The sequence below is a fragment of the Mustelus asterias genome, chromosome 5 (assembly GCF_964213995.1).
Source record: "Mustelus asterias chromosome 5, sMusAst1.hap1.1, whole genome shotgun sequence".
Lineage (NCBI taxonomy): Eukaryota > Metazoa > Chordata > Chondrichthyes > Carcharhiniformes > Triakidae > Mustelus > Mustelus asterias.
This window is the reverse complement of record NC_135805.1, coordinates 41,856,447-42,144,804: the sequence shown is the minus strand read 5'-3', so window position 1 is coordinate 42,144,804 and position 288,358 is coordinate 41,856,447. Positions and strand designations below refer to the sequence as shown.

At 44.7% G+C, this 288,358-nt stretch overlaps 2 protein-coding genes and 1 long non-coding RNA gene across 7 annotated transcripts; 2 read left to right on the top strand and 1 right to left on the bottom strand.

Annotated features, from left to right (window-relative positions):
* The first annotated feature begins 18,115 nt into the window (after positions 1 to 18,115).
* Positions 18,116 to 42,911, top strand: LOC144493474 (uncharacterized). 5 transcript variants are annotated; one of them, XM_078212435.1, is made up of 8 exons: positions 18,116 to 18,307; positions 25,313 to 25,390; positions 30,290 to 30,481; positions 32,342 to 32,431; positions 33,875 to 33,957; positions 36,403 to 36,566; positions 38,199 to 38,309; positions 39,781 to 42,911. In XM_078212435.1, exons 3-8 carry the CDS (start codon positions 30,357 to 30,359, stop codon positions 39,874 to 39,876), a joined length of 669 nt encoding a protein of 222 aa, XP_078068561.1. In that variant the 5' UTR covers positions 18,116 to 18,307; positions 25,313 to 25,390; positions 30,290 to 30,356; the 3' UTR covers positions 39,877 to 42,911. The 5 variants fall into 5 exon arrangements, with proteins under 5 accessions (XP_078068561.1, XP_078068563.1, XP_078068562.1 ...); XM_078212436.1 differs by lacking the exon at positions 18,116 to 18,307 and adding an exon at positions 24,790 to 24,897; XM_078212433.1 differs by lacking the exon at positions 18,116 to 18,307 and adding an exon at positions 24,843 to 24,897 and having other exon boundaries at positions 25,040 to 25,390.
* Positions 42,912 to 47,844: 4,933 nt separating this feature from the next.
* Positions 47,845 to 66,403, bottom strand: irak1bp1 (interleukin-1 receptor-associated kinase 1 binding protein 1). The gene is made up of 4 exons (XM_078212456.1): positions 66,052 to 66,403; positions 59,601 to 59,666; positions 55,452 to 55,582; positions 47,845 to 49,582 (listed from the first exon to the last, which is right to left on the bottom strand). The coding sequence occupies exons 1-4, from the start codon at positions 66,337 to 66,339 to the stop codon at positions 49,312 to 49,314; spliced, it is 756 nt and encodes a 251-aa protein (XP_078068582.1). The 5' UTR covers positions 66,340 to 66,403; the 3' UTR covers positions 47,845 to 49,311.
* A 25,656-nt stretch (positions 66,404 to 92,059) lies between these two features.
* Positions 92,060 to 246,931, top strand: LOC144493486 (uncharacterized). The gene is made up of 4 exons (XR_013497754.1): positions 92,060 to 92,188; positions 114,233 to 114,315; positions 125,517 to 125,621; positions 246,809 to 246,931. It is a non-coding gene; the product is annotated as an uncharacterized LOC144493486 (long non-coding RNA).
* Positions 246,932 to 288,358: the final 41,427 nt, after the last annotated feature.

Genomic DNA, 288,358 nt, shown 5'->3' with positions numbered 1-288,358 from the left:
CTACTGCCCCATCTCCAATCCCTCTTTTCTCTCCAGAATCATGCTGCTGCTTCCCAAATCAGTGCTCATCTTTGCTGAAACTCCCTGTTTGAATCCTTCCAGTTTGTTTCAGCTCCTACCATGATCTCAGAAAAGCTTTTATCAAATTGATAAATGACATCCTCAGTGACGTTGACCATGGTAAACTAGCCCTCCTCATCCTCCTCGACCTGTCTACAGCCTTTGACAACGTTGCCCACACCATCCTCTTCCAAAAACACTCCATTGATAGCAAGCTGGGTCGGACTCATAGGCAGAGCATCGCTTACAATGATTTCTGCTCACCCTGTGTCACTCACTACCTCTGGTGTCATTGATAGACATGATGTGGAGTTGCCGACGTTGGACTGGGGTAAACACAGTAAGAAGTTTAACAACACCAGGTTAAAGTCCAACAGGTTTATTTGGTAGCAAATGGCACTAGCTTTCAGAGCGCTGCCCCTTCGTCAGGTGGAGTGGAGAAATGCTCACAAACAGGGCACACAGAGACACAAACTCAATTTACAGAATAATGATTGGAATGCAGTCTTTACAGATAATCAAGTCTTAAAGGTACAAACAATGTGAATGGAGGGAGCATTAAGCACAGGTTAGAGAGATGCGTATTGTCTCCAGACAGGACAGCCAGTGAGATTCTGCAAGTCCAGACAAGCTGTGGGGGTTACAGATAGTGTGACATGAATCCCAAGGTCTTGGGACATTTGCAGAACATTTGCAGGACATTTGCAGAATCTCACTGGCTGTCCTGTCTGGAGACAATACACATCTCTTTAACCTGTGCTTAATACTCCCTCCATTCACATTGTTTGTACCTTTAAGACTTGATTATCTGTAAAGACTGCATTCCAATCATTATTCTGTAAATTGAGTTTGTGTCTCTGTGCCCTGTTTGTGAGCATTTCTCCACTCCACCTGACGAAGGGGCAGCGCTGCGAAAGCTAGTGGCATTTGCTGCCAAATAAACCTGTTGGACTTTAACCTGGTGTTGTTAAACTTCCTACTGTCATTGATAGACCCAGCCTTAGCACCCCTTTATTTCTCATCTGCATAGTGCCCCTTAGCAACATCATCCAAAAACACAATGTTAGTTTCCACATGTGTACTGATGACATCGGACTCTCCCTCACACTAACCTTCTTGAATCTTCCACTGCTAAATTAGCAGACCTGCTTATACGACATCAAGTATTGGATAAGCAGAAATTTCTTTGAATGAAATATTGGGAAGATCAAAGCCATTGATCAAATATTATCAATTTAGACCATGTTGAAATAGCGGAACCATTTTCATAGAATCATAGAATCCCTACAGTGCAGAAGGAGGCCATTCAGCCCATCACGTCTGCACCGACCACAATCCCATCCAGGCCGTATCCCCATAACCCCATGCATTTACGTGACTAATCGCCCTGACACCATGGACAATCAACCTAACCACACATCTTTGGACTGTAGGAGGAAACCGGAGCACCCAGAGGAAACCCACACAGACACGGGGAGAATGTGCAAACTCCACACAGATAGTGACCCAAGCCGGGAATCGAACCTGGGTCCCTGGCGCTGAGAGGCAGCAGTGCTAACCACTGTGCCGCATACCTGTTTTCTGATTTGGAATCCAACTCTGTGAACAGAGTGCCCAGCAGTGGCTCTCTATTAGAACTAACCAATTGTCATCCTGCCATCAGACTCCAGAACCAATTAAGGAGAGTGGAAGAGTGGAATGACAGGTCCATTCTGTCAAAGGAAGAAGTTTTAATTAAAGGGACCACACATTGTTTCAGGAAAGCCTACCAGAACTCGGGCTTTTCAGACTGCAGCAAACATTGGAATGGAGTGGAGATCTAGGGAGGTTGCTCCCTCGGTGTCCCACACTTACCTGGAGGTCCTATTGTGGGATCTGGGAGACTGCAATGAGGTGAGCTTTCCCATGAACAGCAGGCAGAGGATGACCTCCCCAACCAAGTTGGTTTGGATGGAAGTGGCTGAGGAAGTCAGCAGCAGGAGTGTGTTTCTTCAAGCTGCAGACAGTACACCAACAGGATCCAGGACCTCAGGAGGGCTTGACAGGTGAGTAGTGTAACACTTTCATGCATTACATTCTGACTTGCTTGAACGCGCCTACACAGCAGACCTCAGCGTAATACATTTTACTGTTCCACCCATTTCTCTCTCTCAAGGCTCCCCCTCACATCATCAACTAAGCAGCCACAACCGACACACGTCCTCAGTCTAATGTCTTCTTGCACTCATGCCTCACAATCGCTCTCCACAGATTTTGTTCATTCCTCCTCTGCATACAAACCAATTCGACCACTGAAAACTGTTTGCTTTCTATTATTAAGGAAAAGAGGAGACAAGTTGTTGAGAGGCCAGGGCCTTGTGGGGTTAGGGTATGTGTTTGAGAAGCCCGCAATTGACATGCACCATGTTGGCCATTGTCAATCTGCGCTTGCCTTTTCCATTGGAATGAATGTCTTGTTCCAGGAGGCTGCAACCACCACGACAGCCTGATCATCCTGAGGAACAGGTGATCAGATATGTTGCGATATCCTCGGTCACTAAACCTCATGTTGAGTGGATCTCACCTCGTTCCAGCTGGGTCTTGGTGTCCATTCCATCTGCCCATCATGCAGCTGGGGAAATGAAGCTGGTGCTGCTGTTGGTGTTGCTCTTGCTCCTGCTGCTGGAACTGTTTGTAGTGGTGTGGCCTCAGCACAGGTGGAAGGTAAGGCTACATAAGTTGCTTTCATGCTGTAGTGAAGGCTGGCAGTAGAGATGTGCAGCTGAAGGCGAGTGAAATGCAAGACAGGTAAAGTGCCTTCTGTGAAGTTGGCAATCACCTGTCGAGCACTGAGAGGAAGAGCAGCAGTCTCTCAATGGTCATGACTGGAGCTCTTAAGTTTCACTGATCAAACTCTCTCCAGTTTGTCAATTTCACTGAAGAAACTCTTTCCACTTTGCACTCAACTCGGTGACCCAGGTGAGTTGCTGACAGGTCGGAAAACATGTTCCATAGCAAGGAAAATCAGAATGCAGTACTAAAGAACTTCATAATTGGCATCTTACCCAGTTCACTAACTGCTTAATTACTTAGCCTTCTGATCCAAGGTGGTTTCCTATTCTTAAATTCCATCCTGGGAACGCTGACCATCGGGATCCTGACCCAACGTCAGTTTCCAGGACTTTCCCATCCTACTTGTCCCTGACTCCATTTCCAATAGCTTGGGAAAGTTCTGCCCATTGCCTTTGATTTCCATCACAAACTTCATCCCCCAGACACCAAATGCACCCATCTCTCCCTGGCAGCTATCTTGAAGCTGAACCAGACTTGGTATCTTAATATTGTATTTCATCCTAAGGTGAGCTGCCAAGCACACATTTGCACCATCACTAAGACCACCTATTTCCACTCCATAATGCTGCCTGACTCTACTCCACATGAACTCATCTCTTGCTGAAACCCGCATCTATATCTTAATTACCTCTAGAATTGACCATTCCAATGCTCTCCTGACCAGCCTCCAATCTGCCACCCTGCATGAAGTTAAGCACATTCAAAGCTCTGCCCTGTATCTCATCTCACAATGAATCCCATTCACCCATCACTACCTACATGGGCTCTCAGTTAAGTAACACCTTGATTTTACAATTCTCGTACTTGTTTTCAAACCTCTCCATGACGTTTCTTCCCCTGTCTTTGTAGTCTCTTCCAACCTTAACCCCAACCCTCCAAAATACTTAGGTACTCCCAATTCTGACCTCTTACAAATTTCTGATTTTACTTAGTCCATCATTGTCAGCGTTACCTCCCGGGGCCTAAGCTTTTTATGCTTCTCAACTTCATTCTCCTCCTCAGAGATGCTTCTTAAAACTTGCCTTTTACCATCATTGCTAATATCACTTCACGTGGCTAGGTGCCAAGTTTAGTTTAACAATGCCCCTTTGAAGTGCCTTGGGACATGTTATGACATTAAAGGTGCTATATAAATGTAAGTTGTCAGCGAGGTGAACAGTAAGCTAATTGCAAAGTTCAGGCCACTTTATGTTTAAAGCCATTCACATGTCATATCTATCATTGGCTTAATAATCATTTAAAGCGTCCATCGTGTTTTGTACAGAAACAATTATATGTTCATTGTGCAGATCTATTGAGATGTGAATGGTCCAATCCAAATCTTCAGATATCAGGATCTAAACCAATTGGGGAAAAAAGTGGATTTGGATTAAGATTGAATTTTTGTACGAGTGAAATTTCACAATCAAAACTTTTGGGAGTGTGGGTAATATAGTTCACGGGTCCTTGTGCATGAATCGCAAAAACTCAGTTTGCAGGTGCAGCAGGTGATCAAGAAGGCAAATGGAATGTTGGCCTTTATCGCGAAGGGGATGGAGTATAAAAGCAGGGAGGTCTTGCTGCAATTGTACAAGGTACTGGTGAGGCCGCAACTAGAGTACTGTGCGCAGTTTTGGTCCCCTTATTTGCGGAAGGATGTATTGGCCTTGGAGGGAGTACAGAGAAGGTTCACCAGGTTGATACCGGAGATGAGGGGGTTGGCTTATGAGGAGAGATTGAGTAGATTGGGCCTGTACTCGTTGGAGTTTAGAAGGCTGAGGGGAGATCTTATAGAGACATATAAGATAATGAAGGGGCTCGACAGGGTAGAGGCAGAGCGATTCTTTCCATTTAGAAAGGAAACAAGAACTAGAGGACACAGCCTCAAAATAAGGGGGAGTCAGTTTAGAACAGAGTTGAGGAGGAACTTCTTCTCTCAGAGGGTAGTGAATCTCTGGAATTCTCTGCCCATTGAAACAGTAAAGGTTACCTCGTTAAATATGTTTAAGTCACAGGTAGATAGATTTCTGATCAATAAGGGAATTAAGGGTTATGGGGAGCGGGCGGGTAAGTGGCACTAAACCACTATCAGATCAGCCATGGTCTTATTGAATGGCGGGGCAGACTCGAGGGGCTAGATGGCCTACTCCTGCTCCTATTTCTTATGTTCTTATCAGTGTTCCATACTTGGTGTTTCCCATGGAGAAATCTGCATTTTGTTTTAATTGTTCATTAGTTTTCTTTGTGCTCTATTAAAAGCTCCATCCCCTAAGGAGAACCATTCATTCCACATCCTGATACCTCTACATAAAATATTTTTCACCTACAGTATAGCCTGAATATTCCACCATTTCTTAATCTTTTCTATTTTATCTAAGTTCCATCTGATTTTTTTTTTTAAACACCAAATCATCACTTCATTTTGTGGAACTGACAAGATCCATTGTGGAGCATGCAAAGTTAGGAGATGGGGAAATGATGTGAAAAAGGTCCAAAGTAAATAAATATTGGAATTGCATGGTGAATATTCTGAGTTTCTGTGTGTATTGAATGGATGTAAGAATGTACATGCTGAAGAAAACTGGTGTATTTTTTAAAAAAATCTTCAACACTTTGTCTGAGTTATGTATTGGTATTACATTCACGTGGACCTCTTCCTCCTCGTGGAGAGTTTTTTCTACAGCAAATATAATAAACTTTAAGGTGTTCTGTGTTTTTTTTGGTATAATGTTATAAACTTTATGATGTGATGTGAAAAACACTTTCTGTTGAGCTTTATATGTGGAGCATCCTTATTTTAAATAAATGTCCAACTAGATTATTGAATGTGTCATGAGTACTGCCACAAACTGTAGTAAAAAAAAATCCATATTTTTAAATAAACAAGAAGATAGGTGAATTTCTTAAGTTTTTATTTGACTTTTCGAAGCCTTCTGTTCACCACTTCCTGCCAGCTCTACACATCACCTGGATTCAGATGTCGTGGGGTAGTGTGAACTTCAGGAAACATCAGTCCTGATGTCATGAAGGTAAATGATTTGAAATAATCTGACTGGAAATAAGACATGGACGCAGAAGAAAAATTGGGAGAAGTAAGTTATTGAAAAAAATTACCATTTTTAGTTAATTCACCTTTAACTTACATTATTGCAGGTGCAATATTACATATCATAACATTTCTTAGTCCCACACATTATTTGGCCCAACAGGTATTTATGGTCCACATGATCCTTCTCTAACTCTTTTTCATCAACATATCCTTAAGTACATCTAATTTAAACATAATACAATTATGGTTTTATAAAAGGGAAATTGGACTTGACAAATTTATTCAAGTTCTGTGAAGATTTTTTAAATCATTCATGGGATGTGGGCATTGCTATATTTATTCCCTGAGGGCAGCTAAGAGTCAACCACATAGTGGTGGATCTGGAGTCAAAGTAGGCCAGACCAGATAACTGGACATTAATGAACCAGATGGGTTTTATGACAATTGACAATGGTTTCATAGTCATCATTAGACTTTTAATTCCAGTTTTCTTCACTGAATTAAAATTTCACCATCTGCCGTGGTGGGATTCGATCCCGGTTCATCAGAGGATTATCCTGGGTCTCTGGATTATTAGTCCAACTACAATACCACTACAGTATCTCCTCCCCTTTGTAACAAGCTCATGGCTTCAGGAGTAATAGATAGAAGTTATACTCCAGAGATACCACTTTAAGACGGCAGGGAGAACCCCTGGGAAACCTGTCACCAAATTTCTGATGTGGAGATGCCGGCGTTGGACTGGGGTAAACACAGTAAGAAGTTTAACAACACCAGGTTAAAGTCCAACAGGTTTATTTGGTAGCAAAAGCCACACTACCAAATAAACCTGTTGGACTTTAACCTGGTGTTGTTAAACTTCTTACCAAATTTCTGGCCAGATTACAAGGTGGACACGGGGATTCCATTTTCCAGGAACAGACATCCAAGCACCTTTTTTTATTATTCGTGGGACATGGGCATCGCTGGCTGGCCAACATTTATTCCCATCCCTAGTTGCCCGAGGGCAGTTGAGAGTCAACCACATTGCTGTGGGTCTGGAGTCACATGTAGGCCAGACCAGGTAAGGATGGCAGATTTCCTTCCCTAATGAACATTAGTTAACTTGATGGGTTTTTCTGACAATCGACAATGATTTCATGGTCATCAGTAGATTCTTAATTCCAGATTTTTTATTTTTTATTGAATTTAAATTCCACCATCAGCCTTGATAGGATTCGAACCCGGGTCTCCAAAACACTGCCCCTTAATAATAAGTACTCCTGTCTGAGTACTACTGGGGTGGACAGCCCACCTGGGGGAAGCAGCGGTGGCAGTGTCTCTGGAGCTGAGCCTGGCCCAGTAGTGCAAAGGGGTAAGGAAAGGAGGGTAGTGCTAATTGGGGACTCTACGGTGAGAGGGTCAGATAGGCGTTTTTGCGGACACAGACGGGACTCTCGGATGGTGGTTTGCCTCCCTGGTGCAGGGGTCCGGGATGTCTCTGGTCGAGTCCCAGAAATCCTGAAGGGGGAGGGAGAGGAGCCCAAGGTCGTGATGCATATAGGTACTGCTGACATAGGTAGGAAGAGGGAAGGGGTCATGAAAAGAGAATATAGGGAGTTGGGTAGACAGCTGAGAAAGAGGAATGCAAAGGTAGTAATCTCGGGATTGCTGCCTGTGCCGCGGGAGAGTGAGAACAGGAATCGGTGGAGAATTAATGCGTGGCTGAGGGACTGGAGCAAGGGACAAGGATTTGGGTACTTGGATCATTGGGACCTCTTTAGGGGCAGGTGTGACCTGTTTAAAAAAGACGGGTGGCACTTGAATCCCAGGGGGACCAATATCCTGGCGGGAAGGTTGGCTAAGGCTACTGGTGAGACTTTAAACTAGAAAGGTTGGGGGGAGGGAATCGAAATGAGGGGACTGAGAGCGAGGAGGTTAGCTCGCAAATAGATAAGGAATGTAGACAGGGTAAGAGGGAGGTTAGACGAGTGAGGGAGAAGGGAAGTGCTCAGGCTGAAGGTCTGAGATGTGTCTATTTTAATGCCAGGAGTGTAGTGAATAAAGTGGATGAGCTTGGAGCGTGGATTGCTGCTTCGAATTGTGATGTGGTGGCCATTACGGAGACTTGGATGTCTCAGGGACAGGACTGGGTGCTTCAGGTGCCGGGTTTTAGATGTTTCAGGAAGGACAGGGAGGGAGGCAAGAGAGGGGGGGGAGTGGCACTGTTGATCAGGGATAGTGTCACGGCTGTAGAGAAGGTGGACGCCGTGGAGGGACTGACTACGGAATCTCTGTGGGTGGAGGTTAGGAACAGGAAGGGGTCGGTAACTTTGCTGGGTGTTTTCTATAGGCCGCCCAATAGTAACAGAGATGTTGAGGAGCAGATGGGGAAACAGATCCTGGAGAGATGTAGGAATAACAGAGTTGTCGTGATGGGAGATTTTAATTTCCCAAACATAGATTGGAATATCCCTAGGGCTAGGGGTTTGGATGGAGAGGAGTTTGTTAGGTGTGTCCAGGAGAGTTTCCTGACACAGTATGTGGATAAGCCTACTAGAGGAGAGGCTGTTCTTGATCTGGTGCTGGCTAATGAACCTGGACAGGTGGAGGATCTCTCGGTGGGTGAGCATCTTGGGGATAGCGATCATAATTCTATCTCCTTCACGATAGCATTGGAAAGAGATAGGGTCAGGCAGGCTAGGAAAGTGTTTCTCTGGAGTAAAGGGAAATACAGTGTCATCAGGGAGGAAATTAGACGGGTAAATTGGAAGGAGGCATTCTTGGGGAAAAGTACCGAAGGAAAGTGGAGGATTTTCAAGGAATGTTTGTCTGGAGCTCTGCATGACAACGTTCCGATGAGACAGGGGGGTGTTGGTAGGGTACGGGAACCGTGGTGCACGAAGGTTGTGATGAACCTGGTGAATAAGAAAAGAGAGGCGTACAGAAGGTTCAGAGAGCTAGGAGGTGTTAAGGATTTAGAGGAGTATACGCGATGTAGGAAGGAGCTTAAGAAGGAAATTAGGAGAGCGAGAAGGGGTCATGAGAAGACCTTGGCGGGTAAGATTAAGGAGAATCCCAAGGCTTTCTACAAATATGTCAAGAGTAAAAGGATGAGATGTGAAGGCATAGGACCCTTAAAAGGTGAAGGGGGAAAAGTTTGTGCGGAACCGTTAGAAATGGCGGAGCTGCTTAATGAATACTTTACCTCGGTATTCACGGTGGAAAGGGATCTGGGTGGTTGTACTGCTGGATTGCGGAGGACAGAAAGGATCGAGCATGTGGACATAAAGAAAGAGGATGTGTTGGAACTATTGAATGGCATCAAGGTTGGTAAGTCGCCGGGACCGGATGGGATGTACCCCAGGTTACTGTGGGAGGCGAGGGAGGAGATTGCGGAGCCTTTGGCGATGATCTTTGCATCGTCGATGGAGACGGGAGAGGTTCCGGAGGATTGGAGGATTGCGGATGTGGTCCCTATATTCAAGAAAGGGAACAGGGACAGCCCGGGAAATTACCGACCGGTGAGTCTAACCTCAGTGGTTGGTAAGTTGATGGAGAGGATCCTGAGAGACAGGATTTATGATCATCTAGAGAAGTTTAGTATGATCAAAAGTAGTCAGCACGGCTTTGTCAGGGGCAGGTCGTGCCTTACGAGCCTGGTTGAGTTCTTTGAAAATGTGACCAAGCACATTGACGAAGGAAGAGCGGTGGATGTGGTCTATATGGACTTCAGCAAAGCGTTCGATAAGGTCCCCCATGCAAGACTTCTTGAGAAAGTGAGAGGGCATGGGATCCAAGGGGCTGTTGCCTTGTGGATCCAGAACTGGCTTGCCTGCAGAAGGCAGAGAGTGGCTGTGGAGGGGTCTTTCTCTGCATGGAGGTCAGTGACCAGTGGAGTGCCCCAGGGATCTGTTCTGGGACCCTTGCTGTTTGTCATTTTCATAAATGACCTGGATGAGGAAGTGGAGGGATGGGTTGGTAAGTTTGCTGACGACACCAAGGTAGGTGGTGTTGTGGATAGTTTGGAGGGATGTCAGAAGTTGCAGCGAGACATAGATAGAATGCAAGACTGGGCGGAGAAGTAGCAGATGGACTTCAACCCGGATAAGTGTGTAGTGATCCATTTTGGCAGATCCAATGGGATGGAGCAGCAGTATAAAATGAAGGGTACCATTCTTAGCAGTGTAGAGGATCAGAAGGACCTTGGGGTCCGGGTCCATAGGACTCTTAAATCGGCCTCGCAGGTGGAGGATGCGGTCAAGAAGGCGTATGGCGTACTAGCCTTCATTAATCGAGGGATTGAGTTTAGGAGTCGGGAGATAATGCTGCAGCTTTATAGGACCCTGGTTAGACCCCACTTGGAGTACTGCGCGCAGTTCTGGTCACCTCATTACAGGAAAGATGTTGAAGCCATTGAAAGGGTGCAGAGGAGATTTACAAGGATGTTGCCTGGATTGGGGGGCATGCCTTATGAGGATAGGTTGAGGGAACTTGGTCTCTTCTCCCTGGAGAGACGAAGGATGAGAGGTGACCTGATAGAGGTTTACAAGATGTTGAGGGGTCTGGATAGGGTGGACTCTCAGAGGCTATTTCCAAGGGCTGAAATGGTTGCTACGAGAGGACACAGGTTTAAGGTGCTGGGGGGTAGGTACAGGGGGGATGTCAGGGGTAAGTTTTTCACTCAGAGGGTGGTGGGTGAGTGGAATCGGCTGACGTCGGTGGTGGTGGAGGCAAACTCGTTGGGGTCTTTTAAGAGACTTCTGGATGAGTACATGGGATTTAATGGGATTGAGGGCTATAGATAGGCCTAGAGGTGGGGATGTGATCGGCGCAACTTGTGGGCCGAAGGGCCTGTTTGTGCTGTGGCTTTCTATGTTCTATGTTCTATTAGCCGAGTTTTTGGATTAAAAGTCTAGCAATAATACCACGAGGCCATTGCCTCCCCAGACATCCAATTCCTGAGCTTAGAAGACATGAAGACCAGACTAGCCACCTATACGGGGATCCCTTTACAAATAAAAGGTACCACAATGCCCAAGTGACTTGCATGTGGCATCAGCTCATCTCGCACTCATTGCAGGGGCAAGAATCAAGCTTTATGGGGAAAGATTGGTTCCAGCAGATCAGGCTGAACTGGTTGGAGATCTTAAGGCTAGGCATAGGGGGACTTTACAAAACCATCAGTAAATACCCTGGAGTTTTCCAATAAGGACTGGGAAAAGAGTTGCATTGACCCTGATGTTACATCTAAATATTTAAGACGGAAACCAGTCCCATACTCCCTGTTGGAGAAGGTGGAAACTGAATTAGGGAGCCTTGAAAGTTTAGACATAAGGCCCATACAATTTGCAGAATGGACTACGCCTGTAGTCCCCATTCTTAAGCCAGACAAGTCGGTTCGTCTGTGGGGACTACAAACTAACAGTCAATCAGGTTTCCAAACTTGATATGCCTCAATCGAAGATCTGTACGCTATGTTAGCAAGTGGCTAGATGTTCTCCAAGTTGGACATGAGCCACACCTATCTTCAGCTGAATTGGACAAATCTTCCCAAAAATATGTAACAATCAACAAAGAACAACAAAGAACAAAGAACAGTACAGCACAGGAACAGGCCCTTTGGCCCTCCAAGCCCACGCCGCTCCCTGGTCCAAACTAGACCATTCTTTTGTATCCCTCCATTCCCACTCCATTCATATGGCTGTCTAGATAGGTCTTAAACGTTCCCAGTGTGTCCGCCTCCACCACCTTGCCTGGCAGTGCATTCCAGGCCCCACCACCCTCTGTGTAAAATATGTCCTTCTGATATCTGTGTTAAACCTCCCCCCCTTCACCCTGAACCTATGACCCCTCGTGAACATCACCACCGACCTGGGGAAAAGCTTCCCACCGTTCACCCTATCTATGCCTTTCATAATTTTATACACCTCTATTAAGTCTCCCCTCATCCTCCGTCTTTCCAAGGAGAACAACCCCAGTTTACCCAATCTCTCCTCATAACTAAGCCCCTCCATACCAGGCAACATCCTGGTAAACCTCCTCTGTACTCTCTCCAAAGCCTCCACGTCCTTCTGGTAGTGTGGCGACCAGAACTGGACGCAGTATTCCAAATGCGGCCGAACCAACGTTCTATACATCTGCAACATCAGACCCCAACTTTTATACTCTATGCCCTGTCCTATAAAGGCAAGCATGCCATATGCCTTCTTCACCACCTTCTCCACCTGTGACGTCACCTTCAAGGATCTGTGGACTTGCACACCCAGGTCCCTCTGCGTATCTACACCCTTTATGGTTCTGCCATTTATCGTATAGCTCCTCCCTACATAATTTCTACAAAAATGCATCACTTTGCATTTATCAGGATTGAACTCCATCTGCCATTTCTTTGCCAAAATTTCCAGCCTATCTATATCCTTCTGTAGCTTCTGACAATGCTCCTCACTATCTGCAAGTCCTGCCAATTTTGTGTCGTCCGCAAACTTACTGATCACCCCAGTTACACCTTCTTCCAGATCGTTTATATAAATCACAAACAGCAGAGGTCCTAATACAGAGCCCTGCGGAACACCACTAGTCACAGGCCTCCAGCCGGAAAAAGACCCTTTCACTACCACCCTCTGTCTTCTGTGACCAAGCCAGTTCTCCACCCATCTAGCCACCTCCCCCTTTATCCCATGAGATCCAATCTTTTTCACCAGCCTACCATGAGGGACTTTGTCAAACGCTTTACTAAAGTCCATATAGACGACATCCACGCACAAAAGACTATATGAGTGTATTCACTTGCCCTTGGAGGTCTCGTCCACATAGAAACATAGAAACATGCGCCATATTCCGATGAGTTATGGAGAACATACTCCAAGGGCCAACCAGAGTGTTGGTGCACTTCGATGACATCCTAGTCACGAGGGCTTTGGAACACGTGCACCTGGCAGACTTAGAAGAGATTTTGCAGAGATTCTCAAGAGACAGAGTACACTTGAAGAGGGAAGAATATGTCTTCGAAGTGTCTGAAGTGACCTACTTAGGCTATCGGGTAGGGCAAAGGTTTACACACAGTAGAGAATAAGGTGAAGGCCATCAAGGAACGATGGAGTTAAAATCCTTCCTGAGATTAGTTCATTATTACAGAAAATTTATCCTGAATTTGGCTTCCATGCTGGCCCTCTTGCATACCCAACTACAAAAATACTAAAAGTGGTCTTGGGAAGTGCCACAGGCAGAGGCTTTCGACAATGTTAAATTTCAGCTACCATCATCTTAACTTATTAGCCTATTTTGACGCCATGAAAGAACTCGTTCTGACATGCGACACTTCTCCATATGGGGTTGGGGTGGTACTTTCAACTCGCTAGAAAGATGGAATGGAAAAGCCCATCGCATATGCATCTAGGACCCTTTTGGATGTCAAGGGGAGATATTCTCAAATCAAGAAAAAGGGTTTGATGGTCGTATTTGGTGTGAAAAAATTTCACCAGTACATGTATAGCAGACGTTTCACAATGGTTACCAACCACAAATGCTTATTGGGCCTTTTTAAAGAGAAGGCAATTACTCCCTATTGCCTCCACCTGGATACAGCATTGGGCCTTGCTACTTGCAGCCTATGAATACCTTCTGGAGGACCGCCCTGGACGCCTGATAGCCAATGCCGAAACGTTGAGATGCCTCCCATTGTCCACAAGCTTTGCTCCTCAGCTAGCATTAGAAGAGGTCGTGATGACCCTAAATTATTTAGAGATTTTGTCGGTGTCCGCAAGGGAAATTAAGGTCTGGATACAAAAGGATCCAGTCTTGTCTAAAATAAGGCATATAGAACATAGAACAGTACAGCACAGAACAGGCCCTTCAGCCCACGATGTTGTGCCGAGCTTTATCTGAAACCAAGATCAAGCTATCCCACTCCCTATCATCCTGGTGTGCTCCATGTGCCTATCCAATAACCGCTTAAATGTTCCTAAAGTGTCTGACTCCACTATCACTGCAGGCAGTCCATTCCACACCCCAACCACTCTCTGCGTAAAGAACCTACCTCTGATATCCTTCCTATATCTCCCACCACGAACCCTATAGTTATGCCCCCTTGTAATAGCTCCATCCACCCGAGGAAATAGTCTTTGAACATTCACTCTATCTATCCCCTTCATCATTTTATAAACCTCTATTAAGTCTCCCCTCAGCCTCCTCTGCTCCACAGAGAACAGCCCTAGCTCCCTCAATCTTTCCTCATAAGACCTACCCTCCAAACGTAGTGGATTCCGAGGACAACCTTCAGAAGAAATGAAATCCTATCTGGCTAAGAAAGATGAACTCAGTGTTGAGGACAAGATCATTCTCTAGGGGTCCCGAGTAGTTGTCCCTCGCCCAGTGTGGCATCTAATTAACGGAACTACATAATGGTCACCCTGGAATATCAAAGATGAAAATGAAATGGCTAAAAGCTACAAAGAACAATACAACACAGGAACAGGCCCTTCGGCCCTCCAAGCTCGTGCCGCTCCCTGGTCCAAACTAGACCATTCTTTTGTATCCCTCCATTCCCACTCTGTTCATGTGGCTATCTAGATAAGTCTTAAACGTTCCCAGTGTGTCCGCCTCCACCACCTTGCCTGGCAGCGCATTCCAGGCCCCCACCACCCTCTGTGTAAAATATGTCCTTCTGATATGTGTTAAACCTCCCCCCCTTCACCTTGAACCTATGACCCCTCGTGAACATCACCACCGACCTGGGGAAAAGCTTCCCACCGTTCACCCTATCTATGCCTTTCATAATTTTATACACCTCTATTAAGTCTCCCCTCATCCTCCGTCTTTCCAGGGAGAACAACCCCAGTTTACCCAATCTCTCCTCATAACTAAGCCCCTCCATACCAGGCAACATCCTGGTAAACCTCCTCTGTACTCTCTCCAAAGCCTCCACGTCCTTCTGGTAGTGTGGCGACCAGAACTGGACGCAGTATTCCAAATGCGGCCGAACCAACGTTCTATACATCTGCAACATCAGACCCTAACCTTTATACTCTATGCCCCGTCCTATAAAGGCAAGCGTGCCATATGCCTTCACCACCTTCTCCACCTGTGACGTCACCTTCAAGGATCTGTGGACTTGCACACCCAGGTCCCTCTGCGTATCTACACCCTTTATGGTTCTGCCATTTATCGTATAGCTCCTCCCTACATTAGTTCTACCAAAAATGCATCACTTCGCATTTATCAGGATTGAACTCCATCTGCCGTTTCTTTGCCCAAATTTCCAGCCTATCTATATCCTTCTGTAGCCTCTGACAATGCTCCTCACTATCTGCAAGTCCTGCCAATTTTGTGTTGTCCGCAATTTTGTGTCGTACGTTTGGTGACCCAGCCTCGGCTCTCATCACTGACCTGGTGATGCCAAAAGAATCAATAACTCCTTCCCACACCCTCCCTACATCCATGGGAGTGGTCTGGCAGCCATGGGTACGTGTGCACGTTGACTTTGCTGGGCCCTTTATGGGTTTCATGTTTTTAATCATAGCTATTAATCCAATAGCACACGCTATTGGTTGGAGGTGGATCATATGGACTTCATGACTTCTCATGCTATGACTGAGAAATTCTGACAGTTTCTGCACATACAGAGTATCAGAGAGCCTTTGTGCCTTCTAATGGTATCAGACATATCCCAACAGCAATTTATCACCTGACATCAAATGGACTGGGGGAGCGGGTGGTGCAAACCTTCAGAAACAGCATCCAAATTGGCACGATTTTTGTTTGACCACAGGACCTCACCTCTCACAACAGGAATTGCCCCAGCGAAACTGCTAATGGGACAGTGACTTCTTATTGTTCCCAAACATGGTGGGGCGGGTGGAGTCCCAACAAGAAAACCAGAAAAAAAAATCACAATTCTGCAAGAGCAGAAAGAACATTTAAAACAGGTGATCTGGTTCACGTAAATAACTTCTGAGGTGGTCCCTGTTGGGTCTGTAGGATCATTATAGAGAAAATGGGGCCAGTATCTTACAAGGCTAAAGTCCGGGGCAAAATCATAAAGAAACACCTGGACCATCTCGGGGCAGGGTGTCCACTCCCGAGCAGGTCTCACTAGCGACCATGGAGGTGGCTGCCTCCAGTGTCTGACCTCAACTAGAAGCCAACCCCATGTTAGCCCCATCCGGAAGATGAGGATTCAAATTCTGAGAAGGAAGCAAAAGAAGCTGGAATTCTAGCTGGAGCAGAACCCAAGAAGAAACCTGCATCAGTAACCCTGCGATGTTCCCTTCGGAAATGAAGGTCTCCTATTTGTTTCACACTGCCATACCCAGCCCCGTCTTGGACAGACCTCTGACCGACCGCTAAGCATTGGAAAGGACCTTCTCATAGCGGGGGTGCTTGGGGAGAAACGGACCTAGGGGGGAGGGATGTTATGGCCACGAAGGGCATGAGGGATCATCAATAGATCTCTCTGTGACTTCTTGGAGGACAAACTCTCTTATTGAGCATGCAGAGGCTCATCCAGTGGAAAGTGAGCAGCAGTGGGGGGGACGGGGGGTTAAAATCCATTGCTTCAACCCGGACCAGTATTCTGTAGCTTCCCGGGTACTGACTTGCTTGTTGGAAGCCTGAGTGTGGCTCTTGTGCTACCATTAAAGGATTTTTGGTGATGGAAGACAGACTTAGGTGGAATTATTACACCTGCCTCTAGAATATCAGATTGAGAATAATCAAATCCCATCATGGTATCTGAGTTAATTAATTGAGTTAATTAAAACAAATCTGGGTTAAAAAGCCAGTGTCAGTAATGGTGGTTATAAAACTACTGCATTGTCACAAAAACCCATTTGGTTTATTAATGTCCTTTATCATAGAATCCCTACATTGCAGAAGGAGGTCACGCAGCCCATCGAGTCTGCACCTACTCTCTGACATAACATCTCATCCAGGTCCTATCCCTGTGACCCCATGTATTTACCCTGCTACTCCCTACCCCCAACCTACACATCTTTAGTAAAGGCCACCATTACCCATCTAGCCTCTGTGACTTCAGAACAACAGCAATATGATTTACTTTGAAATGTCCTGCAATGTGGCTCAGTAAGTCACTCGGTTGTATTCAAGAAGGTAGCTCACCATCACCTTCTCGAGAGTAATTAGGGATGTATAATAAATGCTACTATTGTCAGCAACATTCTAACAGCGATGACCATAAAACTGTAGAAATTTCAATATGCAAGATCCCATTCAACTTATCCTGTCCTTGCTAATATTGGCTCCCCTTCATAAGTATCTATATGATCCCATTTCCCTGCTGTTTTCTTGAATTATTTAATGCATTCCCCCATAACACGAATAAGCTTCCAGAAATACTAGGGGACAGAGGGTCTACCATGAAGGAGGAACTGAAGGAAATTCTTATTAGTCAGGAAATTGTGTTGGGGAAATTGCTGGGATTAAAATCCAATAAGTCCCCAGAGCCTGATGTTCTGCCTCTCGGAGTACTGAAGGAAGTGGTCCTAGAAATAGTGGACACATTGGTTATCATTTTCCAGCATTCTACAGACTCTGGAAGAGTTCCAATGGATTGGAGGGAAGCTAACGTAACCCCACTTTTTAAAAAAGGAGGGAGAAAATGGGGAATTATAGACTGGTTTGCCTGACATCGGTGGTGGGGAAAATGCTGGAGTTAATTATTAAGGATGTAATAACTGAGCATTTGGAAAGCAGTGACAGGATTGGTCCAAGTCACTGTTTCTATGAGATTCCCCTCTCATTCTTCTAAATTCCAGTGAGTATAAGCCCAGTCGATTCAGTCTCTCTTTACATGTCAGTCCTGCCATTCCGGGAATCAGTCTGCTGAACCTTTGCTGGACTTCCTCAATAGCAAGAATGTCCGTCCTCAGCCTAGAAGACCAAAACTGCACACAATACTCGAGGTGTGGCCTCGCCAAGGTCCTGTATAACTGCAATAGTTGATTTTTCTTCAGTCTAAGGCACTAGGGGACGTGGCGCCGCGGGAAACGGCACCTGAACAAGTCGTGGGGCGAAGTTATTGGAGGAGGAACAGAGGCGACAAGATCGCCACCTGCGGTCTGAGAGCGATGTGCCGGCCCGTTGAATTGTGCTTGTAAGATGACGCTGCGCCGAATCGCAGGGACACACGCATCCAAAACACACTGGCTTGCATGATGGAGCAGTCATTTTCAGTTCCTGTTGCAGACGGGAGGGAGGGAGGTTCGGCTTAATGATAAGAGCCAGTGTGCCCTGGTTAAGAACTGTTTTCCTAGCGCCTCTGACAGCGGATGGTGAATGCGATCAAAGCCCCCGTGGATTTAGAGAGAGACCTGTAGGAAGTGCTACAAAGGCTGGGCTGACTTTTTATTCTTTTACAAAATTCACACAATAAAAATATCCAGTGTTTTGGTAAGTTGGGCTCATTTCCACATTCGCTATTCAATGTATCTTTTGCTTTAGGTCCAACTCTTGTGATAGTGTTTTACAGTAACTGGTCTTAAAAGTTGCAAAATCAGTAACCAATTCATTTGGGATGAGTTCGCAACATGTTTTATAGCTGAAAGTTTATGATTTTTATTTCAATTTCAAAGTTTATTTTGAAAAAGGTTCCCATCAGATTTCTTAATATTTACACTCGTGGTTTCTGTGATTTGTAATTAAGTGTGTCATTTGCTGGGGGTCCCCGGTGGTTTGGGTCTGCCTTCTGAGACCCTAAATCCCGGTTTATTTTGGACTTGCAATATTAGGCGAATTACCTTTCAAACAAAGCCCTAAACAGCGGTCGCTCTAACCTAGTTCCTCAAGAATTGGGACTCTGCATCACACAGGTTTACAATCCCATTAGAAAGTGCTCCGGGGACTTGCTGCTGATTGCCACTTTAAACAAACGTTCGCCGATTTAGTCAACATCAGATATTAAAAGGCTTTCTCAAACCAGTAAAAAGATGCATTTCTAGGTCCATTGCTGACGCACCGTGATTAAGTCCAGAAGCAATTTTGCTTCCTCATTCGTACCAGCGCACAAGCAACAACACATTTAAACGGGGGCGATTATAAGGTGGCTATTTTTAGAAACAGAAGAACGCTTGCAGGAGGCTTGACCTCTTTTCTGTGTTAGGCAATTTGAATTTCATAATCCAAAATCACAAATGTTCACTGCTCATAGACCTTTTTTGAAAAAAAAGGCGCTTCCCCATACTTTATCTGGCAGGCTGCTCACTGGGGTGAGGGCAGTGAGGAAGTCTGTCTCAGTTATCACACCATGTCCACAGTCAAAGTGGACCACCAAGTAACATTTACCCCATCCAGCCCTCTTAGGCTGTGGGACGCTTTTGTTTGTTGAAACGGTCAGTGGGAGCGTATTCCTGCTGTTACTTTGATTGGGTGGGGGGTGGGGAGAGATGGTGCTTAAAGCATTTCATGCATCCTTTCAATTTAAAATGCAAGAATGTGTTTAGAGATTCAGTTCTCCCTCCACAATTGCGGGGTGGGGGTTATGTTTTCAGGCCAGTGAAAACGTGGCAAAACCAATTGGTCGTGTGCCTAAAACCTTTCTTTATCCGCCTGGGTGTAAGTGCTAAAGGTTGCCCTACAGAGTTTGGCTACAAGTTTTAAAAATGTGATGTGAAAGCACCTCCATGCTAGAGCACCCTGTCACTTACTCGCCATTCACTGCTGCGCCGCCCCAGCTGGGAGGACTCTGACTGGCCCTCCGTTTTTGAGAGCCCGCCCACTGCACTTAATTGGACCGGGAACCTGTCTCCGTGCACCCCCTTAGTGAAAATCCCAAATACTGACTGGTTACCCCTGGGGGCTGGTTCCGGACCCAGAAACTATCCACTGTCCTGTTTCCTTTATCCGGAGGGAAAGTTGACCCCTAAATGTGTGTGCTGAGGACGGATATGCTTAGCGGAAATGTTATTAAGAAGGGAAATGATGTGAGCAAAATTTTTAGAGAAGAAATTATTGTTAACTTTTTTTTATTCTTTCAAGAGATGTGGGTATTGCTGGCAGTTTTAGCATTTGTTGCCCATCCCCAATTGCCATTGAGAAACTGGTAACGAGCTGCCTTCTTAAACTGCTGCAGTCCATCTGGTGCTGGTACAACCAAAGTGTTATTAGGAATGGAGTTCCAGGATTTTGGCCCCAAAGCAATGAAGGAATATGGTGATATAGTTCCATTCAGGACGGTGAGTGGCTTGGAGGGGAACTTGCAGGTGTTGGTGTTCCCATGCATCTCCTACTCTTGTCCTTCTAGGTGGTAGAAGTCATGGATTTGGAAGGTGCTGGCAAAGGAGACTTGAAGATTTGCAGCAGTGCATCTTGCATATGGCACACTGCTGCTACTGTACATCAGTGGTGGAGGGAGCAAATGTTTAAAGTGATGAGAGGGGAGCCAATCAGATGGGCTGCTTCATGTTAAATACTGTTGAATATTGTTGGAGCCAATGCCATCCAGGCAATTGGAGAATATTCCATCATGCTCCTGACTTGTGGCCTTGTTGATGGTGCACAAGCTTTGATAGTCAAGAGATGAAGTTACTTGCTGCAGAATTCCCAGCCTCTGACCTGCTCTTGTAGCCATGAGATTTATATGACTGGTCCAGTTCAGTTTCTGGTCAATGGTAACCGCCAGGATATTGATGATGTGAAATTCGGTGATGGTAATGCTATTGACTGTCAAGGGGCAATGGTCAGATTCACTCTTGTTGGAGTTGGTACATGTGGCACTGGCCTGGCACTTGTGTGGCACAAGCTTTACTTGCCATTTTTCAGCACAAGCTGGAATGTTATCCAGATTTTGCTGCATGTAGACAAGGAACTCACTATTTGAAGAATTGCAAAGGGTGCTGAACATTGTGGAGTCATCAGTGAACATCCCCACTCCTGACCTCACGATGGGGGGAAGATCATTGATCATTGTAGGAGGGAGGGTTTCAGATACGTGGATAATTGGAACACATTCTGGGGAAGGTGGGACCTGTACAAACAGGACGGGGTGCATCTGAACCAGAGGGGCACCAATATCCTGGGAGGGAAATTTGATATGGCTCTTCAGGGGGGTTTAAACTAATTTGCCAGGGGAGTGGGAAAAGGAGTTGTAGTCCGAAGTCAGTGTTGAGGGTGGTGAGGTGTTGGGGAAGGTATCAAGGTCAAGGGTGGGTACCGGTAGACAGGAAGGTGGGTTGAAGTGTGCCTACTTCAATGCAAGGAGCACCCGGAACAAGGTAGATGAACTTGGGGCGTGGATTGGTACTTGGGACTACGATGTTGTGGCCATTACGGAGACGTGGGTAGAACAAGGACGGGAATGATTGTTGGACGTTCCGGGGTATAGATGTTTCAGTAAGTGTAGGGAAGCTGGTAAAAGAGGTGGAGGAGTAGCATTGTTAATCAAGGATAGTTTAACGGCTGCGGAAAGGCACTTCGAGGGGGATCTGCACACTGAGGTAATATGGACTGAAGTTAGAAATAGGAAAGGAGCGGTCACGTTGTTAGGAGTTTACGATAGGCCCCCAAATAGTAATAGAGATGTGGAGGAAGAAATTGCTAAGCAGATTATGGATATGTGTGGGGGTCACAGAGTAGTTGTCATGGGGGACTTTAACTTTCCAAATATTGATTGGAACCTTTGTAGGTCAAATAGTTCGGATGGGGCAGTTTTTGTGCAGTGTGTGCAGGAGGATTTCCTGACACAATATGTGGATAGGCCGACAAGAGGTGAGGCCACATTGGATTTGGTACTGGGAAATGAGCCGGGCCAAGTGTTAGATTTGGTTGTGGGAGAGCACTTTGGAGATAGTGACCACAATTTGGTGTCTTTTGTTATTGCAATGGAGAGGGATAGGGCCGTATGGCAGGGCAAGGTTTACAATTGGGGGAGAGGTAATTATGATGCGATTAGGCAAGAATTATGGGGCATAAGATGGGAACAGAAACTGTCAGGGAAAGGCACTAATGAAAAGTGGAACTTTTTCAAGGAACAAATACTGGGTGTCCTTGATAGGTATGTCCCTGTCAGACAGGGAGGAAATGGCCGAGTGAGGGAACCATGGTTCACGAAAGAGGTGGAATGTCTTGTGAAAAGGAAGAGGGAAGCTTATGTAGGGATGAGGAAACAAGGTTCAAATGGCTCGATTGAGGGTTACAAGTTAGCAAGGAATGAGGTGAAAAAGGGACTTAGGAGAGCTAGGAGGGGACATGAGAAGTCCTTGGCGGGTCGATGATCAAGGAAAACCCCAAGGCTTTTTACTCTTATGTGAGGAATAAAAGAATGACCAGGGTGAGGTTAGGGCCGGTCAAGGACAGTAGTGGGAACTTGTGTATGGAGTCAGTAGAGATAGGCGAGGTGATGAATGAATACTTTTCTTCAGTGTTCACCAAGGAGAGGGGCCATGTTTTTGAGGAAGAGAAGGTGTTACAGGCTAATAGGCTGGAGGAAATAGATGTTTGGAGGGAGGATGTACTGGCAGTTTTGAATAAACTGAAGGTCGATAAGTCCACTGGGCCTGATGAAATGTATCCTAGGATTCTTTGGGAGGCAAGGGATGAGATTGGAGAGCCTTTGGCTTTGATCTTTGGGTCCTCACTGTCCACGGGGATGGTGCCAGAGGACTGGAGAGTGGCGAATGTTGTTCTTCTGTTTAAGAAAGGGAATAGAAATGACCCTGGTAATTATAGACCGGTTAGTCTTACTTTGGTGGTTGGTAAATTGATGGAAAAGGTCCTTAGGGATGGGATTTACGACCATTTAGAAAGATGCGGATTAATCCGGGATAGTCAGCACGGATTCGTGAAGGGCAAGTCGTGCCTCACAAATTTGATTGAATTTTTTGAGGAGGTAACTAAGTGTGTTGATGAAGGTAGGGCAGTTGATGTCATACACATGGATTTTAGTAAGGCGTTTGATAAGGTCCCCAATGGTCGGTTTATGATGAAAGTAAGGAGGTGTGGGATAGAGGGAAAGTTGGCCGATTGGATAGGTAACTGGCTGTCTGATTGAAGACAGAGGGTGGTGGTGGATGGAAAATCTTTGGATTGGAGGCAGGTTGCTAGCGGAGTGCCGCAGGGATCAGTGCTTGGTCCTCTGCTCTTTGTGATTTTTATTAATGACTTGGAGGAGGGGGCTGAAGGGTGGATCAGTAAATTTGCTGATGACACCAAGATTGGTGGAGCAGTGGATGAGGTGGAGGGCTGTTGTAGACGGCAAAGAGACATAGATAGGATGCAAAGCTGGGCTGAAAATGGCAAATGGAGTTTAACCCTGATAAATGTGAGGTGATTCATTTTGGTAGGACAAATTAAACCACTTACTACTCACTGTAAACCTATGCCCTCTGGTCTTAGACCCATGGGGAAAAGATTCTTAGGAACTCCCCTATCTATGCCTTTCATAATATTTTATATCTCTATCAGGTACCCCGCAGCCTCCTCTGCTCTGGGGAAAACAAACCCAGCCTTTCCAATCTTTCATAGCTGAACCTTTCCATCATAGGCAACACCCTGGTGAATCTCTTCTGCACCCTTTCCAGTGCAATCACATCCTTCCAGTTAGTGTGGCACCTATTTCTTGGATTGCTTTTCTACACTTGTCTGTCAGTTCACACCAGTACTAATAAAGCCCAACCAGCCGATTTCCTATCAATAGGTTGTTTAGATTATGCTTAATATGATACCCAAGATAATTAGGAGAAAAAAACATAGGGAATAGAGCGTTTACATTTTAACTTCAAAAATTCTGAATTGTTGTAATCTGCAGCTAGCACAAGCCACAAATTGAAACACTACTTTAAAGTTTGCACCCCAGCGTGGAGAAAACATTTCCCCCTGCCTATTTTTAAAAGTCCACATTAAGTATGGTATCTGAATTGATTATTTTAAACCCAGTATGCATTAATTCTTTTTATTGGGATGGCACAGTGGTTAGCACTGCTGTCTCACTACGCCATGGACCTGGGTTCGATTCCCAGCTTGGGTCACTGTCTGTGCAGAGTCTACACGTTCTCCCGTGTCTTTGTGGGCTTTTGCTGGGTGCTCCGGTTTCCTCCCACAGTTCGAAAGATCATTGAATACCTACAGTGCAGAAGGAGGCCATTCGGCCCATCAAGTCTGCACTGACAACAATCCCACCCAGGCCCTATTCCTATAACACCACATATGTTCCCCACTAATCCCTCTAACCTACGCATCCTAGGACACTAAGTGCAATTTAACATGGCCAATCAACCTAACCCGCACATCTTTGGACTGTGGGAGGAAACTGGAGTACTTGGAGGAAACCCCACACAGACACGGAGAATGTGTGTGGAGTTTGCACAGTGACCCATGCTGGGAATTGAATCCAGGTCCCTGGAGCTGTGAGGCAGCAGTGCTAACTACTGTGTTGCCCTGATGTGCTGGTTAGGTGCATTGGCCATGTTAAATTCTCCCTCAGTGTACCCGAACAGCTGCTGGAGTGTGGTGACTAGGGGATTTTCACAGTAACTTCATTGTAGTGTTAATGTAAACCTTACTTATGACACCAATAAACTCAAAACTTTTTATAGCCACTTGGTGTGACTTTTTCTCCTGTGAACCAAAATTTCGATCTCCCTTTGCGCTTCCACCTCACCCAGTTTTCCTTTATTCAAAGTTTAATTACTGTTTTAATTTCTTATACCCCCTCCCATTTATTGACACTGAAATTGTGTATTTCTTTTGCCATTTCTGCTGTCTTATCAGTATGTGCCATTTGCTTTCTTTCTGCAAATTAGTTACACTTCCTTTTTTTCTGTAAATATATTTCTATAGAATGCAAATTTAGGTAGCATTTACGTCAGATCCAAATGCAAATCATTGTGCACAATAAACAGAAGTGTTTCTAAAACAGAACCTGATGGCACTCCCCCAGCAACTTCGAACCACTCTGAGAAACAGCCCTTAATACCCAAGACCTGATTTTAATGCAGAACAGGGAGACAGCCATAACATTTCAACACTTGAGTCTCTTTGAAATGACGGTAGGTGTTATAGACTTCAAAATTACTTAATTTATAATGAAGTGTTTTTTTTTGATGACCTCAGAACATGAAACAAGTTGTTTAAATGGAAGGTCCTTTCTTATTTCTTGCTTTATTCAATTTCTATCTTTTTATTTTTAAGATAATATATCTGCCCTCCTGATTTGTCAATGGATAAATGGTTCTGAGATATCAAGATCAAGAGGACATCACTACCTAGCTTTTTTTTAAGCTGGTGTTATGATGGGAACATAACAGCAGCCTTAGTGACCTGAGCTGGAATGGGGGTGAAAACTTTCATGCTCCCAAAGTGTTAGAAAACTTGTAGATTTGGAGACCGGTATGAACTATATTGAGCTCTAGGAAGCATCTTTTCTACATCATGGACACCATGATTTTTATTTTCTCTTAAAAGGTACTTGCCTTAGAGCGTTTGACCTCATTGTTCCAGAGGAGCAACTAGAGTGGTGGTTCAAGTGAGGAGAGCTAGTAGGTAAGAGGTATTTTTAACTTGCTCTTTTTTTTCTGGGTTTTTTTCTCTAAGGCAGTCAGGAGTGTAAAACCGGAAGTAGGCCCCAGTGAGTTTTTTGAGTCAGAGCAAGGGAGGCAGCGAGTGGAACGCGAGACTGCGCAGGCACCTGATGTCAGCCAGTAGCGCGCGGAAGGTTTAAAAAGCAGGCCGCTCTATCCAGCGGGCGGCGGAGTGAGAGGGAGCAGAGTGGGACGGCTTTGGCTCAAACAGGTTTCGGCGTGAACAGGCAGGCGAGGGTAGGTTCCGGTAAGTTGTTTTTGTTTCTTCAGTGTAGAAAGAATGCCAGGCAGGATGTTGGAATGCTTCTCTTGCAGGATGTGGGAAGTCAGGGAGGCCGGAGGTCTCCCTGACAATGACACCTGCATCCAGCTGCAACTCCTAACAAACCGCGTTAGGGAACTGGAGCAGGAGCTGGATGACCTCCGGATCATTCGAGAGAATGAGGAGTTTATAGATAGTAGCTTCAGGGAGGCAGTTACGCCAGAGGCACAGAGCACAGGTAATTGGGTTACTGTCAAGCGAGGGAAAGGACAGGCAGAGCAAGATTCCTCTGTGGCCATTCCCCTCCACAACAGGTATATTGATTTGGATACTACTGTGGGGGATGCCTTACCTGGGGCAAGCTGCGGCAGCCGGATCTCTGGCACTGAGTCTGGTTCTGCAGCGCAGAAGGGAGGGTGGAAGAAGAGGAGAGCGGTAGTGATAGGGGACTCGATAGTCAGAGGTACAGACAGGAGGTTCTGTGGTCGTGACAGAGACGCCGGATGGTTTGTTGCTCCCGGGTGCCAGGGTCAGGGATGTCTCTGATCGCGTGCACAGCGTTCTGAAGTGGGAGGGTGGGGCCAGATGTCAGGGTACACATCGGTACCAATGACGTAGGAAGGAAGAGTGAGGGGGTCCTGAAGAGCGAGTATAGAGAGCTTGGTAGGAAGTTTAAAAAGCAGGACCCCAAGGGTAGTAATCTCAGGATTGCTACCTGTGCCACGTGACAGTGAGGGTAAGAGTAGGATGCTCGGGCGGATGAACACGTGGCTGAGGAACTGGTGTAGGGGGCACGGTTTCAGATTTCTAGATCATTGGGACCTCTCCTGGGGCAGGTGGGACCGGTACAAGAGAGACGGGTTACACCTGAACTACAAGGGGACCAGTATACTTGCAGGGAGGTTTGCTAGTGTTATTGGGGAGGGTTTAAACTAGATTTGCAGGGGGAGGGAACCAGAGTGCCAGAGCAGATAGTGGAGCGGGGGTGAAAATAAATGTTAATAGTTCATGCAACATCACAAATAGAAGGGTTGTGTGTGGTGGTAATCTTCTGAGGTGTGTCTATTTCAATGCCAGGAGTATTGTGGGAAGGCAGACGAGCTGAGGGCGTGGATTGACACATGGAATTATGACATTATAGCCATTAGTGAAACTTGGCTTCAGGAGGGGCAGGACTGGCAGCTCAATGTTCCAGGGTTCCGATGTTTCAGACGTGATAGAGGCAGAGGGATGAAGGGTGGGGGGGTGGCATTGCTAGTCAGGGAAAATGTTACAGCAGTGCTCAGGCAGAACAGATTAGAGGGCTTGTCTACCGAGGCCATATGGGTGGAGCTGAGAAACAGGAAAGGTATGACCACATTAATGGGGGTGTATTATAGACCACCCAATAGTCAGCGAGAATTGGAGGAGCAAATCTGCAGAGAGACAGCAGACAACTGCAGGAAACATAAAGTTGTGATAGTAGGGGATTTTAATTTTCCACATATAGATTGGGACTCCCATACTGTTAAAGGTCTAGACGGGTTAGAGTTTGTAAAATGTGTTCAGGAAAAGTTTCTAAATCAATATATAGAGTACCAACTAGAGAGGATGCAATATTAGATCTCCTATTAGGAAACGAGTTAGGATAAGTGACAGAAGTGTGTGTAGGGGAACACTTTGGTTCCAGTGATCATAACACCATTAGTTTCAACTTGATCATGGATAAAGGTATATCTGGTCCTCGGGTTGAGGTTCTAAACTGGAAAAAGGCCAAATTTGAAGAAATGAGAAAGGATCTAAAAAGCGTGGATTGGGACAGGCTGTTCTCTGGCAAGGATGTGATTGGTAAGTGGGAGGCCTTCAAAGGAGAAATTTTGAGAGTGCAGAGTTTGTATGTCAGGATTAAAGGCAAAATGAATAAGAATAAGGAACCTTGGTTCTCGAGGGATATTGGAACTCTGATAAAGAAGAAGAGAGAGAAGTATGACATGTATAGGCAACAGGGAGCAAATAAGATGCTTGAGTATAAAAAGTGCAAGAAACTACTTAAGAAAGAAATCAGGAGGGCTAAAAGAAGACATGAGGTTGCTTTGCAGACAAGGTGAAGGATAATCCTAAGAGCTTCTACAGGTATATTAAGAGCAAAAGGATAGTAAGGGATAAAATTGGTCCTCTTGAAGATCAGAGTGGTCAGCTATGTATGGAACCAAAAGAAATGGGGGAGATATTAAATGGTTTTTTTTTTTTGCATCTGTATTTACTAAGTAAACTGCATGGAGTCTATGAAAATAAAGCAAACAAGTAGGGAGGTCATGGAACCTATACAGATTAAAGGGGAGGAGGTGCTTGCTGTCTTGAGGCAAATCAGAGTGGATAAATCCGCAGGACCGGACAGGGTATTCCCTCGGACCTTGAAGGAGACTAGTGTTGAAATTGCAGGCGCCCTGGCAGATATATTTAAAATGTCGGTATCCACGGGTGAGGTGCCAGATGATTGGAGGATAGCTCATGTTATTCCGTTGTACCAAGGCTCAAAAAGTAATGCGGGAAATTATAGGCCGGTAAGTTTGACGTCAGTAGTAGGTAAATTATTGGAAGGAGTACTAAGAGATAGGATCTACAACTATTTGGATAGACAGGGACTTATTAGGGAGAGTCAACATGGCTTTGTGCGTGGTAGGTCATGTTTAACCAATCTGTTAGTTTTTCGAGGAGGTTACCAGGAAAGTGGATGAAGGAAAGGCGGTGGATGTTGTCTACGTGGACTTCAGTAAGGCCTTTGACAAGGTCCCACATGGGAGGTTAGTTAGGAAGGTTCAGTCGCTAGGTATACATGGAGAGGTAGTAAATTGGATTAGACATTGGCTCAATGGAAGAAACCAGAGAGTGGTAGTGGAGGATTGCTTCTCGGAGTGGAGGCCTGTGACTAGTGGTGTGCCACAGGGATCAATGCTGGGTCCATTGTTGTTTGTTATCTATATCAATGATCTGGATGATAATGTGGTAAATTGGATCAGCAAATTTGCTGATGATACAAAGATTGGAGGTATAGTGGACAGTGAGGAAAGTTTTCAAAGCTTGCAGAGGGATTTGGACCAGCTAGAAAAATGGGCTGAAAAGTGGCAGATGGAGTTTAATGCAGACAAGTGTGAGGTATTGCACTTTGGAAGGACAAACCAAGATGGAACATACAAGGTAAATGGAAGGACATTGAAGAGTGCAGTAGAACAGAGGGATCTGGGAATACAGATACATAATTCCCTAAAAGTGGCGTCACAGGTAGATAGGGTTGCAAAGAGTGCTTTTGGTACATTGGCCTTTATAAATCAAAGTATTGAGTATAAGAGTTGGAATGTTATGGTGAGGTTGTATAAGACATTGGTGAGGCCGAATTTAGAGTATTGTGTGCAGTTTTGGTCACCTAATTACAGGAAGGATATTAATAAGGTTGAAAGAGTGCAGAGAAGGTTTACAAGGATGTTGCCGGGACTTGAGAAATTGAGTTACAGAGAAAGGTTGAATAGGTTAGGACTTTATTCCCTGGAGCGTAGAAGAATGAGGGGAGATTTGATAGAGGTGTATAAAATTATGATGGGTATAGATAGAGTGAATGCAAGCAGGCTTTTTCCACTGAGGCTAGGGGAGAAAAAAACTAGAGGACATGGGTAAGGGTGAAGGGGGAAAATTTTAAAGGGAATATTAGGGGGGGCTTCTTCACGCAGAGAGTGGTGGGAGTGTGGAATGAGCTGCCAGATGAAGTGGTGAATGCGGGCTCACTTTTAACATTTAAGAAAAACTTGGACACGTACATAGATGAGAGGGGTGTGGAGGGATATGGTCCAGGTGCAGGTCAGTGGGACTAGGCATAAAATGGTTCGGCACAGACAAGAAGGGCCAAAAGGCCTGTTTCTGTGCTGTAATGTTCTATGGTTCTATGTAAATGCAAGTCATTGTTATGCTGAATTTGTCTGCAATGCCTTATATAGTTGAATGGTGTTCATTGTCTAGGTTTACTTGTATAGTATGGCTAGATTGTGCAACAGGAGGGCTACCAACACTCCTGGAAATGTATCCTCTGCACTCAAAAAAAGAATTGACATTGGGTGGATTGTAGTGGAATAAAGATATTTGTTGCATTGTTGCCCACATATTACTAAACTGTTTCCAATGACTGCTGCACGCAATTGTATTCATTTCTATGTTGCTATCAAGTATCAGTGCCTTAACACTGGGAATATTAAAACTCATGGTTGGAAACCATATTCAAGTATCTAGGGAGCAGGGGGAGGAGAAACAATCACAACAGACTATATGTTGTGTAGCATTTTAATACAAGACTCATTTTGTTACATCATTTATTCACATTCACAACACTTGCTTCAGTTTTTTTTTTGCTTAATTAGAACACCTAGTAGACTCCTGTTCAAAATCATTAAACAAAATAAATATCAGACTGAATATAAAATACTTGGGAGCCCAATACCATGTATTTTGTGGTTGAGTCAACTCAGTTGCTTTAAGTGGTGTCGAACCTGGAACCTGTGGTACCTTGTATGTTATGTGACTTTCAAAATAAAAGTGCCATGTATTTAATATTTTTGTGCTTTCAATTAACAGCAGTGCAAGTTGGTTATCTTCAAGTCCCCCCCATTGTTAGTGAAAGGAGAAGGTGGTAACAACTGGGATGCCTCAGCTAACTGCAGCTGCTGTTTTGCAGATAGGTTTATTAATATCTGCACTTCCTGCACAGTACATTTTATCTCGGTGGTCTGGCAGTGATTCTACCCAACGCACTCAGGCATCAAGAAGGTACCGTTACACGTTTTTAACATCTGTTGGTGTTTTTAACATTGTGGCACTTGTGGGGAAAGGAACTCCTCATGGATTTTGTATAGCCAGTGTCAGCATCAAGCACTCCCAAGTTAAGCACAGCAAGATGAGAAGGCAGTGTGCCTACTCTCTATGCCTAATTTGGTCCACAGGATAAACTCCAGTTGAATTTTATAGCTTCCAAAATGTATTTTCAATCAAACTTTCTGCTAATAGGCTTTCACCTTGTCACTACTGTTCACTGATGCAGTGATCAGTGCTCAGGATTTAATTATTCTTAAATGACATCTGCCCAATTATACAACAGAAAAGCAAAAGATAATGCACTTAACTTTTGGACTTTATTTGGAGAATCCTGGCTATATATGCATCAATTTATTGCCTATCAATAATCCTATAATTTTATCACATGTTGCTGACTATGGGCCAACAACAAAATAAGAATCAAAAACAGCATTCGTCACGATGACACAATGGATTGAACATGTTCAACACTCTGTTTCTTAACCTGTTTACATGGAATGTGGCAGCAGAGATGAGGAGGCTATTCGACCCATCATGCTTGGTCGGCTGTTTGTTAGAATTAGCTTAGAATTACTTCCACAAATTTGCTATTTGCCCATATCTCTGTTTTTCTTTTTCTTTTTTCAAGTATTTTTCCAATTTTCTTTTAAATGCAACAATTCAATCGGCTATCTTCACTCTTTCAGCAATGCACCCCCGATCACAACTTGTTGTGTTTTTGATATTCCCTCTTTCGCCAATCCCATTAAATTTGTGACTTCTGGTTAGCCGCTGCCATGGGAAACCATTTCTCCTTATTCACTCTATTGAAATCATTCTGACTTTGAACGGCCTTATCAAATGTGTTAGCCTTCTCTGCTTTAAGCAGAACAACCCCAGCTAATTCAGTGGCACCACCTAAGTGAAATCCTTCATCCCTGGCTACCTTCCAGTAAATTCCTTCTCCACTCTCTGTAAGGATTTGCTATCCTTCCTGAAGTATGGTGCCCAGAGTTGAACAAACTGGTCCAAATTTGGCCATATTAATAACAGCTAGGTTCGTGCCAGTCCTACAGGGTAAATCAGTGGCAGCAGCTTCTGATTTCTGCAGTTAAATCCAGGAACTGCTGTTAGAAACAGTCTTTTCTGTACCTTCTCATTCTTCCAAAAGTGTGGTGCCCAAAACTTGACACAATACTCCAGTAAAAGTTGAACCAATGTTTTATCACAGGTTTTTTATAACCTCTTTGCTTTTCTACTTCAAAACTCTATTTTTACCCTTTTCTGAACACAGGTGTAACATTTGCAATTCTCCAGTCCTCTGGCGCCACCCCTGTGTCAAAGGAGGAATGGAAAATTATGACCAGTAATCCTTTTTATGTTTCATCTTTGCATCGTGCAGGGAGCTCTGGCTTTGCTTGTCCTATTTTTTTCCCCTCTCGAGAATGTCCCTTGCCTGTACCTGAACCATCTCTTCAGAGACAGTCCAATGTTCCATCAGAGTTTTACCTGACAATCTTTGATTCCAATTCACCTGGGGGGTCAGATCTTTCTTCACCCCACTGAGGTTGGCCTTCCACCTGTTAATTATTTTTACTATCGCAAACATGTAGCTTGTTTGATCTACAAGGAAATCAAAGATTATTGGGAGCGAGCAGGAATGTAGCGTTAAGGCCACAATCAGCTCAGCCATGATCTCACTGAATGACAGAGCAGGCTCAAGGGGCTGAATGGCCGTCTCCGGCTCTTAATTTTTGATCCTGCAATCTTGTATGTTTTTTCTCTCTCTCTCCTATGCCCTAATATATTGCATGTTTCTAATTCCCTTTTTGAAAGGTTAATCGATAACTGGAACCGATTCAAAAGAACTTATTTAAATTTACAAGCATGGAAGGACTGGCTAATAGAATGGAGTTTAAAAGAGAGGTAAGATTTTGAGCAACACAACTAACATAAACTCTGTTATTGACAACATCTGCAAAGGAATCCGAGAATCATAAAGGAACATGTTTATAATTAAACGTATCTATGATGTCTTTTAATTTACATGCTGCCTATCAGCATAAGAGATTGAAGTTTATTTATTAGTGTCACAAGTAGACTTACATTAATACTGCAATGAAGTTACTGGGAATTTTTTTCTTCTGGTGCGTAAAGGGGTGGAAACAGATTCCATGCCATTCTTTGCATTCCCAGGAATTTAGATTTCCATCCCTAAAACTGTGTAATTTCTAGGCCCCTGAGCAGAGATTTGGACCCCATAATCCTCCCAGCTACATGGACTGCTTACTTCTACCTTTACAACATCCTGCCACTCTGGAACTATAGTCTCGAGACTCGACTGTTTTACTCATCTCCTTACTGGCCTTTTTTTCCCCACGAACTCCAAGTTTTCCAAGGCTTCTCTGGCACATGTATCTCAATCTCATGTTATGACACCCTTTTCTCCCAACTTAAAACTGTCCCCTTATTCATAGAATCCTACAGTGCAGAAGCAGGCCATTCAGCCCATTGAGTCTGCACCGACCACAATCCCACTCGGGCCCTATCCCCATAACCCCATGCATTTACCCCAGCTAGTCCCCCTGACACTAAGGGGCAATTTAGCATGGCCAATCCACCTCACATACACATCTTTGGACTGTGGGAGGAAAACGGAGCACCCGGAGGAAACCCATGCAGACATGAGGAAAATGTACAAATTCCACACAGACAGTGACCCGAGGCTGGGAATCGAACCTGGGTCCCTGACGCTGTGAGGCAGCAGTGCTAACCACTGTGTCACCGTGCCGCCCCAATTCTCCAATACTTTCAATTTTAAAATCCTTGTTCTCATCTTTTAAATCCATTCATGACCTCATCTCACCCTTTCTCTGCATCCTATTACAGTCCTACGTCCACAAGCATGCCCCTCACCTCGACTCAATGCGCTATGACTCTGAATCTGGACTTTTTTGCATCCCTCCCCAACCCTTGATCATTCCTTCATTTGTGAGACACTCTTCAGCTGTTTGGGTTCCGCAATTCCCTCTCTGAGTCTCATCTTCTTAACCCATCTCACCCCTGCTGATCTTTCTCTTCCTGGGGCAAGGCCCATTCTCCTTGCCAGGTTCACCTTCTAATTCTACTCAAAAATTAACTCACCTGCAAATTCCAACTGAAGAGAAAATGGTCCCAAAATGGAACAAAATGCACCCCAAAGATTGGGGGGGGGGGGGGTGCTAGACGCTTTTGTCTTTTTTTCCTCTCCCTAGAACTAGGAAGTTTCTTGCTCCTTGTGAGTCAGGGAAAATAAATGTCTTTGGGTCTGCTCTATGCAAGTAGTTTTATTGAGTGGGTTTCCATGATATTTTCTCTGATGTTCTGCAGATCTATCGAGCCTGACGATCTTCCTGGAGAGTCCCCAGCGATGGAAGTCTTTCTATTGAAACAGAATAATGGGTACTTTGCAGGTACCTTGGGAATGAAAAGTCCACTTGTTTGATCTCAAGAGTTTATTTCTCTCTGTTACACAACTCTTTGGCCAAATTAAAAAAGCAGCTCCATTGTGAATTCAGTAATCCTTCTCTCTTTTCTCCAGCTATCCATCACTATTTGTGCGCAAGGGTTAAATTGGCCGGAATCCTTGCTCCCAGGCAAGGAGTGCAAAGTCAGGATAATTCCCGGCTCCTCTGATCCAACCTAGGGAAAAGTATCCCAGAATTTTGGATTTTCATTCTTGGAGGGTGCTGGGTTTTTGGGAGTTGTTGTGGCTAAGCCCAGAAAGAGTGTGGGGGCTGCCAGATGCAGAGGGGCCCTGGCGGAAGGCCTGCCTCAGTACACTAGTGCTTTATCAAAGCAATGAATAAAAGCAGTAAAGCAAAAAACAGCCCTCCAACTCTCACCCTTCACCCCCCCCCCCCCCCCCCCCCAAGCCCCCCATAGCCCCTCATACATTCCATGCCTACCTACCCACCGCCATGGCCCATTTTACCCTTCATGTGTACCTACACCTACCCCTGTTGCATTTTATAGCTCCAATGTCCCTCTGCCCATCACCTTTATTGCCTCCATGACAACTCAGTGTCAATTCATGTCAACCCATGGCCATGATGTGGAGATGCCGGCGTTGGACTGGGGTAAGCACAGTAAGAAGTCTCACAACACCAGGTTAAAGTCCAACAGGTTTATTTGGTAGCAAATACCATAAGCTTTCGGAGCGCTGCCCCTTCGTCAGATGGAGTGGATATCTGTTCTCCAACAGTGCACAGAGACAGTGTTGCTCCGAAAGCTTATGGTATTTGCTGTTGGACTTTAACCTGGTGTTGTGAGACTTCTTACTGTACCCATGGCCTAGCAGCCTTTGCTCTTACACCTACCATGCAACTGACCCAATACCCACTAGGGGCAGACCTTGTGACCTGTGCTGAGATTAAATAACATTCTTAAATGTCTATTGATGAGTTCACTATTTAAAAACAAAATTCTCATTGACTAAAAACCCATTTACTACATTTAACTTATTTTAATCTCTTATAAAAACATGCATTGGAATTCACAGCCCCACTGCAAAGAGTTTACAACCACTTGAAGCTGCTGATCAAACTGTGAATTGACAGACACCCCGCTCTGATAATGAAAGTTGTGAAATCAATCATGCAGCACAAATCATCTATTTATAACCTTTTGACTTGTGTACACAGACAGAGAAATAGGAAGCATTGATTTTTATCTCACAACAGGCTTTTTTCAAATATTTAAGTGCCTTGACAGCTTGACAACACTTTGGCAGCTCTACTAAGAATTCCTTCTAAAGGTTCTTTTTAACAGTTCCTTATGACAGCTCTGTTGATAGTTCTGATGAACTTGACCATTCTAATGAGTTTATGCACACTTGTATCTACTTTTAATAACCCCAAATGATACTTTACTTCTCCCAAAGATGTCCTCAGGTCATACCCAAAAGGGTACGTTACAGGTCCAAAAGGGCACTCCACCTCTCTAAAGAACAATGTGACCTCCAGACCTCCTTCTACCATGTCTAAAGTTCACAAATGGTGTTTTTGAATATTCCACTAGCAGTAAGTAGATCTGCCTGAGGCAGCTGCACTTTAACATGTCCAGTTGCAGCCATGAACCATAGACATGCAAAATTATTTATTGTGTTCAGGTGAAGGACTTCCAGATTTGGGCCCCTCCTGCCATTTTTCCAACAATGGAGAGGCTCTCCAACTCTGCAGAAATTCAGGCCCAAATGAAGTTCACTCTCACTGTTGTGAATTTGAGTCCACGACTCATGATTGCACAAACAACTTGGCCCTAATTTGAACCCGTAATTTCCACATTTTCTCAGATTCCCCTTGTACTTCAATCTTGGGTGTTTGATCCCTGATATCAGTTGTGTTGCCCTTCACTGTATTCTCTCCAAAGCCGAAATGTAGGATGGTGATCACTGTAAGATCTGTGCACTCTCCAAAATCTTAGTTTGCTTTGGGCTTTGCTACCTCAGCGCTGTTCAATGTTCAGCTTTGTAGTGCTTCAGGAAACTTTCTGCTTTTAGCTGAATACGATAGTTTGCACATTTAAATGCACAAGGACAAATGTGCATCACGTTTGGACAAAAATATTGGTTTCATTAACAAGACTACTTAGAACTTGGGGAACTGAGTTACCAAAATGTTCTTTCATCTCCAAGGCTACGAACTGAATCCGTCCCAAACTGCTAGGAGGAACCAACTTTAATCCAATCTTCAAAAATAACAGGCTTTAATACAATTGCATCAAAATAATTTGAAGCATCAGTTTGAAATGTAAACTTGTGGATGAATGATATTCCCACTAAGAGACTTCTTCAAAGACTCCAAATTTAATTTCAATGCACGTTTCTTAAAAATGCAATTTCCTACTTGTCTAATTAGACTCAACTGAGCCTCGGTCTCCAAGGCCTTTGTCTGTCAAATACAGAGTAGGACAGGTCTTCACGCACAAGCAGGAAGGATACTACGGTGTAATTGTCGGCTGGGATGAGAGAGCCAGAGCCCCAGAAGAATGGCTTAACGAAAGATATTTATCAGACATGCAGGTACGAGAGGGATGCACAAAGGAAACTTTGTTGAGTGTGCTGGCATCTGTTGAGGGATCTCTCCAAATACTATTTATTTTTCATTGCTAAGACAATACCAAGTTAACAGCAGAAAAGCTTTGCAAGAAAATAAAGGAGCTCCCCTGGTTTATCTTTCCATTTATTTTTTTCAATCTCACTGAATTATCTCCATGAAGTTGATCTTGATCTAGCCTGCTATTGATCTCCATTACACTCAGACATCAGAATTTTTAGACCCATGGAAGTGGGATGGCAGGTGAGGGATTGGGCACCATGACAGTAGCACCGTGTCATCGCTTGCCCATCCTCCCTGCTCTCTCTGCGATTTACCAGTTGTGGGGGAGGTTGGCATCAAATGTCTGGGCCACCAGGTGAAACCTGATGGATTGGTGACCAGTCAAGTGGGTGGGCCCCCTTTAATCACCCGGAGCCCATCAGCGGCACTACCCCCACCCGTGGTAATTCTTCCATCCCAGCTTGGGTCCGGCAAGAAATCAAACTTACCTTTAAGTCTGGGCTTCATCGGCAACTCCTCATTGAGGCTGCCAGCAGTGGCCAATGCGCCCGATGGCACTGCTGGGACGAGGGAGCGATCAGTCCTCGGATTGGCTGGCAGCTCTTGGAGGTGGATTTCCTCTCCAATTGGGTGGAAGGCCTGCCTTGGAACAGAAACGGCCTGTTGGCTATATTGGCTATGGTTAGCTGGCCAAGCACAGGTGGACTTGTCGCTGGCTTTTATATTGGGGGGTCAGGGACTCAGGCCCCAGGGACCCCAAAATATTTCATTTTGATTTAATCATGACCCTAACATCCAGCCCATGGTGCTAAAAGCAGAGGGCAAGTATATTTCTGATATCGCATTTCTTCAGAAATGAGGAATATTTTTCAAGGGAAGGAAAGATAATCCAGGCCAAGTAGCCCTGATGTATGTTTTGCTTTAATGTTTTAGAGAGTAAAGTAATGGAGGATTTTTCAGGGTCTGTTCTCCATGGGCGCAAATCTTGTTATGGCCACCAACTTTCACAAGAGGGCCATAATGGGATATAGGGCGATCTCTGTTGCCCCGAAACCCCGATGCTGGTGGGGATTGTGTGGGGGGGGGTTTATCCAAACATTTATACCTTTATACGTTATACCTTTGTAGTCAAGGGTTGGAGTGTTTCTGTGCGTGTGCGCGTGTGGAGGGGGCCTGTTATTGTACTTTGGGGTTGGACCGCCCTTTCACAATGTCACCCTGATTGCTGTGGAGCCCACTGTACCAGCTCTATGTGGCTCCGCACCGCCAGAATGATGGTGCAAACAATGACCCTTTGCCATATTTCTGACAAAGTGTCAGAAGATCTGGAGTGTAAACCCGGCTGTGTTTCTGGGGAGAAACATGCCAGTTTTCAGTCAGAACCTGGCACGTTGCCATTTTTATTGGAAAATTCCACCCGTGGTTTAAGAAATAATCTTCACCCTTGTTTCTCTGTGTCACTTTGGAACTAGCCATTAAGGACCACAGAATAAAATCCTGCTTATGTGCTACTGGAACATTTTTAATTATGCAAGTGGATAGCGCTTTACCTTTATTGCACAGACACATAACCACTGATATATTTTTATCTATAGAATTTGAGAAATACTCCCCATTATAAAGTTCTGATTCAAGCAGTTGATGGAGGAACTTCAGAAACAGCCTATATTCCAGAGAGTGATATTGTCATAGTGACTGGTGTACAGGTATGTGTTTGAGTGCGGGAGGATTTGTGGGTGAGATGCTGTGTAAAAGCGGAGGCGAAGGACACCTGAAGTTTCATAGAATCCCTACAATGCAGAAGGAGGCCTTTCAGCCCACTGAGCCTGCACCGACAATCCTATCCAGTGCTATCCCCGTAACCCCCACGTATTTACCCTGCTAATCCCCCCCTGACACTAATGGTCAATTTTAGCATGGCCAATCATAGAAATCATAGAAACCCTACAGTACAGAAAGAGGCCATTCGGCCCATCGAGTCTGCACCGACCACAATCCCACCCAGGCCCTACCCCCATATCCCGACACATTTATCCACTAATCCCTCTAACCTGCACATCTCAGGACACTAAGGGCAATTTTTTTTTAGCATGGCCAATCAACCTAACCCGCACATCTTTGGACTGTGGGAGGAAACCGGAGCACCCGGAGGAAACCCACGCAGACACGAGGAGAATGTGCAAACTCCACACAGACAGTGACCCAAGCCGGGAATCGAACCCAGGTCTCTGGAGCTGTGAAGCAGCAGTGCTAACCACTGTGCTACCGTGCCACCCCAATCAACCTAATCCGCACATCTTTGGAGTTTCATTTTATCCTGTGATCAGAGGAGCATCAATTATTGCAAAGTGATGTCTAGAAACATATCCAGATTTAATTTTGCATTTGATTATTATCTTGACACACTATTTCAATGTTTCAGATTAGACTGGGTGAGATTATTCAAACAACTGCCATATTGAAGATAGTTTGCAAAGCAAATTCTTACATGAATTTAGGGTGGAAATGAAATGAGCTGTTAGCCTATCACATAAAGAGCTGTATCTTAGTGTCTCAGTGAAGGAGAAGGAAAAACCAATGCCAAAAGTTTGAGCGCAAAGTGATCTTCATTTGTTATGAAAAAAAGCTACTGAATGATGTACATCACTTATGGAAGTGAGTGATTCAGGACTGGTCCAGATGCCTGACCTTGTTAAAGTACAAGGAAATGGAGCTCAACCAAGATGGAAACTGGCAAGCCTTGTAATCTCCTTTGTTAGAGATGCCTTGGGTGTTCATTGAGACTTTGAAATGGAAAGCTGCGAGGATTGGACAGCTAATCATATTTCTGTCTAAATTACTGCTGGTTATGGACTCCAGAGTTTTTCCTCTTTCCCACCAGTTTCCTTCTGTTCTTTCCCCAGCAGCAGTGACCTACTTTTCTGGGATACAATTCCACAGTACCTCTCCCTAGTACCCATTAGTCACATGTGGGCTTTGATAGAATGTGTTGCTAGTCCATGTAATTGGATGCTGCGTCACAGATGAGATCCAATACTGCCTTCATCCAACATCAACATACACATAGAGGTTACTCCAGGACTTAAGGCTGTTTGTAGGCCCAGGTTTCAGATTTGTTATCCACATGCTATTTATTCACTGAATTCTGACCAATTTTGCATTGTTGTTATTTTTTAGGTGTTCCATCCTCTGTTAATATATTATTTCAGCATGTTTTTTGGAGACCAGTACATAATGATGCCGTGGCTGTTGCAACTCTACCCCCATGACTGAATGGTGTTAATTGCCAAATGATGCACAGACTATAATTTGCACCAGGGGAATTAATATGAAAACTTGAAATTCATGAAGGCCTTGAATATATATAATGTATTTAAAATTCCATGCCAAAACTCTTCAAGGAAAGTTTTTAAAATATTACTACCACAGACTCATTTGTTGATATTTCCTTTTGAAATAATTGCAAGATGATTCAATTACTGTACAAAAATCAAATGTATATTTTTTGAGAAAATTATTCAATTCATATCTTCCTTTAACAGTGGCACAGCTTAACACACAGTTCTAGTCTGTACAATACACAAGACTCCTGTTACCAAACCTTGATAATCATTCGCAGACATTGTTAGCTTATAGAATGAGAGAAAAATCAAAGGGATACTTTATCAGTAGTAACTTGCAGAATGTCCTTTCTATAACAAAAATAGTATACTATCACAAAATAAGGAAAGAATGAGGCCTCCATTGTTTCTGTATGTGAGTAGGCCTTTAACTTTACATTGTAATACATTAAAAGCCATGGGTAGTTTTATAGACATCTTTAACTGCTTTTTTTATTCGTACATGGGATGTGGGTGGTGGTATCACTGGCTTGGCCAGCGTTTATTGCTCACCCCTAATTGTCTCCGGCCTTGGACTGAATGGCTGGTTTGCGAGGCCCATATTGCTGAGAGTCTGGAGTCACATCTAGGTCAGAGTAGGTAAAGGCTTAAGATTTTCTTCCCCAAAGAGCATTAGTGAACCAGATGGGTTTTACAACCATTGACAGATGGTTTCATGGTCATCATTAGACTTTTAATTCCAGATTTTTATAGAATTCAAATTTCACTTGGATCCCCTAACATTACACTGGGTCTCTGGATTACTAGACCAATGACAATACGCCTGCCATCTGAAAAACTCAGGCCCATAGCTTTAATCACCTGGCCTTACTCTTCCTGACTTTTGCTGGGTTTTAATTTCCATTATCACTGGAACTTTTATTTTCTAATGATTGTAATGTAAATGCAAGCTGTTACTATCTTGACCCAGATCAGCTAAACTTAGCAATTGAGTGTGGTTCAAGCCTGTCATCTTCCTGGTCTATATGGCTCACTTAGTCTGTGCAAAGCAGCTTAGCCTTCAGGGAAGTAGTATCCTGAAGAGTTCCTTCGGGAAGCTGTATCTTGAAGAGTTCTTTAGTGTGAAGCTATATCTTCAGCACCCCCCCCCCTCCTCCCCCCACCCCTGTAGTTCCCCAATACCCAGCAGCACTTTTACATGCGAGTATAAATGAGTGACCTGCTGCTTGTGTGACCTGGCTGCCAGGAACTGTGCAAGAATGGTAGAAAGACAGTTATCCCCTTCTCTGTAACATGTGGCCGTAACCTGCTGAGTTCCAGGGCAATGTATCTGGGGGGGGGTGCCCTAAAGATGCACTGGGGTACCCCCGCCCCCGGAAGTTCCCAAGTCAGATTGCACGGCAATTGCCTGCGAAGTTTGAACTTCTTTTGGGTAATTGCTGTGCGGTGGGAACTATCCACGCATATGAATTAGGAGCAGGAGTAGGCCACTTGGTCCTTCAATCCTGCTCTGCCATTCAGTAAGTTCATGGGTGATCTGATTTTAACATCCAACTCCACATTTCTATCTACCCAATAACCTTTCACCTCCTTATCGGGAATCTATGTAGCTCTGCCTTAAAAATATTCAAAGACTCTGCTTCCACTGCCTTTTGAGGAAGAGAGTTCCTAAGATTCTCAATCATCTGACAGAAAATGTTTTTCCTCATCCCTGTCTGAAATGGGTGTCCCCATAGATTTAAACAGTGACCCCCTAGTTCTAGATTCTCCCACAAGAGGAAGCGCCCTCTCCACATCCACCCTCCTGGGGTGGCACAGTGCCAGGGACCAAGGTTCGATTCCCAGCTTGGGTCACTGTCTGTGCGGAGGCTGCACGTTATCCATGTGTCTGTGTGGGTTTCCTCCGAGTCCAAAAGACATGCTGGTTAGATGCATTGGCCATGCTAAATTCTCTCTGTGTACCGGAAAAGGCGACTGGGGGATTTTTACAGTAATTCCATTGCACTGTCAATGTAAGTCTGCTTGAAACACTAATAAATAAACTTAAACTCAACTCCTCTGAGGATCTTGCATGTTTTCAATCAAGTTGCCTCTTACTCTTCTAAACACCAGTAGATACAAGCCTAGCTTGTCAAGCTCTTTCTCATAAGAAAACCCACCCATTCCAGATATTGGTCTAATAAACTTTCTCTGAACTGCTGCCAATGCAAATGTGATTTAAATTGCAAACTTCAGGTGGTTTCAACTCTTGCATCCATAGTTACCCAGAAAAAGTTAGAATTAAAAGCACTTCTAGCTTCTGGGTAACTATCCCCCACTCCCACAGCCAAACCGATCCAAACGCCTCCCCAGGCCCAAATTAATTTTGAGGTAATTATGAGCAGAATGGCAATCCAACCCAATTGCCGTACCACCAGAAGGTACGGGCCTTGGTGATTGATATCTGGTGTCTACCCCAGCAGTATGCACCCGAGTGTGGAGGTGAGTAAACATAGGTAATTAAGCACTCAACCGTTATCACAATATTTAAAATTATATATTGTGAGTAACTTTGCTTGACAAAACCCTAGTTTAGCTTGCATATTCAAGTATTGTGTATACTAGACGCAGGTATACTCAGACCAAGCATGAGGAAATCCAAATCTAAGCTGTTCCAACTTGTATGTTCAAAAAATGCGATTCTGCATGTTTGGTCAGATGGCTGATCAAATGCACCTTTGATACCTCATATACATATGTTGAGAAAATGCATTTTATCCACTAAAACTGATTCATTGGAACAGAACATGTAACAGTATTGTTGATGTTTATAATAAACTAGGTTTAAGTTCTGTACCATTGCTGTCACATCACCCTTGTTTAAAAAAGTCTGACAAACGTGCAGATTTCTACTGTAATACGCATTGTTTGAGAACTTTCTGTTCCATTGTGAATTCCTGTGAATAAAAGAAAGGTCATGACTAGCTATTGATGTGTGATCTGTTTTGCATATTCAATTGACTGTAAGATGAGATTGTTAAACATTTTTGGGAGTAGAAAATTTTACATGTTTCATGCTGATGGGTTATGTCACTTAAATGAGCTGTAAGTCTTGTGTTTTTGCTCTCATTTTTGTAACTCATTCTTAACTCTGTTTCATTAAAACTTGAGTTTTCAAAGCTTTCTTTCTTCAGGTCAGAACAACCCTGTGTTCACCAATGCAAGCAAACAATTAGAAACTATCATATTTTTCCAAGAAATCTGCATAAGTTTTGAAACTGTGGATCCACTGATTGTAAAACTAAATTATTCAAACTAACCGGAGCACCCAGAGAGGGGGGAGAGGGGGGGGAGGGGGGGAGAAGAAGAGAGAAAGAGAATGTGCAAACTCCACACAGACACCTAAGGCCAGAATTGAACCTGGGTGTCTAGCAGCGCTGGCCACTGTGCCACCCATTAGGTGGTATCCTTCAGAGCTAAAGAGATGGAGAAATGTGATGGATTTTATTCTGTTTAAGGGGGTGGAGAAAATTGGGTCAGGGCTATGTGGGAGCTAGGAGAGATTGACAAAGATGTCATGGGCATAAAACAAAGGGTGTTGAAGACTAAAGATGATGTTGATAGGCCCCCTTCCATAACTCTTTCTCCATTACATCAATGACTGCTTCATGCTTTTGTCTGCACTTGGAAAAATATATCGATTTACTTCCAATTTCCACTTCTCTCACCTTCACATGGTCCATCTCCAATGCTTGTTTCCCTTCATTCACCTCTGTTTCCATTTTAGGTGATAGCCTAAATATTCATTACAAGCCCAACAACTCCCACAGCTACCTCGACTACAGATTCTACAGCCTGCTTCCTGCAAGGGCTCTCTCCCATTCTCCCAATTTCTTTGTCTCATCTGTTCTTATGATACTACCTTCCAAAATAACACTCCTGACAAGTTTTCCATTTTCCTGAGCCAAGGGTTCCCCCACCCTACCCCGTCACTGTGATTGACAGGGCACTCGACCATGTCTGGTCCATCTCCCACACCTCTGCCTTCACCTCTTTCACTGCTGTGGAGATACCAGCATTGGACTGGGGTAGGCACAACACCAGGTTAAAGTCCAACAGGCTTATTTGGTAGCCACGAGCTTTTGGAGCGCTGCTCCTTCAGGTGAGTGGAGAGTTGAGTTCACAAACAGGGCATACACAGACTCCATTGCAAGATAATGGTTGGAATACCACTCACCTGATGAAGGAGCAGTGCTCCGAAAGCTCATGATACCAAATAAACCTGTTGTACTTTAACCTGCTCTTTCCCTGCCTCCTTTGTCCTCACTATTCGCCCCATCATTGGTGAAATCCGAAATGAATATTTCTCATCGGTATTTACTGTTGAGAAAAGCATAGATGTTAGGGAACTTGGGGAAATAAATAATGTTGAGGAGTGTATATATTAAAGAGGAGCTGCTGAAAGTCTTAAAGCACATCGAGGTGGCTAAATACCCAGGTCCTAATGAAATGTATCCCAGGACCTTGTGGGAGGCTGGGGAGGAACTTGCGGGTCCCTGAGCAGAGATATTTGAATCATCAACAGCCACAGGTGAGGTGCCTGTAGATCGGAGGGTAGCATAATTTAGAGAGGCAAGGACTGATTAGGGACAGCATAGCTTTGTGAGTGGAAAACTATGGGCCCGATTTTACCATTGCGAAACGGGTGTGAAAATGTAGTAAAATCAGTTGTGAGGCCATTAACGCGATCCGGGTCCACGCAGATTGCCACTTTAACGAAACCCAGGAATGTCGGTGATCCGCTTCGCGCTCGAAATGGGCACAACGCCGATTTAAATGTATTTGCATGCATTCAAATTGAATTAATGAACTGCCTGCCCAACTTTATCAGCATTTCCCCCTTCCGGAATTGTGCCAAAATGGACCTGCTGAATAAAAGTCTGAATCGGGCGCTCCAGCTGCTGAAGAGTGCATTCAGAACTTCCAACGGCTCTCTGACTCAGTCGAGCCGTTGACTCAGTCGGGCCGGCGGGCAGGGGGTGAGGGTGGGCCGAAGTTGGGCCGAAAGGCCTGTTTCCATGCTGTTAACCTCTATGACTCTCTCAGCCTCCACATTCAAAGGATCATCGTCTGCCATTTCTGCCAACTCCAACATGATACCATCACCAAACATCTTCCCCTTACCAGCCCCACTTCAGTATTCCGCATTGCTCCTCATTGACACCTTGGTCCACTCCATCAGCCCCAACTCCTCCTCCCTTTCCCGCAGCACTTTCCTACTGCAATTCCAGAAGTGCAACACCTGCCCCTTTACCTCCTCCTTGTTCAAGGGCCCACTCAGGTGAAATGTTTCAATTGCATTTCCTTCATTTGGTCTACTGTATTCACTACTCCCAAGGCCATGTCCTGTACAATGGGACAACTAAACACAGACTGGGTAACCACTTTGCAGAACACCTTTGCTCAGTCCACAAACATAACCCTGACCTTCTGGTCACTTTCAATTCACCACCTTGCTCTGATGCCCACATGTACATCTTTGGCCTGCTGCAATATTCCAGTGAAGCATAGCGCAAACTGTAGGAATAGCATTGAGCACTTTACAGCCTTCTGAACTGAACATTGAGTTCAATAACTTTAGAGCACGAACTCTCTCTCTATGACTCAGGCACAGTCCAAAGATGTGCGAGCTAGGTTGATTGGCCATTCTAAATTGCCCCTTAGTGTCCCGGGATGCATAGGTTAGAGGGATTAGTGGGTAAATATGTAGGGATAGGGCCTGGGTGGGATTGTGGTTGGCGCAGACCTGATGGGCCGAATGGCCTCTTTCTGCACTGTAGGATTCTATGATTTCTCTCCTACACCTTCACCTCATTTCCATTTATTTTATTTCATTTCATCTCATTCATCCATTTCATCATCCTTCTTTCTCACTTCCATTTTTCCACTTCTCCATTCCAGCTCTCCTTCCTGCCCTCCCCCTTTCAGGGCAACTGCCATAATCCCCAGGCAGTCCCTATACCATCTGTACCTCTTCTGCCATTCATACATTTCTGATCACTTGATGGACACTTTTAGCATCTTCTCAGCCTTCTGTATCCTCATTTACAATCCTTTTGTCCCATTCCACCACCCTCATACTATAAATCTTTGCTGATTCCCTTTGCTCTTAGCTGATGAAGGGTGATCTAGACTCAAAACGTTAGCTCTATTCTCTCCCCACAGATGCGGTCAGACCTGCTGAGATTTTCCACAGTATTTTGCTTTTATCAACAACTTATTGGTTTACTTAACATCTGGCAGCCCAGCAGACCCAGAGTTAAAGACTGAGACCTAAATGACTAAAATAGAGGATGAATGCACATTTAATGAATGTATTTGTCTGCTCCATTAAGTCTTCATTTTGTGAAAAATTGACTTAAATGAACAGCAAAAACCCAAAAGGCTGATATTCTCATATTTATTCAGAGATATTTCAACGTCACATTGGAAATTCCCCAAACTTGAGCTTTGATTTAAAATGTGATACATTTTAAGACCCAAATATAAAATCAGTTCATCACTTGAGGTAGGTCCTGCTTCTAGCTCCTTAGATTTTAAAATCAATGATTTGGTGCAAAACACAAAACTGAATACTCAGGCAACTTGGCACCAGGCTATTACAATAGGGAAGCAAGGAAAGGCTAAATTAATCCAAGGCTATGTAATAGCCATGGGATAATTTATTACTCATTATTTTAGTAGTAGAATTTCAAACTGACTTTGGCAGGAGAATTTTAGGGGAATGGTACAGCTGTATGCAAAGCTGTATGTAGAATATAACATGACATGGAGAAGCAGTTTTCTAGAGGGAGCTTTCCATTCTTTCAATGGCTACAGTTCAATACTTGAATCTCTAACGAGGTGGTTGAATTTTATTCCTGAAGGGGAATGGTCTGCTTTGCTCAGCCGACAGACTGAACCTTGAGCTCCCAATTTAATCAGTTCATTTACGCATAAATCATTACCTCCATGAGCAACAACAAAAACCGAGTTTGAAAATGTGTTTATGAATTCCCACTATTAACCCCATGGAGAAAGCAACCAGCGGGTATTATACAGATCAAAAGGCCCTACGCCATACTCCTGACTCAAGATTTTCCCATTAGCTCTCCATTACAACTTGAACAGGAGATTCTTCATGAGGTAGTGACAGTTTGCAATTCTTCCTGGTCACTTCTGGATTTTCTGCCAAAGGTGATGGGTGTGGATTTGCCATACAGCTGCTTGCAGGTGTATTGCAATATTATGCAAATGATAGACATCTTGCATATTTTGTCGTTTGTGCCTTAGCTATGCTAGGTGTGAGGGACACCTGTGTGTTCTGTTTTGCCATGCATAGTGCAGCAGGCATAGATCAATTGTAAAGCTTAAAGCACATTTTTACAAAAAGAATGTTCACACAATTGTAGCAGTAAATTTTCATAATTCCTCCTGTATCTTGCCTGAGATTGGACAGCCACAAAAGATGTGAAAATGACCATGAAAAATTACCTCAATTAAATTTAAACGGTTGTGTGGAACTCCTGCCTGAACAAACTGGTGCCAAGGATTTCAACCATGGAAAACTGGATTTTTAATTAGCTTTTCTAAGTTAAAACAATGATTGGCATTAATGATTCTAGGTTAGAATGGGAAAATGAGCTAATTCTGATGGGTATCCAGTGATCCCAGAGCAAACATTCACATTTGCATATTGAATAAGAACAGGATCAATCGTGGATTTCAGAACCCCACCCCTGCAACCAAGGTAAGGTAGAATATCCAATATAACAATCATGACCTGGGTATATACATGAAGTGCAGTGGCTAAGAACTTGTCCGCTTGTAAAATTGCAAGTTTAGGTATGCAAATTCCCAAGAATATTTAATAACCAATTACTAAGTGTGGAACAGTACATTGCAAAGTAAATGCACAGATGTAAATAACTTTAGTGATACTTGAGCAAATTGCAGTACATTGCAACGAACAGAGGAACAAAATAAATACCAATATTTGCATGGCTGTAAAAATTCTTAATCTTTTAAGAAAAAGCTTTTATTTGCAAAACAAACGTTTTTCATATTGTCCAAAATTGTTTTATTAATTATTCTTTCCTCATCCCCATTAAAACTGTAAAAGTATTGTCATGTCATTGACAAGGTATTGGTTCTCAACAGTGAACCAGGGGATATGTTATTCTGGCACATTATCCTGACTCAGCAGAATCTGTTGAATTTGAATATTATGGCAATTGTTAGAAACTGCACACCTTTCCAACTGAAGGGCACCAGGTTTTTTTCCAGCTACTCCAGTAGACCCCCGCCATTATTTTGACAAGTGCTAGTCAGAGGGCAGGATGTGGATATGCCAGGGCCCAGCCTAAAATGGGATTCCCTGCTTGACTTTGTAAACAGAAAAGTCTCTACTCTTCAAAAGGTCAATGACAAGAGGATGTGACGGAGGGTCTTCTTAAACTGAGATGTTCCTGGATCCTTTAATGGAGTTTGACATATCTCCAGGGACCAAAACAGCCAGCGAGATGTGGGAGCCCACCTTGCAAAAAGAACACGTGTTCCGCAAGTGAGAGGGGGATCCCAGACGACAGAAACAAGATTTTAAAAAAATAATTCTATCAGTGGCTCCCTGTACAAGTTTGGCAGGGGGGTGGCAGCATATGTTCTGGTCTGTAGAGTGGAGGGGCAGGTATTCTAGGTGCTCAGGTACTCCATCCTCACCGTGACAGGTGGATGCCTGACATACACCTGTCAGCCAGGCCTATGCAAATTCTATTGTGTGCAGTAGTAAGCTTAACGGTGCTGCAATTAACTGATTGCATTCCACATTAATTCAGATCCATGGCACCAGCAACTTCACAACCTGAAACGGATCTGCACCACCAACATTAGTTTTCTTCTCCATTTTGTATTTACACAGTAATGAAGATAGGTCAACTAATAAGAAAATGGCTGAAAAAGATTTGATGATACCAACTGTTGCACAAAAATATAATTTGCCTCTCAGTCATGCATATGAATAAAAACTGTATCAATAACTTTTTCCTAGGGATTTTTGATATTGATTGCCACAAGTTGACATCAGTTCCATGTTGTCTTGGTTACTGGTGAGGAAATGAATAAGTAGAAGCAGCAGGTGCTGTTATGCATAAGACCAATGGATCCATTTTACTTGCATTAAGCAGCATATTAAAAATTAGCACCACTAAGGATTAGCTAATGTAGCACTTATATCTCTAGATTGCCTTTCACAAAATTGCATTTTATGCACATTTAAAACATTCATTGGCATTTTTAAAAATGCAGCTGGTTTCCTGAAAAGCTTTCATTTGTAAATTCAAAAGTGATTTACTTAATTATTTCTTTTGAGATTATCTTTCGATTTAAGCTCAAAAGTCACAAACACTTTGGAACACACAGTCACAGATGCGTTGCTAATTTGCTGCTGAATTGTCAATGACCTCATATTGTCTGATGATGGTGCTTCGGTGGTTAGACCTTCACTTTCTTTGGTTTCTTCTTCCCGGACGATCAAAGGTTTGCCCAGGGTCTGGCCAAGCAATCGGCACACTTCAAATGCTTTACGCCGAGAGTTTGCAACAGCTCGAAGACATGCTTGTCGTCTATACGAAACAAATAGGAACTTGGATTAAATTTTATTTTATGCACTTTTAGTTGAAAGATATTGTAGGTGATATTAAGGCCTCAGATTTTAATTTCCCACTAATAAATAGACAGCGGAGTGGTTAAAATGGAGCAGGGGATTTACCTAGCCCTCATCGGTCCTAATTTGGATGACTCCCTTTTTACATTGTGGAAAGCAAGGGCACCTGCTCCAAGTTATCAGGGTCCTCCTCAAATATGCAGTCGCACTCTGGTATCATCAATGCCCAATCTGATGTTGTAACAAGAGCAGGGTAGCAGTGGTGACTCCTCTAATGAGTGAAACATAAAGAACAAAGAACAGTACAGCACAGGAAACAGGCCCTTCGGCCCTCCAAGCCTGTGCCGCTCCTTGGTCCAACTAGACCAATCGTTTGTATCCCTCCATTCCCAGGCTGCTCATGTGACTATCCAGGTAAGTCTTAAACGATGTCAGCGTGCCTGCCTCCACCACCCTACTTGGCAGCGCATTCCAGGCCCCCACCACCCTCTGTGTAAAAAACGTCCCTCTGATGTCTGAGTTATACTTCGCCCCTCTCAGCTTGAGCCCGTGACCCCTCGTGATCGTCACCTCCGACCTGGGAAAAAGCTTCCCACTGTTCACCCTATCTATACCCTTCATAATCTTGTATACCTCTATTAGATCTCCCCTCATTCTCCGTCTTTCCAAGGAGAACAACCCCAGTCTACCCAATCTCTCCTCATAGCTAAGACCCTCCATACCAGGCAACATCCTGGTAAACCTTCTCTGCACTCTCTCCAATGCCTCCACGTCCTTCTGGTAGTGCGGCGACCAGAACTGGACGCAGTACTCCAAATGCGGCCTAACCAGCGTTCTATACAGCTGCATCATCAGACTCCAGCTTTTATACTCTATACCCCGTCCTATAAAGGCAAGCATACCATATGCCTTCTTCACCACCTTCTCCACCTGTGTTGCCACCTTCAAGGATTTGTGGACTTGCACACCTAGGTCCCTCTGTGTTTCTATACTCCTGATGACTCTGCCATTTATTGTATAACTCCTCCCTACATTATTTCTTCCAAAATGCATCACTTCGCATTTATCCGGATTAAATTCCATCTGCCACCTCTCTGCCCAATTTTCCAGCCTATCTATATCCTGCTGTATTGCCTGACAATGCTCTTCGCTATCCGCAATTCCAGCCATCTTTGTGTCATCCGCAAACTTGCTGATTACACCAGTTACACCTTCTTCCAAATCATTTATATATATCACAAATAGCAGAGGTCCCAGTACAGAGCCCTGCGGAACACCACTGGTCACAGACCTCCAGCCGGAAAAAGACCCTTCGACCACTACCCTCTGTCTCCTATGGCCAAGCCAGTTCTCCACCCATCGAGCCACTTCTCCTTGTATCCCATGAGCCTTAACCTTCTTAACCAACCTGCCATGTGGGACTTTGTCAAATGCCTTACTGAAATCCATATAGACGACATCCACGGCCCTTCCTTCATCAACCGTTTTTGTCACTTCCTCAAAAAACTCCACCAAATTTGTAAGGCACGACCTCCCTCTTACAAAACCATGCTGTCTGTCACTAATGAGATTGTTCCGTTCTAAATGCACATACATCCTGTCTCTCAGAATCCTCTCCAACAACTTCCCTACCACGGACGTCAAGCTCACCGGCCTATAATTTCCTGGGTTATCCCTGCTACCCTTCTTAAACAATGGGACCACATTCGCTATCCTCCAATCCTCAGGGACCTCACCCGTGTCCAAAGAAGCGACAAACATATCAGACAAAATTGCTGGGGCCAGAACATATATCCTCCTCAGAGTTGCAAAAGGAAATCTTGGGCCTCCCCCACCCAGGGCTGGGCTTCCCCTCCTGGAGCACTCAGATGGACTTGTGTGGGGACCAGTACCTGAGGTCACAACAGCAGTCACTTGCTACTGAAATTTCTGTTACATGTTAGCCGGGCAGTGAGTTGGATGGGAGATGTAAGTGAGGCACAAGAGTTAACTTTCTGTTATTCACTGTCAGCCCGTGCACTGGCCTTACCTGGAGTAAAACACAAACTCTGGATCTCCAGAGGAAATGCCAGGAATTTTCCACCTAAGTTATGGCAGGAAATTGGCAGACTCTCTGAGGTACTTGTGTAAATGGCCATAGTTTTATTAATCGGCTAGATGTCCAGATTTCTGCATTAATAAAATCTCCAACTCAATGATAAACTCACATGCTATTACAATTTGTACAATATCTTTACTTCACTGCACGGTGGCAGAGTGGTTAGCACTGTTGCCTCACAGCTCCAGCGCCCCAGGTTTGATTCCGGCATCGGGTCACTGTCTGTGTAGAGTTTGCACTTTCTCCCCATGTCTGCATGGGTTTCCTCCGGGTGCTCCGGTTTCCTCCCACAGTCTGATCGATGTGCTGGTTAGGTGGATTGGCCATGCTAAATTCTCCCTCAGTGTACCTGAACAGGCGCTGGAGTGTGGCGACTAGGGGATTTTCACAGTAACTTCATTGCAGTGTTAATGTAAGCCTACTTGTGACACTAATAAACTTTAAACTTTTTCGTATTTCCACAATTATTGCAGCATAATTAAAACCTAAAACATTGAAATTATTTTTCTTCCCTTGTGACAGAGTACAATTTAATTATTCTTCCTGCAATAGACAAAATTAGCAGCACCTGAAACACTCCTTTTCTATCCACTCAAACCCACAGTCTTTCCTGCAGGTACAGTCTAAAGGTCATTGTTTTTTCTTCATCATATGCCCTGGTGACCTGACAAGTAATTGTTTTGTATACGTTGTAAAGGGATGTTACGGGAATCTGCGATATGATGGAATTGACAAAAAAAGGAAGTTGGAAGTTAGTGTCAATAAATTTAATGGTTTTGGAAACAGAGGGTTAACTTATGTGAGTTTGAAGCCCCCCAGGTAGTTGGGAGCAAGGCTGGGCAGTGCCCCTTGGGCAGTGCCAGTCTGGGACCCTGGCACTGCCAGCCTGGCTCAGGCCGAAAGGGATGGGGTGGCAGGTGGGGGGTGCTCTGCACTAGGGATTGGCCAATGTCTGGGGGGAGAGAGAGATCTTCTCATGTACTGCGTAGACTTGTACATAGTGCACTGGGAGATCGGGACATATGCGCAATAGCGCTCCTACAGCTCAGAGGCCGGCTTCCCAGCCCAAATAGGCTCCGTCCACTCCTAACGAGAATCACACTGGTGAAAATCACATTTGCCTTTTTTTTTTGCTAGTTGCCATACGATTGTGTTGGGAGCTTGCCCAAAAAATGGGTGCGATTCTCTCCCGTTTTCACACTCGTTCAGCACTTAGATTTTTTGGTAAGATCTCCTCCTTTATGTCTTCTTGACAACTTACTTTCTACCTATCTTTGTGTCATCAGCAAATTCAGCTACCACGCAAAGATAAAGTTTATTTATTAGTCACAAGTAGGCTTACATTAACACTGCGAAAATCCCCTAGTCGCCACACTCCAGCACCTGTTCGGGTACGCCGAGGGAGAATTTAGCAAGGCCAATGCACCTAACCAGCACATCTTTCAGACTGTGGGAGAAAACCTGAGCACCCAGAGGAAACCCACGCAGACACGGGGAGAACATGCAAACTCCGCACAGACAGGAAGCCGGGAATTCCCAAGCTGGGAATCGAACCCAGGTCCCTGGCGCTGTGAGGCAGCAGTGCTAACCACTGTGCCATCACAACTGATCCCTTTATCCACATCATTGATAGAGATTATAAATAGTTGAAACTACAGCACTCATCCCTGGGGCACTCCGCTAGTAACAGCTTGCCAACCCAAAAAAGACCCATTTATCCCTGCTTCTGCGTCCTGTTAGCTAATGTTCTCTTCCTGTTGGGGAGCACTTCAGCGGTCACGGGCATTCGGCCTCTGATATTCGGGTAAGCGTTCTCCAAGGCGGCCTTCGCGACACACGACGGCGCAGAGTCGCTGAGCAGAAACTGATAGCCAAGTTCCGCACACACGAGGATGGCCTCAACCGGGATATTGGGTTCATGTCACACTATTTGTAACCCCCACAGTTTGCCTGGACCTGCAGAGTTTCACTGGCTGTCTTGTCTGGAGACAATACACATCTTTTTAGCCTGTCTTGATGCTCTCTCCACTCACGTTGTTTGTTTCTTAAAGACTTGATTAGCTGTAAGTATTCGCATTCCAACCATTATTCATGTAAATTGAGTCTGTGTCTTTATATGCCCCGTTTGTGAACAGAATTCCCACTCACCTGAAGAAGGGGCTTGGAGCTCCGAAAGCTTGTGTGGCTTTTGCTACCAAATGAACCTGTTGGACTTTAACCTGGTGTTGTTAAACTTCTTACAGCTAATGAATCCTCCAGTCATGCTAATATGTTACCCCGCAACACCATGAGCTCTTACTTTGTGCAGCAATTTTTGATGTGGTAGCCAATCGAATGCCTCTGGGAAATCTGAATACACTACTTCAATGGATTTAGCTTATTTGTTACTTCCTCAAAGAACTCTAATAATTAGTCAAACATGGGGTGGGATTCTCCCAAAAACATTCTAAGTATCGAATTCATGTAAAAACTGGAGTAAATCCCGCTGATGTTTTCATGAATCCCCCACACTCTGTACATCACAGAAGGCCTGAGTGTGAATCTCATTAAAGATCTGTGGATGGGGCCTATTCCTGCCCGAGAGGCTGGCATCATAGCGTTGAGCAGGCCACTGTGCATGTGCCAATCTGTCAGTGCCAAGATCAATGCATGCGCAGTAGCCCTGCACTGCTCAATCGCTGGCCTATCCTGCGACCCTGCATCACTACCCCACCGACCAACCCCACACCCCGAACAATGGCCCCAGACCAGCCCTGAGCCCCATCGATCCCACCCCCTGGGCAGTCCCGACCCACCACAAAAGACAGCCCCAATCACTGGCCTCCCTCCCTCTGTCACTGCCAAATGCAGAATGGGTTAGCGGGCCTGGAGACTTCAGTCCTGGGCCCACTAATTATATTAAAAGCAACATTTAAATAATTTATACAGCTCCACACCAGAAATCGGCGTGGAGCTGACGACGCTGGAAATCCAGCGGCCAGAGTTGTGTGGAGGCTGTGGCGTCCAGCGGGAAGCCCGCTACACGGCCTCCGCTTGAGTCGCCAGGCCCGCTGCTGTTGGGTTGGCAGAACCGCCTCATGATTTCCCTTTCACAAAATCATGTTGACTGTGCTGATTTTCTAAATATCCTGCTATTATCTCCTTAATAATGGGTTCCTGCATTTTCCCTACGATAGGTGTGAGGCTAACTGGTCGATAGTACCCTGCTTTCTGTCTCCCTCCTTTCTTGAATATGAATGATACATTATCAACTTTTCCATCCACTGGGGCCTTTCCAGAATCCAGGGAATTTTGGAAAATTACAAGCAATGCATCTATTATTTCTGCAGCCACTTCTTTAAATTCGAGGATGAAAGTCCCGACATCTTGACAAATCTTACTTCAGTTTTCTCAGTACCTTTTTCCTGTGATTGCGATCATTTAAAGTTCCTCCTTCTCTTTTACCTGCTGATTTCCAAGTATCCCTTGTGTCTTCTACAGAGAAGACAAAATACCTGGTCAACACTTCCACTAATTCTTCATAACCCGTCATTAATTCCATCTCACCTTGTAAAGGACCAACCCTCGCTCGAGTTACTCTTTTCATTTTTAAATACTCGTCAAAACTCTTACTATGGAAAAGCTTTCTCTCTTTTGAGAAATAATCTTAACAATTGTCTTTGGACAATTTCTCGAACTATTAAATATGTTTTGCTCCGGGGTAACAAATGTATAAAGTTGTCCAAGTTACCTGATAGTTTCCACAGCCTCAGTTGTGTGATAGAACTGAGGTAAACCAACAACAACAGAACTGTCCAACTTCTCCACTAACAGGTTACACAAATTCTCCATCTTGCCAAAGTCACTGAATATAATACAGACCTAGAGAAGAAAAAAAAAGCCCTTTTAAAAAATGTAATGTGGCATTGAAGTTTTTGGCTTAACGATGATACAGATTAATTAAGTGAAGGTTTTCAACAGTACAAAGATACATCACGCTTTTTGATTTAGGTTGGTTGGTTGGTAATTGTTTTACCAGGAATATTGCCCTGGGCAATGGAAATAGTTCTTATAACTCCCTTCCAATTTCTTGTTTGAAAATTACAAAATACCAACATTATTATTAGCTTAGCCTACAAGATGTATGCTTGCTGCAAGATGATGCATTTTATTTGCTCCACCTATTGGCTCAGATAGGTAATGTTGAAATATATTGTATTCCCATTTGTGGGGTTGTCACTTTTGGATATCTTCAATTTTTTGAATTGGTTATCTATCAGCTTCTTAAAATGCAAAGTAGACATTAACAGTTTTGGTTAGAAATTTAAATAATTTTCCCACTTACATTTCTGTCTTATTTTAGAAAGATGTACAATTTTTTGATTAATGTAATAACAGAAACTAAGCCATAATTCCCCTATCCTGATTGGCTTTGGACTTGAATATTTTAAGTCAGATTAAGATGGAACTGAAACTTCCACTCAAATAGAAGTTCAAGGTCAACTTTCAATATTCATGGATGATGGAGTGCTGAGCAGAGGCAAACGATTTCTTTACATGGAGTAAAACTGTATGGAGAATCATCAGTTTGCTATTGTGCACACTGGTCTCCATATTGCGGAAAGGTGTCTTTTCAGGCACAGGCATCGCAATTCCATCTGCTTCCATGGGGATGTCAATTGCGCCTGTAACAGGTTGACCTATACTTCAATGCCTGGATAGTTGACAACATTCCCAGCTGGTAATATAAGCTCCTGATGTCAGTACTGGCTGTTGGAGCAACTTTTGTTCTTTCAAATGGTTTGTGTGTTTCCGGACGATTCTTCCTTCCGTTTGACAAGACAGGGGTCCAGTTTTGGATACGACGATTCCAGGGACCCAACTCGACCTACTTCCAAAATCCCTCACATACACAGCTTCATCCATTGAAAATTACCATGTTGACTTACATGAATCATGGTTTGTCTTCTAACTACATTAGTTGGCCTCCATCCTCCCCGGCAAATTTGGAAACAGGAGGCACAGTCTCATTCTGCGACAATGGTTTATTAACAACTTTGCTGGCGGGACTCCTGTTGCTGCATGTGGAGTGGTCCTTTAGCCCAAAAGGAATCGTGAAATTCTGGTCTCCAGAGTCCCTCTTGACTGCTTCTTTAGGCCAGACTTAAAGATTTGGATTGTTTGTTCAGCTAGTCGGTTAGATTCAGGGTGGTAAGGCACAGCCCTAATGGGCTCGATGCCATTAAGGGCGGTGAAATTCTGAAACTCAGCACTTGTGAAGACAGTTCCATTAACAAGGCATGATGACTTCAGGCATTCTGTGGGTGGAAAAACATTGGCATAATTTTTCAATTGTAGCTTAAACACTTCCATCCCCTTTCAATCTGCATTGACAAGGAGCAAAAACATTGCACCCATGAATGAACCAACATCCTCAATATGGATTCATGTCCATGGCCAGCCAGACCACTCCCAAGGGTGCAGTGGGGCTGCAACAGGCAACCTTTATTGAAATTGGCACTGTTCACAGTGCTTGACTTGGCTCTCAATGTCGCAATTAATGCCAGGTCACCAGACATAACTCCTGGCAAGCATCATCATCTTAGATATACCCGGATGGGCATTGTGTAATTCAACTCTCTTTTTGGTACAGGGACGACTATGATGCCATTTTGGCAACTCAACTCATCTTTTTGTATAAGATCTGGTTTCATCTCTTCAGAAACTCATTAGCCCAATCCATTAATGCCCTATGCCTCACTTTGGACAGTAGTGAATCCCGACTGGTCTCTTGATCTGTTTCACCAAGACTGCCAACGCATCTAAGAAATTAAGCGCTATAACAATTTCCTGCGGGATTGGGGGAGGTGCAACATTCTCTTGCAAAGGTAGGTGACCAAGTGCATCTTCATTCACTATATGAGTTCCAGGTCGTTGCTTGAAGATATTTGTAAGCAGAGAGGATTAATGTCCAATGCTGAATTCTTGCTGAAGCGATTGGTGGAATAGCCTTATCTTTAAAAAAATCCAAAAGCGATTTGTGATCAGAAACAATGGTAAAGTGCCTACCGTACAAATACTAGTGGAATTTCTTGACACCAAAAATTATTCATAATCCTTCCTTCTCAATTTGTGAGTAGCCATTTTTGGCTTCTGAGAGGGTTTGAGACATAACCCTCAGATTTGTCGTCCTTCTCAAGGGACCGCACCAATGCCATGTTGAGAGGCATCGTAGATTAACACTAATTTCGTAGATGGGTCAAAATGCACGAACAAGATCGAAGAGCGTAGCAATGACTTTACTCTGTTAAAAGCTTCTTTCAGGGACATCTGCTTTAGCAGCATATGCAAAGGGCCCAATACTTTGACAAATTTGGTTAAAAAACCCCACCATTGCTATAAACGATTTGAGCTCAGATGTGTTTTTGGGGGCCAATGCCTCCTTTATGGCTCTGACCTTGTCTTCCATGGACCATAATCCTTGTGATTCTACACAGTACCCCAGGTAGGCTACCTTGGTGGCTTGAAAAGTACATTTCTCCTTCTTGAGGCGAATTCCAGCCTCTTGAAATCTCTTTAACAGTTCCTCTAAGTTAGCTGGGTACTCGGCTTCTGTCAATCCAGTTATAAGATTATAAAGGTATACCATAACTCATGGCAACAGACTTTCTGTTGTCCTCTATTCCCTTGGCCTGAAAGTAATAGCCCAAATGCTCTATGTATTGTGTCCGTTCCTCCACAGAGGCATCAAAAGAATCTATCCATCCAAATAGGGGCATTTTTGTAATTACTCTTCTTCAGCTCAACTTCAACAGAAACTATATACTTGCAGCTCAATGCCCAATTTTACCCTTGTCGCAAATGTAATAATTCTTGTTCACCAGTTAAGGGAAAAACCACAGCACATTTATTTACAGGCAAAGGCTATACAAAGAAAGTCTTGCAGTCTCATAGCTGCAGCCAGCTCTCCAGATAGTTCTGGAAGAGAAATCCCTGCTTACCAGAGTGAACCCTCAACTTGATCCCTGCCTGGTTTCCCAGGTCGTGTGATCTTTAAAGGGATAATCAGCACAACCTGTATGCTAGCTTCATGGGCGGGATTTTACAGTCTCGCTTCTCCCGAAACCGTAAAATCCCGCCCGAGGTCAACGAACCTTTCCATGGTCCGTCCTCACCCGCTCCGATTCCTGTGGTGGGCAGGATGATAAAATTCTGGCCTATGTGTTTCTTGTATGGGTAAACCCAAGCCTTCTGAACATCAACATTTACAAGTTTCACATCTTTTAAAAAAAAATCTGCTTTTCTATTCTTACAACCAAAGTGAATAATCTCACTTCTGCACATTATACTCCACCTGGTTCTGATTCAAAATGGCACCGGAGTGTGGCGACTTCTTTGAAGCTGTGCCCAGCATATCCTCCAATTCTATCTTTTACTCTCGTTCGTATATTAAATTGCTCTTTCTCTACACCCGAGCTCGCTAACACTACATTGTGCACCCTCTCCTTTCCTTCTCTATGTATGGTATGCTTTGTATATTGCGCAAGAAACAATACTTTTCACTATATACTAATACATGTGACAATAATAAATCAAATAAAATCAAATTTGCTCCTTATTGCTTGAGCACTTGACCTGCAAAGATCTGTTTATAGTCTCTGTGTCCTCCTCACAGCTTAGCTTACATTTCCACCTACACTAGTATATTGCTAATGTTATGTTTGTAACTGGATTAAGTTACATTTAACAATCATCCATTCCAATAAAACCAAAAACTGAATATAACAACTAGTTCTTCGTCCATAGTAATTAATGTAATATACTAATGCTACAGGTATTGTTTATACAACACATTCATACAGCATTAACAAATGAATGAAAATTTAGAACTAAGTAGTACCTCTGCTTCCATTTGAAAGGCATTTTCAACTCGTCGAAAATCCTTAGTCACAGTAACACTGTCCTCCTGGAACATTTGCAAACAAAGTATGCAATTAGATAGTATTAGTTCTAAAAGGGTAATAGTATAGGATTACATAAAATCATTACCGCAACGAGCACATACAATTTCTTATTGCAAGTAGACAGTAGTAGTCTTGTGTTTCAACCCCAAAGTATTTCCCATTGAAGAGAAGACATTTGTTTCAATTCTGCTAGAAGTGCTGACTCCTGCTAATAGTGAAACTGAGCTGTTACATGAAGCCCTTGGGGACATATTTAGACCTGAGGGTTTTCCAGGTGTGTGCTTCCCCTAACTACAGGAGCAATACAACCTGAAGTCCTGCTCCGAAGACAAAATTTCATTTTTTCTTCTAGAGTTAAGCCCAAGAGGATTTGATTGGTGGGCAGGGGAAAGGAGGTATGTGGAAACAATCACTGGCAGCTAAACACAGAATCCCAATCTTAAAGACAAAAAAGTCCATGTACTCCTCACATTTTATCAAAGTGTCAAAAGAAGGTGAGTTGGCAGAGGGGAAAACAGTCAGTGGATATTTTTTCTATCCAGCATGCTCCCCGGAGTATTCAGTGATTTGGACAGATGATGTTGATGACAGGTGACAGCCTGAAAGGTTAACTTTGCTCCTCTATCCAGATGATGACAGACCTGCCGAGTGTTTCCTGCATTTTGTATTGGATTTCTAACATCCACCCTATTTTGCTTTTGGACAAGTGTTTAATGGGATAGAAGAGGAGGAATCTGGGGGTGCAGACACACAAATCACAAAGTAATTTGGGTCAATAAGCCCATAATAAGTGCTAACAAAGCAAAAGCAGAGAAATTATGTTAAACTTGTACAGAACCTTGGTTAGACTAAATTTGGAGTATTGTGAACAGTTCTGGGCTCCTGATTGTAAAAAAAAGAGGCACCGAAGGTGGTGCAAAACAGACTTATAAAATACTACCAGAACTGAGAGGTTTTATCTATCAGGAAAAACTGAACACAGCAGGACTCTTTTCTCCAGCAAAATATTGCGGGGTGACCTGAAAGAGAATGTTAAGATTACAAAAGGGTGTGATAGAGCCAACATGGGAGATGGTTCCAGTTGCAGGTGACACCAAAACTAGAAGCCATAAATATATGATGGTTACTAAGGTAATTCAGAAGAAACCTCTTCAAAACAGAGTGGTTAGAACGTGGAACTCGCTCTCACAAGGAGTTGTTGAGACAACAAACAGCACAGATGCATTTAAAGAGAATCCAGGTGAGCTTATGAGGGAGAGATGGATAGAAGCATACGCTGATGGGGTTAAATGGAGAAGGGTTGGAGGAAGCTCGCAAGCTGCACACACACAGCATGGATCTATTGCACCAAAATTGCCTGTTTCCAAGCTGTAAATACATTAATTCTCTGTAACATAACTCAAACCCACAGCCCTTAGACTTGAAGCAGCAAAGATGAGGGAAATATCAGAATGGGTGATAATAAAGAATTGTTTTGGGGAGGGGAGTGGCAAGGACATCAATATTTTGTTTCTATAGCTGATTTCCCTTCCCTTACAGATTAAGTGCTCCACTGCTACTCTAGCCGAGCAAAGCTAACTCAGCACTAAGCAGGGTTTGAGCCTGGGGCTGTCTTGGTCTGCATAGTTCAGTAACAGCACATGGGGACTTCCCACTGGAGAACAAGTTCAGTTTCAAAACAAACAAGCACTTTAAATGCTTAAAGTTTAGTTTGAATTGGTTTAACATTGCTTTAATTAGTTCAGGGAAATTGAGTGTGGTTAACATTCACTATTGATTTTCTCTCAGATGCAGAAACAACGCATGGAAATGCTGATCTATGTGGTTGTCGAGTACAAACGAACATTCTGGACATTAATGAAATGGAATGCTTGCTGCCGACATTAAACTGACCCCAACATCTTTTAACAATGCTCTGTTATGCTATTTAGCAATAATTAATTTATTCTTGGCCCCTCATTAACATGTTCCCCCTCAGAGATGTTACCCATCGGTATAAGGTCAGCTTTATTGTGAGCTAACAACACAGATCTATTTTCCACCACTTCCTCTTAATTCCACATTGACTTCTGTACTGTCAGACTGCTCAGTTGGCATCGCTGTGAAGTAGTCAAAATTTCCAATTGAAGCTACTGTGTTCAGAATGTAATAAACTTTGCTCCACTGCATTCACTTGATAGTCCTTACTAGCCAATTCCTCAAGATCGACCAGGTCTGTGCAAAACCTAAGAACTCTTTCTAATCCCAAAAAACAGATTCGAACTCCACTACTGTCTATTCATCAGCTTACTTCAAATTCCATAACACCACATATCTTTTTTCCACCTCCCTCCTATTGACAGAGAAATGTTCATTTATTTGGGCAGAAATGGTTAAAATTTCTCCCACCCCTGCAGACTGTCATTTTACATTTCACCAGATAACATGATTTTTGAATGGGGTGACCAGTGTATACATTGCAATACACAAGGTATCACAATTGTATAGAACAGGCTGAATGGACCAAAGTGCTTTCCATATGTAGATCAAGACTAAATTTCTTTCATGCCCTCTTACCATTTTGTCCTATTCATAAACTGTAATTTGCTCAAATTTCAACTACATATATCCTGTTCATGAAATGCCATTTGCCCATTCTTACTGGGCTACCTTTGCGGTTTTCCAATACAAAGTTAAAATATTCATCATCAAATCCCTCCTCAATGTTACAACGCTACCACTGGACCCTATTCCAGCCATTTGACCCCTCCCACATGCTCAGTCTTCTGCCTAAGGTCTTGAACCCCAACATTAATGGGACAGTCTTCATATAACGCAGCTGTACTCTCTGGAATTGTTTCCCGAGACACCTCAACTTCCCAAATTAGAAACATTTCTTAAAAATCCATCTTTTTAAACCATATATTTTTTATCACTTCTCCTAATTCTCCCGTTGTGGTTGAGACTCTTGTTCCTTTTATTTTCACCAATTTCACACCTTCACGATTATCATAATGGATTCAGTATTTATATTGGACTATTCATAATTTAACATATTCACTATTACAGATCACTATTGTACAGATTCAAATAAATAAAGTCACCAGACTCCCAAATGACCATAGGCACTGATTGGTGGTGATTTAACCTGGAGATCACCACACCTCAGGTGAGGGGCAAGGTGGGCCTTTATGAATCATCCTCAGCCAGTACAGGCATGGAACCTGCGCTAACCAGCCAACTGAGCTAAACTGACCCCCATATATCTCAAAATAAATGTACATAATTTGTACATTTATGACAGATGGGGTAACACTAGATACTGCTGATGGCACTACTAAACCGTTAGAAGCTACAATTTTCAGCATGTCACCAAGTACCTTTTGGCGATTTTTTTTTACATCGAGGTGTCTATATATATATATATGGAGGAGTCCATATGGCCCCATTTAAGTAAATAATATACTCCTTTAATTGGGGATTGCACACTAAATACTTACTCAGAATAGACAAACCCTTGGGAGGGGAAACAATTATTACATTGTGATCACTAGATTAAAGGTCAACAAAAATAAGCTCTTAACCACATTACATTCCTTAGTCTATCATGCCACCAATTTTTCAAACACAGCTAACACAGGATACTGGATGGGGTTTCCCAAGTAATTCCCAAGTAATTGGGAATCAGCTCCCTGATGTTCAGCAGCTGCAATCATTAGTGACATTTACCATTACCAAACGTGATAGTAATTGCATGTTGCTGCAAGTTGACTGCATTTTCAATAGTCAATTCATTATTGTGTCAGATTTAACTAGATGACAACAACTACAGCCAACCTATATTGATGATGAATGATGGAATGGCGCAGCTCCGGAGTCTGTGCCGGTCTTTCAATCATAATAAACACAAATCATCACCATTCCTTTATGCATTTGTAAAAATGTGACCAATGTTGACATGTCTCACTCTCAGGGTGCTAATTTAACTCAACTGAAGTATTAACTCTGGAATGGGAATCCAAGTTTTTCTTCTAGATATTAGAATTAGCAATGGAGGAGAGAAAAAAACATTTTAAAAATGTCCTTTTGGGTGTCTGAATGACGCAGAGTGCTTTACAGCCAATTGGGTATTTCTTTTGATACATTCTGAAATGTGTGTCACTGTTGTAATGTAGGATATGCAGCAGCCAATTTGCACACAGTAGATACCACAATAATCAAACACCATAATGTATGTTTTTGTGTTGTTAGTTGGGAGATAAATATGGACCAGGAGTCCTGCTCTGCTTTGAAATAGGATCATGGGATAATTCTCATCACCAGAACAGTGCAGGGTCTGCCTGGACCTGCACTCAAATCCCAGTCTGGATAGAGTGGAGTGGGAACATAAGCAGAAAATGCTGGAAAATCTCAGGAAATCTGATAGCAACTGTGGAGAGAGAATGGAGTGGAGATGCCGGCGTTGGACTGGGGTAAACACAGTAAGAAGCTTAACAACACCAGGTTAAAGTCCAACAGGTTTACCTGGCAGCAAAAGCCACACAAGCCCTCGGAGCTCCAAGCCCCCTCCTCAGGCGAGTGGGAACTCCACTCACAAACAGGGCATACAAAGACACAAACTCAACCCACATGAACAATGGTTGGAATGCGAACACCCACAACCAATCAAGTCTTCAAGATACAAACAACGTGAGTGGAGAGAGCATCAAGACAGGCCAAAGAGATGTGCACCGTCTCCAGACAGTGAGACTCCGCAGGTCCAGGCAAGCTGCGGGGACCACAAATAGTGTGACATGAACCCAATTGGGTATATGAGGACAGCCTCAACCAGGATATTGGGTTCATGTCACACCATTTGCAATCCCCACAGCTTGCCCGGACCTGCAGAGTCCCACCGTCTGGAGACAACACACATCTCCCTAGCCTGTCCCGATGCTCTCTCCACTCACACTGCCCGCATCCCAAAGACTTGACTAGCTGTAAGCATTCGCATTCCAACCATCACTCATGTAAATTGAGTTTGTGCCTTCATATGCCCTGTCTGTGAACAGAACTCCCACTCACCCGAAGAAGGGGCCCGGAGCTCCGAAAGCCCGTGTGGCCCCCGCTACCAAACAAACCTGCTGGACCTTAACCTGGCGTTGCCAAACTTCTTACTGAGAGAGAATGGAGCCAATGTTTGGAGTCAGGATCCTGATGCTGAGAAGATGCTGTCAGACCTGCTGAGATTTTCCAGCATTTTCTGTTCTTGTTTCAGATTCCAGCATCGCAGTATTTTGCCTTTATCCAGAGTGGAGTGGGGACTTGAAGGCAGCCCAGTGTGATCACCTTCGGGTCTCTGGCTAAGATTTAAGATGTGGAGATGCTGGCGTTGGACTGGGGTAAACACAATAAGAGTTTTAACAACACCAGGTTAAAGTCCAACAGGTGTACCCGGCAGCAAACGCCTTCGGAGCGCCGCTCCTCCGTCAGATGGCGTGGATATCTGCTCTCAAACAGGGCACAGAGACACAAAATCAAGTCACAGAATACTGATTAGAATGCGAATCTCTACAGCCAACCAGGTCTTAAAGATACAGACAATGTGAGTGGAGGGAGCATCAAGCACGGGTTAAGGAGATGTGTATGTCCTGTCTGGAGACAATACACATCTCTTTAAGCTGTGCTTAAAGATACAGACAATGTGAGTGGAGGGAGCATTAAGACCTGGTTGGTTCATCATAGAAACCCTACAGTACAGAAAGAGGCCATTCGGCCCATCGAGTCTGCACCAACCACAATCCCACCCAGGCCCTACCCCCATATCCCTACATATTTACCCACTAATCCCTCTAACCTACGCATCTCAGGACACTAAGGGCAATTTTTAGCATAGCCAATCAACCTAACCCGCAAATCTTTGGGGACCAATTAATTAATTGGGGAATTAGAGATTCACATTCTAATCAGTATTCTGCAACTTGATTCCGTGTCTCTGTATGCCCTGTCTGAGATGTGGAGATGCCGGCGTTGGACTGGGGTAAACACAGTAAGAGTTTTAACACCACCAGGTCTCCACTCCATCTGACGAAGGAGCAGGGCTCCGAAAGCCAATGGCATCCGCCACCAAATAAACCTGTTGGACCTTAACCTGGCGCCGTCAAAACTCTTACTAAGATTTAAGAATCAGATCAAACCCAATATCAGATGTCTTTTCTTGTCAGCTTGGATCTTGTATGTCTCTCTTGTGGGGGCCACGAATTGGTTTTTGGATCAATGAGATGGATTCAGGTCTTGCCCCTGTCCGCTCTGTGTACTGGCTTTGTAACCGGAAGAATGGAGTAACCTTTAAGAAAGAAACTGTGGGAGGGCTGCAGGCAGGCAGCTCCCCGCCGGTGCTGCTGACAGGCACCGGGCTCTCTCCCTTACCCGCACGCCATGGGCCCGGACGCTCTGCACGATGTAGTCGAGCCGCCGGTTGACGCTGCTCTTGACCGCCGCCGCCGCCTCCTTCCTGCTGCCCACCAGCACGCACAGCCGGGCCCGGTTAGGGGGCGCCGACACCTCGGCTGAGGCGCTGACTTGTACCTCCCGCTCGCCGGCCGGGGACGAGGATGGCGCGGGCGATTTAAGGAGGCAGCGCTCGGACCCACACCGTTTACTCCTCTCCTGATCCGACAACAGCGCCGCGAAGACCTGAGCCGGAGTGATCGCCATGGTTACCAAACCGCCGTGGAAAATGGCGGCAAGGAGGAGGGGGCGTGGCCTGGATCAGCTGCCATGGCAACCATCCCCCTCACCCGGGGCTGAGGGGGCGTGGCGTGGCACCGTTGCCATGGCAACAAGTCCCGACCTGGGAGGAGGCAAGATGGGCGCGCATGCGCGGCGGCTGACAATGGAGTGCGTGGAACACAAGTTCAGAGGGTCAAGCAAACGAGAAGAAACAGCTGGAGGGTTAGAGGGATCAAATGATCAAAAATGCTGATGTTGCAAAATAGCAGGGTGCTAATTCGACAAGTCAAGAAACAAAAAAGAGGGGTCCATTGGAGATTTGGAGGCATTTAAGGAGTTTTTTTCATCCAGAGGATGGTGGTGATCTAAAACTCGCTGTTGAGGCAGAAACTCTCATCAGATTTAAAAAAAACACCAATATGGACTTGAGGTGCAATAATCTGCATGGATATAGACCCAGAACTGGAAGATGGGATAAGGATGGATAAAGTATAAGACCATAGGACATGGGAGCAGAATTAGGCCACTTGGCCCATCAAGTCTGCTCTGCCATTCAAAAATGGCTGATATTTTTCTCATCCCCATTCTCCTGCCTTTTCCCCATAACCCCCGATTGCCTTATTAATCAAGAACCTCAAGAAAGTAATGAAGAAATACTGATGATGCTGGAAATCTGAATAAAAACAAAATGCTGGAAAAACTTAGCTTGTCTGGCAGCATCTGTGGAGAGATCTGTGGGAGGTGGTGCTTTGGCCATGCTAAATTCTCCCTCTTGATCAGTTTTCCAGAGGCACAATGGCTCCTCTAGACATTGTGGAGCCTTGATAAGATATCGATTCTCTTATTGTTGCTGTAACCTCAGTAAGATCTCACCCAGGGTGTGACTGTGTTAGTACGGTCTGGGATATGGTAATTTGTCGTGTCTGCCCACAGTGTGAATACTATAGTCAGGCTGTCTGTTTAACCCTTTCCATTCATTCCTGTCCTGCTGCAGCTCACACTCCCTGGGTTTGCCCTACAACAATGGTCATGCCTTGACCTGCCGAGGCGCTAAGCTCATGAAATTCCCTCCGTAAACAGCTCCCTTCAGCTCTTGTTACTGCAATAAAATAATAACTCCTATTTGTATTTTATAATTTATATGTAATTCTCCAGTGATAAAATCCTGATCCGATCAAGTCTCATTTAGAGGTACGTCCATTGTCAACTTGTTTCACAACAAATAATAAATTGGTTTCATTTGTCCCTGTAAGACCTATTTCTTTGAGCTTTTGGTTATCTGCTCTGATAGCTTTACAAGTTAATTGAAGGAAAAGAGTGAATATAAGGAATATGGTAGCAGAACACAGGATTAGTATGGAGCATAGACACAGACTGATTCAGTTGAACAACCTATGTGCATTTTATAATATCTATGCATTCTCCAGTGACAACATCCTAATCCTATCAAGTCTAATTTAGGCACATCCCTTGTCAACCAATTTAGCATGTTTCACAACAAATATTAAACTGGTTTTATTTGTTCAATTGGTTTGTATTCTTCTCTCAAGTACTTTCTCTTTCTCTCCACTAAACAAAGTGATTCTTCCAGGCACATATCGCATTTTAGCTGAGACAGTTGCATAGCATATGCAGTAATGCCTTTCATTTAACGCAGGAGTAAAGGAGTTTGCAGCGATTAAATTATTTATAAATGTTTTCTAGTAAAAAATCTAACTTTGTGGAGGAGTGATTGGTGGTAGATTGCAGAATAAAAGTGTCAAGGAGTAAATAGACATTTTGTTGACAGCAGAATGTTTTAAGTATGAGTGTGCTAAAGCATATTGCGAAATGTTAATTAGCAATGAGAAACACAAGACTGCTGAAGGATCAAGAAGAAAACTACACACTGTTAATAGAGATGTCCATGTCCTAAAAATGAATTTTAAAAACTAGATTTATGTCCTGAACTTATTGCTTCACCTTTAGAACCCTATCTGAATATAATGTTAGCTTTTAACGTTGTGGAAAATAGAGGAAGCTTCTCATTCTGCACTCATCAGGACAAACACAAGAATGCCAAATTTCAAATAACCCCAATAATTTATACGTCAGGAGAGAAGGCTGTTGATTGGTTGCTAAGCTGACGGTACGGTACGGCATGGTAGCACAGTGGTTAGCACAGTGGTTAGCACTGCTGCTTCACAGCTCCAGGGTCCCGGGTTCGATTCCCGGCTCGGGTCACTGTCTGTGTGGAGTTTGCACATTCTCCTCGTGTCTGCGTGGGTTTCCTCCGGGTGCTCCGGTTTCCTCCCACAGTCCAAAGATGTGCGGGTTAGGTTGATTGGCCAGGTTAAAAAAATTGCCCCTTAGAGTCCTGGGATGTGTAGGTTAGTGGGATTAGCGGGTAAAATATGGGGGGTAGGGCCTGGGTGGGATTGTGGTCGGTGCAGACTCGATGGGCCGAATGGCCTCCTTCTGCACTGTAGGGTTTCTATGATTCTATGATTGGCCAAGGTATTGTCATGGAGAAAGCAATTGGTTCCCCAAGTTCTGGGTAATTTAAAAAAAACATAAAGCTTGAACATATTTTATTTGCAGGGAATGGATCCCTGACTACGAATGTATGTCGCTTCCAGTAAGCGTAGATGAGCCACTTTGTGAGCTTGGCTGGATGTTAAACTGGATGTGGCTATTAATGCACTCAAAATTATTCAGCAAGCGCTGTCCAATTGTGGAATCATATCTAGCATTAGATGTTTTGTAAGTGTGGATTGAGTAGGGTGTGTTTTCCACCTGTTACGAACAACCAAAGCAGTATGCTATTTGATTCAATCAAGTATTCATAGGGAAGTATGGCTTATGTACCTGGCCTTGCATCAGTAAAGAAATTCATTCATAACATTGCTCTATTGTGTGGTGGGCAGAAGGTCATTTTGGATAGACGACAGCATGCTGTTAGTGGAAAATACCATTTGTGTAACCAAGGTGAAACAGCTTGCTTACCCTGCTGTTCAAACTTTTGAGATATTTTATCTTTCCAGAGTAATTTAAGGTAGACGAGGCACTTTAAGGTCCAAAAGTGACAGCTTTCCCATTTGCAAGTTAGCGTGATACACTGTTGCAACCAGGTTAGGAGGAGTGAACTGATTCATCTTTGTCTCACTCCTTGGTTGGTTAGAACAGAGTTTGAATTTAAAAAGGTGATATTGCCAAGTCCGTATATATTGTTGCTAAATCTCACTCGAACAAAGATGCAGAAATTATTAACAAAAGGTTTAAACCAAATAATGTGTCCATCTTCTCATGAATGCAAAAACAGCACAGACAAAGCCCACCCAACTGTTGTGCCCCAATCCCCACATCCTGATCTGCAAAAAAAAACCCTGTAGAGTATCAGATTTTAAAACTTAGCCAACTCAAAATTAAAGTCAGAAAAAATATTATTCACGGATTGTCCAGATGCTTGTTTATAGCTGAAGGGTAGCTGCTGATAAAAGATTTTCCCCGAAGCAGTCTCTTTTTTTCTTGGAGATACTGTTTTTTTTTTGCAATCCTCCAGTATGAACTCTTGGTTTGCAACGATGAGATCTGACTGTAGTTTTCAAATCACAAACAACTCCGCTTTAAAGAAAGAGGTGTCAGAGAAAGAGAAGGGGGGGTGGGGGGGGAGGGGTGTAATGCTGTCATCCCTTCTAGCCCTGTGACTGGAGTTCCCCAGCCGTGCTAGGGTCTAAGCCCAATGAATCAACCACAGAAAGATTAATGCAGTGACAAAAGCAGACTCCCCAAAGCCTATCTACAAGACACAAGTCAGGAGTGTGATGGAATACTCTCCACTTGCCTGGATGAGTGCAACTCCAAGAACACTTGAGGCTTGACACCATTCAGGACAGAGCAGCCCGCTTGATTGCTACCTCTTGCCCAAACATTCAATGCCTCCACCACTGACAAACTGTGGCAACCATGTGTACCATCTACACGATGCATTGCAGGATCTCACCAAGGTTTCTTAGGCAGCACCTTCCAACTCCTGACCACTACAATCTAGAAGAACAAGAGCAGCAAACACATGGGAACACCACCACTTAGGGCCTCCCCTCCAAGTCACTCAACATCCTGACTTGGAAACATATCGCCGTTCCTTCACTGTAGCTGGATCAAAATCCTTGAACTCCCTCCCTAACACACTGTGGGTGTACCTACATGTTCGAGGAATGCAGCGGTTCAAGAAGTCAGCTCACCACCACCTTCTGAAGAGCAACTAGGGACGAGCAATAAATGCTGGTCTAACCAGCTATGCCCACATCCCATAAATGAAATTAAAATATACTTACCCAATTCCTCACCTGGAAGACTATCGACAAGGTAAAAATTGCCATGTTCATAACAAAATTAGATGTGTTAAAGGAATATGGGCAGATCCCCTTAACACTCCCGGCTAAAGTAATATCAACCTTCGTCAACCCAGACTTCTTTTCCCAATGCCAAGTTATACCATTTGGACTAAGGGTTGCTCTGACCACCTTCCAGAAGCTAGTCTCTAATTATTAGTTCAAATCCAATGTATCTTACATCCAGGATACATGAACTCTCTCTGGTTCCAATCTGGGCTGAGCTTAGCCATTGTCTCTGAGAACTCCAGTCTCCACAAGATAGTCCTTGCAGCATAATAGCTGCACCAGTTCCCTTTGCTTAGTGAAAGTGTTCTTTCAAAATGTTCACTATGTTTATGTCCAGCTGATGACATTATAAATTAACATTGTATTTCACACATCTGCACAACTACAATGAGCAACGATCTAATCAGGATAACCTTTGTTCCGCAGGATGACTTTGACACGCTCTAGCGAAGGCAAGAGCTCATGGAATCCAAGAAAATTGAATTGAGAATTGGCTGAGTTGCAGGAAGCAGAGGGTAATAGTTGAGGGGTGTTTTTCTGACTGGAAGACTGTGTCCAGTGGGGTCCTGCAGGGATCGGTGTTGGAACATTTACTATTTGTGGTTTATATAAATGACTTAGACTTGAATATATGAGGGTTGATCATTAAGTTTTCAGATGATATGAAAATTAGTGGGTTGGTAGAGAAGAGGATATCCTTGGATTACAGGAGGATATAGACGGGCTGGTCAGATGGGCTGAGCTGATCAGTGGCAAATGGAATTCAATCCAGATGATTGTGAGGTGATGCACTTATGCTACAACTGTATAAAATGTTGGTTCAGCCACAGCGAGAGCATTGTGTGCAGTTCTGGAATCCACATTATAGGAAGGATGTGGTGGCACTGGAAAGGGTGCAGAGAAGATTTACCAGGATGTTGTCTGGGCTGGAGAGTTTTAGTTATGAAGAGAGATTGGGTAGACTGAGAATTGCAATCCTAACCTTATTTAAAAGAAGCATCAACTAAAGTTGGAATGCTATTTTATGTTAATGGACGACATGGGACAAGAAGATGTGGGTATAAACTGATGAAGGAAAGTTCAAACTTGATGTCAGAAAGCACTTGTTCATGCAGTCCCATCAAAATCTGAAATGGTCGTCCAGGTAGAATATCATAGATCATAGAAACTCTACAGTACAGAAAGAGGCCATTCGGCCCATCGAGTCTGCACCGACCACAATCCCACCCAGGCCTTACCCCACATATTTTACCCGCTAATCCCTCTAATCTACGCATCCCAGGAAACTAAGGGGCAATTTTAGCATGGTCAATCAACCTAACCCGCACATCTTTGGACTGTGGGAGGAAACCAGAGCATCCGGAGGAAACCCACGCAGACACGAAGAGAATGCGCAAACTCCACACAGACAGTGACCCAAGCCGGGAATCGAACCCAGGTCCCTGGAGCTGTGAAGCAGCAGTGCTAACCACTGTGCTACCGTGCTGCCCCTGGATTAAAAATTTATATCATAGTGGAGACAAAAACTCTGGAGTCATTCATGAAGCGTTTGGATTCTGTAATTCTGAGTAAGTATATTCCTATTGATGAATGAGTTTAGTAAACTGAATATTCCAACATAACTTGCCCTATAAGTGGTTATTTTTGTGATCTTTCTGAACTATCTTAAAGAAGATGTGTTGTTATGAGGATAAAAACAGCAAACCATGTGTGCACAGCAAGATTCCACAAATAGCAATTGGATGAAATATTCTGGCATCACCATTGAACAGAAACTCAATTGGATCAGCCACACTTATGCTGCGCAACCAAAATATATCAGAGGCTGGGTGTTCTGTGGCCGGTGACTCCCCTCTTGACCCCTGCAAAGCCTCTCCACCACCTACAAAGGTGCTGGAGAGGCTTTCAGGAAGGTAACTGAATATTCACCACCTGCCTGGATAGTACAGCAGCAATTACATTCAAGAACCCTAACCCAATCCAGGACAAAACAAACCTCTTGATCAGCAGCCCAGTCATTAACTTAAACATACACTCACTCTACCACCGGCACACTATGGCTACAGTGAACACGTCCACAAGGTGCTCCGTAGCAACTCACTCAGGCTTCTTCGACAGCACCTTCCAAACCTGCAAACTCCATCACCTAGACTTGCATGTAGCAAGAGCATATTGGGGAGAATTTTCCCGTTCCATCCACCATGGGAATCGTAGCAGGCCAGGGGCGGACCATGGACCATGTTGACCTTGGGTGGGATTTTCCAGTTTTGGGGCGACTGCGGCTGGAAAATCTCGCCAGATCCACCCTACCTCCTGCCCTAAGTCACACATCATCCTGTTTGGTAATCCTCTTAGCTAAACAGAATAAAGATGGATTAAAACCTACCTTTCACATAAAACCTTCTGTTTCTTGGTGCAAGTTTGAATTTGAGTGCATTGTGATGTGAAAGCCGGATTTTGATTGAGGAGTATTGTTTGGATGAGGTGTTGTGTTTGAAGCGTTATGCTTGATTCAGGAATTACTTGTAATGGAAGTGAATGGAAAGTGCTTTGTTCCAATGGAATTATATAATTGGATCAAATTTGTACTTGGATCAGGCAGGCATGTTTCTGTTGAGTAATAAATTGCAGGGCTGCAATATCTGTCAGCTGCCACAAGAGACCACTAAAGCATTTCCAAAGTTTTCTAGTGTTTTCAGCAGACATTGCCTCAGCAATAGCTCAGTGAAGCATGTGAAAATAATCAGATGTTAAAGTTTCCTTTCTTGTTTTAGTAAAAACTTAAACAAGGACTTATTTAGCCAAATAACTGGAATAACTTGACAACACCATAAAATATTTACAGTTGTTCCCAAGAAGCTGTCAGTGTTGCAAGTTTTATAGCCGGGGTGGATTTTCTATTTCTTTTGTTTTACTGCTTTGCTAAAACTACATTAACGTGTATTTATATAACACATTTAAAGTCTTAAAACATCTCAAGGTGCTTCATAGGAATGTAACCTGGTAAAATGGACACTGAGCCAAAGAAAGAGACAATGACATTAATTTTTCCAATGTTTAACTGGCAGGCACTGGAGAAGGACAGTACAATCAACTGTGTCGAAGACAGACACAGCTCATGAAGACCATAAGACATAGGAGCAGAATTAGGCCACTCGACCCATCGAGTCTGCTCTGCCATTCAATCATGGCTGATATTTTTCTCACCCCCATTCTCCTGCCTTTTCCCATCATCCCTGATCCCCTTATTAATCAAAACCTATCTATCTCTGTCTTAAAGACAGAGAAGGGTGATAGTGTGCAACAGAGGATTTAATTTATCACTTTGAGAAAGGCTGTGGCAAGGCATGAACCCAATTGGAACAGTTCGAATATGGAGTTGCAGGAAAGATAGGCAAGGGTTTTGGAGGCTACAACACTTTTTTGGTTGTTTTCAAGGACAGTGAAGCAAAGCATCGTTTTTTTTGAAGAAGGGATGATGACATGGGATTTGAAAGGAGGTGGGCAGTACTTGAGGAGAGGAAACTATTCATAATATCAGCTAACTTGGGGGCCATTGGGGAAGTTGCCCAGGATTTGGTGGGAGTGGGGCCGAGAGAGGAGGAGGTGATTTCTCAAGGACAAGATGAGTTCAGACAGCGAATGAGGGTCAATAAGAGAGAAAATAAATAAAGAGGGTTCAGAACTAGGGCTTGGGAGAATCTTGGCTTAAAGGACAAGTGAACTGGAGGAATCTGGTAGATGCAACTGAAAGGATGATTTGATCTTAATAACGAAGAAGTCCATGAACTCCCCTCAGATGTTGATGGAGAGGGTGGAGAAGGCAGAGAAGCAGTGTTTAAGGAAAAGGTTGTTTGATTTTATAGTAGTGAGCAGTTTTGGCAGAGGAGAGCTGGGCCCGATTTTAATTAATGAGGTCCAGCCAGATTAGGAGATGAATGGCAAATCTATTGTGCTCTGTCTACATTTAATTCTGATGTGGAGATGCCGGCGTTGGACTGGGGTAAACACAGTAAGAAGTTGGATGCACTGCGGATCTTCTTACTTCTTACTACATTTAATTCTGCATCCCTTGGACTTAACAGTGAATGGAACTGTATCAGGCTGACTGGCCAGGGTGGGAGGAGAGGAGGAAATGTTGGAGACTGGTGCTAACTGCCTGAAGACACTTTTAAAGTTTAAGTTTATTTATTAGTGTCACAAAGTAGACTTATATTAACACTGCAACTGAAGTTACTGCGAAAATTTTAGCTTTCTAAAGGAAAATAAGACTACCAGAATTATTGATATATGCTTTTGTAATGACTGATGAATTTTTTCGGCTTGGAGGAAGTATCAATACTACCTCCCATAGTTCAGTTCAGTTAGGACTATTGATCTTCTCAATAGACATCAATGATCTGAACTTGGATCTGGGGGCACAATATCAAAAGTTGCAATTGACAAACAAAATGGGGAGTGTGGTTAACGAGGATTCAGATACACAAATATTTTGAAGCTGATAAAGTTGTAAAGGTAGCCCTTGGCTTAGGCTCTTAGCTTTAGTTTTACTCCCGATTATAAAAGTGCTAATGTTAAATTAATATAAAATCACTGGGGAGTCTGCTGTTAGAAAACTGTTAGTCCAAAGCTGAGCGGGTTAGGTAAATTAGCCTTGTTAAATTGCTCCTTAGCGTCAGGGGGACTAGCTAGGGTAAATACATGGGGTTATGGGGTAACAGGAATAGGGACTGGGGGGATTACAAAGAACAAAGAACAGTACGGCACAGGAAACAGGCCCTTCGGCCCTCCAAGCCTGTGCCGCTCATTGGTCCAACTAGACCATTCATTTGTATCCCTCCATTCCCAGACTGCTCATGTGACTATCCAGGTAAGTCTTAAATGATGCCAGTGTGTCTGCCTCCACCACCCTACTTGGCAGCGCATTCCAGGCCCCCACCACTCTCTGTGTAAAACACATCCCTCTGATATCTGAGTTATACCTCGCCCCTCTCACCTTGAGCCCGTGACCCCTCGTGATCAAACAACGTCACCTCCGAGGTGGGAAAAAGCTTCCCATTGTTCACCCTATCTATACCCTTCATAATTTTGTACACCTCTATTAAGTCTCCCCTCATTCTCCGTCTTTCCAGGGAGAACAAGCCCAGTTTACCCAATCTCTCCTCATAGCTAAGACCCTCCATACCAGGCAACATCCTGGTAAACCTTCTCTGCACTCTCTCTAAAGCCTCGACGTCCTTCTGGTAGTGCGGCGACCAGAACTGGACGTAGTACTCCAAATGTGGCCTAACCAGCGTTCTATACAGCTGCAACATCAGACTCCAGCTTTTATAGTTTATACCCCGTCCTATAACGGCAAGCATACCATATGCCTTCTTCACCTTCTCCACCTGTGCTGCCACCTTCAAGGATTTGTGGACTTGCACACCTAGGTCCCTCTGTGTTTCTATACTCTTGATGGCTCTGTCATTTATTGTATAACTCCTCCCTACATTAGTTCTTTCAAAATGCATCACTTCGCATTTATCTGGATTAAATTCCATCTGCCATTTCTCCGCCCAATTTTCCAGCCTATCTATATCCTGCTGTATTGCCCGACAATGTTCATCGCTATCTGCAAGTCCAAGGATTGTGGTTGGTGCAGACTCGATGGGCTGAATGGCCTCCTTCTGCACTGTAGGATTCTATGATTCTATGAAAACTGTGTGCTTTTGGGAACGCTGCTTAAGAAAGTGGGTCAAGGCCATGAAGAGAAAGAGAGGGGAGTTTTAATCACAACAATGGCAGGTTGGAGCGGACCGAGGAGGTGTTTAAAGCGGCAAATATGACAAACCTGAACCCAACTAGACTTGAGCATCCTTGCTTCCATTTCAACCATTTTGGGAGAAACCCATTTACCCTGCACTGGGTCCATCCTCATTATCTGGAAATGAGGTTCTGTTTAAATTTAATATTGTCAGCTAGGATTCCCAGAGATGCAAGAGCAGCCAGATCCAGTAGGTAAGTGCTTTTCACAGGATAGGGGTGCTTCGCCTACTCTTCATGCCTCTGTTATGAGCGACTAACCCTCATTCCCCCTCCCTTCCACTTCTGTCCTGCGATATCCCCATTCCTCCCTCCAGATCGCTGACCTGACTCTTGGACTTTAAGCAATAAATGGTTTCAGTTCTGAAGCTTCGAGATAGAACACCAGTCAAATAAAGAGAAAGTAAAGACAAAAGAAAAAGCAAAACAGGAGAAATGATTTGGAATTGTTTGGTTATTTTGCTCATGTTATAACCATGTATCATTGTTACATCAATTATTGCCACAGTAATGCTCATTCCCGACATCTCAGCTTTATTACTAAATAATTGTTGAACCCAAAAGCCCTGAGGTGAAATCTTATAAAATGATAAGTCCCAGAGGGTGAAAAATACACTGCGCTGGAGATACTGGTGTTCCAAAAGTTACCTATGTCCAGAAAAGTGTCGCTGACTTGCAGTTTCTTTTCACTTTGCATGCTAGCTGTTCTTAGGACACTTCATAGGGAGGTTATCAATTTAATTGCTGTTAGCATCAATGGCAAGTAAATACATAACTCCTTGGTATGACATTCCTCCTCCGTCTGTTATTTTAATGGGGGGCATTAATCTGTTGATTTTAGGTGAATTTACATTACTACTAACATAGTGGGCAGAAGATCACCAAATGGATCAAACACATTTCTATTGATGGGCGGCACGGTGGCACAGTGCTTGGCACAGCTACCTCACAATGCCAAGAACCCGGGTTCAATTCCCGGTTTGGGTCACTGTCTGTGCGGAGTCTGCATGTTCTCCCCGTGTCTGCATGGGTTTCCTCTGGGTGCTCTGGTTTCCTCCCACAATCTGAAAGATGTGCAGCATTGGCCATGCTAAATTTTCCCTCAGTGTACCCGAACAGGCGTCGGAGTGTGGCGACTAGGGGATTTTCACAGTAACTTCATTGCAGTGTTAATGTAAGCCTACTTGTGACACTAATAAGTAAACTTAAACTTAATATCATCAAAGTACTTTGTAACCCTTAGTTGTGCTGGACTGCTGGTAATTTCTTTTGTGTTTTCATATTGTGACTTCCCAAATACCACATTATCATTCTGGCTTGATGCAGGTCTCCTAGAATGCATGGTAATTGATTTCATTACCCTTCCTCCCAACAAAAGGATGGTGTTATACAACCCCCAGTATCCTGCCTGCCTGCTGTGTGTCAATATGTTGGCCACTCTCAGGAACTCATCCAGCTTTCTATTAAATGGTTGCAGCAAATCCTCATTTATTGCATGTGGCAGCAAATAATTTTAAATGTCTCTAACTCTGGACGGGGGTGGGTGGCGCAATCTCCTAACATCTAACCTTGTTTTATGCTTTTAAAACTGACACCTCCTGCTGTGGAAAATGGGTAAACACCAACACCATATCAGTGACTGAAGATCTATGTCTCAGCCTGCCCAAACTTAATTTTTCATGGGATCTTTAAAATCAACATTCATAAGGTTGTGAACCTTGCTGTTAGTCCAGGTTGGGTTCCAAGGCCTATCATGTCATTTTTTAACTCACTATTCACTCTGCTTCTTAAACATGTCTATTACATCTTTGTCAATCTCTTCTTAACTGCGACCTATCACTGACTTTGCATTCTGCTCCAACCCCTCTCCAAGTATAATTCATTACATTTCTATCCCTTTTCAGTTCTGTAGAAGGGTCATATGGACTCAGAACATTAACTCTGTTTCTCTCTCCATGGATACTACTAGACCTGTTGACTTTATCCAACATATTCTGTTTTTATTTCAGGTTTCCACCATCTGCAGTATTTTGCTTTTATATGCATCTTAATCATGTTGAGGGTGAAATTCCATGGTATTTTTGTGCTTGTCCACCATAGGTTTGACAGAAGAATGCCCAAGCTTTGGGATAATGACATAAATGGTGCATGTGCTACTTATCTGTGGTTTCAATGGCTCTCCAGTTGAAGCAATGAAAGATGAATGGGAGAGCTTCTGTGAAAATTCACATTTGGCGTGTAAAATTTTGAAAATCTATTCATCAAACGTTTTGTATATACCTTCGCTTCATGTAAGAATCTGAAAAGATGAAGCCACAGCAATTTCAAAGTGGAATATTAATTTCAACTATCTTCTATTTCATGTAAATATAACTAAAGCTTTCTGCCTTAAGTCATATCTGAATTTAACCAAAGTTAAGATCCTCAAAGCTCACCACTGCAAAATGTAGAATTTAGTTGTGATAAAATGTAATCTTTATCATTTGACCTCTCATGCCAAATGCTATTGACCACAACGACTTACTGTATTTTATCTCAAGGAAGTCACACTGTTTAGCATTTTGCAATGGTATATTTGTGTTTCATTAAGTTGAACTGTAAAGGAAGTTGCACCTTCAGAATTTGTTTTGTTATAATTCATTCACAGAGTGTGAACTTTTCTGGCAAGAACAGCATTTATTGCCCATCTCAAATTGCCCTTGAAAAGGTGATGATCTATGCCGCCTTGTACCGCTGCGGTCCATGTAGTGTAGGTACACCAACTGTGCTGTTAAGATGGAGTTCGAGTTTTGACCCAGCAACAGGGAAGGAATGGGATAGCCAGGATATAGGATGTTGTGAGACTCAGGGAACTCGGAAGTGGTAGTGTTCCCAGGCGACTGCTGCCCTTGTTCTTCTAGCTGTTAGAATTTTCAGGTTTGGAAGGTGATGCTGAAAGGATGAGTTGCATCTTGTACATGGCCGCCGAGTGCCAGTGATGGAGGGATTGATGTTCAACATGGTAACGATTGTCTTCTTTGGCAATGTAGGTCATGCAAATTATATCTGCAAAATTTGCTCAACTTGTCAACATCAAATCAGTTGTTTAGGTTTTCCTATTCCATTGAGGAAGTCATGATGGACAGAATTTTCCTCAGATGGATAAAATTTCCTTGATGCACGGTAGCACAGTGGTTAGCACTGCTGCTTCACAGCACTGGGATCCAGGTTCGATTCCCGGCTTGGGTCACTGTCTTTGTGGAGTTTGCACGTTCTCCCTGTGTCTGCGTAGGTTTCCTCCGGGTGCCCCAGTTTCCTCCCACATTCTGAAAGACGTGCTGGTTCGGTGCATTGACCCGAACAAGTGCCGGACTGTGGCGACTCGGGAAATTTCACAGTAACTTCATTGCAGTGTTAATGTAAGCCTTACTTGTGACTAATAAACTTTAAATATCGGGACTCAGAATTAATAGATTAACAGTATCTTTGTGAAAAAGCAGACATTAACTATTGACAGAAGAACCAGATATTATTCACACAAATGCTCACTTTCTCTGCGCCCTTGCAAAGTGTGGCATGTACATTTGTAGTCCATTTGGAAATTCTTTTTGTTCCTAATTCTTCTCCAACAAATGAAATTTAAAGTTAAATGTTCAGACTGGCTGTATTTGTTTGCTCTTTGGTGAACACTAAGCTGTGAACCTTATGTGTAAACACTACCACATAGAGGACATATAGATATTTATTGTCATTGTCTCTGCTTTCACATATTTGTGAGTTCAGTTTTGAAACTGAATCTTTTATCTGCTTATCTTACCAAAGAAACTGGTCAGCTTTTCATGTTCCTCACAGTGTGGGTTATAAAGCTGGAACAATGCCACAATGTGAAAGTCAAACATTTTTAACCTTGAAACTGGGTTGTTTAAATTCTCACAGTACCACGGGCTAGCCCCAAAACAGAACTTCTATTGCAATCATCACTGTTCAACTTTTCATAAGTCTTGGTCTTTTTTTCCCCCCTGAAAGGTGCTTTTAGAGCCACTGAGTTCAGTTATCACAAGTTCCTTGGGTAAGTGTCAATTATTTCTGCTGTGTTTAGAAACCACACTACGGCAAAGCTATTTGTCACCTCTGCCTTAGTTAAATTCCTGTCTTGTTTCAGACTGTTCAGCATGGATTGATTAGTGCAGATGTGAACACAACGGACTGCAGTGAAACATGAATTTCTTCATCTCCAATAGGGCATCACCCAAGGTAGCAACCAAAAGCTATCACGCAGTACAAACTGCAACTGTGCATGGGTATAAACAATCAGTAGGTGTCAAAAGAATCATATATCTGGGACAGTGTTCTGAGTATAAAGCAGCCATCATGCAAGATACTTGGAGGAACCTTCAAATTTTTCATGGATGTTTTTACATCATTTAAGGACTGATATCTTGGAAAGCATTTTGGGACAGTAACTAGACTGATTTCATAATTATGAATAAAAGCAAATTACTGCGGTTGCTAGGATCTGAAACCAAAAGAGAAAATGCTGAAAAATCTCAGCAGGTCTGGCAGCATCTGTAAGGAGAGAAAAGAGCAGGTGTTTTGAGTCCAGATGACCCTTTGTCAAAGCTAGAAGGCATAAAAAGTGGGAGATATTTATACTGCAGGGGGAGGGAATGAAAGATGAGTCATGGCCACAGAAACCAGGGAAAAAGGCTGAATTAGCTGTGCACAGACAGAATAAAGGGTGTGAATGGCCAAACAGCAGAGAAGCTAAAATGAGAGGGTAAGCTGTGACAGATGAAGATGTTGGGGGGGGGGGGGGGGGGGGGGGGGGGCGGTGAAGGAATGGATGGGACAGAGGTAAAATTTAGAAAAGGGAAAAGCAAAGGAAGAGAAAAGGAAAGGGAAGGGGGATAAAGTAGGGGGAAAGAATTGTGGGGGTGGGGGAAGAAAACTGAAGAAAGACAATAAAGAAATAAAAGGTAGAGAACAGTAAAAAATTAAATAAAATGGAGTGAAAACAAAGGGGTCGAGGTGGGGTAGAGCAAATCATCTGAAGTTATTGAATTCGATGTTGAGGCCGGAAGGCTGTAAAGTGCCTTCCAGTCTCAAGGAAGATGAGATGCTGTTCCTCCAGTTTGCGTTGAGCTTCACTGGAACATTGCAGCAAGTCAAGGACAGACATGTGGGCATGGGAGCAGGATCGTGTGTTAAAATGGCAAGCAACCGGAAGGTCAGAGTCCTGATTGCGCACAGACCGAAGCTGCTCAGCAAAGTGATCACCCAGTCTACGCTTTGTCTCTCAGACATAGAGGAGACCACATTGGGAGCAGTGAATGCAATAGACCAAATTGAAAGAGGTGCAGGTGAAACACTGCTTAACCTGGAATGAATGTTTTGGACTTTGGATGGTGAGCATGGAAGAGGTAAAGGGACAGTTGTTACACCTTCTGCAGTTGCATGGGAAGGTGCCATGAGTGACGGGAGAGGTGTTGGGTATAGTGGAGGAGTGGACCCCTGGAGGGAATGGTCTCTGCGGAATGCTGACAGAAGGAGTGAAGGGAAGATGTGTTTGGTGGTGGCATCACGCTGGAGTTGGCGAAAATGGCGGAGGATTATGCTTTGCATGCAGAGGCTGGTAGGGTGAAATTTGAGAACAAGGGGGATGAGAGGTGAAGGAATAGGGCCTATAAAAGGTGAACATAGAACATAGAACAGTACAGCACAGAACAGGCCCTTCGGCCCACGATGTTGTGCCAAGCTGAAGGGGGGAAAATCAGTACGGAACCGGTAGAAATGGCAGAGGTGCTTAATGAGTATTTTGCCTCGGTTTTCACAGAGGAGGAGGACATAGGTGGATGTACTGTGGGCTTGCAATGGACTGAAAAGATTGAGTATGTGGACTTTAACAAAGAGGTTGTGCTGGAATCTTTGAATGGCATCAAGATTGATAAGTCGCCGGGTCCGGATGGGATGTACCCCAGGTTACTGTGGGAGGCGAGGGAAGAGATTGCAGAGCCTCTGGCGATGATCTTTGTGTCATCGATGGAGATGGGAGAGGTGCCGGAGGATTGGAGGATTGCGGATGTAGTTCCTATTTTCAAGAAGGGGAATAGGGATAGCCCAGGAAATTACCGACCAGTGAGTCTAACCTCAGTGGTTGGTAAGCTGATGGAGAAGATCCTGAGGGACAAGATTTATGAGCATTTGGAAAAGTTTAGTACGCTCAAGAATACTCAGCATGGCTTTGTCAAAGGCAGATCGTGCCTTACGAGCCTGGTGGAGTTCTTAGAAAATGTGACCAAACACATTGACGAAGGGAAGGCGGTAGATGTGGTTTATATAGATTTTAGCAAGGCATTCAATAAGGTCCCCCATGCAAGGCTTCTAGAAAAAGTGAGAGGGCATGGGATCCAAGGGGCTGCTGCCCTGTGGATCTAGAACTGGCTTGTCCAAAGGAGGCAGAGAGTGTGTATAGATGGGTCTTTTTCTAAATGGAGGTCGGTCACCAGTGGTGTGCCCCAGGGGTCTGTTCTGGGACCCTTGCTGTTTGTCATTTTCATAAATGACCTGGATGAGGAAGTGGAGGGATGGGTTGGTAAAAGTTTGCCGATGACATGAAGGTTGGTGGGGTTGTGGATAGTTTGGAGGGATGTCAGAAGTTACAGAGGGACATAGATAAGATGCAAGACTGGGAGGAGAAGTGGCAGATGGACTTCAACCCAGATTAATGCGTAGTGGTCCATTTTGGCAGGTCAAATGGGATGAAGGAGTACAATATAAAGGGAAAGACTCTTAGTACTATAGAGGATCAGAAGGATCTTGGGGTCCAGGTCCATAGGACTCTAAAATCGGCCCCGCAGGTGGAGGAGGTGGTTAAGAAGGCGTATGGTGTGCTGGCCTTTATCAATCGAGGGATTGAGTTTAGGAGTCCGGGGATAATGATGCAGCTATATAAGACCCTCGTCAGACCCCACCTGGAGTACTGTGCTCAGTTCTGGTGACCTCATTACAGGAAGGATGTGGAAATGATTGAAAGGGTGCAGAGGCGATTTACAAGGATGTTGTCTGGATTGAGTGGCATGCCTTATGAGGATAGGCTGAGGGAGCTCGGTCTTTTCTCCTTGGAGAGACGTAGGATGAGAGGAGACCTAATAGAGGTATATAAGATGTTGAGAGGCATAGATCGGGTGGACTCTCAGAGGCTTTTTCCCAGGGTGGAAATGGCTGCTACGAGAGGACACAGGTTTAAGGTGCTGGGGGATAGGTACAGGGGAAATGTTAGGGGTAAGTTTTTCACACAGAGGATGGTGGGCGAGTGGAATTGCCTGCCGGCAGTGGTGGTGGAGGCAAACTTAATAGGGTCTTTTAAGAGACTCCTGGATGAGTACATGGGACTTAATAGGATGGAGGGTTATAGGTAGGCCTAAAAGGTAGGGAAATGTTCGGCACAACCTGTGGGGCTGAAGGGCCTGTTTGTGCTGTAGTTTTCTATGTTTCTATGTTTCTATCCTTGTTCTGGGCGGGTGGGGAGGGGGTGAGGGTCTTGGCGTGGGAGATGGACTGCACGCTGTTGAGGGCCCTGTCGACAACTGTAGATGGGAATCCACGGTTGACGAAAAAAGAGCGCATATAAGAAGCCTCACTTTGGAAGGTGGCATCATCGGAACAAATACGATGGAGGCGAAGGAGCTGAGAGAAAGGGATGGAGCCCTTACAGGATGTAGGGTGTGAAGTGCTGTAGTCCAGATAACTGTGAGAGTCTGTGGGCTTGCAATGGATATTGGTAGATAGTCTATTGCTGGAAATGGAGACAGAATGGTCAAGGAAGGGAAGGGAAGTGTCTGAGTTGGGCCAGGTGAAGATCTTTGCTCCCCCTTTGCTTCCCCTTTTCTAAATTTTGCCTCTGTCCCATCCATTCCCCCCCCTCCCCCAACATCTTCACCTGTCACAGCTTACCCTCTCATTTTAGCTTCTCTGTGGTTTGGCCATTCACACCCTTTATTCTCTCTGTGGACAGCCATTAGCACTCTTTACCCCTGGTTTTTGTGGCTATGACTCATCTTTCATTCCCTCCTCCTGCAGTATAAATATCTCCCACATTCTGTGCCTTTTAGTTTTGACAAAGGGTCATCTGGACTCGAAACGTCAGCTCTTTCCTCTCCTTACAGAAGCCAGACCTGCTGAGATTTTCCAGCATTCTCTCTTTTGGTCTTATAATTATGAAGATGCACTCAGAGCTGAACTTTGATCATTAGTGAAAAGCTGGGAAGTAAGCATTTGACCCAGATCATTAAAGGTTGAAGTAGTAAGTTAAACTGTACATCGCAAACTACATTACACAGTTTTGAAGTTAGCATGCCATGATCAAGACTAGGTACGAGAAATTGTGGATATTTGGACCAGATTCTTAGCAAAAGCAATGAATACCATTTTGATTAATGCATTAAAGTGAGATTTGGATAAATATCCAGTTATTGATCAAGTTGAAGGCTACATAAATGTAGAGTGGAAAGCAGTTGTTTCTGAGCTTTAATTTCATTTAATAGTACCATGAAAATGAAATACCATGAAGAATAAGTGATAAATAATGAGTGTTTAAACACAAGAAATGGTAGCAGGAGTAGACAATCAGGCCTGTTGAACCTGCTCCTCCATTCAGTACTATCATGTCTGATCATGGACTTTAATTCAATTTTCCCACTCCCCCCACCATCCCCATATCCCTTAATTCCCTGAGAGATCTGTCTATCCCTGCCTTAAATATATTCAATGATGTACTCATCCCAGGGACTAATTTAGGAAAGCCTTGTTGTACTGTCTCCATTGCAAGTATATCCTTATTTAAATTTAGAGACCAAAACTGCTCACAGTATTCCAGATGTGGTCTCAACAAACCCCTGGATAATAATAGTAAGAATTCTTTATACCAGTACTCAAATCCCCGGATAATAAAGGCCAACATGCCACTTGCCTTCCTAATTGCTTGCTGCACCCACGTGCTAACTTTCTTCTTTCCTTGTACAAGCACACCCAAGTCACTTTTAATATCAATACTTACAAGTTTATTGCTGATAAAAGACATTTTGTCGAAGCTTTCCATCTTGCACGCATCAGGACAATCACAAGAATACCAATGTCAGGGGAAACAACAACGTTATACTGTATGATAAAAGAGTGTTAAATGGTTGGCAAGTGGACTCTGATTGACAGAAGTGTTGTCATGGAGAATGCACCAGTTAATGGTGACTGACAATTAACTGTCAAGCATTGTTTGAAAATTTAAACCAGGCAGCTTGACTCTGATTGATCAAGGCATTGCTCTCAATATGAATGGCTATCACTTATTTTGTTTAGCTGAAACAGGCACAATGTGTACACATGTTCTTTCTGTAAAGAACAGAGGCCTGTGTATAAATATATGCAGCTTCCAGTGCACATAAGTGTGCCGGACTGCAAGCCTGACTGACCATTTTAAATTGGTTGTCAGTGAAATTCTCAGCCCACTGAGGATTATTTAGTAAATATGTCCAATGAGGATTGAGGGGTTGTCCTATGATGAGAGGCTAACAAAATTGGGCTTAGATATTCTGGAATTGAGAAGATTGAGAGGCTATCTCATTGATACCTACAAAATTATGAAGAGGCTTGATGAAGTGGATTGTTTCCACTGGTCGGTGAGTCTAAAAGCTGGGGACACAGTCTCAGGATAAGGGGCGATCATTTAGGACTGAGACGAGAAGAAATTACTTCACGCAAAGGATTGTGATTCTTTGGAAATCTCTATTCCAGAGGGTTGTGGATGTTGCATTGTGAAATACATTTCAGAATCGCATCTAATGTCGGACACTGAGTTTTGCAAGCACAGACTGGTCTGTACCTTGCTCGTTGTGAAAGCAGACTGAACGTGTTGTTTGATGTAATCTGCCGGTCTTTGAGCTACATACCTAGCATCACACTGTCTCTTCATCCAATTCAACAATATAGATTGCCTCTGCCATTTACTCATTCCCAACAATAACTTCTGTATCAGCTTCTAAGGGACCAATGTTTATTTTGGCCACTCTCTTTTTATATACTTATAAAGTCTGTTTTTATGTTTCTGCCTAGTTTACTCTCATTCTACTTTTTCCCTTTTTGATCAACTTTTTAGTGGCCCTTTGCTGATTTCTAAAACATGCCCAATTCTGTCTTGCTTCTGATTTTTGTAACACTATGCAGCAAACCCTACCACCTCCGAGGTTCCCAGAACGGAAATCTCTATTAGCCTCAGGGGGGAATTAATGATTTCACCTGAGCGAGGCCATAAAATCCCGCCCTATAAGCCTTTTCTTTTAATCTGATACTATCCTTAACTTCCTGCATGAGCGATGGATGGGCATTCTTGCTGAGTTTCTTTCAATGGAATATATTTTTGTTGAACATTTTGAATGGTTTATTCAAGTGTTTCCCACTGTTCATTTACCTCCTTACCTTTACTCAATTTTCCTTAGCCTGTCCTCCCCATATAGCTCACATAATTGGCTTTGTTTAAGTTTAAGAGTCTTGTCTGAGATTGAAGTATGTCACTTTCAAACTTAACATGTAATTCAAAGTATTCAATAGTATTATGATCACTATTTCCCTGTGGATCTTTTACCATGACATTATTTATATAATGTACTTCATTACACAAAACTAGCTCTATCTTTATCAGTTCCACAAGGTACTTCTCTAAGAAACTGTCACAAAAACTTTCTACAAACTCATCTGTGAGACAATTCTTATCTATTTGATTGTCCTCGTCTATATCAAGATTAAAATCCCTCCAATTGTTATATTTCCCCTGTTACAAGCTCCAATAGTTTCTTGTTTAATGCTGACGGTCGTGACCTCCGGGGACCAGCATTTGATTCCTGGCTTGGGTCACTGTCTGTGCGCAGTCTGCACATTCTCCTTGTGTCTGTGAGGGTTTCCTCCGGGTACTCCGATTTCCTCCCACAGTCTGAAAGACGTGCTGGTTAGGTACATTGGCCATGCTACATTTTCCCTCAGTGTGCCTGAACAGGCGCCGGAGTGTGGTGACGAGGGTATTTTCACAGTAACTTCACTGCAGTGTTGATGGAAGCCTACTTGTGACACTGATAAATGAACTCTAGAGGGGCTCTGAAGAGGTAAGGAGAAGCTAGCTGAGAGGAAGGTCCAGAGGCAAACAGAGCCTAACAAATACTGCACTCTCTCATCCCACTGTCTGAGATTTGCAGAGATTTCAGAAACTTGCAGAGATTTCTATTCTGGATTAGAACTCTTCAGCCATAAGAGGAGATGTTTAATACAGGGTTGACTGCCAAGATGCAATCCATTGTCTTCTGGGATGGATAGCTGCCAAAGAACAGAGCAAATTCTCTCATTTTGCTGTACACGATGGCTGATTTCGGAAATCGCTTAAAGTAGATCCCTCTAAGGAAAATGAGCGTTTTCTAATTGCAATCTAGTCTTGTTCACTGCAAAACATTGGGTCAGGACAGAACCAGGTTTAGCCATGATATCCTTCAAGATGAAAAAACCTGTGAACAATTACTGCCTAGATTTGTGCTTGGAGAATTGGCACTCAAGGAAGAATTTTGTCCCTGCTCAGTGGGAATAGAGTGGGCAAGTGGTTTAAATGGAGAGACTGCATTTCCTGCTCCATTTCGTCAATGTCTGATTTTAATGGCAGATGAGGCAGCCTTTAGTTTAAAAATAAAATAATGCAGATGCTCGAATCTAAAACAAAAACAGAGTTTTTTTATTAAGTTTATTCATTTGTGTCACAAGTAGGCTTACATTAATACTGCAATGAAGTTACTGTGAAAATCCCCGAGTCGCCACACCCCAGCGCCTGTTCGGGTACACTGAGGGAGAATTTAGCATGGCCAGTGCACCTAACCTGCACGTCTTTCAGACTGTGGGAGGAAACTGGAGCACCTGGAAGAAACCTACGCAGACTCAAGGAGGACGTGCAGATTCTGCACAGTCACTTAAGCCAGGAATCGAACCCAGGTCCCTGGCACTGTGAGGCAGCAGTGCTAACCATTATGCCACCAATAGGCAGGAATCTTGAGCACAAATGCTAAATGAGATGCTATAATGTCAACAGACCTGCAGTAGCCTTTTAACTTCAGTCTGAATTGCAGATAGCCCATGTGTGATCTCTGATCTGAAGCCAGCGGAGGCCCTCCAAGGTGACTAAAATACACTCTTAGACTGGGGCTAGATTGAGCACAAATGAAACATTTACATTGTGAACCTTAATGCATCAACTGAAATGCCATTATCTTTACTGATTTTAACAAAAAGAATATCGATGCTATGGCCAGAAACAATGTATGACAAGTCAGTAAACTGACCCACTAGAGAATGCAGTCTGAACAGAAAAAGTTTATACTTACCGTCAAAACTCAAGCATCAAAAGTGGTTTGATGGTACGTTCTGTTGTATTATCCATTTAGTGTTGTATTTGATTTTATCATATTACGCGTCAGCATGTTAAACTACAGCACATACACCAATAATCTCAAGGGCTCTATGTGTGAACCCTCATGCGTTACGTCTCACATACAATGTTGTGCTTCTTATAAGTCTCAACTAACAAGCATACTCTTTAGTCAGGTCTTGGCTTTTGGTCAGGTTGCTTCAAAACCTCCATGATCCAGGCAACATTTGCATCCACTTCAGATGCAGAGTTACCTTCAACAAGACATTCACCTTTCTTTGGAGATTCACATTACTTGTCTAAGTCAAAGTGACATGGGTTTTGAGATGTCTTTAAAAATACCTAGATTTTATAGATACACTGGCTGAGAGCAGATGGTTTATTGAAATCTTTGTGAAAACAAAAAGGTAATGTTTTTACTTAAGTTGTTACTGCGTACTCTGAAATGTTTGTGCACTAACAAATTTAAGTTACCAGGAGTTGGTTGTACATGCATGCCTTCCTCACCATCACCTTTACCTCCCTATTATTTACGTGAATTGGATATCCATTATTAAAACAGATTATGAACTGCAATCCATTTTTCAACAGCTTTTGCACCTTTTTTCTTGTAAAATCTATCAACTAGTTTTTGCCAGAATCTATTTCACATAACTACTCCAGTATCTTGTGGAGAAAGCATGAAACATCATAAATTTACTAATCCTGGTTCTCTATTATTCAAAAACATGTCTCAAGAGATAGGTTTCTACTCAAAAGGGGCCAGAGTGAAAATTCTGTAACATTTACATGAATTATTCCACAGTGAATCAGATGCAATTCTGCAGCTGTGCTGGAGGCGGCTTTTAAAGTGCTATCGGGTCACACAATTTTCAGTGCACAGAGCTTTCCATAGAATGGCACTCCTTCTACAAAGCTCTTTGTTTAGTCTGCACAGAAAATTAGTGAAAGCGCTTCTTTGGGGAAGATTCAACCCTTCTTGCATCTTTTCTGTGTCATATTCTAAAGGCATATACTAACATATGCTTAGCACTGCTGCCTCACAGCGTCAGGGACTTGGGTTCGATTCCCAGCTTGCGTCACTGTCTATGTGGAGTCTGCACTTTCTCCCCGTGTCTGCGTGGGTTTCCTCCGGATGCTCCAATTTCCTCCCACAGTCCGAAAGATGTGCTGGTTAGGTGCATTGGCCATGCTAAACTCTCCCTCAGTGTATCCAAACAGGCACCGGAGTGTGGCGACTAGGGGATTTTCAGAGTAACTTCATTGCAGTGTTAATATAAGCCTACTTGTGACAATAACAAATAAAGTTAAAAGAACTCTTACAGCCCACCATAAATGTGTTGTTTAACTTTCACAGATCATGTTGAATACACTGATTGGCTAATCAGTACAAACGAGGTTGAGCCACAGAACTCAATGTAGCTGTGTTATTTAACAAATCCTCAGCAAAACAGTTGTCAGTTCACAAAACATACTTTGTAATTATAGTTTATTGACTTTTCGAACAGTGTACATCAAGTTTTTTTAAATTATTCATTCTTTTGAGCCGAGTGTCTTTGACAAGGTGAGCAATCTATCCCTAGTGGGTCTATCCCTAATTGCTTTTAAGAAAGTGATGGTGAGCCAGCTTCTTGACCTGCTGCTGTCCATGTGGTGTGGGTGCACCTAAATGCTGTCAGGAAGGGAGTTCCAGGATTCTGGTGCCGTGACAGTGAAGAGAGGGCAATATTAGGGGAGCCGATGGCTTAGTGGTATTATCGCTCGACTATTAATTCAGAAACTCAGCTAATGTCCTGGGGACTCGGGTCCGAATCCCGCCACAGCAGATGGTGGAATTTGAATTCAATAAAGATATCTGGAATTGAGAATCTACTGATGACCATGAAACCATTGTTGAATGTCGGAAAAACCCATCTGGTTCACTGATGTCCTTCAGGGAAGAAAATCTGTTGTCCTTACCTGCTCTGGCCTATATGTGACTCCAGATCCACAGCAATGTGGTTGACTCTCAACTTCCCTCTGAAATGGCCTAGAAAGCCACTCAGTTCATGAGCAACTCATGATGGGCAATAAATGCTGGCCAACCAATGACGCCTATGTCTCATGAATGAATAATAAAATATATATCCCCAAGTCAGAGTGGCATGGGGCTTGGAGGAGAACAAGCAGTTGCTGGTGTTTCCGTGCTGCCATTTTCCTTCGAGGTGGTAGAGGTCACAGATTTGAAAAGTGCTGTTAAAGGAGCTTTGGCAAATTGCTGAAATGTATTTTGTAGATGGTACCCATGATAGCTGCTGCTGTGGGCCAGTGGTGGAAGGAGTGAATGTTTGCGGCGGTGAATGGTGTGCAAATCAAATGGGCTGTTGCGTTGGAATGTGTTGAGCCTCTTGAGTCTTCTTGGAGCTGCACTCATCCAGGCAAATATTGCATCACACCTTTGACTTGTTCCTTCTAAATGGTGATTATTAAGCAAGATGATGTGCAAGGCAAACATCTGCGGGATGAGCGGCATCGAAGTGGCGCTCCTCACAAAAATAGTTGCTTCATCAAGCGAATGTAATAGCAGCTGACTGGAATACTGTAAGTGACAGGAAAGTATAATGTATCAAATGGATAAATAGGATGAAACAGAAAAGATAATATTTAAGCTGTCCTCATTGCCAACCAGTAACACCAGAAACAGGAGAAAGCAATGACTGGGAAGAATAAATTGGATTGCAATTTGTGCAAGTAAGATTGTGGGGCCCTGAGCAGTTAACCCTATGCTGCAGATGTGAAGGAGCAAATCAAAAGAAAGAATAAGTAACAGCACCGGTATTGAAATCTTGGCAAGGAACTGCAGATGTGTGAAAGGACTATTGTTTTTGGGAGTTGAAAGGCATTTGGGTCCAAGAGACACTTGTTTTTGGAATACTTATGACTCTTCTCTGAAAGAAATACTGATTCCCTTCAAGATTATTGCAAAAAGTCGCAACTTGAAATCACAGGCTTTGATGGAGGAAATACTGTGCTCCACTGTTTTGTTAGGATCAAATGTGTCTGCTCCTCGGACAGTTCACAGAGATTTTGGTGTGGTTATTTTTAGTTCCTGGAAGCCTGGGAAGTGCAGGATCCACGCTGTTAGAATGTTCTTGAAGACGCAGCTGTAACGGGGCCTCTGAATCTGATTATAAGAAATAACAAAGATGTTTTGTATGAAGCACAAGCAGGAAGAAGTAAGGTGGGTGGCAACATCTATCATAACTCAAGAGAAAAATAACTCTCAAAGCTGTTGAAATAAATGTGGGCGAAAAGACAACAGACGTCAGCAGGTCTCACATATTATTTTCCCATGTACTGCAAATCTCTCTGGTGAATTTGAATTAACATCCTAATATTCTGACTTTCAATGCAGTGTTTGCGAAGTGTCAAGTTCCCTTCTGTGAAGCTTGAATTCCACAAAAATCTGATTTGTGAGTTGATATATCTGGCTAGATGGACCGTGTTCCTTCTTGGCAGTATGACCTTGTATGGCAGCAGACAGGATCTGAGTTAGTACATTTTAATCACAGCACATTTTGTAGCCTGTCTTTGATTTATGGTGCAGCTTCATTGTTGGAAAGAAACAAAATCACACATTAGGGATCATAAACAACTAATCTGGACAATCCTACTTATTATCTTATTCAACAGCAATATTGCAATTAGTTAACAATTCCTTTATCGTGATATCATGCAGCTGCCAGGATGGCAGAAGGTAAACAGAATGGACTTTGATCTTTTACATCTAACAATTCCTTTATGTCCCTACACTTCATACTTTATAGGTGTGTACTAAATAATGTTGGATTTATGTTAGATCTTGAAAAAATGTTATAACAAATCTTTTTTCCATTATAAATGATGGAAATTGCTTCGAAATGGTCTTTGATGCGAAGCCGTTACGCCCAATATCGTCATGACTTTGCTCACTTTTACTCCAAACACACAACACAGAAATTTCAAAACCATATTTATGAATCATTTTGATTTGATTTATTATTGTCACATGTATTGGTATACAGTGAGAAATATTGTTTCTTGTGCACGATACAGACAAAGCATACCGTACATAGAGAAGGAAAGGAGAGAGTGCAGAATGTAGTTTTACAGTCATAGCTAGGGTGTAGAGAAAGATCAACTCAACACGAGGTAGGTCCATTCAAAAGGCTGATGGCAGCAGGGAAGAAGCCGTTCTTGAGTTGGTTGGTATGTGACCTCAGACTTCTGTATCCTTTTCCCGTTGGAAGAAAGTGGAAGGCAGTATGTCCGGGGTGCATGAGGTAATTGATTATGCTGGCTGCTTTGCCGAGGCAGCAGGAAGTGCAGATAGAGTCAATGGATGGGAGTCTTGTTTGCATGATGGACTGGGCTTCGTTCATGACCCTTTGTTCATGACCCACTCACCTGATGAAAGGGCAGCGCTCCGAGAGCTTCTGCCACCAAATAAACCTGTTGGACTTTAACCTTGTGTTGTGAGACTTCTTACTGTGCCTACCCCAGTCCAATGCCGGCATCTCCACATCATGACTTCATGACCCTTTGTAGTTTCTTGCGGTCTTGGGCAGAGCAGGAGCCATACCAAGCTGTGATACAACCAGAAAGAATGCTTTCTATGGTGCAAAAGTTGGTGAGTGTCATATTGGACATGCCAAATTTCCTTAGCCTCCTAAGAAAGTAAAGACGTTGATAGGCTTTCTTAACTATTGCGTCTGCATGGAGGGACAAGGACATGTTGTTGGTGATCTGGACATCCAGAAGCTTGAAGCTCTTGGCCATTTAGAAACATAGAACATAGAAAAACTACAGCACAAACAGGCCCTTCGGCCCACAAGTTGTGCCGAACATTTTTTGTTTTTTTTTTAGACCACCAATGGCAGGAAAGTGGGGAGGTGTGGGGGGGTGGGGTTTGGGATCAGGTGACTAAAAGCCTCTGGGAACATGCTCGAAGCAAACTTGGCAACCCATAGCCAAACCTGGCAATGACCTGAGTCGTCCAAAGATGGAGCACTCATCCACTTCATCCTCATTGATGTAGACAGCGGCATATCCTCCTCTATGCTTCCTGAAGTCGGTGACTAGCTCCTTCATTTTGTTGACATTGAGGGAGAGATTATTGTCATTGCACCAGTTCATCACATTCTCTCTTTTTCCTGTACTCTGTCTCATCATTGTTTGAGATCCAACCCACTACGGTGGTGTCATTAGCAAACTTGAAAATCGAGTTGGGATGGAATTTGGCTACACAGTCATAGGTGTATAAGGAATATAGTAAGGGGCTGAGGACAGAGACTTGTGGGCCAGTGGTGTTGAGGACGATCGTGGAGGAGGTGTTATTGCCTATCCTTACTGATTGCGGTCTGTGGGTTAGGTAGTCTAGGATCCAGTCACAGAGGAAGGAGCCAAGCCCCAGTTTACAGAATCTCTACATTGCAGAAGGAAGTCATTCAATCCATCGAGCCAACACCGATAACAATTCCACCCAGGCCCTATCCCTGTAAGCCCACGTATTTACCCTGCTTGTCATCCTGATAGTAAGGGGCAATTTAGCATGACCAATTCACCGCACCTGCACAGCTTTGGACTGTGGGAGGAAACCAAAGCACCTGGAGGAAACCCATGGGGACATGGGTTTGATGTGATCTGAGGCTGGAATTGAACCTGGATCCCTGGCACTGAGGCAGCAGTGTTAATAATGATATCTAACCGATGAGATGCAAAATTGCCATGGTAATAGAATATGTTACCTGGGCTAAAGAGGCTACTGAATGTAGAGTACAGATGATGTTTGATTATACACTTCATCTGAATCTGATAACAGGATGCACTCAGACTGTGTTGAATTATGTCTTTGGTCTCTGTTACATACAAACAAATTTATATGGTGAACAAATCAGAGAAACATATCATAAATTAGCCATTAATTATTCCAACTGACCTCAGATTTCATCGAGCTCCTTTATATACTCTATTATTTTTAACATCAAAGGATTATCCTTTTAAAAATCAACTTCTATCTTGGCCAAGGGTCAAATTGAGACAGGTTTTACAATCAATCATTCCAATTGAAATTCCAAGATGTTCCAGTACAGCTACAACACTGAAATCTACCTGACAATGTGGAAGATTATCTGGACAGGTCATATCCACAAAAGACAGGATAAATTATATCCAGCCAATTATCTTCTCCTATCAGCCTCTTCTCAATAATCAGCAAATTGATGGAAAGGGCCATTGGCAGTGCTGTCGTGTGGGACTTACATAGCAATGACCTGCTCACTGATGGTCAGTTTGAGTTCCGCTAAGGCCAATCGGCTCCTGACCTCATTATGACCTTGGTCCATATCTGGACAAAAGAGCTGAATTCAAGAGAGGAAGTGAGAGTGACTGCCCTCGATATGAAGGCAACATTTGGCTGACTGTGGCATCAAGGAGCCCTGGCAAAATTGAAGTTAATGGGAATCAAGGCCAATACTCTCCAGTAGTTGGAGTCACATCTGACACCATGGAAGATGGTTGTGGTTGTTGGAGATCAATCATCTCAGTTCCTGGACATCACTGCAGATGTTCCTCAGGGTAGTGTCCTAGGCCGAATCATCTGCAGCTGCTTCAACAATGACCCTCTCGCCATCATAAAGTCAAAAGTGGAGACGTTTGCTGATGATAACACAACTTTCAGCACCATTCATGACTCCTCAGATACTGGAGCAGTGTTTGCCTATATGCAGCAAGATAACATTCCGACTTTGACTGATAAGTGGCAAATTATGTTTGTGCCACACAAGTGCCAGGCAATGACCATCTCCAACAAGAGAGAATCTAACCATCTCCCCTTGACATTCAATGGCATTACCATCTCTAAAACCCCCATTATCATCTTGGGGGTTACCATAGACCAGAAACGGAACTGGACCATCATATAAATACTATGACTACAAGAGGAAGTCAGAGACTAGGAATCCTGACGTGATTAACTCACTTCCTGACTCCCCAAAACCTGTCCACCATCTACAAAGTATAAGTCAGGAGTGTGATGGAATGCTTTCCACTTGCCTGGATGAGCACAGCTCCAACAACACTCAATAAGCTCAACACCATCCAGGGCAAAGCTGCTGGCTTGATCAACACTCCACCCAACAATTTAAACATGCACTCTCCCCACCACTTACACGTAGTGGCAGCATTTTCTACTACATACAAGGTGCATTGCAGCAACTCACTAAAGGTCCTTTGAAAGTACTTTCCAAACCCAAGACTTCTACCACCTAGAAGACAAGAGCAGAAGATGCATGGGAAACACCATCACCTTCAAGTTCCCTTCCAAGGCACACAGCATGCTGAATTAGAAATTTATTGCCGTTTCTTCACTGTTGATGAGTCAAATGCCTGAACACTCCCTAACAGCACTCTGGGAGTATCTGCACTGGATGGACTACAGTGGTTCAAGAAGGTGGCTCATCACCACTTTCTCAAAAGCAGTACGCTGAGGGAGTTTAGTATGGCCAATGCACCTAACCTGCACATCTTTGGACTGTGGAAGGAAACTGGAACACCCAGAAGGAAACCCACGCAGACATGGGGAGAATGTGCAAACTCCACATGGACAGTGACCTGAGGCCAGAATCGAACCCGGGTCTCTGGCACTGCAAGGCAGCAGAGCTAACCACTGTGCCACCATGTGGAGATGCGAAAACGTTACAAGATCATCGCTTGAAAGGGAATGGCATTTCAACTTCCACATTATGCACAGACCACTGCTTTCTTATTTAACAATAGAACTGATGTGTGCATCCCATTTAAAGATCTGCTTGGAAAAAGTATGCTCACATCTTGATGTTAACTAACTATACCACATGGGTAGTTCAAGAAAACCTCTCAAGGACTGGGCAATAAATGCTGGCCCAGCCAGCGATGCTCACATCTTGTGAAATAATATATGTTGGGTATATTTCTCCAGGCAGCCTTTGGAGGGGCCTTCCTAGCCTTCAAAACCAGAGGATGTTCGCCAGAAACAGCTGAGCAGCCAGAGCAGGTGGCTGAGCAGCTCAGTTGAGAAACCTCTGCTATGAAGATGGCACCCTGTAAGAAGAGTAGAAGAGTGAATGGAAAGAATTGCAGTTGCACAAGGTTTTTAACATTGTGCTACAGTCTGTATAATCCCATAAAAACGATAAGAACAAAGAACAAAGAACAACGAACAACGAACAAAGAACAATACAGCCCAGGAGCAGGCCCTTCGGCCCTCCAAGCCTGCGCCGCTCCCTCGTCCAAACTAGACCATTCTTTTGTATCCCTCCATTCCCACTCCGTTCATGTGGCTATCTAACTTTTAAAACTTTTAACTTTTAAAAAGAGATTTGGAGTCCCAGTCACTGACTCAAAAGAGCACGCAAAATTTCATTTTTAAGACTTTTGCTGTAACAAACAAACTAAAACTATCAACTAAACATTACTTAATAGACAACTAATACACTCAACTCCACAAAGATACTCCCCCTTTTCTTTCTGACATGACAGCAAACCCATGCTATATTTATATGTAACATGGTGTGGCACTCTCCACAGAATTTTTGTCTTTGCAGGAACCAATCCAATTTTACTCCCAGCTTCCAACAGGCTTCCTTCTCCCAAATTTACTGTCTAGTGAAAGACATTTCCCTCAGTCTTCTGAGAATCCCTGAATTGACTTCCAGCAGCAAAACTTAATCTGGTGACTCCTTATCCCAGCCACACCAGGGTAAATCTTCCAGTGTCCTTAAACCTCCACAAGTTCCATCTCTTTGACCTGAGAATGAGCTCCCGCCAGTATCTTGTTCATTGGCCAACAGAAAGTAATCTTCTGCTATACACAGCAGCTGCTGTTTTTCCTTTATCTCTCTCCAAGACTCCCCTCTGTCTCGCTTTCTCTCTCTAAGTTGTCTCTTTGAGTTAGTGGCAGAATTTTCCCGTCCAGCCCATCATAGGAACTGTCACACCACATTGTCAAATTGTGTATGGCAGGTGATGGATGCTCAACTTCTTTCGGAGAAGGATGTTCATTAATTTAAGAAAGCTGAAAAAATGTGACTAATAACTTTCCATGTGAATTGTTGACTGCATGCAGGGAGATGCTGGTGCAGTGGTAAGTAGTCTCAAGTTAATGTTCTGCAGGACGTGGGGTCAAATCCCACTGTGGCAGCTGGTGGGATTTAAATTCAATTAGTAAATCTAAAATGGAAAGCTAGTCTCATTAATGGTAACCATGACAACCATCATCAATTTTTCTAAAAATCCATCTAATTCACTAATGTCCTTTAGGGAAGTAAATGTCCTTACCTGGTCCGGCCTACATTCCAGACCCACAGCAAGGATAAGAAAACAAAATAGAGAAATAGGTCAAAGCTGGAATCCTTAACTGTCATAATTGGAGAGGATTGGAGCAACATTTTCATGTAAGTCACATATTGTACTGGCATGGTGGCACAGTGGTTAGCACTGCTGCCTCACAGCGCCAGGGACCCACGTTCAATTCCGGCCTCGGGTCACTGGCTGTGTGGAGTTTGCACGTTCTCCCCGTGTCTGCGTGGGTTTCCTCCGGGTGCTCCGGTTTACTCCCACACTCCAAAGATGTGCGAGTTAGGTTGATTGGCCATGTTAAATTGCCCCTCGCGTCAGGAGATTAGCAGTGTATCTTGGGTTATGGGAATAGGTCAGTGCAGACTTGATGGGCCGAATGGTCTTCTTCTGCACTGTAGGAATTCTATTCTATGGTATTATACCAAAACAATTCCTTTAAGATAGTGAAAATGTTCCTGCATCTTCAAACTGAATTAATTTGTTTGACATATCTTTTTGAAAATGGAGTCCAACTGAATTAATAGTTCCTGGGAAAAGCCTTACTCTTGTTGATACTTCTCACACGTATTAAATGCCAAAATACAGCAGATGCAATGAAGCACAAATGAAACATAATCATTAGGAAATAAACAGGATGCTTGAGATGCTGAGATTGTTTGGAGGAAGTATTCAAATAACCACCACACAAAACGTCAGGTTTTAAGGCCTCCCACCTGGCAGAACCAGGGCAGCAGCTGTCCCCATACAGGAGAATGAATAATTGCCTTATTCCTACTCTGACCTCAATCTTCACTGGACTTACCACTGGCAACTGGAGCTCTTCACCAGTAAGTTTGTCTGTTTAAACTACACATTGACATTCTATGATGGCATTGGGATTTTAAAAAATTATTTTGTGGACATGGGCATCGCTGGTTGACCAGCATTTGTTGCCCATCCCTAGTTGCCCTTGGAGGGCAGCTGAGAGTCAACCACATTGCTGTGGCTTTGGAGTCACATGTAGGCCAGACCAGGTAAGGACGACAGATTTCCTTCTCTAAAGGACATTAGTGACCAGATGGTTTTTTCCGACAATCGACAATGGTTTCATGGTCATCAGTAGATTCTTAATTCCAGGTATTATTTAATGAATTCAAATTCCACCATCTGCCATGGCGGGATTTGAACCCGTGGCCCCAGAACATTAGCTGAGTTTCTGGATTAATAGTCTAGCGATAAAACCACTAGGGCATCCCCTGATTGCATTTCCCTTTGGTCAATAATGTGCTCTGCCTCCTCCTACCAATATCAGTCAAGCTGAAGAGGAGCCAAGAGGTAACTTATTCATTATTGCTGTGCTGCAGAATGAAATTCCACAGAACGGGAATTACATTCTATTGCAAGGAGATGCGAGTGGCTGAGATTCAAACCCTTTTGTGTGTCAACACTCAAATCGCCATGCATCAATGGGAACACTGACACTACAGTCACCAGCTTGTGATAAGAAATATTTATTAACACATACTTTGGAGAGTAGCCAGTTGTCAGTCAGTCTGGGAGACAAGGCGACCAAAGTGGAAAGGAATCAACCAACAAAGGAAGGACCCTACCTAGAATTCACTAACAGGCAGGGAAGTGGGGCTGGCAAATTACCTACTGATTTGAAGAACCAAGCCAGATCTTCAGTACAGGGGCTGAACTACACCTCAGCTGGACCAAAGCCATAAATCTGTAGTTGCAAGGAATAGGCCACAGAAAATTCACTACAAGCTTCCAACCTCCATTTCCTCAATGAACCAAAAGAGAAAGATCGGGCTGACAATGATTCTAGCTTCCACCTCAAAAGACGCAAATGCTGCAGTGATTTTTCTGGACTTGCATGCTACCTCTTTCGTAATCACCTTTTCTTGTAGATGTGTATATTTGTAAGTGGCTGCTGTTGCAAATACACTTTGGGTTTTTAAAACTTGAGTAAACCTGTATTGCGCCTGTTCTTGAAAGTTACAGCACTCACGGGCTTAAAACACTTCTTTAAGAAACACATCTTGTTGCAGTCAATTGAGATGTGGGAAACAAGGGGGGACCATCAAACCATCTCCCGCCTGTTCGTAACAGTCTCTATAAAGGGGAGATTGCCAACAGGTTCATAACCAACAGGTTCATAATCAGTCTGATTTAAGGTCTGCGTTGAAAACTTAGTTCATCGGCTGCCATGTTAGTTGCTGACATGTAGAGGGAACAGAACAGATCGCTTAATAATATAATGGCTTTGACAAAAACTTTTGCAATTGTGCTCCATACAGCTGAAGAGCTGCCGTTGGCTCTGCTGCTGAGCGAACACCAGTGTGTGCTGAGCAGTGGTTGCTCAGCTGAGTCTGGGGTTGGGAGAGGCAGCAAAATATTTCTGGTTTAATGCCGCTGGAGAGACTGGGGCTAAGAGAAGCCCAGGGCAGTTGTCAGACCAATAAAACTGAAGTAAACAGCAGCCTTTTTCTGCTCTATGAAGCTGGCAGCTGGGGCAAAGGAAAGCCCCGTGAGCGATGGGGTTCTGCTCAGAGTAGCTAGAGAGCTGGAATAATGCTGGTAACTAGGGAGCAGCCTCATGAATCCTGTGGGATACAGTCTTGGGATAAGAGATTGAGCAACTGGAAGGTGAAGAGTCTTAAAGTTCAAAGTCTTTAAAGTTTAAACATTTATTTATTAGTGTCACAAGTAGGCTTACATTCACACTGCAATGAGTGCTACTGTGTAAATCCCCTAGTCGCCACACTCTGGTGCCTGCTCGGGTACGCTGAGGGAGAATTTAGCATGGCCAATGCACCTAACCAGCACGTCTTTTGGACTGTGGAAGAAAACCAGAGCACCCGGAGGAAACCCGCACATTCATGGGGAGAATGTGCTGACCCTGCACAGAGAGTGACCCAAGCTGGGAATTAAACCCAGGTCCCTGGCACAGTAAGGCAGCAGTGTTAATCACTGTCCCACCGTGCCGCCATTAGGGCAGTTTGGGTTATGAGGGAAATCAGAGGCTAGAACTTTGAAATGAGGAGCTGAAATCCCACTGGAGGAAGATTGTGTCTTAAAGAATTTAAGATACCTGGTGGTTGCTGAGAAAATTTGGGGGATCTGTCTTAGTTGTGTCTCACAACACCAGGTTAAAGTCCAACAGGTTTATTTGGTAGAAAAATCCACTAGCTTTCGGAGCGTTGTTCCTTCGTCAGAAAAGTGGGAGTTCTGTTCACAAACAGGGCATATAAAGACACAAACACAATTTACAAAATAATGGTTGGAATGTGAATCTTTATAGGTAATCAAGTCTTAAAGGTACAGACAATGTGAGTGGAGAGAGTGTTAAGCAGACAAGATACCGAACTGTGCTTAACTGTGGTGAGGGGATAAGGGGGTCAGCAATGTTGTGGGGGTGGAGCAATGTCTGTGGGGGCCAGGGGGAGGCATATTCCGGCCTGGGAGCGATGTGGCAGGGCATTCTATCATTTTTTTTCTGCGCGTGCGCAGTTGGTGGCACCAATTGGAGCTGCAGGATTTTGGGCATGTTAAACCCCACCCACATGCTTGTACAGCATGATTCGGAATTGCAGATATATTTGGGAGCGCCTGAGAACAGGTCTAAACGCTGGATCTGAAACACTCCCAGTTTCAAGTCCGCCCAACACTTAGAATCCAAATGGTAAAATAGGGTCCTTGGAGTGGGGAATTGTGTCATCAAGGACATATGTGATGGGTAAATAGGTGTGGGATAGGATGTAGCCAGCAAAGTTGTGGATGAACTGAAATTTATAGCGGATGGGATGAGAGTATGCAACAACAACTTATATGTATATAGCACCTTTAATGTAATGAAACATCCCACGGTGCTTCACAGGAGCATCACAAATCTAAGTATCACATAAAGAAATATTAGGTCAGATACCAAAACCTTATTCAAAGAGGTAGGTTATAAGGAGTGTCCTAAAGGAGGAAAGCAAGTTAGAAAGTTGGAGTGGTGGAGGGAGAGTATTCCAGAACTTGGAGCTAAGCAATTGTCAATGGGAGAGCAATTAAAATTGGGAATGTGCAGAGGCCAGAATTAGAGGGTTTTGGGGTGGAGGGCATTACAGAGACAGGGAGGGACAAAATAGTGAAGGGTTTTGCTGCAACTTAAGGCATAAGCAGCAGAGCTTTGGACTACCTCAGGGTTATGAAGGTAAGAATGTGGGAGACCAGCCAGGATTGCAATAGTTGAGGCTTGATGTACAAAGATATGAATGAGAGTTTCAGTAGGTGAGCTGAGATGGGGTGAGATGGGGATGGAAATAGGTGACCTTAGTGATGGCACGAATGTGACGTTGGAAGCCTATCTTGGGGTCAAATGTGACACAAAGGCTGCAAATAGACTGGCTTAGACTGCTCCCATGGAGAGGGATGGAGTCAATAACTCGGGAACAGAATGTGGAATGGGGAGCAAAAACAATGGCTTCAGTCTTCCCAATATTTAATGAGAGGAAATTGTTTGCCCATCCAGTACTGAATGTTGGATGAGCAGTCTGACAGAATAGCAACTGTAGAGGGGTTGAGAGAGACAATGGTGAGCTAGAGCTGGGTGTCATCAGTATCCACTTGAAAACTAATGCTGTGCCTTTGACTGTTGTCACCGAGGGGCAGTATGAAGAAATAGGAGGGGAGCAAGGTTATATCCTTGCGGGAACACCAGAAGTAGTAGCAGGAGCAGGAAGAGATGCCTTGCAAATGATTCTCTGGCTAAATTTAGATTGAGAAGAATGGGGCCAGTTGAGAGCCGTCCCACTGGATGACGGTGGAGATGTATGGTCATCATGTCATCTGTGGCCACGCTTCTGGGGATTTCACTAAAATGAAGGCAGACAATTAGAAAAAATATGTAGAAATCTGCCGCCATTGTCTGTTACGTGGTATAATGTTCCTATTATTATTGATGAATGCTCCGACATACCAAGAATAATACCATAGTAGAGCTGTGAAGTACTAATGGAATGTTTGGCCTGCTCTTAGAATTGGAATCTGAGTGAGCATGCTGGGTTTGGGAACATAGCCCAGACTTAGTAGAAAAAAAACTTCAGGTCATCATACTTTTTAAAAATATCTCCATCACCTTGAAATCTTTGGATTGCAGATGTAACCTTCTCGAAGAGATCTTTAGAGTGTATATCAATATTTTTATTCTTTAGCATTATTTGACTCAACAGAAATTTAAATTGATTAAAGACCAAGTAAGGATGGCAGATTTCCTTCCCTAAAGAGTATTAATGAACAAAATGGGCTTTTATGACAATCGAGGATAGTTTTATGGCTTTCAATTCCAGATTTATCAACTCTAATTGACTGCAGTAGGTTTTGAACCTATGCCCTCAGACCGGTGGCAATAATCTCTCCCTCAATATCAACAAAATGAAGGAGATTGTCACCAACCTCAGGAAGTGTAGAGGAGAACATGCCCCTGTCTACATCAATGGGGACGAAGTAGAAAGGGTCGAGAGCTTCAAGTTTTTAGGTGTCCAGATCACCAACAACCTGTCCTGGTCCCCCCATGTCAACACTATAGTTATGAAAGCCCAGCAATGCCTCTGCTTTCTCAGAAGACTAAGGAAACTTGGCACGTCAACTACGACTCTCACCAACTTTTACAGATGCACCATAGAAAGCATTCTTTCTGGTTGTATCACAGCTTGGTATGGCTCTTGCTCTGCCCAAGACTGCAAGAAACTACAAAAGGTTGTGAAAGTAGCCCAATTCATCACAAAAACCAGCCTCCCATCCATTGACTCTTTCTCCACTTCCCACTGCCTCGGCAAAGCAGCCAGCATAATTACGGACCCCACATACCCCGGACATTCTCTCTTTCACCTTCTTCCTTCGGGAAAAAGGTACAAAAGTCTGAGGTCACATACCAACTGAGTCAAGAGCAGCTTCTTCCCTGCTGTCATCAGACTTTTGAATGGACCTACCTTACATTAAGTTGACCTTTCTCTAAACCTTAGCTATCACTGTAACACTACATTCTGCACTCTCTCATTTCCTTCTCTATGAATGGTATGCTTTGTCTGTATAGCGCGCAAAAAACAATACTTTTCACTGTATGCTAATACATGTGTCAATAATAAATAAAATAATAAATCAAATGCACGTTCTCTCCGTGTCTGCATAGGTTTCCTCCGGGTGCTCTGGTTTCCTAGTCCAAAGGTGTGCGGGCTAGGTTGATTAGCCATGCTCAATTGCCCCTTAGTGTCAGGTAGATAAGCAGGGTAAATACGTGGGGTTACGTGGATAGAGCCTGGGTGGGATTTTTGTAGGTGCAGACTCGATGGGCTGAATGGCCTCTTTCTGCACTGTAGGGATTCTATGGAAAAATAAATAAATCAAATCAAATCACATTAATGATTTGGATGAGAATATAGGAGGCATGGTTAGTAAGTTTGCAGATAACACCAAGATTGGTGGCATAGTGGACAGTGAAGAAAATTATCTCCAATTGCAACGGGATCTTGATCAATTGGGCCAGTGGGCTGATGAATGGCAGATGGAGTTTAATTTAGACAAATGCGAGATGATGCATTTTGGTAGGTTGAACCAGGGCAGGACTTATTCAGCTAATGGTAGGGTGTCGGGGGGAGTTACAGAACAAAAAGATCTAGGGGCACATGTTCATAACTCCTTGAAAATTGAGTCACAGGTGGACAGAGTGGTGAAGAAGGCATTCGGCACGCTTGGTTTCATCGGTCAGAACATTGAATACAGGAGTTGGGATGTTTTGTTCAAGTTGTACAAGACATTGGTAAGGCCACACTTGGAATACTGTGTACAGTTCTGGTCACCCTATTATAGAAAGGATATTATTAAACTAGAAAGAGTGCAGAAAAGATTTACTAGGATGTTACCGGGACTTGATGGTTTGAGTTATAAGGAGAGGCTGAATAGACTGGGACTTTTTTCTCTGGAGCGTAGGAGGCTGAGGGGTGATCTTATAGAGATCTACAAAATAATGAGGGGCATAGATCAGCTAGATAGTCAATATCTTTTCCCAAAGGTAGGGGAGTCTAAAACTAGAGGGCATAGGTTTAAGGTAAGAGGGGAGAGATACAAAAGTGTCCAGAGGGGCAATTTTTTCACACAGAGGGTGGTGAGTGTCTGGAACAAGCTGCCAGAGGTAGTAGTAGAGGCGGGTACAATTTTGTCTTTTAAAAAGCATTTAGACAGTTACATGGGTAAGATGGGTGTAGAAGGATATGGGCCAAATGCGGGCAATTGGGATTAGCTTAGGGGTTTAACAAAAAGGGCGGCATGGACAAGTTGGGCCGAAGGGCCTGTTGCCATCCTGTAAACCTCTATGACTCTATGACTCTATGAAATCAAATGAGGGAAAGTGGTGGTGCAGTCATTCAAAAGCCCATGCTAACATTTTGGGGCCATGGATTTTAATCCCACCATGGCAACTGGTGGATTGTAAATTCAACTAATAAATGCGGAACATTAAGCTAGTCACAGTTATTGGTGACCATGAAAGATATCACATATAGTTGCAAAAACAGATCTGGTTCATAGAATCCCAACAGTGCAGAAAGAGGCCATCGAGTCTGCACGGGTAACAATCCCACCCAGGCCCTTTCACCGTAACCCCACATATTTATGCTGTATGATGGAGAGCTTCAATTGAATGTCTTATCCATACAGGCTGAATCACATAGGTTCTGGGTGATTCTAAAGTTGATTCCGAAGTCAAGTGGGCAACTTACTATTGATGCTGGTGTTGCTGTATCTTTATTTCCTGAGACTACATACCAACAAAAGCTGAAACATCTTCCTTTGAGACCAGATAATGTGATTTTAAGGACATACACGGAAGAGATCGTACCATTAAAAGCTGACATTATGATCAACGTGAGTGGACAAACAGCAGAGTTGCCTCCCTATGTGGTCCATGGTAATTGCTATGAAGTTGCATATATAAGGTTAAAAAATGTGGTGTTTGTCAAATGTAAATATTGAAAAGAAATGCTAAAACCAAAAGAAGAAATCATATCGCATTGTCTCTTTAAAAAGCATGTGTCTTTCTGAGGATTTTAAACTGCAGCAGCAGGTTTGCAACATTTGTATCCAAAGCAGCAGCCAGTGTTCCAACACAGCAAAACAGGCTTTTAAATTGAACCAATGAGTTTAAAGCAAGCACGCAGAGACACAGGACCAATGGAATTCAAATGTGAGGTTTTTTGACAGCCTCAAGCCACTGAATTGTTGCCCATCTCTGATTACTTTTGAGAAGGTGATGGGTGAGCCATCATTTGGAACTGCTGTAGACCATCTGGTGTAGATACATCTGCGTTGTTGTCAACAAAGAGTTCCAGGATTTTGACCCAGCAACATTGAAAGAACGGTAGAATAGTTTCAAGTTGTGATGGTTTGCGGCTTGGAGGGAAACTTGCAGGTGGTGTTGTTCCCATGCATATGCTGTCCTTGTCCTTCCAAGTGTATGGGGTTATGGGTTTGGAAGGTGTTGATGAAGGAGCTTTGGTGAGTTGCTGCAGTGCATCTTGTAGATGGTGACACTGCTGCTACTATGCATTGGTGCTGGAGGGGGTGGCTGTTTAAGTTAATGGATGGAGTGCCAATCAAGCGGGTTTCTTTGTTCTTGCTGGTGTCAAGCTTCTTGAATGTTGTTGGAGCTGCACCCATCTAGGCAAGTGGAGAGTATTCCATCATACTCCTGACTTGTGCCTTGTACATAGTCAACAGGCTTTGGGAAGTCAGGAGGTGAGTTATTCGCTGCTGGATCCCCAACCAATGACTTAATATATTAAGAAATAGACTGTCAGTGCACTCTATTATAATATAACTAAAAATTTGTTCTGTATCATTTTAAGACCATATTCATTTATTTACAATTATTTACTCAGGTGGTGGATTATAAATCAACTTTCAGATGTATTAATCAAAGTGCACCAGATTACCATGTGCTTAGGTTTGAAAAGTGTAATGTTGTATATATTGTTCACTTGAAGGCTTTTGATAAGTTCCCTCATAGGGGGTTAGTGGGCAAAATTAAAGCACATGGTATAGGCGGTAATGTATTGGTATGGATTGAGAATTGGTTGGCAGACAGGAAACAGAGAGTGGGAATAAATGGGTCTTTTTTCGAGTGGTGGGCAGTGATTGGTGGGGTAACGCAGGGATCAGTGTTTGGGCTCCAACTGTTCACGATATATATAAATGACCTGGATGAGGGAACCAAATGTAACATTTCCAAGTTTGCTGATGACACAAAACTGTGTGGATTTGTGAGTTGTGAGGAGGATGCCGGGTTTGATTCCAGCCTTGGGCGACTATCTGTGTGGAGTTTACACAATCTCTCTGTGTCTGCATGGGTTTCCTTCAGCTCCCACATTTCAGAGATGTGCAGGTTAGGTGGATTGGCCATGCAAAATTGTCCCTTAGTGTCCTAAAGTGTGTAGATTAGGAGATTAGTGGGGTAAATGCATGGGGTTACAGGGATAAGGTGGGAGGGGTGAGCAGGACTGGGATAGATGCTCTGTCAGAGAGTCAGTGCAGACTTGATGAGCCAAATAGCTTTCTTCTGCACTGTAGGGATTCTATGATTCAAGGTGATTTAGACAAGTTAAATGAGTGGGAAAACACATGGCAGATGCAGTACAACGTGGTTAAATATGCAAACAATTAGGAGGGCAAATGGTCGCTGGCCTTCATTGCAAGAGAATGTGTGTTCAGAAGTAGAGATATCTTATTGCAATTATACAGGACCTGGGTGAGGCTACACCTGGAATATTGCGTGCAGTCTCCCTACCTAAGAAAGGATATACTTGCCATTGAGGGAGTGTGGCTGATGTCACTTGTATGATACAGTGGTGGGGTGGGACTGTTCAATGAGGGAGAGATTGGTTTGACTGGGCCTGTATTCACTGGAGTTTGGAAGGATGAGAGGAGTTGTGATTGAAACATATAAAACTCTAACAGGGCTACACAGACTACATGCACGGAGGATGTTTTCCCTGGTTGTGGAAACTAGAACCAGAGGACACAGTTAGACCCTTTAGGACTGAGATGAGGAAAGATTTCTTTACTCAAAGGGTATTGAAACTATGAAATTCTCTACCATAGCAGGATGTGGAGGATAAGTCACTGAATGTATTCAAGAAAAAGGTAGATATGGGGAGAAAGTGGAAATATGACATTGAGATAGAGGATCAGTCATTATCATATTGCATGGCAGAGCAGGCTTGAAGGGCCGAATGGCCTACTCCTGCTCCAGTTTCTGTGAAGCTATACAGAATTATACCACCAGAGGGAGTCTGCAAACAGAAGCAGAGTGCGACGGGGATGTTTTCATGAAGCAGCCATGTTGCTCGTGCACTTTTCATTCTGTTCTGTCTCTGGCTGTTTCTAGACCCAAGAAACTTACATTGATGAGGATGATGATGCAAAATATGAATCTTTTTGAAGGGTGTACCTACTCTCTGCAGCACTTTAGGCTGCGGACTTAGAGGGACGCTCAGTCTATTTCAATAGTACACAAGCTCAGATCAAACAATCAGGAAAGCTTTACAGACAAGTTTCATCACTGTTGCAGATGAAAATAATGTCCACTTACCACCTTCTGCAGCACATTTGGAGCCAACATCCATTTTCTTACATTGGGAGAAGTGGCCACGCTGTTTCACAGGGGCCTTGGTAGGTTCCACCATCGCAGAGGACAGAGGAAAAAGGCATTACATTTCCACGATGACAGTGAAGAATTAAAATATTTACACCTGAGCAAATTGACTGTGACTGTGCTACAGACTATGAGTCTGCTACAATGTCCTATTTTGCACCCAAGAAAAACACAAAACAATCATCTTCAAAGGGACAGATGTCAGTGAGACAATTGACCAATGTTGCACATGCCCAGGGCAACTGGCAGCCAAACTTCAGTGAAACTGAACAGGCCAAAAGGGAAGTAAAAACACAAATTATCAAAGTTTTTCTCTCCCACCAACTGTGCCAGAAAACACCTCGGACAGAAAGCTGTCACACCCAGAAGGAAAAGCCAGTTCGGACCAGCATTCTTATTCCCCCATTGAATTGTTCTTTCCTTCTGGGCCGTTGCTAGAGCCATAGACCACTATCATTTTCCGAGTCTGGAGTTGTGGAAGTTGAAGCTGCAAAAAGCTACACTCCAAGTTCAACTCCTGCGAACAGTGTTCATTGCTCCCGTGCCAGGAAACCACCTGCAAAGCAACAGCAGCAGTCTCACAAACAGTGTTGTGACTTGTCCAAGCAATGTTTCCGTTGTGGTGGTGCTCACCCAAACCGGACGGGGTGTCCTGCTAATGGCAAACGGTGTAAACCTTGAGGAATACTGCCCCCCCCCCCAACCACTTTCTTGTGTTTGTTGCTCGTCAGTGAAACCAAAAACCAGTACCATAAATAGGGGGTCACGCATGCATACCGCAGCAAAAAGGGAGAGTGAATGTGGCCAAAGTAGAGGCAGATGGCAATGAATATATCTTTATGTTCTTTTTCAAACATGGCACCAACCTCGTGTGATGCTGACCATCTGCTGCTTGAATGTAGATGCTCTCATAAATATGTCTGTCAGAGACAAAACATTCAAGATACTTCAGGATTGCCCCATTGTCTGCAAACCAGGGAGTATGAAAATTATCCCTTCCAACAGTGAAACGCCAGTCAAGTTCAAACCAGAATGAACGCTGTAATTTATGTCATATTTGGAAAATGTGTTACGCATATCCAATTCCAGACAGCAACAATCTGCACATGATTGTTGTTAAATATGGAATTCCTTCACATACCAAAGAAATTCTTGAATTGTATGCTTTTAGATTAAATGGTCTGTGAATATCAGAATCACTGGTGCGAGGCTCCTCCATGTTGTATCCTTGTAACATCTTGGATGATCGATTACTCAGCAATCTTCTGCACTGCTCTTTTGTGACAATAAGAACACAGCCTTCTTAAACTGATGTGATTCAGGAGTGTGGTTACCTTCACATCACCACTATTCCACTTTAAGCATTACTGACTGATTGCTTATTCTATACGATTTTGTGTTGTTGGTTGCTGAAATTGTTTCTCCCTTCGCGGCTGCTTTGGCAGTTTTGGTGCCACGGCTGGCTGCAGGTTCCTGCCCTAACTGGTGAATGGTGCCATTTTGTGCGCTCTGCAACTCTTGTGCACCTTTATAAACACTTCCCATGGCCAGTGCTATCTCCATTGCTCGTTTAAAACTTATGTCAACCTCTGCAAGCAATCTGTGCTGAATAGCATCGTTGTTCACGCCACAGCCTAACCTATCCCACAACATGTCATTTAGTGTGGTTCCAAAATCACAATACTCTCAGAATTGCTTCAGTTTAGCAATGTAAAACAGCAATGTGAAACAGCAATGTTTCAGATACGTGGATAATTGGAACACATTCTGGGGAAGGTGGGACCTGTACAAACAGGACGGGGTGCACCTGAACCAGAGGGGCACCAATATCCTGGGAGGGAAATTTGATACGGCTCTTCAGGGGGGTTTAAACTAATTTGTCAGGGGAGTGGGAAAAGGAGTTGTAGTCCAGAAGTCAGTGTTGAGGGTGGTGAGGTATTGGGGAAGGTATCAAGGTCAAGGGTGGGTACCGGTAGACAGGAAGGTGGGTTGAAGTGTGTCTACTTCAATGCAAGGAGCATCCGGAACAAGGTAGATGAACTTGGGGCGTGGATTGGTATTTGGGACTACGATGTTGTGACCATTACGGAGACGTGGGTAGAACAAGGACAGGAATGATTGTTGGACGTTCCGGGGTCTAGATGTTTCAGTAAGTGTAGGGAAGCTGGTAAAAGAGGTGGAGGTGTAGCATTGTTAATCAAGGATAGTTTAACGGCTGCGGAAAGGCACTTCGAGGGGGATCTGCTGAAGTTAGAAATAGGAAAGGAGCGGTCACGTTGTTAGGAGTTTACTATAGGCCCCCAAATAGTAATACAGATGTGGAGGAAGAAATTGCTAAGCAGATTATGAATATGTGTGGGGGTCACAGGGTAGTTGTCATGGGGGACTTTAACTTTCCAAATATTGATTGGAACCTTTGTAGGTCAAATAGTTCGGATGGGGCAGTTTTTGTGCAGTGTGTGCAGGAGGATTTCCTGCCACAATATGTGGATAGGCCGACAAGAGGTGAGGCCACATTGGATTTGGTACTGGGAAATGAACCGGGCCAAGTGTTAGATTTGGTTGTGGGAGAGCACTTTGGAGATAGTGACCACAATTTGGTGTCTTTTGTTATTGCAATGGAGAGGGATAGGGCCGTACGGCAGGGCAAGGTTTACAATTGGGGGAGAGGTAATTATGATGCGATTAGGCAAGAATTATGGGGCATAAGATGGGAACAGAAACTGTCAGGGAAAGGCACGAATGAAAAGTGGAACTTTTTCAAGGAACAAATACTGGCTGTCCTTGATAGGTATGTCCCTGTCAGGCAGGGAGGAAATGGCCAAGTGAGGGAACCATGGTTTACGAAAGAGGTGGAATGTCTTGTGAAAAGGAAGAGGGAAGCTTATGTAGGGATGAGGAAACAAGGTTCAGATGGCTCGATTGAGGTTTACAAGTTAGCAAGGAATGAGCTGAAAAAGGGGCTTAGGAGAGCTAGGAGGGGACATGAGAAGTCCTTGGCGGGTCGGATCAAGGAAAACCCCAAGGCTTTTTACTCTTATGTGAGGAATAAAAGAATGACCAGGGTGAGGTTAGGGCCGGCAAGGACAGTAGTGGGAACTTGAGTATGGAGTCAGTAGAGATAGGCGAGGTGATGAATGAATACTTTTCTTCAGTGTTCACCAAGGAGAGGGGCCATGTTTTTGAGGAAGAGAAGGTGTTACAGGCTAATAGGCTGGAGGAAATAGATGTTCGGAGGGAGGATGTACTGGCAGTTTTGAATAAACTCAAGGTCGATAAGTCCCCTGGGCCTGATGAAATATATCCTAGGATTCTTTGGGAGGCAAGGGATGAGATTGCAGAGCCTTTGGCTTTGATCTTTGGGTCCTCACTGTCCACGGGGATGGTGCCAGAGGACTGGAGAGTGGCGAATGTTGTTCCTCTGTTTAAGAAAGGGAATAGAAATGACCCTGGTAATTATAGACCGGTTAGTCTTACTTCGGTGGTTGGTAAATTGATGGAAAAGGTCCTTAGGGATGGGATTTACCATTTAGTAAGATGCGGATTAATCCGGGATAGTCAGCACGGATTCGTGAAGGGCAAGTCGTGCCTCACAAATTTGATAGAATTTTTTGAGGAGGTAACTAAGTGTGTTGATGAAGGTAGGGCAGTTGATGTCATATACATGGATTTTAGTCAGGCGTTTGATAAGGTCCCCCATGGTCGGCTTATGATGAAAGTAAGGAGGTGTGGGATAGAGGGAAAGTTGGCCGATTGGATAGGTAACTGGCTATCTATCTGGCCCTGTTTGAGAACAGAGACCACTCCATCTGACGAAGGAGCATTGCTCCGAAAGCTTATGGTATTTGCTACCAAATAAACCTGTTGGACTTTAACCTGGTGTTGTGAGACTTCTTACTGTGCTTACCCCAGTCCAACGCCGGCATCTCCACATCATATCTGATCGAAGACAGAGGGTGGTGGTGGATGGAAAATTTTCGGACTGGAGGCAGGTTGCTAGCGGAGTGCCACAGGGATCAGTGCTTGGTCCTCTGCTCTTTGTGATTTTTATTAATGACTTAGAGGAGGGGGCTGAAGGGTGGATCAGTAAATTTGCTGATGACACCAAGATTGGTGGAGTAGTGGATGAGGTGGAGGGCTGTTGTAGGCTGCAAAGAGACATAGATAGGATGCAAAGCTGGGCTGAAAATGGCAAATGGAGTTTAACCCTGATAAATGTGAGGTGATTCATTTTGGTAGGACAAATTTAAATGTGGATTACAGGGTCAAAGGTAGGGTTCTGAAGACTGTGGAGGAACAGAGAGATCTTGGGGTCCATATCCACAGATCTCTAAAGGTTGCCACTTAAGTGGATAGAGCTGTGAAGAAGGCCTATAGGGTGTTAGCTTTTATTGACAGGGGGTTGGAGTTTAAGAGCCGTGGGGTTATGCTGCAACTGTACAGGACCTTGGTGAGACCACATTTGGAATATTGTGTGCAGTTCTGGTCACCTCACTATAAGAAGGATGTGGAAGCACTGGAAAGAGTGCAGAGGAGATTTACCAGGATGCTGCCTGGTTTGGAGGGTAGGTCTTATGAGGAAAGGTTGAGGGAGCTAGGGCTGTCCTCTCTGGAGCGGAGGAGGCTGAGGGGAGACTTAATAGAGGTTTATAAAACGATGAAGGGGATAGATAGAGTGAACGTTCAAAGACTATTTCCTCGGGTGGATGGAGCTATTACAAGGGGGCATAACTATAGGGTTCATGGTGGGAGATATGGGAAGGATATCAAAGGTAGGTTCTTTACGCAGAGAGTGGTTGGGGTGTGGAATGGACTGCCTGCAGTGACAGTGGAGTCAGACACTTTAGGAACATTTAAGCGGTTATTGGATAGGCACATGGAGCACACCAGGATGATAGGGAGTGGGATAGCTTGATCTTGGTTTCAGATAAAGCTCGGCATAACATCGTGGGCTGAAGGGCCTGTTCTGTGCTGTACTGTTCTATGTTCTATGTAAGCCATGATTGATTTGCATGGAGCTCTTGCCCTCAAAGTAAATTTGAATCTCTGGAGTTTGACTGATGGTTGAGGTTGCAATTGAGCATTCACTTAAATCCATAAGCTGACTAAATGATTTGGAGTCGGGCGTGCTTGGGGCTGTAAGATTGGAAATAAGCTTAAAGATCTGAGTCCTACAATCACTTAGGAGAATTACTTTCTGTTTTTCCTCTTCCCCTATTTCATTTGCTTGGAAAGTAATACCAACGCACTCGATGCATTGTGTCCAGTCTTCTGTGGAAGTGCCAAATATGTCTATTCGCCCAAGGAGAGGCATTTTGGTGAGTACATTTTTTTAGACTTCGATTAAAACAGGATGCTCACGGGTGTTGGCCCAGAGGCAGCGTAAGGATAATCCTATCCTTGTCGCCAGATGTAAAGATGTAATTTCATAGACTTCAATACTCAACACAAAAGGAATTTACTAATAAGAATTGTACAGCAGTCCCATGGCTGTAGCTAGCTCCCAAAATGTCTCTGCCTAGGAGCTTCTTTCATCATGGGGTGATTCCATACTCTGATCCCCGATTGGTCACACAGGCCATGTGACCCTTACACCGCGGTGTTGCCCTTAAAGGGAGAGTCACAACAACCGTCAAATCATTTTACTTTTCCTTTCTCTTTTCCTGCTTAGAACATAGAACATAGAACAGTACAGCACAGAACAGGCCCTTCGGCCCACGATGTTGTGCCGAGCTTTATCTGAAACCAAGATCAAGCTATCCCACTCCCTATCATCCTGGTGTGCTCCATGTGCCTATCCAATAACTGCTTAAATGTTCTTAAAGTGTCTGACTCCACTATCACTGCAGGCAGTCCATTCCACACCCCAACCACTCTCTGCGTAAAGAACCTACCTCTGATATCCTTCCTGTATCTCCCACCACGAACCCTATAGTTATGCCCCCTTGTAATAGCTCCATCCACCCGAGGAAATAGTCTTTGAACGTTCACTCTATCTATCCCCTTCATCATTTTATAAACCTCTATTAAGTCTCCCCTCAGCCTCCTCCGCTCCAGAGAGAACAGCCCTAGCTCCCTCAACCTTTCCTCATAAGACCTACCCTCCAAACCAGGCAGCATCCTGGTAAATCTCCTCTGCACTCTTTCCAGTGCTTCCACATCCTTCTTATAGTGAGGTGACCAGAACTGCACACAATATTCCAAATGTGGTCTCACCAAGGTCCTGTACAGTTGCAGCATAACCCCACGGCTCTTAAACTCCAACCCCCTGTTAATAAAAGCTAACACACTATAGGCCTTCTTCACAGCTCTATCCACTTGAGTGGCAACCTTTAGAGATCTGTGGATATGAACCCCAAGATCTCTCTGTTCCTCCACAGTCTTCAGAACCCTACCTTTGACCCTGTAATCCACTTTTACGCCTCGGGAGCCTGTTAGTGCCTCCATTTTGATTCAATTTCCATGGCATATAAAATACGAAGCAAATACATTTTATTTTAATTTTTTGGGGGGAATAACTAATTACAGGGACATTTGACTTGACCATCTGCAGTAATATCAGTGGAAGTTAGGGAAATGGTGCAAACGACCAAATGGTGACTTTTCTGGGACGCCATCGTTCTCCTGCTGAAGAACAGCTGGATATCAAATGAAGCCCCGAGAAATTGAGGGCTATTGGCTGGAACTTTACCATCCAGCCTGCCACGGGAATCAGAGCTGGCGAGGGGCGGAGCATGGGATGGTCCATTGACCTAGGGGTGGGATTTTACAGTTTCGGGATGAGTGAGGCCCTAACATCCCACCCAATGTCTTTGTGAAGAAACATTGTGGCTGAGAGAAGGAGAAAGCCATGCAACCTGAGGATGTGTTCCACTATGCAATTTTTGTCATCATTTTGTGCATTATGAAAAGAAGTGAGCCAAATACTTCTGAATAAAATCCATTTGGCTGGGCACCTTTTCAAATTGGTTGTCAAGTTTTGAATGCTAGCAAATGTTGTTTCAAGAGAAATGACAAAAATCCTGAGGAGAAGCAGGCATCTGAGCGAGTTTTCCTTTGACATTAACATGTCTTTTTTTTATATGTTTTGATAAATACCCATGTCAGAGTTGGAGCTGGGGTTAAGGTCATGGAGAACAAGTCTAATTGGAACCCTTAGAATAATGGACATTAGATATTTGAAATTACATTGATTTATTAGTTCCTGTGAAGCAAATCTTTGCCCAGCTAACCAATAAGCTCAAATCCTGCTTTCACTCAGATTTATGGGCAAAATCAGAACCATTTTGTGCCTGACTAAAGAAAAAGGAACCTTGAAAGATTGCGGACGGACATACACACAGACAAGATGGACAAGGACACCCTTGAGTGCCTCTACAATCCTTTCACTGCTATGGTTTGTCAGCCATCTCAGGTGAACAGGGCCCTCAAATCTCAATCCCTCCTTCCTGAACACATGGACTGTGTGCAGCACCCTGGGTGGCACAGTGGTCAGCACTGCTGCCTTGCAGCATTAGGGACCCGGGTTCAATTCTGGCCTTGGGTGACTGTGTGGAGTTCTCCCCATGTCTGCGTGGGTTTCCCCCTAGTGCTCCTGTTTCCTCCCACAGTCCATTGATGTGTGAATTAGGTTGATTGGCCATGTTTAGATTTGATTTGATTTATTATTGTCACATATATTAGCATACAGTGAAAAGTATTGTTTCTTGCGTGCTATACAGACAAAGCATACCGTTCATAGAGAAGGAAATGAGAGAGTGCAGAATGTAGTGTTACAGTCATAGCTAGAGTGTAGAGGAAGATCAACTTAATGCAAGGTAAGTCCATTCAAAAGTCTGACAGCAGCAGGGAAGAAGCTGTTCTTGAGTCGGTTGGTCCGTGACCTCAGACTTTTGTATCTTTTTCCCGACGGAAGAAGGTGGAATAGAGACTGTCCGGGGTGTTATCTCATTCCATTGGATGAACCTCAGCCATGATGCATAACGACAGATCCTACCGATATAAGCAGAATTCTTCTAGAATTTTTGCACCGACAACAATCCCGCCTGGACCCCATCCCCATAACCCCATGTATTTACCCTAGTTAGTTCCCCTGACACTGAGGGGGTCTTTAATTATGCTGGCTGCTTTGCCGAGGCAGTGGGAAGTGTAGAAAGAGTCAATGGATGGGAGGCTGGTTTGTGTGATGGATTGGGCTACATTCATGATCTTTTGTAGTTCCTTGCGGTCTTGGGCAGAGCAGGAGCCATACCAAGCTGTGATACAACCAAAAAGAATGCTTTCTAAGGCACATCTGTAAAAGTTGATGAGAGTCGTAGCGGACATATCAAATTTTCTTAGTCTTCTGAGAAAGTAGAGGCATTGTTGGGCTTTCTTAACTACAGTGTCAGCATAGGGGGACCAGGACAGGTTGTTGGTGATCTGGACACCTAAGAACTTGAAGCTCTCGACCCTTTCTACTTCATCCCCATTGATGTAGACAGGGGCATGTTCTCCTTTACACTTCCTGAAGTCGATGACAATCTCCTTCGTTTTGTTGGCATTGAGGGAGAGATTATTGTTGCTGTACCGGTTCACCAGATTCTCTATCTCATTCCTGTACTCCGTCTCATCATTGTTTGAGATGTTAAATTGCCCCTCAGTGTCAGGGGAACTAACTAGGGTAAATACATGGGGTTATGGGGATGGGGTCCAGGCGGGATTGTTGTCGGTGCAAAAATTCTAGAAGAATTCTGCTTATATCGGTAGGATCTGTCGTTATGCATCATGGCTGAGGTTCATCCAATGGAATGAGATAACAAATTTATCTCATTCAACTGGAGGTGCGTTAAGACCATTTTGATAACTGGGTGTGAGCCAGTTATTGCCATTTAGTATGGGCTTGTCCAAACTTTTATCTTGGGGCCACATTTTCACTTCCTTCTCACTCAAGGGGTCGATGAACAAATTTCAGAAAGCCAACTTTGGGCACATCAAACGTGAATTTCAAAATGAATTTGAGTTATAAGGAAACAAAACAACTTGCTGAGCGAAAAAAGCAATGCCAAAGTATTAAATTCATCATTTTAAAAAGAGTAACTGATAAAGATGACCATTAGGGTTTGAGAGGGGCAGAGTCTGTTTTTCTAGCTCACTCCCAATCTCTTGGATGCTCACTCACTCACCCACTGTGTGAGTGGGCCTGATTGTGTGGGGAACCCTGAGACTGTGGGTGAGCCACACACACTCACTCTCTCGCCCACACTCACGCACTGGCACACACTCACTCTTTCTCCCACACTCACTGGGGGCGATTCCCCCAAAAAGGTTCTAAGTGCTGAATTTGTGGGAAAACTGGTGTAAATCATGATTGTTTTTTCAATGGGAGTTCAGACTGGAATCTCCCCCACTCTGTGCAATGCAGAGGTCACATGAATGTTATTAAAAGCTCAGGGGGTGGGGCCTATTCGCGCTGGAGTTTGACCGTTCCGGAACTCTGCACATGCGCAGTGGCCCCCGACCTGTCAGTCTCCCCGTTTGCTGGCCAGCTCGATCACTGGCCAGCCCGGAACCCCCGCAGTGCTGCCCCTCCAGCTCCCCCCCAACACCCTCCCCAGGGCCTGATCGCGGCCCCCACAACAATTTCCGGGCCAGCCCTGACCCACCTCATCCCGGACTGCCCCGATCTCCAGCCCCCACTCCCCCAAAGCAGTGACGATCCCCCCCACCCACCCCACCCCAGTAGACCCCCCCCCCAACGGGAGGCAGACCCCCCCCAACAGGTGGCAGACACCCCCCAACAGGAGGCAGATCCCTCCCCGGCAGACTACCCTATCCCCCAGCTGGCCTCCCTCCTGCCCCAAATGATCCCAATAGCAGAGTGGCAGCAGGACTCCCCCACCCCTACCGATCGCCCCTGAGCCCCACCTCCTAGGCTCTGCCCCCTAGGTCCCGCCCCCTTGGCACTGCCCGATGCCTGGTGTGCAGTGCCAAGGTGCTCCCTAGGCATGGGCACTTTGCCCCTTGGGCAGGGTCATGGAGCACAGGCTGGGGTCTACAGCGGGGTCTCCGGCTAGTTCCCCGAAAATGGGGAGCTACACTAAACCCTGCCGGAGTGAAATTGTAGTGGCGAGGTGGGAGATGTTATCGGGCCCAGAGAGTTCAGTCCCGGGCCTGACAATGACATTCAAATCACATTTAAATAATATTTAATTTACTTCCCTGCTGTTTCATGCCGGTTTCCAACATGGTCCCGACCGCGCCGGATACCCGGCGTTGGGAGATGCACGTACGTCGGGAACGCATGTGCGAATCCCGCAAATCGGCTCACAGTGATTCTCCCGGCCCGATGCGCTAACAAATTAGCACGTTGCGATGGAAAAATTGCCCCACTATCTCACAATCACTCTCTCTACCGCACTCACTCTCTTTCTCACACTCACTCACCCGCACACTCACTATCTCCCGCACTCACTCTCTCTCCCATATCCATTCTCCCACCCTCACTCACTCACTCTCTCACACTCACTCTCTCTCCCACACTCATCCTCTCACACTCACTCTCCCACCCTCGCTGTCTCTCCCACCTCCACTCACTCTCCCTCACTCACCCTTCCACTCTCCTAAAGCTCTGGGCAGCGAATCTTGTCATTCTCACCACGCGTCACCACCAATGCACCATCCCATCCAGCCTTATCCAGCCCAGGAATGAAACTTTCCCGGCCTGGCACAGAGTGAGTTTCTCCTGATCGGGCACGGGATGCCCTCTTTTCTGAGGGGTTGGTGGTACTCCCCTGGACCCTTGGGGTCCAGACGCCATGTCCCTGCTTATAATTAGCAACACCAAAGCCCACCCTGTGATGTTCTTGCTGGGGGTGGGGGGTGGGGTAGGGGCAGGTGCATGATGGAGTTGAATGGGCTTAATTATCGGGTTGCCACCTGCTGTAAGCGGGAACCTGATCAGGGTTGGCTGCACAGGTTGCGTGAATTCCGATTGTCTTGACACCTGTCAGGTATCCCAATTTTGGGCTGACGCCCCATTCTGCGGGGCATCGGGATTCCTGTTGGTCATCTCACATAGAATCCCTACAATGCAGGAGGAGGCCATTTGGTCCATCGAGTCTACACCAACCACAATCCCCCCATGCCCTACTCCTGCAACCCCACATATTTACTCTGCTAATCCCCCTGATGCATCCCCCTGGTCAATTTAGCATGGCCAATTAACCTACTCCGCACATCTTTGGACTGTGGGAGTAAACCGGAACACCCGGAGGAAACCCACGCAACTACGGGGAGAACGTGCAAACTCCACACAGACAGACAGTGACCCAAGCCAGGAATCGAACCTGGATCCCTGGTGTTGTGAGGCAATAGTGCTAACCACTGTGCTACCGTGCCGCCTGTTACCCTGAATATCTTTAGTTGGAATGGAGAAGGACAGCCATCAGCACGTGGGGAGGCTTTTTGCACAGGAATTGACTTCCCAGAGACATGCCCAGATGTGAGTTAGCCCATCTGTACAGAAGACACTAAAGAACATCAGCTGACCCCTTGATGTCCATCTTGTCAAGGTACATTGGTGATATTTCATGCTGCTTTTGTAAAAGTAAAATGTTCATCTTCTTCATATGTTCAAGGGCAAATGACATGGGCATAATCGTGGTAAGACACTGTAAAAATGCTAGTTTTTCCAAATTGAATTTATTGTTTTATATTTCCAAACCCTGAGTCAAGTATGAATATTTAATTAACATATCACGTGCAACAGGACACAAGATGAGCTCATCCCAAATTGCATTCAAGTTGTTTAATTACAAAATTATAATTGAATTTGTGCATTCTGAAGAGTAAATTGTGGGGGATGGGGGAAGGGTTGGCAGGCAAATTCTGGCCACATGACACATAAGTAGTCCTGTGCCAGCTGTTACCAGCTGTGAGTCTCAACAGGCTTCCTACACCATCCATTCTACCTATCAGGTTACCGCCATAGATGGCCATGCCAATCCGTATCCTCTTTTAGGTCAACAATTAGTGTCAGCAAATATCTTAGACGACAGGCTGGAATTAACACACATCTGATACTCATTCAAAACAAGGTGGCTTTATTTAAACCAGATTAGTGGGAGGAACACACAAGCTTACCCTTAGAACTCAAGAATCGGAAATAGGTTCCATAATAAAGATTAGTTTCATATTTTCAATTAGTAAATTACCATAGCCATTAGCTACGTCAGGAGGAGCTACTGAAAGACTTTGATTTCAAAAATAGTGCCTTTCACTTAACGACTCTCTGTTGGAATTTGCGGAAAACAATTCTTGAGCTTTTCTTGGTCTAGACAGTGCAAAACTATTGTAACTATTGTAAGCCATATACATTTGTATTACACCCTCAATCAAAAAAGATTTTGAAACTGTAGGTTGCCAAGCAACTGGAAATCATAGTATGAATCAAAAGAGTTAAAATAATATAACAGGAATGGATGGCTACAGCTATAGTTGTAAAGGCTTTCAAGAGATATCAAACAGATAGACCATCTGACTAGTATTTATGGTCCTGATGTCTGTTTCGTCCATACTTTGGATGATCCAATGCTGTACAAATTCGAAATATGAATGTTTGACCTAGAGCTACATACATAGAGATATGCGAATTAGGAGCACGAGTAGGCCATTTGACCCCTCAATCCACTTCTGTCCTTTGATAATATCAAATGTGGTCACCACTCTACTTTCCTGCCTACCCCCCTATACCTTTGACTCCCTTGTTAATCAAGACTCTATCTAACTCTGCCTTAAAAATATTCAACAACTCTGCCACCACTGCTCTCTGAGGAAGAGAATTCCACAGACTGACCCTCTCAGAGAAGGTTCAGAAAATTCTCCTCATCTCAGTCTTAAATGGGACATTCCTGTGTCCCCAAGTTCTAACCTCTCCCACAAGGGAAAACATCCTCTCAGAGTCCATCCTGTCAAGTCCTCTAGGATCTTATATGTTCTTATAAAACTCTCATTCTTCAAAGATTCAATGGATATAGGCCCAACTTGCCCAACTTTTCCTCATAAGGTAACCCCTTCATCCCAGGAATCACTCAAGTGAACCTTTTTCTGAACTGCTTCAATGCTATTATATCCTTTCTCAAGTAAGGAGACTAAAACTGTACAAGTACTCTAGACATGGCATTATAAACACTCTGTACAACGGTTACAAAACGTCCCTACTTTTATACTTGCTTCCCCTTGCAATAAATGCCAACATTCCATTTGCTTTCATCACTTGCTGTACATGCACACCAACCTTTTGTGATTTATGTACCAGGACATCCAAATCTTTCTGTACTGCAAAGTTCTGCAATCTCTCTCCATTTACATAAAATATTGCTTTGCTATTCTTCCTTCCAAAGTGAAAAAGTTCACATTACACTATACTCCATATGCCAATCTTTCATCCACTCACTATGTATCACTTTGCAGACTCTGTGGGCAGCATTTTCCGGCCGCTCTCGCCCCAAGACCAGAAAATCCCGCCCGGGGTCCCTTTGCATGGCCTGTGCCCTGCTCACTACAATTCCCATGGCGGGTGGCAAGGGAAAGTTCCGTCCTGTATTTCCTTCTTCACAGCAAATTTAGCTACCATACATTCCAATCCATCATCCAAGTCATTGGTATAGATTGTAAATACTTGAAGCCCCAGCACTGATCCCTGTAGCACTCCAATAGTTACAACCTACGAACCTGAAAAACACCCATTTATCTTTACTTTCAGTTTCCTTTTAGCTAACCCATTCTCTATCAGTACTACCATCAGTACTATTGCCAGTGGCATGGTGGCACAATGGTTAGCACTGCTGCCTCACAGCGCCAGGGACCCTGGTTTGATTCCAACTTGGGTCACTGCCTGTGTGGAGTTTGCACGTTCTCCCCGTGTCTGCGTGGGTTTCCTCCGGGTGCGCTGGCTTCCTCACAGATGTGCGGGTTAGGTTGACTGGCCATGTTAAATTGACCCTTAGTGTCAGGGGGACTAGCAGGGTAAATACGTGGGGTATGGGGATGGCGGCTGGATAGGTTGTTGTCGGTGTAGACTCGATGGGCTGAATGGCCTCTTTCTGCACTGTAGGGATTCCATGGGATTCTATAATATGTTGGCCACGATTTTCTGGTCTTGCCAAGCCTGGCGTAAATCGTGCCAATCCTGGAAAATTGAGTGCGGGCCTAAATACAGGTTTTGTGCCTGGTGCCAAATTGTTTGCACTGGTCCCCGTCCCTTTCTGCTGGCGCAAACCGGACCTCGCCTGGAAAGGGTGCGAGACTGATTAGCATGAGCGTGACTGGATTTCAATCCCATTAGCAAGTCCCCCCCATGATCGTCCCCCCCACTCCCAGAATGTTCCCACCTCTCCGGTGGGACGTCACATGGGCGCGAATCAAAATTGGCCCCTTGGAGTGTGGTCCAAGTGCCACAATTGCGAGGGTGAGCAAGGAGATGAGTATCGCTTGGCACCAACCTCAAGGGTGCAAAAAGGCATGACAGCCGCTGCCATGGTGTGGGGTGGGGGTCCTTCATGGATGCAGGGGGTTGGGGGGCACTTGGGCTTATAATTGCTTGGTTTCTGACTCCCTTCTTTTTTGATTGGAGGAGTCATATTCATTACTTCCAAATCTCCAGAATGAAGTGAATCTTGGAAAATTGATTTGAGGTATGATTTGTAAGTTCCAGTATTTAACTTGTGTGAGGAAATCAAGTGTACTTTTGTAGAAAGTTGTGACTAATGTGTTAAGAATTTCTCTGTGTGTAGTGGCACAGTAAATATGCTGGATGAATTTCTCCATATCCCTAATAGCATAATCACTTTATGAAAGAATGTGCAGATGATGCATGTTAAGACAGCAGAGGATTCTCAATTACTACAAACAGATCCGGAAGTCTTGAGTGAATGGGCCTGTGCAGTGCAAATGATGTTCAAAGTGTAGGGTCATGTATGTGAAAAGATCTAAAGTCATTATCAAACCTTACAGTGCACAGAATGAAAATAGTGATCAAAGATAAGAGTGTTGGGATATTTTGTGCGTCACACTCTAAAGGTTCATTAGCAAAGCCATGAAGCTATAATTGTGTGGAATTCACTACCACCGAATGCAGTTGAGGCCAAATCGTTGTCTGATTTCAAGAAGAAATTAGAGATAGCTCTTGGGGCTGAAGGGATCAAGGGATATGGGGGGAAGGGGCGATCAGGATATTGAATTCGACGATCAGCCATGATCAAGGTGGATGGTGGAGCAGGCTTGAAGAGCCGAATGGCCTACTCCTGCTTCTAGTTTTTATGTTTCTATGTAATTAAATCAAATAGGGTTCTCAGTTGTTGTTTTCATGGTACAATTCACTATAAAACAAAGCCAGGTCACAGTTAGAAAACTGCGTCCAGTTTTGGTCTCTGTACATGGAAGTGGTTACTGTGAGTTAGGCATGGTTGCAGAGCAAGGCTACACAATTAAAATGAAACACCATGCCTACCCAGATAGGCTTGGAGAACTGAGTTTGGCTGCGTTAGAAAATTGTAGGTTCTGGGAAATTTAATTGAGATTTCTAAAATAATGAAATGGCTAGATTGTGTATCAAATATTTGAACTGGAAAGTTTAGGGATGACTGAGAGAAAGGAGAGGAGACAATTCAATTGGACATTGGGCGGTCCTTCATTTTCCAGAAAATATTTGAGTGGAGAATAGGTTGCTGGCTCATGTGGTGAACGTTTATTTGCTACTTTCCTTCCAGAGAAATCTGGAACAGTTTCTGACTGGAAGGAAAATTACCTTTTACAATAGTTAGATGTCACATAATATTAATCAGGGCCTATGTGGTCTCCTGGACTAGTTTCAATCACCTGAAGGGATTGGAAAGGAATTTTCCATGGCTCCAGCAGCTGTGGAGTATGTATATTGTGATAGAATCGTAGAATCCCTACAGTGCAGAAGGAGGCCATTCGGCCCATCGAGTCTGCAACAACCACAATCTCACCCACACCCTGTAATCCCACATATTTACCCTGCTAATCCCCCTGACACTAGGGTCAATTTTGCATGGCCAATCAACCTAACCTGCACATCTTTGGACTGTGGGAGGAAACCGGAGCACCCGGAAGAAGCCCAGGCAGACACGGGGAGAATGTACAAACTCCACACAGACAGTGACCCGAGGCCAGGATTGAACCCGGCTGTGAGGCAGCAGTGCTAACCACTGTGCCATGGTGTACTAGGCATTACAACTCTCTGGGGAAGGTGAAATGGATAAGTCGATCTATTACTGTCTGTCATTAGTGTATGTTCATAAATATAGTTTCCCATTCCTTATATAATCCTACTGAATTTACACTTTCCATGTTCTCTATGGCTTTAATATGCCTCTGTAATAGGCTGTCCAAACTATGCTTAGAACTCTAACTGTACCAACTAATGCATACTGTGTATGCATTCATGATTACTTTTATACCTTATGCTCCTGTTTCCAAAACGCAAAATTCTGTTGGCTAATATTTTTGTTCACAGGATGTGGGCATCGATGGCTAGGACAGCATATATTCTCCATTCCTGAGGGCAATTAAGAGTCAACCACATTGCTGTGGGTCTGGAGTCACATGTAGGCAACATCAGGTAAGGACGGCAGATTGACTTCCCTAAAGGACATTAGTGAACCAGATGGGTTTTTTACGACAATCGTTTTATGGTCATCAGTAGATTTTTAATTCCAGATTTCTTTTTATTGAATTCAACTTCCACCATCTGCCAAGGTGGAATTTGAATCCGGGTTCCCAGAGCACTACCCTGAGTCTCTGGATTAGTAGTTCAGCGACAATATCACTACGCCACCAACGCTTCACCTAAGTGTGCCTTCAGATTTAAATGTAACATTGTCGCTGTGGGACTGAAGAGCAATATTTCCTCAAAGCTGCTCAGCAACCCAAAAGTCCCTATGCAGCCGCCTTCCCCTTTAAATTATTGGGGCAAATTTTCCTATTCCACCCGCCACTGGAATCATAGCGTATGAGGGGGAGGCCACGGAAAGATTCGTTGACCTTGAGTGGGATTTTCTGGTTTCGGGTGAGTGTGGCTGGAAAACCTCGCCCGTTGTGTGTGCAGGGTGGCCACGGAAAGAAACTTTAAAAAACACTTAAAGAATCATAGAATCACTGCAGTGTAGAAGGAGGTCATTTGGCCCATCGAGTTTGCACCGACAACAACCCCACCCAGGCCCTATTCCCGAAACGCCACACATTTAGCCTGCTAGTCCCTCTAACATACACTTCCCCGGGATACTAAGGTGCAATTTAGCATGGCCAATCAACCTAACCTGCACATCTTTGGGCTGTGAGAGGAAACTGAAGCACCCGGAGGAAACCCACGCAGACATGGGGAGAATGTGCAAACGTTAAGCTGGGAACAGAACCCGGGTCCCTGGCGCTGTGAGGCAGCAGTGCTAACCACTGTGCAATCCTTTTATCCGCATGATTTTTAAAAATGTGACTTTGGTGGCATTCCTATCTGATTGAGTTTTACCCACCCGACTGCAGTATTGTGATCTTGCCTTATTTGTCATTGTGCTTGATGACATGCTCCTAGCTTAATGGGCAGCACAGGCTACCTCCCAGCTTCTGTATAACCAGCTCAACCCCACAAGCTATAAAAACAGAGGCTCAACGAGGTAACAGAGATAAAACTGTCCCTGAGGCACTGAAAAGCAAAACATTATTACATTAGTACATGATCTGCCTCAGCTCCAGCAGATAGAAAGGGATACAGAGCAGTTATTAATTATACCCCAAGGGAGTCAGTCGAAAGATATGTGAAATGTTTTAATGAATTGTAGGAAGCAAATTTCAAAGCAAAAGAAAATCTATCTACTAACGAGAGGACAGTTAGTGAAGGGGCCCCCCTGAAACTTTTAATATAAAATTTTTAGGAGGAAATTGTAAAACTGTTTTTCTGTTGTCCAAAGGCAGATGCCCTGTATGTATCTAATGCCTATTATAATCCTTTGTTTCCTTCTCCTATTCGGCTTTTGTATTGATGGAATACAGGATACTACAGCAATAAAGGAAAAAAGGCTATTTATTTAACCCTTCAATTGGTGGTATGAATTGTTGTCATTACTTAAACACCCATATCTGGACATGGCTTTCTTTGATTTCACAAAAGACCTTTGACTTGTTGAACTGAACTGCCTTTTGGAAGGTACTACTGTGATGTGGATGCCTAGCTAGGTTTCTTACATAGCAAAATAGAAATTACAGTACTAAGTTTTGGCTCCATCACAGGCTCCTACCCTGTGAAAACAGGCATCAAAACAACACTGTGTCATTGCAGCAACATTATTCCCAAACTTCCTTGCAGCAGCGCTGCAACTTACTCCTGCCACTGCTCCCCCCCCTCCTCACCCACCCACCCCGAGTGCGGTCAGAGCTTTTGCAGTCATCAACTTGATGAAGGCCACAAACAAAACAACGACCACTTCTATAACAGAATAACAGTATGCTGATGGTGCACAAGTTAATGCTCACTCTGAAGGAGAACCACAATGGATAGCTGACATAAAAACCAGAAAATGCTGCATAAACTCAGCAGGTCTGGCAGCATCTGTGGGGAGAGAAACATTCTTACCTCTTCTTTTGGGCCTGATCTGGACTTTGGACCTGTCCCCTCAGAATAGCAGGGTGTTGCTCTGTATTTTGCTGTCAATGTAAACTGATCATCCCTGCTGCCTACTACAACCGTGTGCAACTGGTACTATTATCCAAATGGTCCTATTGCCAGGATGTGAGATGGGACCAGCTGCAGGGCTTAGGATAGGAATGGCACTGCAAGATTGCTGCATTAATACTTTTAGTGGTAGATTCTGATGAATTTAATCTTGTTTTGGTTTGTACTCCACATTGTCCTGTGGATTCCGTGCATATTACACAAAGTGCATTTTGAGTTCCATCCTAAATAGTTGCTACACAAGCTTAACTCCAAACTTTCTATTACGATTCAATTTCAATGTAAAAACTAGAATAAAATTGATTATTTTAACAACGATGAGAACGTTAATTTTAATTCAGAATTTGCCCAGTGTTAAGTGATGGGGGGACAATTCAGCGCAAAGTCTCAACAAGGAATCAGAAAGCTATTCCTAATTGCAAGCCTTGGATGGCTTGAGAATTACGGCATAAATCCCTTTGTAATACCACATTTAGCTCCTAGCTATATAAATACAATCCATTGTGACAGAAATGGTTACTGTAAAAGTAATATATGTAAAAATAAATGTCCACTAAATACAAATTTTAAGGAACTCCAAATCTCACATATGGAACAAATGAAAAGGTAAATTATTAGCAGAGGTTTTTGCAGAAGAAATAATTTGAAAATAGCACTCTAATCCTTCCAGGGTTTTACAAAGGCAATGTTTGAATTATGTAGGATTTTCTAAAAGGCTCAGCTGTAGCACTTTAGGCCATTTCATTGTTAATAGCTGCATGTTGTACATAAATGCTTATTTCAACAGCTCCATCACCTTGAAGCAATTAGATGGAGAAGAAAAGCCAAATGATGATTTCGAATCTATCGTCCCCGGACAATTTTCTCTGCAGATCCCCTTATCTTGAAGGCCCCTAGGTGTGGTGTGAATCCGTGATGCTGATTGTGCTTCAGAGCCTCTCCCCAGTGACCAGGCTTTGAATGGGAACCTTGAACGGGAAGTTGGCAGACTGGTTCATTGTGAAGGATATCACAGCAGAGTCTAGTCCGGCCAACACACATTCCAGCAAACGTTGCTGGCCAGCAATCAAGTGTGGGAATCTTGCCGTTTCCCCTTCTGTGCCATTGTATTGTCAGGTCAGTTGTAAAGTTCACACCACTGCCCGATCTGAAGTCAATTAACGGAACTTAGTATTGGCCAGGTTGAGGGTGCACAGTGATGGGGGAGAAGGGCAGTGAAGGAGATTTAATTTTGGATCTTCCCAGCTTACATTAACTTTAACTACTCATTGGACACAATTATGGAGTCACTGAACAGATATCTGTTGCTTCTATTTTAATCACAAGCTGTTCATTTTTCCCTAATGGTTTTCGACTGCTCCAGGGAAATGCAAACACTCAATTAGATACAGCTTCATGAACACCATTGCCAACAAGTACTTCACCCATTCTCCACACTGAATCCTGGTTACACAGTGAGTAAGAGCATGGTATTTCAGCTCCATGGGCTATCACAGTTGAATAGCCGATGCTCTCCTGCCTTTACTGCTGCCCACGCACATTTGTTTTACAGCAGGAATCACGGGATAATGAGCAGAAGTAGAAACCTAGGCCTGGATTTTTGCTATGGTGGAGAGCCTCAGCAATGTGGCAAAAATGGCAGGAATTCTTCACAATCGTGAGTCCTTCCCCCAAATATGGCATTTCCTATTTTCACAGGGGCAGCAATGGCCACAATTTGTAGAGACAGCTGGGGACAGCTGCCTCCATTCAAGTCAGATGCTGGTAGCCCAGGAACATGAATGCCAAAGCATGCAGAATAGACCTAGTGGGAAGAGGTCTGAACTTCACAGATTCGTTTGGACAGTGGATAAGGGACTCATATTGATCTGGTCTGGGGACACTAGTGGATGCAGTTAGTTGCCCTTTAGGGGAGGAAAGGTGCCCTTTGGAATTGTTAAAACTGGGCATAAATGTATGCAAAGACTGCATAACCCATTAACTGTTGAGCTCATTGCAACTGTCAAAAGCACCTGTCAAAATCAACTGTCAAAAGTACCAAGAGCACCTGTTAAGACGATCTGTCTAAAGTGTCAAGACAAACTGTCAAAAACACCTGAAAAAGCGAGCTCCAAGCTGTCAAGGCATTTTAAATTCCTGCCCTTTACATCTTGGAAAAGAATATCTGGAGGGTTAAAACAAAACGCTTGCTGTTTCACTCCATCGCACTAAGTCAATCTTTCTCTACACCCTCAGTATGGCTGTAACACTACATTCTGCACTCTCTCCTTTCCTTCTCTATGAACGGTATGCTTTGTCTGTATAGCATGCAAAAAACAATACTTTTCACTGTATACTAATACATGTGACAATAATAAATCAAATCAAAATCAAACCATCTGTTCATTAAGAGGACAGGATGGAATTACCAAGGAAATGGAACTTGTTCCATCTTATTCAGACTTGTGGATGGACATAAATGTGAAATTTAAATAATGGTGGAGTTCAACGTTGAGCACAGCTAAAGCTTAGGTGAACATTTGGCGAATATGAGACAGATGTTCTTTCATTTCATTCTTAATAGTCAACATCCCTTTGGTAAAGTGTAATATGTTGTTAGCAGACTTAGTGATTTTGTATTTAGAACTAACCCCAAGTATAACAGTGGATTCTGACTGGATTGTTTGCGTTTTAATTCATTTCTGCTGATATGTTGAGAAATGAAACAGAAAATAATTAAAGAGTCTGGGTTAAAATAGGGTCTGTGTTCCCGGGAATCCTGGACTCCCAGGTACCCCCACATTGCTTTGATTGATGGACAGCTCATCGAAATAATTTCAACATGCTCTCGTGCAGCTGGGGCTGTGTATGGCGGGTGCAGCAGATTGTAACGGGATCTGAATATTAAAAAGGAGACAGAATTTTTTGTTAGAGGTAGAGATAATGTAAAAGGAAGTCTGGACAGACGTCTAGAATCGCCCCCTTTGGTGAAGAAAAGCCTGCAGTTTTTATTGGCAGGGTTAACCTGAGGAACATGGAAATTTTTAAAGAAGAGGGCAGTCCTTTAAATAGAGTTCATGGATTCCAGGAGTTTGCCTATCATGTTAATAATGTCTCCTTCTGCACGGTTCATGATAGAAAATCAAAATAGTTTCACAGACTGACAAGGGGAGTGAAGGTGGGGAACCCCAGTGGGTGCTCAGGATCATGAAGCTGGCACCAGTAAGGACACAAAATAGCTTTATCAAATGAATACCTGTAAAGCATGTAATAGCGCACAAACATTAACGCAGAGAAATCTACTAGGGAGTGTTAGGTAGGTTGAGTCAATGGGGCAACAGGATGAAACATACAAAGACTGGAACTTTCTGGCCATTCATGCTGGCAGAATCTTGCAGTCCTGTGAGGACCCCACCCCCCTGCCCCCCCCCTTCCCACCCCCCCACCCCCCCCCCTCCACACCCCCCGCACCCCGCGGTGGGTTTCACAATGGCAAGGGGTGCATGCATGGGAAGCCCTGTTGATAACGGCGGGACCAGAAGATGTCACCGCTGGCTGCCTCCGCCACCATGAAACACGCAGTGGGTTGCATGGAAAACCCTGCCCAAAATATAGGAAAAAACAACAGACAAGAAAAGTCCAGTTTGATTATAAGTATTAACATTGTCACTAAATCAATAATCAATAAATCCAAAAAAGAAATTCAGGAGAAACCCCTTTAACAAGAGAGTGATCAGAATGCACTACTATAAGAGGCGGCACGGTGGCACAGAGGTGGCACGGTGGCACAGTGGTTAGCACTGCTGCCTCACAGCGCCAGGGATCCGGGTTCGATTCGCGGCTTGGGTCACTGTCTGTGTGGAGTTTGCACATTCTCCGTGTCTGCATGGGTTTCCTCCGGGTGCTCCGGTTTCCTCCCTCTGTCCAAAGATGTGTGGGTCAGGTTGATTGGCCATGCTAAATTGACCCTAGTGTCAGGTGGTTAGTAGGGTAAGTAGGTAGGGTTATGGAGATTTGTGGTCGGTGCAGACTCGATGAGCCGAATGGCCTCCTTCTGCACTGTAGCGATTCTATGATTCTATTCTATGAAGAGCTCATCATGTAGAGGGCAACATATTAGTATGGATAACTAACAGGAAACAGCGAGGTGACATAAATATAAAAGTATACAGTAAAAACTTCCACAAGTATAGAGAAATGAAAAGATTGGCAAAAGTGTGTTTTGGCCCCTTAGAGGGTGAGACTGTGGAATTAATAATAAGGAACAAGGAAATGGCAGAAACTTCGAACAAGTATTTTGGATCTGACATCACAGGAAGAGACACAAAGAGCAGTCTAAGTATAATTTTAAAAAACTGGTGTAAAGGGAGGAAAGAACTTAAGTCAATCACAATCACTGGAGGAAAAGTACTAGGAAAACTAATGGGACTGGAGCTTAACAATTCCCCCGGAACTGAAAACCTGCATTGTAGGGTCTTAAAGGAATTGGTTGCAGACATAGTGGATATATTGGTTGCAATCTTTGAAAATTCCCTAGATTCCGGAATGGTACCAGCAGATTGGAAAACGGCAAATATAGCACTTCTATTCTAGAAACACAAGATGCAGAGCTCGTGGTGTTGGGGTTGGAGGAGTGGTTAATTAACAGGAGACAGAATCAGGATCATTTTCTGGTTGGCAAACAGCTAACTAGTGGAGTGCCGCAGGAATCAGTGCTGGAGCCTCACTAATTACGATCTATATAAATGGTTTGGATGCAGGGACTGACTGTATTGTAGCCAGATTTTAAAAAATTATTTGTGGGACATGGGTGTTGCTGGCTGGCCAGCATTTATTGCCCATCCCTAGTTGCCCATGGAGGGCAGGTGATTGCAGAACAAATAATTTGAAATATGTTAGGTTGTGCTCACTGGAAATGAAAGGCATTCAGTCAACTGGTAAAAACTGCCTGCTGGTGCTCAGATGACACCCAAGTACAGAAACATTAATAGCACTCAAAGGGAACAGAATGTGGGTGTAATTATTGATTGTTACATTTATATCCCACCTTTAATTCAATAAAATGTCCCAAAGCGTTTCACATGAGCAAACTTTAACTGAACAAAAGGAGGCAACTGGTCTCTTTTTTTTATGATGGATGTAGGCGTACAGCGACAACTGTAATTTTACACTCAGATAGTTAAGTTCCAGGCCCAGTTATGGACAGTCATTATCCGGTGTAGCTGACAATGAACCTTACACTTACGGGTGGCACGGTGGCACAGTGGTCAGCACTGCTGTCTTACAGCTCCAGGGAGCCGGGTTCGGTTCCCGGCTTGGGTCGCTGTCTGTGTGGAGTTTGCACGTTCTCCCCGTGTCTGCGTGGGTTTCGTCCAGGTGCTCCAGTTTCCTCCCACAGTTTGGGACGTGTGCTGGTTAGGTGCATTGACCCGAACAGTTGCTGGAATGTGGCGATTAGGGGAATTTCACAGTAACTTCATTGCAGTGTTAATGTAAGCCTCACTTGTGACTAATAAATAAACTTTTAACTTTACATTTGTTTTTGTGTTCTCCACCTGTATGGGGGTTTTGAATTTGTGCTGAACTTTGATGTTTGATATTGCATAGTGTTAGATGTCATAGAGGGGCCCAGACACAGCAACTGGAGTAGTTAGAAGACAGGTAGTTATTTGAGAGGAGAAGGAGGTTTTAAGCTGAGTCTTAAAGGCTGAGAAGGAGGTGAAGAAGTGAAGAGATTTGGGAAGTTGTTACTTAAACATTTGCAGTTTAAATGAAGTTCTTCACAGAAAAGCTGATCCAAAAGGATCGCTAGGAGACTGGAATTTTTATATTCCTCTCTCATCATTGGACCATAAAATGGCTGTAGCACAGAAGGAAGTCATTCCGTCTCCATACCAGCTCTGTACAACGATAATTCAGCTAGTTCCACTCCCTGCCCTTTACCCGTGACCTTGCACATTTTTCAACTTTGGATGGTTTTCCAATTCTTTTATGAAAGTCGCAGTTGAACCTGCCTTGACCAGGCAGCGCATTCCAGATCCGAACCAATTGTTATATAAAAAGTGAGGAGGCCATTTTTTGAATATTAGGGATGAAATTAATTTTGGATGGCAATGTGAATTAGGAAAGAGGGAACACGTTACAGTCCACTGGATATTCTTTCCCTCAATAGACAGAGCTGGGATTCTCCCAAAAAAATTCTAAGTGTCAAATTTGCGTAAAAACTGGAGTAAATCCCGCTGATGTTTTCAGCGGGATTTTCAAAATGAATCTCCCACACGCCGTGCACTGCAGAGTGCACTAGCGTGAATCTCATTAAAATGCTGTGGGCGGGGCCTATTCCCACTGGAGAGGTCGGCAACATAGTGCTGAGTGGGCCACTGTAGATGCGCCAATCTGTCATAGCGGAGATTGGCACATGCGCAGTAGCCCACACTGCCAGCCTACCGATTGCTGGCCAGCCCTGTTGCTGGCCAGCCCCCCGACCCCGCATTGCTGGCCATGTGACACCCCCACCACCCGATCACTGGCCCGCCTCAATCTTCTCCCCACCCCACCCCCGGCAGGTCAACAACTCATCCCCCGCGCCGATGTCCAGCCCCGATCGCTGGCCTCCCTCCTTCTGTCACCAAGCCTGAGTACAGAGTGGCAGCGAGACCCCCACTGATCTCCCCATCAGAGGCCTCCATTAGGCCCTGCCCCCTCTGGTCCCACCCCCTTGGCACTGCTCGATGCCCAGTGGGCAGTGACAAGGTACCCCTGGGCATTAGCACTGCCCCATGGGCAGACCCAGGGGGCCAAGCTGACAATGCCCAGGGGGCACCCTGCTTACCCCTGCAAACTAGTGATTGCCACGGCCCCCTTCACTCCAGCAGGGCCGGGCCGCCAACTCCCCGCTAGTGGGAGCTTTATAAACCCTGCTGGAGTGAAACACGCTTGGTGGGGACAGGGGGTAGATACTAGTGGGCCCAGAGACTTCAGCCCTGGGCCCGCTAATCAAATAGAAATCCCCATTAACATAATTTATTCAGCTCTGCGCCGATCTCTGGTGCGGAGTTGACAATGCCGGAAGTCCGGTGGCTGGAGACGTGTGGAGGCCTTGGCGCCCAGCTGAAAGCCCGCTACATGGCCTCTGCGTGAGTCTCCCTCCTCCCCACCGAAGATTGCTCCCTGTGCCGTTCTCCTCCCCCCCCCCCCCCCCACGGACTTTGGTACCCTCCCCCCCATCCCTCACATCCTGATTGCCCCCTTTGCAGAGTTCCCTTCCCTCCCTCATCGCGCCCATAAAGCAGTTTGGTCACACCCTTGTTCAATCTTCCATCACACTCGCCAATTGCCTTCATTCCCCCGGCACTTTCTCACACAAATGCAGAAGGTGAACACCAGTCCATTCACCACCTCACACAACATTGCCAGTAGCCACAAGCACTCCTCTTGGGGAAATATACATACTTCCTCCAGCTTAGTATACTAAATTTCCTTCTCACAATGGAGTCTCCTGTACACTGAGGGAAGCCCAAATTAAGGCGGCATGGTAGCACAGTGGTTAGCACTGCTGCTTCACACCTCCAGGGACCTGGGTTCGATTCCCGGTTTGGGTCACTGTCTGTGCGGAGTTTGCACATTCTCCTCGTGTCTGCGTGGGTTTCCTCCGGGTGCTCCGGTTTCCTCCCACAGTCCAAAGATGTGCGGGTTAGGTTGATTGGCCATGCTAAAAAAATTGCCCCTTAGTGTCCTGAGATGCGTAGATTAGAGGGATTAGTGAGTAAAATATGTAGGGATATGGGGTTAGGGCCTGGGTGGGATTGTGGTCGGTGCAGACTCGATGGGCCAAATGGCCTCTTTCTGCACTGTAGGGTTTCTATGATTTCTATGAATCAGATCATTGCTTTGCCCAACATCTTCCTTCTGTCTACAAATATGATCCCAAATTTCCTTGTCACCCGAGATATTAATTCTCTGCCCTACTTCTACACTGCCTGTCTTCTTTAGTGGTCCAGTTAAATTCAACACCAGCTGGAGGAAAAGCATCTCATCGTCTTATGGGGCACTAAAACCAACAGACACCATGTAGCTTCTTGATTTCATTTGATTTGATTTATTGTTGTCACATTTATTAACATATAGTAAAAAGTATTGTTTCTTGTGCACTATACAGACAAAACATACCATTCATAGAGAAGGAAACGAGAGAGTGCAGAATGTAGTGTTACAGTCATAGCTCGGGTGTAGAGAATTATCAGCTTAATCTAAGGTAGGTGATGCGCGTTATCACACACGAGGCTTGAGATGCTCAGGAAATAAAGGCTTTTATTTACTGTTACAACGAAGCTACTAAGTATAGTACACGATCCCAGACTGAGGGGTCCCAGACAGAGCAGTGACCTTTATACCTCTCCCAGGAGGCGGAGCCCGACTGGGATGTACCATAATAACTATAATACAAGGTGTAACAGCCCAACCCTAACCCCAACAGCAACAAGTAGAACAACCTATCCCTAACCCCAACAGCAACATATATACATACTTGTAGTACTGGCCAGACCCTGGCTCAGTACTATCTAGTGGGAACCAACGATGGTTCACCACATTCACCCCTCCTTTGAAGACAAAGGCCGGCAGGGTACAAAAAAACAGAATAATTTGTCATCAGTCTATAAGTTCAGACGGTCAGGGGGACCGCACCGTCGTTGTGACCTTCTCAACACTGGTGATGACACCGGAGTAGGCACTCGCGGTGGCGTTCTCCCCTAGGCGATGTCCAATGGTTTCTCCACAGTCTCACGGGCCGGTTGACCCCGAGGTGATGATAATCCGTTGAGTTCCGACACGCCCTGAAGTGGTGACCATCCTCTGGACTCAGGCAAGCTGTACACGGGAGTAAAAGGGTTAAGTAATGGTCCCGATGCTGCCCGCGCCGTGTCCGGAGGGGAAACAATAGTTGGGGGGTTTCTAACAGGAGGTATGGGAGCGACAAGGGTTTCTACGTCCCCTGCTGGCGCCAGGTCTCGGATCGAGATCGTGTCCTCTTGCCCGTCAGGGTATGCCACATAGGCATACTGAGGGTTGGCGTGGAGGAGATGGACCTGTTCGACCAACGGGTCGGACTTGCGGGCCCTTACATGTCGCCGCAGGAGGACAGGTCCTGAGTACGTCAACCAAGACGGTAATGAGGTCCCAGAGGAAGACTTCCGAGGGAATGAAAACAGCCTCTCATGGGGAGTAGCGTTGGTTGCCGTACACAGGAGTGAGCGTATGGAATGGAGCGCATCAGGGAGCACCTCTTGCCAACGGGAGACTGGAAGGCTTTTTGACTTCAACGCCAGTAAGACAGCCTTCCAGACTGTAGCATTCTCACGTTCCACCTATCCGTTACCCCTAGGGTTGTAGCTCGTGGTCCTACTAGAGGCAATCCCATATGAGAGCAGGTATTGCCTCAAGTCATCGCTCATGAACGACGAGCCCCTATCGCTGTGAATGTAGCAGGGGTACCCGAACAGGGTGAAAAGATCACGGAATGCCTTGATAACCGTGGCAGCGGATGTATCAGAGCAGGGAATAACAAAAGGGAATCTCGAGTACTCATCAATGATGTTGAGGAAGTACACATTCCGATCTGTTGAGGGAAGGGGGCCCTTAAAGTCGACACTCAGTCTTTCGAAGGGACGAGTGGCCTTGACTAATTGTGCCCGGTCAGGTCGGTAAAAGTGCGGTTTGCATTCCGCGCATACCCGACAGCTTCTCGTTATGGACCTGACATCCTCCACCGAGTAGGGCAGATTGCGAGCTTTTACAAAGTGGTAGAGCCGAGTGACCCCAGGATGGCATAGGTCATTATGGAGAGCCTGCAAACGGTCCTCCTGTATACTGGCGCATGTTCCACGCGACAGGGCATCCGAGGGCTCATTGAGTTTCCCTGGACGATACATGATGTCGTAATTATAGGTGGAGAGTTCAATTCTCCACCGCAAGATCTTGTCGTTCTTGATCTTGCCCCTCAGCTTGTTATTGAACATGAACGCCACGGACCGCTGGTCCGTGATCAGGGTGAACCGTTTTCCCACCAAGTAATGGCGCCAATGCCTGACGGCCTCCACAATGGCCTGGGCCTCCTTTTCCACCGCTGAATGTCGAATTTCGGGGCCTTGGAGGGTGCGGGAAAAAAAGGCGACGGGCCTGCCCGCCTGGTTAAGTGTGGTGGCCAGGGCGAAATCAGATGCATCGCTCTCCACCTGAAAGGGGATGGACTCATCAACAGCGTGCATTGTGGCTTTCGCGATGTCGGCTTTTAGTTTATCAAAGGCCAATTGAGCCTCTGGTGTTAGGGGAAAAGAGGTGGACTTGATGAGCGGACGGGCTTTGTCCGCGTAATTGGGAACCCACTGTGCATAATAAGAGAAGAAGCCTAAGCATCTTCTCAGTGCTTTTGCACTAGTGGGCAGGGGAAGTTCAAAGAGGGGACGCATACAGTCTGGATCAGGGCCAATGACCCCGTTTTCCACCACGTATCCGAGGATGGCTAAACGGCGCGTACGAAATACACACTTCTCCCTGTTGTAGGTCAAGTTCAGGTGAGATGCAGTGCATAGGAACTTCAGGAGATTTGTGTCGTGGTCCTGCTGGTCATGGCCGCAGATGGTGACATTATCCAGGTACGGGAAGGTAGCCCGCAGCCCGTTCTGGTCCACCATTCGGTCCATAGCACGCTGGAAGACCGAGACCCCATTGGTGACACCAAAGGGAACCCTGAGAAAGTGATACAAGTGACCATCCGCCTCAAAAGCCATGTATTGTCGGTCCTCTGGGCGAATGGGGAGTTGGTGGTAGGCAGACTTGAGGTCTATGGTGGAGAACACCCGGTACTGCGCAATCTGATTGACCATGTCAGATATGCGCGGGAGGGGATACGCATCCAGCTGCGTGTATCTATTAATGGTCTGACTATAGTCAATGACCATCCGGGGTTTGTTCCCACTCTTGACCACCATGACCTGCGCTCTCCATGGACTAGCGCTAGATTGTATGATCCTTTCCTTGAGGAGCCGCTGAACTTCAGATCGAATGAAGATCCGATCCTCAGCGCTGTAATGCCTACTCTTAGTCGCAATGGGCTTGCAGCCTGGCACAAGATTCTGGAACAGGGAGGGTGTGGTAATCTTCAGCGTCGAGAGGCTACAGGCGGGGCGCGTTGGGCAATTTGGAAGCTGCTGTTCTCCCACTGAAAGCGGAGGGAGTGGCCCACCGTAATGTAGGGTTACACTCTTCAAGTGGACCATGAAATTTAGTCCGAGGAGTATTGGCGCGCAAAGGTGCGGCAACACCAGGAGCTTGAAGCGCTCGTAAACCGTGCCTTGCACCGTTAAATTTACCATGCAACTCCCTAGCACGGTGACAGACCGGGACCTTGATGCCATAGAAATTGTCTGTTTGACAGGTTGGATCTGGAGGCCACACCGCTTCACACCGTCTGGGTGAATAAAACTCTCAGTGCTCCCGCTGTCAAACAGACAATAAATCAAGTGGTTGTTTACCTGAATGTCCATCATAGACTTGTCGAGTCTATGAGGCTTGGCCTGGTCCAGGATGATCGACGCCACCGTTGGTTCGTGAGCGCCACTGCAGGCAGCTGAGATAGACGAAGATGACCCCTGCTGGTCGTTCGCGGTCGGTGCCGACCAACATGGCCGATCCCATAGGTCGCACATGGGTGATGGCGCCAAAATCAGCGACCCCTGGTGGTCACGCATCTCCGACTCCGTCGACTGTAATGGCGCCGTCCTGGCCTCGCACGTGGACGAAACCCTCGACGATGCCGACGACGAAGAACCGGGCTCCGGGGAGTCGCAGGCCACACTGCTGTTCCTAGAAGTAAGTTTAGATTGGCATACTTTCGAATAGTGCCCCTTCTTATCGCAGGCGGAGCACAACACAGCTTTAGCGGGACACCGTTGCCGAGTATGCTTCGCTCCCCCACAGAAGTAACACTGCGGGCCGTCCGAAGCTGCTGCCGTCGTCAGGCCCGAGTGTGGGCACGCCATCACGCAGCTTTTCGAACCCGAGGGACGAGGAGGGATTGGCGACTGCACCTGCCACGTTGTCTCCACGTGATCTTCAGGATACAATACTAGGCTTCTGGAGGCCGTCTCCAACGTATCCGCTAGTTCTATCGACTTAGTGAGGTCAAGATTACCTTGCTCCAGCAGTCTGACTCGGATATAAGATGATCCGATTCCCGCCACAAACGCATCTCGAGCGAGGTCGTTCATATTTTGGTCTGCCGACACTGCTTTGCAGTTACAGCCCCTGGCTAGCTGTAGGAGCTCGTTCACGTATTCTTCCGTCGTTTCGCCGGGCTGCCGTCATCGAGTGGCTAAGAGGTATCGAGCATGCATTTCGTTTGGCGGTTTAATGTAACGCTTCTTACGAAGCTCAAGGGCCCTTGTGTAGTCGGTGGCCGCACGGATCGCGAGGTATACGGTGTCGCTTACCCTCGCATGGAGGACCCGGAGTCTGTCATCGTCGGTGGTGACCGCTGCGGAGGCTGCCAGGTAGTCCTCAAAACATTTCAATCAGTGGTCGAAGGTGTTAGAGGCGCCCGCCGCACGTGGATCCAGTGTAAGACGTTCAGGTTTTAACATCTGCTCCATACTCTCTGTATCGTTTTTTTTTCGACGAGAGTTTACTTAACAGTAAATAAAATTGATGCGCGTTATCACACACGAGGCTTGAGATGCTCAGGAAATAAAGGCTTTTATTTACTGTTACAACGAAGCTACTAAGTATAGTACACGATCCCAGACTGAGGGGTCCCAGACAGAGCAGTGACCTTTATACCTCTCCCAGGAGGCGGAGCCCGACTGGGATGTACCATAATAACTATAATACAAGGTGTAACAGCCCAACCCTAACCCCAACAGCAACAAGTAGAACAACCCATCCCTAACCCCAACAGCAACATATATACATACTTGTAGTACTGGCCAGACCCTGGCTCAGTACTATCTAGTGGGAACCAACGATGGTTCACCACAGTAGGTCCATTCAAAAGTCTGACAGCAGCAGGGTAGAAGCTGTTCTTGAGTCGGTTGGTACGTGATCTCAGACTTTTGTATCTTTTATCCGAAGGAAGAAGGTGGAAGAGAGAATGTCCGGGGTGCATGGGGCCCTTAATTATGCTGGCTGCTTTGCCAAGGCAATGGGAAGTGTAGACAGAGTCAATGGATGGGAGGCTGGTTTGCGTGATGGATTGGGCTATATTCACAACCTTTTGTAGTTCCTTGTGGTCTTGAGCAGAGTAGGAGCCATACCAAGCTATGATACAACCAGAAAGAATGCTTTCTATGGTGCATCTGTAAAAGTTGATGAGAGACATAGCTGACATGCCAAATCTCCTTAGTCTTCTGAGAAAGTAGAGGCGTTGGTGGGCTTTCTTAACTATAGTGTCGGTATGGGTGGACCAGGACAGGTTGTTGGTGATCTGGACATCTAAAAACTTGAAGGTCTCGACCCTTTCTACTTCGTTCCCGTTGATGTAGACAGGGGCATTTTCTCTTTCATGCTTCCTGAAGTCGATGACAATCTCCTTCATTTTGTTGACATTGAGTGAGAGATTATTATTGCCGCACCAATTCACCAGATTCTCTATCTCATTCCTGTACTCTGTCTCGTCATTGTTTGAGATCTGATCCACTACGGTGGTGTCATCAGCAAACCTGAAAATCGAGTTGGAGGGGAATTTGGCCACACAGTGGGGAGGATGGGCACAGAATCACTGCTGTCATAAGTTCTGGATTATAAAATGTCAAAACTGATTCCCTGCATTCATGTCTGGTAAACAGAGCAGCTCACTGACTTCCTGTGAGGGGGTGGTCCAAACATTCGGCAACTTCAATAGCACACGTACATTGTATGTTTAGTTGCAAGGCAAATTAGGCAAATTATCATTATCATGTTTCCACAAATATAATTCCAGTCAGCAAACCCCTTGTTTTAAATTGCAGTTCCGTTGTTTTCATTTTAGACGAGACACGAGATGAAGCTTTAATACCGGATGTGCCACGAGCAAAGTGGCAACAAAGGCCACAGTGGCTAGTATTTACATTATGGGCTACTTGTGATCTCCCTCTTTAGTGACACCCTCAATCTGATCTGCCTTCAAAAGGCTGCAAACCAGAGCAGTTGTACTTTCCTAATACCTTGGGTTATTTAATCATCCAGATGGTTTGGCCGGTGCTGTCTGGCTCCTGTTCCCTGGATAGCTGGGATTTAGTGAAAGGATTTGGAGACAGATGAGATGGATAGAGCATTTAAAGGAAAGGATTTTATAGCCGTTAAGGGGTAAACAGTAATGTGAAGAAAAATGCTGAGAGGCCATGGTGATTGTTGACGATGAGTGTATTCACTTTGAACTGCAATGAGTCTGTAATATGCCCAGAGGTAATAATAACATATCTATTTATCATTACATCAGCTATAAATTCTGGCTTTGTAAGGTATTGTTGAGTAATGCAATGCTGGTCCACATTTCTTTCAAAGCAACTGTGAGATAACACTTGCAATGCCAAGAAGCAAGTCGATATAATTCATCAGACTGGAATTTTATCACTTCAGTCGAAAAATATTTTTGAACTAATTTCCTCTTTCTTTTTCCTCTTGTGAAATGATCAGTTTCTGACCAATCAATGACTTTCATTTTTTGAGTGACGTTGAGGAAATCCAATTTCCATGTCTATAACCTCGGAGCCATTCAGTGTTCAGACAACAGAATGTCTGCTTCAGCAGAAAGGATGGACCTATCAATGTTCCACCATCACCGTTAAAAACAACTTGTATTTCTGCAGTGCCTCTAAGAAGCATCCCAAGCTACTTCATAAATAATCCCCCCTCAATGCCAGCAAACTGAAGGAGATAGTCATCAACTTCAGGAAGCGTAGTGGAGCACATACTCCTGTCTACATCAATGGGGATGAAGTGGAAATGGTCGAGAGCTTCAAGTTTCTAGCTGCCCAGATCACCAACAACCTGTCCTTGTCCTTCCACGCTGACACTGTAATTAAGAAAGTCCATCGATGCCTCACTTTCTCTGGAGGCTAAGGAAATTTGGCATGTCCGCTACAACTCTCACCAACTTTTACAGATGCACTATAGAAAGCATTCTTTCTGGTTGTATCACAGCTTGGTATGGCTCTTGCCCTGACCAAGACCGTAAGAAACTACAAAGGGTTGTGAATGAAGCCCAGTCCATGACGCAAACCAGCCTCCCATTCATTGACTTTGTCTACACTTCCCGCTGCCTCAGAAAAGCAGCCAGCATAATCAAGGATCCCGAGGACCCCGGACATACTCTTTTCCACCTTCTTCCATCAGGAAAAAGATACAAAAGTCTGAGATCACGTACCAACCGACTCAAGAACAGCTTCTTCCCTGCTGCCTTTTGAATGGACCTAACTTATACTAAGCTGATCTTTCTATACACTCTAGCTATGACTGTAACACTACATTCTGCACCCTCCACTTTCTTTCTCCCATATGTACTCTATGAATGGTATGTTTTGTCTGTGTAGCGTGCAAGAAACAATACTTTTCACTGTATCCCAATATATTTGACAGTAATAAATCAAATCAAAACAAATCAAATCAAAAATTAGTCATAAGGATGACAGATGTGAAGCCAGAAAGAGAAATATTGAGAGGAATGACAAATTCCATTGACAACGGTGGGACCAGAACAAAGAACAAAGAGCAGTACAGCACAGGAAACAGGCCCTTTGGCCCTCCAAGCCTGTGCCGCTCCTTGGTCCAACTAGACCAATCGTTTGTATCCCTCCATTCCCAGACTGCTCATGTGACTATCCAGGTAAGTCTTAAGCGATATCAGCGTGTCTGCCGCCACCACCCTACTTGGCAGCGCATTCCAGGCCCCCACCACCCTCTGTGTAAAAAACATCCCTCTAATATCTGAGTTATACTTCGCCCCTCTCACCTTGAGCCCGTGACCCCTCGTGATCGTCTCCTCTGATCTGGGAAAAAGCAACCCACCGTTCACCCTATCTATACCCTTCATAATCTTGTATGCCTCTATTAGATCTCCCTTCATTCTCCATCTTTCTAGGGAGAACAACCCCAGTTTACCCAATCTCTCCTCATAGCTAAGACCCTCCATACCAGGCAACATCCTGGTAAACCTTCTCTGCACTCTCTTTAACGCCTCCACGTCCTTCTGGTAGTGCGGCGACCAGAACTGGACGCAGTACTCCAAATGTGGCTTAACCAGCGTTCTATACAGCTGCACCATCAAACTCCAGCTTTTATACTCTATACCCTGTCCTATAAAGGCAAGCATACCATATGCCTTCTTCACCACCTTCTCCACCTGTGTTACCACCTTCAAGGATTTGTGGACTTGCACACCTAGGTCCCTCTGTGTTTCTATACTCCTGATGACTCTGCCATTTATTGTATAACTCCTCCCTACGTTATTTCTTCCAAAATGCATCACTTCGCATTTATCTAGATTAAATTCCATCTGCCACCTCTCTGCCCAATTTTCCAGCCTATCTATATCCTGCTGTATTGCCCGACAATGCTCATCGCTATCCGCAATTCCAGCCATCTTCGTGTCATCCGCAAACTTGCTGATAACACCAGTTACACCTTCTTCCAAATCATTTATATATATCACAAATAGCAGAGGTCCCAGTACAGAAGACCCCATCGGCGCGCCACCTCCCGCTGTGAGAAACAAACCATTGGGAGGCCAGAAAATTCAGAATGGATCATCCATGATCTAATGAAATAACGGAACAGATTTGAAGGATTGAATAACTTCTTCTGATCCTACAGTCCTGTGACACAGTGAAATGTGAGTGTCACTTTGTGTGACTGCAGATTTTAGAACGAATGCTTTATGATAACATGCTAAACATGATGCTAAACTAGATCCCGTAACGGAAAGGTTTTTGCATACAGTTCACAAAAATAATGTCAGCAAATGGCGATCTGTAGAAACAAATAAACCAAACTGTAGATTCTTGAAAGTTTTGAGAATGAGACCCCAAAATGAAATCCTTCAATGAAATAGTTCTTAAGTTAACTTATATATAATTATCGATTGGATAGATAGTATTCAGGTCTGAGCTGTGTCTCAGGCTGGGATCTTCCGGCTGCACTCATCCCAAGACTGGAAAACCCCACCTGAGGTCGACGGTTTAAAATCCATCTCTGCTATTTAAAATAGAAAGTGAATATACAATTGCTATAAAATTACTATATGTACCACAGGACCATAGAAAAGTTGCAGCACAGAAGGAGGCCATTCGGCCCACCTTGCCCTACCCGAGGGCACTCAGTGCCCTTTCGAACCCCACTTTCCTGCAGCTGGCCCATAGCCCTGTAGGTTATAGTACTTAAGGTGCAGATCCAGATACTTTTTTTTAAAGAGTTTCATGTCTCTGCCTCCACCACCAACTCGGACAGCAAATTCCTGACACTCACTACCCCCATGGAAAAAGTTTTTCCTCATGTCCCCTCTACATCTTCTGCCACTTACCTTGAATCTATGTCCTCTGGTTCTAGAATTCTCTACCAAGGGAAACAATTTTATCCTGCTCAAACTATCTCTTCCCCTCCTAATTTTGTACACCTCAATCAAGTCACCCCTCAGTCCTCTTTGTTCCAAGGAAAATAACCCCAATCTATCCAACCTGTCACCATAGCTACACTTTTCTAGTGCTGGGAACATTCTTGTAAACCTCCTCTGCAGTCTCTGCCGAGCAATTATGTCCTTCCTGTAATATGGTGACCAGAACTCTACACAGTACTCCAGTTGTGGTCTCACCATTGTTATATACAATTCCAACATTATAGTCTTACTTTTATTTTCTGTACCTCTGCCAATGAAGGAGAGCATTCCATATGCCTTCTTCACAACCTTAGCTACTGTGTACTTGTACGCCAAGATCTCCCACTTCATTTGCCCCTCTTAGTATATTCCCATTTATTGTGTACTCCCTATAACTGCTTGACCTTCCTAAATGTATGACCTCACACTTGTCTGTGTTAAAATCCATCTGCTACTTTACTGCCCACTCCAGCAACCCATCTATATCGTTTTGGAGATTACAGCTATCCTCGACACTATTGACTACTCAGCCAATCTCGTGTCACCTGCAAATTTCCCAATTGTGTCCCCCACATTCATGTCCAGATCATTAATATATAAAACAAACGGTAAGGGTCCCAACACCAAGGCCTGTGTAACACCACTTAAAACAACTTTCCATTTGCACCGGCACCCATTGCCCCTTTGTTTCCTGTTACTAAGTCAACTTTTTATTGTAGTTTCCACATTACCCTGTATCCCTAGCGCTTTTACGTTTTTGACAATCTGCCATGTGGGAGCTTGTCAAATGCCTTGCTAAAATCCATGTCCACAACATCCGCTGCATTATCTTCATTAACCCTTCTTGTCACTTCCTCAAAGAATTCAATCAAATTTGTGAGGCAAGACCTTCCTTTCACAAATCCATACTGACCATCCCTGACTAGTCCATGCCCTTCTACGTGATAGTTAATCCTATCTTTCAGGATTGATTCTACTAATGGGGCGGCAAGGTGGCACAGTGGTTAGCATTGCTACCTCACAGCGCCAGGGACCTGAGTTTGATTCCCGGCTTGGGTCACTGTCTGTATGGAGTTTGTGCGTTCTCCCCATGTCTACATGGGTTTCCCCCGGGTGCTCCGGTTTTCTCTCAGTCTGAAAGATGTGCGGGTTACATTCATTGGCCGTGCTAAATTCTCCCTCAGTGTACCCGAACAGGCGCCAGAGTATGGTGACTCAGGGATTTTCACAGTAACTTCACTGCAGTGTTAATATAAGCCTATCTGTGACACTAATAAGTAAGCTTTAAACTTTAATTTGCCCACCACTGATGTAAGACTAACTGGCCTATAATTGTTTGACATTTCCTTCAATCCTTTTTTAAACAATGGAACTATGTTTGCATTTCTCCAGTCCTCTGGTACCTCCTCTGTATCTATTGTAAAATCATCCTCCGGTCATCTGCTATCTCCTCTCTGACCTCTTTCAGCAGCCTCGAAAATAATCCATCTGTATGGAAAAGTTATTAAAAGTTTTCTGAAACATGTTCAACTGCATTAATAACCTCTGTACAATTTCTCAGACATTTAACTTGTACTTTTAGAGGGAGGTGACGCAGAATCCGAGGTGGTCAGGGATAAACCTAATCATTAAATGTGGATATTTATTCTTTAAGGATTGTTGCAAGTGGCTTAATTCTGTTATCTAAACACCATTGGAAGAAGGGGTATCCATAGATTTTAACAGGTCAGTATTTTGTTTTGTGGGCACCTCTTTGAAAAGTCTACTTTATTTCTTCAGCGGCCTGAGCTCTTCTCTCCAGAGACAAGCAGAGATCAGGCATTTGCCGCACATCATCAGAGACATAGCATGACAATAAGCTGCTATGTGAGCACTGGAACTGGCATTCTATGTGATCCTTGTCTGTTAGCGCATGACATTGAGGGATTTCATTTGAAATCTAAAGAAACTAGATCCTAAATTCTATAATCCGTAATGATAAAGGGTGAAAGGTTGCAGTTTCAAATTCTATTTTCCAAGTCTGTGTTGTACTTTGTGGCTAAGTGAAAGTATCTGTCAGTTTTAGCACTTCTTGCACAATTACAAAACTAAATATTACACTTAGCACTTGAGAGATTTGTGGATTGATTTTTGAAAACATCTTAAAGCACGTCACGCATAGGGTGGCATAGGGTGGCACAGTGGTTAGCACTGCTGCCTCCCAGTGCCAGGGATCTGGGTTCAATTCTGGCCACGGGTTACTGTCTGTGTGGAGTTTGCACATTCTCCCCATGTCTGTGTGGGTTTCCTTCGGGTGCTCCGGTTTCCTCCCACAGTCCAACAATATGCAGGTTAGGTTGATTGGCCATGCTAAATTGACCCTAGCTTCAGGGGACCAGCAGGGTAAATATGTGGAATTACAGGAATAGGGCCTGGGTTTGATAGTGATAGGTACAGACTCGATGGGCTGAATGGCCTCCTTCTGTACTGTAGGGATTCTATGATAATGAGTTATTTTGCAGGTGAATTTAACATCCACTTCATACTCATCATGATACCACATTCAACACTGAGCTGAATTCCCAATAAAACTGTTTTTGCTGACATTGGATGAGAAATCGGGAAAAAGATACAAAAGTCTGAGGTCATGTACCAACCGATTCAAGAACAGCTTCTTCCCTGCTGCTGTCAGACTTTTGAATGGACCTACCTTGCATTAAGTTGCTCTTTCTCTACACCCTAGCTATGACTGTAACACTGCATTCTGCACTCTCTCGTTTCCTTCTCTATGAATGGTATGTTTTGTCTGTATAGCGCGCAAGAAACAATACTTTTCACTGTATGTTAATATGTGTGACAATAATAAATCAAATCAAATCAAATCACATGAATGCCATCCAGGATGTGAGGAAATACCATGCTCTTTTTGAAATGTAATGGGATTTTGAGTTTCCATTTAATTGTCAAAAAGGGTAGACAGCCCCATAAATAAATGTAAAGCAAAGACTTATTTATTTATTCTTGTCACAAGTAGTTTTACATTAACACTGCAATAAAGTTACTGTGAAAATCCCCGAGTCGCCACACTCCAACGCCTGTTCGGGTTACACTGAGGGAGAATTTAGCATGGCCAATACGCCTAACCAGCACGCCTTTCAGATTGTGGGAAGAAACCGGAGCACCCGGAGTAAACCCACGCAGACACGGGGAGAACGTGCAAATTCCACACAGAAAGTGACTCAAGTCAGGAATCAAACCAAGGTCCCTGGTGCTGCGAGGTAGCAGTGCTAGCCACTGTGCCACCGTGCCGATTTAATGGGCAATCAAATAACCAGTTAGTTTCAACAAATCAAACCTGGTTCAGTCCATGAAGTGACTACTCAGTGAGACAGGCTGCACTTGTTGCTTCCAAATCTACCAATGGAAAAGTTGGAAGCCTGTGAGGTAACTGTTTTTAATCTATATGGAAACTTCTACAATGTAAAAGGCCTTTTCTGATCTTGTTGAGGTAAAATAAAACTTGTATCAATATAGAGACATGCTGGGGAGCGCATTCCCTTTGACAAATCCTTCCACCTCATGCAGCTGCCTGATGCTTGTTCACCTAATCACATCTGGATGCAGACTTACATGCTGTACATAATCCTCACTAATTCATTATCACAGCTCTCAACTCAGCTTGCGAGAGGAAGCCGTATATAGAAACATAGAAACCCTACAGTGCAGAAGGAGGCCATTCGGCCCATCGTGTCTGCACCCACCACAATCCCACCCAGGCCCTACCCCCACATATTTACCCGCTAATCCCTCTAACTACACATCTCAGGGACAATTTTTAACCTGGCCAATCAACCTAACCCGCACATCTTTGGACTGTGGGAGGAAACCGGAGCACCCGGAGGAAACCCACGCAGACACGAGGAGAATGTGCAAACTCCACACAGACAGTGACCCGAGCCAGGAATCGAACCCGGGACCCTGGAGCTATGAAGCAGCAGTGCTAACCACTGTGCTACCGTGCCGCCCTATATTATATTATATATAATAAATATATAATGCATACAGAAGAAGACTCCTCCATCCCTGTCCTCTTGCCCCCAAGAGGTCCGAGAAATCTTCAGCAGAGAGACAATTGATGAAGCCGATTTATGCAGAAGTCGCAAGTCTCAGTTCAGGGTTTATAATAAACCTTCTCTGTCCTATCTTCCTCAGCCTATTCACACACTAGTAATAAAGCATAGACCAAAACACAGTTCCATGAAACTTCATCTGAAGGTCTCTGACCAAATATATAATTGCACTATATACTCATTTTCCTCAGGGAGTGGGTTAAGCAATGGAGAAAACCAACTTTTGACCGGATGCAGCATCCATCACCAACTTTCCAAACGTTCAGGTATATCCATCCCAAAAGATTTTGATATTCGGGAGAAGCAGAGTACAAAGGTCATGTAAGCAGGAGCAAGCTAAAGTGGCAGAAGGCATGTATAAATTTGTTTTCTGGAGGCCATTACTGACCCCCTCAGCTGATGAGAAAATGGTTCCAGATCTTGAGAAACCTCTTCAAAGAGGATCATTTCAGAGCAGCAAAGAATGTTGCAGTTATTTGACAACAACATGCAATCTTTAACAGAGACCATGGCTGAGCGGTAATATTGCCAGATTGTTAATCCAGAAACTCAGCTACTGTTCTGGGGACTCGGGTTCAAATCCTGCCACGGCAGATAGTGGAATTTGACTTCAATAAAAAATATCTGGTAATAAGAATCTACTGGTGACCATGAAACCATTGTCAGAAAAACCCATCTGGTTCACTAAGGGAAGGAAATCTGCCGTCTTTACCTGGTCTGACCTACATGCGACTCCAGAGCCACAGCAATCTGGTTGACTCTCAAATGTCCTCGGACAGCTAGGGATGGATAATAAATGATGGCCAGCCAGCGATTCCCATGTTCCACGAATGAATAAAAAAATGATGATGACAGGTGTGCCAGAGTCCATCATACATATCTGTGTTATGTGGATGAATTGAGTTGAAGCAACACAGTATATCATGAGGAAACTGGTAACTGCAGAGCCACCTCCAACAGAGTCTCCTTCAGATCACTCGGCATTTCTCAGGAATGCTCAGATTGTTGCAGTGGTGAATTTGGTCTCCAATGTACAAAAGACACGTGCAATGTACAACTCTGGTTGAGAAGTCATATGGAAATAACCATTGATATGAGGTTTAAGGATCCCATCTTGCCTCTCGTGGATGCAGAGCACCCTGATATATTCTTGTCACAAAGCTGACGCATGAGGTTTGATTGCAGAGTAATCACTCTGATACCAAGTGGAAGAACTGAGTGCCAAAAATGTAAACTTAATTGGCAGGTTGTTTGTATTACATCCAATAGATTATCCATATTGCAGCTTCATTGCTCCAGGAATAGAGAGGGTGGATAGTGGGCCCAATGGCAGTGGTGCCAATCTAGTGAACTCCTCTGTTCAAGACGGTATTGAGCATCTTGAGTGCTGTTGCAGTTGCGCCCATGTGGTGACTGATGCGCGATATAACACACGAGAGGCTGGATGTACTCGGGAAATAAAGGCTTTTATTGCCAACAATAACAGAGCTACCATATACAGTATACGATCCCAGACTAAAAGGGTCACCAGGCAGAGCAGTGACCTTTATACCTCTCCCAGGAGGCGGAGCCGACTGGGGTGTACCATTAGGACTATATTAACAGGTAGAACAGCCCAACCCTAACCCCAACAGTAACATATATACAGACTCATAGTACTGGCCAGACCATGGCTCAGCACTACCTGGTGGGAACCAACAATGGTTCACCACAGTGACTATTCTGCATCACTTCTGATTTGAGAATTGTAGACTGAACAGAGACACTCTCAAAGTTCTTACAGAGTGCAGAGCCTCTGTCCTACTTTTGTATTCATGGTGTTGATAAAGCTGGTCCAATTAAGCTTCTGGTCAATGGTGACACTTAAGAAGTTGATGGGTTGAATTCTTTGTGATGGGGTCAATGAAATTCAGGTGGAGGGGCTTGGGACCTTTCTTGTTGGAGGTTATTGGCAAGGACAATCAAGTGTAAGTGTCACCGGCAGCTAATCTGCTTCTGCCACCTTTCTACTCAACAATGAAAATTACAATTTATCTATTTGTCTTCTGAAGGATCGAGATGAAGTCTCCTACCTATAATATCCTAAACAGCCTTATCTGTGTTAGGTAAATTAGCATACCACAAAGTTCAAGGTCAAGCAGATTATCATAGAATCCCTATAGTGCAAAAGAAGGCTATTCAGCCTATCAAGCCTGCACCAACAACAATCCCATCCAGGCCCCATCTTGGTAACCCCAGGTATTTATCCTGATTCCCCCTGATGCTAAGGGAGAATTTAGCATGGCCAATCCACCTAACCTGCCCATCTTTGGACTGTGGGAGGAAACCAGAGCACCCGGGGGAAATCCACACAGACACAGGGAGAATGTGCAGACTCCGCACAGTCACCCAGGCCAGAATGAAACCCGGGTCCCTGTTGCTGTGAGACAGCAGTGCTAACCACCGTGCCACCCCTTATATTGGCTCTCTCATCAACCGATTTAGGCCAAGACCGGCAATAATCCTTTGAAATTTCAGCCTGTGCTATTACCAAGCCACTCAATGGTGAACACCCTCAGTCAGAATGGTTCATTCAGTCCTTTTTACAATTAGGATTAAACATGGAAAAGTAGCGATCCATCAGGTGTGGGTCTGGGTTAAAAATTATACACAAATCTCGAAATACTCTTAAATATAATTAAATTACATTTAAGTATGTTCGCCCAATTAATTTCATGGCCTTCTAACATCTTCCTTCATGTCATTCTGCTCAACTATATAAAACGGGCATTGGCCGGGATTCTCTGATCTTGTTCATCCCACCGCTGCTGCCAGCAAAGAACGGAGAATTTGGCGCTCAGCCAAAACTCCATTCACTGCAGCGTGACCGGAGAATCCCAGCCCCGGACGAGGTTGGAGAATTCTGGCCATTATCTGTGCCTGCTTTCTGTTTACTTGCAAACTTAAATTCTGGTTAGCTACAGATTTGTATTATTCAATTCAAACAATTCAATTTAATTATTATTCAATTTAAACAATTCAATTAATTGTTTGACTTCTCGTGCTGCGGTTTCTACACCGTGTTCTCATTACTATCTTCCTACACAGGGTGGGTGAGAGTGCACCATCTTGATTCACTCCTTTTTCAGAATCGAAAACCTCAGTCAGTCTTTGATCTGCCCTTATACAGATCTTGGTGCAGGACGATGCATTCTGGATAAACGCCAAGATGTTGCCATGTAGCCTGGAGCTTCCTATTGCTTCAGTTCAAATTACACAATTAATTTAAAAAGAGACTGTATCCATGTGTGTAAAATAATACTTAACACATCCAGACAATCAAGGGGTCAAATGCTTTTTATCCCCAAGACTATCTGATTGAAGAAGGGAAGTGTTATTATAGATAAATCTCAAAGCTTCCATTGTTCGAACATATTTTCAGTTATTTAATATGTTTAACTGGAAATAAATGACTGGTATGTATGACAATATATACTGGGGTTCATAATTGTTTGAAAACCATGCTGAAGTGAATGGATATTTCCAAATCTTGAAACCATTGCGTGTTATCAGAAAGTTTGGCCATTTACAGAATTGATATAAAATACATTCAACTCATTGGAGTGTTGTCTTTAGAAATCAGTGGGGGTAGCAAGGAATATATTGCAAAGCCAGCTTCGGAAGCAATTTTCAAAATCTCTGTGTTTCTCTCCTCCTCTCCTGAAGATGTTTTGGCAACTGTAGTCCCAGAGGTTTTGGCAATTGTCCAGCATCCCTCCCCAAGTGGCCACCCTTTAAGTGTTAATCTATCGAGTAGGGCTGCATTTTCCTCTGTGATCCCATCTGAAATTGGACCCCAAATATTCAGCGAGTCAGGCGCCTTCCGTCTCAGCAGGTGCAACCTCCTGGAGAATTCCCCCTTTGTATCCCACTTTATTTTAACAGTCGGGCACAATTATTTTTCTTGTACAAGCTTGTTCTTCAATATTTATTGCTTTATCGTATTTTTGGGGGAGAATGAAAACAAACATAGCACTCGCCATCTGCGGACGAGTTGAGAATATTATACGTGTTAACCTACGGATGAGGAATCTGATTTCAAGTTTCCCTGATTCATTATCGAAATACAACCCCTTTGACTGTTAGGTGTGTAATGAATTGTCCCATGGGCACAACATGAGTAAGTCAGGAATTGCTATTCAGCTGCTGTGTGAGGGAGACAGCGCTGTAACTGAGAGTATGATGAAGTCAGGGTGTTCCTTATTTTCCATTTACACATTAGGTTTGCTAATAACAAGTTGCTTTCTTTCCTTGATCCAGTTAGGCTCACTGAGGCATCAATAATGATTACGAGACTGAATATGGTCCAAATATTCCCCTCAGGCCGTCCATTCCCACTGCGGTGAGACACAAACCCCAGGCTAGTGAAAGCCTGGCTGCTGCTCTTCCCCGGTGATGATTAGGAGTTTAGGGGCAGGCGGCTGATTCAGTGGAAAGTAGGAACCGAAAGGTTTTAATTTGTTCTGATGACAGCTATCTTACTTGCCGATGCTCAGTAGGATGAGGTTTCGCAAATGATTAAAACAGATGGACAGAAGGAAGAAAGTTAAATGGTAGAATGTGCTTGGGGTGGTGGTTGTGGGGGGGGGGGGGAGGGGGAGGTGGGGGGTGGAGTTGGTTGGCTGTGGTGCGGGTGAGAGGTCAGGAGGTGAATTTAGCCCAGTGGTTTCCCATGTTCTGTGGTTGCTTTAAATTACCCATTGAAATGAACATCTTAACTACAGGAAACAGTGGGCAACTCTGAGGCTTTCGTTTAACTACAATATTTCGGAGACCTCAGGAAACTGTTCTGGCAAACTTTTAAAGAGTTTAGTACTGGTTATTGTGTCATCTTTGAATGTCATCATTAAAATTTATTTTCATGGATACAAAATATTCAAATGTTCACATGGTTTGGCCATGGTGCAGCAGAACTCGTCATATTTCCATAATCACTGCGTCATCAGCACGCTTCCCTGGTAGTCTCACACCGTAACATATACATCCAGGAACAGGCCATGCCACATCTGCACTTCTGGCAGGAAAACAGGCATCTGTCACCTGCAGTGCAAACTTCCTGACAGAATGACATCTCATCCACATTTCGTTAATCAATGCTTTCTCAGTAATAAGCTGCTGTGTAGAACCTACTGAACAAATGTAACAAAATAATTAAAAAGGCAAAGTTCATGTGCACCCTTGGCCTTGAGATCAACCCTGACATCCTTAATGTGCTTTCTAATTGGCCTATAACGAAGAAACAGTACCTCAACCAGCTTAACTAACGACCAGGATTCCCCAACGGCACTGTGCATTCTTGAAATGCCCCATAAAATGGCTCCCAATAAAAAGATTGGAGAAACATTTGAAGGAAACATTGGCCAGAAATTTCCAAATTTTGTTACGGAGTGTCAGCTCAGCTGTAGCTCGCCAGCTACATGCTGGCAAGACGGGCTCTGATAGATCCAGTCCCGTTAGCAACTTAGGCTCGTGAAAGATTAGGGCACCATTTTTAAGGGGCATTGGCTTGGGGGAGAGGGGAGGTGGGGGGGGGGGGGGGGGGGGTCACAATCAAGTGGGAAAATCCTGCCGGTGTAATAGCCATTTTGGGTCTCCTGCTTGTTTCACCACCCCCTCCGCCATTCCCATCTGCCGAAAATTTAGATGGAAAATCCATCCCCCCCATTTATTTTGTTTTTAATAGCAACAGAAAACATCAAAGTGCAAATACATGTACAATGGACTATCATGATAGACCAACATAATTTTTAGATATCAGCAATTATTTTTCCTTGCTTTAATTCTGAAGAGGAGGCTTGGGAGCTGAATATCAGAAACTGAGACCCCTGTTGCATGATCATCTGAGCACCATTATAAAAAAAAGTAAAAGTTTATTTATTAGTCACAAGTAGGCTTACATTAACACTGCAATGATGTTACACTCCGGCACCTGTTCAGGTAGACTGAGGAAGAATTTAGCATGGTCAATGCACCAAACCAACACGTCTTTTAGACTGTGGGAGGAAACTGGAGCACCCAGAGGAAACCCACGCAGACATGGGGAGAACATGAAGACTCCGCACAGTCAGTGGCCCAAGCCAGGGATCGAACCCGGGTCCTTGGCACTGTGAGGCAGCAGTGCTAACCACTGTGCCACCCATGTGTGGATGTTCCATCACATACATCACTAGAAAAGAAAGTGAGGCCATGTTGTCACCCAGCGAAGGAAGAGTTACATCCCAATATTGTTGGTGAATGAGTTCCAGTCTTATTGCACCCTCTGCCCATGAGCAAAGCTAGAGTTTGTTGCCCATACTAAGCTACCATCATGTGAATAATTTTTTTTTAAAGTTAAAAATTAAAAAATCACAACTAACGAAAAAAAAATTGATTTCATATTCTGACGGCTTCATGGTAAGAACATGCTGGGCTTATCAATAGTTGCCTACATGTAAATAGCATTTTGGATAGTTCCCATGATCTGTGAACTCTTGGCCTGATTCCTGGTTACTGCTGTAAGTGACCTACCTTCCCAAATGACTGGAGTTGTGCGCTGGTAGTTTATTAACATTACACCTGAACAGGTTCCACGGTAGGTACTTTGCTTCTGAGCACAATCTATTCCATCCTCTTTCTCTTTCTCTTGTATGTCTAGCAGATGACTAGGAAGGCAGATTATTACTTGAATGGATGTAAATTGAGAGAGGTTGGTGTTCAGCGAGACCTTAGAGTCCTTGTGCATCAGTCACTGAAAGTAAGCGCGCAGGTACAGCAGGCAGTAAAGAAGGCAAATAGTATGTTGGCCTTCATAGTGAGAGGATTTGAGTATAGGAATAGGGATGTTTTGCTGCAATTGTATAGAGCGTTGGTGAGGCCACACCTGGAGTATTGTGTGCAGTTTTGGTATCCTTATCTGAGGAAGGATGTCGTTGTTATAGAGGGAGTACAGCGAAGGTTCACCAAGCTGATTCCTGGGGTAGTAGGTCTGTCATATGAGGAGAGATTAAATTGGTTAGGATTATATTCACTGGAGTTTAGAAGAGTGAGAGGGGGATCGCAAAGGAACTTATAAAATTCTAACAGGGTTAGACAGGGTAGATTCAGTAAGAATGTTCCCAGTGGTGGGGGGGTCCAGAACTAGGGGTCATAGTTTGAGGATAAGGGGTAAATCTTTTAGAACTGAGATGAGGAGAAATTTCAGAGGGTGGTGAAAGTGAGGAATTCACTACCACAGAATGTAGTTGAGGCCAAAACATAGAACGGTACAGCACAGGAACAGGCCATTTGGCCCACCAGGCCTGTGCCGACACAGATGCCTCTCTAATCTAATATTTTCTTGCCTCTACGTGGTCCATATCCCTCTATTTCCTGCCTATTCATGTATCTATCCAGATGCCTCTTGAACATTGTTATAGAATCTGCTTCCACCACTTCCTCCAGAAGCGCGTTCCCAGCATTCACTACCCTCTGTGTGAAAAACGTGAGCCTTACATCTCTTTTAAACTTTCCCCCTCTCACTTTTAACCTATGCCCCGGAGTCATTGACCCTTCGACCCTGGGAAAAAAGACTCTCCGTGGAATTTTACCAGCATGTCTGCCCGAGGTTTGTACAATCCCGCCCGAGACCAATGGAGAATGCCATTCTTGGAGCCTTGCCCGCGCCCGGAATCGGGGCCGGCGTGAATGTAAAATTCCGGCCTCTGACTATCCACTCTATCCAAGCCTGTCATAATCTTGTTAACCTTTAGTAGGTACCCTCTCATCCTCCGATGCTCCAATGAAAACAATCCAAGTTTGTTCAACCTTTCGTCATAGCCCATATCCTCCAAACCAGGCAACATCCTGGTAAATCTCTTCTGCAGCCTTTCCAATGCATCAACATCCTTCCAGTAGTGTGGCGACAAGAATTGTACACAATACTCCAAATGCGGTCTAACCAAAGTCTTATACAGCTGCAACATGATTTTCCAATTCCTATACTCAATGCCCCAACCGATGAAGGCCAGCATGCCATATGCCTTCTTGACCATCTTATCTACCTGAGTTGCCACCTTCAGGAAACTGTGGATCTGCACCCCTAGATCCCTCTTTATGCTAATATTTCTAAGAGCTCAACCATTTACTATATACCTTTCTGCAGTAGACCTTCCAAATCACATCACCTCATATTTGTCTGGCTTAAATTCCATCTGCCACATTTTAGCCCAGATCTCAAACCGATTTATATCCTGCTGCATTCTCTGACAATCCTCCTCATTATCTGCTACTCCCCCAATTTTTGTTTCATCTACAAATTTACTAATCAGACCCCTACATTTTCCTCCGAATCATTTATATATATTACAAACAACAGAGATCCCAGCATTGATCCTTGTGGAACACCGCTTGAATAGACCTCCAGTTAGAAAACTACCCTTCCGCTGCTACTCTCTGCTTTCTATGCCCAAGCCAGTTTTGTATCCCTTTTTTGGTGTGAAGCCATTTGTACCAGCAAAACAGGACCAGGAAGATGCCAAACCAGTTTGCGCCCGGCACAAACCGGATTTTTGGCCTTGCACGCAATCTTCCCAGCTTGCCACGCTGATCGACCAGCGTGGTGAGCCAGTAAAGTTGCCCCCAACATCTTTCCTTAAATAAGGGGACTGCTCACAGTGTTCCAGCTGTGGACTCACCAGTACTTTGTACAGTTGCAGCAAGACTTTCCTCCTCTGATACTCCAACCACCTTGAAATAAGGGCTAACATTCCATTAGCCTTCCTGATTATCTGCTGCATCTGTGTGCTAGCTTTCTGTGTTTTGTGCACAAGTACCCCAAGTCCCTTTGTGTTGCAGCTTTCTGCAGGTTTCTCCATTTAAATAATACTGTTCTTTTGTTCTCTCTTCCAAAATGAACATCTTCACATTTTCCCGCATTATACTCCAACTTTTTGCCGACTTACTTAACCTATCAATATCTCTTTGTAAACTGTTTGTATCCCTCTCTCAACTTGCCTTTCCATCTATTTTTGTGTCATGTGCAAATTTGGCTACAACACATTTACTTCCTTCTCCCAAATCATTAATATATATTATAAACAGCTGCGGTCCCAGTATGATTCTATATGGAACCCGACTGGTTACAGATTGCCAACCTGGAAAAGAATCCCTTATCCCCACTCGCTATTTCCTGACAATTAGCTAATTCTCTATTCATGCCAATATACTACCTCCAATACCATGACCTAATCTTTTGTGATATACCTTGTCAAATGCCTTCTGGAAGTCCAAATACAACACATCTACTGGTTTCCCTCTATCCACTCTGGCTAAAACTTCCTCAGAAAACTCTAATAAATTAGTCAGATCAGTCTTGGCCAAATGTACACCTCCAACAACAAAAAAATGAATGGATAATAACTTCATGGTGGAAAGTGGGTAGATGGACAGTGAAAATGCTATGAGATACTTAATCCCAGTTATCCCACAAACAGCAATATTTTAGTTCTGCTACCCTTGTTCTGGTATTGTGTTAGAAATTAAAAGTTAGAATCATAGAGTCATAGAGGTTTACAGCATGGAAACAGACCCTTCAGCCCAAATTGTCCATGCCACCCTTTTTTTAAAAACCATTAAGCTAGTCCCAATTGCTCGTGTTTGTCCCATGTCTGTCTATACCCACCTTAGTAAGAAGTCTCACAACACCAGGTTAAAGTCCAACAGGTTTATTTGGTAGCAAATACCATTTGGTATTTGTAAATACCAATGGTATTTGCTACCAAATAAACCTGTTGGACTTTAACCTGGTGTTGTGAGACTTCTTACTGTGCTTACCCCAGTCCAACGCCGGCATCTCCACATCATTATACCCACCATACCCATGTAACTGTCTAAACGCTTTTTAAAAGACAAAATTGTACCCCCCTCTACTACTACCTCTGGTAGCTTTTTCCAGACACTCACCACCCTCAGTATGAAAAAATTGCCCCTCTGGACCCTTTTGTATCTCTTCCCCCTCACCTTAAACCTCTGCCCTCTAGTTTTAGAATCTCTTACCTTGGGGAAAATATGTTGACTATCCCTAGCTGATCTATGCCCCTCATTATTTTATAGACTTCCTGTGCTCCAGGGGAAAAAGTCCCGGTCTATCCAGCCTCTCCTTATAACTCAAACCATCAAGTCCCGGTAGCATTCTAGTAAATCCTTTCTGTACTCTTTCTAATTTAATAATATCCTTTCTTTAATAGGGTGACCAGAACTGTGCGCAGTATTCCAAGTGTGGCCTTACCAATGTCTTGTACAACTCCAACAAGACTCCTGTATTCAATGTTCAGATCAATGAAACCAAGCATGCTGAATGCCTTCTTCACCACTCTGTCCACCTGTGACTCCACTCTCAAGGAGCTATGAACATGTGTACCCCTAGATCTCTTTGTTCTGTAACTCTGCCCAACGCCCTACCATTTACTGAGTAAGTCCTGCCCTGCTTCAATCTACCAAAATGCATCACCTCGCATTTATCTAAATTAAACTCCAACTGCCATTCGTCAGCCCACTGGCCTAGATGTTGGGTCAGGTTATCTGTTAGTTTATCTAATTTCTGTTTTTGGAGCCTTCTTGTGCAGAAAATGGCTGCTACCTATCCGTACCTTACAATAGTACCTACACTTCAACGTACTTCTTAATTGTCTGGCCAGATATTTGGTATCTCCTGACATTACGAAAGGTACTATATAAAAGCACTTTTTATCTCAAGATTTCTCTCTGATGCCTCTTGCCTCCAGAGTCTCTTATTTCCTCTCTTGATATCGTTTGCCCTTCTGCTACACCATTGTTTTACACAATATTCCTCAACCTTTAATCCCACCAATATGCAGAGGTCACGTCAACAAATAGAAATAGAATCTGACAGAGTCAATTAAAAGCCATTGGTTATGGAATGACTTTTGGAAAAACCAGACTGACCACAACATCCTGTCAACCACATCCTATAAATCAGTAGCCATTAAAGTGTGTTTTATTGTGCTGCCTCCTCACACCATTTCTTCCTTTCAATATGCTGCTCCTCAGATCTCGGAGCTGCTGCTCTCACTCCTTCCACATCCTGTGTTTTGCGGTCACCATAATCTTTCACTACATTTCCAGTGACTTAATTTAGACCAGTGGCATTCACTTCTTCAGGAACTGTGTGCCCGATCCTTGTAATGCAAGGCGTGAATGGGCGGCATCTGATTAAATCTGCAATTTCAGTATGCGATTGCGTTCAACATTTACTGGGGCCTCACAGAATTTTCCCTGATAGCTTTTGAAAAGAAACTGGTTTACTCCAATACTAAAAACACAATTGGAAAAATGGCCCACTCAAGGCTAACAAAAGAAAGTAAGGATAGTATTAGATCCAAAGAGGAGTCATATAAAATTGATTGAAAAAGTAGTAAGCCTAAGGATTGAGAGCAGTTTAGGGTTCAGTAGAGGACCAAGAAATTGACTTGGAGGGGAAAATAGAGTATGAAGCCAAACTTGCAAGGGACATAAAAGCGGACTGTTAAAGTTTCTGTAAGTCTGCAAAAAGGAAAAAGATTAGTGAAGACAAATGTAAGTCCAAAATGGAAGAATTTATAATAGAGAACAAGAAAATGGCCGAGCAATTAAACAACTTCTTTAGTTCTGTATTCATGATGGAAGACACAAATAACTTCCCAGAAATTTTAGGGAACCAAGGGTCTGGTGAGTAGGAGAAATTGAAGGAAATCAATATTACTAAAAAAAAGAGTTCTGTAGAAATTAACGGGACTGGAAGCTGATAAATCTCCAGGGCCTGATAATCTACACCCCAGGGCACTAAAGGAGATGGCTATGGAAATAGTGGATGCGTCGGTTGTCATCTTCCAAAATTCTGTAGATTCTGGAATAGTCCCAGCGGATGGGAGTGTGGCAAATGTGATCCCACTATTTAAAAAAACGAGGGAGGGAGAAAACAGGGAATAAATCATAGAATCATAGAAACCCTACAGTGCAGAAGGAGGCCATTCGGCCCATCGAGTCTGCACCGACCACAATCCCACCCAGGCCCTACCCCACATATTTACCCGCTAATCCCTCTAACCTATGCATCCCAGGACTCTAAGGGGCAATTTTTAACCTGGCCAATCAACCTAACCCGCACATCTTTGGACTGTGGGAGGAAACCGGAGCACCCGGAGGAAACCCACGCAAACACGAGGAGAATGTGCAAACTCCACACAGACAGTGACCCGAGCCGGGAATCGAACCCGGGTCCCTGGAGCTGTGAAGCAGCAGTGCTAACCACTGTGCTACCGTGCCGCCAATTACAAATCGATTAGCCTTATTAAGGAAAATGCTAGAGTCTATTATAAAGGATGTCATTTACAAAATGTCCAGGGCATTAGACTTGGTCAGCATGGATTTTTGAAAGGGAAAGCATGTTTGACAAACCTATTGGAGTTTTTTTGAGGACATAATGACCAATGGGCAAAATGATCAAAACATTTTACAAATGACAAAACTTTACAGGGAGGGAATCTTTACCTGCAGAGCAAAACAAAACATTGCTAATAACTGGGAGAGAGGGAGGGGAGAAGAGAAAGTCTCAGTTGTAGAGAGAATGGTAACGATTTCCTATCTCTGGGAGAGAAGGGGATTCTCAGCAACATTCATCCCTTTGTAATGGTTTAATTTCACATAAAACAGTTTCTGCAAATTGATTACAACTTTCTAGCTCTGAGCTGATGTAACCCTGCTGCTGCATTCTCTCGCTACTGTTTTTCTGTATCTCTCCCCAAAACACCTTATTGAGCATTGATAATGATACAACATCTTGAACTATTGATCTTCCTATTTTTAAGTTGCTGCTTTTAATGACATTTAAGGGTCTGCTTTTAAGATGACATTTTTCTGACAGCCTTCAGAAAAGGGAGTGTGTATCGTCACCTCGAGAAACTGTCTGAGGCAGGGTGACTAACCCTGGGGGGAAAAATTAACAAGGTGTGAAAGGGGGAAATATGTGGGAGATTAGAGTCAGTGAGGAGGATTGGGGGGGGCGGGGTGGGGGTGATGGGAGATTAGAGACAGCGGGGGGGAGATTAGAGACCCGGGGGTGGGAACTTCAGAGGAATAATGTGTTCAGCATCGATAAGGAGGCTCAGATGAGTTACTTAAGGTTGTGCCCATGACAATATGTCGCATAGAACTCAAACGGGGAGTTAGAAGGGCAAAAAGAGGTCACGAAATGTTCTTGGCAGATAGGATTAAGGAGAATCTTAAGGCATTTTATTCAGCTGTTAGGAACAAAAGAGTTGTCAGTGAAAAAGTCGGACCTCTCAGGGACAAAGGAGGGGAATTATGCTTAGAACCCAAGGGAATAGGGGAGATCCTAAATGAATACTTTGCATCGGTATTCACAAAGGAGAGGGACCTTAAACTAGTATGGCAGGGGGGTGGGAATCAAAATATTAGGTCTACAAGTGTAGAGGCTGGGGACGAGCTTGGGGCTGGGACAAGGCTGGCAAAGAACAAGAGCACTCTGGGGGAGGATGACCTCACTGGGCCTGGAGGTCTGGAGTGCTTATACTTCAATGCAAGGAGCGTAGCAGGTAAGACAGACGAACTTAGGGCCTTAATGCTCACGAGGAATTTGGATGTGGTTGCGGTGACAGAGACTTGGTTGAAAGAGGGACAGGACTGGCAGCTGAATATTCCGGGGTACAAGTGTTTTAGGCGAGACAGAGGAGGGGCCAAAAGAGGTGGGGGAGTAGCAGTATTAGTTGGAGAGCATATTACAGCGGTGCAGAGGGAGGACAATTCAGAGGGGTCGTGTAACGAGTCACTCTGGGTGGAGCTTAGAAACAGGAAGGGCGCAGTCACTATGTTGGGGGTGTACTACAGGCCCCCCAACAGCCCAAGGGAAGTGGAAGAACGGATATGTCAGGAGATACTGGATAGGTGCAGGAAAAATAGGGTTGTTGTAGTGGGAGACTTCAATTTCCCTGGTATAGACTGGAAATTGCTGAGAGCAGGGACTCTGAATGGGGAGGAATTTGTAAAATGCGTACAGGAGGGTTCTTTGGAACAATATGTAGATAGCCCGACTAGAGAGGGGGCTATACTGGACCTCGTACTGGGGAATGAGCCCGGTCAGGTCTTCAAAGTTTCGGTAGGGGAACATGTGGCAAATAGTGACCACAATTCTGTTAGCTTTAGGATAGTGATGGAAAAGGATGAGTGGTGTCCCAAGGGTAAGGTGTTGGATTGGGGGAAGGCTAACTTTAGTGGGATTAGGCAGAAATTGGCAGCTCTTGATTGGGAGAGGCTGTTTGAGGGTAAATCCACATCTGGCATGTGGGAGTCTTTTAAGGAACAGTTGTTAGGGCTACAGGACAGGCATGTGCCTGTAAAAAAGAAGGATAGGAAGGGTAGGGTTCAAGAACCGTGGATAACCAGGGAAATTGAGGGACTGGTCAAAAAGAAAAGAGAGGCGTATGTTAGGTCCAGGCAGCTAAAAACGGAGGGAGCTCTGGAGGAGTACAAAGAAAGTAGGAAAGAACTCAAACGGGGAATTAGAAGAGCAAAAAGGGGTCACGAAATGTTCTTGGCAGACAGGATTAAGGAGAATCCCAAGGCATTTTATTCATACGTTAGGAACAAAAGGGTTGTCAGGGAAAAAATCGGACCTCTCAGGGACAAAAGTGGGGAATTATGCTTGGAGGCCAAAGAAGTAGGGGAGATTCTAAATGAATACTTTGCGTCGGTATTCACAAAGGAGAGGGATGTGTTGACTGGGAGTGTCTCGGAGGGGAGTGTTGAACCGTTGGAGAAAATCTCCATTACAAGGGAGGAATTGTTAGGTTTGTTAGAGAATATAAAGACTGACAAATACCCAGGGCCTGATGGAATCTATCCAAGGCTGCTCAGGGAGACGAGAGATGAAATCGCTGGGCCTCTGACGCAAATCTTTGTCTCGTCACTGGACGCAGGTGAGGTCCCTAAGGATTGAAGGATAGCGAATGTGGTCCCGTTATTTAAGAAGGGTAGCAGGGATAACCTGGGTAATTATAGGCAGTGAGCTTGACATCCGTGGTAGGGAAGTTGTTGGAGAGGATTCTTAGAGACAGGATGTATGCGCATTTAGAATGGAACAATCTCATTAGTGACAGACAGCATGGTTTTGTATGAGGGAGGTCGTGCCTTACAAATTTGGTGGAGTTTTTTGAGGAAGTGACAAAAACGGTTGATGAAGGAAGGGCCGTGGATGTCGTCTATATGGATTTCAATAAAGCATTTGACAAAGTCCCTCATGGCAGGTTGGTTAAGAAGGTTAAGGCTCATGGGATACAAGGAGAGGTGGCTAGATGGGTAGAAAACTGGCTTGGCCACAGGAGACAGAGGGTAACAGTCGAAGGGTCTTTTTCTGGCTGGAGGTCTGTGACCAGTGGTGTTCTGCAGGGCTCTGTACTGGGACCTCTGCTATTTGTGATATATATAAATGATTTGGAAGAAGGTGTAACTGGTGTAATCAGCAAGTTTGCGGATGACACGAAGATGGCTGGACTTGCGGATAGCGATGAACATTGTCGGGCAATACAGCAGGATATAGATAGGCTGGAAAATTGGGCAGAGAAATGGCAGATGGAATCTAATCCAGATAAATGCGAAGTGATGCATTTTGGAAGAATTAATGTAGGGGGGAGTTATACAATAAATGGCAGAGTCATCAGGAGTATAGAAACCCAGAGGGACCTAGGTGTGCAAGTCCACAAATCCTTGAAGGTGGCAGCACAGGTGGAGAAGGTGGTGAAGAAGGCATATGGTATGCTTGCCTTTGTAGGACGGGGTATAGAGTATAAAAGCTGAAGTCTGATGTTGCAGCTGTATAGAACGCTGGTTAGGCCACATTTGGAGTACTGTGTCCAGTTCTGGTCGCCGCACTACCAGAAGGACGTGGAGGCTTTAGAGAGAGTGCAGAGAAGGTTTACCAGGATGTTGCCTGGTATGGAGGGTCTTAGCTATGAGGAGAGATTGGGTAAACTGGGCTTGTTCTCCCTGGAAAGACGGAGAATGAGGGGAGACCTAATAGAGGTGTCCTAAATTATGAAGGGTATAGATAGAGTGAACAGTGGGAAGCTTTTTCCCAGGTCGGAGGTGATGATCATGAGGGGTCACGGGCTCAAGGTGAGAGGGGTGAGGTATAACTCAGATATCAGAGGGACGTATTTTACACAGAGAGTGGTGGGGGCCTGGAATGCGCTGCCAAGTAGGGTGGTGGAGGCAGACACATTGGCATCGTTTAAGACTTACCTGGATAGTCACATGAGCAGTCTGGGAATGGAGGGATACAAACGAATGGTCTAGTTGGACCAATGAGCGGCACAGGCTTGGAGGGCCGAAGGGCCTGTTTCCGGTGCTGTACTCTTCTTTGTTATTCTTTATATAAAATCCTAAAATTGCTCTCAGCTTCCTGGACCCTTCAACACCCCGCTCCCAAATTTTTCACATTGCACTCCACTACACGCACACACACCTCTACCCAACTCCCCTCCTTGCACAGGCACATTCAGAAGCCCCTCTCCATATGCCCCCCCCCCCCCCCCCCGCCCCCCCCCCACCACCACTTACTTAGAAGCCCCATTCACACCCACCCTTCCTCCATAGGGCTATCTGGATCCTCCTCACTCTTGGACCTGCCTGGATCCACTTCTCTCCATTGGGTCTGAAAGTGTTGATCTGTTGGATCCAACTGGATCCCCTTTGGAGTCACACCTGAATGCTGCCACTGAGAGCCCAGACCCCATTCCCTTGCTTCTATATCCCTCTCCAGAACCCTCACCGCAACCACCCACCAGAGTGCCAGCTAGTGACAGAGTGCAGGCACTGGACTTTGCATGCAGAGACATAAACGATGCTCAGGCAGTGCAAAATGAGACATTGTGCAGTCTGCTCAGTCACTGCCCTGAGGGATCTGTGACAAATGACGTGTCGGGAAGCCCATACACGGACGCTGAAAATCCGGAATGGTTTGTCATCCTGGTCTCACGGTGTCACCGATCATGTATTTTGTAATATTTTTACTCTTCCATGCGATGTGGACTATGTTGCCAGCATTTGTTGCCCACAGTGACTTGCCCATTGTGAGCGGGCGGGTAAGTGGAACTGAGTCCACAAAAAGATCAGCCATGATCTTATTGAATGGCGGAGCAGGCTCGAGGGGCCAGATGGCCTACTCCTGCTCTTAGTTCTTATAATCCCACAATAGGAGTATAGAAAGTACAGGGATGAAGTAAAGGTAATTAGGAAAACAAAAAGATAAGAAAACATATTCTTATGTTCTTATGTTCTTATGTTCTTATATTGACAGGTAAAATCAAAGAAAACCCAAAGATGTTTGGGTGGCACAGTGGTTAGCACTGCTGCCTCACAGCGCCAGGGTCCCAGGTTCAATTCCCAACTTGGGTCACTGTCTGTGTGGAGTTTGCACATTCTCCCCGTGTGTGCGTGGATTTCCTCCGGGTGCTCCGGTTTCCTCCCACAGATGTGCGGATTAGGTTGATTGGCCGTGCTAAATTGACCCCAGTGTCGGGGGATTGGCAGGATAAATGTATGGGGTTGTGGGAATAGGGCCTGGATGGGATTGTGATCAGGACAGACTCGATGGGCCGAATGGCCTCCTTCTGTATTGTAGGGATTCTATGATTCTATGATAATTAGTAGAATAGATAAAGGAGAACCAGTGGATTTTCAGGCAGCTTTTGATAAGGTCCCACATGAGAGGTTAGTGTGTAAAATTAACACAGTCTTGGGCCAGGGATTCCCAGGTTTCGGTGGAGAAACTTCTTCACTCAGGGGGTGCTTGAACTTATGGAACTCTCAACCACAGAAGGCCACGGAAGCCAAAAGACTGGATATATTTAAGAAATGAAATAGGTAGATTTCTGGACTCTTAAAGGTATCAAGGGGTATGGGGAGAGGGTTGGTGTAAGGCACTGAGCTAGAGGATTATATTCAAGAGGCAGCTGGATATCGCATCTGGGGTGAATGGGATCAAAGGTTATGGGGAAAAAGCAGGATCAGGCTATTGAGTTGAATGATCAGCCATGATCAGAATGAATGGCGGAGCAGCCTTGAAGGGCCAAATGGTCTCCTCCTGCTCCTATCTTCTGTTTCTATGTTTCTGTGATTAGCCATGATCATATTGAATGGCCGAGCAGTCACAAAGAGCCAGCTGACCTACTCCTGCTCCTGTTTTCTATCTTTCGATGACTAAAGTTGCACTTTAAATACCTGTATTCCTAAAATGTTCTCTGCTCATCCATTTCAATCCCACTCGCTCTCCTTCTTTATCTCAGTCTCTCCTGCTTCACTTTATTCTTTCGCTCCTGTTTTATCTCAGTTTCTCTCCTTCATATCCATCTCTCTCTGCCTCCAGTTTCTGTCTCTACCTCTTTATCGCCATTTCATTTCTTTCCCTTACCAATTCTTTGTTTCACTTGTAGTGGGGCCTCTGGCAGCAGGTGGTGATGGTGGGGGAGAGTACCAAGCAGAGGAACCGCAGTGGCTGTCCCCGTGAGGGTGCACATTGAAAGCTCTGGCCTGCATCCTCCCTTTTCTTGGTGCCTGCCCTCTTCCTGCCTTACCTGGCAGGGCTCATGCATTTACACATTCTGATCTCTTATTGACCACTATCAGCACCCTTCTTAGCCATGATCGCCACCATTTACATTCCCTTAGTCATTTTGTCTATGACATCTTTGTCAATCCACTCCCCATCCCCCAACCCTCACCCTAACAGTATAATTATCACCCTATTTTCTATTATCTTTAGCTCTGATAGAGGGTCATCCAGACTCAAAACGTTGGCTCTATTCTCTCTCCACAGATGCTGTCAGACCTGTTGAGATTTTCCAGCATTTTCAGGAGTTGGTTCTGGAGCCTGATTTCAGGCATGCCAACATGTACCACTCAGGGGAGTTGGTTTTGAGTGATTAATGCCTTGACGCTGGGCATGTTGGCTTGGAAGAGGATGTTGCTTTTGGGCCATTTTCTTTGTCACTGGATTTGGAGGATCTTGCGAAGGCACCACTGGTGGTATTTCTCCGGTGCCTTAGGATATTAGGGTGCCTAAAACAGCACTTAGTATTCCAAATATAAATTAATCCATGTTTTATACAGGATTATCATTATTTCATCACTTTTCACCATTTGTAAAAGTTGAGGAAAGAATAACTGCTGTAAGAGGGTTCAAGAATCTCATTCTTGACATTAATATAAGCAGGTAACAAGACTGTAAAGTTGCTTGTGTTCCAGTTTAAGCAAAACACAACTCATTTATTTACAAGTTAAAACTATACAGAAGCATGCAGCCTCTTGGCTGCAATCAGCTCCCGAGATGACTCTGGGTACAGAAGCCCACACTTACTAGGGTGATTCGCCCTACCCTGATCCCTGATTGGGTCCCCAGGTCACGTGACCCTTATTGTGTAGATTGGTGCTTAAAGGGACAATCCCCATTAAGCCTTAACATCTTGTGGCTGGACTACGAATGCAGGGTCATGCTCTGGGGACCTGGGTTCGAATCCCACCACGGCAGCTGATGAAATTGGAGTTCAACAAAAATCTGGAATTAGAAGTCTGATGTTGACCATGAAATCCAAATTGTTGTAAAAACCCATCTGGTTCCCTAATGTCCTTTAGGGAAGGAAATCTGCTGTTCTTATCTGGTCTGGCCTACATGTGACTCCAGACCTGCAGCAATGTGGTTGACTGTTAAAATGCCCCCAAGGATGGACAATAAATGCTGGCCCAGCCAGTGATGCCTATATCCCATGACTGAATTCAAAGAAAATTTCCTACTCTTTCCACTTTTGTTATTTAACAAAAACTTACAAAAGAGAGGAAAGTTGCCACTTGGTGATATAACATAGGTTTAAAGAGGGTTACGAAGGGGATCCACATTTCTTCAAAAAAAATTGAATTGCTCCATCTCAAGAGTTTGCAGACCGACCCTTTTTCATTGTGACGTAAGGGGAAAGTGTCGTGAAAGAGCAGAATCATACAGAGAGAACATTTTTCTAAACCAACTGCATAGTGTGGTGTGGAAAGATCCAGATGCAATGCTTGTGTTACTAAACAGGTTTGGCCATATCTGGCCCCAGTCATCTACTTTATTTAAAAATGTAAACATTATGAAATGAAATGTAATTGTACAATTATTGATATTGCAGCCAAGAGAGTTAGGACAATAGCATTACATTGTAGTGAGTATCATGTAAAGTATCAGTGATTAATTGGCCAGCGCTGTAGCATATTAATTCCAGATTTTTTTCTAGTCGTTGCGCTATTGGTAAAAGAATCAGTGGATTGTGCCAGTGATTGCTTTGACATTAGGTATGCAGACAGAAATGCCTGGCCTGTGCTATTGATTTTGTTAAAATTAGTATGTTATTCTTTTTGTTGGCTTACACTGGCTGTAATTAAACACTGGCACTAAAGAATTACAATTTTGCGTTATGCTACCACAGTTTATGCTTTATTTAAAAGATCAGCAACTAGGGGGAAAAAACAGCCAGCTAAGGTTTGAACATTACTGAACCATTATGTAATGTGAACTGCACTTTAACCAGACAAGCCAGCAAAATATTGCACAGGGTGCATTTCCTTAGCACACAGCCCTGAAATGGATCTTTATGTTTTTTTTGTCCAATTTTATTTTATTCTGCATTTTCTGGAAGCTTGGATGTGCTAATGGAGTCGACAATCTGAAAACAGGTGTGAGGCTGCTGCTGCTGCTCTCCCAGTTGAACAGTTATTCAGCAGCCCTTGAATAGCCCTCTGTTGATTAAAGCAGCTGTAGAAAGCCCAAGGTCTGGGAGAAATTGAGGGAGAGCGCAGGAGATAGAAATCCTGATTCACCGATGGAATCCTGCAACTCACTGTAGATGGCACAAGGGTGATGGTGAATTGCTAGTCTAGAGTTTGGAAAGGCCGAGCCACGGGCAGGGAAGTCAATGTTCTTTTCATCTCGCCGTAGCTCTGGAAAGATGTCGTTCGTGGACTTTCTCAACTTGTCCATTGGCGGCACAGTGGTTAGCACAGCTGTCTCACAGCGCCAGAGACCCGCGTTCGATTCCTGACTTGGGTCACTGTCTGTGTGGAGTCTACACGTTCTCCCTGTGTCAGCATGGGTTTCCTCCGGGTGCTCCGGTTTCCTCCCACAGTCTGAAAGATGTGCTGGTTAAGTGCATTGGCCATGCTAAATTCTCCCTCAGTGTACCCATACAGGCGCCGGAGTGTGGCTACTAGGGGATTTTCACAGTAACTTCATTGCAGTGTTAATGTAAGCCTACTTATGACACTAATAAATAAATAGCTGCAGCCAAGAATGCTGCCTGAACGTGTGATCTATGTTGTAAAATCATTGATTATTTTTGAAAAAATGAGCTTCTGAGATTGCGTGCCTTGGGCTTCTCAGCAAGGGACAGTCATTTCCTGTCTGGGGAAAATGGAAAATTTGCTCACCATGCCTTCCTGCTTTCCTCTGCTCACTGTGATTCACTCTGTGCGTTGCTCTGTCTCACTGCTCCTCCTTAGAGGTTGTAGATGGACTTGTTGCTTCAATTTAACCCCAGCCACCCGGTGAGAATGTGACGAGTTTGGGTTCGACGTCCAGTTTTCACTCTGTCTGATTTTGACTTCAGTGGAGCTTAAATAGGGCAGAGCATTCAACTGAATATTCCACTTGAACTCACTCTATTCTGGGTTAGGTTAAAATTAGAAGACAGGGCTGGAATTTTACATGTCCCTTGAGGAGGGACTGGGTGGTGGGAAAGCTAGAGAAATGGCATGGGAATGTGTCAGGTGGTGTGCCCGCTGCCTTCTCACTGCAGTGACATTTTGCCAATGGTGGCTGATGGTCCACCCATTTGTCCTCAGCAACACCCTACTGGGGCCCACTTGATTGACAACAGCGCCTCCAGACCTGGTTGTTAGGTTGCACATCCCTTGATGTGTGTAATTCACAGAATTCCTATAGTGCAGAAAGAGGCCCTTTGGCCCATTGAGTCTGCCCCAACCACAATCCCATCCAGGCCCTATTCCCGTAACCCCACATTATTTATCCTGGGAATCCCCCCCGACACTAGGGTTAATTTAGCATGGCCAATCAAACTAAGTAAGAAGTCTAACAACACCAGGTTAAAGTCCAACAGGATTATTTGGTAGCAAATACCATAAGCTTTCGGAGCACTGCTCTTTCAAACTAACCCACACATCTTTGGAGTTTTGGGAGGAAACCGGAGCACCCGGAGGAAACCCACGCAGGGAGAATGTGCAAACTCCTCACAGACAGTGACCCAAACCAGGAATCAAACCCAGGTCCCTGGGGCTGTGAGGCAGCAGTGCTAACCACTGTGCCACTGTTCAGTTTAGTGAAGGATTGTGCTTTTCTTTCTATGTGGAACTTAGATCACTTTGGACACCCGTCAGCCTGGGATACAATTTGCTGAAGAGTCTGAGAAAAATGAAGTAGAATTTAATGCCCTCCCCTCAGGTGCGTTTGGAATCCTGAGTCATTAAGTTGTGTCGGAGGGTGCTGGGTGGGGACCCTACTGCCTTATTCTCACCTCTGCCCTGATTAAGTCTGGGATGAGAAGGCTACTGTGTCCTGCTCTCATCCAAGGTCCTTAAGTGGACAATTAATGCCCATTTAAATCTGAAACTTTAAACCCTGTCAGGTTTGTTTGCAGGCTTCCAGAGTGGGATGTTGCCTCGTTCAAAGGCACTGTGTGCTTGATTGAAGGACAGGGATCTGTTGCTGCAGACAGCCCCTCCCCCAATCCTCCTGAAAGCTCCACCTGTCACCCCCTATCCCGCTGTCACACACCTGTGGCCTGGGTCCCTCAGTGGTCCTAGGCCTCTCCCTGAGTGTTATGCTGGCAGCTCCCAATGCTCCCTCTGACACTGCCTACAATGAACAGCTCTGGCCCCTGCTTGTCTGATAGTTCTCAGGGGATGTAGGATTTATGCCTTTGGAGTCTTGGGGAAGGCCCACTGCTGACTGGCCACTTAAGTGCCTGGCTGGGTGCGTATTCATGATGTGGAGATGCCGGCGTTGGACTAGGGTAAACACAGTAAGAAGTCTCACAACACCAGGTTAAAGTCCAACAGGTTTATTTGGTAGCAAAAGCCACTAGCTTTCAGAACGCTGTTCCTTCATCAGGTGGATGGGAGTTCTGATCACAAACAGGGCACAAAGACACAAACTCAATTTACATGAATAATGATTGGAATGTGAGTCTTTACAACTAATCAAGTCTTAAAGGTACAGACAATGTGAGTGGAGAGAGCATTAGGCACCGGTTAAAAAGATGTGTATTGCCTCCAGACAGGAAAGTTAGTGAGATTTTGCAAGTCCAGGCAAGTCATGGGGGTTACTGATAGTGTGATACGAACCCAAGATCCCGGTTGAGGCCGTCCTCATGTGTGCGGAGCTTGACTATCAGTTTCTGCTCAGCGTATTCCCCAAAGGATGCTACATGGGGGTCTCTCCAGCAGGGGGTGGTGTGTGACCCCATTGCCTCCATTAAATACTGCCCAATACTCATGGCTTTCTCTTCCCTTTGTAACCCATCTTGTCCTTTCTTCTTTAGGATCATTGACCCCAAATTGCTCTAAGTTCAACATAACAGCATAAACGTTTTTGACATGAAGGTTTTTGAAGCCATACAATTAGTGGCTGTAACTTGTTTTTCTTTGAGATTCATGTTAACACTGGTGAACAGTTCTGGCTCATTACAATGTAGCTCAACTTCTAATCAACATGAAAATACCCTGACTCATTTATTCTCCATGGATTCAGTAAAATTTGTAAAACCCCTTCCTTCAGTCTTTCCTTCTATAATCTACAGGCCTTTAAACTCCTCTGGCACAGTGACATCTAAGCATTACTTTTCAATTGATCTTTCTTACCCTAGAATCATAAAATCATATAGTGCAGAAGAGGCCCTTCGGCCCATCGGGTTTGCACTGACATGCAAGAAACACCTGACCTCCCACCTAATCCCATTTACCAGCACTTGGCCCAGAGCCTTGAATGTTATGATGTGCCAAGTGCTCATCCAGGTACTTTTTAAAGGTTGTGAGCAACCCACCTCTACCATCCTCCCAGGCAGCGCATTCCAGACCGTCACCACCCACTAGATAAAACAGTTCTTCCTTACATCCCCCTAAACCTATGTCCTCTTATAACTGACCCTTCAATTAAGGGAACAGCTGCTCCTTATTCACTCTGTCCATTCCCCTCATAATCTTGTACACCTCGATCAGGTCACCCTTCAGTCTTCTCTGCTCCAATGATATTAAACCAAGCCTATCCAACCTCTCTTCATAACTTAAATGTTCCATCTCAGGCAGCATCCTGGTGAATCTCCTCTGCACCCCTCCAGTTCAATCATACCCTTCCTATAATGTGGTGACCAGAACTACATCAGACCAGGGGCGGCATGGTGGCACAGTGGTTAGTACTGCTGTTGCACAACGCCAGAGACCCGGGTTCGATTTCCGGCTTGGGTCACAATCTGTGTGGTGTTTGCGTGTTCTCCCCGTGTCTGCGTGGGTTTCCTCTGGTTTCCTCCCACATTCTGAAAGACGTGCTGGTTAGGTGTATTGACCCGAACAGGCGCCGGACTGTGGCAACTAGGGGAATTTCACAGCAACTTCATTGCAGTGTTAATGTAAGCCTTTCTTGTGACTAATAAATAAACTTTAAACTGCACACAATACTCCAGCTGTGGGCTCACCAAAGTTCTATACAACTCCATCGTGACCTCTCTGCTTTTGTAATCTATACCCCGATTGATAAAGGCGAGTGCGCCATATGCCTTTTTCACCACCCTACTAACATGCCCTTCTGCCTTAAGAGACGTCAAGGTCCCTTTGTTCCACAGAACTTCCGAGTGTTATGCTATTCATTGAATACTTCCTTGTCAAATTATTCCTTCCAAAGTGTAACTTGTTTATATCATGCCCAGAGATTACTGTAGTGTCAGTGCAATATTACAAATCACACTTTCAGATTCTCCTCAAATAGCAAAGGAAAAGTATTGTTATGACATTCATGCAATTAGAAATGTTTAAAAACATTTTTACTCTGCTTAGGGGAAAATGATTGTTGATGAACAAGAAAGAATTTCTTATACAAATTGCGGGATATAGGAGGTGCTGTCTAGGCATTTATCGTCCATCCCTAATTGCTTTAGAGTTTCAAATTTTATGTATCAGCCTCAAGTAGGCTTACATTAACACTGCAATGAAGTTACTGTGAAAATCCCCTAGTTGCCACACTCCGGTGCCTGTTCGGGTACATTGAGGGAGAATTTAGCATGGCCAATACACCTAACCAGCTTGTCTTTCAGACTGTGGAAGGAAACTGGAGCATCTGGTGGAAACCCACACAGACACCGGGAGAACCTTCAGACTCTGCACAGACAATGACCCAAGCCGGGAATCGAACACGGGTCCCTGGCACTGTGAGGCAGCAGTGCTAACCACTGTGTCACCGTGCCACCCGCTGCCCATCAATTGCCCTTAAAAAGGTGGTGAGCTGCCTTCCTGAACTGCTGCAGTCCATGTGGTGTGGGGACACACATAGTGCTGTTAGGGAGAGAGTTTGACACATGACAGTGAAGGAACGGTGATACGTTTCCAAGTCAGCATGCTGAGTAATTTGGAGGGGTATTTCCAAGTGGTGGTGTTCCAATGCGTCTGCAGCCCTTGTCCTTCTCATCCAGGCAACTCCAACAACACTCAAGAAGCTTGATGCCATCCAGCACAAAACAGCCCGTTGATTGGCACCCCATCCACAAACATTAAAAGCTTCCACCACTGACGTACAGTTGCAGCAGTGAGTACCATCTACAAGGTGCACTGCAGGAACTCACCAAGTTAGGCAGCACCTTCCAAACCCATGAACAATAGATGACCTGATGCAGAATTAAGCTAAATAGGGAGAGATGAAAAGAAAGAACAAAACAAAGAACTTGTATTGCATAGCACTTTTCACAATCTCAGAACATCTAATGACTCATCTCATGACAGTTAATGAAGTACTTATTGAAGTATTGCCACTGTTTTGATACAGAAAGCGCAAGAGCTAATTTCAAGATCTTCCATTTTCAGTTTTGATTGATAGATAAATATTTGCCAGCACGCCAGGAGAAATTGCTGTGATCATTGAATAGAATCTAATACATGGATTTCTAGACAATTAAGATGCTGTTACTGGTTCCCATAGCACCACACGGTGGCACATTGGCACAGTGCTGCCTCACAGCGCCAGGGATCTGGGTTCGATTCCCAGCTTGGGTCACTGTCTGTATAGAGTCTGCACATTCTCCCCATATCTGCATGGATTTCCTCCGGGTGCTCTGGTGTCCTTCCACAGTCTGAAAGATGTGCTAGTTAGGTGCATTGGCCGTGCTAAATTCTCCCTCAGTGTACCCGAACAGATGCCAGTGTGTGGCGACTGGGGATTTTCACAGTAACTTCATCGCAGTGTTAAGGTAAACCTACTTGTGCCACTAATAAATAAACTTTTAAACATAAGATCACCAATAAACCCATTTGAAACAGGCAATAGGATTTTTATTGCCTCTGTTGCTAATGATCACAGCAATTTCTCCTGGCGTGCTGGCAAATATTTATCTATCAATCAAAACTTTAAATGGAAGATCTTGAAATTAGCTCTTGCACTTCCTGTATCAAAACAGTGACAATACTTCAATAAGTATACTTCAATAAAGCCTGACGGGTAATACTTCAATAAGGCCTGACGGGCAAGGCAGATGAACTCAGGGCATTGATGGGTACGTGGGACTGGGATATTATAGTGTTGTGGGAAAAATCCACCAGTAGTCAGACTTCGAGATTCAGAAAATACGATTTATTAAACGGATCCGTGGAGACAAGGCACATGGTCTGTAGCAAACCTTCTCTCCATTTCCTTGTAGAGGCAATTGTTTGTTCAATTAGACCTGCTAACTGATGTGTTAACATTATTCCTATTTTCTTCGTTCTGTTTCTTTTTACTTTATCTATCCACTTTCTCGGCTGCTCTAAGGTTTGAGAAGTATCCTAGCCATCCTTTTGCATTCTCTTTATTAACTCCTTCCTGTCTGTCATGTAGATTTCAATCAGGGAACCTGCAGATCCCCTTTTAACTTCACTGTCTGCCATTTCGCAGACTTCACTAACCCCGGCCACGATTATTCTTTAGTAAAGTGTGCTAACTACCGTAGGGACTTCACTACCCCCGGCCACTATTACTACTCTTAGCAAAGTGTGCTAACTACCGTAGGGACTTCACTACCCCCGGCCACTATTGCTATTCTCACACCGTGTTTTACTGCCGTTACAGGGTTTTAAGTTATACTCACGGCTTCCACGATTACCACTTCGGCAATGTGCCTTGTCTCCACGGATCCGTTTAATAAATCGTATTTTCTGAATCTCGAAGTCTGACTACTGGTGGATTTTTCCCACAACAATAGCAATTACTGAAACATGGCTAAGGGAGGGACAGGACTGGCAGCTCAATGTTCCAGGGTACAGATGCTATAGGAAAGATAGAACAGGAGGTAAGAGAGGAGGGGGAGTTGCACTTTTGATTAGGGAAAGCATCATGGCCTTACTGAGAGGGGATATATCCAAGGGTTCGGCCACTGAGTCTATATGGGTAGAACTGAGAAATAAGAAGGGGTAAATCACTTTGATAGGGTTGTACTATAGGCCCCAAATAGTCGGCGGGAAATTGAGGAGCAAATATGTAAGGAGATTACAGATAGCTCCAAGAAAAATAGGGTGGTAATAGTTGGAGATTTTAATTTTCCCAACATTGACTGGGACAGCGATAGTATTAGAGGATTGGATGGAGAGAAATTTGTTGAGTGTACTCAGGAGGAATTTCTCATTCAGTATGTGGATGGCCCGACTAGAGAGGGGGCAAAACTCTTGGGAAATAAGGAAGGGCAGGTGACAGAAGTGTTAGTGAGGGATCACTTTGGGACCAGTGACCATAATTCTATTAGTTTTAAGATACCTATGGGGAATGATTGGTCTGTCCCAAAAGTTAAAATTCTAAATTGGGGCAAGGGCAATTTTGATGGTATCAGGCAGGAACTTTCAAAAGTTAATTGGGGGAGTCTGTGTGTAGGCAAATGGACGTCTGGTAAGTGGCATGCTTTCAAAAGTGTGTTAACCAGGGTTCAGGGTAAACACATTCTCTTAGAGTGAAAGGCAAAGCTGGCAGAAGTCGGGAACCCTGGGTGACTCGGGATATTGAGGCCCTGGTCAAGAAGAAGAAAGAGGCACGTGACATGCATAGGCAGCTGGAATCAAGTGAATCTCTTGAAGAGTATAGGCGTTGTAGGAGTAGAGTTAAGAGAGAAATCAGGAGGGCAAAAAGGGGACACAAAATTGTTTTGGCAGATAAGGCAAAGGAGAATCCAAAGAGCTTCTACAAATACATTAAGGGCAAAAGAGTAACAAGGGAGAGAGTAGGGCCTCTTAAGGATCAAAAAAGTCATCTATGTGCGGATCGACAAGAGATGGGTGAGATCCTAAATGAATATTTCTCATCAGTATTTACTGTTGAGAAAAGCATGGATGTTAGGGAACTTGGGGAAATAAATAGTGATGTCTTGAGGAGTGTCATATTAGAGAGAAGGAGGTGCTGGAAGTCTTAAAGCGCATCAAGGTAGATAAATCCCCGGGACCTGATGAAGTATATCCCAGGACGTTGTGGGAGGCTAGGGAGGAAATTGCGGGTCCCCTATCCGAGATATTTGAATAATTGATAGTCACGGGTAAGGTGCCTAAAGATTGGAGAGTGGCAAATGTTGTGCTTCTGTTTAAAAAGGGCTGCAGGGAAAAGCCTGGGAACTACAGGCCAGTGAGCCTCACATCTATGGTGGGTAAATTGTTGGAAGGTATTTTGAGAGACAGGATCTCTAGGCATTTAGAGATGCAAGGACTGATTAGGGACAGTCAGCATGGTTTTGAGAGTGGAAAATCATGTCTCACAAATTTAATTGAGTTTTTTGAAGGGGTAACCAAGAAGGTAGATGAGGGTAGTGCAGTTGATGTTGTCTACATAGACTTTAGCAAGGCCTTTGACAAGGTACCGCATGGTAGGTTGTTGCATAAAGTTAAATCTCACGGGATCCAGGGTGAGGTATCTAAATGGATACAAAATTGGCTTCTTGACAGAAGCCAGAGGGTGGTTGTAGAGAGTTATTTTTCAAACTGGAGGCCTGTGACCAGCGGTGTGCCTCAGGGATCAGTGCTGGGTCCACTGTTATTTGTCATTTATATTAATGATTTGGATGAGAATATAGGGGCATTTTTAGTAAGTTTGCAGATGACACCAAGATTGGTGGCACAGTGGACAGTGAAGAAAGTTATCTCCAATTGCAACGGGATCTTGATCAATTGGGCCAGTGGGCTGACGAATGGCAGATGGAGCTTAATTTAGACAAATGCGAGGTGATGCATTTTGGTAGATTGAACCAGGGCAGGACTTACTCAGTTAATGGGAGGGCATTGGGGAGAGTTACAGAACAAAGAGATCTAGGGGTACATGTTCATAGCTCCTTGAAAGTGGAGTCACAGGTGGACAGAGTGGTGAAGAAGGCAATCGGCATGCTTGGTTTCATTGGTCAGAACATTGACTACAGGAGTTGGGACGTCTTGTTGAAGTTTTACAAGACATTGGTAAGGCCACACTTGGAATACTGTGTGCAATTCTGGTCACCCTATTATAGAAAGGATATTATTAAACTAGAAAGAGTGCAGAAAAGATTTACTAGGATGCTACTGGGACTTTATGGATTGAGTTATAAGGAGAGGCTGAATAGACACGGGTACTTTTTTCTCTGGAGCGTAGGAGGCTGAGGGGTGACCTTATAGAGGTCTATGAAATAATGAGGGGCATAGACAAGTCAATATCTTTTCCCAAAGGTAGGGGAGTCTAAAACTAGAGGGCATAGGTTTAAGGTGAGAGGGGAGAGATACAAAAGTGTCCAGAGGGGCAATTGTTTCACACAGAGGGTGGTGAGTGTCTGGAACAAGCTGCCAGACATAGTAGTGGAGGCGGGTACAATTTTATCTTTTAAAAAGCATTTAGATAGTTACAGGGATAAGATGGGTATAGAGGGATATGGGCCAAATGCGGGCAATTGGGATTAGTTTAGGGGTTTTAAAAACAAGGGCGGCATGGACAAGTTGGGCCGAAGGGCCTGTTTCCGTGCTGTAAACCTCTATGACTCTATAAGTACTTCATTAACTGTCATGAGATGGGTCATTAGATGTTCTGAGATTGTGAAAAGTGCTATGCAATACAAGTTCTTTGTTTTGTTCTTTCTTTTCATCTCTCCCTATTCAGCTTAATTCTGCATCAGGTCATCTATTGTTCAGGGGTTCGGAAGATGCAGCCTAACTTGGTGAGTTCCTGCAGTGCACCTTGTAGATGGTACTCACTGCTGCGACTGGAACTGACTGTCATTTTAAAATATCAATCAATATTTTGTACATCATTTTCTACTGATCTAATGGAAATCATGAATTTCACAGAGCTTTGATTATGACAGCAATGACTTCATTTGTAAAATATCACAAGTCCTGCTGAAGGCCTGCCCTGTTTGTTTACTGTGTAGTTTAGTTATTAACAACACTGCCCATTGCTGCAAAGAATCCATTATTGGAGAGTTAAAGTTAATCAATCGCAATGATTCAGAGATTTTATTTGGGAAGATATTAGGTGATAGATAGAATCCCTTTCATAGAATGCCTCCAGTGCAGAAGGAGGTCATTTGGCCCATCGAGTCTGCACTGACAACAATCCCACCCGTGCCTGTAATCCCACATATTTACCCTGTTAATCCCTCTCGTAGCATGGCCAATCCACCTAACCCGCACATCTTTGGACTGTGGGAGGAAACCGGAGCACCCGGAAGAAACCCACGCAGACACAGGGAGAACATACAAACTCCACACAGACAGTGACCCCAAGGCTGGAATTGAACCTGGGTCCCCGGTGCTGTGAAGCAGCAGTGCTAACCGCTGCTTTGAATTAAGTCCAGTTGTCCATGAGCCTCTGCATAACCTGGGCCAATCTAGGAGGGGAATAAACAGTAAAACAGGAAAATAAGAATACTGGTCTGAACTGGTCTTGTATACTTTAAGATGGAACACCAGTAAAACGGGAAAATAAAAATACTGATCGGAGCTGTTTTTGTTACTTCTGGAAGTGAGACTGGCAAGAATTAATCCCTCCGAGGTACAGTACAAAGCAGACAGAGAATGCAGGCTTTATACTACAGTCCAGCTTTAGGTGGGGTGAAATGGGTCATATAATCAGCGCAATGCTGGGTAATAGAGTGAATCTCTTGAGAAAGATGACTATTCCAGCTAAAGAGCAGTTAAACCAGTGAGCTTGGCCAATGCTGAAACCTGGAAACATTTGGAGTACTGTGTTCAGTTCTGGGCACCTTATTTAAGGAAAGATGTTAAAGCAATAGAGAGAGTGCAAAGGAGATTTACTGGAATGAAATCAGGAAAGATACAAGGAAAGACAAGAGAAATTGGGCGTATTCGCCTTGGAGCAGTGAAAATTAAGAGGTGACCTTAGCGAGGTGTTCAAAATTATGAACAATTTTGCCAGGGTAAAGAAGGATATTCTGTTTCCACTAGTTGGTATGTCAGTGACGAGGGGTCACAATTTCAAGATGGTCAAGGGAGCTAGGAGTGAGATGAGGAGAAACTTCTTTACTCAGAGAATTGTTGGGATTTGGAACGCGCACCGTGCTGATAATGCTAAGCATTGTCTCTTCCTTGGGGACGAGAAGGTATAACCATTCTGTCCACTACTGGATTGCTGCTGCTTCTCCCTGTTAAATAGGTCACTTTGATCTGTGTTAATACTGGAATAATGTCAGCGAATGTGTTGCAATGTGTTTGGATTATGTACCTGTCAAAGTTGATGAGCTATTTATATGTGGAGGTTATGCAATGTGGGTGAGAGGCTGGCAGCTGCAGTGGGTGCATGAGGGTGAAGTTCAGCATGTGCTCTGACTGCGAGAGATTGTTGGTAGGTTATTGATGAGGATGTGATGCATTAAGAAATGTGTCAGGTTTGTGGGGCCGGTTTCTGTCTCCTCAAGCAGTGGCACTGTGGAATTATCACTGGACGAGCAAGACAGAGATCCAGGGTAATGCTCTGGGCACCCAGGCGTGAATCCCACCACCGCGGAATTTAAATTCATTAGAAATCTGGAATTAAAAGTCTAATGATGACCATGAAATCATTGTCGATTGTCATTGAGAACCCATCGGGTTCACTAATGTCCTTTAGGGAAGGAAATCTGCCATCCTTACTTGGTCTGCCCTACATGTGACTCCAGACCCGCAGCGTGTGGTTGACTCTCGAATGCCCTTTGAAATTGGAGGGCAGTTAGGGATGAGCAATAAATACTCGCCCAGCCAACGACGTCCACATCCCGTAAAAATTACTAAAAAAACTGGCTGTCAGAGGTTTAACACCTCATTCAAAAGATGGGTGTTTCTTGTTAAAGCTTATTTATTAGTCACAAATAAGGCTTACATTAACACTGCAATGAAGTTACTGTGAAATTCCCTTGGTGGCCACACTCCGGCGCCTGTTCGGGACAATGCACCTAACCAGCACATCTTTCAGACTGTGGGAGGAAACCAGAGTACCCGGAGGAAAACCCACGCAGACGCGAGGAGAATGTGCAAACTCTGCACAGACAGTGACCCAAGCCGGGAGTTGAACTTGGGTCCCTGGTGCTATGAGGCAGCAGTGCTAACCACTGTGCCGCCCATCGTGTTGTGAAGGACTCCATCAGTACTGCAGTGGGTTGAGCTCTCCATCCTGTATTGCAGCCTTAAACATGAGCCCACTAATCACAGCGTCGTTTTAATCTGCAATTCCACAGCGATATACTCGCAAAATTCTCTTCTCCCTCTCCTTTTTTATCACTTTTAATTACCAACTCAGCAATCCTTTACAAAGAAAACATGAGGGAGCTTGAAACTAAATAAACACCTGCAACAGCATTTGGTTTTCTGGTCAGATTACCCTAAGGTTAAGCTTCTTTACAGATCAAATCTGTTTCACATATTTTACATAGTACGTTAATGCAAAAAATGAGGAGCATATTGTAAGAGTATTTCTGAAACTGACAGGAAATGGAGATTTTAAGGATAACTTACACCCTTTTGCCTTTGGGTTAGGTTATTATTGGCTTCTCCGCTGTGTAAACATGAAATAAATTAAATCTGAATAAAATCTAATTAAATTTTGACATAGGTGTCTATTTGATTGGCAGCACTGATGCTGACAGATTCTGGCACCTACTGAGCATGCCCAGAACCTGATTGATGGGCTGCTATGTAGCTGGCACGTTCACACTTGACTGCAAGTATTAAAAACAGTTGTGTATAATGGAAAAGGTTTCACTTAATACAGAATTTTGATGAGAATCCTAGATTTTTTTTTATTAGCTGATGCAACAAAACTGGCGCAATACAGGAAACAGGTGTGAGGCTGAGAAAAGTAGTACAGAATGACTTCAGCTGACTTTTTAGTCCGTAACCCTGCCAGCAGCGTGAGGCGTCTGTTCGAAAGCTCTTACTTGGAATAGGCTGTCACTGCCGTGGCCTCTTCTGGGATAACGTATTGGTCAACCAGCTTGAAAGGCCACTGTTACCATAAAACAATGTTGGGCCAACTTCCAAAAGGTTTCTACAAGCATACAACAACACAGTGATATAAAATTGCATTGAAACACATGCTATCATCCTGGCGAAATGAGGTAAAGCTCTTTTCTGTCCCCTAACAATAAAAGGGTTGGCCAAATTTTTTTCCCCTGAAACTCTGATCTTTCACTCTTAATCGGAAGTTTGGAAGTTCGAGCCCCATTCTGGGAACTTGAGCATATAATCTAAACTGACAGCCCTCTCATGAAGTGGTGCATTGTTCGAGTTGCTGCCTTTTAGATGAGGATCCCTCGTCTCCTGAGTCTTGGAGATCCCATGGCAATCTTGAACCAGCATCTTTTTGACACAGCTTACCCAACCTGCATAGGCCATTCAGCTAATTGTGGAACTTTGTTTTGTCGCAAACTGGCTGTCACATTTGCCTACCTATCTTTACTTCAAAATATTTGACTGTATATAGTGAAGTGCTTTGAAATACATAACAGTATCTTTAATGCAAATTTCTTGGGTACTGCTCACTGTCCACAGGTAGGCAAATATTCTTTATGTGTGAGAGTGAATGGCACTAAGTGCCCAGGACAAGAATCACAACTGATCCTGATCCTGTTCTCATCTAATGTGTATTTTTAAAAATTCATTTATGTGACGTGGGGTGTCGCTGGCTTGACCAGCATTTAAGTTTTAAGTTTATTTATTAGTGCCACAAGTAGACTTACATTAACACTGCAATGTAGTCACTGTGAAAATCCCCTAGTTGCCACATCCTGGTGCCTGTTTGGGTACACTGAGGGAGAATTTAGCATGGCCAATGCACCCAACCAGCACATCTTTCGGACTGTGGGAGGAAACCAGAGCACCCTGAGGAAACCCATGCAGACATGGGGAGAACGTGCCAATTCCGCACAGTGTCCCCGAGCCGGGAATTGAACCCGGGTCCCTGATGCTGTGAGACAGCAGTGCTAACCACTGTGCCCATTTATTGCCCATCCCCAGCCAGCCCAGCAGAGTAGATGCTGGCAGTAGCAATTCAAGTCTCTTTTTCCTCATCATTTCCTGTGTTGAGATCAGCTAACCAAGCACTGATCAGAGCCTCAAACTGGGACGTCACAGCCTGATGACTCAGTGGCACACTGACTGGCGCACTGACCACTGTTTTCCTGCTGAAGGTGTCTTAGTTGTACTGTACCTTCAGTAGACGCTGATGACTGCAACGGAAGCCAGTGTTCCCCAGAAGTAGATTGACTGAACTTCTGCACCACAGGCATAAATAGTTAAAAATAACTATTTCTCCAGAGGCTTTGTCTGTCAATCCTCTGCCAAAGTATGATTCCTGTGGCTGTGCTGCATGAAATCATTAAGTTGTGTTACCAGCAGTACACAAGATACTCAGGAGAAGACAAGCTGTACTGGTGACAGAAGAGCTGATGGATAGCAAATTTTATTCCATCAGCTGCTGCGATAGATAAGGTACTACATGGTTTATGTCAAAGTTAAGATAGGTGGATTGGGAATAATTAGCTGAACAGATAGTAAGTTGGCAAGAAAATAGGAAGCAGAAAGTAGGGATAAGGCTAGTTATTCAGATTGAAGGAAGGTAGAAACCTGTATCACACAGAAACAGTGCTTGGGATTGTTTTTCAAAATATACCTTCATGAGTTGGGTTCAGAATCGCAGAATTGTTACAGTGCAGAAGGAGGCTATTCAGCCCATCATGTCAGCACTGGTTTGGCAGATTAGCGTTATGGCTTAGTGCCGTCCCCCTCCCTTTTCCCCATACTCCTGCATATTGTTTAAGAACGTAAGAACTAGGAGCAGGAATAGGCCCTTCGAGCCTGCTCCGCCATTCAATAAGATCATGGCTGACCTTTTCGTGGACTCAGCTCCACTTACCCGCCCACTCACTATAACCCTTAATTCCTTTACTGTTCAAAACTCAACCTATCCTTGCCTTAAAAACATTCAATGAGGTAGCCTCAACTGCTTCACTGGGCAGGGAATTCCACACATTCACAACCCTTTGGGTAAAGAAGTTCCTCCTCAACTCAGTCCTAAATCTGCTTCCCCTTATTTTGAGGCTATGCCCCCTAGTTCTAGTTTCACCCGCCAGTGGAAACAACTTCCCTGCTTCTATCTTATCCATTCCCTTCATAATCTTATATGTTTCTATAAGATCTCCCCTCATTCTTCTGAATTTCAATGAGTATAGCCCCGGTCTACCCAGTCACTCCTCAGAAGCCAACCCTCTCAACTCCGGAATCAACCTAGTGAATCTTTTCTGCACCTCCTCCAGTGCCAGTATATCCTTTCTCAAGTAAGAAGACCAAAACTGTACACAGTACTCCAGGTGTGGCCTCACCAGCACCTTATATACCTGCAACATAACCTCGCTGTTTTTAAACTCCATCCCTCTGGCAATGAAGGACAAAATTCCATTTGCCTTCTTAATTACCTGCTGCATCTGCAAATCAACTCCTTGAGATTCTTGCACAAGGACACCCAGTCCCTCTGCACAGCACCATGCTGCAATTTTTTACCATTTAAATAATAGTCCATTTTGTTATTGCTACCAAAATGGATGACCTCACATTTACCAACATTGTACACCATCTGCCAGACCTTCGCCCACTCACTTAGACTATCTATATCCCTTTGCAGACTTTCAGCATCCTCTGCACACTTTGCTCTGCCACTCATCTTAGAGTCATTTGCAAATTTTGACACACCACTTGATCCCCAACTCCAAATCATCTATGTAAATCGTAAACAATTGCGGTCCCAACACTGATCCCTGAGGCACACCAGTAGTCACAGATAACCAACCAGAAAAACACCCATTTATCCCCACTCTTTGCTTTCTATTAGTTAACCAATCCTCTATCTACATTACCCGTAACACCGTGCACCTTTATCTTATGTAGCAGTTTTTGGTGCGGCACCTTGTCAAATGCCTTCTGGAAATCCAGATACACCACATCCACAGGTTCCCCATTGTCCACTGTGAATGTAATGTTCTCAAAGAATTTCACCAAATTAGTCAAACATGACCTAACCTTCATGAACCCATGCTGCGTCTTACCAATGGGACAATTTATATCCAGATGTCTCGCTATTTCTTCCTTGATGACAGATTCAAGCATTTTCCCTACTACAGAAGTTAAGCTAACCGGCCTATAGTTACCCTTTTGTCTACCTCCTTTTTTAAACAGTGGCGTCACATTTGCTGTTTTCCAATCTGCTGGAACCACCCCAGAGTCCAACAAATTTTGGTAAATTACCACTAGTGTATTTGCTATTTTCCCTGCCATCTCTTTTAGTACTCTGGGATGCATTCCATCAGGACCAGGAGACTTGTCTACTTGTTTCTATTCAAATGATCATCTAATGCCCTCTTGAATGCCTCGATTGAACCTGCCTCCATCGCAAACCAAAGAGCAGATGGATCAATAAAATCCTATGGAGCAACCATAAAAATCTTGGGCAAAGAATGTGCTTTTGGCATCCTTACCGATGAGTTAGTCAGAGATCAAATAGCCTGTGGGGGTCACAGTGATGTTTGACGTATGGTAAAGCCGGCAATAAATGTGGCAAGTGGAATCATTTTGCAAAATGCTGCAGATTGAAGCCACAGCAGTCTTCCTGTGCCACCAGCCACATTGCAACTGGCCAGTCCTCCCAGGGTAGGAGCATTAACAAAGTGAACAAACTGGAACTCAGTCAGCATCACACTGGGGTGGGGGGGATGGTGTGGGGGGGGGGGGGGTCATTCAACTTGGCCCAGAGGTACATGCTCTGCAACACCACCCCCCAGAAATGATAGGGTACAAAGACCTCTTCAACTGTGACGTCATTGGTAAGCTACCAGTAATATACCACATGAGACTGGATTACACGATGCACGATGTGGAGATGCCGGCGTGGACTGGGGTAAACACCGTAAGAAGTTTAACACCACCAGGTTAAAGTCCAACAGGTTTATTTGGTAGCAAAAGCCACACAAGCTTTCGGAGCTGCAAGCCCCTTCTTCAGGTGAGTGGGAATTCTGTTCACAAACAGAGCATATAAAGACACAAACTCAATTTACATGAATAATGGTTGGAATGCGAATACTTACAACTAATCAAGTCTTTAAGACTTCTTAAAGACTTGATTAGTTGTAAGTATTCGCATTCCAACCATTATCTTGGAAATTGAGTTTGTGTCTTTATATTCCCTGTTTGTGAACAGAACTCCCATTCACCTGATGAAGGGGCAGTGCTCCGAAAGCTTGTGTGGCTTTTGCTACCAAATAAACCTGTTGGACTTTAACCTGGTGTTGTGAGACTTCTTACTATGGTCAGAATATGCATTGACACAGGGTACTTAAACAAGACACTGCTCAGACTTCGTCACCCTATGAAGACACTGACCTTTCATCAGGACTGAGTATCCACAGTATTTTGCTTTTGTATCTAGTTTAGTAATATTGGTTGTCAGATAAATATTGGTAAGGTCACCAAAGACATTTGCTTCTGCATGTGCTGTTTATTTCTTTTCTCTGCCCGAAGATCAAAATTAATTTACATTCTTTCTGCCTAATTCATGAGCAGGAACTGGTGAAAATATGATGTGTAATTTTTGAAATCAACGAATCAAACAAACCCTACAATGCAGAAGAGGCCATTCAGCCCATCACTTCTGCACCGACTCTCTGACAGAGTATCTTACCCAAACCCTACCTCTGCCCTATACCCGTAAACCCTGCACATTTCCCATGGCTAATCCATCTAACCTACACATCTTGGGACACTAAGGGGCAATTTAGCATGGCCAATCCACCTACCCTGCACATCTTTGGGGTGTGGGAGGAAACCAGAACACCCGGAGGAAACCCATGCAGACACAGGGAGAATGTGCAAACCCCACACAGATAGTCATCCATGTCTGGAATTGAACCCGGGTCCCTGGCGCTGTGACGCATCAGTGCTAACCACTGTGCCACCCACGAATACAAAATTAAAGCTTTTGATGCGATTGTAGAGATTACATTTTGGATTAGGAGGTTGGTGGTCCATTGAAGCATAATATTTAATACTTGGGCTGGGTGCCTCACTTTCATACGTTTTCCAAGTGTAACTGTGGATGGTCATGTTTCCCAGACCTCAGGAATCCCAGCAGCTCAATAAAGAAGAGGATGGCTCCAAGGTTATCCTACAATATATAAAATTTCACAACGCATCGAAGAAAACCTTTACTTCTGCCAGATAATGTGACACTATTGTGGACATGTTCAAAGCAGTGATAGAGAATAGAATCTTGTCTTCGGTGATATTGTGAGTCAAGTGGCACTAATCATTGCGTTATAGTCAAAGAACACAAGTAGGAGTGACCACTGGAATCTGAAGTTTGTAACAGTGATTGCCACAAATTACAATGAATTCTGTTGCCTGCAATGTTCAGTATATTTCTGTTGGCAACATTCAGTTGTGGGACGTAAGCTCAAGCATTTGATTAAAATGCTTGAATGATTGAACTGACTAGACTGTTCAATCGGACTCATTCTTGTACAGACAAAGCCCCAGCATTTGTTGAGACTGGAGAATTATTTAAAATGTTGGGGTTGGAGGTGTTGCAGGCAGTCACTTCGGTACCTATTCATTTCAATAACAACTTGCCATTTTATAGCCCTTTTCATGTGCAGGAAATCTCAAAGTAAACATCAGGGATATCTTGTGGCCAGCCATGTAACATGATTTACATTTCTACAAGTGAGACAGAGCCAATACATCATGGGTGATGAAATTGCAAGTGAGCTTTGGTTAGCCTCATGAATGGAAATATAAATTATACTAAACTGCTAGCTGATAGGTAAAGTCTAAAATAGGCTCGAGTATATGATAACTAAGAAGAGAAAGAAGGAAAGAAGTTGTATTTATCTAGCATTTTATACCATCATCAGGATGTTTTGAAGCACTGCGCATCTAACAATTTCCTCTATAAGCCATCGTTCTTAATTAGGTGGGAGCCGGTTAGTTCAGTTGGCCGGTGTGTGGTTTAGAATTACACCAATAACATGCGTTCAACTCCCATTCCGGCTGAGATAGACTTGTCACCTGTCTTCTCACCTGCACCATGCTTGACGTGGACTGGTGTCCATTAAGCTATATAATTAATTGTCTTTCTCCAATAGAGAGTGATGCCTGCTATCCCTCATAGATTATGGCCAGCTATCTACCTACCTTAATTAGGCAAATGTGACAGCTATTCTGTACAAAGCAAGATCCCACAAACAGCATCTGAACTAATTTACATGCTAATCCTATCTTTGGTTGAGGGAATAATTTAGGCCAGAATGCAAAGACCGACAGGGTATGTGGGGAAAGAGCAGGGAGTTGGGATTAATTGGAAAGCTCCATCAAGAAGCTGATACATGATGGGCCAAATGGCCTCCTTCTATGCATATCATTCTCGAAATATTATGAAAACAATGTACTGGCAGCGGAGAAGGGACAAAAACGATTTGTTAGGTTGATGCCAGATCTGAGAAGCTAAATTTATCAGGAATGATTGAACAATTGGAGCTCTTTTCTCTAGAAAAGGAGAGACTGATGAAGAGGGGTGGCCTAAGAGAGGTCTTTAAAATTACAAAAAGGATTTGATAGGGAAAGAAAATAGAAGGAAATGTTGATGCGGTTAGATGAAGATGGCTGGAAGGAGGCTTGTATGGGGGATAAACATCAGTTTGGAGTTGTTGGGCTGAATGGCCTGTTTCTGTACTTTAAATATCATCATCTGCTGCTGTTTGTACCTACTCTGACCAGATCTACTGTCAAGTATGTCACACTCATTTGTCTTGTGCCATCCTCAGGATCCACTAGGGTATGTCTCTCACCACTCTGTGACATATGCCATCCAATTACATTTTTTTACTGCCCTCCACTTTGCTCCCTCTCTGAAACTTTTCAGCTCTGATCAACAGAAATATTAACATTTTCTTTGCTGGATGTAACTCTTTTTTAAATTCACTTTTGGGACGTGGGCATTGCTGGCTGGCCAGCACTTATTACCAATCCCTGATGGAAGTTGAGAGTCAGTCACATGTCGGCCAGACCAGGTAAGGATGGCAGATTTCCTTCCTTAAAAGGCATTCGTGAACCAGATGGGTTTTTCCAACAATCAGCAATGATTTCATGGTCATCAGCATATTCTTAAATCCAGATTTATTTTTATTGAATTCAATTTCCACCATCTGCCGTGGCAGGATTCGAACCTGGTTCCCCAGAACATTAGCTGAGTTTCTGGATTAATAGTCTAGCGATAATACCACTAATCCATCACCAGCCAGTGTTCCCTAGTTGGTTCCTCAACATACTGGTCTAAAAAATTACCTTATACACATTCCAGGAACTAATCTGCCATAGTATTAATGTTAATTTGGTTTGCCCAGTCTCTATGTAATTAAAATCACCCATGATTGCTTTGGTACAGCATCTCTAATTTCCTGTTTAATGCTATCCCCCACCATACCACCACTGTTTGAAGGCCTACTGACAACACCCACTAATGTTTTCTGCCCCTTATTGCTGCTTAGTTTCATTCCCCTGAGAAACCACCTCCCCCAACAATGTCCAAAATGGAAAACCTGTTAGAGAGGAAGATGGACCCAGGGGATTCCAGCATTACCTGACTAATGCTTTTACTCTGTCTGGCTGTAACCCATTCCCTTTCAGCCTATGTACTCTTTACTTGTGGTGTGGGCATCTCAATATGGAGCTGGAGTTGTGACTGGAAACACTTCCTGCACATGTGGTCACCCTGGACACTGGAAGTGTCTCAGACATCTCACATCATACAGGAGGAGCATTCTACATGGCTGAACTGCCCTGCCATGACTTACCCTTAGATTATTTCCTTTACTTTTACTATCTCTAGTTTAGAGCCTGTTAAGAATAGTAGAAATACTCACCAGGTCCGACTTACCAAGACTGCCGCTCTTCTTTCTGAGGATAGGTAGAAAATGAAAGGATCATTTCCTTCCTTCTGCACCAAATTTCCTCAGTCACCAAACTCCAACTTAAGCGCTCTACTGCAACACAAAGCAGCACCTCAGTGGAAACCTACATGTAATGTTGCTGTGCTCAGATTGTATATTTTTGTTAAGCATTGGGAAAAAAGACATCTTATGTGCTTTTTTGAAAAATAGCTTGAGTAAATACCCTATTTCATTCTTAACTATGCAGCACTCAACACTCTTCCACTGCCATGGAGTAAACATCCAACAGAAAAGGAACTGTTTCATGGGAGGTAGTGTTGATATTTTCATTGTAGTCATCATATGCATTGAACCTGGGATGGCAAAATATTAAATGTCCTAACTATTGAATTCTCAGGTATGACTCATTTGTGACTTCACATTAGTTATGCACATATTATGTCATACTTATCTGTCACAAGTTATGTACTTAAATCGTGCCATGTGACAATATGATAGTTTGGCTACGAAAGTAAAATGGCTCTACACGAGTTATGTTATTTCAGAATTATTACGTGTATTACTACATTGGGGAGGTGGGGGGCACGATGGCACAGTGGTTAGCACTGCTGCCTCACAACGCCAGGGACCCAGGTTCGATTCCCGGCTTGGATCACTGTCTGTGTGGAGTTTGCACATTCTCCCATGTCTGCATGCGTTTCCTCCGTGTGCTCCGGTTTCCTCCTATAGTCCAAAGATGTGCGGGTTAGGTGGATTGGCCATGTTAAATTGCCCCTGAGTATCAGGGGGACTAGCTAGGGTAAATGCATGGGGATATGGGGATAAGGCCTGGGTGGGACTGTGGTCGGTGCAGACTTGATGGGCTGAATGGCCTCCTTCTGCACCGTAGGGATTCTATGATTCTCTAATTTCATCTGAAATCTGAATTATCTGTCCATTTACAACTGGAGTTTACAATCTTTTGAATGCCTCACAGGTGTTTCTTTAACATTGGAAGACAACTTTTTTTCTGTAACACTTGGGAAGTTTTGACCACATTTGTAAAACAATGTTTTGAATATTTGCAGAGGAGTCTGCCAATGTTTTCACCAGCAACTAACCGCCACCTCACTCTCACTAGTAACACCACCACCGCCCCCCCCCCCCCCCCCCCACACACACACACACACAAACCTTGCCCCATCCTGCCTCATTGTTAAAGTCCCCTTTATTTCATTTGTTCAGATTCTGGGCCAACATACCACCACACAGAATCATGGAACTACGATGACAATTTGATACACATTGTATCTTCAATTTACCATTGTTAAAGCATTCACTATCTGTTTATTTTCCATTCTCTTAAATCTTACAATGCCATTCGACACCCCCCACTGAAAAGGAACAAAAAAAAAACAGTTGCCAATGATGCAGTGATCTTTTTAACTGTACAAAGTACTCCTTTTTCTTCAGTTTTAATGGTAATCTTATCCCAAAATGTAGGATGTAAAGGCTTATCTTTATGGGAAACTACATCATATTTGGCATCCAACGAAAGTAATGTTTTACAAGTGATGTTGGAAATGATTTGACGCAAACTACATTATTGACCACGCACCCACGTTCCCATTGAGTTAGCTCTTTGATATGACATCTTGATAAATGCATTTGCTTTTTGCCCACTTTTAAGGGTGATATACATAGGTTTGAACAAACTTTATATACCTTAAATAGCTTGAGATTACGGTAAGCAATGTCACTACATGAGTACCGGACACACTCGTGTTGAATTCTTCTACCTGTTATTTTAACAGAAGCATTTACCTATCTGGGATAAATGGGTCAGTGGTGCTGTTAAAATTGGGGAGAAAATATTTTTTAGGAGTTCATTAAATATTTGCTTCCAGAACAGCACTTGGTAATATCCACGTTTGTTTGTGTCAGTGATGATGGATGGTTAACATGAAAATGCAACATTCATTACAAATTGCATCTTTATTCTGATACAAACCCTCTTGAAGTTTGCATTTATTAGTAATGGAGGAGCTTATTTAATTTTGTCAATGATATGGGAACTCAACTAATCACCTTGACCACTGCAGCAAGAAGACCGAAGAATTGTGCATTTTAAACAATATCTCAAATCATTGCCCCGAAGTTTATCAATCTTAGTTTGATTCTTTTATCTTTGTACTTGATAATTCTGTAACCCTCCTTGCTGGCTCCCCATCTCCTGCTCTCTATAAACCTAATATCATCTAGAACTCTGCTGCCCGTGTCCTAACTCCAATTTGCATTCAGCCATTACTGCTGACCTTCACTGGCTCCCAGTTAAGCAACACCTTGATTTCAAAGTTTTCATCCTCATTTTCAAATCTATCCATGGTCTCATCTCTTCCTATCTCTGTAACATCACCCAGCCCTGCAATCCTCCAAGATATCTGTGCTCCTCTAATATCGACCTCTTCTGTCATTCTTGATTTTAATCGCTGCGCTATTGGTGGCCATACATTCTGCTGCCAAGGCCCTAAGCTCTCGAACTCCTTCCCTTTCCTTTCCTTGTGCAACCACAAGACGTGATCTCAATTTGACTAAAGGACCAACACAAAGATAACATTTGGAGAAGTGTGTTCAAAAAGGCAGCAAAGTTTAAAGGTGGACACAGGGTGGCCAAAGGCTTCACCCTGGCACTTGCGAATTGGATGGCTCAAAGTTCCTGTCCTGTCGCTGGGTCAAAATCCTGGAATTCCCTCCTTAACAGCATTGAGGGTGTACCTACACCATATAGACTGCAGCGGTTCAAGAAGGTAGCTCACCACCATTTTCCACAGGGCAATTAGGGATGGGCAATAAATGCTGGCCTTGCCAGCAATGTTCACATTCCATGAACAAATACAAGAAGGATAAGAACTAAACTTGCCTTCAAATTTTGGAAATAAAAACAGAAAATGCTTGAAATATTCAACAGGTCAGGCAGCATCTGTGGAGGGACAGAGTTAACATTTCCTTAATGACTTTTCAGTGACTTTTCAATCATCAGTATTCAGAACTGCTAAAATAAAGTCTTGCTTCAATTGCACAAGGCTTTGGTGCGATCACATTGTTTTGTCTCCATCAGTAAGGAAGGATGTACATACATTGGATGTGATACAGTAAAGGTTCACTAGATATGTTCCTGGGATGAGGCTTGTTCTGCGATAAGAGGCTATGTAAATTGGGTTTATGTTCTGGAGTTAGAAAAATGAGAGTGATCACATTGAAACCTACAAGATTTTGAAAGTGTTTGAGAGGGTAGATGCTGAGAGGTTGTTTCCACTGGCAAGAACATAGGGCACAGTCTTAGGATAAGGCGTCAATCATTTAAGACTGAGCTGAGGAGAAATGTCTTTGTTCAGTGGGTTGAGAACCTTTGGATTATCTACCACAGAGGGTTTTGGATGCTTTGTTGTTGAATACAGTCAAGGATTAAATTAAAGATTCTTTGTGTCTCTCAGAACCTGAGGTGGGATTTTCCAGCCCAAGGCCGGAAACTCCCCTCCGAGGTCAATGATTCCCATGATGGTCGGGACAGGAAAATTCTCCCCTGGCATATATGTACACAAATTTTGTAAGTAGCAGAGGACAAGTTGGGATGGTTTTTAAAGAAGCACGTGGAATCCTTGGTTTCATTGATACAAAGATAAAATTTAAAAGTGTGGATTTTGCAAAATATTTGTTCAGTCTGAGCAAGAGTATTGAGCTCAATTCTAGCCACTACACTGAAGGGAAGATGTTAAGGCCTTAGAGGATTTACTCTGAGGAGGAAATTCTTCGCTAAGAGCGTTGTTAGTCCTTCGAATTCTCTTTACATACAGCAGCGGAGGCTGGGTCATTGAATATATAAGGTTGAGTTTGACAGATTTTGGATGGACCACGGAATCAAGGATTGTGAGGGACAGGCAAGAAGGATTGGGGCGTTAAGGCCTCAGTCAGATCAGCCATAATCTTATTGCATGGTGAAGTAGACTTGACGGGCTGAATGCCCTACTCCTGCTCCTATTACTCATGATCTTATTGATGAGGAGATTGCAGAGATGTACTGAAGTAGTAGGAAAGTGAGGGACTTCAGTTATGTAGGAAGACTGGAGAAGCTGGAGTTTGTCTTTGAATAGGAGAAGTTAAGGGGAATTAGATAGATGTGTTCAAAATCATGAATGATTTTGATGGAGTTAATTCTGAAAAAATGGTTTCCTGTGGCAGAAGGATCTGTATCCAAAAGGACCTAGATGTGAGGTGAGTGGCATAAGAATTTTGAAGATAAGTCAATTTACCGAGCTATGGGGAGAAAACAGGAAAGGGCATGGGATTAGTTGGATATCTGCACCAAAGAGCTGGCAGAGGTATGATGGCCTCCTTCAGTACCATATTGTTCAATAATTTTAAGATAGAAAATAAAGCTGGTTGTTGAAGAAATGCAACTCTCGTCAAGTTCAAACTTGTGGGGTATTGATCTGGGGTTTTGTGTATTTCTGTATCCCACTGCTCTGACAGGCATTCTCGATGTCATTCATTGAGTGATAATAACAAGAAATCAGGAATATGAAATAAACCAAATGTAGCAAATATTTTTAAACTGAGCAATGGCCTCAAGGTATCACTTTGTTAAATTCTTGTTCTTAATGGGGTGAAGGCAATGTTGTTCAAACCCCTGAGGCGTGAACTACATTAAGAATAACAAAGGATATGAATAATTTCATAATGCAGTTGCAGCAGAACAAAAATGGCGGCGGCAATTGATTCGAAATCAGTTCTCAAAGTGTATGAGGAAAGTGTAAAGGACACACAAACCTCTTCAAACTACAGATTGTCCTAGTAAAAAGAATCACATTTATAACTTCTCTTTCTTTTTCTGTGCGAATACGAGTGCTTTCTGCATTGATTCTGAATAAACCCGCTGTAAACCTTACACTGAGACCAGAAAAGAAAAATTATGATGTTAGGTTTCCCATTGGGAAAAGCAATTAAATGACTCCAGATCAACACGGTTTAGACAAATAAGATACTGTTGCTGAAAGATGCCTTGAGGCATCTGTTACAAGTCCTTGTATTTGCTGATCGTGGGGGCTGTGGATCAGGGAATGAACGGCTTCTTCAAAACTACACCAGTACCTTTGATATCTTAAACCTACTTAAGTAGAAAAAGCCAACACACAGTTCCATAAACAAATCGTGCACAGTTAGAGCCACTTTAAGCTGAAGGCTTCACGACATTTGTGTCAGTCCTATCTCGGAGTACAAGTGTGGAAGCTGTACAGTGTGTTTATGTCAGAGAATCAAAGAGGTCTACAGCACAGAAAAGGCCCTTCAGCCCATCACGTCTGGGCTGGTCAAAAACAACTATCTGACTATTCTAATCCCATTTTCCAGCACTTGGCCTGTAGCTTGTATGCCTTGGCACCTTCTTAAATACTTCTTAAATGTTATGAGAATCTCTGTCTCCACCACCCTTTTAGAAAGTGAGTTCCTCCTGCCCTTACTTTAAATCCTGATCCTACCACCAAGGGGAAAAGTTTCTTCCTGTCTATCTATGCTCCTGATAATTTTATATATATTAGTCATGTCTTCCCTCAGTCTCCTCTGCTCCAAGAAAAACAGTCCATATATACCCAATCTATCTTCATGACGCAGGCAATTTCCTGGTAAATCTCCTCTGCACCCTTTCCAATGCTATCACATCCCTCTTATAATATGGATTCCAGAATTGATCACAATATTCTAGCTGTGGCCTAACCAACATTTTATACAGTTCCAGCATAACCCTCCTGCTCTTAAACTCTGTGGCTGGGATGTTACCAGCTCCGCCCCCCCCCCCCCCCCACCAATCGATGGCGGAGCGAGCCGGTAAAATCACGTAAGAGACAAGATGGGGCTGCATGGTAGCATAATGGTTAGCTCTGCTGCCTCACAACGCTAGGGTTCCAGGTTCAATTCCCAGCTCAGGTCACTGTCTATGGGGAGTCTGCACGTTCTCCCCGTGTCTATGTAAGTTTCCTCTGGGTGCTCTGGTTTCCTCCCACAGTCCAAAGGTGTGCGGGTTAAGTGCATTGGCCATGTTAAATTTTCCCTCCGTGTACCCGAACAGCGCCGGAGTGTGGCAAAAAGGGGATTTTCACAGTAACTTTACTGCAGTGTTAATGTAAGCCGAATTGTGACACTAATAAATAAACTTTTTTAAAAAATCAGGATCGTGCCCAACCTTATGAGAGCCAGATTTCTGGCGAGGTCAGCCTCTTGCTGGAAGTGGGTGGAAGGCTGAATAAATTATTTACATTTACTCTAATGTTAATTTCCATGTGTTTAGTGAGCCTGGCACTGCCACTCTACCACTCTGTAGCTCAGATCAATATGGGGAGGGAGTGGGGGGCCCAATGCCACTCTGCAGGCGATCAGATCGGGGGGGGGGGCGTGATCAATCTGGGCAGCGCGGGGGGGAGGGGTCAGTGGGGCTTGTGATCCGCCGTGGGCCCTGTGATCCGCCGTGGGCCCCTGCGATTACCGGGGAGGGAAGGGGGAGAGTTTGTGAAGCTGCCTGCAACAGTAGGGGCCTGACAACTCTTTCTCTGTCTGTCAGACCCTTGCTGTTGAAACTGCGCATGTGCAGAATCAGAGATCTGCATATATGCAATAGCTCCCTCTGCAGGTTGGCTGGCAAATTAAGCCCAGCCCACTCCCTACAGCAGCTACAAATGGTTCAGCCCATATTTTCAATGTCTAACTCCATAAGATTGGGCTTGAAAACTCACCCACAAAACGGATCAGGAACTCTCCCATTTTTATGCTATCTGGACACTTAGAATCATACTCATAAAATTCCGCCCTATGCCTCAGCTAATAAAGGCAAAGTTACCATATGCCTTCTTAATCACTTTATCCTCCTATTCTACTACCAGTGTACATGCACATCAAGATCCCTCTGATCCTCGGTGCTTCTCAGTGTCTTGCCATTCATCATGTATTCCTTTGCCTTGTTTGTCCTGCCCAAATGCATCACCTTACACTTACTGGGATTGAACTCCATTTTCCACTGTTCAGCCCATCTCACCAGCCCGGCTATATCCACCTCTAACCTAAGACTATCCTCATCACTTTTTAACCAACCCATCAATTTTCATATATCTGCAAACCTATTGATCAATCATCCTCCATTCAAGTCTAAATCACTTATATAAACCACAAACAGCAAGGGCCCCAGCACTGATCCCTCCAGGACCCCACTGGACACAGGGTTCTAATCAGAAAAGCACCCCTCAGCCAACACCCTCTGCTTCCTGCCACTCAGCCAATTCTGGATCTAATTTGCCAAATTTCTTTAGATCACATGGGCTCTTACCTTCTCTATCTATCTTCCATATGGGACCTCATCAAAAGCCTTGCTGAAGTCCAAGTAGACAATGTCAAATGCATTGCCCTCATCTACACACCTGGTCACCTCGTTGAAAAATTCAATCAAGTTGGTCAGACATGACCTCTCCTTAACAAAACCATGCAGATTAATCCTTGCCTCTCCAAATGCAGATTAATTCTGTCTCTCTGAATTGCTTCTAATAGTTTCCTTACCACTGAGATTAGACTGGCTGGCCTGTAGGTTCCTGGTTTATCCCTCCCTCCCTACTTGAATAATGGAACCACCTCGGCTGTCCTCCAGTCCTCCGGATGAGATACTCCATCATTGAATTGTGATGATTGATTGCTCCCCTTGGTTCTATAAGAGGGGGTATCAAAGCCGGAACATAAAGTTCGTACTACTTTCAAAGATTAACTAGACCTCAGACCATTTGGTCTGGTGAATTCATTGTCAAGCTATTCACCTGCAGCCACATAGAAATGACGTGAACAGCGGTTTTCAAATGCTCACATTATTTTCCCTGGGACCTCGATTATCTTCAGCTATACTTATATACATTCAAATATATAAACAAGGAGCAGGAGTAGGCCATTCAGCCCCTCAAGCCCTGCTCCACCATTTAATAAGATCATGGCTGATTGGATAGGAACCTCAAATCTGCATCTTGCCTATGCTGATAACCTATTATATTCTCTTTCTTACCAAGAATTTATCCACCTCTGCCTTAAAAATATTCAAAGACGCTGCTTCCACCACCTTTTGAGGAAGAGAGTTCCAAAGACTCTCAAACCTCGGTGAGAAAGAATTTAATCTCATCTGCATTTTAAGTGGGTGACCCCTTATTTCTAAACAGTGACCCCTAATTCTTGCACAAGAGGAAATGTCGTCTCCGCATTCACCCTCTCAAGACCCCTCAGGTTCTCAATCAAGTCACTTCTTACTTTTCTAAACTCCAGGTGATACAAGCCAAGCCTGTCTAACCTTTCCTCAGAAGACAATGCACCCATTCCAGGCATTAGTCTACTAAACGTTCTCTGAATTGCTTCTGAAGCATTGACATCCTTTCTTAAATAAGGTGACCAATACAGTACACAGTACCCCATATGTGGTCTCACTAGTTGTTTTTTATTCATTCATGGGACATGGGCATCGCTGGCTGGCCAGCATTTATTGCCCATCCCTAGTTGCCCGAGGGCAGTTCAGAATCAACCACATTGCTGTGGCTCTGGAGTGACATGTAGGTCAGACCGGGTAAGGATGGCAGATTTCCTTCCATAAAGGACATTAGTGAATCAGATGGGTTTTTTCCGACAATTGACAATGATTTCTTGGTCATCAATAGATTCTTAATTCCAGATTTATTTTTGTTGAATTCAATTTCCACCATCTAGCATGGCGGGATTTGAATCCAGGTCCCCAGAACATTAGCTAAATTCCTGGATTAATAGTCGAGCAACAAGACCACTAGGCCATCACCTCCCCCAACAGGTTATCAAAGGAAATGGCAAGTGGGCAGGAAAGTGAAAGTCAAAGATCAGCTGTGATCATATTGAATAAGAGATGTTGGTGAGTTTTCTTAACTATAGTGTCGGCATAAGGGGACCAGGACAGGTTGTTGGTGATCTGGACACCTAAAAACTTGAAGCTCTTGACATTTTCTGCTTCGTCCCCGTTGATGTAGACAGAGGCATGTTCTCCTTTACGCTTCCTGAAGTCGATGACAATCCCTTTTGTTTAGTTGATATTGAGGAAGAGATTATTGTCACCGCACCAGTTCATCAGATTCTCTATCTCATTCCTGTACTCTGTCTCATCATTGTTTGAGATCCGACCCATTACGGTGGTGTCGTCAGCAAATTTGAAAATCGAATTGGAGGGGAATTTGGCCACACAGTCATAGGTGTATAAGGAGTATAGTAGGGGGCTGAGAACACAGCTTTGTGGGGTACTGGTGTTGAGGATGATCGTGAAGGATGTGTTGTTGCCTATCCTTACTGTTTGTGGTCTGTGGGTTAAGAAGTTCAGGATCCAGTCACAGAGGGAGGAGCTGAGGCCCAGACCACGGAGTTTGGAGATGAGTTTCGTGGGAATTATGGTGTTGAAGGCTGAGCTGTAATCAATAAATGGGAGTCTGACATAGGTGTCTTTGCTATCTAGGTGTTCCAGGACTGAGTGCAGGGCCAGGGAGATAGCATTTGCTGTGGACTTGTTGCAGCAGTAGGTGAACTGTAGTGGATCCAGGCAGTCCAGGAGGTGGGAATTGATTTGTGCCATGATTAGCCTTTCGAAGCACTTCATAATGATGGATGTCAGAGCCACCGGACGATAGTCATTGAGGCATGCTGCTTGGCCTTTTTTTGGCACTGGGATGATCGTCGTCTTCTTGAAGCGGATAAGGACCTCAGGTTGTTGTAAAGAGAGGTTGAAGATGTCTGTGAATATCCCCGCCAGCTGATCCACGCAGGATCTGAGTGCTCGTCCAGGTACCCAATCTGGGCCAGTCGCATTCCATGGGTTGACCTTCGAGAAAGCTGCTCTGACATCTACAATGGTGACCTCAGATACAGGTTCACCCAAGGTTTCCAGGGTGGAGGGCGTGCTCTCGCTGACCTCTTGCTCAAAACGGGCATAGAATGAATTGAGCTCATCAGGGAGGGGTGCATTGGAGCCGGCGATTTTACATGTCTTCATCTTGTAGCCTGTTATGTCTTGCAGACCTTGCCATAGTCGGCGGGGGTCTGTGTTATCACTAGACTATTAATCCAGAATCTCAACTAATGTTCTGGGGACCCAGGTTTGAATCCCGCCACGGCAGATGGTGGAATTTGAATTCAATAAAAATATCTGGAGTTAAGAATCTACCAATGACCATGAAACCATTGTCAGAAAAACCCATCTGGGTCACTAATGTCCTTTAGGGAAGGAGATCTGCCATCGTTACCTGGTCTGGCCGACATGTGACTCCAGATCCACAGCAATGTGGTTGACTCTCAACTTCCCTCAGGCAACTAGGAATGGGCAATAAATACTGGCCAGCCAATGATGCCTATGTCCCATAAACGAATAAAATTAAGAGATTGGGAAGACAGATAATTCTTGAAGCAAAAGACACCCTGCCTCACAGTGTCTGTAAATTGTTTAATGTGAATCTAAAACAGGCAATGTTAGAATTTAAAACAATATACTGCTTACGTGATTTTTCACTATATATATGTCTCATGATTTCCCCAGTGGGGTAGAGAGACAGAACGATATTCATACACAGATATAGAGAGTCAGAGAGAAAGTGAGATAGACACAGTGCTGGAGCTTGATAGAAATAGACATGAACAAGAGATAAAGAAATGAGACACATGGAGACAGAGAGAACACCAGAGAGCTACTAAAAAAGGGTCACAGACATAAAGAAAGAGAGAGGGATCATCTGTAATAGTTATTGGCAAATAAAATACCAATTTAAACTGTACCATTTGTCTGCTTATTATTTGCTACCCAACATTTAGACATAGGATAATGTAACCAGAGATTTCTGTTGAGCTCTATCACTGTGTCTATCTCACTTTCTCTCAAACTCTCTGCTACAATGAGTCCTGCATACTTTCTTACATTTCATTCTCCCAATAGATGGATATTAGTGTGACAAGACCAAATAGGAATCAATATCTGGTAACAAGTGAACAAGTCAAAGCTACAATTGGTGCCTAAGTCAATGTCATGTGGTTCACCGTGATAAATGGCTAAATATCAAGAATAGACATTCAGGCTATATTCAGAATTCAGAATATGGATCTACCATATATTAAGTTGATCTTTCTCTACACCCGAGCTATGATTGTAACACTACATTCTGCACCATCTCCTTTCCTTCTCTATGCATGGGATGGTTTGTTTGTATAGCGTGCAAGAAACAATGCTTTTCACTGTATCCCAATACATGTGACAATAATAAATCAAATCAAATCAAATAGATCTAGCAGCTTAAAATTGGGCACCCACAGGGTGCTGTTGCTCATTGTCAGCATGGGAGTTGTATTCAACTCTAATCTGTTGACCCAGCATATCCCTCATTCTACCATTTACAGCAAGCCAGGGAATCAACCCTGGTTCAATGAGTTTCAGGAGGAAGGCCTGAACATTAACTCCAGACTCCATTATGTCTCATGTCATCCGCTTTACTTTTCCGCAATGGTCTGATAGCTCTGAGTGCCTCCCAGACCATTTCAGGTGATGTTTGTAAATGAGGAGCTTAACAGCTGCTTCAGCTCCCTGCTGCAACATTGGTTTGCTTTGGAGAAGATCAACCTGAAGCATTGCGAGCTTGAAAAAAGTTGAGTACTTACCAAAAAGAAATCCCTACTGCCACTTCTCCTGGATGTCCCTCCATCCCATCCCTTGGCCCCCGACCTTCTGGTGCTCTGGAATTCCTGATTTCTTCTGAACTACCTGATACCTTCTTCAAGGCCTTGTGATCCCAATTTGGAGGCACTCTATTCCAAAGTCCAGACACTTATCTATGGGTAAACGTAAAGCACTCACCATGCACCGTCTCTTCTCACAACACAGTGTTCATCGTAATGAAGGCCAATATCAGGAACTCCTCACCAGTGTATTAACAATGTGCCTAGCTGCCATTTCCCTGACCAATAATTAGCCTGCTACATGTAAAACCCCACTGGTGAAGGTAAGAGACTGGCCAGGACAACCATGCGATCGTGAAGTCAGTGCTTAATGTAACATTTAGGAAGTATTCAGTCAGTCAAATAAAATAGCAAAACTTAACATGAGAAAATGCATTTGGTGTACCCAAAAAATATTTTTGACTGGCAGTATCTATTCACTCTAAAATTAGGCATGTGTTGGACAATCCAGTGGTTGAAATTACTTCATTTCCCAGCTAATTATAAGCCCATCAACTACTGACAACAGAATGCAAAATAAAAGATATCTTTACAATTTGGATCTTTTAGTCCCAATTAAGGCCATTAAAGAAGAAGCTAAATCTTTGTGAGTTAAGATATACAATTACGTTGATTAGCATATAACTGTTCAGGACAATTAATGTTCCAGTGATTAGTAATTGTTTAGGTTGTCTATATGTTGGTGGTCTGCTGTCTGCCTATTAGTCCCAATGGAGAGAGGCCTGGTTGTGATGGCTTTAACTCATCCACCATGCCATTATCCTCTCTATTATGGGACTCCTCACTATGTCCCCAGTGACAGATGATCATCCCTATTGTTGACCTGTATTGTGACTAATATAAACTTTGTATAAACTAAGGGACTGCAGTGGGTCCATAATGCTGGCAGGGATAAAGGACACAAGCTAAACAGTGCCTTTAGATCAAAGCAGTTAGAGAACAGGTCTAAGTGAGAATTGGATAACTTAAGAACCCCACTGACAGCTTTGATGACAGACTACAACTCCACCTTAATAAAATAAATAAATGCGTCCTCTGACTTAGTGTTGGTGTCAGGTTACCTGTCAACTCTCTTTTCTGTGGACAGCAATTTCTAAAATTCAAGCTTGAATCGCAACTTTACTTAGGTTATTACATGCTTAAATTTTAAGGGCCCTCCGATGTAACAATGTTGCTTACCACCTTCCAATTCAGTGCCCTGAATTCTCACACTTCAGGGAGAATTCAGAATGCTGTTAACGATTCTGAAATCACTGCGTCAGCGAAGTCATATAAACCAGCACTGGAAGAAACATGATCCTACAAATCACCTTCTGACATTTCTTTACATACAGGTGCTACATAGATTCAAGTTGTAGTATCTCGCTGTTGAATGTATAGAGAAGTAATTATAAGACATTTCACCCTACTTTGACTTAATTTCAGTTTGTCCCTGTCCTCAAAAATAAAAATAAACCTTGCAGCACACTTTTTCAATTAATGGACTAAATAACACTTCTGTTTTTCTTTCTAATCTAATTCTTACTTTCTAGCCTAACTGCAGTCCTACTTTTCATAGCAGTTATTCTCCAATGACCATGGAAATGACTATCTCCAACAAGAGAATATCTAATCAACTCTCCTTGACATTTAATGGCGTTCCCATGCCTGAAACCTCCACCATCAACATCCTGGTGGTTACCATTGACCAGAAACTTAATTTGCCCAGCCATGTAAACGACGTAGCTACAAGAGCAGATCGGAAGCTGGGGATCATACAGTAAGTGACTCACTTCCTGACTCCTCCCCGCCCCACCAAGTCTGTCCATTATTTACAAGCTACAAGTCAGGACTGTGGTGGAATGAGTGCAACACTTAAGAAGCTCGACACCATCCAGGACAAAACAGCCCAGTTGGTACGCAATCTATCCATCACCTATAAAATGCATTCCCCCCAACTTTTGCAGTGTGTATCATCAGCAAGATGCGCAGCAACAACTTATCAATCCTCCTCCAACAGCACCTTCCAAACCCGCCACCTCTCCCACTTAGATAAACAAGGGCAGCAGGTACATGGGAACCTGCAAGTTCCCCTCCAAGCCACACACCATCCTGATGTGGAAATATATCATTGTTCCTTCACTGACTCTGGGTCAAGTTGCTTGAACTCACTCTCTTACAGCACTGTGGATGCACGTGGATTGTAGTGGTTTAAGAAGGCAGTGGACCACAGCTTCTCAAAGGCAATTATAGAAGGGTAATACAGACTGGCATTGCCAGCAATGCCCATATTCAACAAATGAATAGAAACAAATATGCAAAGGATCTAACATATGTTTGAGATGTGGATGACTTTCTGATAAGCCACTATCTTCATGATAGGCCCTGTCAATTGTGCAGGAACTTTGAAAACTTTGCCCCAAATTTGCGGCACTTTGTTACATTTGTATTATGATGCATTCTCTGAAGATAATCAGGAAACCTAATGAACAGCGCAGTAATGTAAACAGTGACATTAGTGAATTTAATGGTATGGGAAGCATCTTTAGAAGTTTTTGTGCCATTGACAGAAAATATAAACAATCACTGTATCTTTATTCAGGCCATCCCCAATAGCCAGATTTTTCCATTGTCTGTGTGAGCTTGTGCTGTGTATGGGCAATTGCTTCTGACCGATTTGACAACAAGGAATAAGGATTTCTGAGGTGCCACACTGTAGGTTACTTGAATAAACCAATGCAGCTTTATTTACAAGATGTTGCCTGATTGAAGTCCAACATGGAAGAGAGATAAGAACACGCCAATGCCTCTGGTGACATCGCAGCATGTCATGTGACTAATCGCACAGAGATGCATTGTTTACAATACATACCAACTTCCCCCCAACATCAGAGTGTCAGAAATTTCAAGCTGTGCGTGCTCTCGTGCTTCAGTGTTGCTGCCATTGGTTTGCATTAAATCCCGCAACGTAAGCGGGCTGAATTGCAGCACACCAGCATCTAGTACAACAGCCTCTTAATGAAAGCAGACACGCATCCTTAACATGGATTTACTGTTGACCAAGCATGAGAAATCAACCCCACAGACAGTAGAGAGGGCTCACTTCCAGTAGCAAGACCCAGAATGACTGATTGACTTCCAACATCTCCTCTTCTCAGGACTGTCTGTCCTCTTGACTTAGCTGAGCATCCCTCAGAAAGGTTACCACAGAGGTTCCTTTTGTGGCTCATATAACAGGCTTAAAGTTTTTACATCTGCATAAACAATGACATACGGTTATAGCAGTTAGTGAACCCTGCTCACAAAGGGAGAATTATTGCAGCATCAAGCATCTCACATAACATTTTTCATAACATTTTATTCCCATTTCCCTCTATAGTCCCAGGACATATTCTGTCTCCCCACAGGGGACTTGAACATTTAAACTTTCGCTGCTGCTACAGTTAATTTGCCGTGTTATTTAATGTATTTTTAATATTTATAATAAAAACCCTGTGTGGTGTGACAAAGGTTAAATATTTTCTGTGTGAAGACTACATGTATCAGTGACATCACTGCTACCATGGTGCATTAACCTCGTGCGTTTTATTTTGAGGCTGGATCCATGTACAGTAGGTGAAATGAGTTTTTTTTAAAAATTGCCTTCAGGCATAACCCTTGCCTGTGCAATGAGCTACATTATTCCGTCAATAATGTTATCTGGACTTACTTTTTGAAGTGAGTTTGTCTTTTAATGGCTGGCTATTTTTCCTGGCAACTAGCAGAGAGATGCAGAATCAGCCGTATTGTGGGCGAGGGAGAAACACAATGGGTGGCGAACTGTTTTGCCAAAGACCTCAAGTATCCAAAGATATTGTTGCAGTACTTATTTTCTTTAGGCGCTAAGCTGAATGAAAGTGAACAAACAGGTATGTAAGACCAGTGGAAGAGGTAGGGAACGGACAGACGTAAGTCGACTCCAGGTCTGCTCCAGTCATTATATATTCAACAGGACTAACCATAGAATCCTACAGTGCAGCAGGAGGCCATTCGGCCCATCGTGTCTGCACCGACCACAAACCCACCCAGGCTCTATCCTCATAACCCCATGCATTTACCCTAGCTAGTCCCCCTGACTCTAAGGGGCAATTTAGCACGGCCAATCCACATAATCCGCACCTCTTCAGACTGTGGGAGGAAACCGGAGCACCCAGAAGAAACCCACGCAGACACGGGGAGAATGTACAAACCCCAACAGACAGTGACCCAAGCTGGGAATTGAATCCGGTTCCCTGGCACTGTGAGGCAGCAGTGCTAAGCACTGTGCCACCGTGCCGCCCAGGAAGATTCCTTGTCAAGCATTTGCTGATAGCTATACAAAAGCCTCTTCAGGAGAAAAGCATGCTGAGCGGTGCAATGTAAACAGAGAGTAAGCCCTGAGCTCACAAGCACAAATGGAACTAATTGCATGGAAAAAAAGACGATTATCAGCAAAAACAATTTGAAGATCTATGTGATAAAATGTCATCAGTAGCACTGGATATATTTTAATAACTGTCATTTGGTGATGGGCAACCTAGGCTAGTGAGTTGGCTGCATGAGTGGCCCTCCTTCATCTCGGTGGGCCACAAGATCAAAATCAGGCATGTTTTTGAACCATGATCCTTGAATAAGATTAAATACACGTCAAATATTTCACCACAAATGATAGAAATGCTTAACCATTCATATTTTTAATAGAACTGTCATCAACTTCAAGTGGTAAAAACAAAAGAAATATTTACGTTTGATTGGACGCGGAACGAAGGCATGGTTCTCAAAGTCAGTGTTGTGTGTAATCAGCCCCCACCACACTTCACTTGCCCTTGCTTTACATGTGTATCATTTCAGCCATTCTGGTAGGAAAAGCTATATGGAATGTGGCTACTCTGCATGTGAGCAACGGTCAACAAAATGTCTCCTGGTCTACACTCAGAAACCCAATGGGCCGCATGTGGCTCCCTGGGCCATAGGTTGCCCACCTCAGCTATTTTGCATCTATAATACATATAAAGTGATGTATTTGGGTAAATTTTCCCTTATTTTACATGCTTCCAGGTCTGACATTTGCTGGCAATCACACTTTCTGTCATACTCTATCAGTTAGCTTTTGTGTCATAGATTTTACTGACTTTCTGTCAAATTGAGTTCCAACATCTCAGAGGGAAGTTTAACCACAAAAATTAGGTTTAACCATTTCATTTAATCATACAATCACTACAGTGCAGAAGCAAGCCATTCACCCATTGAGTCTGCACAGGCTCTCCCCTATCCCTGTAACCCCATGTATTTACTTTGCTAATCCCCTAACCTACATATCTTTGGATAATAAGGAGTAATTCAGTATGGCCAATCCACCTAGAACAAAGAACAAAGAACAATACAGCACAGGAACAGGCCCTTCGGCCCTCCAAGCCCGCGCCGCTCCCCGGTCCAGGATTGAATCCTGAATCCAGGATCCCCGCCCAATTTTCCAGCCTATCTACATCCTAATATCCTATCCACCGAGCTGTCCCTCACAGCTACGATGCTTTGTTCATCACAACCTATTAACTCACCCCCACCCCCCCATTCCAGACCATGTGATCTCCAGGGAGAGGCGAAAACCCAGAGTGAAAACCCCAGGGCCAATATGGGGAAAAAAAATCTGGGAAATTCCTCTCCGACCCCCTGTGGCGATCGAAACGAGTCCAGGAGATCACACTGGCCCTGATCAGAAAATGCTTCCCAACCCTATTCATTTCCACTTCTGCTTTACGAACACCATCTGAATTCCCTGCCCCCGAGACAGGTTCCCAACTATCCGCAGTCTCGCTCTGTACTGGCCCCAGTAAGATGATCATAGAATGAAGCCTTGAAACGAGAAACAAGGAACAATTAGCCCGCGCCGCTCCCTGGTCCAAACTAGACCACTCTTTTGTATCCCTCCATTCCCACTCCGTTCATATAGCTGTCTAGTAAGAAGTCTAACAACACCAGGTTAAAGTCCAACTGGTTTATTTGGTAGCAAATGCCACTAGCTTTCGGAGCATGCTGCTCCACCTAGCCTAGCCTCCACAATCCATCTAGCCCACACAACTTTGGACTGTGGGAGGAAACTGGAGCACCCGGAGGAAACCCACGCAGACATGGGGAGAACGTGCAAACTCCGCAGAGTTTTCCACAGCTGGAATTGAACCCAGGTCACTGGCGCTGTGAAGCAGCAGTACTAATCACTGTGCCACTTGGCAGGCTAGAGTGTGAAAACACTAACCTGTCTCCAACACATCCATTTCCAGCTCTAATGGAGGTGATGAGGGTGTGGGATGGCTGAACGATAGGAGGCAGCTTGGCACTTTAAATATTATAATGAGGGTGCATGTTTCATTTGTATTCATTATTTGAAATTTAAATCTGGTGGCTGGTTTCAGGGGCAACGGGAAACCAATCAGCTAAATTGAGGCGAGGGACTGGTGTCTCAGGATATAAATGTAGTTTCATTTAATTTACTGAATCCAGCAAGCCTTCCTGGTCAATCCTCCACCCACTGATTGGACACCACCTGCCTCGACCTTTCCAAATTTACACCTTACTCCTTCCCCAAAACCTCTAATTTCGCCAAAGGCCTCTGGTCTCTCGCCCTCCAAGGCAGGCAATTCACCACTCCCAGCCCCTCAGGGTCTGATCTCCCCTGACCACCATCAACCTCTTGCACTGTTCACTCCCCTCCCCTCCTGATCATTGCCTCCCAGACCCTGGGATCAGATTCCACCCAACTGACACCAGCCCACGTCACTCAGACTCCTGGATTGGACCCAGTCCTGAGGCCTTTAGCAGTCTGCTCCCTGCTCAACTGGAAGCCGAACAGACCAATCAAACTAGCTTCAGGTTGGGAAAGCTGTTAGAGACAAAACATGTGCCGTGGAGTTAAAATTGAATGACATGTAGGAGATTCTCAATACCTAGTTTCCCATATTCCACTTGTGTGATTAAAATCATGTCATACTTTGGACGCATTTACTGTACACCACACAGGTCACCAATCACTCACAGGGGATTGGCTAAACACATTATGGGCCCTATTTTACTAAACATTTGCGCCTGATTTTGGGCGCGAAATCGCGGTAAAGTCGGGCGTCGGGCCTTTAGCGTGATCTGCACCCGAATCCGAGCAGATCGCGGCTTTACCGACACCCGATTCGGGCGCTTTAACATGCATTTAAATCGACTTAATGAACCGCGCGCCCAACCCTACCGCCAAATCCCATTTTACCGTCTTCTGGTCCGTTCCGGATCCGCACTGTGAGTGACCTGCAGAATAAAAATCCGAAGTGGATTTCTATTCTGCAGGGGAACCTCCGAAGCCATCCTCCTTGACCATCCTTCGCAGACCCCCCCGTTAACCACCCCGGCAGACACCCCCTCCCCCCGGGATCGGGCCCCCCTGGGAGGCAGGCCCCCCTCAGCAGAGCACACCCCCAACCTACCTCGATTGCTGGTCTCCCTCCACTATCCTTTTGACCTGCAGTCCTTCGAGAGCCTGCAGCACCTTCCTGGCTTTCCGCTGGTGTCCGCTGGAGAGGGGAGGGCGGGCTCAGATGGATCCCTGGTTTGGAGGGGGGGGGGGGGGGGTGGGGGAGAGGATGGACTTGGGAGAATCTTGCAAACTGAAAATATTGTAGCATCTTCTTTGTGCTGCCTAATTATCTATGGGAAAGGTAATTAAACTACAGTGTCCTCGTGAGCAATTAGTGACCTGTATAATACATTTGTGATCTGTAACTGGATTGTTGATGCTCAAATGTTCAGGGTCCTGTGGTGAACTTGGAAGAATTGTCCCCGTGGTGGAACTTGTTTGGAAATAAGATTCAAGGAGATTACTGAATCTGGGAAATCAACCATAGAGAAAAGAAGTTTGTATTGGCAACTCTTCTCTCACATTCCATGGCAGGTGTGCCCCTACTTATGAATGTGATTTGCATGGGCAACGTTGGGTGCAGCTACTCTGCCTCTGGAGCAGCCTTGGATCCTTTCTTTCATCTTGTTTTCATCTGAACATTGCACAGAGTTAGAGGAATTCCCTTTGGACGATAATGTCAAAATTATAATCGCAGGAACTAAAAACCTGACAGTCAAATATTTGCGAAAATATTTCAAAATATGGATGGGGGGATATATATTTTGAAATATTTTCCCAAATTTTTGACTGTCAGGTTTTTAGTTCCTGCGATTATAATTTTGACACTATTGTCCAAAGGGAATTCCTCTAATTCTGTGCAATGTTCAGATGAAAACAAGATGAAAGAAAGGATCCAAGGCTGCTCCAGAGGCAGAGTAGCTGCACCCAGCGTTGCCCATGCAAATCACATTCATAAGTAGGGGCACATCTGCCATGGAATGTGAGAGAAGAGTTGCCAATACAAACTTCTTTTCACTATGGTTGATTTCCCAGATTTAGTAATCTCCTTGAATCTTATTTCCAAACAAGTTCCACCACGGGGACAATTCTTCCAAGTTCACCACATGACTCTGAACATTTGAGCACCTGGCTCATGGCTACTGGGACCTCAACAATCCAGTTACAGATCACAAATGTATTATACAGGTCACTAGTCGCTCACTAGGACACTGTAGTTTAATTACCTTTCCCATAGATAATTAGGCAGCACAAAGAAGATGTTACATTATTTTCAGTTTGCAAGATTCTCCCAAGTCCATCCTCCCCTCCCATCCTCCCCCCTCTCTGCTCTCTCTGCTGTTTTTTTCTTTCGCGCCCGGGCGCACTGCTTCAGATTTTTTTTCGAACTGCGCATGCGCAGTTCAGAGCTCCGATCGTTCCGGCAGCGCTAAGCCCCGCCCTTTGCACGGATCGGACCAGAGCTGGCAAAAAGCGTATGAGCGCGCTGCAAAGAGGATTCCAGGCTCGGATCTCTATTACGCCCGGATCCGGCCCTTAGACTCCAAATGGTAAAATAGGGCCCTATGGGTTCATTTACGAAGACTCGGCACATGAAAACAGTTACACATAGGTATAAAGCTCGAAGGCATCAGAGCTCTGTGTGTGTGTGTGTATGTATGTGTGTGCGTGTGTGTGTGCTCTGTTCAAAGGAAAAATGAAACTACGACTGGATCACATGACACATTACACGTCCATTGATGTCATGCTGATATTCCTTTAAGACATATTACAAAACTCCTGACATCCCACACTTGGCGGCTTAGATAATTTAAAAATCACCCCCTCCCCCCACCTTTTTGTACTCATTGGTAAGGGACATTGTTGCCTACTTATCTTCCCAGCCTAGTGGGAGCAATACAAAATATGTCATAGAGTCATAGAGGTTTACAGCATGGAAACAGGCCCTTTGGCCCAATTGGTCCATGCTGCCCAGTTAGAAGAAGGAAAACAAAATTATATCCTTGCACAAACAAATACTTAGAAAAAATAACTCAGAAAAAAATGCTTCAAATTGGCTGTTGTAATTTACCTTATTTATAGGCCTGCTTAAACCAACAGGAGATTACATGGTTGGGTTACAGTTTACAATGAAGGCCGTTATACATTGCTTGTGGAACTTGATTGGGTGAATAGTTTTATTTCACTCTTCTGTTGTTGTGGACTTTTAGTTTTAAGAAAGGAATCATTTTTATCCCTTTCTACCCTGTTCAATGCCACACGGTGAATTTACTAACTGAGAGGCTGGGATGATTTGCTCTCACATTTTTAACCACCTCTTTCTAGAGGCAGACTGATATTAACATGCTGGGAATGACAATTTTCTGTGGTAGGATCTGAAGGGCATAGCTTGAAAGTGAGTATAAATTACACCACGCAGTGTGAGATTCAGATGCAGCAAAGCTCAAGTAATTGAGGTTCTGCCCATGCTTCCAGGCTTCTCGAATAATTTTGAACATGCGAGTTCCCAATTAAGGCTCAGAGACAAAAACTACACCGGGCTTCATCTTGAAATATATCCGCCGCATATAAGATTTTTGGAATTCCACGCATAGTGGGATCCATAAGGTAATACATTTTCATCCTGTCACAGAGGGGAAATCTTTTCTATTTGCTATTATTGGCATTTTGAGGCCTTATAGGTTCACTGATAGCACAGACCTTGATGCCATAATAATGCCAATCACCTGGACCTTTGGGACTCATTTCCATTTCTTACAAGGATCAGGTCATGAATTGCAGATTGACTGGGGCCAGGGGGCAAAGTCCTTCTTTTCAATAGGAGAGATTCTCCTTGTGTGGCATTGCCTAAGAGGGAGAGCCGGCCTGAGAACCATGTTTTTGAGGGTCTAACATTAAACAGTTGAAATATTCCAGTTTCTTTCCCTCCTTCATATTGAACATGCAATTCTCAGACTTAGGACACTTATGGTTTGTATAAAGTAAAGAAAGAGTTTGGAAGAACAAAGGCACCAAGTACTGCAAAGATGCATCAGAACAGCAACTGAACATTGATGCACATGTATGGTACGGACGCCATTAACGTGGCATTGGGAGGTTGCAAATGATGTGGCATTGGGATGTTACCACTGACATTGCATTGGGAGGTCACCACAGACGTGGCGTTGGAAGGTCACAACTGATGTCCTAAGGTCGAAGTCGACGTGCGAAAGTCAGAACCGGGTGTCAATTTACAAATTTAAATGGGGAGGCGATGGCCTACTGGTATTATCACTAAAAACTATTAATCCAAATATTCAACTAATGTTCTGGGGACCCGGGTTCGAATCCCGCCATGGCAGCTGGTGGAATTTGAATTCAATAAAATATATTTGAAATTAAGAATCTACTGATGATCATGAAGCCATTGTCGATTGTCGGAAAGACCCATCTGGTTCACTAATGTCCTTTAGAGAAGGAAATCTGCTGTCCTTACCTGTTCTGGGCCTACATATAACTCCAGAGCCACAGCAGTGTGGTTGACTCCAAACTGTCCTCGGGCAACTAGGGATGGGCAATAAATGCTGGTCAGCCAGCGATGCCCATGTCCCACGAATGAAAATTAAAAAAACTGTCTTAAACGCCGTTGATTGTAACTCGAACATTGTAAAGTTGAGGGTTTTTAAAAATTCATTTGTGGGCCATTGGCGTTGCTGGCGGGCCAGCATTTGTTGCCCATCCCTAGTTGCCCTTAATTAATACAACTGAGTGGCTTGCTAGGTCATTTCAGAGGGCAGTTGAGAGTCAACCACATTGCTGTGGCTCTGGAGTCACATATAGGCCAGACAAGCATGGGAGATTTCCTTCCCTAAAGGACATTAGTAACCCAGATGGGTTTTTCCGACAATCAAGAATAGTTTCATGGTCATCAGTAGATTCTTAATTCCAGATATTTTTTATTGAATTCAAATTCCACTACCTACGGTGGTGGGCTTCAAACCCGGGTCCCCAGAACATTAGCTGAGTTTCGGGATTAATAATCGAGTGATAATAACACCAGGCCATCACCTGCCTTGCCTGAAAACCAAAGATGCTCAAGTATGCACTTTCAATTGCAGGAAAAATTGGATAACTCTGAAGGCTATTTTCAAATGTTTGATTATATTAACAAAATAAACAGGGTTGAGGCAGTAATTGCTTTTGGTTAATGAATAGCGATTGTGCTAAATTTCAGGTTTCGTGATGGCTGACAGGTTGTATCTATTTACCACCATAATGAGCAGAATTTGAGCCACTTTACCTTTGTAAATTATAACATATTGCAGCCGGGACAGCAAAGGTAGAAAATGACAACTCAGCAAAATGGAGGAATGCATTTAAGTAAAAGGGACTCATTTTTAACCCTATCAGCCTCTGCATTCAAAGGATCATCCTCCGCCATTTCCGCCCACTCCTGCATGATGCTACCATCAAACACATCTTTCTTTCACTCCCCCTGTCAGCATTCCGCAGGGATCGTTCCCTCCGGGACACCCTGGTCCCCATCACACCCAACACTTCACCCACTGCTCAAGGCACCTTCCCATGCAATCATAGATGGTGCGACATCTGCCCTTTTACCTCCTCCCTGCTCACCATCTAAGGGCCCAAACACTCTTTTCAGATGAAGCAGCGTTTCACATGCACCTCGTTTAATATATTCTATTGCCTTCGCTGTCTACATCAGAGACACCAAACGTAGACTGGTCCATTGGCAAACATGACCCAGACCTTCCTATCGCTTGCCATTTCAACACACCATCTTGCTCTCCTGCCCACATGTCCGTCCTTGGCTTGTTGCAGTGTTCCTGTGAAGCTCAACGCAAACTGGAGGAACAGCATCTCATCTTCCGATTGGGCACTTTACACCCTTCTGGACTGAACAATGAGTTCAACCATTTCAGAGCACAAAACTCTCTCCTCCACCTCCATTTCATTTCCGTTTATTTTATTTCTTTTTATCTTATTTATTTCTTTTTACTATTTTATATTATTATTCTTAATTTTCTTTTCCTCCATCATTTCATTTGTCCACTTCTTAAAGGTCTCACTTTAAATCTTGTTCCCGACCCCCACCCCCGCCCCACTAGAGCCATCTGCCACATGCCTCAGGTTGTCCTTTCACATTCTGCACCTTTGTTCTGCTATTTACACATTCTGATCTCTTAATGGGCTGGCATCAGCACCTTTCTTAGCCATGATCACCACTATTTACATTCCCTTTGTCTTTTTCTCTATGCCATCCTTAAAATTATAGCACCTCTTCCTCACCCTTACAGTATAAATCTTGTCCTTTTTTTTGTCTTCAGCTAGAAGGCTAGTCATCGAGACGTAAAACATTGGCTCTATTCTCTCTTCATAGATGCTGTCAGACCTACTGAGATTTTCCAATGTTTTCTTTTTGTTTCAGACTCCAGCACCTGCAGTAATTCACTTCTATTTTGTGTTTGGGAAATTTGCTTGTGGACCGAACAGTACAAAATAAAAGAAGCTCAATTCCTTATACCACAAAACCTTTGTTATTAAAACTGAAGTTTTCTGGCCGGATGATGGACATCATGGAAATTTCTCTCAGAAAAAAGAATGACTTGCATTTTTTTGGCATTTTTCATGACTTCACAGCCAATGAAGTAATTTTGAAGTGCAGTTACTATTGTATTGTAGGAAACGTGGCACCCAATTCACGCATAGTAAACCCCCACAAACAACATTGTGATGATGACCAGATGTGTTTTGTGATGTTGATTGAGGGATAAATATTGGTTAGGACACCAAGCCCTTACATGGCTCCCAGAGAGGGGCAGGGCCTTGATTTAATGTTGTATCTGACTGACAGTACCTCTAACAGTGCTGCACTCTTTTAATGGGCCGCACAATGGCACAGTGGTTAGCACTGCTGTCTCAAAGCTCCAGGGACTCGGGTTCAATTCTGGTCACTGTCAATGTAGATATTGTATGTTCTCCCCATGTCTGCATGGGTTTCCTTCAGGTGATCCAGTTTCCTCCCACACTCCAAAGGTGTGTGGGTTAGGTTGATTGGCCATGCTAAATTGCCCCTTAGTGGGGAGTAGCAGGATAAATATGTGAGGTTACGGGGATAGGGCCCAAGTGGGATTGTTGTCAGTGCAGGCTTGATGGGCTGAATGGTCTCCTTCTGCACTGTAGAAATTTTACGATTCTATGAATATTTTACTGGAGTGCCAATCTGGAATCATACACTGTTGGCTTGCAGAGGAAATCGAACCCAGAACCATGCAAAAACTGCAATTAAGAGCAAAATTAGCGGCGGCACGGTAGCACAGTGGTTAGCACTGCTGCTTCACAGCGCCAAGGACCCGGGTTCAATTCCCGGCTTGGGTCACTGTCTGTGTGGAGTTTGCATGTTCTCCTCGTGTCTGCGTGGGTTTCCTCCGGATGCTCCGGTTTCCTCCCACAGTCTGAAAGACATGCTGGTAAGGTGCATTGACCGAACAGACGCCGGACTGTGGCGACTGGGGGAATTTCACAGTAACTCCATTGCAGTGTTAATGTAAGCCTTACTTGTGACTGATAAATATACTTTAAACTTTAAAAATTAGGTGGGGTAGAAGATGAATGGCCAATCCATTCCGTCAGTTTCCCATTGGGTGCGTTAGGTGAAAATTGTGCCTATCGATTAAGGTTGCCTAGGACCTTTTGAATAATTTGTCAGGTTGAATGGTGAATCCAGTGCATTTTCTTTACTTCTTGTTTCCCATATGTAACTACTTCATTTTATCAAGCACTGGTGTATAATGAATAGGTATCAAATTTTGTTGGGATGTTTTGGCACATGCTAAGTTTGTATTGGACTTCACTGCCTAGGATATAATGGATATACAGTAATATATTTATTGGTGGGGTCCATCCCAGTGCAATGCTGAGAAGGTGGTTTTCTCACATTTTAAAGAAAACTCAGAAAAAAATCGTTTTTTTTTAGCTTTACTGAACAATGTGTAGAATTATTTCTGATCAATCACAAAAGCAAATCCTAATGATCTTTTCCAAATTCTCTGTGTGGTGAACCATTGTTGGTTCCCACTAGGTAGTGCTGAGCCATGGTCTCGCCAGTACTATGAGTCTGTATATATGTTACTGTTGGGGTTAGGGTTGGGCTGTTCTACCTGTTAATATAGTTGTTATGGTACACCCCAGTCGGCTCCGCCTCCTGGGAGAGGTATAAAGGTCACTGCTCTGCCTGGAGACCCTTTAGTCTGGGATCGTGTACTGTATATGGTAGCTCTGTTATTGTTGGCAATAAAAGCCTTTATTTCCCGAGTACATCCAGCCTCTCGTGTGTTATATTGCGCATCAATTTTATTGCCAACAAGTAAATTCTTTTTTTTGAAAAAAAATCGACAAAAGAAAACATGGAGCAAATGCTTAAACCCGAACGGCTTACGTTGGACCCACGTGCGGCGGGAGCATCGAACACTTTCGACCACTGGTTGAAGTGTTTCCAAGATTACCTCGACGCCTCCACAGCGGTCACCGACGACGCCGACAGACTCCGGGTCCTCCACACGAGGGTAAGCGACGCTGTATACTTAGCGATCCGTGGGGCCACCGACTACAAAGGGGCCCTCGAGCTTCTCAAGAAGCGATACAACAAACCGCCGAATGAGATCCGTGCTCGATACCTTCTAGCCACTCGACGGCGGCAGCCCGGCGAAACGACGGAACAGTACGCGTGCGAGCTTCAGCAGCTAGCCAGAGCCTGCAACTGCAAGTCAGTGTTGGCAGACCAGTACATGAGCGACCTAGCTCGAGATGCGTTCGTGGCGGGAATCGGCTCGTCGTACATCCGCCTTCGGCTGTTGGAGCAAGGTAACCTCGATCTCACTAAAACCATAGAGTTAGCTGACGCTCTAGAAACAGTCTCCAAAAGTCTGGCGATGTACCCCGATGACCACGTGGAGACAGTGTGGCAGGGGCAGTCGCAGACTCCACTTTATTCAGCGGGACCAAAAAACTGCGCGATTGCGTTCCCAGCCTCGGACCTGACAACGGCAGCAGCTCTAGGTGGCCCACGGTGTTACTTCTGTGGGGGGGTGAAACACCCTCGGCAGCGATGTCCAGCTAAAGCGGTGTTGTGCTCCGCCTGCGGCAAGAAGGGGCATTATTCCAAAGTATGCCGGTCCAAACCTCCATCCAAGAACAGCAGTGCGGCGTGTGACTCCCCGGAGCCGGCCTCCTTGTCTTCTGCATCTTCAAGGTCTTCAACCACGTGCGATTCCAGGACGTCGCCATTCCGAACGACGGAGTCGCAAGACACGTGCGACCTGCAGGTGCCGCAGGTTTTGGCGCCATCGTCCACGTGCGACCTATGGGGGCAGCCATTTTGGTCGGCACCGACCGCGAATGACCAGCAGGGGTCGTCATCAACCATCTCAGCTGCCTGCAGTTGCACCCACGAACCAACGGTGGTGTCGATCATCCTGGACCAGGCCAAGCCTCACAGACTCGACAAGTCCATGATGGACATACAGGTAAACAGATGCCCGATTTATTGTTTGTTTGACAGCGGGAGCACAGAGAGCTTCATTCACCCGGACACCGTGAAGCGGTGTGGTCTCCAGATTCGGACTGTCAAGCAGACAATTTCGATGGCGTCAAGGTCCTGGTCTGTCACCGTGCTAGGGAGCTGCGTGGTCAATCTGACGGTGCAGGGCACGGTTTACGAAAACTTCAGGCTCCTTGTGTTACCACACCTTTGCACGCCAATACTCCTAGGACTAGATTTTATGGTCCACTTGAAGAGTGTAACCCTGCAGTACCTCTGCTTTCAGTGGGAGACCCGCAGCCTCTAAATTGCCCAACAATCTCCACATGTAGTCTCTCAACGCTTAGGATTACCACACCCTCCCTATTCCAGAATCTCGTGCCAGGCTGCAAGCCCATCGCAACAAAGAGCAGGCGTTACAGCGCTGAGGATCGGATCTTCATTCGATCTGAAGTTCAGCGGCTCCTCAAGGAAGGGATCATCCAACCTAGCGCTAGTCCTTGGAGAGCGCAAGTCGTGGTGGTTAAGAATGGGAACAAACCCCGGATGGTCATTGACTATAGTCAGACCATTAACAGATACACGCAGCTGGATGCGTATCCCCTTCCACGCATATCTGACATGGTCAACCAGATTGCGCAGTACTGGGTGTTCTCCACCATCGACTTAAAATCTGCTTATCACCAGCTCCCCATTCACCCAGAGGACCGACAATACACGGCCTTTGAGTCGGATGGTCGCCTGTACCATTTTGTAAGGGTTCCTTTTGGTGTCACGAATGGGGTCTCGGTCTTCCAGCGTGCTATGGACCGAATGGTGGACCAGAACGGGCTGCGGGCTACCCTCCCGTACCTGGATAACGTCACCATCTGCGGCCATGACCAGCAGGACCACGATGCCAATCTTCTTAGATTCTTACGCACTGCATCTCGCCTGAATCTGACCTACAACAGGGAGAAGTGTGTATTTCGCACACGCCGCCTAGCTATCCTCGGATACGTGGTGGAAAACGGGGTCCTTGGCCCTGATCCAGACCGTATGCGTCCTCTCCTCGAACTTCCCCTGCCCACTAGCATCAAAGCACTGAGAAGATGTTTAGGCTTCTTTTCATACTATGCACAGTGGGTTCCCAATTACGCAGACAAAGCCCGTCTGCTCATCAAGTCTACCTCTTTTCCCCTAGCAACAGAGGCTCGCTTAGCCTTTGCAAGAATAAAAGCCGACATCGCGAAAGCCATGATGCATGCTATCGATGAGTCCATCCCCTTCCAGGTGGAGAGTGATGCATCTGATTTCGCCCTGGCCGCCACACTTAACCAGGCGGGCAGGCCCGTCGCCTTTTTCTCTCGCACTCTCCAAGGCCCTGAAATTCGACATTCGGCGGTGGAAAAGGAGGCCCAGGCCATTGTGGAGGCCGTTTCGCATTGGCGCCATTACTTGGCGGGAAAACGGTTCACTCTACTCACGGACCAGCGGTCCGTGGCGTTCATGTTCAACAACACGTTACGGGGTAAGATCAAGAATGATAAAATCTTGAGGTGGAGAATCGAACTCTCCACCTACAATTATGATATCATGTACCGTCCAGGGAAGCTCAACGAGCCCTCGGATGCCCTGTCGCATGGAACATGCGCTAGTATGCAGGAGAATCGATTGCAGGCTCTCCACAATGACCTCTGCCATCCGGGGGTCACTCGGCTCTTCCACTTCATAAAGGCCCGGAATCTACCCTACTCGGTGGAGGATGTCAGGTCCATAACCAGAAGCTGCCGGGTATGCGCGGAATACAAACCGCACTTCTACCGACCTGACAGGGCACACCTCGTTAAGGCCACTCGTCCCTTCGAAAGACTGAGTGTGGACTTTAAGGGCCCCCTTCCCTCGACAGATCGGAACGTGTACTTCCTCAATGTGATTGATGAGTACTCACGATTCCCTTTTGTCATTCCCTGTTCTGATATGACCGCTGCCACGGTTATCAAGGCATTTCGTGATCTTTTCACCCTGTTCGGTTACCCCTGTTATATCCACAGCGATAGGGGCTCATCGTTCATGAGCGATGACTTGAGGCAATACCTGCTCTCATATGGGATTGCCTCTAGTAGAACCACGAGCTACAACCCAAGAGGTAACGGACAGGTCGAACGAGAGAATGCTACAGTCTGGAAGGCTGTCTTACTGGCGTTGAGGTCTAAAGGTCTTCCAGTCTCCCGTTGGCAAGAGGTACTCCCTGATGCGCTCCACTCCATACGCTCACTCCTGTGTACGGCAACCAACGCTACTCCTCATGAGAGAATGTTTTCATTCCCTAGGAAGTCTTCCTCTGGGACCTCATTACCGTCTTGGTTGACGTACTCAGGACCTGTCCTCCTGCGGCGGCATGTTAGGACCCGCAAGTCCGACCCTTTGGTTGAACAGGTCCATCTCCTCCACGCCAACCCTCAGTATGCCTACGTGGCATATCCTGACGGGCGAGAGGACACGGTCCCGATTCGAGATCTGGCACCAGCAGGGGGCTTGGAAACCCCTGTCGCTCCCACACCTCATGTTAGGGACCCCCCAACCATTATTTCCCCTCCTGACACGGCGCGGGCAGTATCGGGACCACCACTTAACCCTCTTACTCCCGTGTGCAGCTTGCCTGAGTCCAGGAGATGGTCGCCACTTCAAGGCGTGCCCGCGTTCAGTGGATTGTCACCACCTCGGGGTCTACCGGCCCGTATGGCACTGGAGGAGTCGCTGGACACCGCCTTGGAGAGAACGTCACCGCGATTGCCTGAACCGGTGTCATCGCCGGTGTTGAGGAGGTCACAGCGACGGTGCGGTCCCCCAGACCGTTTGAACTTATAGACAGATGAACAATTGTTCTGTGTTTTGTACCCCGCCGGCCTTTGTTTTCAAAGGAGGGGTGAATGTGGTGAACCATCGTTGATTCCCACCAGGTAGTGCTGAGCCATGGTCTGGCCAGTACTATGAGTCTGTAGATATGTTACTGTTGGGGTTAGGGTTGGGCTGTTCTACCTGTTAATATAGTCCTATGGTACACCCCAGTTGGCTCCGCCTCCTGGGAGAGGTATAAAGGTCACTGCTCTGCCTGGTGGCCCTTTAGTCTGGGATCGTATACTGTATATAGTAGCTCTGTTATTGTTGGCAATAAAAGCCTTTATTTCCCGAGTACATCCAGCCTCTCGTGTGTTATATCGCGCATCAATCTGGAAGTTGGAAAAGCTCCAATTTGGTGTAGAGGTACAAATGTGTAAATATTTGCTGTAAATAAAGAGTAAAGATTTTGAGAAAATATATACTTGCATACTTTGGGAAAACAGACAATCCCCAAAACTCCCACATGGGCTCCTACCTGACAATGAAACACCTCCATCACCCTTGACCCCCCTTGTCCATCAAACATTTATCTAACTCAGCCTCGAATATATTCAATGACCCAGACTCCACTGCTCTCTGGGGAAGAGAATTTCACAGACTAATGACCTTCTGAGAGAAAAAAAACTCTCCTGATCTCAGTCTTAAATAGGAGATTCCTAATGTTTTAATTGTGTCCCTAATTCTAGACTCATCAACAAAGGGGAAACATCCACTCAACTTCTACCTTGTCGTGGGCCCTCAGGATCTCACAAGTTTCAATAAGATCACCTCTCGTCCTTCGACACTCCAATGGATAGCAGCCCAATCTGCTCAGCCTTTCCTCATAAGCTGAAGTCTTCAACCCAGGAATATTTGAAGTAAACCTTCTCTGAACTTCTCCTAATGCAATTTTTTAGAAATTATTCTCTGGCCAGGCCAGCATTTATTTCTCACCTCTAATTACCCTTGAGATACATATATGCTTCCTTAAGTAAGGAGACCAAAACGCCACACAGTACTCCAGAAGCAGTCTCACTGAGGACCTGTACAACTGCAGCAACACTTCCCTACCTGTACATTTGATGCCCCTTACGATAAACACTAACATTCCATCCGCCTTCCTAATCACATTTGCTGTACCTGCATACTGACTTCTTGTGATTCATGTATCAGGACACCCAAAATCCCTCTGAGGTTCAGTCTGGCCTCTCTAACCAGGGTTTACTTTGCTCTTTTTCTGGAGATTTTGCTGCCGTGTTCCTTCTCAGTAGCTCCAGGACCACTCACCTCACTACACAGGTGAGGCTCTACTGTGCAAGTCAAATCGACTAAGTCAAATTCACTGACTCCCCCAAAAACAGTAAGAAGTCACACAACATCAGGTTATAGTCCAACAGGTTTATTTGAAATCATGAGCTTTCGGAGCGCTGCTCCTTCATCAGGTGGAAGATTTCGTGCAAAATGTCACAGAGTTTATCATCCCTAATGCCGTGCTTCATGGAGAATTCTCTTTAACTTCTTATAGTTCTGCGAGTGTCATAAGAAAAAACTGCACTTACAAAATTTCTGTTCATGGCTTTCCACTATCATTCCATGTGCATCTTTTTAGCATGAATCGATATTGAGAAAAGCTCTTCCACTATTTTATTAGCCCACAGCCTTCCTGAAAAATCTACAGCCTCTTTATCATTTTATGTAGCATAATCTTCTAATGGCTCATTTTGGGTTATGCACACTGCTGTTTACAAGGTTCAGCAGCAACTTTCACTATCAGTCACTAAATCTTGTGTTTCTGTTCAAAGAGTATTCGGTCACGACAAGCCAAGTCCACGACAAGTCCTGGTCTTCTTATGGCCAAAGTTTTACGTTTGCCAAGCGGGCGCGTGACAGTCATGACGCAACACAAAATGGCACATGTTGACATCAGGATGACTTCTGTGAATATCAGAAGCATGCCCACCAGCAATTAAAGGGCTAATCAAGACCATCAAAAGTACAATTGACCCCAAGTTTGTGTCGCCTGTGCACTTTTACGCTCAGCACATGGATCAATGGGGCAGGCAGGATTCGGGTTTTCTTAATCATTCCAGATCCAGGGCAGGATAAAAGGTCCAGAAGGTATTAGAGAGGTGAGGAGTTCAGAGTATTGAAGTGAATTGGATGGGTGTAGATTATAGTTCATTTTTGGCATTATTTTGGCCATTTGGATAATTTTAGGAAGTTTAAAGCTTTGCAGAGGCTTTCTGCAGACAGGCTCCAGTTCAAAGCCGTGCAAGTATAGGGTCTGACATGGATGTTGTGTACTCAGCTGAAGGAACCTCCTCAGGTGAGGAGAGGACAAGAAGGGAGAGGAGGCCAGTTGCCCACCGGCACCGTAATAGAATCCGCCCTCAGGACGGAGAGGCACAGTTAGAAGGGGCTGAGGGTGAGCAGGTGTTGCAAAGGAGAAGGTGGCAGCAACCAGCCGGGACACTACTGTCCGTTCATCCTTGCTTCTGTGCATTGTGACTCTTTTACTCCTGTAAGGACAATGGTGCTTTCATTTGTCTCCCCTATACATGCTAGAACATTCCATTCTCCCCCACAAAAGTCATCAGTTTAGGTGCCCATCATACTGCAGCATTACACCTTTCCAGACATGCCAGTCATCCTGTCTACTCACATGCAGTCTGTAAGGATACCAGAAGATTTGCCAAATTAAACTTGGGGCTTCATACCTAGGAGCCTCATCAAGTGCTGTCACACACAAACGTCTCCCCATGGGCACATGGATACTCAATATCCACCTTGGCAGAGCGCAGAAGGTCATTGAACCTCTTCCTACACTGCATCCGGGCCCTTCTGACTGCAGCATGACTATTGACCACAACTGCCACCTCCATCCATGCCCTTTTAGCTAAGTGTGAAGACCTCCTCTTTCCATCACATGGCTCTAATATCTCCCGACGTTCACCTACAACCCACAGGCAGTCATCTGAAAAAGAGGGGAGGGGGGGGGGTGCTGAATGACTCCGGCCAATTCCACCTCACCTGGCATGGGTTCCAGCTCCAGAACACATTGTCCCAGCCATACTTGGCTGCACAGTCCATGGTCACAGTCATCTGCCCCTTTAAAGGTGACAGCACCATTCTGAAACAGTTCCTCTACACATCGCTGCATTTAGGGAACTGGCCCCAACTCCACCTACAATTATTCCAGTGCTCACCCTCCTCCTATCCTTCCACCCCCTGCTAACAGCAACGAGGGTCTCTCAGTGCCAGTTTCTCGCTGGACAGTAGTTAATTGGCCAGCCAGCAAGTAACCGCTGTCGGGAGTCAATCACGGCCAATTCACATCTGCTTCCAGTCCTGCCAATTGTGCTCATCCAACAACAGAATTCAGGCCCATGTTTTGTATTTTCCATGGGAGCACCACAGAAAATTGTCATCAGTACATGCACATGCTGGTTGAAAATTGGTAGCTGCATGCAGCATTCTAGAAATAATTCAATAGGGTGGTACAGTGGCACAGCACCAGGGACCCAGGTTCAATTCCCAGCTTGGGTCACTGTCTGTGTGAAGTTTGCACGTTCTCCCTGTGTCTGCGTGGGTTTTCTCCGGGTGCTCCAGTTTCCTCCACAGTCCAAAGATGTGCGAGTTAGGTTGATTGGCTGTGCTCAATTGCCACTTAGTGTCAGAGGGACTAGTAGGTTAAATACATGGGGCTATGGGGATAGGGGATGGGAGACATTGCGGTTGGTGCAGACTCGATGGGCCCAATGGTCTCTTCCTGCACTGTAGGAATTCTATGATTCTCTGACTTAGGGAATGAAGGGGGAAAGGAAGGGTAACTAATTGATCTAGAGAGCGTTTGCTTCCTTTGTATCTCAGTCTCCACTTCGATGAAGATTTTCATCTTCTGGAGCAACAGTCTATCACCGATGTATCGATTAAAATGTAATACCTTGTAAAATAATATTTTACTTCACGATGTGATGAAGAATGAAATACTCTACAGGAACTTATTATTTTCTGGAAAATAATGTTGACTCATTATATTCCCCCTGCTTCCACACACTCCCCTCCGCCCCCAATCCAAATCTCTCCCATCTCTCCCCACATCCCCCACCCGGCAATATACTGCATGTTTCTGAGATCTCAGTTTTGCTCCTTTCCTGTGCAGGCTCCTCCAACATTCCTATTTTATATTCAAGGCTGCCTGTTTTATGTACAAGGCCCTTCATTGCCCATTCCGTATCTAAGATGCCCTCAATTTGTTCGATATTAAGGAAGTCTCTCATTAATTCCATGTTTAAGCTGCCTCTTCACTTCCATGGTGAAGATTTCCTCTTTGCTCATTGTGTCTCTGGGAACTGTCTTGCTTGATTACTCCAGCATCTCTGAGCACTCCCACTGGTCTCTGCTGTTGTGTTCCCTGTTGCATTTTCTGTATCTCTGATGCCCCCCTTCTCGAGAGGTTAATTATTAGCAGTAACCACATCACAGACATTGGGATCAAATTGTCCTCTAATTTCCTTAGAGTCCACATAAGTGTAGGAAGTACCGAAAGGAAAATGTTGATGATGATAAGGAATTCAGTCAGTCCTTTTCTCCCCGCAAATAACTACATCACTGATGAATGGAAAATCTTTCATACTTGTGACGGATTAGTGCTCAACATCACTGCTTGCTTCGTAGTTAAGCATTTGTATGTCCTCTGTCCCAAACCATCACACTGTAGTCTTGCTTAGTAGACAAATCTTATCAATTTTAGTCTATCTCATCAATATTTTGACAATGATGCCATGCACATGTGACTCAACTGCTCATTTAACAATGTAGCGTAAGATCGAGTGTCGATTCAATATCAGCCCATCTTATTCTATTGCTATTGAACAATTTCAGGCCCTCTGTCACCACATAAAGCAATGTCCTGGTCTCCAGCAATGCACATCTCCAAGCTGTATCGTTCTGTGTAAAATATGCCATGTTCTATATGGTACAACTGTAGAAGTTGGTGAGAGTTGTAGCAGACATGCCAAATTTCCTAAATCTCCTGAGAAAGTAGAGGCGTTGATGGGCTTTCTTAACCATAGCGTCCGCATGAAGGGACCAGGACAGGTTGTTGGTGATCTGGACACCTAGAAATTTGAAGCTCTCGACCATTTCTACTTCATCCCCATTGATGTAGACAGAGACATGTCCTCCACTACGCTTCCTGAAGTCGATGACAATCTCCTTCATTTTGTTGACATTGAGGGAGAGATTATTATCGCGGCACCAGTTCACCAGATTCTCTATCTCATTCCTGTACTCTGTTTCGTCATTGTTTGAGAACCGACCCACAACGGTGGTGTCATCAGCAAACTTGAAAATCAAGTTGGAGGGGAATTTGGCCACACAGTCATAGGTGTATAAGGAGTATAGTAGGGGGCTGAGGACACAGCTTTGTGGGGCACCGGTGTTGAGGATGATCATGGAGGAGGTGTTGTTGCCTATCCTTACTGATTGTGGTCTGTGGGTTAGGTAGTCTAGGATCCAGTCACAGAGGGAGGGGCCGACCCAGGCAATGAAGTTTGGAGATGAGTCTTGTAGCATAGAATGCTTTTTATGGTGCACCTGTAGAAGTCGGATTGTTGGAGATCTGGACACCTAAAAACTTGAAGCTCTTGACCGTTTCTACTTTGTTCCCATTGATGTAGACAGGGGCATATTCTCCACTACGCTTTCTAAAGTTAACAACAAAACGAAGGAGATAGTCATTGAATTCAGGTGGAGGGCATGCCCCTGTCTACTCCAATGGGGACGAAGTAGAAATGATCGAGAGCTTGAAAACTTTAGCTGTCCAGATCACCAACAATCTGTCCTGGTCCCTCCATGCGGATGCTATAGTTAAGAAAGCCCACCAACACCTCTATTTTCTCAGGAGACTAAGGAAATTTGGCATGTCCATTACAATTCTCACCAACTTATATAAATGCACCATAGAAAGCGTTCTTTTCAGTTGTATCACAGCTTTGTCTGGCTCCTGCTTTGTCCAAGACCGGAAGAAACTACAAAGGATCGTGAATGAAGCCCAGTCCATCACGCAAAGCAGTCTCCTACCCAATGACACTGTCTACACTTCCTGCTGCCTCGGAAAAGCAGCCAGCATAATCAAGGACCCCACACACCCTGGACATACTCTCTTCCATCTTCTTCCATCCAGAAAAAGATGCAAAAATCTGAGATCACATACCAACCGACTCAAAAGCAGCTTCACCCCTGCTGCCATTGGACTTTTGAATGGACCTACCTCACATTAAACTGATCTTTCTCTACACCCTAGCTATGACTGTAACACTACATTCTGCACTCTCTTCTTTCCTTCGCTATGAACGGTATGCTTTGTCTGTATAGCGCACAAGAATCAATACTTTTCACTTTATGCTAATACATGTGACAATAATAAATCAAATCAAAAATGTGTCACTTACTGCACCACTCTCTGTAAACTGTGCCACCCTGTGAACAACATCATTTGTAAATTGCACTATTCTCTGTACACGGTATCATTCTCTATACACCAGGTCATTCTCTGTAAACTGCAGCATGCTCTTTAATACTGTGTCTTTCTCTGTAATAATGTGGTACCCTCTGTAATACTGTCACTCTGTAATACTGCAACACTGTAATACTACATCACTCTCTGTAATAATGTGGCACTCTCTGTAACGCTGCATCACTCTCTGTAACACTGCGCCACTCTCTGTAATACTGCGTCACTCTCTGTAACACTGCATCACTCTCTGTAACACTGCGTCACTCTCTGTAACACTGCATCACTCTCTGTAATACTGCGTCACTCTCTGTAACACTGCGTCACTCTCTGTAACACTGCGCCACTCTGTGTAACACTGCGCCACTCTGTGTAACACTGCGTCACTCTCTGGAAACTACACCATGTTCTGTAAACGGCGCCACCCTCTGTAAGCTGCAATGCACTGTAAAGTGCATCAGTTTCCCATCAAAGTACTTTTGATGAATTTAGCTCGAAAGAAAATAATACAAAATGCAGCATTGCAGAATGCATGTTGGTGCCAAGAATTGAAATTATGAATACCGGCGCCAGAGTACTCTTGTGCTGAAATATTGTTTAAAAATTGGAGCACTAACAGCTTTCCCTTAACATTTGTGGCCCAAATGCATGGTGATACACAGGGCAACAATAAAAATATATAGAAGAGGAAACATGATAGGTTGCCATATGTCGCTTTTCAATACTTGGTGAAAATCTACTTTAGGAGAAGGGTAACAAAAATAAGGAGTGATGAGTCTTCAATCTAATTGGATATCCCTGTAACCCGTCTGCAGTGTTACATACTAAATGTTATCTAAAATGAAGAACTATCCCTGCTCTGTCAGATTACCTCCACTTATATTTTACTCTGGTGTTTTTTTTTACACATGTCAATTGATGTGAATTCTGCCCTTGCCTGGGAAAGACAACAGTCACATTTCTCAAAAGGCCTCTGTTAAGACTCAGCATTAATGTGGTTTCACAAGAAGATTGGGATTATTTTATTACCCCAGGATGCCAGGAAATTTTCATTTTACTTCCTCAGATGTGTGGGATGAAAGTGGGATAACAAGTGAAAGAATTCCCTGTGCTGGCTTGGATTTCTTTGCTTCAATCAGGGATTGTTTGGCTTAAAAAGTTCCGATTCTCCATGGCTTTTATTTTTAGCTTAGCTGTTGGGTTATTTTACACTTTTTTTTCAAAAAAAAGTGAAAAAAACAAATTTAAATGAGTTTAACCTCATAAGAACAATCAGTCTTTTTTTTTCTAAGCACATTATTAAAACTTCTGACACACAATATACAGTAATCACATTTGGTGGCTGGACTGCCAACTCACATGCTACTCTTGGGAAATGCGTGCTTTTAAGAACTGATATTGCAGAATTCCAAAGCCCTTACATAGGCACCACACTCGAATGGCATGAGGCACAAACTGAAAAGATAAAATAAGTTTCTTAGCCAACATGAAACAATCTGTTTCATAAGCCTCATTTACGCTGATGGGAATTAGTCAAACCCTGGTTTTATATGGGGGAGATAAGCTGCTTGGCCGCTGCGTCCAGCTGAGCGTACCGTAAAGCTCAGAATGGCGGTGCAGTAGTCGAATGTTTACTTTGATAGTGTAAACTGGAGACTCCCATGTTACAGATTGAAGGGATGGGGAAAGAAAAATCTGTTCTGCAGTAAGGGAACAAAATAATCTAGAGGGGGGAAAACGTGGGATCAGGATTTGATGATCGGACACGATCAAAAAGAATGGCGGAGCAGGTTCAAAGGACTGAATGGCCCACTCTTGCTTCTATTTTCTATGTCTGTTCCTATGTGTTATCCCATCAAAACTTTAAAAACAAACCTCACTCATACAGCTGGTATTACTGTGTCTCCCATGGATCTGCAATGAGAGCGAAACAGTATGTAAGTGCGATCATTTTTTGGAAGTGATCAGTATTTATTTTGATGGAAACCTTTCTTGGACTTGTCTTGAAGCATTAATCGAAGGGATTATGTGTCATAATTAAAATTGTTACAAATTTAGTTCTAATGATTTGCCTCCATAGGCAAATTTCATAACATATAAGACATTATGGAGATATGATAAATTGCTTTAAAAATTACGATCTTTCTTCCAGTGATTTTAAGAAGAATCTTCCAAGAATGCGTCGGGTTTTTGAAAGACTTGAACACATAAGTAGGTGGATGTTGAGTGTAAATTTTGGTTTCTTCGAATGCTCTGTTATTTGAATCATCCACATTTAAGCTCATTTGGGAGGAAATGATTTCATATTGGCCCAGATTTTTGTTGAGTATAATGGCGAGGCTGTCAGCACTCGCTGCTATTACAGGGTGATTTCCGACATCTGCACATGTGGACATTGCTGTCCAACTTGCCTTGCTCCTGCTCAAGCTGCACTGCACTGTTATCTCACTGATAGCATCAACATTGACATCAGTGGAAGGAAGTGATGTTATGGTACTTACCCATAGAATACCTCTAAGTGGGTCAGACAAAACTTAAGGTTGGTGCATTCAGGCATCAGTGAAATTTTAACCAAAGTTTATTTATTAGTGTCACAAGTAGGCTTACATTAACACTGCAATGAAGTTACTGTGAAAATCACCCAGTCGCCACACTCCGGTCCCTGTGTACTGAGGGAGAATTTAGCATGGCCAATGCACCTAACCAACACATCTTTCGGACTGTAGGAGGAAACCAGAGCACCCGGAGGAAGCCCACGCAGACACGGGCAGAACGTGCAGACTCCCCACTGACAGTGACCCAAGCTGGGAATCGAACCCAGGTCCCTGGCACTATGAGGCAGTAGTGATAACCACTGTGCCACCGTGATATGTCTTAATCAAGTGATAAGTCTTAATTCATACCAAATAATATGTCTCATTATGACGACTTAATCTTATAAATGTGGAGTGTCATTCCTTGAGAATTTAAGTATTTTTAAAAAGATTACTTTTAAAAAACTTTTCTCCCCGTTTCTTTTTTTATCTTTCACCCTTAATTCCACCTTTTATCCTCCTCTTTGCTTTCAGTATAAAATTTTAAATTGAATTAAATGTACCCATTTATACTTCCTGTTTTGATCCTTTTATATTGGAAATCCCTCAGCAATGTGCACAGTGATTGTGATGCACGATTAGCCTTTGATCACTGATTGCGGTCAGGACCACAAATTCATGTTTGGTGAAATTTTGTGCGCTTCCCCTTGGTGAGTTTGGGGTCATTTACACAGGTGGGAGGGTGGGCTTGGGGCTGTGCCACCTTCCTGCCTCTACTTCAAATAAGTCTGATGAAGAAAGACTCATGGATGGCCTTCCACCCCACCATCCAATTAAGGCCCTAAGTGACAATTGAATGCCACGTGACGGCTTTACCCTGCCTTCGATGATATTAACCAGTGATGGGTGTTGGCTTCCCATACAGGGAGCACAATAAGCAAGTTCTGATGTATTTGCTTGTAGGCTCATGGATGGGGATCTCTGGTCAAAGTGGCCGAGTGGTATTGTTGCCAGAGACAAAGGATGATACACAAGGGACCCAGGTTCAAATTCCACCATGGCAGCGGTGGGAATTTGAATGCAATAAAAATATCTGGAATTAAAAGTCTTAATTGTGACCATGAAACCATTGTTGATCAGTTGCAAAAACCCATCTGGTTTACTAATATCCTTTAAGGAAGGAAATCTGTAGTCTGGCCTACATGTGACTCCAGATCCACAGCAATGTGGTTGACTTTAAATGGCCCAGCAAGTGACTCAGCTGTATCAAACCACTATGAAGCCAAAAAGGAATGAAACCGAACGGACCATCCGACATCGACCCAGGCGCTAGAAACAACAGCGGCAAATTCAGTCCTGTCGACCTTGCAAAGTCCTCTTTACTCATGTCAGGGGACTGTTGGGAGAGATGTTCCACAGACTAGTCAAACAACAGCCTGACACAATCATACGCACAGAATCATAGCTTGCACAGACACCACCATCGCCATTCCTGGGTATGTCCTGTCCCACAAGCAGTACGGACCCAGTCTAGATGGCAGCACTGTTGGGAAGGAGTTTCCCTGAGAGTCCTGAACATCAGTTCTGGATCCCATGCAGTCTCATGGTATCAGGCTAAACATAGACAAGAAAACCTTTTGCTGATTACCATGTAGACACAGCCCCCCCATCCCTCAGCTGAATCAGTACGCCTGCATTGTTGAATGCCGTTTGGAGGAAGCACCAAGGGTGGCAAAGGTGCAGAATGTACTCTTGGTGGGGGACTTCAATGTCCATCACTAAGGGTGGCTTGATAGCACCACTACTGACCTAGCTGGTCGAGTCATAAAGGACATAGCTGGGACTGCCATAGGTGGTGAGGAACCAACAAGAGGCAAAAACATACCTGGCCTTATCCTCACCAACCTGCCTACCGCAGATGTATCTGTCCATGACAGTAGCAGGAGAAGTGACCACTGCACAGCCTTTGTGGAGATGAAAACCTGTCTTCACATTGAGCAGACCCTCCATTGTGTTGTGTGGCACTACCATTGTGCTAAATGCAACAGATTTCAAATAGATCTAGCAATGCAAGACTGGGCACCCATGATGGAAGGCAAGGTCGCACATGGGTTCTGCTGCAGTGGTCTCACATGGACTGTGATGGACAAGCCTGGAGAAGAAGGTTGATGGGAGTACACACACAAAGGCTTGGTGCAGTGCAAAAGCTCTGGAAAGCCTGTTGTCAATGTCAAGGAACATGGAGATGTCTGGTTCCAATTTGGACAGGACTTTGTGCAGAGTTTTGGAGCACATCCAACAGGTGAGTATCTCCATCAGCAAACTGGTGGAAAGAACCATTATTCAGCATTTGATGGCTGTACATCGGCATCCATTACAGCACAAACAACTTTCACCAGAGGTTGGAGTGCTGCAGTGTAAGCCTGGGCTGCTTTTTGTACAATCTTAGCTAACTGCCATCATGGTTCTGGATGCCTGCGTTCAAAGGGGATTCCAGGATATCACATTGATTCATCAATCTATTCTCCCAAACGTTGTGACTGGGAAAGTGGCAGTGGCTCCTCCTGTCATTTTGGCTGTGCCTTTGCTGTTGCCTAGCAATCAGCCAGCCCAAGCTGAGATAGCGCTCTCTGAGGTTGAGGCTCTGGGCCCAGAGCTGCAAGGACTCCCACCAAGAAAATGTGCTGTCTCCTCAACTGACAGCAGCCACGCCGTAGCCATAGGGGAACCATCCCATGGAAATACTAGGATAGGTTAACTCAGTAAGAAAATGCAGAAGAGTGATTAGTCTATTGTTGTACATTGTACATCATGATTTATACATTTGTGTTAGAATGGGTATTCCGTCTGGGCTTTTATTTTTGTATCGTGGGAAGGAGGAGGCTATGATAGTCAATGATGGGGAAAGGCATTGAGTGTAGGATTGTTGGTGAGTGGGGAGATCTGGTTGAGGTTATTGTTTTGGTTCATTAAATATTTGATTGTGTAGAGTCTGGGTAGAAAGGGGCTGTCTCCCTCTTCCTGTTTCTCTATTTCCTCCTTCTCTTCCAACTCCTTGTGCTCCTGCTTCCCAGCTTCTTGCCTGACAAGGGCTGTTCACTCATGATGGTGAGGTTGTGTAGCATACAGCATACCATACCTTGAGTATTGCATGCTTCCTCCAGAGCTGTCCAGACAGCAAAAACGTTGTTTGAGTATATGCCGATGGTGTACCTCATAGGGCCTGATTTTACTAAAACTTCGCGGTAAAGTTGGGCGTCGGGCCTTTAACGCGATCTGCACCCGAATCCGAGCAGATCGCGCCTTTACCGACACCCGATTCGGGCGCGGGTCTGGCCCACGCATGCATTTAAATCGACTTAATGAACCGTGCACCCAACTCTACCGCCAAATCCCACTTTACCGTCTTCTGGCCCGATCCGCGTCCGCGCTGTAACCGACCTGCAAAATAAAAGTCTGAAGTCGCTGCTGCAACCTCCGGAGAGCGGGGTCAGAGACTGCAACGGCTCTCTGACCCAGGTCATCCTCTGGTTGAGGAGGAGAGGGGGTGGGAGGTCTCATCCCCTGAGGGGGGGCGGGGGGGGGGGGGGGTGGTGGTGGGAGGAGAGGGGGTATGACGTATCATCCCCTTGGGGGGGGGGTGGTGGGAGGAGAGGGGGTGTGACATCTCATCCTCTGGGGCGGGGGGTGGGGGGGGGGGAGGGTGTGTGACGTATCATCCTCTGGTCGGGGAGGTTCCGCTGCCTGTCTGTGGCCGATCCCTCCTGGCACCATCACTGGAACACTACCAGCCACAGATTACTCTACCCTGCAAGTGCGATAGAGCGGGAGAGATGGTTGTGGCTGGTAGTGTACCAGTGATGGTGCCAGGAGGGATCGGCCGCAGACAGGCAGCGGAACCCCCCCCAACCAGAGGATGATACGTCACACCCCCTCTCCACCCTCCCCCCCCGCAAGGGATGATACGTCACACCCCCTCTCCACCCCCCCGCCCCCCCCGCCCCCCCAGGGGATAATACGTCACATCCCCTCTCCACCCCCCCGCCTCCCCGGGGATGATCAGTCACACCCCCTCCCCTCCCACTCCCCCAGAGGATGATACGTCACACTTCCTCTCCTCCCCTGACCAGGGGATGATGCGTCAGACCCCCTCTCCACTCCCCCCCCTCTCCCCCCCCCCGAGGGGATGGTCGGTCATACCCCCTCCCCTCCCATCCCCCCCACTTCCCTCGCCTCCCGACCAGAGGATGAACGTCAGAGAGCCGCGTTCTCCGCTTTCTGCTTTTTTTCTCGCGCCCAGGCGTGCTGTCAGATTTTTTTTGAACTGCGTATACGCAGTTCAGAGCTCCGATCGGTCCACCAGCACTAAGCCCCGCCCACAGCGCGAATCGGACTGGAGCTGGCAAAACGCGTATGGGCGCGCTGGAAAGAGGATTCCAGGCTCGGATCTATTTGACACCCAGATCCGGCACTTAGACTCAAAATGGTAAAATTCCCCCCATAGTGTTCTAGTTTAAGATTAAAGTTTATTTATTAATGTCACAAGTAGGCTTACATTAACATTGCAATGAAGTTACTGTGAAAATCCCCCAGTCGCCACACTCCGGCACTTATTCAGGTACAGAAGGAGAATTTAGCATGGTCAATGCCCCTAACCAGTCTTTCGGACTGTGGGAGGAAATCCAAGCAGACACAGGAAGAACTTGCAGACTCCATACAAAGAACAAAGAACAAAGAACAGTACAGCACAGGAAACAGGCCCTTCGGCCCTCCAAGCCTGTGCCGCTCCTTGGTCCAACTAGACCAATCGTTTGTATCCCTCTATTCCCAGGCTGCTCATGTGACTATCCAGGTAAGTCTTAAACAATGTGAGCGTGTCTGCCTCCACCACCCTACTTGGCAGCGCATTCCAGGCCCCCACCACCCTCTGTGTAAAAAACATCCCTCCAATATCTGAGTTATACTTCGCCCCTCTCACCTTGAGCCCGTGACCCCTCGTGAACGTCACTTCTGATCTGGGAAAAAGCTTCCCACCGTTCACCCTATCTATCCCCTTCATAATCTTGTACACCTCTATTAGATCTCCCCTCATTCTCCATCTTTCCAGGGAGAACAACCCCAGTTTACCCAATCTCTCCTCATAGCTAAGACCCTCCATACCAGGCAACATCCTGGTAAACCTTCTCTGCACACTCTCTAATGCCTCCACGTCCTTCTGGTAGTGCGGCGACCAAAACTGGATGCAGTACTCCAAATGTGGCCTAACCAGCGTTCTATACAGCTGCATCATCAGACTCCAGCTTTTATACTCTATACCCCGTAGGGATATAAGGCAAGCATACCATATGCCTTCTTCACCACCTTCTCCACCTGTGTTGCCACCTTCAAGGATTTATGGACTTGCATACCTCTGTGTTTCTATACTCGTGATGACTCTGCCATTTATTGTACAGCTCCTCCCTACATTATTTCTTCCAAAATGCATCACTTCGCATTTATCCGGATTAAATTCCATCTGCCACCTCTCCACCCAATTTTCCAGCTTATCTATATCCTGCTGTATTGCCCGACAATGCTCATCACTATCTGCAAGTCCAGCCATCTTCGTGTCATCCGCAAACTTGCTGATAACACCAGCTACACCTTCTTCCAAATCATTTATATATATCACAAATAGCAGAGGTCCCAGTACAGAGCCCTGCGGAACATCACTGGTCATAGACCTCCAGCCGGAAAAAGACCTTTCGACCGCTACCCTCTGTCTCCCATGGCCAAGCCAGTTCTCCACCCATCTAGCCACTTCTCCTTGTATCCCATGAGCCTTAACCTTCTTAACCAACCTGCCATGTGGGACTTTGTCAAATGCCTTACTGAAATCCATATAGACGACATCCACGGCCCTTCCTTCGTCAACCGTTTTTGTCACTTCCTCAAAAAACTCCACCAAATTTGTAAGGTACGACCTCCCTCTTACAAAACCATGCTGTCTGTCACTAATGAGATTGTTCCGTTCTAAATGAACATACATCCTGTCTCTAAGAATCCTCTCCAACAACTTCCCTACCACGGACGTCAAGCTCACCGGCCTATAATTTTCTGGGTTATCCCTGCTACCCTTCTTAAACAACGGGACCACATTCGCTATCCTCCAATCCTCAGGGACCTCATCTGTGTCCAAAGAAGCGACAAAGATTTCTGTCAGAGGCCCAGCAATTTCATCTCTCGTCTCCCTGAGCAGTCTAGGATAGATGCCATCAGGCCCTGAGGCTTTGTCAGTTTTAATGTTCCCTAAAAAACCTAACACTTCCTCCCTTGTAATGGAGATTTTCTCGAACGGGTCAACACCTCCCTCCGAGACACTCCCGGTTAACACGCCCCTCTCCTTCGTGAATACCGATGCAAAGTATTCATTTAGGATCTCCCCTATTCCCTTGGGTTCTAAGCATAATTCCCCTCCTTTGTCCCTGAGAGGTCCGATTTTCTTCCTGACAACTCTTTTGTTCCTAATGTATGAATAGAATGCCTTAGGATTCTCCTTAATCCTGCCTGCCAAGAACATCTCGTGACCTCTTTTTGCCCTTCTAACTCCTCGTTTGAGTTCTTTCCTACTCTCTCTGTATTCCTCCAGAGCTCCATCTGTTTTCTGTTGCCTGGACTTAACGTATGCCTCCCTTTTCATTTTAATCAGATCCTCAATTTCCCTGGTTATCCACGGCTCTCGAATCTTACCTTTGCTATCTTTCCTTTTTACAGGCACATGCCTATCCTGCAGCCTTATCAATAGTTCCTTAAAAGACTTCCACATGCCAGACGCGGACTTACCCTCGAACGTCCTCTCCCAATCAATGTCCACCAATTCCTGCCTAATCCGGCTATAGTTAGACTTTCCCCAATTTAGCACCCTGCCCGTAGGACAGCACTCATCCTTGTCCATTACTATCCTAAAGTTAACAGAGTTGTGGTCACTATTTGCCACATGTTCCCCTACCGAAACTTTGACGACCTGACCAGGCTCATTTCCCAGAACTAAGTCCAGCATAGCCCCCTCTCTAGTCGGGCTATCTACATACTGTTCCAAAGAACCTTCCAGTATGCATTTTACAAATTCCTCCCTGTCTGGAAACCCAGCTCTAAGCACTTTCCAGTCTATACCAGGGAAATTAAAGTCCCCCACTACAACAACCCTATTTTTTCTGCACCTATCCAGAATCTCCTAACATAGCCTTTCCTCCACTTCCCATGGGCTGTTGGGTGGTCTGTAGTACACCCCCAGCATAGTGACTGCACCCTTCCTATTTCTGAGTTCCACCCACAGTGACTCAGTACATGACCCCTCTAAGTTGTCGACCCTCTGCACCGCGGTAATATGCTCCCTAACTGTGGTGAACCATCGTTGGTTCCCACTAGATAGTACTGAGCCAGGGTCTGGCCAGTACTACAAGTATGTATATATGTTGCTGTTGGGGTTAGGGATGGGTTGTTCTACTTGTTGCTGTTGGGGTTAGGGTTGGGCTGTTACACCTTGTATTATAGTTATTGTGGTACATCCCAGTCGGGCTCCGCCTCCTGGGAGAGGTATAAAGGTGTCTGCTCTGTCTGGGACCCCTCAGTCTGGGATCGTGTATATAATTAGTAGCTTTGTTGTAACAGCAAATAAAAGCCTTTATTTCCTGAGCATCTCAAGCCTCGTGTGTGATAACGCGCATCAATTTTATTTGCTGTTAAGTAAACTCTCGTTGGAAAAAAAAACGATACAGAGAGTATGGAGCAGATATTGAAACCAGAACGTCTTACACTGGATCCACGTGCGGCGGGCGCCTCTAACACCTTCGACCACTGGTTGAAATGTTTTGAGGACTACCTGGCAGCCTCCGCAGCGGTCACCACAGATGATGACAGACTCCGGGTCCTCCATGCGAGGGTAAGCGACACCGTCTACCTCGCGATCCGTGCGGCCACCGACTACACAAAGGCTCTCGAGCTTCTTAAGAAGCGTTATATTAAACCGCCCAACGAAATGCATGCTCGATACCTCTTAGCCACTCGACGACGGCAGCCCGGCGAAACGACGGAAGAATACGCGAACGAGCTCCTACAGCTAGCCAGGGGCTGTAACTGCAAAGCAGTGTCGGCAGACCAGAACATGAACGACCTCGCTCGAGATGCGTTTGTGGCGGGAATCGGATCATCTTACATCCGACTCAGACTGCTGGAGAAAGGTAATCTTGACCTCACTAAGGCAATAGAACTGGCGGATATGTTGGAGACGGCCTCCAAAAGCCTAGTATTGTATCCTGAAGACCACGTGGAGACAACGTGGCAGGAGCAGTCGCTGATCCCTCCTCGTCCCTCGGGTTCGAAAAGCTGCGTAATGGCGTGCTCACACTCGGGCCAGACGACGGCAGCAGCTCTGGGCGGCCCGCGGTGTTACTTCTGTGGGGGAGCGAAGCATACTCGGCAACGGTGTCCCGCTAAAGCTGTGTTGTGCTCCGCCTGCGGTAAGAAGGGGCACTATTCGAAAGTGTGCCGATCTAAATCTGCTTCTCGGAACAGCAGTGCGGCCTGCGATTCCTTGGAGCCCGGTTCTTCGTCGTCGGCATCGTCGAGGGTTTCGTCCACGTGCGAGGCCAGGACGACGCCATTACGGTCGACGGAGTCGGAGATGTGTGACCACCAGGGGTCGCTGAGTTTGGCGCCATCACCCACGTGCAACCTATGGGAGCGGCCATGTCGGTCGGCACCGACCGCGAACGACCAGCAGGGGTCATCCTCGTCAATCTCAGCTGCCTGCAGTGGCGCTCATGAACCAACGGTGGCGTCGATCATCCTGGACCAGGCCAAGCCTCATAGACTTGACAAGTCTATGATGGACATTCAGGTAGACGACCACTTGATTTATTGTCTGTTTGACAGCGGGAGCACTGAGAGTTTTATCCACCCAGACGCTGTGAAGCGGTGTGGACTCCGGATTCAACCTGTCAAACAGACAATTTCTATGGCATCAAGGTCCCAGTCTGTCACCGTGCTAGGGAGTTGCGTGGTAACTTTAACGGTGCAAGGCACGGTTTACGAGCGTTTCAAGCTCCTGGTGTTGCCGCACCTTTGCGTGCCAATACTTCTCGGACTAAATTTCATGGTCCACTTGAGGAGTGTAACCCTACATTACGGTGGGCCACTCCCTTCGCTTTCAGTGGGAGAACAGCAGCCTCCAAATTGCCCAACGCACCCCGCCTGTAGCCTCTCGACGCTGAAGATTACCACACCCTCCCTGTTCCAGAATCTTGTGCCAGGCTGCAAGCCCATTGCGACTAAAAGTAGGCGTTACAGCGCTGAGGATCGGATCTTCATTCGATCTGAAGTTCAGCGGCTCCTCAAGGAAAGGATCATACAACCTAGCGCTAGTCCGTGGAGAGCGCAGGTCGTGGTGGTCAAGAGTGGGAACAAACCCCGGATGGTCATTGACTATAGTCAGACCATTAATAGATACACGCAGCTGGATGCGTATCCCCTCCCGCGCATATCTGACATGGTCAATCAGATTGCGCAGTACCGGGTGTTCTCTACCATAGACCTCAAGTCTGCCTACCACCAACTCCCCATTCGCCCAGAGGACCGACAATACACGGCTTTTGAGGCGGATGGTCGCTTGTATCACTTTCTCAGGGTTCCCTTTGGTGTCACCAATGGGGTCTCGGTCTTCCAGCGTGCTATGGACCGAATGGTGGACCAGAACGGGCTGCGGGCTACCTTCCCGTACCTGGATAACGTCACCATCTGCGGCATGACCAGCAGGACCACGACACAAATCTCCTGAATTTCCTATGCACTGCATCTCGCCTGAACTTGACCTACAACAGGGAGAAGTGTGTATTTCGTACGCGCCGTTTAGCCATCCTCGGATACGTGGTGGAAAACGGGATCATTGTCCCTGATCCAGACCGTATGCGTCCCCTCTTTGAACTTCCCCTGCCCACTAGTGCAAAAGCACTGAGAAGATGCTTAGGCTTCTTCTCTTATTATGCACAGTGGGTTCCCAATTACGTGGACAAAGCCCGTCCGCTCATCAAGTCCACTTCTTTTCCCCTAACACCAGAGGCTCGATTGGCCTTTGATAAACTAAAAGCCGACATTGCGAAAGCTACGATGCATGCTGTTGATGAGTCCATCCCCTTTCAGGTGGAGAGCGATGCATCTGATTTCACCCTGGCCGCCACACTTAATCAGGCGGGCAGGCCCGTCGCATTTTTTTCCCGCACCCTCCAAGGCCCCGAAATTCGGCATTCATCGGTGGAAAAGGAGGCCCAGGCCATTGTGGAGGCCGTCAGTCACTGGCGCCATTACTTGGCGGGAAAACGGTTCACCCTGATCACGGACCAGCGGTCCGTGGCGTTCATGTTTAATAACACGCTGAGGGGCAAGATCAAGAACGACAAGATCTTGCGGTGGAGAATTGAACTCTCCACCGATAACTATGACATCATGTATCGTCCAGGGAAACTCAATGAGCCCTCGGATGCCCTCTCGCGTGGAACATGCGCCAGTATACAGGAGGACCGTTTGCAGGCTCTCCATAATGACCTATGCCATCCTGGGGTCACTCGGCTCTACCACTTTATAAAAGCCCGCAATCTGCCCTACTCGGTGGAACATGTCAGGTCCATAACAAGAAGCTGTCGGGTATGCGTGGAATGCAAACCGCACTTTTACCGACCTGACCGGGCACAATTAGTCAAGGCCACTCGTCCCTTCGAAAGACTGAGTGTCGACTTTAAGGGCCCCCTTCCCTCAACAGATCGGAATGTGTACTTCCTCAACATCATTGATGAGTACTCGAGATTCCCTTTTGTTATTCCCTGCTCTGATACATCCGCTGCCACGGTTATCAAGGCATTCCGTGATCTTTTCACCCTGTTCGGGTACCCCTGCTACATTCACAGCGACAGGGGCTCGTCGTTCATGAGCGATGACTTGAAGCAATACCTGCTCTCATACGGGATTGCCTCTAGTAGAACCACGAGCTACAACCCTAGGGGTAACGGACAGGTGGAACGTGAGAATGCTACAGTCTGGAAGGCTGTCTTACTGGCGTTGAAGTCAAAAAGCCTTCCAGTCTCCCATTGGCAAGAGGTGCTCCCTGATGCGCTCCATTCCATACGCTCACTCCTGTGTACGGCAACCAACGCTACTCCCCATGAGAGGCTGTTTTCATTCCCTCGGAAGTCATCCTCTGGGACCTCATTACCGTCTTGGTTGACGGACTCAGGACCTGTCCTCCTGCGGCGACATGTTAGGGCCCGCAAGTCCGACCCGTTGGTCGAACAGGTCCATCTCCTCCACGCCAACCCTCAGTATGCCTATGTGGCATACCCTGACGGGCGAGAGGACACGGTCTCGATCCGAGACCTGGCGCCAGCAGGGGACGTAGAAACCCTTGTAGCTCCCATACCCCCTGTTACAAACCCCATAACTCTTGTTTCATAGAACATAGAACATAGAACATTACAGCGCAGAACAGGCCCTTCGGCCCACGATGTTGCACCGACCAGTTAAAAAAAAAAACTGTGACCCTCCAACCTAAACCAATTTCTTTTCGTCCATGAACCTATCTACGGATCTCTTAAACGCCCCCAAACTAGGCGCATTTACTACTGATGCTGGCAGGGCATTCCAATCCCTCACCACCCTCTGGGTAAAGAACCTACCCCTGACATCGGTTCTATAACTACCCCCCGGACACGGCGCGGGCAGCATCAGGACCATTACTTAACCCTTTTACTCCCGTGTACAGCTTGCCTGAGTCCAGAGGATGGTCGCCACTTCAGGGCGTGTCGGAACTCCATGGATTACCATCACCTCGGGGTCAACCGGCCCGTGAGACTGTGGAGGAACAGTTGGACATCGCCTTGGGGAGAACGCCACCGCGAGTGCCTACTCCGGTGTCATCGCCGGTATTGAGGAGGTCACAACGACGGTGCGGTCCCCCTGACCGTCTGAACTTATAGACTGATGACAAATCATTCTGTTTTTTGTACCCCGCCGGCCTTTGTCTTCAAAGGAGGGGTGAATGTGGTGAACCATCGTTGGTTCCCACTAGATAGTACTGAGCCAGGGTTTGGCCAGTACTACAAGTATGCATATATGTTGCTGTTGGGGTTAGGGATGGGTTGTTTTACTTGTTGCTGTTGGGGTTAGGGTTGGGCTGCTACACCTTGTATTATAGTTATTGTGGTACATCCCAGTCGGGCTCCGCCACCTGAGAGAGGTATAAAGGTCTCTGCTCTGTCTGGGACCCCTCAGTCTGGGATCGTGTATATAATTAGTAGCTTCGTTGTAACAGCAAATAAAATCCTTTATTTCCTGAGCATCTCAAGCCTCGTGTGTGATAACGCGCATCACTAACTAATATCGCTACTCCCCCACCTTTTTTAGCCCCTCCTCTGTCTCGCCTAAAACACTTATACCCCGGAATATTCAGCTGCCAGTCCTGTCCTTCTTTTAACCAAGTCTCCGTCACCGCAACCACATCCAAATTCCGCGTAAGCATTAAGGTCCTAAGTTCGTCTGTCTTACCTGTTACGCTCCTCGCATTGAAGCAGATGCACTCCAGACCTCCAGGCCCACTCAGGTCATCCTCCTCCAGAGTGCTCCTCTTCTTAGCTAGCCTTGCCCTGGCCCCCAGCTCAACCCCAGCCTCAGTACTTACTGACCTACTGTTTTGTTCCCCACCCCCCTGCCACACTAGTTTAAATCCTGCCGAAACACTCTAGCAAAACTCCCAGCCAGGATATTTGCTCCCTTCCAGTTGAGGTGTAACCCATCCTTTCTGTACAGTTGCCATCCTGACTTGAAGACTTCCCAGTTATCTATGAATTTAAAATCCTCCCTGTTGCACCAGTCAGTTAGCCATGCGTCCAACTGTAGAATCTCCCTGTTCCTAACCTCACTTGCACTAGGCACCGGGAGCAGTCCAGAGATTGCTACCCTGGAGGCCTTACTTTTTAGCTTAGCACCCATCTCCCTGAATTTCTCTCGTATTTGGAGTACTGTGAGCAATTTTGGGCCCCACACCTCAGGAAGGACATACTGGCACTGGAGCGGGTCCAGCGGAGATTCACACGGATGATCCCAGGAATGGTAGGCCTGACATACGATGAACGTCTGAGGATCGTGGGATTATATTCATTGGAGTTTAGGAGGTTGAGGGGAGATCTGATAGAAACTTACAAGATAATGAACGGCTTAGATAGGATGGACGTAGGGAAGTTGTTTCCATTAACAGGGGAGACTAGGACGCGGGGGCACAGCCTTAGAATAAAAGGGAGTCACTTTAGAACAGAGATGAGGAGAAATTTCTTCAGCCAGAGAGTGGTGGGTCTGTGGAATTCATTGCCACAGAGGGCTGTGGAGGCCGAGACGTTGAGCGTCTTCAAGACAGAAATTGATAAATTCTTGATTTCTCGAGGAATTAAGGGCTATGGGGAGAGAGCGGGTAAATGGAGTTGAAATCAACCATGATTGAATGGTGGAGTGGACTCGATGGGCCGAATGGCCTTACTTCCGCTCCTATGTCTTATGGTCTTATGGTCTTATGGTATGACCCCCCTGCTCTTCCTACCTACATCATTTTCACCAATGTGTATAATTACGTCCGTTTGACTACCTTCCTTTTTTAATATGCTTCCTACCCTCTCGGAGACATCCAGTATCCCGGCACCAGGGAGGCAGACTACCATCCTGAATTCTCGTTCACTCCCACAGAACCGCTTGTCCGTGCCTCTGACCATTGCGTCCCCCACCACGATCGCTCTCCTAAACCCCTTCTTTCCCTTCCGGACCCCTGAGCCTGTCTCTGTGCAGGCGATCTGGTCCTCGTGGCTTACCCCTGGAGGGTCATCCCCCTCCACAGAATCCAAAACAATATACCTATTTTGGAGGGGAACAACCACAGGGGATCCCTCCACAGACTGCTCACTTCCTTCCCTTATCCCATCTGTTGCCCATTCCTTTCTTTTATGGGAGACTGCCACTGGGGTACTTTCTGGCACATCACCCTTCTGACTATTACCCCTCCTAACTGTGACCCACGTGTCTTCCTGCCGAGACCCTGGTGTCACTACCTGACTATAACTTCTATCTATTAATCTCTCATGTTCCCTAACTAAACTGAGGTCATCGAGCCGCAGCTCCAGCTCCCTTACACGATCCCTCAGGAGTTGCAGTTCCACGCATCTGGCACAGATATGGACTTCCGGGAGGCAAGTCGTCTCCAGGAACTCCCACATCCCACACCGAATGCAGTATACTGGCCTCCCACTCATACCTGCCATTTCCTTTTTAGTTTTTGGAAGATCAAACAAAAAGGGGGAGAACAGAAGAAAAAACAAACAACCTTCCTCGCCTCCGCCGAAGCCCAGTGAGCCAAAGCCCTTACAACCCTTACACGGACAGTGACCCAAGCAGGGAATCGAACCCGGGTCCCTGGCGTTGTGAGGCAGCAGCGCTAACCACTGTGCCGCCCTGCAGCAGGCTTCTGGGTTTCAGACTGGAGTTAAATGTCATCTGTGAGTGTGGAAACCTTGTTGCTTAATTGCCCTTTGAATTGCCCTGGTGGGTCAAGTATAGCTGGCACAGAAGATTGCCACAAGAGTGAATGAATCCTGACCATTGTCTGGATATGAGGCCTTGACTTTCCTGTAGCCATACACCAGATGCACACTTCGAGTATGAAATTCCTATTGGTTCAGGGTTGACATGAAGCACAACTTGTGTGTAGTCACAGGCTGATGGACTTGCATTTTCCTGCTAGTGTAATGTTGCAGCTCTCTTGAAACTGCCAATTTTGTCAAAACATCCTGAATATTCAATGTTAAGTTATGAACAAGGGTGATACTACTACTAGTTTCCGTGATTGATCTTCCTTGTGATGTCTGACTGATTCCATGGATTGCAACTAGTGATTGGTCATGACATGCTGGTAGACCTGCAATTGCTGGGCCGACCACAAAGTAGAACATCTAAGACAATCAGAAAAATTGATTGTATTTTACTCCAGGACAATGGATCCTCCACATGAAATTAATGAATTGTTGTACCCTGAAAGTTTCACAGTATTAGGTTTCCCCATGGTATTCCACATCTGTGGATTCATCTCCTTTAGAATTCACAGAGGTAGTATGTTGTGTTATGGGGATGTGTTGTTTTATCGAGAAAGATACATGGCGGGATTTTCTGCTGCATGTTTTGCGGTGGCGAATGTAGCCTGTCGTTGGCCGCTAGTGGGATCTTCTGCTTCCACTGCTGTCAATGGGGTTTTCCAATGTTTGCATCCTCTGCCGCAGGGGAACCTGTGGCAAAGGCTCGCTGTTGGCAGGACCGGATGATCCCACTGGCAGGAATGGCAGGAAAATCTCCCTCATTATTTCTAATGCCTTCTTTTTCTAGTTGGATTTTTAATAATCTGTAATCTCTTAAAACAATGGAAGGATTGCCAGCCAACTGAATGTACAACTTACATTCCACCCCCAAATGGGATGAAAAGCAGCAGACGCAAACCCACATGTTTCCCATGAGATTGATGGTGTAAAACACGTGCTTACTGCTCTTCATCTCATTGTGCACATCATTGTGATTTTTCTGGTTTGTCTATCAGCTCATCTATGTTTCTGATGGAATGCTGAATGTTCATTCTTATTGTTTGAAGCTACTTATTGTGTACAGTCTGTTTGAATAAGTGCATGGCTCTTTTCAGATGCATCAGCCTTTGCTCTAGTGCACTGCAACTACCAATGGCCCTTTCTGCCACATGCCTTGCAGAGTTGATTAAAATCTGGGCATTTCCTTGGTGTATGCAGCAAGCCACACCTTCCACATGTTTGCTAGTTTTGGGTGTTCTACTAAGTGCGTTAACAATTGAAGGTGTATTTTTGGACCTGCAAGCTTTTTGACCTGTGAGAACTGCTTTATATTTATGTCCCTGTTTGAGCAGATCTTTGTGGAATGCTTCCAGGGGAGTGGATGCGATCATCAATTCTGTCTGCGGGCTCGGGATTTGAAAAACCACAGTACATGCCCTTTTCTCTGCATCTACTGATGAAGTGACCGATGGATTCTTCAGGCTGTGTCAAAATGAGATGTACTCTTGTTGATGAATGAATATAAAAAGTGATTCTGAAGCAGTTTTTCAATGTAGTCCATATCTTTTGGGGATTTTTTACCCCATCTCCTGTTAATCGTGACGTATTCAACCTGTGTAGACCTTCATTCCCAAATAGTCAAATTTTTATGTCTTGCTTGTCTGGTTCAGACACACCAAAATCATGAAGCGATAACTTCTACATGCTGGTTAAACATTTTGAATTGGGATAGAAGGTCAGCAGCATTCTGAATCAAACTGGGGAAGTTTATGGACATTCTGTGATGCACTATCAACACCCAGAGATGGAATCTGGAATAATAGGCTTTTATTAACTATAAAAGGGAACTAACTCTACAGTAAACTCTAACCGAGGGACCGGACCAGAATGAGGCGAAGGGGAGGAGCAGCCACCTTTATACCCCAGTGAACAGGGGAGGAGCCTCAGGCAGTAGGGGTGTGTCCAGTCATCAGAACATAACAGTGGTTATCAGGACATAACAGTGGTTTACCACATTCTGAAAGTATCCCTTTGACCTTCCTTCTTTTGTAGTAACATTGGAGGACACTGTGGAAACAATAGGCTTAGTGGCTGCGTGGCCTTTCCTCATCCCAGGTTTTCTTATGTTCGTATGAATTGTAAAAGCCACCATTACTAGAATTGTAGGGATGATGATGGGGGGCAGTACAAATTTAACTTAAGGATGACAGTACATATGTGACCAGTGGTTTATGGATTGTTTTATAGAACCATAGAATCATACAGTATAGAAGAGATCTTTCATGAGCTGAAAGGTTTAAGGCAGGTGTCTTCCAGATGCTAGGCTAACACCCAGCTTCTTATTTATTTTGTTTTAAACTCAAATAATATTACTGAAAAGAGAGACATGTTGCCAAAGCTTTTTGTCTTGCATTCAACAGATGTTTAATTGAGGAGCCTATAATTCCCCTCCGCTTTCTCCATGGCAACACTTTAGCCAATCGGAGTCAATTTGCCAACCAATCAGCACTCTTTTCTCTTGCAGTGTCAATTATTGTTATCATTCAAAATGTTGGCATTCTTGTATTTATCCTGATGAGTGCAAGGCACCAAGTTTTGGCAAAACTCAAATAACTAATATTTACAACTTAGCTCAGTAGATAGAAGCAATGCAACATTTTGCTTTTCATTACACACATTTTATGTACAAGGGCACTGCCTAGTTGGCCCACTTCCAGTTGCTACATCTGACCTTTGCTGACACTATGTCAGATTCAACACAGGTCAGCAAAGTCCTGACACAGGGAGTTATCCTTTCCTCTGGTGCCAAGAGCCATGTTTGGGTAGGCAGAGGTACCACCTCCAAAAAGCCACCCAGAATCCTTGATATGAGGCCAAGCCCTTCCAGTAGACTTCCAGCAGAGTTATGGTAAACCTGCATGTGTTTGCCAAATCACGGCCATTTTCATTTGCCTCTTAAACAGTAAGGGAAAATATTATAAAGCAACTCATGTATTTTCTCTGCAGCAACGTTAAGAGGAAGGCTCCCTTTAGCAAATGTTTCCACTTTCCAAACATACTATAAAGTGCATTCCTTAACATGAAAAAAATCTTTTAAATGGGACATTTCTATTTAAAAATAGAATTGTACAACAATAGTGTATAAATAAGCTAGTAATTCTGAGGACTGAATAATTTCATGTACCGTTTTACCAGTACTCAGCAGATAATATGCATTGAGTTGAAGAAAAACGGTGCATAATGTAACATTTACTGCCCAGTATTGCTTGGGGAGACCATAAGAATGGCTGGCATGTGCAATGAAACTACATTATTGGTGGGTTGAGAGGGGAATAATTTGTGTTTGGTGATAAGACACATTGTGAACATGGTGCAAGAAATAAATAGCCTACAATACTACCATGCCTTGATATTCGTAAGAATACAATGAAGCAAATTGAGCAAATACTTCAAATCATTTCCTAATTTAATTATGGGCATCTTTGTTCCAAGTTGCAAGAGACAATGTTTAATGGTAATAAGCAAAGCAGGGCAGGCGGTTAAAAAAGAATCATACCAGTGACTTCTTGGGTTCACCAATTCTTCCAACATATGCCATATCTCCCTTTAAAGTTCTACAGGTATCTTCGTAAAAATGTCCTTCTGAGCATTAAATCATGCAACAACTTGCACGAAGCTCACCGACACACTGCTTCGTTTAACTGACACATCATAAAGTTTTACACATTCAGTCACCCAGATAATTACACAATTAAATTTCACTCAGTACAGCTGAAGCAGGGATAATGAAATTTCCATTGGTGTAGCCTTACATCTCTGGGTGTCAGAGGTCAACTTCCTGTTTGGATAAGGGTCAGTTTAAAGAGGATTTCTGATGGGCTTTTACTTCAATTGAGCATAGAAAAACGGCTGTGGCGGTATTTCAATTTGTCGGACTCGATGGAAGCAGCAGATGCTGGAAGTGTGCTGAAGCCATTCAGTGAGCAGCTCTCAATGCAGGTGTTGGTAAGTGTAAGTATAGGTGGGCCACGCTGTGTTAAAAGCTCCCTGGCCCCGATTTTAAGACTCCCCATCTGGAAGGGTGTGAGGTGGGTGAGCAGTTAAAATCAGGGGAATCCATTTATTGCCCCGTTCCCACTGTCACCTCAAAATACAACCCCCAGTTTCGATGGAGCGGCTTCCCCTGGAAATGCAGGACGGTGCCTGCCGACTATATTTAAGTCAGGATTCCATAATGTACAGAGGAATCCGGTGTGATGTTTATCTGCGGTGAGGTGGAAGTCCAGCCCGGTGGCTAATTTGCTCAGCAACATCTCGTGGAATTGGCCTCAGGAACTGAATATCTCAAGCATGGGGAAAATTCTAAGTGGCACAGACTGCTAGCATTCTGCCTGCTGAGAAGGACCTGGAGGGAAGAATAAGGAGAGGAGTTAGGATGGAATCGGTGGGCTTCATAGATTCAGAACAGAAGAAATAGGTGCAGGAGTTAGCCATTTGGCCCCTCGAGCTTGCTCCCCCATTCAAGAAGACCATGGCTGATCTGAAGATATGCATCAGAACATCATTTGGTCAAGCTAAGCTTAGTGATTGTGTTTTTTTAGTGCCCAATGAGGAGGTGTAAGCAAAAGCCCTGTTCAGTGAAGCCCCCAGCATGGTAATGGTCAAACGCACCCAGCTCTGTCAGTCCTCCGCATTGTAAGGTTAGATGATTATCCCTAGTGACCTTGTGCATCATTTTCACCTGTGGGAAGAGAGGACAAGATTTATTGGTTGACTACAGAAAGGGAGTGTAGCCCTGAAAGTGAGAAAAAACAAATGTGCAAGCATTTCTCTTGAACCCAGAGCGATTCAGAAGCATTAGTGCTACGAACTAAACCACAACCAACACTGACAGCTTCCGTTAATTCATTTGAGTGTTCCACAGACTCATTAAATTTAAATTTGCTCCGCTTAAATACACAAACTATCATTTACCATTTTCTATTTTATTTTAGTTTGTGTGCTTGTAATAATGTTTTCTTAATTTAAGACTTGTTAATTCAACAAATCTGACGATCTGATTCACATTTACACAGGGACTGATCCTCTTCTGTGCAAATTTCACTTATTTATCCAGTAGCCTTGTTAAACGTCCAAAAATTTGTGTTTAGGAAATACGACAGAATTACTGGTTAATATCGTATTCGTCACTGCCCAGCTAACATAGCACTGAGGAAATTCCCAATTCAGCCTACCATATTAAAGCCTAGTACACCAGGCAAAGATAAACTTCTAATTAGAAACTTCCATTATTGAGAAATCTCACATTGTGTAAGAGGGAAAAATAATTACATTTGAAATAAAGAAACATTATGATCTAAATCAATATATCAATTTAGCAAAATTAATCTCTATGGTTTTGTAGGGATGTGAATACCAACTACAACTTGCGTTAGTTTATTTATTAGTGTCACAAGTAGGCTTACATTAACACTGCATTGAAATTATGTGACAATCCCCTAGTCTCCACACTCTGGCACCTGTTCGAATACACTGAGGGAGAATTTAGCATGGCCAACGCACCCAACCAGCACATCTTTTGGACTGTGGAAGGAAACCCACGCAGACACAGGGAGAATGTGAAGACTCCGCACAGACAGTGACCCAAGCCAAGGAATCGAACCTGGGGTCCCTGGTGCTGTGAGGCAGCAGTGCTAACCACTGTGCCACCATGCCACAAAATTATATATAGTGGGTGGGATTTACAGAAATTCCCACTCAAGGTCAACAGACCTTGATTTGTCCATCATATTGGCTGTCCTGCCCACGACGATCCCCATGGTGGGTGGGACCAGAATGGCCTCCTTCTGCACTGTAGGATTTCCATGATTCTATGATCTTTGGATTGTGGGAGGAAACTGGAGCACCTGGAGCAAACCCATCCAGACATGGGGAGAATGAGCAAACACCACACACAGTCATCTGGGCTGGGTCCCTGGAGCTGAGAGGCAGCAATGCCACTGTGCCACACAGGCTTAGGACTGAATAAAGCCTATGAACTAACCGATGACATCATGGACTGATCATGTGACTAAACTCTTAAAGGGACCATGCAATACAAAATAATCTAATATATAACAAATGTTAAGGGTCAAATTCCTTCTCCTTCTTCCTCCATGCACACCCACCTATCCCCAACCATCCATCACCACAATAGCTTATGAAACCCTAACTCTTTAAGTTGAAAAGGAATCCATTCTAACTTGCCTCCATTTCTCCCTTGGGATATGCACGAGGGAGAGGAACCAGATTCCTCTGCTTGCCGCTCTGTCAGCACATCTTATTGGTCACCTCCCTCCTATGCAAGCAGCAGTTAATGGACGTCGACCTGAGGGGCATTAGAGAGTGAAGCAGGAGGAAGAACACAAGGCAAAGAACGAAGTATGAAACTGGAGCTGGAATAGGAGGAGGAAGACGTTGTTCTCTAAACGGTCAGGGCATGATTCTCCTGGGGTGCAGAGTCTGTGGGTCCAGATCTTACGGGTTTTGCTTTAATAAAAAGGACACATACAAAGCATAAAGCAGACATTGGGGCTTCTGAGGGAGGAAATTCCAGCCAGCAGGAGGTTGGGGGTGTGGTATGATTTTGGACCAGTGTGAGGAATGTGAATTTTGTAATAATATAGACAAAAGGCTGCAGCCCTGAGCCCATATTCCAATGATTTCAACATGCTGGCAAACACTTGAAAATTTATTATAGGTTAAATGAACCTGAACAAACGCATGGCCAACACCTGAGGTTACAAAAGATACACACAATATGCTTACTTATTCTTACTTATTCATGAGATATGGACGTTGCTGGTGAGGCATTTTATTACTCAACCCTAATTGCCCGTTAGATGATGGTGGTGAATGATTGTGGTCTGTTTAATGAGCATGCTTTCACATGCTGGGACTTCCAGGATTTTGACCCAGCAATGCAAAATAACACTGATATATCTCCATGCAGGATGCTGTGTGTCTTGGAGTGAACTTACAGGTAGTGGTGTTCCCATTTACCTGTTGCCCTCATCCTTCCAGATGAAAGAGCTTTTGGAAATGCCATCCAAGAAATGAGCTATTGTGCATCTTGTAGATGGTACACAGAGCTGCCATTGTGCTCCAATCGTGGAGAAAGTAGATGTCAATCAAGCAAGTCACATTATCCTGGATGATGCTGAGCTTCTTGAGTGTTGTTGAGCTGCACTCATCCAGGCAAGTGGAGAGTATTCCATCATGTCCCTGATTTGCCTTGTAGCTGGTGGACAGGCTTCGGAGAGTCAGGAGGTGAGTTACTCATTGCAGAATTCCCAGTCTCTGAGCTGCTCTTCCAGCCATAGTATTTATGTGGCTAATCCAGTTAAGTTTCTGTGCAATGGTAACCTCAAGGAAGTTGATGATAGAGAATTCAATGATGGTAATGTCATTGAATGTTAGTCACAAGTAGGCTTTCATTAACACTGCAATGAAGTTACTCTGAAAATCCCCTAATTGCCATGCACTGGCACCTGTTCGGGTACGCTGAGGAAGAATTTAGCATGGCCAATGCACCTAACCAGCACGTCTTTTGGACTGTGGAAGGTGTCACTGGGACACCTTGATGCCACACTTGGTCAAACACTGCCTTGGTGTCAGGGGCAGTCACTGTCACCTCGACTTTGGAATTCAGCTCTTATCTGCATCTTTGGACCAAGATTATAATAAGGTCTGGAACCAATTGTTGCAAAATGCCTCTTGATTGCACTGTCGATGACACATTCCACAACTTTCAAGATTTCTCCAATATTTACTTTCCAACCTATTACTATGATTTTGCATCACTTATGTTGCTAATTGCATTAACCTTATGGTCTCAACATTCAATTACCTTTTACCCACTCTCAATCGTAGTCTTAAGGCTTGGCCCTCGGCTGGTACAGGAACCACCAGTGTTTTATGGTCAAAAGGAGCCATGCCATCAGAGCAATGATAATGATTCTTCAGTTTCACATGATAAAGCAAATCTAAATGCAAACATGTGCCCACTGGCCTTTGAGGACATCTCTTGTAAAAACATTGTACTGTTCATTTATTTCACACGTTCCTGGGAGCAAGGCTAGTATTTATTGTCCATCCTTAATTGTCCTTGGTGAACTGCCTTCCTGAACCACTGCAGTCCGCATGATGCAGCTACACCCACAGTGCTTTTGCAGTCTTTTAATTCGAGGAATTAATGACAGGATATAAAACGGAACATGACATTAGTAATTATTTCACATTAAATGTGAATTTAATGAATTGAGGTGAGGAGAAAGTTCTTCGCCCAGAGTGGTGAATCTGTGGAATTTACGGCCACAGAAAGTAATTGCCAAAACACCTGATTTCAAGAAGAAATTAGATATAGCTCTTGGGGCTAAAGGGATCAAGGGATATGGGAGGAAGAGGGGATCAGAATATTGAATTCGATGATCAGCCATTATCAAAATGAATGGCGGAGCAGTCTCGAAGGGCCGAATGGCCTACTCCTGCTTCTAGTTTCTATGTTTCTATCATCAGCCACATCTTCTGCTGGCAGCATTTGTCACTGGGAACCAGCCCTGGATGGGGGTGACTGAAGATATATGAGTAATGACAGCTTCCAGCGTATCTGACACAAACCTGCAAAATCTGTGTCTGGTGATTCCAGACCCACTGGGCCTTTAGTGAGTGGGAACCTTTCCTCTTGTTAAAAAGCAGCAGCTCCTGCCAGGGAGCTCTTAAAGCCACATGAGTGCAGTCGATGGAATCCTGCAATTGGAATCCTGGAATCTGGAGATTTGCTCCAAATCTTACAGCCCTGGTAACCTGGCTGACATCCTCCCGAGAGAGGTCACAATCGTGAATCTCGTTAAAAACCCCGGGAGGGGGGGCTATACTCGCCAGAGTCCGACAGCTCTGGAACTCTGCACATGCGCAATGGCCCCGATCTGTCAGTCTCCCTGTTTGCTAGCCAGCTCGATCACTGGCCAGCCCGGGACCCCCACAGTGCTGCCCCTCCCAACACCACCATGGTCCAATTGCGGTCCCCAGGACAATTCCCAAGCCAGCCCCAACCACCCCCATCCAGGAGTGCCCCGATGTCCAGCCGACCCCACCTCCCCCTCCCCCCCCGCCCCCCGCAGAGGGGCGATCACCCCACCCCCACTGCTGCACCACAGCAGACCCCCACCACCCACTGAGCCCCCCCCCCCCACCCCGGCAGACCAACCCACCCCTCCGGATGCGAGGCAGACCCCGCTCCCCCTGGCAGAGCACCACCACCATCAGCCCGTCCTGATCACTGGCCTCCCTCTAGCCCAGACCAATCCCAATGCAGAATGGCAGCGGGACCCCCACCCCCACCGATCACCCCTAGACCCGTCCACAATATGCTCCGCCCCCTTGACACTGCCCCGTGCCAAGTTGCCCCCTGGGCATGGGCATTATGCCCTTGGGCAGTACCAGGGACCACAGGATGACACTGCCAGAGTGCCCATGCCTGGGGGCACCACCCCAGCTGCCCAAACCCCCTGAGAGGCCGAAATTGCCCCCTCTTCACTCCAGCAGGGTCACCCGCTTGTTCCCCAAACGTGGGGAGCTACTCTAATCCGGTTGGCAGGGTGAGAGATGCTATCGGGCGCGGCAAGTTCTGTGCCAGGCCGGTAATGACATTTAAAATAGATTAAAAATATATTTAGAACAGATTAAAATCACTGACCTCTCTTCCCGCCGGTTTCCAGTGCGGTATCGACTTTGCTGTTCTGCGAATCCCGCAAAATGGCCGACACGCGATTCTCCCGACCTGACTTGCCAGAAAGTTTGCAGGTCGCGATGGGAGAATCGCCGCCCCCCCCTCAAAGTCTCTGAATGGCAAAACCTTCACTCCAAATGGGTCACCATGTCTTTATTTAAATCTCTAAACTGCTGTGAAGCCAGAAACCATCATCACCTGTTTTCGGAAACAGGCCAGAGGGTTAATATGTCGGATCAGAATTGTAAATTTAGAAATGTAAAGTCTAATAATGCCCAAAATATAGACCTTTAGCAATGTGAAAGTCGTGTGGTCAATTAAAAAAGAAGCAGCTGTCAGTAACAAAGGTGAGGTCCACTGCGACTTTGAGAAGTATGTGGGGGGCGGTGCGGGGGGTTGATGGGGGGGGGGGGGGGGGGGGGGGGTGAGGGGTTGTGGAGGGTGGGGGGGGGGAGGACACCTGGCACTGAAATTACATCACTTTACACATTTTACTTCAGAAGCTTCTCAATTTAAAAAGAACCAAAGTTCTTTTTAAGCTCCCTTTCATTCGACTCTTCTCTTATCTTACGCAGAGAGTGGTTGGGGTGTGGAATGGACTGCCTGCAGTGATAGTGGAGTCAGACACTTTAGGAACATTTAAGCGGTTCTTGGATAGGCACATGGAGCACACCAGGATGATAGGGAGTGGGATAGCTTGATCTTGGTTTCAGATAAAGCTCGGCACAACATCGTGGGCCGAAGGGCCTGTTCTGTGCTGTACTGTTCTTTGTTCTATGTTCTAAATGATTTCTCTTCCTAATTCTCAATCTCAATCTTTGATTTGATTTATTATTGTCACATGTATTAGCATACAGTGAAAAGTATTGTTTCTTGCATGCTATACAGACAAAGCATACCGTTCATAGAGAAGGAAATGAGAGAGTGCAGAATGTAGTGTTACAGTCATAGCTAGGGTGTAGAGAAAGATCAACTTAATGCAAGCTAGGTCCATTCAAATGTCTGATGGCAGCAGGGAAGAAGCTGTTCTTGAGTCGGTTGGTACGTGACCTCAGACTTTTGTATCTTTTTCCTGACGGAAGAAGGTGGAAGAGAGAATGTCCGGGGTGCATGGGGTCCTTAATTATGCTGGCTGCTTTGGCTACACAGTTATTGGTGTATAAGGAGAATAGAAGGGGGCTGAGAATGCAGCCTTGTGGGGCACTGATGTTGAGGATGATTGTGGAGGAGGTGTTGTTGCCTATCCTTACTGATTGTGGTCTGTAACATCAGATTATTTAATTAACTTTGGGGAAAATTTGGGAGTTTATTCTGGGCTCTCAGGCAAGTTCTGCCCAGCTCACCCCTGGCCACTCCAGCATGACTAATGCCTGTGAAAATGTCAATTCCATTCTGGGCCTTAAGAATGACCCAAGGAAAAACCCAAAGGCTGTCCTGAGGGCAATTGTGTGACTTTCAAATATGGAAGATTAAACAAATTGGAGCATTTTAAGATGATTAAAGCATGTGATATGGCAGATAGAGAAACACTATTATCTCTGGTGGAAGAGTCCATCAATGTGATGTGTCAATAGAGTTAGGCTGTTGCGAGGCGATGAAGGTAAACAAAGGGTATTGAAGATCAGGAAATCTTTTTCCTGAAAAGCTGCTGGGGCCAGGTCGGGTACAAATTTCAAAGCAGCTTTTGATAAATCTTTGTTTTGGTGCAATGGGTATCATATCACCTAGAATCTCTGGGTTCGAGTCCCACTCCAGGATGTGATGACTGTGGCTGGTACATTCCCAACATGGTCAAGTAGGTTGATATCAAATTGCAAATCATTTTAATAGGCGGTAAGCTTAGAAGAACCTGCTGGTCAGCCATGCTCGGCACCCTTCAACCCCTCTCGTGACTGGCTAGTGACCTGTCCCAGGAAAACTAGCTATGGTAACAAATGTCAGTATGCACACACTTGCCTCATGCAAAGAGAATCAAGAACAAGAGAGTTAATACATAATGGAGATGTTCCAGAATTCATGGAGGTCCTGAGAAGTATGTATGATTATTACAGGACATATACAAGGAGTGCCTGACAAGAAGTAGGAGTAGTGTTGGGGAGAGTGAGAATTTTGAAGCCAGAGTTGGTTTACACTAAGGATTGGCACTGAGCTCCTTCCTCTTCCAGATTATCACGGACGTTGGGGCAGCACGGTGGCACAGTGGTTAGCACTGCTGCCTCACAGTGCCAGGGACCCGGGTTCGATTCCCAGCTTGGGTCACTGTCTGTGCGAAGTCTGCATGTTCTCCCCGTGTCTGCGTGGGTTTCCTCCGAGTGCTCCGGTTAGCTCCCACAGTCTGAAAGACATGCTGGTTAGGTGCATTAGGTGCAAGAAGGATGGGTTGCATCTAAACTCAAAGGGCATAAATATTCTGGCCGGGAGGTTTGCCACTGTCACATGGGAGGATTTAAACTAGTTTGGCAGGGGGGTGGGAACCAAAGCAGAGGTGAATTAGCTGAAGGGGAACCAGAGAGTAGGGTCAGTAAGACCCAGAGAAAGAGCAGGCAGGGTGGGGTACTAATCAAAGAGGGTCTGGTGGACTGAAGTGTATCTGTTTCAATGCGAGACGTGTTACATGTAAGGCAGATGAACTTAGAGCTTGGATTAGTACTAGGAACTACGATGTTGTTGCCATTACAGAGACTTGGTTAAGGGAAGGACAGGATTGGCAGCTTAACGTTCCAGGATACAGATGATTCAGGCGGATAGAGGGGGATGTAAAAGGGATGGGGGAGTTGCACTACTGGTTAAGGAGAATATCACAGATGTACTCTGGGAGGACACTTCGGAGGACTTGTACAGCGGGGCAATATGGGTAGAGCTCAGGAATAGGAAAGGTGTAGTCACAATATTGGAGGTTTACTATAGGCCACCCAACTGCCAGCGGGAGATAGAGGAACAGATATGTAGGCAGATTTTGGCAAGGTGTAAAAGTAACAGGGTTATTGTGGTGGGAGATTTTAACTTCCCCTATATTGACTGGGACTCACTTAGTGCTAGGGGTATGGATGGGGCAGAGTTTGTAAGGAGCATCCAGGAGGGCTTCTTGAAACAGTATGTAGATAGTCCAACTAGGGAAGGGGCCATACTGGACCTGGTATTGGGGAATGAGCCCAGCCAGGTGGTCGATGTTTCAGTAGGGGAGCAGTTTGGGAACAGTGACCACAATTCAGTAAGCTTTAAGGTACTGATGCATAAAGATAAGTGTAGTCCTCAAGTTAAGGTGCTAAATTGGAGCAAGGCTAATTACAACAATATTAGGCAGGAACTGAAGAATGTAGATTGGGGGCAGATGTTTGAGGGCAAATCAACATCTGGCATGTGGGAGGCTTTCAAGTGTAAGTTGATAGGGATTCAGGACCGGCACATTCCTGTAAGGATGAAGGATAAGTATGGCAGGTTTTGGGAACCTTGGATAACGAGAGATATTGTGAGCCTAGTCAAAGAGAAAAAGGAAGCATTTGTCAAAGCTAGGAGGCTGGGAACACACGAAGCAAGAGTAGAAAGAAAGTAGAAAGAAACTTAAGCAAGGAGTAAGAAGGGCCATAAGGAAAAAGCATTGGCCAGCAGGATTAAGGAAAATCCCAAGGCTTTTTATACATATGTAAAGAGCAAGAGGGTAGCCAGGGAGAGGGTTGGCCCACTCAAGGACAAGGGAGCCAGCGGAAATGGGGGAGGTATTAAATGAGTACTTTGCGTCAGTATTCACCAAAGAGAAGGACTTGGTGGATGATGAGTCTGGAAAAGGATGTGTAGATAATTTGAGTCATATTGAGATCAAAAAGGAGGAGGTATTGGGATCCTTGAGAAACATTAAGGTAGACAAGTCCCCAGGGCCTGATGGGATATACCCCAGAATACTGAGAGAGGCAAGAGAGGAAATTGCTGGGGCCTTGAGAGAAATTTTTGTATCCTCACTGGCTACAGGGGAGGTCATGATGTAGAAATGCCGGCGTTGGACTGGGGTAAACACAGTAAGAGTTTTAACAACACCAGGCTAATGGCATTTGCTACCAAATAAACCTGTTGGACTTTAACCTGGTGTTGTTAAAACTCTTACAGGGGAGGTTCCAGAGGATTGGAGAATAGCCAATGTTGTTCCTTTGTTTAAGAAGGGTAGCAAGAATAATCCAGGTAATTACAGGCCGGTGAGCCCTATGTCAGTGGTAGGGAAATTATTGGAGAGGATTCTTCGAGACAGGATTTATTCCCACTTGGAAATAAGTGGATGTATTAGTGCGAGGCAACATGGTTTTGTGAAGGGGAGGTCGTGTCTCACGAACCTGATCGAGATTTTCGAGGAAGTGACGAAGATGATTGATGAGGGTAGGGCAGTGGATGTTGTCTACATGGACTTCAGTAAGGCCTTTGACAAGGTCCCTCATGGCAGACTGGTGCAGAAGGTGAAGTCGCATGGGATCAGAGGTGAGCTGGCAAGGTGGATACAAAACTAGCTCGATCAAAGAAGACAGAGGGTAGCAGTGGAAGGGTGCGTTTCTGAATGGAGGGCTGTAACAAGTGGTGTTCCTCAGGGATCAGTGCTGGGGCCTTTGCTGTTTGTAATATATATAAATGATTTGGAGGAAAATGTACCTGGATTGATTAGTAAGTTTGCGGACGACACAAAGGTGGTGAATTTGCGGATAGTGATGAGGACCATCAGAGGATACAGCAGGATATAGATCAGTTGGAAACTTGGGGCAGATGGAGTTTAATCTGGACAGATGTGAGGTAATGCATTTTGGAAGGTCTAATACAGATAGGAAATATACAGTAAATGGCAGAACCCTTGAGAGTATTGATAGGCAAAGGGATCTGGGTGTACAGGTACACAGGTCACTGAAAGTGGCAATGCAGGTGGAGAAAATAGTCAAGAAGGCATACAGCATGCTTGCCTTCATCGGGGCATTGAGTTTAAAAATTGGCAAGTCATGTTGCAGCTTTATAGAACCTTAGTTAGGCCGCACTTGGAATATAGTGTTCAATTCTGGTCGCCACACTACCAGAAGGATGTGGAGGCTTTGGAGAGGGTACAGAAAAGATTTACCAGGATGTTTCCTGGTGTGGAGGGCATTAGCTATGAGGAGAGGTTGGAGAAACTTGGTTTGTTCTCACTGGAATAACAGAGGTTGAGGGGCGACCTGATAGAAGTCTACAAGATTATGAGAGGCGTGGACAGAGTGGATAGTCAGAGGCTTTTTCCCAGGGTGGAAGAGTCAATTACTAGGGGGCACAGGTTTAAGGTGCGAGGGGCAAGGTTTAAAGGAGATGTACGAGGCAGATTTTTTACACAGAGTAGTTGGTGTCTGGAACGTGTTGCCGGGGGAGGTAGTGGAAGCGGATATGGTAGTGACTTTTAAGGGGCGTCTTGACAAATACATGAATAGGATGGGAATGGAGGGTTATGGTCCCCGGAAGGGTAGGGGGTTTTAGTTCAGTTGGGCAACATGGTCGGTGCAGGCTTGGAGGGCCGAAGGGCCTGTTCCTGTGCTGTAATTTTCTTTGTTCTTTGTTCATTGGCTATGCTACATTCTCCCTCAGTGTACCCGAACAGGCACTGGAGTGTGGCTACTAGGGGATTTTCACAGTAACCTAATTGCTGTATTATCGTAAGGCTACCTGTGACACTAAATAGACTTTACTTTTACTTTACAATAAGTGAGACAGGAAGTCCTGTAGTCAATAATGTTTATAGATGATTTTGAGAACATAACTGAGTGCCTACAGAACTGCAGGAAAGCACTGGAAATCAGGGGTATGAAGATCAGTAGACTAAAGACCCAATTGATAGACATTCAGTTTGAGCCCAGGAAAGGGGATCAGAGTGAAGGTTTAAAGGTTACGGGTGAAGAGTTTCAAGTACCTGCGGTCAGTAGTCACAGAAGATGGAAATGTGGGAATGGAAATTAATCCATGGATTAGCTTTGGTTGGAGGAATTGAAAGAAGTGCAATGGAGTAGAAACATCAGAACATGGGACTTAGGAGCAGGAGTAGGCCATTCAGCCCATCGGGCCTGCTCCATCATTCAATAAAATCATGGCTAATCTGGTTGTGATCTCAACTCCATTTTGCCATAACCCTTGACTCCCTTATCTATCAAATATCTGTCTAACTCTTCCTTTAATAAATGTAATACTTTCTGGGGAAGAGAATTCCACATACTAACAGCCTTTTGAGAGAAAAAATTCTCATCTTAAACAGTAGACCACTCCATAGTTTCACCATATGCCCTAGAGTCTCCCCCACAATTGGAAACGTCATCATGCTATTCACCCTATCAGATCCCCTCAGGATCTTTATATGTTTCAATAAGATCACCTCTCATTCTTCCAAACTTCAATAGGTTTTGGCCCAATCTGTTCAACCTATCTTCACAAGATAAGCTTTTGTCCAAGGAATGAGTCGAATGAACCTTCTCTGAACTGTTTCTAAAACAATTATATATTATTTCAAATTGGCCTCCCCACCCCAAGGTCGGAAAATCCCACCTGAGGTCAACGCACCTTTGCATGGTCCGTGCCCTCCTCGCTATGATTCCTGTGGTGAGCGGGACGGGAAAATTCCACGTTGTGGGGGAACACTGATTATTGCCGGCACAAAGGGAACGTGGCAATTCATTCAATCCCACTCTCGAAAATGGGAGAAAAGCTACTTCGTGATGCTGATTGATACACATTCTATCACCAAATAGTCACTGTTTTAGACACTGAGAAGAGTCATAGAGGTTTACAGCATGGAAACAGGCCCTTTGGCCCAACTTGTCCATGCCGTTCCTTTTTTTTAAACCATTAAGCTAGTCCCAATTGCCCGCATTTGGCCCATATCCCTCTATACCCATTTTACCCATGTAACTGTCTAAATGCTTTTTAAAAGATAAAATTGTACCCACCTCTATGACTACCTCTGGCAGCTTGTTCCAGAAATTCACCACCCTCTGTGTGAAAAAATTGCCCCTCTGGACCCTTTTGTATCTCTCCCCTCTCACCTCAAACCTTTAGTTTTAAACTCCCCTACCTTTGGGAAAAGATATTGACTATCTAGCTGATCTACGCCCCTCATTATTTTTCAGATCTCTATAAGATCACCCCTAAGCCTCCTGCACTCGAGAAAAAAGTCCCAGTTTATCCAGCCTCTCCTTATAACCCAAAGCATCAAGTCCCGGTAGCATCCTAGTAAATCTTTTCTGCACTCTTTCTAGTTTAATAATATCCTTCCTATAATAGGGTGACCAGAACTGTACACAGTATTCCAGGTGTGGCCTTACCAATGTCTTGTACAACTTCAACAAGACGTCCCAACTCCTGTATTCAATATTCTGACCGATGAAACCAAGCATGCTGAATGCCTTCTTCACCACCCTGTCCAGCTGTGACTCCATTTTCAAAGAGCTATGAACCTGTACCCCTCGATCTCTTTGTTCTGTAACTTTCCCCAACGCCCTACCATTAACTGAGTAAGTCCTGCCCTGGTTGAATCTACCAAAATGCATCACCTCGCGTTTATCTAAATTAAACTCCATCTGCCATTCATCAGCCCACTGGCCCAATTGGTCAAAATCCCATTGCAATTCTAGATAACCTTCTTCACTGTCCACTATGCCACCAATCTTGGTGTCATCAGCAAACTTACTAACCATGCTTACTAAATTCTCATCCAAATCATTAATATAAATGACAAATAACAGTGGACCCAGTACTGATACCTGAGGCACACTGCTGGTCACAGGCCTCCAGTGTGAAAAAAAACCACCCTCTGTCTTCTGTCATTAAGCCAATTTTGTATCCAATTGGCTACCTCACCCTGGATCCTGTGAGATTTAACCTTATGCAACAACCTACCATGCGGTACCTTGTCAAAGGCCTTGCTAAAGTCCATGTAGACAACATCAACTGCACTGCCCTCGTCTACCTTCTTGGTTACTCCTTCAAAAAACTCAATCAAATTTGTCAGACATGATTTTCCACTCACAAAGCCATGCTGACTGTCCCTAATCAGTTCTTGCATTTCTAAACACTTGTAGATCCTGCTTCTCAAAATACCTTCTAACAACTTGCCCACTAGTTTCAGCTGGTTTTATTGGAGGAGAGGGTACATTTCCCCCTTTACTTCACATCTGAGGAAGACTTTCACTGTAATAAGTCAGACAAAAGTGACCTGTTGGACGACATTGAAGACTATCGACGCACAGTCAGCTAAATTCTAAGAAAATAAGTCGAAAGATGAAGTGATGACCTCAACTCATCCATTTGAAATACTTTGACTTGAGCCTTTTGAAAAGTTACATTCATCTGGAGGCTTTGGAGAAACAGTGAATCTGTATTCTATAAATGCTGAGAGACTGGGAACATTGAGACAAAGTAAATAGTTTCCACTGGACTATTCACTGATGAATTTGAAATTGTCACAAGCTTTTTATCTGAGTCTGATGCTGGACGCATTCAGTTGGAATAGGAAGGATCTTTTTTTGAGATTTCACAGAAGTGATGACTATTTTGTTTTTTAAAAAAATTACACAATGCCAGAGTCAAAATTGCCTCAAGGGACTTGAAGTCTGGTTTGGGAATGGAGTCATGATGTGGAGATACCAGCATTGGACTGGGGTGAACACAGTAAGAAGTCTCACAACACCAGGTTAAAGTCCAACAGGTTTATTTGGTAGCAAATACCATAAGCTTTCGGAGCACTGCTCCTTCATCAGATGGAGTGGAAATCTGCTCTCAAACAGTGCAAACAGACAGAATCAAGTTGCAGAATACTGATTAGAATGCGAATCCTACAACCAGCCAGGTCTTAAATGTACAGACAATGTGGGTGGAGGGAACATTAAACACAGGTTAAAGAATGGAGTATCAGACTTACAATCTCTCAGTGGAATTGCATGTGTCGGCCATGGAGTCATTGGAGGCTGGAATTTATGCTAGCCGCCATGGTGTGAACCATGGTGACTGTGCCCACTTCATCACGGGGGAGGCCCCGCATCAGTAGAGGCAAAACCTCCTGATGCGCGATTAAATCACTCGGGAGGCTAGATGTACCCGGGAAATAAAGGCTTTTATTACTGACAAGAATGGAGCACACTATATACAATACAATCCCAGACTAAAGGGTCACCAGGCAGTGCAGTGACCTTTATAGTCCTACAGATAGGCGAAGCCAACCGGAGTGTACCACAGAACAATACCAACAGGTAGAACACCCCAACCCTAACCCCAACAGTGACAACAGTAACATATGTACAAGTACCCATAGTGCTAACCATCTATGGTTCAGTACCCATAGTGGTAACCATCTATGGTTCACCACACCTCCCTCGATTGGTCAGAAGGTGGAAGGGACTGACGCAGGATTCCCGCCCCTCGATGGCTCAATGTCAGTTAGGCTAATTCCTGAGCTCAGTGGTGTCTCAAGGATTAAATGGAGGCTGCATGGATCTTCTGTGCCCTCAGTGCTGCCTAGCTAAATGCATTGGGTTTGCCAGCAGCATCCGGGTTGTGGATTCATGGCCATGAGCAGCCACCACTCTCTCTGGTGCTGCCAAGGGGCTGTTGACCACCGATTGGTTGGCAGCTCTTGGTGGGCAAGATATCCGCCACCCAGAGACCTCAATCTCGGGGAATGCCCAACAGTAGCCAATTAAGCTTTTTTGTTTCATTCTTGGGATGTGGGCATTAATGTCTGGGCCAGCATTTATTGCCCATCCCCGAGGGCAGTTACGAGTCAACCACATTGCAGTTAGTCTGGAGTCAATATAGGCCAGACCAGGTAAGGATGGCAGATTTAATGTCCTTCCCTAAAGGACCCTAGCGAGCCAGGTGTGTTTTTTTTTAACGACAATCAACAATGGCTTTGTGGCCGCCTTTTAATTCCAGATTTTTATTCAAAAATCATTCAAAATTTATTCAGAATTCAAATTTCACCAAGTGTCACAGTGAGATTTGAACCCAGGTCCCCAGAGCATTGTCCTGGGTCTCTGGTTTACTAGTCCAGCAACAATTCCACTACACCACTGCCTCCTGCATGGAGCATGATGGGATGTTTCCTGCCCGTTCTCTGACTGGATGAAACCCCCATCGATCCAGCAAAATCCCAGCCTGTAATTGTCTGTCCTGAGACCCATTCAATAAGAATGACTTTATACACCTAGTCAAATCAGAGTTTAGTCATAATGGGACATTTAAGGAGTGTAATAAGTTCGTTCTCAGCCCAACTCGTCCATGCCGACCCAGTTTCCTAAACCAAACTAGTCCCATTGCCTGCGTTTGGTCCATATCCCTCTAAACCTTTCCTATCCATGTACTTGTCCAACTGTCTTTTAAATGTTGTAATTGTACCCGCCTCTCTAAATGCCTCTCAATCCTATCTCTCAAAATACCTTCTACCAACTTACCCACTACAGATGTGAGCTCGAGTTTCAGCTGGTTTTATTGGAGGAGAGGGTACATTTCCCCTTCTACTTCACATCTGAGGAAGACTTTCACTGTGATAAGTACCACCTCCTCTGTCAGCTCATTCCATATATGTCGCCACCCTCTGTGTGAAAAAGTTGTCCCTGGGGTCCCTTTTCCCCTCTCACCGTCAACCTATGCCCTCTAGTTTTGGACTCCCCTACTCTGGGGGAAAAGACCTTGGCTATTCACCTTATCTATGCCCCTCATGATTATAGAAACCTCTATCAGATCACCCCTCATCCACAGTGGCACAGTGGCTAGCACTGCTCCCTCACAGCACCAGGGACCCGGGTTCAATTCCTGGCTTGGGTCGCTGTCTGTGCAGAATCTGCATGTCTTCTCTGTGTCGGCATGTGTTTCCTCCAGGTGCTCCGGTTTCCTCCCACAGTCCGAAAGATGTGCTGGTTAGGTGCTTTGACCATGCTAAATTCTCCCTCAGTGTACCTGAACAGGCGCCGGAGTGTGGCGACTAGGGGATTTTCACAGTAACTTCATTGCAGTGTTAATGTAAGCCTACTTGTGACTAATAAATAAACTTCTTAAAAAAAAACCCTCCAACTGCCTGCTACAGGACAGAGTTACCTAGTTAATTAATATAATGCTACTGCATGCCACGTAAAGTAAAAAACACAGACATAACGTTTATCCTGTTTTCAGCCAATATAATCACAGAATTGGAGGTGGTGGAGCCTCGAGAAAATGTTCAGTTTAAATTATGTGCTGAAGCCCAGGATCTAGAGACATAATCCAATGTGAAATTTATTTTTGTTAATGGTCTGAGTATTTCACTGTCACTCATCGCCAATGACCAGCCTGCCGCCTAACTGCTGGGGAAAATTGAATCGGGGCCGATCAAAGAAGGAACAGTTTTCTAACTGTTATTAACGGGGTCATTGTGTTCCGCAATCTGGATGCAGGACTATACGTGTGACATTGTTACATTGGGGTGAAGACTTGTCAAGGAGGTGAAAAAAACATTTTGTCAACAGCTTCTTGTACTGTGAAATCTTCACTGTCATGGTGTTGAGTTTAAGAGGAACCCGAGAAACATAAAGCACTGATAAGAAACAAGGGCTGATTCGGAGAGATTAAAAATGTGCAGACCAGCAAAGATGTACGTCGCAATGTGTTAGCTCCACGGCACTGACATGTAAGGGGTAGACTGCCAACAATGGCTGCCACATCTCATGATTTGTGCTTACCTTGGAGGATAGTATGTTTGTGTTTGAACAAAGGATCTAATTCAGCCTGATGAACAGCCAAAGAGAACACATGTGTTAAAGGACAAGCCTCAAGCTTGTCAACAGAAGTTAATGACCAATGCATCACCACCTCCTATCCCCATCCTCAGGAATTCTTCTAAATGCTTTCCAGATCCTACATTCTTGGCTTTAAATTCAGGCGCGGTCCACAAAATCTCACGCTGGAAAAGGACCTATTTCACCTCATGATAAATCAACTCTTTACCTCCAGGATACCAGCAAAGCAGCTTGAAGAGTGAATCTAAATTGTAGTAACTAAACCTAAGGCAGCGAGAACAAGATAAAACTGAAAATGTTGACAATCTGAAATCAAAATGGAATATGTTGGATATTCAAACTGGAGAGACACGGGCTCGCTGCTGCTCTTTACATCCCAAAAATAATGGCAGTGAATTCTTTTTTTCTGTGCACAAACAGCAAAAGAAGGGATGAGGATCATCTGGTGTGCATCCAGGGGCCTTCCAGAGTATCGGCCTCAGTGTTCCTCTGGGAGCGGACCTGCGGGGTGGAGACTGTGAGCGGTGAGAGAGAGAGCGCGGACTGTGAGTAAATTCTGGGGTTTTTTTTGTCTAATTTTCGGGAGGTTTTTTGTAATTAACGGAAACCGGAAGGCCGCATCGCGAAGCCTGCCGGTAGCTGTAGTTTTTTTTTCTCTCGGGCCCCTAGCCCTATAAATTGGTGCAGAGGAGATACCCGATCCTCTACACTGGTAGAGGATCCCACCCTTCCATCCTCCTCTAACCTAATTATAAGTGTGGGGAAGTTTTTTGTTTTCTTTTTTTCTTGCTGGTAATGGCTTCAGGGATGGCAGTTCAGGCAGTATGCTGCATCTCCTGTGGGATGTATGTGGTGAGGAAATCCAGTAGTGTTTCAGGAGATTTTAGTTGTAAGAAGTGCATTAGATTGCAGCTTCTGGAGGAGCGTGTAAAGGAGATGGAGGGGGAGTTAGAGGAACTCCGCATAATTCGGGAGGCGGAGGTGGAAGTTGATAGGAGTTATAGAGAAATAGTAACTCCTAGAAATGAGGCTTGGGTCAATGCCAGGAGGAGGGGTAAGAAGCAATCGGGAAGACAATCCCCTGGGGCGGTTCCCCTCCATAATAGGTTTTCGGTGCTGGAGGCTACAGTTGAGGAGGAATCAACTGAGCATAGAGAGCAGATCTCTGGGGGTGAGCCGAGTGAGAAAGCTCAGGTGGTTAGGGGCTGTAAAAGACTGGGCCTTGTGATTGGGGACTCCACAATTAAGGGGACAGATAGGAGGGTCGGAACTAAAGGTAGGGACTCAGGGTTGGTGTGTTGCCTACCAGGGGCTGGGGTCCGGGATGTGTCTGACAGGGTATTCAGGACTCTTAGGGGGGAGGGAGATAAACCACAAGTTATTGTACATGTGGGGACACACGACATAGGGAGGATAGGGGAAGGGGATATTAGGCAGGGATTTATGGAGTTGGGGTGGAAACTAAAGGCCAAGACTGACAGAGTGGTTATCTCTGGACTCTTGCCTGTACCACGGGATAGTTTAGAGAGGAATAGGGAGAGGGAAGGTTTGAATTCATGGCTGAGGGGATGGTGCAGGAGGGAGGGGTTCAGGTACTTAAGCAATTGGGGCTCGTACTGGGGAAGGTGTGACCTCTATGAGAAGGATGGTCTACACCTTAATCAGAAGGGGACCAATATCCTGGGGGGTAAATTTGCTAAGGCCATGCAGGGAGGTTTAAACTGATTCGGGGGGGGGGAGGGATCCTGAGTAGTGGGGCTGAAAGTGAGGGATGCATGGATGGGGACTGCAATGCACGGCATTGCAGAGGTGGGGTGGAGCAGGGTTTGAAATGTGTATACTTCAATGCCAGGAGTATTCGCAATAAAGTGGGTGAACTTGCAGCGTGGATCAGTACCTGGGACTTCGATGTTGTGGCTATTTCAGAGACATGGATAGAGCAGGGGCAGGAATGGATGCTGCAGGTCCCGGGGTTCAAATGTTTTAGTCGAAGTAGGGAAGGAGGTAGAAGAGGGGGAGGGGTAGCATTATTGGTCAGAGATTGTATCACAGTGTCAGAGAGGAGGTTTGATGAGGACTTATCTGTTGAGGTAGTATGGGCGGAGATTAGAAATAGGAGAGGAGAGGTCACCCTGTTGGGAGTCTTTTATAGACCTCCTAAAAGTTCTAGAGAGGTTGAGGAAAGGATTGCGGAGTCAATCCTGCTTAGGAGTGAAAGTAATAGGGCAATTGTTATGGGGGATTTTAACTTGACTAATATTGACTGGAATTGTTATAGCTCTAGCTCGTTAGAGGGGTCAGTTTTTGTTCAAAGCGTGCAGGAAGGTTTTTTGACTCAGTATGTAGACAGGCCAACTAGAGGTGAGGCTATATTGGATCTGGTGCTGGGAAATGAGCCAGACCAGGTGCTAGACTTGGAAGTTGGTGTGCATTTTGGTGATAGTGACCACAATTCGGTTACGTTCACCTTAGTGATGGAAAGGGATAGGCATGAACCTCGGGCCAGTGGTTTTAGCTGGGGGAAGGGTAATTATGAGGCTATTAGGAGAGAATTAGGAAACATAGGTTGGACTAGGAGATTACAGGGACTGGGAACGTCCGACATGTGGAGTTTTTTCAAGGAGCAGCTACTGCGAGTCTGTGATAGGTATGTCCCTGTCAGGCAAGGAGGAATTGGTAGGGCTAGGGAACCGTGGTGCACCAAAAAAGTTTCTTTGTTGGTTAAAAAGAAAAAGGAGGCTTATGTTCGGATGAGACGTGAGCACTCGGGTAGTGCACTAGACAGCTTTAGATTGGCTAAGAGGGAGTTGAAGAGCGAGCTTAGAAGGGCTAAAAGGGGACATGAGAAGACTTTGGCGGATAGGGTTAAAGAGAATCCTAAGGCGTTCTATAGGTATGTCAAGAACAGAAGGTTGGTTAGGGCAAGTTTAGGGCCAGTTATAGATGGCAGAGGGAAGTTATGTGTGGAACCGGAGGAGATTGGTGAAGCATTGAACCAATATTTCTCTTCGGTGTTCACGCAAGGGGACATGAATATAGCTGAGGAGGACACTGGGTTGCAGGGGAGTAGAATAGACAGTATTACAGTTGATAAGGAGGATGTGCAGGATATTCTGGAGGGTCTGAAAATAGATAAATCCCCTGGTCCGGATGGGATTTATCCAAGGATTCTCTGGGAGGCAAGAGAAGTGATTGTAGAGCCTCTGGCTCTGATCTTCAGGTCGTCGTTGGCCTCTGGTATAGTACCAGAAGATTGGAGGTTAGCGAATGTTGTCCCATTGTTTAAGAAGGGGAACAGAGACTTCCCCGGGAATTATAGACCGGTGAGTCTCACTTCTGTTGTCGGCAAGATGTTGGAAAAAATTATAAGGGATAGGATTTATAGTTATTTGGAGAGTAATGAATTGATAGGTGATAGTCAGCATGGTTTTGTGGCAGGTAGGTCGTGCCTTACTAACCTTATTGAGTTTTTTGAGAAAGTGACCAAGGAGGTGGATGGGGGCAAGGCAGTGGACGTGGTATATATGGATTTTAGTAAGGCGTTTGATAAGGTTCACCATGGTAGGCTTCTACAGAAAATGCAGATGTATGGGATTGGGGGTGATCTAGGAAATTGGATCAGGAATTGGCTAGCGGATAGGAAACAGAGGGTGGTGGTTGATAGTAAATATTCATCATGGAGTGCGGTTACAAGTGGTGTACCTCAGGGATCTGTTTTGGGGCCACTGCTGTTTGTAATATTTATTAATGATCTGGATGAGGGTATAGTTGGGTGGATTAGCAAATTTGCTGATGACACCAAAGTCGGTGGTGTGGTAGACAGTGAGGAAGGGTGTCGTAGTTTGCAGGAAGACTTAGACAGGTTGCAAAGTTGGGCCGAGAGGTGGCGGATGGAGTTTAATGCGGAGAAGTGTGAGGTAATTCACTTTGGTAGGAATAACAGATGTGTTGAGTATAGGGCTAACGGGAGGACTTTGAATAGTGTGGAGGAGCAGAGGGATCTAGGTGTATGTGTGCATAGATCCCTGAAAGTTGGGAATCAAGTAGATAAGGTTGTTAAGAAGGCATATGGTGTCTTGGCGTTTATTGGTAGGGGGATTGAATTTAGGAGTCGTAGCGTTATGTTGCAACTGTACACAACTCTGGTGCGGCCGCACTTGGAGTACTGTGTGCAGTTCTGGTCCCCACATTACAGGAAGGATGTGGAGGCTTTGGAGAGGGTGCAGAGGAGGTTTACCAGGATGTTGCCTGGTATGGAGGGGAGATCCTATGAGGAGAGGCTGAGGGATTTGGGATTGTTTTCGCTGGAAAGGCGGCGGCTGAGAGGGGATCTTATTGAAACATATAAGATGATTAGAGGTTTAGATAGGGTGGATAGTGATAGCCTTTTTCCTCTGATGGAGAAATCCAGCACGAGGGGGCATGGCTTTAAATTGAGGGAGGGTAGTTATAGAACCGATGTCAGGGGTAGGTTCTTTACCCAGAGGGTGGTGAGGGATTGGAATGCCCTGCCAGCATCAGTTGTAAATGCGCCTAGTTTGGGGGCGTTTAAGAGATCCGTAGATAGGTTCATGGACGAAAAGAAATTGGTTTAGGTTGGAGGGTCACAGTTTTTTTTTAACTGGTCGGTGCAACATCGTGGGCCGAAGGGCCTGTTCTGCGCTGTAATGTTCTATGTTCTATGTTCTATGTTCCATCCAGGAGAACCTGGGGCTGTCGAGCCTACCTGAGTTCCCCCTTCCTGTGAGTGACACACCTCCAACCACCTCTGAAAGCAGGCTAGGGCATTCAAGGTCCAGGACCCCCTCAAGGGACGCCCACCAAAGTCATCTCAGGCAACAGGGTGTGGAATTCAGTAGCCCTCCTCAGCCTCAACTGCGGATCCTGGGGAAGCACCTAGACTTAGTGGGAGGGTGAAGAAGATTAAGAAGTGATAGGCACCTAGTTGGCAAGGAGGCACTAGTTCAGAGAGGTCAGCACTGTTTCTAGTTACAAATAATAAATCACTCCGTTCACTCAGAGTCTCCACCCTGCCATTTAATGCCGCCAAGCTCGGTGGACCCCATGCATGCACCCAGCACTGCATTCCTGTGGAGTGTGAGAATGGCTGTGCTATATCTCTCCCACACTGAGGATAGAGTAAAGAAGCCCTGCTGCAGGCAACCCCCCACCCAACCAACCCTGGCCACCCTTCCCGAGACCCCTATCATTGAAGGAGTTAACTTCACCCCCACCCCACTCCCCCCACACCCACCCATCCGAATTAGAGCAGATCAATGTTGCACCTTGTCACCTGAGTGGGAGAGGCCAAGGAGCTGTCGAGGTGCTGTTTGCCTGCCCACCTCAGGTGTAAGATGAAAGTGAAAACCTGGCCAAATTCTTAGAGGGTCCTGCAGTGCCTGAGATGATTATTCCATGCTCTCCCCAACATAACGCTTTAGAGAGGACACAACCTCGACCTGGAGGAGATGGGAGAGCACCAGATCTCCTCGAATAAGGAGGATGTTGAGGAGGGCGGTGGGCCTGACGATGCTGCGGAGGTGGAGGAAGAACGTTGGGCAGTGGACAGAGCCAGAATTGGCCATCGAGCAAGGGATGCCCTGATCACCTCTCATTTCGGGGACTAGTGTGAGTAGCAAGTGGTGAGGTCTCCCACAATGAGTGTAAGATTAAGCTAATGATGTAGTGCCACCATGATCTAACTGTTAGGTTGCACATTTCCACTGGCAGGGGGCTGCAGCCATTGGCCTGACTGCAGGAAAATGATGATGACTTGCAGCTAGGACAAAGCGATGCTTCTCTCATCCTCAGTGAGATGTCTGACTCCTGCCTAACAGAGAACTGCAGTGCCTGAATGATTTTGTAGATGCCCTCCTGAATGTGATTTGTGGTTCTATAGCCATCATTGTTGTAATGCCTCCTCTTATTTTGTTGTCAATTAGTTTTAGTACCACATTTAAGCTTTTGTATCATAGAATCATACAGCGCAGAAGAGGCCATTCAGCCCATCGAATCTGCACCAACACATTAGAAACACCTGAACTCCCATCTAATCCCAGTTGTCAGCACTTGGCCCATAGCCCTGAATGTAATCACAGAATACTACAGTGGTGAAGAGGTCCTTCGGCCCATCGAGTCTGCACTGACCCATGAAATGCCCTGACCTGCCCACCTAATCCCACTTGCCAGCACTTGGCCCATAGCCTTGAATGTTATGGCTTGCCAAGGACTCATCCAGGTACTTGTTAAAGGATGTGAGGCATCCCGCCTCCACCACCCTCCCAGGCAGTGCATTGCAGACCGTCACCACCCTCTGGGTATAAACGATTTTCCTCACATCCCCCTCCTAAGTCTCCCACCCCTCACTTTTAACTTGTGTCGCCTCATAATGGGCCTTCAACTAAGGGGAACAACTGCTCCCTATTCACCCTGTCCATACCCCTCATAATCTTGAACACCTCAGTCAGGTCACCCCTCAGTCTTCTCTGCTCCAATGAAAACAAGCCAAGCCTACCCAACCTCTCTTCCTAACTTAAATGTTCCATCCCAGGCAGCATCCAGGTCAATCTCCCCTGCACCCCCTCCAGTGCATTCACATCCTTCCTATAATGTGGCGACTGGAACTGCACACAGTACTCGAGCTGTGGCCTCACCGAACTTCTATACAACTCCATCATGACCTCTCTGCTTTTGTAATCTGTAACCTGATTGATAAAGGCGAGTGTGCCATATGCCTTTTTCACCACCCTATTAACCTGCCTCTCCATGTTCAGAGATCTATGGACAAACACGCCAATGTCCCTTTTTTCTTCGGAACTTCCCAGTGTCAGACCTTTCATAGTATATGTCCTTGTCAAATTACTCCTTCCAAAGTGCCTCACCTCGCACTTTTTTCAGGGTTAAATTCCATCCGCCACTTATCAGCCCATTTGACCATCTCGTCTATATCGTCCTGTAACCCAAGACACTCCACCTCACTGTTAACCACCCGGCCAATCTTTGTGTCATCAGCAAACCTACTGATCCTACCCCTTACATAGTCATCTATGACATTCATATAAATTATGAACAATAGGGGGCCCAGCATGGATCCCTGTGGTACGTCACTGGCCTCCAGTCACTAAAGCAGCCATCTGTCATCACCTTCTGTCTCCTACTGCTAAGCCCATTATGAATCCACCTTGTCAGATCACCCTGTATCCCAAGCGCATTCATCTTCTTAATAAGTCTCCCATGTAGGACTTTGTCAAAGGCTTTGCTGAAATCCATGTAAACTACATCATCCGCACACTTCATTACATGCTCAAAAAATTCAATCAAATTTGTTAGGCATGACTTCCCACTGACCGAACCATGCTGACTATTCCTGATCAAACCTTGCCTCTCCAAACGGAGATAGATTCTACTCCTGCAGAATCTTCTCCAGTAGTTTCCCAACCACAGATGTGCCATGTGCTCATCCAGATACATTTTAAAAGATGTGAGGCAACCCGCCTCCCAGGCAGTGCATTCCAGACTGTCACCACCCTCTAAACCTCCCCTTTGAACCTCCTGCCCCACACCTTGAACCTATGTCCCTTTGTGACTGACCCTTCAACTATGAGTTAGTTATGCTGTTCGGTAACTTATTCCTCATGATTGTAGTACTGACTGTTTGCAACAGATGTTGCGGAAGATAAACTGCTGCGTACTGTTTACATGGCTGATAATCAATATAGAACTTGTACTATTATAGTTTGAGTATCCAGTGCTCTATTCGAGTAAGTGTTTTGCTTTGTGCATTGCTGAACCAGCTTACTATTGATCTATGCTGAGTTATGGTTTCAAACTCACTCCTTCCAATGGAGGTGAAGGTGTAACTACCCCATGTGATTGAGAGCATTTCTCTCTCTTTGCAAATAATGTTGCCCTACAGGTGTTAGCAATCTACTTGGCATCATAATAATTGATGGGTTATTAGTCCCGTCTTTCTGCATGAGATCGGCACCTAGGCCAACTGGGTTTACATCCAAGGCCAGCTGTGTGGTTTTCTTAGGGTTGAAATAGGGCACTTATGCAACTTGTTGACAACTGTCATTTGATCTAGTGTACAGCTTGTTTGTGTGATTTAGTCAACGCCCACTCTTGTCAGATTGTGCAGCGGGGACGGGGGAGGGGGGGGCGCAGATAGAATAACAAGATTAGGAATGAAGGAATTACAGAATGTGATGAGTTCCAGCAGACCCTGGGTTTCTTGCATGTTTGTAGAATGTGCAGTATTTGCAATGGTTTCAACTTTCTGTGGATCAGGTACTGCTTTACTGCTGAACACAATGAAGAATGTACTTCTTTCATTGAACAAGTGCTTGTCTTTGTTCATGGTGAGATTACATGCTCTGAGACATCGAGCAGGCATGTAAGCATCTCTCAAGTTCATTGTGCAAGCACAGATGAGAATGTCATTACTGATTTTCAACGTGCCTTCATGTCCCTGACTGAATCTTACCTCAGCTTCTGAAATGACTCAAAAATTGTGCCTCCTCTATGGAAAAAGTCCAATGTGAATAGAGAATACTGCAAGCTAACTTGTGCTCCCTCTTGGGTTCTGACTTGTCTGCGTGAGTCTCAATGGGTAGGCTCATCCCCAACTTTCTCAACAATGTCAAGTTCAAGTAGGTGTTGAGGTTCCCTCTCAGTCTGCTTCCTGACATGAAATGGTTTTTTTCGCCGTTGATACATAGTTGAGGGCACATTAGGCTCTACATGCAGCCTGAATGTAACACCTTCCAATCTTCTGATACCAGTGAAGTGCTCAGCATACAATTCAAGAATGTTGTTGGTATGCATAGGACTGCAATTGTGACTGCAAGCACGTGCAGATTTGTTGCTACATGGAAACTGATAAGTGTGTCACATTCTAGAGATATGACATCAAGTACGATATTCATCCTTGTGTCTGACTGCATTTCAAACATTCCGAGAACTATCAGTGGTTTGACTTTGTTGTAAGAAATTTCATATTCCCTGATTTGCTGATAAGTTTTAAGTTTTTACATTTACTTATTAGTGTCACAAGTAGGCTTACGTTAACACTGCAATGAAGTTACTGTGAAAATCCCCTAGTCGCCACACTCGGTCGCATGTTCGGGTACACTGAGGGAGAATTTAGCATGGCCAATGCACCTAACCAGCACGTCTTTCAGTGGAAACCCTCACAGACACGGGGAGAATGTGCCGACTCCACACAGACAGTGATCCAAGCTGGGAATCAAACCTGGGTCTCTGGTGCTGTGAGGCAGCAGGTCTAACCACTGTGCCACCGTGCTGAGAATGGGAAAATCCTGAAGTTTGTTGAATATTTTGTTTCCAAACACTAACAGATGCTCCTATGCCTCTGACAGCATCTATGTTCGAGCAGCCAATGGTCACTGTCACTCATGGCTGGTTGCTGCATCCGAAAGAGAGCATGAAAATAGGCTCAATGTCATCCATCTCCATCTTGGCTTCATTCTTTTGTCCTTTTGTTGTAGTATGTACACGTGGCATCTTTCTGGTGATATTGTCAGAATTACTAAGAGCAATGAGTGACAAATGCCAGCAAAGTGGTTGAGTTTTCCCACAGGCTTTACATTGGTTGCCGGTAGTAGGACATTATTCACTACCACAGTGGAAACATTATCACAACTCTGTGAGACTGCTGTTGGTACTCTGCAGGTGGACTTTTTCCATACAGGAGGCCCAATTTTTGAGTCATTTCAGAAGCTGAGGTAAGATTCAGTCTGCACCTCAAGGACATGAAGGTACGTTGAACATCAGTGATGACGTTCTCATCTGTGCTTGCACAATGAACTTGAGAGATGCTTACATGCCTGCTCGATGCCTCAGAGCATGTAATCTCACCATGAACAAAAACAAGCACTTGTTCAATGAAAGAAGTACATTCTTCATTGTGTTCAGCAGTAAAGAGTATGACCTGATCCACAGGAAGTTGAAACCATTGCAAATACTGCATATTCTACAAACATGCAAAAAACCCAGGGTCTGCTGGAACTCATCACATCTGTAATTCCTTAATTCCTGACCTTGTTACTCTATCTGTCCCCCCTACTCGATTTGACAAAAATGGGCGTTGACAAAATCACACAAACAGGCTGTACGCTAGATCAAATGACAGTTGCATTTGAGTGATGGCCAGAGCTCTCAGGAATTGAATTTGGAGGGTAGTAATTACTGTAACCAGCCTCCACATGCATAGCTCTGGACTCTGGAAGCAATACTGATCTTGCTAACTCGAGCACTTCTGATTGTTTTCTCTCTGTCTTGAGTGCTCGCCAACCTAGTTGACAAGAAAGACAGCGTTCGATTATTTGTTTTTTTATTTCCTCTTCGATATGTTCACTTCACCAAAATCCCATTTGGCTGCTGGTTGCTTCAATTGCATGCAGTATTAGTCAATGACCTCATTTGCTTTATACACCAGAAGACAATTGTTTTGTATATTGCATTTTACATAGGCATGAAAATGCTTGTTGGTGCATTTTTGACTGAGTCTTAATTCTTTTGCTCAGGTGCAATTGGTATCTCAAAAATATCCTCATTGCTGGAATTAAGGCCTTTCTCTTTTGTCACCCGTGATTGGAAAATATGCCACCGTGCCTTCCAAACACTGCAGTCAGTTTTGTCAACATGGGAATAGATAATGGCTTTGAATGCACACCAAATATGGTAGTTTGGGCATAGACAATGCCACCTTGATCAACAATGATAGTGTGTGATCAGGGATCATGTTTCTCCTGAAGAAAAAACGTTTCTGTAATGATGAATCATGAAGATTAATATTTTTTTCATTGGCTGATTATTTTTGTGGGTAGTGTGTGTGTACATCATGCAAGGCCACCTTCTTGCTAAACCAGCATTGGAGAGCCTCTTGGTGTGTGTGTGTGTGTTCCAAAATCTCCAATTAGAGATTGTAGATGAACACTGTCCAAAGGTTCCACACCTGAAATATAAGTTTTGTATTTTTTTCACCCTCTTTGTCACCATCATCAAGATTTTTGGGAAGAAATACTCAGATTCAGTAAGGAGTACTCAGAATCAGAATTGCACATGCTGTTAAAACATGGGTTCCTTTATCCTCCTTCCACTATCCCTCTGTTGGTACATGTGTATGGTAGCCTGAATTAGACAAAATGCTCAATGCAATTTTCAATACTCTATAGCTGCCTTCGTGGCATTTGTTGCAAGTGTTAGTGGCAAGTGTTAGTGTTAGTGGCAAGTATTTACCAAACGTGGAAAGGCTTTGTGCCGAATTTGTATGGGGATTGTCATGTTCAAAATGGCCATTCACTGAATTTCTCCAGGCAAGTTTCACTAATCTCACATCAAAGTTATGGCAGAAGATGTAGAGAACCCGGTTGGAAATTGGAACCAGAATTGTCGTCTGGAGGAGTTTTAGGAGGATAGACAGCACTTAGTAACTATTCCATTGATGTACAAATTTACTACATATTAGCACGTACTATAACATACGTGCTGTAAAGTGTAGAGGAATTTGCCCAAACAATGAGGCATGTGGGTGTTTTGCATCCAGTTTTTGTGGTCCCTAACATTTCTACCAAGAAAAATGACCCAAAACAGTGAGGGTTCCCTGCCATAACTCTTCGTTATTAAATAGGCACAGTTCTGTGTTAACAGGCTGTGTTTATTTTCTATGTTGAGTACACTAATTATTAATGAGGTCTGTGTGTAACTGTTTACATGGGTGGTTAGAGATGAGAATTGTGCGTACAGGCTGGTTCTGAATGAAAAGCCTGTTGAAGTCATCAGCATCAGCCATTCATCAAGCTAAATGTGCTGAAACTGACTGTAGGCAATGACTTGTCACTTCCAATGTGCTTTTCTCACAGAATCCTAAAATATGGTTAAATGTGATTCTATTTAGGTTATCTGACTACATGGAGTAAGACCTGAAATGACTTAGCATTGCAGTGCTCCTATATTTTCTGCTGTACCTAATCATTTTGAATGACTAAATCAAGGTAAAAGTCAAGGATTAATGCTCATCTGGTGTTCGTGAACTGAAACACAGTCAAAGGTTTACAGCATGGAAATAGGCCCTTCGGCCCAACTTGTCCAGGCCGTCCATTTTTTTAGCCGCTAAGCTAGTCCCAATTGCCCACGTTTGGCCCATATCCCTCTATCCCCATCTTGCCCATGTAACTGTCTAAATGTCTTTTAAAAGACAAAATTGTACCTGCTTCTTCTACTACCTCTGGCAACTTGTTCCAGACACTCACCACCCTCTGTGGGAAAAAATTGCCCCTCTGGACCCTTTTGCATCTCTCTCCTCTCGCCATAAAGCTATGGCTTCTTGTTTTAGGATCCCCTACCTTTGGGAAGAGATGTTGACTATCTACCTTATCTATGTCCCTCATTATTTTTTTAGACCTCTATAAGATCACCCCTAAGCCTCCTACTCTCCAAGGAAAGAAGTCCGAGTCTATCCAGCCTCTCCTTATAACTCAAACCATCAAGTCCCGGTAACACTGAATAGAATGTTTAATAATGATGCACGTTAGACAATCAATATCACGCAACACCCCCTTCCTCCAACAGTGCCATCTTAAATTACCGAAGAAATGCATTCCACTTGACTACTATTAAAATTGACTACTTGATCAGTGTTGTCCAGATCCAACCAGACACGGTTGGAGATGTAAACAAAAAATGTGGGAAATACTCAGCAGGACAGGATGTAGCTATGGAGAGACAAACAGAATTCACTTTTCAGGGCAGTGACCTTTAAGTTGTGATTAAAGGTCATTGAGCTGAATTTTCTAGTGGATGTTGGGACCCCAGCATTGGCCTCATATAGAATCACGACAGTACTGAAAGAGGCCACTCAGCCCATTGAATCTGCACTGACTCTCTGACAGAATATCTTGGCCAGGCCCTCTCCCCATCTTATCCCCACACATTTACCATGGCTAATCCATCTAGCCTACACATCTTGGGACACCTAAGGGGCAATTTAGCCACCTAATCTGCACATCTTTGGAGGAAGCTCACGCAGACACGGGGAGAATGTGCAGTCTCCATACAAACAGTGATTCAAGGCCAGAACTGACCCCGGGTCCCTAGCGCTGTGAGGCAGCAGTGCTAACCACTGTGCCACCGGGCTGGGGTCCTGAGATCACCCATGTTGGCAGTGGCGCCAGCGGTGCTACTTTCAAAGTCAGACTTCATAGGTTTATTTGGTCTGGAGGTTTCTTGACTCACCCTGAATGTGTTCTCCTGAGGTTTGAAAAATCCGATAGTCTTCCCTTTGACCTCTTTGCTTTGGCTTGGTTGGTATTTTGAGTTGCAGTATCTGGTGCATTTTCAGATTAATTCCCAATGTACAATGGAAGGTCCTTTTTTTTCTGGATCGCAACTTGATCCTTTTCTTCCTCTCCTTGCTGTTGAGTCTCTCTCGGTCTATTATTTCTCTCTCCTCATTGTTGGGTTTTGTGGGTTTACACCTCTCTTTAGATTTACGATATTTCTGTTCTTGTTAAGTTGACCCTGGTCCCTTCTGACAGCTTTGTTTCCACCGTTCTTTACTTCTGGAGTAATGATGCCTTGTAGTCTCTGGTCTGTAAAGTCTCAAAGGCAACAAAAAGGAATGAAACCAGACGGATCACCCTGCATCGACCTGGGCACAGGAAATGTCAACCCTGCAAACCCTCCTACTAGCATCTGAAGTCTGTGCCAAAATTGGGAGAGCTATCCCATAGACTAGCCAAGAAATAGCCTGATGTAGTCATACTCACGGACCGAAGGTTGGATTTTATGGCCTTGCTCGAGCAAGGCCGGAAATTCACATCCGAGGTCAAAGGACATTTCCATTGTCACTCCTCATCTGCTCCGATTTTGTGGTGGGCGGGGTGGTAGAACTCCACCATGCATCTTACAGATATTATCCCAGACATCACCATCACCATCCTTGGGTATGTCCTGTCTCACCAACAGGACAGACCCAGCAGAGGTGGCAGCACAATGGTATACAGCTGGCAGGGAGTTGCCTTGGATGCCCTTAACATCGATTCTGGACTCCATGAAGTCTCAGGGCGCCAAGTCAAACATGAGCATGCTGATTACCATGTACTGTCCCTCCCCTCAGCTGATGCATCAGTACTCCTCCATGTTGAACACCACTTGGAGGAAGCACCGAGGGTGGCAAGGGTTCAAAATGTTCTCTGGGTGGGGGACTTCAGTGTTCAGTGCCAAGAGTGGGTCAGTAGTATCACCACAGAATGAGCTGGTTGGGTCCTAAAGGACATAACTGTTAGACTGGGGCTGTGACAGGTGGTGAGGGAACCAATGGGGGAAAAACATACTTGACCTCATCATCACCAACCTAGCTGCCGCAGATGTATCTGTCCATGACAGTTTTGGTGGGAGTGACCATCGCACAGTGCTTGTGGAGAAAAGGTCCCATCTTCATGTTGAGGATACCCTCCATCGTGTTCTTTGACACTGCCATCATTCAATATGGGATAAGTTTTGAGCAACTCAAGACTATGAGGCGCTATGGACCATCAGCAGCAGCAGAATTGCACTCAACCACAATCTGTAACCTCATAGTCTGGCATATCCCCCACGCTGCCATTAGCACCAAGTCAGGGGATCAATCCTTGGTCAATGAAGAGTGCAGAGGGCATGCCAGGAGCAACACCAGGCATACCTAAAAATGAGATGCCAACCTGGTGAAGCTAAAGCACAAGAGTGGTTGCATGCCAAATGGCATAAACAGCAAGTAATATACAGAGCTAAGCAACTTCACAACCAATGGAACAGATTTAAGCTCTGCAGTCCTGACACATCCAGCCATGAATGGTGGTGGACAGTTAAACAATTTACTGGAAGAGGAGAATCTACAAATATCCCCATCCTCAATGATGGAGGAACCAAGCAAATCAGTGCAAAAAAGAAGGTTCAAGTACTTTCAACCAACTTCAGCCAAGTGGATGATCCATTATGGCCTCCTCTCGAGGTCCCCAGCATTATAGATGTCAATCTTCAGCCAATTCAATTCACTCCACGTGATATTAAGAAACTGTTGAAGGCACTGTAGGCTACAAAGGCAATGAACCATGACAACATTCTGGCAGTAGTACTGAAAGCTTATGCTGCAGAACTATCTGTACCCCTAGCCTAGCTGTTCCAGGACAGCTACAACATTAGCATCTACCTGGCATTGTAGAAAATTGCCTAGGTATGCCCTATACGCAAAAAGGAGAACAAATCCAATCTGGCCAATTACCACCCCATCAGTCTACTCTTGATTATCAGTAAAGTGATAGAAGGGGCCGTCAACTGTGCTATCAAGTGGCACTTACTTAACAGTAACCTACTCACTGATGCTCAGTTTGGGCTCCACCAGGGCAACTCAGCTCCTGACTTCATATAGCCTTAGTCCAAACATGGACAAAAGAGCTGAATGCCAGAGGTGAGAGTGACTATCCTTGACATCAAGGCAGCAGTTGACTGAGTATGACTTCAAGGTGCCCTAACAAAACTGTAGTCAATGGGAATCAAGGGGAAAACTCTCTGCTGGTTCAAGTCATGCCTGGCACACAGGAAGATAGTTGTGATTGTTGGAGGTCAATCATCCTAGTCCCAGGACATCACTGCAGGAGTTCCTCAAGGTAGTGTCCTAGATTCAACCATCTTCAGCTGCTTCATCAGTGACCTTCCCTCTATCATAAGGTTAGATGTAGGTGCAACCATCAGCAAACATTCAGTGTTTAACATCATTTGTGAATCCTCAGATACTGAAGCAGCCCATGTCCATATGCACAAGACCTGGACAATATCCAGGCTTAGGCTGACAAATGGGAAGTAACATACACGCCACACAGGTGCCAGGCAATGACCATCTCCAACAAGAGAGAATCCAATCAACATCCTTTGACATTCAATGGCATTACCATCGCTGAATCCCCCACCATCAACATTCTGGAGGTTAGTACTGACCAGAAACTGAACTGAATTAGCCATATAAATACTGTGGCTGCAGGAGCAGGTCAGAGGCTGGGTGAACACATAATAAATATTCCTGACCGCTTGCATAGAGCTCTTGGAATGTAGCTGTCAGATTGAATCACAGCTGGCATCAATGTTCTTGTCCACATTTAGGAGAGGCCACTAACGAGTGTAGTTGTGATTGCTCACTCGGGCAGCAGTTACTAAAGACTTCGCCTCAGCAGTAGATGGCACAGCACAAATTGCTGTAAAACATGAGCGCATTGTCACCATTGCCCTGAACAAAGCACTGACATACATTAGTAAATTGTGGTTCCTATTGTTGGAAATGTGGCACTTCACTGCGATCCAGCCAAGGTAGACACTTAGCCCTGGGTAAGTACCTAGCTTCTATGTAACGCCTTCCAGTAGTTAGTTGTCTGTCATTCAAGTCTGAGTTTCCCCAGCAGCTATTTTGCTTCTGCTTCAGGATACAAGGACTTATTAAGACAGTTTGCGATGTACCAGCTGCCTTTAAGGTGGGGGACTTGATGGTGGAGGTGCAATTTCAGTCTGGGAGAAGGAAATAATGTGATTCCTTGTTGGACACTGCTGACTTCCTTTCTCCAAATATCCAACTTAATGGTTGGATTCTCCCTGGCTTTCCATCCCATTTGGCAACAGTCAGAGACCTCATTGGTTGGGGATGAAAGTGTTGGTGAAGATCCCAGGCCTCTGCGGAAGGTTGGGAAGACAGGCATGCTAAATCCAGAAGATGGGTGTCAAAGGCAGCACGGTGGCATGAGAGCAGCACTATGGCACAGTAGTTAGCAGTGCTGCCTCACAGCGCCAAGGATCTGGGTTTGATTCCCGGCTTGGGTCACTGTCTGTGTGGAGTCTGCACATTCTCCCCGTGTCTGCGTGGGTTTCCTCCGAGTGCTCCAGTTTCCCCCTACAGTCTGAGAGACATGCTGGTTAGGTGCATTGGCCATACTAAAGTTCTCCCTCAGTGTACCCGAACAGGCGCCTGAGTGTGGCGATGAGGAGATTTTCACAGTAAATTCATTGCAGTGTTAATGTAAGCCCACTTGTGGCACTAATAAATAAACTTTAAAACTTCAAAGGCAATCACCTCCTCCAAGCTTTTGCCAGGAAGTAGCGGCCACTTTTCTGTAGGCTTGAATAATCAAGTCAACAATATTTATCGCTGAAAAGGTTCACCACCTCATGATCATATTGAAAGAGCCAATTCACCTCCAAGGTGCAGATTGATCAATTGCCCACCTTCTCATGTCAGTTAAAGTCAGAAATGGGCAGGGAGAAGATGCATTCATCATGATTCTGCATTTTAAAAACTGCAATCCACCACGCACCTCCCCCCCCCCGCCCCATCCCACCACCCAAACCAAACTCGCCATGGTCAAGAGCTTCAGGTTTCTAGATGTCTAGATCACCAACATCTTGTCCTGAATTCTCCATGCTGATGCTATAGTTAAGAAAGCCAATCAACGCCTCTAATTTCTCAGGAGGCTAAGGAAATTTGGCATGTCAGTTACGACTCTCAACAATTTTTACAGATGCACCATAGAAAACATCTTTTCTGGATGTATCACAGCTTGGTATGGCTCCTGCCCTGCCCAAGACCTCAAGAAACGACAAAGGTTTGTGAACGTAGCCCAGTCCATCACTCAAACCAGCCCCCCATCCATTGACAGTGTCTACACTTCCCACTGCCTCGGAAAAACAGCCAGTATAATCAAGCACGCCATGCACCCCGGACATACTCTCTTCCACCTGTGGGGAAAAAGATACAAAAAATCTGCGATCACGTACCAACCGACTCAAAAACAGCTTCTTCCCTGCTGCCATCAGACTTTTGATTGGACCTACTGTATATTAAAAGTTGATCTTTCGCTACACCCTAGCTATGACTGTAACACTACATTCTGCAGCCTCTCCTTTCCTTCTCCTCTATGGACTCTATGAACAGTATGTTTTGTCTGTATAGCGCGCAAGAAACAATACTTTTCACTGTACCCCAATACATGTGACAATAATAAATCAAATCAATCATTCTTCAAAACGGATTTTGAAAGGTTGCGGAAGTTGGTGAATATATTGAATTGTTCTAAGTGTTGATGGATCCTATTACTTTATCATTCAAGTGTTGACTTCACTAAACTCTGAAACAAGATTTTTGTTAATACAGTGAAGGAACATGGATTTTTTTGTACGGTAACTTCAAATGGTATACATAGAAACATAGAAACCCTACAGTGCAGAAGGAGGCCATTCGGCCCATCGAGTCTGCACCGACCACAATCCCACCCAGGCCCTACCCCCACATATTTTACCCGCTAATCCCTCTAACCTACTCTAAGGGACAATTTTTAACCTGGCCAATCAACCTAACCCGCACATCTTTGGACTGTGGGAGGAAACCGGAGCACCCGGAGGAAACCCACGCAGACACGAGGAGAATGTGCAAACTCCACACAGGCAGTGACCCGAGCCGGGAATCGAACCCGGGACCCTGGAGCTGTGAAGCAGCAGTGCTAACCACTGTGCTACCGTGCCGCCCGTATACTTTGAATATATTGAATAACTTTGAATGGAATACATTTAATATTTTTGTTCTGAATAATGCTGCATTATTGTGTTGTAGAAATCGCACATTCTTATGGGTGAAATATTTCTAATTTTCCTTTACATCAATATTTCAATATTTGATTCACATAAGAAAACCAGGGAAGACTTTGGGGATGAAATTACCTTTGATGCAAAATGGGCAAAAGCAAATTGTCAGCCTAAAATGAAAATTGGGCAGAGTGTAGAAAGGGTGGCTGCTTCACTAATCCCTGTGTTACAATCCTGTCATTATTGCCACTTGATAAAGGTTGAATTTTCAGTGAAATATGTGTTTACACAATCTTAACCCCTCCCCCGAGCATGGGCAACAAACCACTGGTATTGCACCAGCCACAAAGCAATAAGGTTCAGGATGGAAATTTGAGTGATGGGAAATGTCAGTGTGGTAGATCCAGACTTTATGCAATTGTGCAAATAGGGTGATAGGGCAGTCTGCTTTACATCTTGCCCAATTTTTATTTCTAGGGGTTTCAATGGAAGGAAAAACGGAGGAGAGACATAAAGTGGGCTGCCGACTCCCAATGATCCATCTCACGCAATCGTACACAGTCAGGATTTTAGTGAGTTATTGCTCAGATCTAAAACCTAATGAAATCTATGTACTGAAGCAACTGCAAAAACTCAAGGTTGAGGACAAATAGTTGTTAAGTGTCCCGCTAAGTGTATGAATGATAAGGCAAGGGAGGAATTCACTGCAGCAGTGTGTGAACTTTAAGTTTCCCTCACATCTGGTTTCCCATCAGCCATATTTGGTCCCTCAGAATAAAGAAAGCCCTGTGATGATTGCTCAGCACAGCACTTTTGAGCTCTGTGTAAATCTCCGAGCTCTGTACCGCACTGTTCAAGTTCCCCTCTTTTGTTTATTTGCCTTTTTCTCTTTCAGTTCAGGAAGTTTTTTTGGTGAGTGGTGGGGGGATTCAGATGAAATTCTGTTTATGTTCTTTGGTGCCTTTGGTGAGTTGGACTGCTTGTTGCTGCTAGTCAGGGAAAGGAAAAGACAAAGTATTGAAGAAAAAGGGTCAGAGATAAAACAAACAGTGTGTACCTTGGAATTACAGACTGTCACACTGATGTGTCGACATTTCTTTTCTATACGTTGCAAACAAGTATCTGTCAGCACTCAAAACAGTAATAAATTTTTTCTGGGTTTAATATCAATGGTGGTAATGCCACATGGCAACTGAAAATACATATTAATTCATCATTGTTAATGGATGGAAAAAAGGAAATTACTTGGACACTTCCGTATGCCTAATTAAAAAGGGCAGCGTTTGTGCTTTACAAGCTTTTGCGCAGGTTTGGAATATCATGGACGAATCACTCAATAAAGTTGCACTACTGCCACTTTGCCTACTCTTTCTGCTGCAGGGCACATTTTTGACGTAATTTCCAGTGTTGTGAGTTTTTAAAAAATGATCGATCCTAAACGTGGTCAAAAATATCATGCCATTCCCTGTCATCTCGTCATCTTTATAATGTACTTTGGCAGTGCTGTGAAATGATACGATGCAATCCCAGTTTATATTGAGTGCTGCTGTGGGAAGTGTAAAGCCAAAGATAGGCATTTCTAAAGGGGAGGGAGAGAAAAACACGGAAACAACACGTTCATGATTCATGGCTGGCCCAAGATGGCTGACCTTTTGAGGTCTTCTGCTTCTTGGCTGACTGGTTCCACTGAATAAAAGAACCATTCTTTTGGGCTCAAAGAGGGAAATAAAACCTCCAGTTAATAGACTCGGCGTTATTTTCACATGATCTGGGAATGGTTACGGGGATGGTATTTTTCCTGCTTCTCCAGCATGAAGTCGCATCCACCAGGTGAACAAATTGGAAGTCTCTCCGATTGTTACTGCCTGGAGTACAAAGTCAAACTTTTCAATTTGAGGTTTTGGGACTCAGTTTGTCTCAGTTGGTTGCACTCTTTTTTTCCTGGGGGAGTCAGAAGATTCTGGACTTGACTCCCATACCAGAGGCTAGTAACTCAGTGTCTGTACAGCCTGCAAGAAACTGCACACTTTTCACTGTATACTGACTAGTACATGTGACAATAATAAATTAAATCAAATCAAATAAAATTGATGTGGAACTGCTACATTACCTACACTGCTATTTAAACCAAAACACAACTTGTCCGTTCAGGTAGATGTTAAAGGGTTTCATTTCAAATGTTGCATTGTGATGACATTGTGTGAAAGGAGTGAGACAGTAGATAAAAGGGATCAGAGGAACAGGAGTTGACCATTCTATTCCTCGAGCTTATTCTGCCATTGGATCAGATCATGGCGGATCTGTACCATAAATCAATTTTAATTTTAATCAGATACATGTATTGAAGGAGAAAAATGGTAGATTTGAAGAGTATCATGATACTCAGGAAATCAGCCTGGATAAAATGCTGGTTGAGTTAGTGATTGTGTGGCTTTTGCTACCAAATAAACCTGTTGGACTTTAACCTGGTGTTGTTAAACGTCTTATTGTGTTTACCCCAGTCCAACGCCGGCATCTCCACATCATGAGTTAGAATGACCAGTTGGTTAATGGATCAGTTGATATTTTAATCAAGATTAAGGGTAACGGAAGGTTGTTTAATGGTTGTGTAGTCTAACATGCAGATTAAAACAGGTGAGTGTTTACAAAGCATGTGTATAGTGGATAGGAATATAATGAGTGGGTATATAGATGGCGGGTGTCTAATGGGTGAGTAAGGTTACTACACAAGATAAGATTACAGGGTGTAGGGGAACATATCGGTA

Excerpts from the sequence above, each read along its gene's own strand:
- LOC144493474 (XM_078212437.1), top strand. The coding sequence starts at position 30,357 with ATGCCTCAGCTAACTGCAGCTGCTGTTTTGCAGATAGGTTTATTAATA. Across the intron at positions 32,432-33,874 it reads GAATGGAGTTTAAAAGAGAG|ATCTATCGAGCCTGACGATC; the intron begins GTAAGATTTTGA and ends GATGTTCTGCAG. Across the intron at positions 38,310-39,780 it reads TCATAGTGACTGGTGTACAG|GTGTTCCATCCTCTGTTAAT; the intron begins GTATGTGTTTGA and ends GTTATTTTTTAG.
- irak1bp1 (XM_078212456.1), bottom strand. The coding sequence starts at position 66,339 with ATGGCGATCACTCCGGCTCAGGTCTTCGCGGCGCTGTTGTCGGATCAG. Across the intron at positions 59,667-66,051 it reads TCCGGGCCCATGGCGTGCGG|GAGGACAGTGTTACTGTGAC; the intron begins GTAAGGGAGAGA and ends CAAATGTTCCAG. Across the intron at positions 49,583-55,451 it reads GAGGCTGTGGAAACTATCAG|ACGACAAGCATGTCTTCGAG; the intron begins GTAACTTGGACA and ends TGTTTCGTATAG.